Source organism: Hibiscus syriacus, unplaced genomic scaffold, assembly GCF_006381635.1.
Source record: "Hibiscus syriacus cultivar Baekdansim isolate YM2019G1 unplaced genomic scaffold, ASM638163v2 tig00110388_pilon, whole genome shotgun sequence".
Classification (NCBI taxonomy): Eukaryota; Viridiplantae; Streptophyta; class Magnoliopsida; order Malvales; family Malvaceae; genus Hibiscus; species Hibiscus syriacus.
The window spans coordinates 219,230-476,794 of record NW_024062718.1 but is presented as its reverse complement, the minus strand read 5'-3'; the positions used below and the strand labels follow the sequence as shown (position 1 = coordinate 476,794).

Genomic DNA, 257,565 nt, shown 5'->3' with positions numbered 1-257,565 from the left:
CATTAACCAATGTAACCGCTACATTTTATAGGTTAATTAACTAAACCGTTAAGGTTTAACGGTTTCGACTAACCCAACAGCTAAAAATATTGGTTTAACGATTACGATTACGATTAATAAATTTTGATAAATGGTTAACCATAAGTTAACCGTTAATAAATTATAATTAATTAATTATATTTTTTAGAAAATAGAATTAGAAATAAAATCAAAATGATTCCTCTTATTTTTTAGTTATCATGTTTATCATATATAATAGCACATTAAATCAAACCTATATGGAAGGAATACACAATTTTAAATTATAAAATAAAAATATACACGTAAGATTTTAACTGTAAAAAATGAATATACCTCATAATATATATTTCTATAAAATAAAATATATTTACAAATAAATAAGACTTTTACAAATATATATGTTTCTATCATCGGAAATTTTATGAAATATTAAAATTTTTAAGTTGTGTTATGTTTGAAAAATATTGTAATAGGTTAACCATATATTACTCTATAACCGAATCGTTAATAACAATTAACCGCTAATGGTTAACTTTAAACTTTAAATACCATTTAATATATATAGGTGAAAGGAGATTTTATTTTACGTTAATTTTAAGTTGCATTGTGTTTGAAAATTTTTAAGTTTAGTTTGATTTGCTTCATCGTCGGTATACTATATAAGAGGATATGAGATCGAAAACATTTAAACTCTAAATACCCTTTAATATATATAGGTGAAAAGAGATTTTGTTTCACGTTAATTTTAAGTTCCTTTAAATTATTTTTAAAATTCTTTCTTCTTCTTTTTCTAATTCAAATTTGTCACGGTCGTCTTTCGGTTGGGCCTCGGAATTGGGCTTCGACTTGAATAAATGGGTTAGAGTCGCCACCGATTGTTTTAAAGCGAAATTTAGGTAGATCGGACACTATCTTACCTGATCTGCGTTTTACCAGAGTTATGTCGGATTCGAGAATCGGTTACGGTCAAGGAAGGATTAGCACCTCTGAACCGCCCTTTCGGTACCAATTAATTTATCGGTTGTCCTTAATTGCGAAAATTAAAAATTAAAATTAAAATTTAAAAGTATTCGATCTGAATTGTTTACCTTTGATCGATTGAAAGCACCCTAGAAAGTCAAAATGTTAGATTATAAAAATAGAAACAAATATGAAAAAAAGTATTAATATAATAATAATGACAAAATAAATAAAGAAAATAAAAATAAATAAATTGTGTAAAAAAGAAAAATAATAAGAATGCAAAAAAAAAACATTTCCTTCGATAATAGCAGATTTACCCAAATAAATAAAATGTAGAAAGGGCAATCCATCAGGCAAAGTTTTGGAATGAAACACAGAACCAATGGAGATCCATCAAACTTGCTAATAATTTTCAATTACATAACGCCTCCTAATCCCAAACAACAATAGTCGGAAAAACCAGCATCACTTACTACATTCTGCCGACAGGTTCAAGGGCTTCAACAGTAACCACGTTATTTCCTCTGATCACACACATTTTTATCTGTCCTTTTTCCTCTTGATGCTTGAGTCTATTTATAGTATAAAGAAACACATTTTTAGCTCAGATTTAGAGTCCTACTTGGACTCAAAATGCTTCGGTTTTAGTGTTTCAATAGGACTCAAATACGTTGGTTTGTTCTGAATCTCACTAAATTGGGGTTGTTGAGTATGGGCCTATACAAATAATAAAATAAATAATAATAATAATAAATAAATATTTAATATAATAAAATATTTTTATAGACCCGGACAAAAACGAGTGTCTACAGATGCCCCTCTTTGCACATTTTTGTGTTAACAAGAATAGGGCAAAAATGAAAAATGACAATCAGTTTTTGTCCGGTGTTCTCAAATGTGATTGGGCTTCCTGGAATTGAGCCTTTGTCTTCTTCTCGGTTTAAAGATTTCAGCTTGAAAATTCTTCCAGAAAGTAGTTCATCACTGTCATCGAGCTGAATGAAATCGAACTCGTTAGGTCTTTGATTGGCAGATAGCCCTTCTCGACTTAAGCTATGCTGCAAATGATGTGCCTTGGAGCTAAGCGTAGTCGAACTCGAAGGTATTTGGTTGACAAATAACCCTTCTTGCCTTGAGCTATGTTGCAAATGATGTAACTTGAAGTCGAGTGTAATCAAACTCGAAAGTTTTGTGTCTCAAGAGAAACATTTTCAAAGGGTTTTTTTTGTGTTTCAAGAGAAACTGCCTCAAGAGAGACAAAACTTAGTTCCAAAAGAAACTGTCTTAAGGGAGACGAAATTTGTTTAATGTAAAACATATTCAAATATTTTGTTTCAAGGGAAACTGTCTCAAGATAGATAAAATTTGTTTCAAGGGAAACTGTCCCAAGAGAGATAAGATTTGTTTCAAGAGAGATAAAACTTTGTTTTGAGTAAATTAGTCTTAAGCGAGACGACCCCTTGTTTTGAGAGAAACAATCTCAAAGGCGATCGATAATCTGCTTGTTCCGAAAGATGAATGTTGATGGTGGGTACGATTCCCTTCGTCATGAAGTTGAAACCGTGGATGGCCCATTCGTTGTGAAGTTGAGCCTTGAATCGGATATCCTTCATCGTGAAGTTGAAATCCAATGAATGTTGTTGGTGAGCATGATTCCCTTCGTCGTGAAGTTAAAACCGTGGATGTGTAGGCACGATATCCTTCATCGTGGAGTTGAAATCGTGGATGGCTCTTTCATCGTGAAGTTGAGCCTTGAATTAAATATCCTCTGTCGTGAAGTTGAAATCCAATCTTGAGAAAGTTGGTTTTGAGTTGGATGTCATCTGTCGTGGAGTTGAAATTCAATTTCAAACAAATTGTGTCGCTTCGAGTTCAATATCTTTCGATGTGAAGTTGAAATTGACTCTAAACGAGACTCGAAAAATTGTTTTGTCATCAAACAGTCGCCTATTCGATGTGAGGTCGAGCAATTACCCTCAACTTTTGAATGTGCTTTTGAATCGAGTATCATTCGTCTTGAAGTTGACACTTGACTCAAAAAGCTGCAAAAAATTATGTATGCTAAGAAGAATAAATGTGATATCTAAGATGCATGCAACATGAATTAATTCTTTTTTATCTCCTAGATGGAGCCTCATTCTTTGTCTGCTTGTTCCTGCATGTGGAGGAAAGGCCTTCAGAAAATCTGATAATTCGCATCAAGATGTTGAATCCCCAAAGATGCCTCAATATTCCTCATTTCTTGCTTCAGCATTGATTCTAAGCATGAGTTTTGTGTCTGAGAGCCACATGTCATTTACCAAGATCCACTATAGAGAGATTGTCTTGTTTAAAAAAAATGTTTTTTTTTCTCTTTTATTTTCAAAGTTCTGAAAATATCAATTAAAAGAGTTTTGAAAAATGTTTAATCAAAAGTTTTGAAAATATTGCCCCTTTCACAGTTTTACAATTGAGACGAATCATAAAACTAGAGTTCGTTGGATATCAAAGAATTAATTATATTATTAATCCTTCAATAAATTATAGCTATTTGACAAGTGCCACGATCAAACCTATCTTTGGGAAATGGTTAAACAAGGAAAAAAAGAAAGTCTCAGGTTATTGTGTTTGGTCAAAGGTTTGACATTTTTGTTTATTTGATGGGGTAGCTTCTATACTCATCTACTGGAAGTGTGCTCTGACTCCCAGCTTTCATGGTCACGCTCGGATTGTGCGATGCCTTATCAAGGAATTTGTGCGATTACCTCAGTTGCCCAATTTTTATATTCGAGCTGCTTTTTCAGGTTTTCAACTCGAATCCTTCTTTAGTTTCAAGACGTCATTCGGAATTTACGTCTTGAACCCCCTTTGTTATTTTTCTCTATCATATATTAATTACACTATTTTTTGCAAATAAAGGTTAATCCTAATGGGCGGGATAAAATCTGAAGATAGTCTCTTCTGTTCATAAATTCATGTATGATTAGAAGGGACTTTTAAGGCACGTAATGTAGGCCATGGTTCATGGTTATGAAAGAAAAGGATAAATAGGCCCAAACAAGTGTTTCAGGGTATCGAACCAAGGATCAATTCATTCTGATGCCTTCAATCCTGTCTTGCCCAATTTGAATATGCTCGTATGTATTTCTCTTGATTTTCTTTGGATGTTCCATGATCTTCGAGTGAAGTGATTCTAGAATGATAGTGCTTGATTAATCTCATAATTTGAATCTCGACGCGTCATTTGAATCGAGTGAATCTTTGCATATGCGTCTTGTCTTCTTTTTCTTTATTTTTTCCTTTGTTTTTGTTTCTCTTTTTGTTTTTTCTTTTTTTCTCTTTTTTCCTTTTTGTTCTGATTGAATCTTCGCACTTGGCATTTGGTATCTCCTTTGGATTGATGTCTTCACTCATGTGAGAAGATTTCTTCCACCTTGCCCCCTAGTGTAGAGGGTGATCCTTGGTTAGGGTTGAATCAGAAGAAAAATGCTATAGGCTCAAAATGGGACACAAGGGATATATATTTTATCCTATTGTAGAGGGATAAAGAAAGAAAGTCGTTCATCATTTCATACATAGAAGTTTTCACAGAAGAGGTATCTTCAGGGGATAGATTTTCAGGATTAATTTTATTTACATGAAAACAGTGTAATTAATGCATGATAGAATTATTTCGAATGAATTCTTCTTTCTGCTTCTTGGTCCCGACATGTCTTAATGTTCAAGCTCCCTGCGAGATGCCCCAAGTTGTGTCTTAGAAGAATGCTCATGTTCAAATGAACAACTCAATGCCTTGGGTTTTAATGGTATAAAAAAAAGTCAATTTTGAGTCTAAAAAAGACAATGGTGTGACTTTATTGACTCAAAGAAAGGTTCAAAAGTTTCAAAGGGTGATAATGTCAAAATCTGGTCATTTTGGTAATGACCATAAGTTATTTTGGGTAAAGAATCAAGGTATTTTATTTTGGGGTTTGAGACAGGATAAGAAAGGTCTAAACTTGTCATATGTCAAAAATCTATAATTCTTGAAGAATTAAAAGAATCCTTAATTCATTTAATATTCGAAGAACTAAAGATTAAAACTCGTTCAATTATTCCACCTTAAAAGGTAGTATAACTTCAGTCGTTTAAAAGATTAAACAAACATGAAAGATCAAAAATATGTTCAAATAAGACAATGCTCCCCAATGTAAATGGTAGATGCAATGTCCCCTTCTTCGATTGTCCATGCCCTTGAATCCATCAGGTTTTGAATCTTGCGCTTAAGTGTCTTACAGTTCTCAGAGGAATGTCTAGAGCTTCCCATACAGCTTCAACATCGTAGCCCTTAGGATATGATGACTCTTTTCTCATATCATCCTGGCAAACTGTCCTACAATCAGCTGATCAGGCTCCCACTGTACTATTTTTGATATTTTTCTTTAATTGTTAAAATCTTACTTCCATGTGGCGTCATGTGGTTAAGAACACTTCATCGAATCCTTCATGAAGAAATGTCATGTTTATGAAATTGCTAAAAAATGAAATGTAGATGCAAAATGCAAAATGCATGAAATGTATGAGGCATTGATCCGAAAACATGTTTGTTATTGTAAATAATCATTATTGGGGATAAAGGTGTTACGTCTTTAAGAGACAAAAATATTTTGATGGTATAGATCCCGAATAGCCTCTGACAGGTTGATTCGTCTTCCATTTTTTGTGTCACCGGTTGAATACCCTATCGAACCGTTCTGGCTTCTCTGGCTAAACTGTGCAAGTGACGAGCTGCTTACTCCAAAAAAGTCTCGAAGGACTGCCTCTCCGGCTTTCACTCTCTGTTGAGCATGTTCCTAACGAAAGTGTCATTGGAGTCCTCCATCGATAGGAACTATCTGAAACTTGCTTATTAAATTTGTCAATAGTGGTCTCCAGTTTAGCTAGGGTTTCTCCATCTTGTTCTTGTTGTCTTTGAAAGGATTCTCCAGGTCAGTAACCTTATTCTTGTATGCCGTTGCAAATTTTTGCCAACTTAAAAATTTGACTTTTGGTGTGCTCGGCGTAAATCTCGGACCCTTCTGAACTGGATTTTTGTGTTTTTCACCTATTGTATTATAACCCTTTTGTCCATTAATGCGAATTATTTACATTTAACAAATACGCTTTTGGTGGATTAACACCTCTTTTGAATGATGATGCAAAAGATGAAAAAAATAAAAGATAATAAAAATGAAAAGAGTTAGTGAGGTAAAGATAAAAAACGATCATGAAAATAAAAGTCCTACCCCACATGCTTATCATTCCTACCCGGACATGATCTCTATCCCACAAGTTGATTTCGAACAAGTTCTAACCGCATAAATTTCTAGTTCACATGTTTTGAACAGAAAAATAAAACAGGAAATAATTCAGGCATCCTAGGGTTTGAACTGGAGTTTTGGGGTGGGCTCTAACTCCTGTAGTCTCCCGATTTAGGTTCTAAAAAGGTACTCGAGTTCTCCTTGCTGGTGCCCCCTTGGGCTTGCCAGACCCTTAGTCCTAAACCCATCACAGGCTTGTGTTGACTAGATTAAACTCGAGAGGACACATTCTCTTATTCCCGCACGTAGAATAAATTCTCACGAAGGTGTTGCTTTCACCCCTACTTAAAAAGGGTTCGGAGCTCGGGTATAGGGCTTGAGACGAAAATTTTGAAAATCTGAAATCATTGAAAAACGCCAGTACAACTATTTATTTGATAAATAATCAAAGATAACTAATTGGAATCGAATAAATAAATTTAAATTTACTATTTTCGCATAAAAAAACAACCGAAAATTAATTCTGACTTGACTCACTTACCTGTCTCCAGTAGAGTCGCCAAGATGTCGCGGTCGTCTTTCGGTTGGGCCCCGAAATTGGGCTTGAATAAATGGGTTAGAGTCGCCACCGATCGTTTTAAAGCGAGATTTAGGTAGATCAGTCACCATCTTACCTGATATGCGTTTTACCAAAGTTATGACGGATTCGGAAATTGGTTACGGTCAAAGAATGATTAGCACCCCCGAACTGTCCTTTCGGTACCAATTAATTTATCGGTTGTCTTTAATTGCGAAAATTAAAAATTTAAATTTAAATTTAAAAGTATTCGATCTGAATTGTTTACCTTTGATCGGTTGAATGCACCCTATATAGTCAAAATGTTAGATTTTAAAAATAGAAACAAATATGAAAAAATATTAATATAATAATAATAACAAAATAAATAAAGAAAATAAAAATAAATAAATAGTGTAAAAAGGAAAAATAATAAGAATGCAACAAAAAAAAATAAAGTATTTCCTTCGATAATAGCATATTTACCCAAATAAATAAGTTTTGGAATGAAACACAGAACCTATGGAAATCCATCAAACTTGCTAATAATTTTCAATTACATAACGCCTCCCAATCCCAAACAACAATAGTCGATGGAAAAACCAGCATCACTCACTATATTATGCCGATAGGTTCAAGGGCTTCAACAGTAACCACACTATTTCCTCTGATCACACATGTTTTTCTCGGTCATTTTTCCTCTTGATGCTTGAGTCTATTTATAGTCTAAAGAAACCTATTTTTAGCTCAGATTTAGAGTCCTACTTGCACTCAAAATGTTTCGGTTTTAATGTTTCAATACGACTCAAATACATTAGCTTGTTTTCTGAATCTCACTAAATCGAGGTTATTGAGTGTGGGGCCAGTGAAAATAATAAAATAAAAATATTACTAATAATAAAAATAAATAAATATATAATATAATAAAATATTTGTATAGACCCGAACAAAAACGGGTATCTACAAAATTATCATGCACCTTTTTTCTTTTCCCTTAGCGATTACATCTTATAATTAAAATAAAGTAAAAGATAAACTTACGATACGAAATACTGATAAAGCTTTCAATTTTGATGATCTTGCACTAGTGAAGTTGTTGCTTTCAGTGGGTACTTAGAGATTGTTTTATTTATGACGATTATTTTGTTAATTTAGGGAATTTTTATTTTTGTTGATCAAAATATTTAGAGCTTATAAATGTTGTTGTCGATTTATTTCAGTGTATTATTTTAGAATTATTATATTTTATGATATAATATGCAAATAGAGAATAAAAAGATTGTTTTAGAAATAATCTACATGTATTAAAAATTAAGGAAATGTTTTACAATCACACATAAACTATGTGTATTAACAATTAAGAGAATGTTATACAACAGTTGGAAGTTCTAGAAGATATATATATATTATAACCTGTGTGTTTATTTCCTTCATTTTAGCTCTAGTGATTCAATCCAAAACTCATAGGGTAACTTTCAGAAGTTGAATGATAGATAAAGAAAGGTAAATTTTAAGTTGTTAGGATTTGTAGTCATTTTAAATGAGTATATAAAAATGATAGTTATATATTTAAATATTTTATTACAAAAGTTTTTTTTATTAATTTTTTGAGTTTAAATCGATAATTTATATGTTAATCAATGCATAAAACCAAATATTTGATTCTAAATTTTATGTTTTTACAAATTATAAAATCAAACAATCCTTTAATAGTAGTTTCATGTGTTTTAGAATTATTTTTATTCTAGAGGTTAATCATGTCGTGATTAATAAATGTTTTGAATTTGTAGATCAGTGGAATGAGTGTTTCTGAATGTATTAATAATTTTTTTTATAGTGTTTTACGTATATGTGAATTAGAACCTTGAGTATTTGATTTTAATCTTTTAAGTATATTTAATAATCGATAATTTAAGACGAGTTAAAATTATTTAATTTTGGGTTCAAACTTTAAAAATATCTTTTGCTTCTAAATTGTAGATATTTTCTATTTTTATACTTAAATTTGTATTATTATTATACTTTGTGTTTCTTACATTTATTAAAATTCAATAATAATTAGTTTGTGCAGTTGCATTAGTATGTATCTTTCTCAAGTAGGTTTATCTTTTTTGTAATTTTTTTTAAATTTATTTATTTTAGTTATTATTTATCTTTATGATTTTTTTTGTATTTTTTCATCTCAAATATAAATGATTTTTTTTCGATTTTGAAATCTCTATATACTTGAGAAAAATAAAAAGAGTAAATATTTATTTAAAATAATTTTATTTTAAGATTCTTTATTTATTTATATATATGAATGTCATATTAATAAATTGATAATAAAAATAGCGTATTGATTATTTTTAACATGTTACTTAATTTTAGATAGTATGCACTTTTAGTAGATGCTTCAGTGTAGAGTAATAAAATCGATTGTGGAGTTGTATTCTAAATTTCACAAAAAATATTATATGTTATTGAATTATTAAAAAACTTTAAAATTCTTAGAGCTAAACGGAAAGTCCTGCTGAATGCATTAGATAGGGTTGAAATAATTTTTAAACTCGGCAAGTATAGGGAAAAAACTATTGCATGTTAGAAAAGATAGATTAAACCTTCATAATTTTATGACAACTGGAAGGGCTGAATTTATGCAATAATGTAGTGGGGAAAAATTGTTCGAATAGCGCACCTGTAAGATTATTTGATCGAATGGGGTGAATACTATAATATAGAACGGAGTCGTATTGGGCTCCCTGTGTCTCCTCAAGATCTCATGGAACACCATGCGACTCCCTCTTCCCCGGATCTTTCTCCCAATATTTTAGCCTTTTGAATGCTTATTACAAAGCCTTTAATTTTGCAATGTAGTGGAAAATCAAAAAGCATTCAAAAAAGGCAAAGCAAAATTAAAGGCGGGGAAAGACGCATGGTGATCCGGGGGAGGAGGAGTCGAATAGTGTTCCATGCGAATTTGGGAGACGCTGGGAGCACAATGCGACTATGTTCTATATTATAACATTCATCTCATTCGAGCAAATAATGTCTTGGGTGCATTATTCGAACATTTTTTTCCGACTGCATTATTGCAAAAAATCAGCCCAATTAGAAGTTCCTTAGATATAACTAGAAGTTGGAAATAAATTTATGTAAGTTAACAAGTTTAAAATAATAATAAAATTTTAAATTTGATTATTTACATAAATTTGATGTATAATCTCTTGTTATATTTAACAAAACTTTTAGTTGTTACAAAAATGATGATGGTCTCATTTATCTGTCTTAACATATAATAGTATTTTTCTATTTTTTTTAAGTTGAAAGCTATTTCACTTTGATCTAGTACCTTATTAGGATCTTTTGTTCAGCTTCGTGAATTTTTAAGTTTTCTGATAAATCAATAGTGGTAGAATCTATAATATTTCTTTTTGAATCTTGCAGCATAACTTTATGATGGATTTTATTATTATGCACGAAATTATCTACGGAGAGTAGATAATACTACGCATAATATGTTAAGAATTACTAATAAACTATTTTTAATGATTTACCAACACATCATATATACACACATAAATAAATAATCTTAAAATAAACTTAAACTTGAGCAGTCATATTTAATTGGTTGGTCAAACTGCTCATATTTATTCTCTCATATTCTCTTATGCATAAATCAATATTCAACACTTGCATTTTTAAAATAATAATAATAATAAATATATTCAACAATTGCACTCAAATTCAAGCATAGCTAAAATTGGCTTTTCTAAAACAAGTCTAGTGCAGGGGAAAGCCAATACAATTATGATGTGATTTATACATGAGATATGTTCATCTTTTTCAAGAAATAATAGTACTATGTTGGTTTATACCAATGATAAGAAATATACATACCATACTATTAGCGAAGATTGCATCAAGGTTCCTTGTTTTTTCAAGCCCCCAAGTTCAAAAGTTAAATTACAGATTTAGGTCATGAAATCTAACATGATAACTTGATTTGTGAAGATTAGCATACCTGACATATTTGTTTTAACACCTTCCTTGCGTTTTGCAAATTCTAAAAAAACATCGTTGCGAAGTTAAATTGGAGATTTGGATCATGAAATCAAACATAGCAACTAGATATATGAACAGTAGCTTACCTGTAGGAATCTTTTTAACTCCTTTTCTGCATCTATCAATTTCTGCTTTGCCACAGCTTCTGTTAATGTACCTTTCTTGTGATTGACCGGTATGTTCATGATATCTTGCTTAGTTCTATCAAGTTCAGCTCCCACAGCTTCCATATCTGTCTTAATTTTTTGGAGTCCAGCTGGCCATGGTTTTTTTTTGCTCGTAGGTAAGGCTTAAGTGACCTTGCAGGGCCTTCATCTTACAACCTACAGACAATGTCAATGCAAGGATTTAAGGTATTATTCCCTTCAAATAAAGGCACTTCATAAGAGAAGTATAGGCCTTTGCTTACAAATGCCATAGTTCAATCATTTCAATTACAAGTTGATAGACTTTAAGGTATTATTCCCTTAAAAAAAAGGCACTTCATGAGAAAAGGGTAGGCCTTTGGTTACAATGCCATAGTTCAATCATTCATTTACTAGTTGATAAGGTATTGTTCCCTTTAGAAGGGAGAAGTATCCTCACAGTTGTATCTAATAAGAAAAGGTGAGGGTAGGAATAACCCTTACTTTTATAAAGCAGAGTCCAATCCTTTCTAATTAATGTGGAAACTTTTACCTTCGACATATATGTATAATAAATAACAATAATGTGCATTGAATATGAAGTACTAAGTTCAGGTAAGAGAATCCTTTTGAGGACTCGATCTATCAAAACTTTGGCACTGTCCCCCACAGATTTCCCCTTGATACACTCTTCGTAACTCACTGCTTTCCTGGTCGGTGCTGGTTGTTTCCTGGAAGTTGATGATTCAATGCTAAAAACGGTTCCCTGGCGCCGGAGCCGTTTCAGTTTGCCCTTTCCTTTAGATTTTGATAAGTTATCAGAAACTAATTCCCGGCCTCCTCTTGCTCACACTAGGCATCGAACTCAACGAGTTCACCAGGTTGTTACCGGGCAACAATAGTTGCCCGTTCACTCCATGTTGATCTCTTTCGTTGCTTCCACTTGGCATCGCGCTTGATGAGTTCACCTGGTTGTCACCGGGCAACAGTTGCACGTTCGCTCCATGTTGGTCACGATTATTGCTTCCACTCGGCATCGAGATCAACAAGTTACCCCAGTTGTCATCGGGCAGTCTATGTGCTAGAAGTGACTGTGTAAAGTTGTTTAAGAATGAAGTGGCGCTGTCCCAAACAATGTCAGGGCTGCTGAGTTTGCACGGATCTGGGAAATTTAGCTCAGATCAGAAGAAATCATTGGGCAGAAAACAGCCAAAAACACTAACGATTTTTCACATTTGCAGAACAAAAATAGAAAGAAAGAAGCAAGTAAATGACACTGAAATTTCTTTCAAACAATTAGATATAAAATAGAAAGAGTATATGAAACGAAATTTCCTCAGTAATTAAAGAAACCAAAATTAAAGGAAATTCAGCAAAATTAAAGCAAGAAATGTGTAGAGGGCGACGAAAATGAAGTAAATTCAGTAGTACGTATTGCTTTGATATGTGTGTGTGTTTCATTGTGCCTTTTCCACTTACCCTGATGGAGGTCTCCTAGTGGTGCGTAAACAGAATCCAAAGGGTCCCTGGAAGGATTCCAATCATAGCCGTTCCTCTTGAACTGATCCGCGAAATTTAACTCGGATCAGATCAAATCATTGAATAGAAAACAGCCAAAGATACTAACCATCATTGAATCAAAACAACGGAACGGATATAAAACTACAAACTAACAAAATGATAACGATAAGAAATGAAATGAAGTTTCATCAAGTAAACTAAAGAAACCATTAAAGGAAATTATGCAAAATCCAAAGCAAGATTAGATAAATGAATTAGTAAATTCAGTAGAAGCACTTACTGCTTTGGTGTAGTGAAGAGAAGAACGGAGAAGGGCCGGCTGCCAAAGAGTAAAACAAATGAAATGAAGGAATTCATCGATGGGGGACTTAATTAAATGGGAATTGCCATTAGAGAACGCGAGAGATTGCAAGCTCGCCTGTATAATTTGAAGCAAGAAGGGCCTGCGTTGCTTCTTAAAAAAAGTTGACTAAAAACACGGGTAAACTTCCTATTTGATCACCCAGTTATTCTTGCATTTTCATTTTAGTCATTTAATTATTTTTTTCTCAAAATCATTCTTAACGTTACATTTTATTTTTATTTTGATCATCGGCCGTTAGGTTTAACCATTTACCTAACTGAAATAGTGAGATGGCACGCTATAATAACAGTTTTAATTTTCATAATTTATACATTCTATCAAATTGATCTTAACTCAAAATAATTTAATAAATCCTCGATATATTGACTTTATTTTAATTTAAAATAATCATTAAATTATTTAGAAGTAATCAATAATTATTAAAATGTTTGGATTTGAACAATTTTTGTTCTTGGTTGAATGAAATATTAACAAGATTTGGAGTTTCTTTTGGATTTGATACCAAATATTGACAAATTTTGTACATTAGGGCCTTACATTAAACTCACATTAGTCAGCTTCGTTTCTTTGATTGTGCTTTTGGTTTAGCAAAGCGATGACCCGGTATTTTTTGTTTTTCTTTTGAGAAATTTAGGTTTGGCTAAAGTACTTTTATGTTTTTCTTTTGAGAAATTTAGGTTTGGCTAAAGTACTTTTATGTTTTTAAATGATCATAATTTCTTGATAATAGACAAAACTAATAAGGTATAATGTAAAGTTAAAAAATTGATACTAAACTATAATTTTATTTTATTTTTTATAATTACGGTTAAAGCTGATGATGTCATATATTAAATTAATAAATAATATTTAATTTTATTTTAATATTTTTAATTTCAATTTTATTTTAGTGTTTTTAAATAATAATTAAGAAACTAAAAAACATTTTTTAAAAGTATATAAAAATTCATAATTTATATGTTTGCCTTTCAAATTTACTTAACATTCAAAGGTTGGAATGCTTTTATTAAATGCTAACATTGAAATTTCCGGAACCTGATTCATTTCATTATGTTCTTAAGATCAATTGCAAGTAAAAGTAGAAATGTCAAAAATTTGTTCTTACTCAGGACACAGACAGTTCGAACAAGATAACAAAGTACAGCAGAAAACATTCCAAACGCATTAATTATAATTCAACGGATTCAGAAATATTTTTAAGAGTGAATATGCATATGTTAATAACATAAAATTAATATACGGAATAAGCACAAATAAAATTTTAGGATAGATAAAATCAACAAAAATAGATAATTAATTGAAGAAATTTAGATTATATACTCAATTTAAACTTGAACGTTCTTAAAATAAGATGACCAAATTTCCCTCATACGATAGAAAGGATTGTAAACTCCTCGAAACTTGAATAACCTCTTATTAATCATTCGATAAGACTTGTTAAGACTCATAAACTACTAACATATTTTATATTCTTTTTTGCAAAGAGGTAATTTTGTATGTATTAACTCCGCCACATACAAAATTGGATAAAAAAAATGAACCTCTTTAGAAAATCTCCCTAAACTTAAACCGAAGAAAGAGAGTGGCCATTTCAATGTCAAGTTACAAGGTCATAAACACGAAACACATCACGACAGTATCCCTCACAGAAAAAATATTAACCCGCAGACAACCATTCACCCTATAGAACAAGCCTTGCGATGAGCATGGGAAGAAACGCGATCAGTCCCACAGTTTGGATCGGGGATGGCGGGACAGTACCATCCTAAGAAACCGACCAGAAGCCAAGCACGATCACAGCGAAACTGACAAGGGAAGAGAGCAGTGCTGAGACGCCTAGACAACCGCCGAAACACACCTTCCATGCCAGTTAAAAGAACCAGACTACAGAGTGTGAAACACGAGCGCAGAAAAAACAGGAACTAGCCGATTACCCACGCTTAGACACCACCCGAATCAGAGGCAAAAGCTGCTACATATGCAAACAGAAACACCAGGCAAAAATACTCGACCCAATAAGGCGAACATTATCAAAAACGAATACCCACAGGCACACAACCTCTACAGAAAGCAGTAGCAAAAACTTAACCATTAGTTATCGGAGGAACCGCGAAAACACTGGCAGCTTGGGGGGGGGGGGGCTTACAAAATCAGATATGGGAAGAACACATTCAGGCCATTTGTACTTGGACCATACAGCAGTCCTTAACACAGCCATGTCGAAAATAAGCTCTGCAGAAATTCTTTTGTTGTTAAACAAATAATCACTTCTATTCAGCTAGATGGACCAAAAGAAACCAAATAAACCCATTTTCCAAATTGGTTTTGCATTGCGTTTGATCGGAGCACCGTTCCAAAAAGGAACGAACTGAACCTGGAGTAACAAAGGACAGTTTCCAAAACTGCCACCAGCGAGCCCAGATTGACCAGGAAACTTGGCAATGGCAGAATAGGTGAATGACAGTTTCGGGACATGAATTGCAGAGCACGCACAGCTGAGAATCTTGGACCCTTACCCCTCGATTCAGCAGTTCCACAATAGTTGGAATTGTCTCGTTAACTGCTTTCCAAACAAAGATCTCCACTTTAGGGGGAGCAATGTTTGGCCAGACGATACTCCAAAACTTACTTCTTTCCACACCCTCGCATGAAATCAACTCGCAAAAAGAATTAGGGTGTGTTTGGTTCACGGAAGGTAAGATTATCAGTGGGAATAAAAGATTACCAGGGAATAGGATTAACGAGAATGTTATATTTTGTGTTTGGTTAGTTTAGCAGGAATTTAAGATTATTGTGTTTGATAGTGGGAATAAAAGATTACCAGGGAATATAATTACTGGTAATGTTGTATTTTGTATTTGGTTGGTTTAGTATGAATGTAAAATTACTATGTTTGATTAAAGGAATAAAAGATTATTAGAATGTATATTTGACCAAATTATCCTTATTATATATTTATTTTTTTAACAAGTTAGAAAATATTTATATATTTTTAAAAAAAAATTAAATTCATAAAATTTATATAATTTTTTTACAAAATTAAAAATATAAAAATGTTTAATGAAAGGGTAAAATTTTATTTTAACCACTTAACTTCATATAATATTTTAATTATAGATTTTTTTTGTAAATCTAAAATAGTTTAAGGTTAAATTTGTAATTTAACTTTCGTAGAATTTTTATTATTCAATGATTGAATAAGAATATTTTTGAAAGAATTTTTTTAAAGGGCATTTTAATCCAAAACACCGGTAATCCAACAATACTTAATGAAAGGGAGGTAATTGACATTCCCGGTAATATATCCAAAAAATCCATTATTGGTAATATAAGATTACCGGGAATGACATTCTCGGCCAACCAAACGGGAGAATGTAGATTCCATTCCCATAGGAATCTCACATTCCCCAACCAAACACACCTTTAGGATGATAGACCCCACTACACTCTCACACGAAATCAACTCGCAAAAAGCCTTAGGATGATAGACCCCACTGCCAACACCCACCCACTTAATACTAAGAAAGGATGAATCATAATCGAAAATAAATCATGTGGTGATTCATGTGAGAGACTTATTCGTTGTTAATGAGCAAATATTGTAATTGTATTAGTCGCACTATGTTGATTGGACTGTTGCTATGTGTGTCATACGGGCATCTGTTTATGTGTATAATCGCGTACGATAAAAAATTGTATGGATATTGGCAATTGTATGGGCAGTGATACTAGGCGATCGCCACTTACATATATGCTAGACAGAGAATAATACTTGATGCTTAGTGATATCCAGAACCACCACTATCTTCGATATCTGATACTTAGTGATACCATGTACAATTACTATATAATATCTTATGCTTAGTGATATCATATACCATTACTATCTAATATCTGTTGTCAGGTGATACCATATAACTTATTGGTATTGAAATGATTGTGTGGATAAGTCCTAGAGTCTTGAACTAGCTTTACGACCTATGATACTCTTATGTAGTATACAATGTTTGTAAGAATGATATTCTTCATGGTGATAATACATGTTAGACTCGTGTATCTTTGTTTATACTTGTGTCACACGTTTATATTTATGGACTGCACAGCATAATATATAGTATAAAAGAAGTGTGTCACTGAGCTTGTAATCAATTTTAGATGTTTATATTTGTAGGTTAGTAGATCAAAATTCGTGTTAGAAAAGTATTGTCATTAAAGGATTACCATTATGTTTTATTCAAAGTACAATATTTAACTTATTTTAATAGACATGTGTATTCATATGATCCTTATTTATATTTATAGTACTATTAGTTACGATAAACATTTGATTGTGTCAAAATATGCTACTCACGATGTTTGGATAGTGACAATTTCAAATCAAAGGATTGTATACATATTTATCACTATGAGTAATATTGTGACTATTACATAATAATCTAAAAAAACATATTTATAGCGTGTCAATTCAATATATTGTTCTCTAACACATACTCATACATTGATTTTGACATCCCTATATCAATGACAATGTTTTGTCATCAATTAACTACATATTAGTCTTAGTGCATTATTATTTTCGAAGTTTTTTTTAAAAAATAATCATATTTTTTGTAGGGATTTTATCATAAATCAATTCATTCATGCCCATAAAATCGAAGCTGAAACAATAATAACTATTATAAATTTAAGACAAAAAATACCCAAACCAAATAAGACATATACAAGAGACTATATTTGATATTATTAAACTTTGTCTACCTTTACAGATAAAAAAAATAATTAGCTATAAAGATAGAGATCACGAAAAATAAAAATATGCGTTAACTCAATCAAAATTGTACTTCAAATAATTTCCCTCAATTACTATTGGGCTTCAACTACCCTAGTTTTGAAGTGTGAAAAGAATCAAAACTCAACTGAGAATGACATCATAAAAGGCAGAAAGAAACTGTAAATTTTCTTCTTATTCTAAAATTAATTATTTTATATACTTATATTTAAAATTATTTTACAAACATATTATAATATTATCAAATGTTACTAATTATTAATATAATTAAATGATATATATAAAAATAACATAATTTTATATTTTTCACTAATAGTAATAATCTTTATATTTTAATATGAAAATTTGAAAAATAAATAAACATAAAATAAATCTGGGATGCATTTACTTTTAGACTGAAAATGGAAAAATAATAAATGTTCAGTTACAAAGACCAAGTGATTCTACTGAAAAATCTTTGACACATTGCTAAGCTCTCTAAATCCAACCTTCCTCAGTTAAATTTTTTCCCAATTTCTCAAATTTTCCTCATAAAGAATCAATTTATAGTTCCAAAATACTTTCTCAAGAAATAAAATAAAATATTTTTTCTGTGGGATTCACCTGCTTCTTTTACGAATTAAAAAAATCCATGCACATTTATTTATATTTATATTTATATTATTAATAAACATTCAAGTCTGATACCACAAATTAAAGACATCAATATCAATTAGGTAAAAAAATAAAATTAAAGGTTATTCAATTAACTGATAAGAGTTTTCTAATCACATAATTGGTGTGATTAATTCTAATACATGTGAATGTAATTTAATGAACAACCTGATTAACATATGTATATAAATACCGATAAATATTTTTAATTAAAAAATTATTTTTAAAAATTAAATTAGTACACTGTTTTCACTAAGTTTAAAAAATAAAGTACAGTACAGGTACAATATCTTAACTAAATACAATTAAATACTCACTAATATTTTTCTTTAGAAAACAATATAAACATATATCATTTTCATTTTTACTATATATACTTAGATAATTTTCAGTTAAAAAATTATATATATTGGTTTAGAAAGTTCAATTACTTAATTTATTCGTGAAATGAATTCAAGAATATAGCTACAAATAATGCAAAATTTTCGTTTATGTCATGAAATATTAAAACGTTAATTTAGTGTTAGTGAGGTCCCAAAATTTTTTCTCTTAGAAATTATAAATTATCAACAAAGCATTGAAAGATGCAATTAAAGAGAAAATCAAAATCAAATTAACTAGATGGGGAAAATATAAATCAACACCCTTAAAATAGCCAAACTCTCTCATATTTCATTGTCCCCACAAAAATTAAAATTCATTAAAATAATAAAATTTAAGCAAAAATACTATAGCAGGACTCATGAAATTAAAACCATTTAATTGGTGGTATGAAACTAACAAGAGAAGGGATTAAAATGAAGGGTTTTAGGGCAATTTTTTGGCTTAAAAAGAATCGAAGGGCCTGTCCATGTCTCCCACGTCTCGTTTCGATTAACCTAAGAATTTCTCCTAAAATACAAATCTTTCTAACGACCCAATGATTAATTTGGGTCCATTTTTTTCATTTTGCAACACTTGACTTGGAAGTTTAACAGCCATTCTCAACTTTCAATATTAGCCTTTGTTTTCCAATTTCATCAAGGGTTTCAAATATTGCCAAATAATTCAATTTTCTCGCCTTTTTTATTTTTTAATATTTGTTTTTTTTTATAAAAGTGTATTAAAAAATAAATAAGAAGAGCCCCACATAGAAACTTACCTTGTGTATTTATAAATCATTAGTTTCACTCCTTTTTTGCAAAACAAACATTAAGCCTCCCTTCATTTCTCTTCAAGCTTTTGTCTTTCTCTTTTTTGCTTCTCTCCTTCCTTGTTCAGCCTGCATGGAGTTTGATGCAAGCTTTAGAGATGATTTTCCTTTCCTTTCTAGCCTTTTTCCGGAAAATAACGCCAGTTCTTCTTTCAAACCACCTGAGTTCAACGGCTCTAACTTTTCTTTGGCCGGTGATGCTTCTGCGCCTTCTGCATCATCTTCCAAATCCATTGTTCACAACTTTATTCTTAACCAAGACCGTGATGCCTGTAACTCAACTCCCGGTGCTACCAACAACGGCTCTCTCCCTAAAAATCCAAACCATTTTCATCAGTTTTCCGTCGATGGGTCTTCAAAGAATTCTTTCTTTCAGGATTCCTCCGCATGCAGCGACCCTTTTGTGGAGCCTTACACCACCGGTGGTTTCTCCAGTGATCTCAATGCTTACATCCCTTCCCTGTCGTTTACAGTACCGGATCATGGTACTCCTTCAAACAATGGCCTGATTTTCCAAGCCTTTCAAACTCAACCCTGCTGGGATTTTTCTCAAAACAAACCTTCAGCTCAACCCCTACTGTCCCCGCCGGAGAACGAAAACCGTCAGAGTTATCAGCAGCAAGAGCAAACACCGCCGTATGTGGCTGCAAAACTGGGAGAAGAAGTCTCATGCGTCACTGCAGATCAAAACGGGAATAATAATCGAAACAAAGTCGATGAGAACGATAACAACAACAGAAGGCTCCACAAATCCAAAAGAGTTATCAGGGATGTTAACAAAACTAATCTAGTCAAAGGTCAATGGACTCCTCAGGAAGACAGGTAAGAAAATTTAACTTTTTCTCCCCCATTTTGTTATGTTTTTGTTCACTTGTTTTGTTTGATTAGGGTTTTCTGTTTCTTTTCCCTTTAAAATCAGGATTTATATGAAGATCTGATCATATATGTGTATGTATGTTCTTTTTTAGATTGTTGATACATTTGGTACAAAGGCATGGAATAAAGAGATGGTCTCAAATCGCTAAGCTGCTGAAGGGACGAGTAGGAAAACAGTGTAGAGAGAGATGGCATAACCACCTAAGGCCCGATATTAAGGTTCTTTTACCTTATTTCCTCTTCTCTTTTCCTCTTTCATCTCCCATCAACACATTAACCATACACATACATACATTCATGATGTATGTATGTATGTATGTATGTATGTATGTATATATATGATGCATATCATATGTTTACATCTATATATATATATATACACACCTTGGATAAAAGATGTATTCAACATATGGACATCCATTCATACATATAAAAATTAAAACTAATTTTTATACATATAAAAGTATATATGTCATTCATCATATGCATCTATGTTGATATACATACATTGAACCATACATCATATGAATGAATGGTATTAGTTGTAAAAATTAAAACTAATTTGTTTCAGTTATGAGTATTTCAAATTTAATTGACACGCGTCGATAGGTAAATGGAAACATTTACATCACGGTTTTTGTTGTTGCTTTTTTTATTTGACGTATTTTCTGAAGTCTTTAAAAATTTACCATTTTATTGTTTTGTCATTATGTGCGTGACAACGCATATTATCATGCAGTTTGGCCAATGCTAGTTAGGCCAAATCATAATTAATTCGTGCTTATCATAACAATAAATTGTAATCCTAAAATTTAATAAAAATTAAGCAGGTTAGTTTTGCTTTTTAAAATGAAGACCATTGCATAAAATGCTTTACATTAAAAAAAATGCTTCACAATATGATTATACATATTGATCAAGCTTTGTTCAATTAGTATTATAATTGTTATAATATATAAGAGATCGTAAGGTTAAACATATTTAATTGTTCAATATCTTTTGATCTAGGGTAGAGAGTGATCTGAATTAATTTAGACTTATATCATATTATATAAATAATTTATATTAATAAATATAGTAACTATTACGTGATTCATTCCAAGGATATAAATATCAACACTCATCGTGCATCACAAATAATAAAGCAGATTGATAAACAATAAAATAATTCATTCTATGTATAAAAAAATGAATATCGATTATTTTCTATAGTTATTTGGCTTTGTTTGAATTTGCAGAAGGATTCGTGGAGTGAAGAAGAAGACATGATACTGATTGCAATACACAAAGAAATAGGAAACAAATGGGCGGAGATAGCCAAGAAACTCCCAGGACGCACCGAGAACACTATAAAGAACCACTGGAACGCCACCATGCGAAGGCAAGAGACGGGTCGGAAAGCCAGGGACGGCAGCACTCCCAAAGTTTCTCTTCTCCAAAGCTACATCAGGTCAGTAAACTCCGCCTCAGCCTCGGCTTCGGTATCGACATCATCGACATCGTCGCTGCAGCCACTGACGACCCAACTCGACAACGCGAAGATGGTGTACGAAATCACCAACCCTGAAACCAGCTCTAACCCACACCTGGTGCAACTCGAAAACTCGGCTTTCAACGCTGCGGGTTGGAAAATGGAAGCTTTTAATCACCATACTCATCGTCAGCGTCAACAGCAGCAGCAGGAGGAAATGGATTACAGCTTCGATGCAAATGTTTACAACGATCAACGCAATCAAAGCTTTGGATCGCTCCTTGCAGAAGGTAGAAGCAGCAGCAATGCCATGGAGAGTTTCGAGGTTCCGATGGAAATGGATTCGTTGAGGAAGGAGCTGGATTTGCTGGAGATGATCTCTCAGGGAAGTCTCTAGTTTATATCATCATAACCCTAACAGAAAAACTTTTAAAGTTAGTGTTTGGGTCGAAGGTGAGAAAATGAATGTGTAATCAAGAGGAACAGACAAGGTTTAAAGTCGTTTTCTTATGACAATATATATAGGGTTAAGAACTGAACTTTGTTTGTTTAAGGTTAATTTGTGTTTGTGTGTTTTTAAGGTTTATGTGGTAATGTTTGGGACATATGTATCCTTAACTTTATCAGGAACTATCAACTGTTTAATTTCTATAAAGTTTGTGTTTTTATATAATCTTTGATTTATCTTTATTTAATTTACAAACTATATAGTATGATTTTTTTAGTAATCTTTTAAAATTATAAATGAATTTATGTAAACAAAATTCTTAAATATATCATATATGTTGGGATTAAATTTCTAATTAATCACTAAAATTTAGGTTGGTTGATATTTTCTGAAAATAAAATAAATTATAATAAAAAATAAAAACCCCATCCCGTAAGTGGTTTTCAAAATTTACACCTCACAAATATTTATCTTTAATCTAATCTATATAATATTGTAAAATGTATTATATATTATAAATTAAATAAATATACTATCAATTCTTTTTCTTTTAAAACCTTAAACGTGACTTCTATTTAATTCTTATCTTATAGGCGAGGACACTAAATTTAGTGTTGGTTGTTGACGTTAATATTTCTTATTTTTCATTTATTGTTTTATATTACATCTTTAACTTTTTTTAATTTTTAATAATTCAATCTTTATGAAACGTTTCTTAATTCTTTTTGTCACATTTTTTATTATTTGGTCGTTTTTTTATTTATTTTTCTTTCAGGGTTGAATTTGATATTATCACAACTGATCAAGATGATGCTTATTTCTTACCATGTTAATCTTCCATGCTTTTGACCTTCAAATTGGATTTGGATAAACGATTTGTATTCGTTGATAGTTTTCTCACGTCGTTCAACTCTGAATTGCGATTTTTCGGTGGTCTCTCAATAGTTTGTTCCATTTTATGGTTTGTTTACCGATGTGGTTAGATCTGTTCACATCTATCTTTTGTTCGAATTTTTTTTGTTAATTTTTTAACATTTTCCTTATATAGTCCTTGTGTGATTTTAAGCGGTTAATTTCTTGTGTTAATAATTATAGAAATATATTTTTATTATATGTTTAATTTACGTTTATAATTATAAATCTTTATTATAATTCTAAATGTTTTTTCTAATGAAACAAACGTTTTCTATAAAATAATAAACACAATATCATAAAATAATATTATTTCATTATCAATTTCTTATATTTTTATATGATGTCAGCGTATTATCCTTAACATATAATTTGATATTACTTTTTCCCTCAACAGTAAAACTCAATTTCTTATATTTTTATATGATGTCATTATTTTAAATTTTCAAAAAAAAATCACGATTTAAATAATGCTTTTATTTTAATATTTTAGTAGTTAATTGTTTTTACCTATTCTAGGTGTGCGTCTATATGCAGTCTGGTGTTAAAATGTATTTTTATTGTGTTACATATGTCTGCCTGAGCGATTTCTTGTGTTATGATTTATTTGTTATTATAATCTATTAATTATTGTATTGTATTCGAATTAAAGAAATTTTGTCTCAAGGCAAGTCTACTTCTCTAATTATTGATTTGTGTTACTCGTGTACTGGGATAATTCTATGATTGACTTTGATAATAATATTGATATTGATTTTGCATGTCATATTATATGTATGTATTATGTTAGGTTGTACAAGAGAAAATTTCTGGTAGTTTATTGCACTGGATTGTGGCTTGTACTAGTATTTTTTGGGCCGGCTCGCACTCGTACTGTTATTCATTTGATCAACAAGCATTGTTTGTATCATCTCATCGTCTCTTGTTTCACATTGCAAGGTTTGTAATATCAAAAGTTATCGACAAATTATATATATGAAAGATATTATTTTCATCATATGTATATATGTACATGTACATCCATCCATTCATACATTATATGCACAGATAGATGGTATTAATTGCATAATGTAAACCAATTTGTTTGCTTTTGGGAATCTCTTTTTTTCTTCTTATTATTAGTCTTGAATATATTATTGACACGCGTTGCTAATTAATTTGAGATATTTACGTTATATTTTTATTAGACATAATGCAATGAAATAACTCTAACTTTTGATAATAGTGTTAAATTTACTCGTATTGTTTTTTTAGAATATTTATGCACTAAACGTTTATTTTTTTGTTAAAAATAACCCACACCGGATGAAAATTATAAAATGATATTACTTTCTCCCTCAACAGTAAAACTCAATTTCTTAAGTACTTGAATTGGTATTTTCTTGCTATATCAGTTTGTAACATAAAACTCATTTTAGAAGTAAAGCTAATGACTTTATTTTTTTTTTTCAATTTTATTTATTAGTTTTTTAGAATTATAATTCATTTTAATGTTAGGATGAATTAATAGTATCTTGATATAACGTACCACTCGTCAATTTCTATGACCATGCATATAACTATAAATGATTAATATAATAAATTTTAAATATTTTATAAAACACGTCAACTAAAGAGATAAATTAATAATAAAAAGGTATAATGTAACAAAATAACCTTAATGTTTGACAATAGTGTCAAATTTATTCGTATTTTTTTAGAATATTTGTGCACTGAACGTTTATTTTTGGGTTAAAAATAATCTACGCTGGATGAAAATCGTCAATCAACTTGCGGTAACGCGAGATACTGACTAAGCACGCATGCATGAAGGGAAAAGTTGACGTGGAAGTCCATGTCATTAAGATCGCTGACGTGACACTGTCACAACTTTTTTTTAAAAATTAATATTCATATTTTAATAGTATTAATTCATATCAATCCGAGAGTGACACGTGTCACTCTCCGATTGGTGCACAATGAAAATTAAATGCACCTGGGTCTCTCGTCGTGTTTTTTTGGCTCTCTGTCTCTTGCCGCCTCGGTCAGGGGGGATTTGGCTCCATCTATCTCGCTACCATCCCTAACCACCACGATGGAAACCACAACAACGACAATCAGACTGTCATCGTCAAGGTGATGGACGTAGGCTCGCTCCAGGGCGAACAGGAGTTCCAAACGAGCTCTTTTTCGTTTCCAAGCTCGACTCTTCCCTCGTCGTCTCGGTCCATGGATTCTCTTACGACATGAAACGACATTGTATGCTCCTGGTTTATGAGCTCATGTCGAACGGTAATCTGCAAGACGCGTTGCTTCATCGGAAATGCCCGGAATTAATGAACTGGAAACAGCGGTTTTCGATTGATGTCGATATCGCCAAGGGACTCGACTATCTTCATGGATTGGATCCTCCGATAATGCATGGAGACATGAACTTCCACGTCAACTTTCTCTTCCACGCGTGCACGCTTAATCAGCACCCTACGTTGATCGTCAGTTGACTGACTATTTTCATTCAACGTGGGTTATTTTTGACCCAAAAATAAACGTTCAGTGTACAAATGTTCCAAAAAAATAATACGATAAACTACTGTCAAACGTTAGGGTTATTTTGTTACATTATTTCTTTTTATTATTAATTTATCTTTTTAGTTGACGTGTTTTATTAAATATTTAAAATGTATTATATTAATCATTTATAGTTATATGCATGGCAGCGTATGGTCATAGAAGTTGGCGAGTGGTACGTTACATCAAGATACTATTAATTCATCCTAACATTAAAATGAATTATAATTCTAAAAACTAATAAATAAAATTGAAAAAAATAAAGTCATTAGCTTTACTTCTACAATGAGTTTTATGTCACAAACTGATATAGCAAGAAAATACAAATTCAAGTACTTAAGAAATTGAAGTTTACTGTTGAGGAAAAAAGTAATATCATTTTACTATGTTAGTTGCATTTTTAAAAAAATTGAAGTCTAAAATAAGTTTTATGAACATCACTTTAATGTAAACTCTATTTCATTTTTAAATTGTAAAAGAGAATTTTTAAAGTTGTAATTTTTCTAATGTATCGATGATTTCATTGAAAATGTGTTATTTCGTTGATATAGAGTGAATTTCGTGAAGAAAAAAAAAACAATATGCGAATATTTTGATATTAAAACTGTCACAAATGACAATTGGTGATGGATGGTGTCTCACTGCCAACAAACATTTTGATACGTGGTTTCATTTTACCGTATTACTGATATCGTATTGAGATTGTGGAACAGTGAATCCCTTTTTAAAATTTGACATCCAATAAATAGAAGATTCAACTTTGAATCTTAATTCTCCTAATTCGACTCTCACTTACAATAAAAAGGATAAATTATAACCGTCCGATTAACTTATCGTTATCTTCAACTAGTCTTAAAATACAATAATTTTTTTATATGAGGATTTAATCATTGTAACTTTAGTCTTGTATGGTTCAACAAAATTAATCTATGCTTAAATAAATAAATAAATAAATAGGCGAAATATAATTATTAAAATAATAAAAATTTATGAATTTAACACAAGTGTTTATCCTTTAAAAGGGTTGAAGTACGGGGGGATGATGTGATATTATGGAGGTTTTAGAGGTTCCGAAGATTCATGGATTGACTTTTTATGTTTGGGTTGGATTTGGATTTGCACGTAGGGGTGTAAATGAATCAAATTTAAATAAATAAGTTTGTGTTTGTTTTCGTTTATTTATTCTTGAAAGTGTTTATGTTTGGTTCGTGTTCGTTTAATTTTTTAGTATCATGTTCGTATTTGTTTATTTATTTTTGAAGATGATCGTGTTTGTTTATTTAATGTTCGCGAACGTGTTCGTTTAATGTTTGTGAATATATTCGTTTAGTGTTTATGAACATTTTTGTTTACCGTTTGCGAATATATTCGTTTAGTGTTGACGAACATGTTCGTTTAGACTAAAAGGGAAAAAGGAATAACGGGAAGAATATTTTTTTGTGTTATAAAAGGGAAAATGGTAAAATTACACAACTAGTTCTTAAACTTCTTAAGATTCATAGTTTAAACTCCAAATTTCATCATATATTCAATTTAAGATGTACCTTCACTAATATTTAAAATAAAAAAAATAAACGAACCAAACACACCTCTGTTCATGTTCATTTGATTAATAAATGAACATAAAAATTTTTGTTCATACTCATTCATTTAGCTTAATAAACGAATATAAACGAACATTATACAAACGGTTCACGAACAGTTCACCAAAAACTCTGTTCATTCACACCCCTATTTACATGTAAGAATTAATTTTTTTTAAAAGGCATTTGAAGTCTTAGGTTCGAACAACTATATTTGTAGGGTACGTATGTGTTGTTAATAGTTAAAAAAATTCTAAATAGATACAATCTTGTAACCATCTAGATTATTAAAAAAATCATTCACGGATGATGCTGTTAAAGTGATCGATGAATTGATTACGAGAGATGTTATGCTTTGGAAAGCAATGGTTAATTGGCACACGCAGGGTGGGCAGTTCAATGAGGCTTTGGGAGTGTTTAAGAAGATGAATTGTATTCATGTTTTTAATTGACAGACACAGTAATCAATACAAAAATAACTAGCCACTCATCCATGGATGTAGAGATTAATCAATCAGATACGACTGTAATTTAGGACACTAGGATTTAACGAAGCAGCAGCTAGTAATTCTTTGTCACGTTCGAATATGTCCATTTCTAGCTGGTCCAAGGTCACCCAAGCTTCTACACCTCCCCATTTTGAATCGAGCAAGACAACCAGATTCTTGAAATCACTTGGACTAGTCACCCATGTCGGCTTTCCCCACCCAAAATCCATTTCATGAAATGGGTAGCCGCACAAGTTTGTACAAGTAAAGGTGTTGATGTCTTCGGATTTGCCATTCAGGAGCTGAGCAATCTGTCTACGAGTCTCGAGAATTTCACTATAACCTTTCTCGCTTTTGATTCCCTTCACCTTGTCGTTGCAGACGTTGGTGAACTCGGTCTTCATCTTAGCAACCAGTTGATGGAGTTGCATATCATCCTTGTGGAACATCACTGCGTATTTAAGTATCAGGTTTCCTATGGTGTTTCCTGGTAAAGGCGGATCCATTCTTTTACGCAAATTCACAACGTTTAGCAAAGCAGACTGTCGAGACCGAGTGGACGATCCGTGGTTTGATCGACCAGCAGCAGCAGCAGCAGCAACCATAGCGCATCTCAGTATGATTGCCAACACGATATCTGCATCCCTGAGGTCCTGCTGCCTTATGGATGTAGCAACCCTAGCTTTGAGATTCGATATCGCCAGTTCGCGAAATACAAACCTCTTCGTCTTGCAATTACGAGTCGTGGGCGGAGGAGGAACGGGTGTGAATACCGTATCTAAAGGCGGTAACAGCGACGCTCCTACAAGTTTCGGTAACTCGACTCTGCCATATTCACGTCCGCTGATCGCAGTCCAGCTCTGGATGAATGAACAAAAAGACGAGGCGTCGGCAAATTTTTGCGAAACGGATATCGCAACAGCCGTTCCGCCGCAAGCGAAGCTGGTGAGTTGAACGAGCAAGATACAAGCCAAAGTGGAACGGATGGCTTTAGGATCAGTAGACGGGACCAACTCCTTAAGCTTCTCGGGATCAGGATTAGCAAGAATGTCCTTGAGCCGGCACATAGATTTAGCTTCCACTAAACAAGCCCCTTCGTCATTGCACTGTATGGTTACAGCATCCATAAGCTGACCGGCAAGCGGGTAGAAATGGAGCAGAATTTCGGACAAGGAGTTCTCGAGTGACCGAGACTTTTGCGAAGTATTGGAGTCGACATTGTCGGAAGGGTAGAAGAAGATGACAGAGCCGTAATGAATGGCAAGTACGTCTTGATCTAAAGCAGAAAGATTGAATGTTCTGAGATGGTGAGGGGTTGGAATGGAGGGTTTGATGGTTTTTCTGGACACAACTTCAACCTTCATTTTCTCCATCACTTTGCTGCTTTCCTTGAGCTTAGTTAATGAATCTGCCTTGTATTGGCTTACCTGTACCACCTCTTTGCCATTTTATATACATATCTCAATAATTAAAGCAGCCATTTACGACCACCACGAAGGAAGAATGCTTTATTTTATTATTCTAGTTTTCTTTGTTTCGTGAGAGGCGTGCTGAGCCGATTTCTTTGAATTCAGGCTGAGTTGGTGAAAATATTTTATATAATAAATTAGTATAAAATAACTAAATACCAAACCAATTATAATGAAATTATTATAAACGATGAATAAGTCTACAGCGCACGTTGCATATAATAATGTACCACTAAAACGAAGTATCAAAACGTACCCCAAGTTAATTTGTCATTATTATGTGAATATTGAAAAGTATAAGGATCTATTTAAAATTAATCAGTTATTAAAATTTAATTATAATCTTAATTGAATTATAATTTATTTATTAAAAATAATAATTAATTTAACTAATTTAATTTGTTTAGAATTAGGATTGTTAAGTTATATAAGTTAAAACCGGCCATCAGCATTAGACACCGTTGACGATCACCTTAACTCGTCGAAAAATTAACTGCTGCAACATCAAGCGGTTTCGTTTGTCGTCACCCAGTTCATCGTCGACCAACAGTCAGTCGTCTCGAAGGAGAAACTCTACCTTTTGCATCGGTCGTCATCTGTTTGTTTTTTCCTTTTTTTATGCACGATGACCTTCTAAAAATCATCCCCGGTCGTTGGCCATCCCAACCAAACCAACCATGACTGTCGGTTATCGTTTGTCCGCAACCGCCGTCACACTTAACTCTCTAGTCATCTTTTCCATTTGTTTTTTAATGGTAAAATTACATTCCTTTCCAACCCTCCTTATTTGTGTTTTATTTGAAATGGTTAAATTACATTAAAAAAACCCAATAGTTTAAATAAATTCTTATTATGTAAATATTAAAATTATAATTTTAATAGAATTATAATTATAAGGATATATTTAAAATTAATCATTTATTAAAATTTAATTATAATTTTAATATAATTATAATTAAATTATAAATTTTTATTAAAAATAATAATTAATTTAAGTAATTTATTTTGTTTAGAATTAGGATTTTTAAGTTATATAAGTTGAAATTATAATTAAATTTTAATAAATGATTAATTTTAAATAAATCTTTATATTTTTTAATATTTACATAATAAAGATAAATTTAATGGGGATACGTTTCGGTATGTCGCTTTAGTAATATATTGCGGTATGCGACATACACCGTAGAATTTTCCAATAAACGATTTAAAGTTTCAAAAATTCGGTTAAACTGAATCCATCTAATCCCTAATTCATCACGTATGTAAAAGAAAAAAGAAAACTAATATATCAAATCCAACTTTTATATATATATATATATATATATATTTGAGTAAAATTCGACTCAAAAAAATAATTTTTTATTTAATTAAATGCTAAAAAACTCTACTCATAACTTCAACTCAACTAATTTTTTAAAAAATAAAGTTTAAGTTATAGAATAGAACTCAAATAATTTAATGTAACTCGAAATTTTTAATAATTAGTGTATTGATTTTTAAGTGTAGTCTCTCATCTTTGTATATATATATATATATATATATATATATATATCACATATGAAGAAATATATATGTATATCGTATATGATTATAGAAAATCGTTTAAATTAAAAATAATTAGTTCATAACATTATAAATATTTACAATTAAATTTAAATAGAAACTCGAATAAATTGACTCAATTCAAATTTCATAAACTCGTTCGATTAGAAAAAATTTCAAATAGTTTAAGATATAAAATAACTCATCAACTCGATTAACTTAAAAATTATTGACTTGACTTGATTCAATCGAATATTCACCCTATATATATCTCACCCACTATGTGATTTTAATATATATATATATATATATATGTCACACCGCTATATGATTTTAAAAATCTATATAGGAGGTCATGTACGTATGACGGCTGAATCCCATCCTCACAGTTACGTCAAAGCATGACAACATGAATATATTATACGAGTGATGATAAAAGAAGATGAAAAACATGTTAAATTACAAAAAATAATATATATGTAATCCACAAATTAATATAGAAAAAAATATTTTTTAGTTTGTTGTAAACTAACAACTCAAATTTCTTAATTCCAAGGCCGACTTAAACTTGGGAATAAATTTTATTAAAAATAAACTTAAATAGATTAACTTTAAAATACACATCATGTTTATGGTAGACTTATATCAATATCATAATATAATACAATTTATAATTTTATTTAATAATGCTCAAAATACAGTTATAACTATTTAGAATTTCATTGTTTTTTTTAATATTGAATAAAAATAACAAAAATAAATAGAATAAAAGTAACTGAAAAAGGTAAATTTATTTTTCAAGAGATGCATTTAAGTCTTGCAAATGTCAAATATCCAGTATGGCCTCTAGCATCAGCAGATGGTCGAGCCATCACTGCCGGACAACTTGGGTTGTCCCTCACACTTCCTTCGCTTGAAGACTGCCTCCTCCTCTTTCCAGGTGGACTGACGGAACCACCGTCTTCAACCTTTGAGCAATCCATTTTCCACTCCGAGACTTCGTATGTTCGAAGTAGTATTTCAAAAGTCCTTATATCTGTGTATGTTACAAACACTTTATGTATATATGTATAGATAGAGAGAACGGTTCCAAGAAAAGTCGGTGCATATATGAAATTCGAATATCAATATTTGTAAATCCTTTTATTCCCTTTTTCTTAGACTGCAGCCTAATTTTGTATTGAAAAAATACTGCAGAAGCAAGAGATAATACACTAGTTTTGGAAAAGCTACCTGTAAAGTTCAATCTAAGAGTTTCACATGAGCGTTGGACTTGTTCGATGCATGGTGAAAAAGAGCACAAAATTCCATCATGTTTCAACATTTTTCCAGCTGAAGGAATGGCCAGCCAAGGCTGTGGTAGGTCGAGAAAGACTGAATCTGCTGATCCGGAAAATTCATCCGGAAATCCCTCACCCTGAATATCTGTAACGCCCACGGTCACTAAAGTGTTCACACCAGTCCTCTCGAAATCCTCTCTGTCAAAGGCAAGAAAAATCGTAAACAGCATAAACCAACATACAAAAATACATATATACATATTGCACCTTCACTGTTACGAATTTACGAGTGCTATTTCAAGCCTTGCATCTAACGCAAGATAAGGTTTCTAACGTCTAGGGTGTGTCTGCCACCCTTTACAACACAAATAGATTAGAGAACGAGACTCTGAAACATTGCAGCTAGAAATGCAGAATCTAACAATACATCAAAGCAATTATCAAATGATATTCCACAAATCTAGTTTTAAAACTTAAATTTCATCAGAAAGAAGACAACAATAACAATGCACTCTCACAGAAGAAAAGAACATTTTCTTACCTAGCTAAGGCAGCCCTCTGTTCATGGAAATCAAATGTATAAACATGTCCTGTAGGAGCAACAGCCCTTGCAAGTGATGTCGTTAACGATCCACTTCCAGTCCCGGATTCAAGAACCAAACAACCGGGAACAATTTCCATGTACATAATCACAAAGCTAATATCCGCAATATAGAGAATCTGAGTCCTATGACTTAGAACCAAAGTCCATAACTCTGGTGTCGGGGCCAATAGGTAAATAAATCCACCCTTGTTGCTAAACACTTTGGAACCAAATGACTTGCCAATCCAATCAGAATGTTTAAATAAGCCGAATCGATTTTGGAAAACTGAATTCTCACACACTTTAACAGCCTTCATAGTATCATGTTTCTCATAGACAATAGCCAAGTCTCCATCTCTAATGCATCGATTGAAACATATCTTCTTCGAGGGATCAATTAACAACATCTTCAAAATTGCTGAATTCTACGAAGAACCAATAGAAGCAAAAACCTGTAAATACTGAAAATATGTTCAATGTAAGCTAATATTCATTAAATTCCGGAAATCCCGTCTCTTTCTTCTTTCAATGAACTTATGTAAATTCAGTCCACTGTAAAATAAAAACTACCAAAGTTCTCTATCCGAAAAGAGAGTAAATTCAACTATAAACGTACACAAGTTTCAAAACAAAAATATTACCACATACCCAGGGTTCCATGAAGATTAAACCATCAAATACAATACCAGAAAGACCCAAATTCATGAAATATATGCAACTACAGACTACATATACACATTCAACCATAAAACGTACAAAAGTGTGCATACAATACTTCCCATAAAGATGGTATATTCAACTATAAACGTTCACAAGTTTCGAAAAAGATATAACCAAATACCCAAAGTTCCACTAAGATTAAACTGTCATATGCAAGCACAAGAAAAGACCCGAATTCATGAAAAAGTATACATATACATTCGAAGCAAGTATGGGGGGGGGAACACTATCAATTATTTCATGAATAGTTAATCTAGAAAATTGAGAGAAAAAGAAATACTTACCCGAAGATTTAGTTTTGACTTAAAAGGCAAGATTTATCAGAGGAAAAAATTAGAAGTTTTCAAGTTTATCAATGGAAGAAGCAAGAAAGCAGCAAAAAAATCGGGGCTTTTTTTAAAACTTGGTCGTGGCCGGATAGGGTTTTGGAAGATGTGTGGGTGTGGTTTTCATGGGCTTTTGTTTGTCGGATTCCATTAAATCAGGCTCAAACAGATGTGCGACAAGATAGATTTGGACCTGGGTTCCATTGATTGCCATGACTAGCTCGGGCCTGAATGTTTTATTCTCTTTTTAAATTCACTTTTCATTCCATCTAATTCGATATATTTGTTAAATTTATAAATATTTAGCAAGTAAAATTGTGATGTTGTTACGTATCTTATTTAGAAGTTAAAATTTATGATTTAATATTTAAATTAAAAATTTAAATATTGGAATTATTTAAATGCATTATACAATATTTAAATAAATATATTTATGATGTATTTTTCTATTATATGTACACAAAATAATAAATTTTTGTAAAATTGTATTTTAATTTTTAACTATCTGCATGGATGTATGTATACTAAATTGAATAAATTATAATATTATAGAGCGAAAATGAATTTATAAAGTTTTAAAAAATAAAAATATTTAAAATATAAAAAAAAAATCAGAAAGACAATCGTTTTTCTTTTGTCTGTCACTGATTAATTGGATAGACGAGATCTGTTGCATACCTAGACTTCCTGTGTATTTATATTCATTTATATGTAAACAATTCATTAAAAAATTTAATTAATTAATAACGTATATTTACTCTATAAATAAAATTATTTAAATTCCAAACCTTTATAAAAAATAATATTTATTTTTTTCCGAACATTTATTAGTAGTATAGTACTTGGGCATCCAGAAATGGCGTAGCTTAATTGGATCAACACATTTTCCAACCAGAAATGGCGTAGCTTAATTGGATCAACACATTTTCCAACCAGAAATTAGGTTCTTCTAATCTCACCTACCACATACACATGCACATCAACGTGTTTGTTTGCCTACTCACTACTACTTGATCATGTTGCTGTTATTTCAATCTCTGCTCTGTTTATCGTCTCCGTAATTATACTCTGAACAAAAATGGTCGGTCCCCTTTCACTTCTCTTTCCAACAATAAATTAGTGTATTTTGTTCATATTTGAATTGATGAACGCTGCTATAAGTGAAAGTTCCAGTTCAGCAGGAGCTCACTTTTCCATTATTCCTTTTCACATTCATCCTCCTCTTCCCATGCATGTTTTTACTTTCAAGAACAATCAAGCAAAAGTGAAGGCCAAACATGAATTTGATTCGATTTTCAGGCTCAGAACAATCATGCTGGAAATGGGTTTTCTTGTTTATCTTTTCTTCGTTAATCTCAAGCTCAGTTTCCGATTCAAGAATCTCAAACTCTACTCTTCTCTGTGGAAAATTCAATCATTTAAATGGAACCAACTTCGTTCCAAGCTTTGTTAAAGAGATGCGAGGCTTGTCAGAAGCCATCAATGCTCGACAGTTCGCTACGTATCACTTTAATTCAGTGCCACCAATCTACGCGTTGGCTCAGTGTCATCGAGATCTTTCACAAACAGATTGCCTTCTTTGTTATGCGGCTTCGAGGGCCAAGATTCCGCGTTGTCTTCCTTTTAACTCGGCTCGAATCTTTCTCGATGGATGCTTCTTGCGTTACGATAATTACAGCTTTTATAGAGAGTCTGTTTCGTCGAGTTTTGATAAAGTTATTTGCAGTTCTGATGATGTAGTGATGTTTGGTCAAGAAAGTACCAAGAGAGTTGATTTGTTCGGTAAGAAAGTGGATTATGCCGTTTCGAGTGTGACTAAGATTGCTTTGAGAGACGGTGGATTCGGGGCAGTGGCGGTTGATGGGGTTTTTGCATTGGCACAGTGTTGGGATAGTGTCCCGTTCGAAGGGTGTCGAGAGTGCTTGCACAAGGCGGCAATGGCTGTCGAAGGCTGCTCGCCCAAGGCTGAAGGGAGAGGGTTGAATACTGGCTGTTATTTGAGGTACTCAACCGAGAAATTCTTCAATGAAAGGGGAGAGACAGAACATAGTCCTGGTATGTCTTGTCTTTTTTGAGGTTTCTGATTTGTCATAACTCTTCTTTATGTTTGTTTTAATGAAAAAATGGATAATGGAATGTCTTTTTTTTTTAAATGCCAGGGTTTTCTGGAATTGCAGTCATAATAGCCATTGTTTCAGCCACATCTGCATTCATAATGCTTTCTGTTGCAGCAGCTTATGTAACTTATGCAAGATTTTCAAAGAGAAAAAAAGGTAAAATCTCTAAATAATCTTCTCAAGATTCATATGCATTATTAAGTATTAACAATCCCTTGCGTTTCTCCTAGAGCTCGAAAATCTCGGCCATATTTCAAGAAACTTCGACAAATCAGGTTTGAAGTTTAAGTATGAAACCCTTGAGAAAGCAACAGATTATTTCAGTCTTTCAAGGAAATTAGGCCAGGGAGGAGCTGGTTCAGTTTTCATGGGGATTCTTCCAAATGGGAAGATTGTTGCAGTAAAGAGATTGATATACAATACCAGACAATGGGTTGATGAAATTTTTAATGAAGTAAGCCTGATCAGCAGGATTCAACACAATAATCTAGTGAAACTTCTGGGTTGTAGCATTGAAGGTCCTGAGAGTCTCCTGGTTTACGAGTATGTACCGAACAAGAGCCTCGATCAGTTCATTTTCGGTAATTGTTTGCTCTTTCAATGATTCAAACTTGCATTTTCCTGACATAATCAGTTTCAATCCTTCATTGTATCAAGATTTCAAGACACACATACTTAAACACTATAGGTCGTTCGTTCTTACTATGTTACTCGGACTCTTCATTTTGCTTTACGTATTAGTACCCGACACATATTCGTACATTGGTATGGGAATATTACAATCCGAGGAACATAGCATTCTTGTAACTAGTTTGAACTTGTTGATGATTTTACTTGCATATGCAGACGAGGAGAAGGCAAAACAACTAAAGTGGAAGCATAGGTTTGAAATTATTGTTGGAACAGCTGAGGGTTTAGCACATCTTCATGGAGGAGGGTCTGACTCTGAAACAAGGATAATCCACAGGGACATCAAAAGCAGCAATGTTCTTTTAGATGAGAATCTCAATCCAAAGATTGCTGATTTCGGACTCGTACGATGTTTAGCTCCCGATAGAAGTCATCTCAGCACTGGGGTTGCCGGAACACTGTAAGTATACAGACTCAAATGTAGGTGTTTGATACGAATATGTGTTTGAGCATACTTAATCTTATGCAGCGGATATATGGCTCCCGAGTACGTTGTTCGAGGACAACTCACTGAGAAAGCAGATGTTTACAGTTTTGGTGTTCTAGTTCTTGAGATTGTATGTGGTAAAAGGAATACCACCTTCTCAAAAGACTCTGCTTCACTTGTACAAACAGTAAGCTCCCAAATCTTGGTTAAAGCATGAATGGAAATGAAATGAGAGCTCTAATTTGTGTTTTATTTTTCTCTCTTTTTTCGACCTCAGGTTTGGACACTTTACAGATCGAACAGATTAGGTGAAGCTGTTGACTGTTGCATAAGAGATGAAATATTAGCAAGAGAGGCCCCAATTTATGTGCTTCAAGTAGGGTTATTATGCACACAGGCCTCAGTTTCTTTAAGACCATCAATGGCAGAAGTAGTTGAAATGCTAACTGGTAAAGATGCTGAAATCCCAGTACCAAAACAGCCTCCATTCTTAGACGCTAATGTCTAAGAATCAGAAAGTTCAACAAAGTCTTATTATAGTTCAGATAGTTTCATATAAAATGCAGTGAGGAAAATTCTAGGTTCGGGCACTTTCTCCGAGTCTTCAAGGACTGGTAGTTCAGATGAAGTATCAAAAACTCCATGATTTGCAGAAATGGAGTTGAAAACCAGGTCTTGAGGGATTTCTTCTTCTTCTTTTGTATGAAAAAGTAACATTAAAATAAATAAATCTGTATAAATTAAAATTTACATAATTTATATATCATAATTTTCTTCATCCTTAAAGCTATTAAGTAGATTGGACACTCGGTATTTGACTTTAATGGTTCCAATAGTTAAAAAGAGTAAGTTGGTAAAAGCTTGGGACCTATTTGCTTAAAGATTTTCAATTCAATTTTCCATTTTATTTATTTATTTTGAATTTTCATTTTCAATGCCAGAGCACTAGCTTCCATAGTAGATTGTGGCATAAATGTTACAATTAGGGCTTAAAATTGAGTCGAGTTGAATTCTAGTATTATGACTCGATTCGAAAAATTTAGAGTTGAATTCAACTCAATTCGAAAAATTAGCGAGTTTAAAATTATCAAGTTCAACTCGAATTTGAAATAAAAAATTGAAGTTTAATCCGAGCTCAAAAAAAATTAAACTTGAAACATTTTTAGACTTAAATCGACTGAAGCTCAAACCAATGACGGATTCAAGAATTTAAAAATATAGGTTCAAAAATTTTAATACTCTTTTTCCAACAAAATGGGTATGCAAATTTTCTTTTTTGTCTCACTCTGTAAATATATTGAATTATATTTAATAATTTATTCAAAATAATGAGTATGAGTATGCGCTTAGGGCAAGTGCATTCGCCCCTAACTCGAACTCAAACTTAAATTCAATTCAAACTCAGTTATGAACTTTAAGTACACAAAAATCTTATATTATGTATAAAATATTGTAATACCCCGAATACCAAGCCAATGACTTTATTAAAAAGATTTAAAATTTGAGGATTTATTTAATAAATGATAAAGTATAAGAAAATAATTTAGAATTTTTTTGTTAAGACCGATTTCTAAGAATGAAAGGGGTATTTTGGTCCTTTAAAGGGGAAATGAGTTAGGGTATTAAAGTAAAGTAAAGGGGAAAAAGGGAAGAGTGTTAATACCTTAGCTATATTCACTTCTTCTTTCTCGTGTTCATGTGTTCTCCTCTATAGATAAGATCATAACCAAGCTCTCGAGTCAAGCAAGAAAAAGGGCAAGGACAAAGTTGTCGAGTAGTTGGACATCACTACAGCATAGTAAGGAAGCATATTATGTGAGTGCATATATTGTAATTATATGGGTTGAGGGAGACTCACAATAAGTCCACCTCAAATGTTTAAATTAATGTATGTTTTACCATATATGATATATGTTTATAATGTGCGTGGAATTGATATTATGAATAATTTTTAGGGTAAGAACTGTTCTTAAAATAAAAGATCAATTGCTTAGTTGTGCATTTGGCATAAAGGTGTCAATATTTCAAGTTAAATGAAAGACTAAAGGCATTTGAGTAAAAGATTAATTGCCTAGTTCTGCATTTGGCAGAAAGGTGCCAATATTGCAAGTTAGATTAAAGGCTAAATGCCTTTGATGTAACACCCATCTCCCGTATACCTTTTCGTACACGAGATACAGATGTCACATGACTATTAAAACATTTACTTATTTGAAAACCCGTAAAATTTTGTTTAATTTTTTAAAACCATAAAAGTATAATATTCATGAAATCATAATACTAGAACTATTACTTTAGATATATATTAAAAAATATTTACTTGAATTCAATTGCATGTCAACTAAATTTTCAACATGATTAAGATTGTCATATTGTTACTAATGAGTCAACCTTAATTGATGATAGTTGTTGCTACGGCTGCACTCTTTACTCGACTAATCTCTACTTTTACCTACGCGTGAAATCAACACACGTTAAGTACTTATTTAGTAAATCATAGCATTATAAAGAAACATTTCTATACACATAATTATATCATGTTTATTTGATGTCTAACTAATTCGTATCATCCATAAGGATTACATAAGTCCTTATTATTTAAACCCAAATTTCTGTCATACTAGCTTCATAAACATTCTTAGTATGTCCAGCATACCTTTCTTTATTTACAATTTTCCCCTTATTCATTAGTAATTATACATTAATTCCATTAATGGTATCATTTCATGCCTTTATTATACTGTTATATATTTCATTTATATCAAATTGCATTGTTAATCATTTAGTCTTTTACCCCAAAAGCATTTAATCTTTCATCTAACTGACATAATTGACACATTTCTGTCAAATGCACAGCTAGGCCATTAATCTTTTACTCAAAGGTATTTAACCTTTCATCTAACTGGCATAATTGACACATTTCTGTCAAATGCACAGCTAGACCATTAATCTTTTACTATAAGGTATTTAACGTTTCATCTAATTGGCATAATTTACACCTTTATGTCAAATGCACATTTAGGTCATTAATCTTTTACTCAAAGGTATTTAACCTTTCATCTAACTGCCATAATTGACACCATTCTATCAAATGCACAACTAGGCCATTAATCTTTTACTCAAAGGTATTTAACCTTTCATCTAAATGGTATAATTGACACATTTCTGTCAAATGCACAACTAGGCCATTAATCTTTTACTTAAAGGTATTTAACCTTTCATCTAACTGGCATAATTGACACATTTCTGTCAAATGCACAGCTAGGCCATTAATCTTTTACTCAAAGGTATTTAACCTTTCATCTAACTGGCATAATTGACACATTTCTATCAAATGCACAGCTAGACCATTAATCTTTTACTCAAAGGTATTTAACCTTTCATCTAACTGGCATAATTGACACATTTCTGTCAAATGCACAGCTAGGCCATTAATCTTTTACTCAAAGGTATTTAACCTTCCATCTAACTGGCATAATTGACACATTTCTGTCAAATGAACAGCCAGGCCATTAATATTTTACTCAAAGGTATTTAACCTTTCATCTAACTGGCATAATTGACACATTTCTGTCAAATGAACAGCTAGGCCATTAATATTTTACTCAAAGGTATTTAACCTTTCATCTAACTGGCATAATTGACACATTTCTGTCAAATGCACAGCTAGACCATTAATATTTTACTCAAAGGTATTTAACCTTTCATCTAACTAGCATAATTGACACCTTTCTGTCAAATGCACAACTAGGCCATTAATATTTTACTCAAAGGTATTTAACATTTCATCTAACAGGCATAATTGATACCTTTATGTTAAATACACATCTAGGTCATTAATCTTTTACTCAAATAATTATTCATAATATCACTTAACTCTTTCAATTCATTGTAAATTCTATAGTTTGTACACGCAGTGCCAATACAGTAATTCACAGTCTTATATAATTTGCTTGGGTTGTACACATCCTACATGTACAGAAATTTATAAACTTATTATGAATGCATTAGTTTGGCATACATAGTGCCATGTTGAAATCACTATACATATAATAATCAATATACATTTATGACTATCATAACACATAAGTACATAGTGAATGCACTCACCTGGCTTGCCTCGCTTTTGTATCCAAATCACTCACCTGATTACTCTGGTACTTGACCTTTGCCTTTATTTTTACTTGACTCAGAAGCTTGATTCCGATCTATTCAAGCATCCATTAAAGATACGTACAATATCAATGATTAGTATATTCACTATCATTTATACTTAAACAATACTTAAGAATACTATTATCACATTTTCTATAACGATTTTAGCCTATCTTCATATTTCTGGCTCAATAGTATGATACCCTTACCATGGTATCGATACTATCATATAATGGTACTGATACTCTATTACATTATCGATACCATTTTTGCATTTTGTAAACAATGGTATCGATACTTTCCTCATAGTATCGATATATCCCTTTTGGTATCGATACTGCTTGCATCAGTATCGATACTTCTTAGCTGATTCTTCTAATTTCAAGCCTATAATATCGGTATTGTTCTATCATTACCGATACCCTTACCCATATTTTCTATTTTTTAGCCCGATTCTTACCCAAATTTGGTCAAATTTCCTTATGCTTACACCCAACAATTCTACTAAACTCTTATTTACTTATCTCTACTAACTTCCCTTCATTTAGCTTCTTAAAACACCTTACATCTCCCAAGAACCTTTCAATCTAAGAATCATACCATTTTTTCTAACTTGTTTTTAAACCCATCCAATGCTTCTAATATCTCATTTACCTCTTTGACAATTCAAAACTACTAGCAAATATCAATAAACACTCATATCTTGACATATCAGTTCAAAACCCATTTTCTTAAATCTCTAATGTTTCCTCCATAGCTTGGTTTTAAACCTATTTAACTCTTCCTCAAGCTTACGTATCACTTAAGGTTGCAAAAACAACCCATAATCGAAAGGAAAAACTGATTAATTGAAGTTTACCTTTGGAGCTATGGAGGATAGCACAAAGCCACGAGAAAAGAAAGAAGAAAAAGGAGATGACTTTTGGTAACCTATTTTCCCCTTTCCCCTCTTTACTTAATACCTTATTAAAAATAAATTTTAAATTCATTTTCCCTATAAAGGACCAAAATGCCCTTATAATCATCCATTGCTATAATTTAGTCTAAACCACTATTTCAAATTATTCTCATCTTTTATCAATTAGTTAAATAAATCCTCAAATTTTAAATTCTTTCAATAAAGTCCTTGATTTGATATTTGGGGTATTACAATTCTTCCCCCTAAAAAAATTTGTCCTCGAATTTAAAGATTTTTATGCTTTTATCACAGCACTCAAACTACAGTAATCATTTTGTTATGTGGTTATTGATTTCTCAAATCTGATCGAAATTCTATTTTCTTTTATTAAATCAGGGCCAACTGGATTTCAATCTTTTAACTCAGCTAATTTAATGGCAATTAACCTTTTCTCACATATAAAGCTTCGTATACAACAATCTTGATGTTCAGTTTTTCACTAACATTTTGCTAAACTTTTCATGTTTGGTCTTTTCAAACCAGATCACCCAACCTACTCTTTAAATCTCAGTACCTCTTGTTTCCACCTGAATGCATAATCAATGGACTTAATGCCTCAACAAAAATATATTTCTAAATTCTTAATCATCATAAATACAAAGTCTCTCATGATAATACGAACATCTGTCGAACCTGACATCAAAAGTCATTAATCTCTTCATTTTCTATCTATAGAATTATTATTAAGAAATTTTCATCTTTCCTACCTCAGTTTCACTCTCTTCCATTCCACCAGTTATTTAGGCTTTTGTAATTAGCACCACTCACTATACATATAATAACATCAAATCTTTTAAGGCAACTTGACTACTGCCGACTCGAATTCATACGTAGATAATTCATCTTGTGAGTCTTTGACTTTATCGAGGCATATGCCACTACCTTACATTTTTGCATAAGAACACTTCCTAAATAGTTGATAGATACATCCATAAAACTCACATAGATTTATATAGAAATACACCTATCAATTCCTGATTTTGTGAAATTATCTGACAATTCTACTTTAATAAATTAAACATCTATCACATTAGCCAGAAAAACTATATATATATATATATATATATATATATATATATATATTATGACAACATTTTCTTCATAATCATTATCAATATCACTTTAAGCAATGATCTTACTTTCCCTCCAAAATATAATTCCATACCCTCTACATCTTGCTGAACTAATTGTCTCTGGAGACAACAACCTATTCCCAATATGATCATAACTCATTATGTAACAACCCAGATATTTTTAAAATAATATTTAATTGAAATTGAAGGTTTTAATTATGAAAATCGGTAAATAGTGGGGACTAAATTGAATGATTTTAAAACTTAGAGCTTGTTTTAGAGTTAAAGAAAATTCAGGGACCAAGCCCTGAATATACCCAAGAAAGTTAGGTATGTTATGTTATAAACGTGGTTTTATGTTTCAAAACAGAAAACCACACCTCAATTGCTCCCAAATTCCCTTCCCCCCTACGCCGGTTTCCGACTTAGATCCCGACGCCGTCCGAATTCCGATCGTTGTTTTGAAATCACCATCGTGTTCGTTATCGAGTCAGGAACAATCCCCTTAAATTAATTGAAGCGAAACGCTGCCAAACGTCGGGAATTTCAAGTCAAAGCATCGACGTTTTTTTTCGCTCTATCGCCGGGAAAATCTCAAATTCACCGCCGATCGTTGCTCCGTTTACGACACCTCCTGCACCATCGTGTTCCTTGTGCCGTTTCGAATCCGCCGGTGTCATCCTCGGTCTCAGTCGACGGCGGCGTGTGAGGAGGTGGAGCAGTCAAAGATTTGGCCGAGTTGAAATCGAGCTCTCCGCTGTTCAAAAATTTAAACCGATCTTTGTAAGTATCTCGAACTCGCTCAAAATAATTTTTAAAAATTTTTCTGGGATTTTTAGAGCCCCAGAGGAGGTCTCACGCGCCACACGAGCCGCCGCAGGGAGAGTGAGCAGCTGGAAAACCGGTTTGACCGGTCTGACCCGACCCGACTTACCCGACCCGACCGTTGACCCGACCGTTGACCGTTGACCATTGACTTTCTTTGACCAAAACTTAAAATGGCTTTGACCGACTGTTGACCGTTGACCGTTGACCCAACCTATTCTGATTGTTTTCGACGTCCCAAATCCGTTTCCGAAGTCTGTTTCACCAAATTCGAACCCGAAGATCTCCAAATCGTCGGTCAAAGTGGTTGACTTTGACCAAGAATTTAAATTTTTGAAAAGACATACTTTATGTTTTTCGACGTCCTGATTCTGATTTCGTAATCCGTTTGGCCAAATTCAAACCCGAAATCCTCTAAATTGATAGTCAAACCCTGAAAATACTTATATACTTAAGAATTTAGCTTTGAACAATTAAGTAAGATTTGGGGCTGATAAATTATAGAGACTCTCCGGATCGTTCGACAGCTCAACCCAGCTCTTCTAGATCAATTAAACCACGTGTGCCAGTATTCACCCGTAAGACCCGTAAATTTTATGATTTTAGAGATTTATTTATGTTACCCATAAGTAATATAGTGTTATTATAAATAGGTTCGAAAACTGTAGCAGAGCGTGGTGAAACCAGCAATCAGTAGATCTACTATTTGAACCTATTATCGAGGTGTGTTCCCTAATTATTACTGAACTATTTTATTGGTTTTAATATGAGGTACACTGAGTTCTTTGGTTACTGTTTTATTGATGCACCAATTTAATGTGATGATTTATGGAATTTGTGTCACGATGCAATTGAACTTTTGGATTGAATTACAATAGTATAGCTCTGATCAAGCTAATAAATAAAATGGTCCTAATGTGACTCTTGGGGCCCCAAGATACATTAGGTTGGCTTCCTTTGTTGTGTGCTTAGGGTAAACTATATGGACTTGGACTTACGAGCTTAAGGATACAAGCTCTAAAGCTTATCCTTAGGTTGGCTTTCTTTTTGCTGTGTGCTTAGAGTAAGCTATATGGAAAATAGTTTTGGAAATTACTGATGGTGTACAAGAAAAGAGTTTAAACTGTGATTTTCAAAAGTTAAACTCTTTTATGAATTTATGAGATTTACTGGACTATGATTTGTTTAATGTACCTATTGTGATTTTAAGGTAATATTGGGACACACTGAGCCTAGCTCACCTTTCGAAAATGTTTTCCCCCTTTCAGATACTGTTGGTTAGATACATCGGTTCGAGCATTTGGAGGATCAACATATCTCTTGAAGTGTATTTGATTGTAATGTTTTTATCATTCAGGTTGACTTTATTTTGGTGACATTGACCTTATTTTAAAGTATTGGATTTTATAGTGATTACACTTTTGCTATTAATATTCGGTTTATCGTGATTTTGATTTTTAAGACATGTTTTAAATTAATTTTTTACTTATTGGTATTATATTTATGAGTTGGGTTTTGATAGTATAATATCATGTCATTTATAATGTGATTTTACAATGATTGAATAACGGTTTCAGAAAATGTCTTTAAGAATCATGTATGTGATCCACTAGACTTAGTCGAAACGCATAGGCCGGGTCTAGGGGGTTACATTTATTGGTATCAGAGCTTTTGGTTTTTAAACCGCAGACTGTGTATGAGTCTACATTGAAAATACGGTTTTAGAAATATTTTACAAAACAAGTTACTAAAGCCATGTCACAAGTTATTAAAATTTTAACTGTGTTCGAGACTCCAAGTGCTTGTCTAACCCTAAGTTTTATCTCCTGTAGTAAACTCGAGATCCACCAAAAAAATGAGTGCTAGACGTGGTCGTCGAACTAGCCGTGGACGAGGTCGAGTGGCTAGATTTGCAGACCCGATCGATGAGATACGAGTAGATCCCCCACCTCCGATAAGTGATCCTACTCCTACGACCCCAACGAATCTACCTCCTTCCGCTGGTATTGGCATGACTACACCGATTATAGGAGCGACCGATATTGAGTCAGAGTCTATCGGAGTTGCTTTGGATGAGAATTTTGGTAAACAATTTCTGTAGTTGATACAGGGAGCAGTCAGAGCTACCGATGTTGTATCAGAGGTTCCTATTTCGCAGACTTTGATTGCCAATGGAGTTAGAACTTTTGGGGGACAGATTGGTGGAGCTCCTACTGAAGTTGAGGATTGGCTCCAGGATACAGAGAGACCCATAGATTAGTTGGGTTTAGACTCAACTAAGAGATATCAGGGTGCTGTGGCGATGTTAGATGGCAATGCCTACACTTGGTGGGAGTCAGTGACCAGTAGTGTTCCTACCGATCGTTTGACCTGGAATTTCTTTAAGGATCGCTTTCGGAGTCGTTTTCTGGGAGAGCGCTACTTAGCTCAGAGACGTCAGCAGTTTCAAGACCTGGTTCAGGGAGACATGACTGTTTCTGAGTATGAGATCGAGTTCTTGAAGTTGCTGAAGTATGGATTCAGTATGGTACCTACTGAGAGAGATCGATGTCGTAAATTTGCCCTTGGACTCAGATACGAGCTGTGTAGGCAAGTTGTAACCCATCAGGATGAGATGTTTGATGTGCTGGTGGGCAGAGCCAAAGATGCTGAAGAGGTGGAGGTTTTAGCTTCTGGTAGAGAGCGTGTTGAACAAGAACGATCTAAGAAATTTTCAGGCCCGAGGGAGTCATCAGCACAGTCCGGGAAAAGGATTCGTACTTCAGTCCCTCAGAGAAGCAATACACGTTTCAGGCTTGCAGCATCCTCACCGTTAGTTGGCAGTCGAGGCGGTTCCTCGTCGTATTATCATGGGTTCCTCTGTGAGTTTTGTGGTAAACAACACACAGGAGAATGTTGTAAGAAGATGGGTCTTTGCTATCAGTGTGGATCTAGTGGTCATTTTCGGAGGGATTGTCCTCAGCTAGCTTCGTTTGAGCAGACCGCTACCCAGACTCCTGTGCGTTCTCAGACTATAGTACAGACCCCAATTAGAGATCGTAGTCAAGAAAAGACTCGAGGATCAGCATCCAGGACAGACAGTAGAGCCTGACCTCAGCAAAATAGAGGGCCAATAGTTTTTAAGGCTAGACAACCAGCTTTGGTTTATGCCACTAGACGTCGGGATGACAGAGATGAGCCTGAGGTTATTGTAGGTACATTTACTATATATTTCATTCCATACTTTGCATTACTGGACAATGGCTCCACTCACTCCTATGTATCGAGCTCGGTATCTCGAAACCTTCAGATTCCGATCGAGAACACTAATAATAATGTTACGGTTACGAGTCCAGTAAGACAGGCGATATTAGTGAATAAAGTATTTCGGCGTTGTCCTCTGGAGGTTAAGAGAGAAATTTTTCTCGCTGATCTTATGGAGCTTCCTTTAGAGGAGTTTGATCTAATTCTTGGGATGGATTGGTTGACTAAACACAAGGTAAATCTGGATTGCGAGTACAAGAGAGCTACTCTGAAAACTTCTGATGGTCGGACTGTTGTGTTAATTGGTGAACATCGCGGCTATCTCTCCAATATAGTTTCAGCGATGGAAATTGATCGTATGATCCGGAAGGGATATGAGACTTTCATTGCTTGTATTTTGAACACCAAAGGTGCATTGTCCACGATCGAGGAGATTCGTACAGTTAGCGAGTTTCCTGATGTTTTTCCGGAGTAGTTGCATGGGTTACCTCCTGATAGAGAGGTAGAGTTTGAGATTGAGACTTATCCGGGATCTGCACCTATTTCTATGGCACCTTATCGCATGGCTCCAAAAGAACTTAAGGAGTTGAAGATCCAATTGCAAGAATTATTCGATCGAGGATTTATCCGACATAGTACCTCACCCTGGGGAGCTCCAGTTCTGTTCGTGAAAAAGAATGATGGGTCACTAAGATTATGTATTGACTATCGGAAATTGAACAAGATGACGGTCAAGAATAAATATCCACTACCCAGGATTGATGACTTATTTGATCAATTGCGAGGAGCTACTGTATTCTCTAAGATTGATCTTCGTTCGGGGTATTATCAATTGAAAGTTAAAGGATCTGATGTTGCAAAGACGGCCATTCGCACTAGATATGATCATTATGAATTCTTAGTGATGCCTTTTGGTTTGACAAACGCTCCTGCATCTTTCATGGATTTGATGAATCGGGTGTTCCGACCATATTTGGATCAATTTGTGGTGGTCTTCATTGATGATATTCTGATCTATTCTCGTACTGAGGCAGAGCATGACGAGCATTTGAAGATTGTTCTGCGAACTTTGAGAGAGCATCGTCTTTATGCCAAACTAAGCAAGTGTGAGTTTTGGCTTCAAGAAGTGTCGTTTCTAGGGCATATTATTTCAGGGCGAGGTATTCAGGTCGATCCAAGCAAGATTGAAGCTATTGTGAATTGGAAACGACCCAAGAATATCTCTGAGATTCGCAGTTTCTTGGGTTTGGCTGGATATTATCGACATTTTGTTGAGGGCTTCTCGATCATTGCTGCTCCTTTGACAAAGTTATTAAGGAAGAATGTGTCGTTTGACTGGGGTGAGGCACAACATGAGAGCTTTGAGAAATTAAAGGCGGTTTTGACTCAAGCACCAGTACTGATTCAATCAGAGTCCGGGAAGGATTTTACAGTGTATAGTAATGCGTCACATTCAGGACTCGGTTGTGTTCTAATGCAGGAAGGTAAGGTGGTGGCTTATGCATCCCGTCAGCTGCGACCGCATGAGTGTAATTATCCTACTCATGATTTGGAGTTGGCAGCAGTAATTTTTGCCTTGAAGATTTGGAGACACTATCTTTATGGAGAGAAGTGTTATATTTTCACGGATCATAAGAGCTTAAAGTATCTTCTGACCCAGAAGGAGCTTAATTTGAGACAGCGACGCTGGCTAGAGCTTCTAAAAGATTATGATTGCGTGATTGATTATCACCCTGGTAAAGCTAACATTGTGGCAGATGCTTTGAGTTGAAAGGCGGTAACAGAGTTGAGATCTTTAATGGCCAGGATGAATTTATATGACGATGGCACTCTGTTAGCAGAATTACAAGTTAAGCCGACCTTGGTTGATGAGATCAAAGTTAAACAGCCCCTTGATAGCTCATTGCTTTCCATCTTTGAGCAAGTAGAGCAAGGGACAAGCTCAGATTACGCCCTTGATCAGGATGAAGTTTTATGCTTCAAAGGTCGGTATTGTGTGCCTGATGATGTTGAGTTGAGGCAGACTATCCTTACTGAGGCTCATAGTAGTCCATATGCTATGCACCCCGGTGGAGATAATATGTATTGGAATTTGAGAGAGAGGTATCATTGGGTCGGTATGAAGAAGGACATCTCGAATTTTGTGGCGAGGTGTTTGACTTGTCAGCAAGTTAAGGCAGAACATCAACATCCATCAGGTTTGTTACAACCTATCAAGATTCCTGAATGGAAATGAGAGCGTATTACTATGGATTTTGTTACTGGTTTACCTATGACTACTTCGAAAAAGAACTCAATTTGGGTGATTGTTGACAGACTTACAAAGTCAGCTCACTTCATTCATGTACGGATAAATTATACGTTGGATAAGTTGGCGAGGTTGTATATTTCAGAGATTGTCAGATTGCATGGTGTTTCGTTATCTATCATTTCAGATCGAGATCCGAGATTTACTTTGAGATTTTGGAAGGCGCTACATACGGCTTTGGTTACGAGATTGAATTATAGTACCTCCTTCCACCCACAAACTGATGGTCAATCTGAGAGAGTAATTCAGATTCTGGAGGATATATTACGGGGTTGTGTAATTGATTTTCGTGGTAGCAGGGAGAACTTTTTCCCTTTGGCTGAATTCGCTTATAATAACAGTTACCAGACCAGCATTCGTATGGCACCCTATGAAGCACTCTATGGGCGTAGGTGTCGCACCCCGATTTATTGGACTGAGTTGCGTGATAGGAAGACTTTGGGACCTGAGTTAGTGCGGGAGACGGAAGACATAGTCAGATTGATCCGTGACCGTCTGAAAGAGGCATTTGATAGGCAGAAATCTTATGCAGATCAAAGGAGGAAGGATATACAGTTTGACGTTGAAGATCAGGTTTTTCTCAAGGTATCTCCATGGAAAAAAGTATTGAGATTTGGACGTAAGGGTAAACTGAGTCCGCGATTTATTGGGTCGTATCGTATTCTGAAGAAAGTTGGAAATGTTGCTTATCAGCTTGAGTTGCCTTCCCATCTTAGTTGTATTCATGATATTTTTCATGTGTCTATGTTAAGGCGATACCGTCCAGATCCAGATCACATCATTCAAGTTGATGAGGTAGAGCTGAGACCTGATTTGTCATATGAGGAGGAGCCCATCCAGATCTTAGAAAGAGATGAGCGAGTTCTTCGGAATAGACGTATTCCAATGGTCAAAGTTCAATGGAGTAATCGAGGCCCCTCAGAAGCTACTTGGGAGACATTGGAGTCAATGGAGGCTCAGTTTCCTCAACTATTCTCATAAGGTAAATTTCGAAGACGAAATTTCTTGTAGAAAGGGAGAATTGTAACAACCCGGATATTTTCAAAATAATATTTAATTGAAATTGGAGGTTTTAATTGTGAAAATCGATAAATTGTGGGGACTAAATTAAAAGATTTTAAAATTGGAGCTTGTTTTATAGTTAAAGAAAATTCAGGGACCAAGCCCTGAATTTACCCAAGAAAGTTAGGTATGTTATGTTATAAACGTGGTTTTCTGTTTTAAAACAGAAAACCACACCTCAATTGCTCCCAAATTTCCTTCCCCCTACGCCGGTTTTCGACTTAGATCCTGACGCTACCAAACGTCGGGAATTTCAAGTCAAAGCATCGACCTTTTTTTTAGCTCTATCGCCGGGAAAATCTCAAATTAACCGCCGATCGTTGCTCCGTTTATGACACCTCCTGCACCATCGTGTTCCTTGTGCCGTTTCGAGTCCGCCGGTGTCATCCTCGGTCTCAATCGACGGCGGTGCGTGAGGAGGTAGAGCATTCAAAGATTCGGCCGAGTTGAAATCGAGCTCTCGCCGTTCAAAAATTTGAACCGATCTTTGTAAGTATCTCGAAATCGCTCAAAATAATTTTTAGAAATTTTTTCGGGATTTTTAGAGCCCCAGAGGATGTCTCACGCGCCACACGCGTCGCCGCAGGGAGAGTGAGCAGCTGGAAAACTGGTTTGACTGGTCTGAACCGGTTTGACCCGACCCGACCTACCCGAATGTTGACCGTTGACTTTCTTTGACCAAAACTTAAAATGGCTTTGACCGACCATTAAACGACCGTTAATCTTTTCTGAGTATACCTATTCTGATAGTTTTCGATATCCCGAATCCGTTCCTGAAGTTCGTTTCACCAAATTCAAACCCGAAGACCTCCAAATCATCGGTCAAAGTGGTTGACTTTGACTTTGACCAAGAATTTAAATTTTTGAAAAGACATACTTTATGTTTTTCGACGTCCTGATTCCGATTCCGCAATCCGTTTGGCCAAATTCAAACCCAAAATCCTCCAAATTGATAGTCAAACCCTGAAAATGCTTATATACTTAAGAATTTAGCTTAGAACAATTAAGTAAAATTTGGGGCTGATAAATTATTATTGTTTGAAGGTACAAGAGACTCTCCGGATCGTTCGACAGCTTGACCTAGCTCTTCTAGATCAATTAAACCACATGTGCTAGTATTCACCCGTAAGACCCGTAAATTTTATGATTTTAGAGATTTATTTATGTTACCCATAAATAATATAGTGTTATTATAAATAGGTTCGAAAATTGTAACAGAGCGTGGTGAAACCAGCAATCAGTAGATCTACTATTTGAACCTATTATCGAGGTGTGTTCCCTAATTATTACTGAACTATTTTATTGGTTTTAATATGAGGTACACTGAGTTCTTTGGTTACTGTTTTATTGATGCACCAATTTAATGTGATGATTTATGGAATTTGTGTCACAGTGCAATTGAACTTTTGGATTGAATTACAATAGTATAGCTCTGATCAAGCTAATAAACAGAATAGGCCTAATGTGACTCTTGGGGCCCCAAGATACATTAGGTTGGCTTCCCTTGTTGTGTGCTTAGGGTAAGCTATATGGACTTGGACTTACGGGCTTAAGGATACAAGCTCTAAAGCTTATCCTTAGGTTGGCTTTCTTTTTGCTGTGTGCTTAGAGTAAGCTATATGGAAAATAGTTTTGGAAATTACTGATGGTGTACAAGAAAAGAGTTTAAACTATGATTTTCAAAAGTTAAACTCTTTTATGAATTTATGAGATTTACTGGACTATGATTTGTTTAATGTACCTATTGTGATTTTAAGGTAATATTGGGATACACTGAGCCTAGCTCACCTTTCGAAAATGTTTTTCCCCCTTTCAGTTACTGTTGGTTAGATACATCGGTTCGAGCACTTGGAGGATCAACATATCTCTTGAAGTATATTTGATTGTAATGTTTTTATCATTTAGGTTGACTTTATTTTGGTGACATGGACCTTATTTTAAAGTATTGGATTTTATAGTGATTACACTTTTGCTATTAATATTCGGTTTATCGTGATTTTGATTTTTAAGACATGTTTTAAATTAATTTTTTACTTATTGGTATTATATTTATGAGTTGGGTTTTGATAGTATAATATAATGTCATTTATAATGTGATTTTACAATGATTGAATAACGGTTTCAGAAAATGTCTTTAAGAATCATGTATGTGATCCACTAGACTTAGTCGAAACGTATAGGCCGGGTCTAGGGGGTTACACATTAATTGGTAATTCCATCAGATTCACTAGGAACATAGCCTCTGGAATCTTTATTAATTATTTACTACTTGTCCACTCATACTAGTACCATGACCTATTAGGGTTTACGGCTATTATTTTATTCAAGAGTGGCTCATCAAAAAGATGAAAAATACATGTTATGATTTTTGGTTCATCCCGATCCTCATTGCTCTTAATATTATATATTCTAACGACTCCCTGAGTCTCTTATCGCTGCAAGGATTCATCTTGTCCCCTTGATCTTCCCCTTTCTCTACTTCTATTAGAGGCTGCCACAGATCTTTCAGATTGCACCGAATGGTCCCCGGATTTATTTGGACAATTTCGGGCAAAGTGACCAGTCTCGCCACATTGGAAGCAAGCTCCACTGAGAAATATGCATACTCCCCGGTGTACTCTACCACATGTCTGACATACATTTCTTTCTCTCACTGCTCTACCTGAGCTAGTAGCACCCGATTGGAACTGTTTTGTTTTCTGTGAAACTGCAGTAGAACCCTCATATCAGTATATCTAGAACTCGAGCCCTTGTATCTCTTAACATAATGGGGAGTTGTAGGCGTTCTAACCCTTTTCCCCATTTATAAACTTTGATCCGCAACTAATGTCTCCACTTGAGATCTGTCGATAGCTTTGGCTCGGTTAATAACTTCTTGCAAGTTAGGCAAACTCAAAGCCAACATCATTTCTTTCGACTTTGGCCTCAACCCCTCAATAAACCAATCACATTGGGCCTTATCATTGGAAACCACCTCAGTAGCAAAACGACTTAACTTATTATACTCAGCCTCATATTCATGTATTGCTCGATCACCTTGTTTTAAATTAAGGAACTTTAACAGCATTACCCGTCTGAACTGTTCGCCCACATACTTGTTTTTGAATTCTTCTAGGAAGAATTTCCAGGTCACTTGCTCCGGTGGTGCACACATCATAGTATTTGACCACCATACTCGAGTTTATCCTCTAAGTAAAGATATAGCTCCATCCAACTTTTTCGGATCCGAACAGTAAGTACTTTTGAGCATTATTATAATATCATTTAGTTATAAGTCGACCTCCATAGGACATTCACCCTCTTCTCCCCAGAACTCTGGAGTTCCCAAGCTCTTCAGCTCTTTTGGGATCAACATTCTCGGTGCTGGAGGAACAGGAGGAGGCGGAGGAGGTTGAAAATGGGTCAATATAGCATTGAGAGCTTGCATAAAAGCTCCATACTCTAGTACTAGCATCCCTTGATGTGCAGGTGCACTAGCATTTTTAGATGGGACTGACTGATCACTATTAGCCTTGTAAGTTTCGCTACCAGTCCCTTCTCTCATCTCTTGTTCCCCCGCTCTACGCGAGTTAGAGGATTCTGACATCTATTAGAACATGCACAGTAATAACATTTCAATTAGTAAGGAGTGTAATCAATTACACTTTAATGACATCATATCAGTAACCTTGACAATCTTAATGGCATATAATCCCATTTTTCTCATTTCAATTGAACTAAGTTTTGGCCGAAAATTGACTAAATCTATAGTTCTGATACCAATAAATGTAATACACATCTCCCGTACACCTTTCCGTACACAAGATACATATATCACATCACTATTAAAACATTTACTCATTTGAAAACCCGTAAAATTTTGTTTAAATTTTTTTAAAACCATAAAAGTCTAATATTCATGAAATCATAATAGTAGAACTATTACTTTGGATATATATTACAAAATATTTACTTGAATTCAATTACATGTCAATTAAATTTTCAACATGATTAAGATTGTCCTATTGTTACTGATGGGTCAACCTTAATTGATGATACATGCTGCTACGGTTGCACTCCTTACTCGACTAATCTCTGCTTTTACCTACGTGTTAAATCAACAAACGTTAAGTACTTATTTAGTAAAACATAGCATTGTAAATAAACATGTAACATCCTCAATATCGGGTTAGTGACCAAATTGTAAAGTTTTAGAAACTGGTGATTAAAGTAGGATAATTGAATAGTTCAATGATTTATTGGAAATATGATGAAGGTTATTTAGTAATTATGGAATGAATTAAAGGGTAAAATGGTCAATTGACAAGTAAGATTTTATATTTCTTTTATAAGATAAGGAACCACGTGGAAATGAGAATTATCCAGAGTTTTCTTTCTTCTTCTTCCTCCTCCCGTGTCTCCAAGCTCAAAGGTGAGTTTCTTTGTTTATGGATTAATTGTTGATTTTAAGGTTAGGTTTTGATTATTAGATGATAACTAAGCTTAAGGAAAGCTTAAGTTATCTTAAAATCAAAGTATGATGGAGTTAGGATGGATTAAAGATTTGGGATTCTTGGGTGAAATCTTGAAATAGAGTTCATTACTCAAATTGGAAGATAAATTTGACTTGTCAAGGGTTAAATTAAGAGATATGAAGTGATAAAATGAGTTTTGAAACATGTTGGAAATCTGGTATAATTCTTGAAGTTAATAAAGAGGAGAGGATATTAAGGTTCAAGACGAGATAAATGAGTTTGAATAGGAGTAAGTAAGTTAAAAATACGAAATGGAATGATATATGAAGTAATTAAGTTGAAAAGAGGGGATTTTTGGGCATAAATTGGATTTCTGGGCTATGTGCATTGATGCACATTCAAAGTGCACCGATGCATCAAGGGTAAATTTCTAGAAATTGTTCAGTGTGTATCGATGCACAGGAAGTGCATCGATGCACCCTTAAAAATGGAAACATCGAATGCAATTTATGCATCGATGCATAAGGAATGCATCGATGCACTTCAAGGGAAATAGAATTATACCTTTTTTTTGTCTACGAAATGATAGATTGGAGTATATCAATTGGATACTGATATGTATCAATATATGATCATATAGATATCGAGCACGAACAAGTCTCGGAATGATTATCAAGTCAAGATTCAATCGAAAGAGATGAAAGCATAAAAGTGGATTGGAACTTAGTGAGGCTCAGGTGAGTGCATACAAGTTAGTTTATGATGTTTAATGGAAATAAGACTTGCGACGAGTCTATTTCCTATATTAGAATGCATTAATTTATGATCATAGGAATATGTTTGATTTGGGTATATGTGATATATATTACAATATGTGTTAAATGATTGTGTGAATACATGTATAGTGATAAGTATAGTAATTAATATGAATGGTCTATATGATTGCATGGGAATGTGAAATAGGTTATATGATAGGTGACCATACATGTTAATAGTATACGTGATCAATTATAAGAATCAATAAAATAGATTTATATGACTACATGAGAAAAGTGATGAGTTAAATAAGATTAGACTATAGAGTAATATGAGAATAATATATTAGTGAAGGGAATTGAGTATAAATGATGATACCAAACCATAAGATAAGTATTTACTTATAGGATAATATGATATTATATGAATATAAAATATAACTTTATGAGGAAGAATCGAGTGTTATATGATTTAGGTATGAAAATGATCTATGTGTAAGTAAATTACGTGATTATGTGACTATGTGTGAAATAGAGTAAACTAGGTAAGTATAAGGTATGTAAATATATGGCTATGGAACAAAGTATGTAATAATACAATGTTATTTGAGTTATTTAACAATAAGTCATAAGATTACATGCATATGTAACGTAAGTTATAAGTTAAGAAAATATGGGCTTACATGTATTTGCGGATATATATATATATATGAATAAGGTATGATATATGTTTATGTAAAACCATGCAAAGTGATAGGAGAAGCGAACTACATGATTATGTGATCATATGAGAATGAAATAAAGAGCCATGTGATATATGCCATGAGATATATGAAAGAAAAAGTATATGTGATAAGTGAAAGTGAATCATATGATTATATAAAGATGTTCTACGTGCAAGTGATCTACGTGTATGTGTGATTTATATGGAAATGAACTACTTGACTACGTGTGATCTTATAAAAATGTAATAAAAAGACTATGTGTATATGTGAATGTGTGATAACATAAAGATTAATGCCCATGTTATGTGTCATGAGAGCTAGAGGTATAGTTGGCATGCCAAGAGTCGAGGGTCTACGCGGTCCTTCGGGATATATATGTATTCTTCGGAACATGTGTGAGGTCTTTTGAGACACATACTTGATCCTTGGCATATGTATATGATTCTTAAGGAATGATATGTGGTCTTTAGGGACAACCTTATATGGCACTTCGGTGCATTTCTACGCGGCACTACGGTGCAATTCTACGTGGCACTTCGGTGCATTTATACGAGTTGTGGTGACAACATTAGTGCACAACCTCTATAAACTTACATATCTATAGTTCTCAGAAATATACATGGGCTAGACAAATATATAACAATAAATATATTACATGTGAAAAATATGCTTTTGTGATATATGTTGATATGTGTATTGCACGAGTTATATGATGATATATGTATTGTTTGGTTACACGAAGCATATGTTGGTTAACAAGGTTAAGTTCAAGAGGATATGATCAATACATATAAATAATAGTAATATGGATAGTGAAATAAGGCTAATGATAGAAATGATGAGTGAGGAATATATGTATGTATATGTTTTTATATGTAATGATATATATATTGCATATGTGTTACAGGGATTTGTTACATGAATAAGGGTATGAGTGATAGTAGTAATGGTTCATACATGATTACAAGCTATAGTTTATATTTTATGTTTATTGTCTCACTAAGTCATCGACTTAGCGTGTGATTGTTTCACACGTAGGTTACCAAAGTGAGAAGAGTAAAGAGCAATGTGGAGCAAGACAAGTCAGTTATTCTTACCAAAGGTCAGATTAGAAGAAAGGTGAATAATATGTATTTTAATACATAAATTTCTAGTTGGCATGTATTCAAGATAATATATTGTATAAGCTCTGAATAGTTCGATAAAGGTTTTGAATAAGTTATATATAATAATAAATTTTAAATTACTTACTATTTTATACAAGTAAAGGTTTTTGAAAAGTCAATGTGACACTTCGGACTCGGATCCGAGTCGGATACAGGTTGGGGTGTTACAAAACATCTCCATACACATAATTATATCGTGTTTATTTGATGTCTAACTAATTTGTATCATCCATAAGGATTACATAAGTCCTTATTATTTAAACCCAAATTTCTGTCATACTAGCTTCGTAAACATTCTTAGTATGTCCAACATGCCTTTCTTTCTTTACAGTTTTCCACTTATTCATTAGTAATTATAAATTAATTCCATTAATGAAATCCTTTCATGCCTTTACTATACAGTTATACATTTCATTTATATCAAATTGCACTATTAATCATTTAGTCTTTTACATCAGAAGTATTTAATCTTTCATCTAACGGGCATAATTGATACATTTCTGTCAAATGCACATCTAGGCCATTAATCTTTTACTCAAAGGTATTTAACCTTTCATCTAACAAGCATAATTGACACCTTTCTGTCAAATGCACAGCTACGCCATTAATCTTTTACTCAAAGATATTTAACCTTTCATCTAACTGGCATAATTGACACCTTTCTGTAAAATGCATAGCTAGGCCATTAATCTTTTACTCAAAGGTATTTAACCTTTCATCTAACTAAAATAATTGACATTTTTCTGCCAAATGGACATCTATGCCATTAATCTTTTACTCAAAGGTATTTAACCTTTCATCTAACTGGCATAATTGACACATTTCTGTCAAATGCACAACTAGGCCATTAATCTTTTACTCACAGGTATTTAACCTTTCATCTAACTGACATAATCGACACATTTCGGTCAAATGCACAATTAGGCCATTAATCTTTTACTCAAAGGTATTTAACCTTTCTGTCAAATGCACAACTAGGCAATTAATCTTTTACTCAAAGGTATTTAACCTTTCATCTAACTGACATAATTGACACCTTTCTGTCAAATGCACAATTAGGCCATTAATCTTTTACTCAAAGGTATTTAACCCTTATGTCAAATGCACAACTAGGTCATTAATCTTTTACTCAAAGGTATTTAACCTTTCATCTAACTGACATAATTGACACCTTTCTGTCAAATGCACAACAAGGTCATTAATCTTTTACTCAAAGGTATTTAACCTTTCATCTAACTGGCATAATTGACACCTTTCTGTCAAATGCACAGTTAGGCCATTAATCTTTTACTCAATGGTATTTAACCTTTCATCTAACTGGCATAATTGACCATTTCTGTCAAATGCATAGCTAATTCATTAATCTTTTACTCAAAGGTATTTAACTTTTCATTTAATTGGCATAATTGACACTTTTCTGTCAAATGACAACTAGGCCATTAATCTTTTACTCCAAGGTATTTAACCTTTCATCTAACTGGCATAATTGACACATTTCTATCAAACGCATAGCTAGGCCATTAATATTTTACTCAAAGGTATTTAACCTTTCATCTAACTGGCATAATTGACACATTTCTGTCAAATGCACAACAATGTCATTAATATTTTACTCAAAGATATTTAACCTTTCATCTAACTGACATAATTGACACATTTCTGTCAAATGCACATCTAGGCCATTAATATTTTACTCAAATGTATTTAACATTTCATCTAACTCGCATAATTGACACATTTCTGTCAAATGCACAGTTAGACCATTAATCTTTTACTCAAAGGTATTTAAACTTTCATCTAACTGGCATAATTGACACATTTCTGTCAAATGCACAGCTAGGTCATTAATATTTTACTCAAAGGTATTTAACCTTTCATCTAACTGACATAATTGACACCTTTCTGTCAAATGCACAGCTAGACCATTAATATTTTACTCAAAGGTATTTAACCTTTCATCTAATTGACATAATTGTCACATTTCTGTCAAATGCACAGCTAGGCCATTAATCTTTTACTCAAAGGTATTTAACATTTCATCTAATTGGCATAATTGACACCTTTCTGTCAAATGCACAGTTTGGCCATTAATCTTTTACTCAAATAATTATTCATAATATCACTTAATTCTTTCAATTCATTGTAAATTCTATAGTTTGTACACGCAGTGCCAATACAATAATTCACAGTATTATATAATTTGCTTGGGTTGCACACACCTTACCAATACAGAAACTTATAAACTTATTATGAATGTATTAGTTTGGCACACATAGTGTCATGTGGAAATCACCATACATATAATAATCAACATACATTTATGACCTAGAAAACACTTTGGAGCAAACACCTAGTAAAAAATCCAAAAGTGTTTTTGAAATTAGGTACCAAAATGATAACCAGATACACTTTGGAGGGTAAAATAACATTAATCGTTTGATAAATCCAATATCGGCCCGTTCTAATAACATAAAATTTAGGTAATTGGACCAAACACCTTGTAACACCCTAATTTTCCCAATTAAAAACCCTAGAATTTGGGGATTTTCCATAATCCTGATTCAGTTTTGGTGATGTAATCGTAAAATTGAAAAGGATTGAGCCCATTTCGTAAACCTTACAAGTATGAGGACCTATCATGCAATTAGGTCAATTTTGTTTGAATTGAATTCTAAACCCTGCTATATCACGAACGGCGCCTCCCACTCTTCTACTTCTTTCTTCTTTGTTTGTTTAGCCTCACACCGCTGCCCTCTCCTTCCGTCGCCGCCGCCCGTTGCAAAAGGTAAGGTAGCCTGTCGTCTCTCCTTAAGCTTCTCGTCACCATCTTTATTCATTCGTCGTCGTGAGCGTGGCTATTTCGAAAGAAACCGTGGGTTTGGTTCGGTTCGCCGACGCCGTGGTTCGTTTCGGCCGTTGGTGGCCATTTCGAGGCCGGGTTCGCTGTGAGGAGCCTCTGCCGTGTACTGCCAACCTTCCTTAGCGATGTTGCCGGCCGTTTAAGGCCACGGCAAAACTGGTCGTGTGGTCGACGGCCCTAGGGGCTGCTGTTGGTGTGTTTTCGTTGCCGGCATTGTCTTCGTTTTGTACTGGCAGCTCCTATATTCGAACCAAATCCCGCTGCCAATTTTTTATTCGAACTGAAAATTGCTTCATTATCATCGATAAATTATTTTTAAGATGAAATTGGGATGTGGTGACTTAAAATCGAATACCGTTGTTTTTGCAGGAGAAATCAAATTGGAAGCTGAGTTATCGCCTCCTCCGTCGTTACCTGTTAATTTAGAACCGACCCGTTGTACTCGAGTTAACCGTGAGTGATAGGTTCACATTTTTAGTTCGGTGGTTATGTCAGTTATTTTAGAATATTAAATTGTTTATTAATTTAATTCATAGGTACTGATTCGGGTCGATTTATTGTTCGAGTTGATCGTGAAAAACATCACTATCGTCGTTACTTATTTGTCGAGGTGTCTCTCTATCCGGTGTTAAATATAAATCTGTGATTAGCTGGTTGTTGATATAAAATATTGATTTATGAATTTGATTATTATGTGACATTGGTTGAATTTAATGATTTTCAAAAAATGTTATCTGATAATGTTGATATGTTGCATTTGAAAAATATGTTGTGCATTCGAAAATACTTGATAATATTGATAGGTTACATTTGGAAAATAAGTTGTGCATTCGAAAATATTTGAAAAATAAGTTCAGTTTACTTGGGCCACATAAAAATTCTAGCATTTTCGTAGAGGTTTTACTAGACGCATAGCACACCTTTTGAAACACTTTTCCGGGTAGTTTTACGGTACGGCATCTAAAAAACGATTAATGTATGATGTGATCGGTTAAATAAGTGATCGATTAAAATTTAGATCGATTATATTATATTATTTAACCGAAAATATTATAAAGTACAATAACATATTAGGTAACGCTTATATAATGTAATAGGTAGCGCTTATATTGACCTATTTTATAAGTAAACCAGTATATTTATACTGATAACATTACAAATTTACCTATAATCATTATAATATGTTGAAAGTGTTCATACTTTTTTATAAAAAGGATCGGTACTTTTTTAAAAGTTATGTAATTTATATTTCAATTTTTTAATAGTGTTTCATGTTTTCCACCTACAATATTAATTTAATAATTTCATTTGTACAAAAATTTATTTGATTATTTTGATATTTTATAAAATTTAGAATTTAAATTTAACAATATTAACCAAAGATAATAATAAATATATAATATATATGTTTTTTGTTTTTAATTTAATAATAATATATATAGTAACGTAAAAAATAAATCATTAGACGCCTATAATTACTAAATTAATATCTTAAAACTCACTCAAAAGATATCCTTAAATTAATGTTTTCCATAGTGAAAAAAGTATGGACACTTTTATAAAAAGGTTAAATACTTTACAATATAAGCACTACCTATTACATTATATAAATGCTACCTATTACATTATATAAGCGCTACCTATTACATCATATTTTTACCTATTATATTGAAAGTGTCCATACTTTTTATAAAAAGGATCGATACTTTTTTTAAAGTTAAGTAATTTATGTTTCAATATTTTTTAATAGTATTTCATGTTTTCCACCTACAATATTAATTTAATAATTTCATTTACACAAAAAATTATTTGATTGTTTTGATATTTTATAAAATAATATTTAGAATTTAAATTTAACAATATTAACCAAAGATAACAATAAATATGTAATATATATGTTTATTGTTTTTAATTTAATAATAATATATATCGTAACGTAAAAAATAAATCATTAGACGCATATAATTACTAAATTAATATCTTAAAACTCACTCAAAAGATAACCTTAAATTAATGTTTTCCACAGTGAAAAAAGTATGGACACTTTTATAAAAAGGATAGATACTTTACAATATAAGCACTACCTATTAGATTATATAAACGCTACCTATTACATTATATAAGCGCTACCTATTACATCATATTTTTACCTATTATATTGAAAGTGTCCATACTTTTTATAAAAAGGATCGATACTTTTTTTAAAGTTATGTAATTTATGTTTCAATTTTTTTAATAGTGTTTCATGTTTTCCACCTACAATATTAATTTAATAATTTCATTTACACAAAAAATCATTTGATTGTTTTGATATTTTATAAAATATTATTTAGAATTTAAATTTAACAATATTAACCAAAGATAATAATAAATATATAATATATATGTTTATTGTTTTTAATTTAATAATAATATATACCGTAACGTAAAAAATAAATCATTAGACGCCTATAATTACTAAATTAATATCTTAAAACTCACTCAAAAGATAACCTTAAATTAATGTTTTCCACAGTGAAAAAAGTATGGACACTTTTATAAAAAGGATAGATACTTTACAATATAAGCACTACCTATTACATTATATAAACGCTACCTATTACATAATATAAGCGCTACCTATTACATCATATTTTTACCTATTATATTGAAAGTGTCCATACTTTTTATAAAAAGGATCGATACTTTTTTTAAAGTTATGTAATTTATGTTTCAATTTTTTTAATAGTGTTTCATGTTTTCCACCTACAATATTAATTTAATAATTTCATTTACACAAAAAATTATTTAATTGTTTTGATATTTTATAAAATATTATTTAGAATTTAAATTTAACAATATTAACAAAATATAATAATAAATATGTAATATATATGTTTATTGTTTTTAATTTAATAATAATATATACCGCAACGTAAAAAATAAATCATTAGACGCCTATAATTACTAAATTAATATCTTAAAACTCACTCAAAAGATAACCTTAAACTAATATTTTCCACAGTGAAAAAAGTATTATATTCCACCTACAATATTAATTTAATAATTTCATTTACACAAAAAAATATTTGATTGTTTTGATATTTTATAAAATGTTATTTAGAATTTAAATTTAACAATATTAACCAAAGATAATAATAAATATGTAATATATATGTTTATTTTTTTAATTTAATAATAATATATATCGTAACGTAAAAAATAAATAATTAGACGCCTATAATTACTAAATTAATATCTTAAAACTCACTCAAAAGATAACCTTAAATTAATTTTTTCACAGTGAAAAAAGTATGGACACTTTTATAAAAAGGATAGATACTTTACAATATAAGCACTACTTATTACATTATATAAACGCTACCTATTACATTATATAAGCGCTACCTATTACATCATATTTTTACCTATTATATTGAAAGTGTCTATATTTTTTATAAAAAGGATCGATATTTTTTTTAAAGTTATGTAATTTATGTTTCAATTTTTTTAATAGTGTTTCATGTTTTTCACCTACAATATTAATTTAATAATTTCATTTACACAAAAAAAATATTTAATTGTTTTGATATTTTATAAAATATTATTTAGAATTTAAATTTAACAATATTAACCAAAGATAATAATAAATATGTAATATATATGTTTATTGTTTTTAATTTAATAATAATATATACCGCAACGTAAAAAATAAATCATTAGAAGCCTATAATTACTAAATTAATATCTTAAAACTCACTCAAAAGATAACCTTAAATTAATGTTTTCCACAGTGAAAAAAATATTATATTCCACCTACAATATTAATTTAATAATTTCATTTACACAAAAATTATTTGATTGTTTTGATATTTTATAAAATGTTATTTAGAATTTAAATTTAACAATATTAACCAAAGATAACAATAAATATGTAATATATATGTTTATTTGTTTTAATTTAATAATAATATATACCGTAACGTAAAAAATAAATCATTAGACGCCTATAATTACTAAATTAATATCTTAAAACTCACTCAAAAGATAACCTTAAATTAATGTTTTCCACAGTGAAAAAAGTATGGACACTTTTATAAAAAGGTGTTAGGATTTTCGGAAGCTCGAATCGACAACCGAAACGGTTTGCAAAGAGGGGTCGGAATGGTTTTGTGTTTAAGGAGTAAGGAGATTGAAAGATAGAAAATTGCACAGCGATTTAGAGTGGTTCGACTTTATCAACCAAAGTCTACATCCACTACCTTAGCTCCTCACCAAGGATTTTCCAACAAATTCACTAATTTGTTCTTTCTTTTGAGGACAAAGAGATAACCTTACAACTCCCTAGTTTTTCCGGGCTAAACTAGAACCTTTCCCTAGCTTTTACACGGGCTAAGCTAGAACTTTTCCCCTTTACAAAAGGATAATAAGTGTAAACAAGAAAACCTCTCTAAGGTAGGTGTTTACAAGATTGAGCTCACAAGAACAAAATATTTACAAGAGAAAGATGAAATAAGATTGAAAAACTATTCTCTTGTGTTTGATTGATTGGATAGTTGTTCTCTTACTTCTTCAAGTGTCCTTAGCTTGTATTTATAGCTTGGAATGTGTTTGAAGTCATATCTAGCCGTTGGGGATGTTTTGGAGCCGTTTGGGAATGATTTTTCTACTCAAAAAGGTTGCCCAGAATGGGAGGAATCGGTACCCCTTCATAGGGAATCGATACCCCTTCATAATATTCAAATATTATGACCGTTGGGCTGATGAACAGTTCAAATAGTAATTTACTGTTCAAATAGTAAATTACTATTCATAAAAACATTTTTGTGCTCAATTTTAAATTAAAAGAACTTTGAATTATTTTTGTAAATTTTGAATAAATTCAATTAAGTCTAAAAACATTTTGTAAATTCAATTCAAGTCCAAAAACCATTTTGTAAATTCAATTCAAGTCCAAAAACCATTTTGCCTTAAATTGTTATATTGAAACATAGTTTAACAAAATGATAGATACTTTACAATATAAGCACTACCTATTACATTATATAAACGCTACATATTACATTATATAAGCGCTACCTATTACATCATATTTTTACCTATTATATTGAAAGTATCCATACTTTTTATAAAAAGGATCGATACTTTTTTTAAAGTTATGTAATTTATGTTTCAATTTTTTTAATAGTGTTTCATGTTTTCCACCTACAATATTAATTTAATAATTTCATTTACACAAAAAATTATTTGATTGTTTTGATATTTTATAAAATATTATTTAGAATTTAAATTTAACAATATTAACCAAAGATAATAATAAATATGTAATATATATGTTTATTGTTTTTAATTTAATAATAATATATACCGCAACGTAAAAAATAAATCATTAGACGCCTATAATTACTAAATTAATATCTTAAAACTCACTCAAAAGATAACCTTAAATTAATATTTTCCACAGTGAAAAAAGTATTATATTCCACCTACAATATTAATTTAATAATTTCATTTACACAAAAATTATTTGATTGTTTTGATATTTTATAAAATATTATTTAGAATTTAAATTTAATAATATTAACCAAAGATAATAATAAATATGTAATATATATGTTTATTTTTTTTAATTTAATAATAATCTATACCGTAACGTAAAAAATAAATCATTAGACGCCTATAATTACTAAATTAATATCTTAAAACTCACTCAAAAGATAATCTTAAATTAATGTTTTTCACAGTGAAAAAAGTTTGGACACTTTTATAAAAAGGATAGATACTTTACAATATAAGCACTACTTATTACATTATATAAACGCTACCTATTACATTATATAAGCGCCACCTATTACATCATATTTTTACCTATTATATTGAAAGTGTCCATACTTTTTATAAAAAGGATCGATACTTTTTTTAAAGTTATGTAATTTATGTTTCAAATTTTTTAATAGTGTTTCATGTTTTCCACCTACAATATTAATTTAATAATTTCATTTACACAAAAAATCATTTGATTGTTTTGATATTTTATAAAATATTATTTAGAATTTAAATTTAACAATATTAACCAAAGATAATAATAAATATGTAATATATATGTTTATTGTTTTTAATTTAATAATAATATATACCGCAATGTAAAAAATAAATCATTAGACGCCTATAATTACTAAATTAATATATTAAAACCCACTCAAAAGATAACCTTAAATTAATGTTTTCCACAGTAAAAAAAGTATTATATTCCACCTACAATATTAATTTAATAATTTCATTTACAAAAAAAATTATTTGATTGTTTTGATATTTTATAAAATGTTATTTAAAATTTAAATTTAACAATATTAACCAAAGATAATAATAAATATGTAATATATATGTTTATTTTTTTTAATTTAATAATAATATATACTGTAACGTAAAAAATAAATCATTAGACGCCTATAATTACTAAATTAATATCTTAAAACTCACTCAAAAGATAACCTTAAATTAATGTTTTCCACAGTGAAAAAAGTATGGACACTTTTATAAAAAGGATAGATACTTTACAATATAAGCACTACCTATTACATTATATAAACGCTACCTATTACATTATATAAGCGTTACCTATTACATCATATTTTTACCTATTATATTGAAAGTGTCCATACTTTTTATAAAAATGATCGATACTTTTTTTAAAGTTATGTAATTTATGTTTCAATTTTTTTAATAATGTTTCATGTTTTCCACCTACAATATTAATTTAATAATTTCATTTACACAAAAAATTATTTGATTGTTTTGATATTTTATAAAATATTATTTAGAATTTAAATTTAACAATATTAACCAAAGATAATAATAAATATGTAATATATATGTTTATTGTTTTTAATTTAATAATAATATATACCGCAACATAAAAAATAAATTATTAGACGCCTATAATTACTAAATTAATATCTTAAAACTCACTTAAAAGATAACCTTAAATTAATGTTTTCCACAGTGAAAAAAGTATGGACACTTTTATAAAAAGGATATATACTTTACAATATAAGCACTACCTATTACATTATATAAACGCTACCTATTACATTATATAAGTGCTACCTATTACATCATATTTTTACCTATTATATTGAAAGTGTCTATACTTTTTATAAAAAGGATCGATATTTTTTAAAAAAGTTGTGTAATTTATGTTTCAATTTTTTTAACAGTGTTTCATGTTTTCCACCTACAATATTAATTTAATAATTTCATTTACACAAAAAATTATTTGATTGTTTTGATATTTTATAAATATTATTTAGTATTTAAATTTAACAATATTAACCAAAGATAATAATAAATATGTAATATATATTTTTATTGTTTTTAATTTAATAATAATATATACCGTAACGTAAAAAATAAATCATTAGACACCTATAATTACTAAATTAATATCTTAAAACTCACACAAAAGATAACCTTAAATTAATGTTTTCCACAGTGAAAAAAGTATGAACACTTTTATAAAAATGATAAATACTTTACAATATAACAGGTAAAAATATGACAAAACCAGTTTCATTATGACAAAACCGATAAAATTTACCTGATATGTTGAAAGTATAGACACTTTTATAAAAATGATAGATACTTTCCGATAACCAAAGTTTACCGATTACCATTTTTTTAATAGTTTTTCATGTTTTCTACCTAAAACATTATTAGTCTGTCAACATAATAGGTAGCGCTAAACCGAATTTATTAAATATCTTTTAATATATCCAGTAATACCGTATATTAACTGTATATTAACCCGCCTTTCCTGAGACAATCCCCACTTTTCCACTACCCTATGTAAATAAAGTGTAAAGGAGTTGTAGAAAATAGTCAGTTAATGTACAGCTCATATGATCACTAATATTTTAATAAAAAATAATAAATTTAAAACATATGAATAATTGAATAATTATTCTGTAACTTTTAATAGTAGCCGACTCAACAAAATAACATTCTATAATTAAATGTTCATTTTATAACTTTTAATAGTCGAAAATTAAAAAAAGTAACATGATCGGAATACAATTTGTGTGCTTTACCCATTATATATACATACTTGCCGCTAGGTTTGACCTACTAATTTGGTTGAGACGGTCACAGAACTTTCCAATTTCTAAAATTCCTAACGAAGCAAATAATCAACGAAGGTAGTTTTCTCATTCTTTTAAATTTCTCAATTTCCCTCGAAAAATATGCCAACATTTTCTTGTCTACTTTTTTGTTTCAAATTTAAATCCTATGCTTATAACTTGCTTGATGAAATGCCCAGCTGAGCAATGGACGTGGCTCATTGCTATTTACAAGGCAATGCTGATGCCGTTGAGTTTTGCCCCCACGAAGGTTACCAAAATGTGTTGGCGGCTTCAACGTACACCCTACAAGAAGGTGAGCAACCAACCCGAGCTGGCAGTATTTCGTTATTCGATGTCAATGCCGAAAAGGGTAATCTCGAGTTGTTTCATCGCGTGGATACTGCTGGGATTTTTGATATTAAGTGGAGCACAATTGGAAGTAACGCCGGGCCTCTCCTTGCTCAAGCTGATGCTGATGGGTACTTGAGAATCTATAGTTTTGAGGGTTCCTCTAACGAAGAGAAAACCAGAGGTATGTTTCAAATTATGTAGCATTGTATGGATTTTTCTTAGTCTTGTTTTTGTCACTGTGAGTAATTCTTAATTTTAAAACTCACTTTGCTGTGCTTGGAATTCCATGTTGTCATGTTGTAGTATTCATGTGTTCATGTTGTTTAATACATGGTAATCAATATCAAGGAAGTAATTGTAGGCCGTGATGGACAGAAGGGTGATGGGGGTGGTCGCCCTCTGGAAAGTTCAAACTCTCATATATTTTAAATATTTTCTTTGTATTTTCTATGAATAATCTATTTTCGTCCTGATTGTAGGATTGTAGGGTAGGATTAATTATCCCACAAATGAGGAAAATATACAAGGTACTTTGATTGAATTAATGAATTAATTTTTACCCTGGAGCTAGTTATTGCAAGTATACAAACTTAATATATGATATGGTATGCAGATAAGTGTGTGTCAGATATGAGTATGCGTATAGCACAAGTATGTTGATCTTTGTCTAGGTTATTTCATGCATTTGAGGATCTTTAGAAGGTAATATCCCGTTTTCATGTCTGATTATGTGTTGATTAGGAGTGTCAGGCATGAGTACTTCTAGAAAAATGAAGAGTCGAGAATAATATAAATCATAAAAACTTCTATTTTAATTTCTTTCTACATAAAATATCACTAGAGCATATGCTAATATTTTTTTTCTAATTTAAATTAGTGCGAAAGCATGCTAACACTGGTGTTCAGTTTCTGTTTGTCATATATTTTCTGTAACTCCTTTACACTTACATGGGTAGTGGAAAAGTGTTTCAAAAGTTGTGCTATGCGTCTAGTAAAACCTCTATCAAAATGCTAGAATTTTTCCATGGTTTAACTGAATTTTACCCCAATCAAATGATGCTTTAGGTATCTGACTATCACAGTTTTCTGAGTTAATAATGGCCATGAAAACTACAGTATTACCCCTTTGATCCAATAATTTCTATGATATGTCATGTGAGCATGTGTAAATGCTGCTAGAGGTAAATAGTTTATTTCAGCATTATGTTGGATTGTCATTCTAAGTTTGTACTTCTTCCATTTGATATCGTTAATTCAATCGAAAATTTTAGGACTGTTCCAAAAGATTTTTAGTATGTTTTGTTCTCCCTCGAGTTCTTCGCTCTAAATCATTATGTTGACATTGTTAGAAAAAAATCCTTGGATTTATTTATCTCTGATGCAGGAGGTTTTCTTAATGAAGTCAGCGGTGAAAGAATCAGCTCATCCATGTGCCTTTTCCTTGATTGGAACCCATCGGCCACGTCTATTTCAGTTGGACTTTCTGATGGTTCTGTTTCGATAATAACCATTGCAGAGTCTGGAATAGAGAAGTTACAAGAGTGGAAGGCGCATGACTTTGAGCTTTGGACAACTTGCTTCGACATTCATCAGCCACAATTAGTATATACGGGATCGGATGACTGCAAATTCAGTTGTTGGGATATAAGGGATAGTCCGTCCGATAGGGTTTTCCAGAACTCCAAGGTCCATAAGATGGGAGTTTGTTGCATTGCCAAGAGCCCCAACGACCCGAACACCATACTTACGGGTAGCTACGATGAGTACTTGAGGGTATGGGATCTAAGATCTATCTCAAGACCAGTGAATGAAGCTTCAGTTTGTCTTGGTGGAGGAGTTTGGAGAATCAAGCACCATCCTTTTGTTTCAGGCATGATCTTAGCGGCTTGTATGCACAATGGATTCGCAATCGTCAAGATCGGAGACAAGAAACCGGAAGTCGTCGAAGCTTACAGTCAGCATGGCTCACTTGCGTATGGGGCAGATTGGCAGAGAGCGAAAATATTACCGGGCGGCGAAACCAAGAGTACTACTGTGGCTACTTGCTCGTTTTATGATCGGCTTCTTCGATTATGGATGCCAAAAAGTGATATTTGTTGCATTTAATGACGTGTTAGCTTTGTTCACATTACAAACCAATTATGTTGGTTTAGGAAATATTATATGTATTGCGCATATGATAATCTATTTCTCTTTCCAACTATGGCAGGTCGTTTGGCCCAAATATATGCAATTATTTATCTGATTTTTATTAATTGTTGATCTCACAGTTATAAAAAGTGTAATGATTTTTTGTTTCTTACATGTATAGTCTTAAAAAAATTTGACCTTTAATCATATAGTTTATAGTTTGAAGAGAGTAAAATAAAATATAATGTCACAAATTAAAGATAAAGTGAAAAATAAAAAAATATTATAGTAAAGGATTAAATGTTATTTGATCACAAAAATTATACCCAATTATTCTTTAGAAACTTGAAGATTTTTTTATATAATCTAATACCTAAAATTATAAATCACCTATCACATTAGTCCATCTAAAAAATATGTTAAAAACACATTATATATTTCAGTATACTAAATTAAGAAAAAGAAAAATCTAAAATTAAATCTTAAAACTAAAAAATTAGGGAAAAGTTAAGAATATATCAAAAAAAAAATATTTAGAAATATCAAAAAAAAATTACAAATTTTATTTTTTAAAAAAGAAAGACAAATTTAAAATCATAAATAAAAAAACCAAAAGTGTTTTTGAAATTAGGTACCAAAATGATAATAAGATACACTTTGGAGGGTAAAATAAAATTTAACCCTTTGGTAAATCCAGAACCGACCCGTTCTAATAACATAAAATTTAGGTAATTTGAGCAAACACCTTGTCATCTACTGGGGTGGCACCGCCGCTTAAAGAAATCGAACTGTGACAAAATCGTTTCCATCAATCAGCAGCTCCTTCTATCTTGCGATACCCAAATTTGATTAATGGAAGCTTCTGAAAAACACGAAGAAACCCACCCAAAGTAAAGTCTTTTCTTTCAATTCATTTTCCCCAATTTGTATTCTTTTTTTTTCAGATTGTATATATGATATACTCTTGATTTAGAACTAAGACTTTGATCCAATCTAGTTAATTTCAATACGATTCAATGAGCAGATACCTTTCAGTTTTAAAAACGATGAAAGCCCCTTTGGTTATTTGACTTATTGGCATGAATTGGTTTGATATTCGATTGATTCTTGTTTTGGAGAAGTTCGTTAATATTATTGTTCAGAATGATATAGCTAACATCTGTGTTTCTAAACCAGAGAACAGAAAGATTAGCTGGAACTGTAAACTGGGGCACAGCCACTGTCATTGCAGTGTTTGCAGGCATGTAATATGGAGGTAGTAAGGAAGCTGCTGCTTCAGTTGTAAGTTTTTTGTTTGCATTAAAAAAGGCTTTCAATTTGATGCATAGGGAGTTGCAAGAATGTATGAATTTGATATAATTTGTATACATCTATGTTTGTGTACCTATGTATGATATAATTTGTATACATGTATGTGTTTGTACCTATGCATGATATAATTTATATACAATGGAGATCTTTACAGTCCTGCAATTGTTTTTTTGTTGTTGCAATAAACATGTAATTGTTCATTTTTTTGGTATAGAAATATCTTCAATTTGATTCATAGGAAGTTGAAATAATTTTTGAATGTGATATAACTTGTATGTTATGGGTGTGTTTACAATCCTAACAGTTGTTTCCTTTAGTTGCAATCATGTGAGTGTCATTTCTTCCTTCAAAAATATTATTCCTTCAAAAATATACTATCACACAAATTAAAGATATAGTGAAAAATATAAAAAAATATTTAGTAAAGGGTTAAATGTTATTTGATCACTAAAATTATACCCAATTATTCTTTTCATACTTTAAGTTTTTTATATATAATTTAATACCTAAAGTTTTAAATCACCTATCACATTAGTCCATCTAAAAATTATCACATTAGTCCATCTAAAAATTATGTTAAAACACATGATATGTTCCAGTATACTAAATTAAAAAAATATAAAATATAAAATTAAATCTTAAAAATAAAAAATAGGGAAAAGTTAAGAAAGTACCAAAAAGTATTTAGAAATATCATAAATTTTTACAAATTTTTTTTTTTAAAAATACATAAAACTAGAAAGAAAGACAGATTTAAAAATTACAAATAAAAAACCAAAAGTGTTTTTGAAATTAGGTACCAAAATGATAACCAGATACACTTTGGAGGGCAAAATAACATTTAATCGTTTGGTAAATCCAGTACCGACCATTCTATTAACATAAAATTTAGGTAATTGGAGCAAACACCTTGTAACACCCTAATTTTTCCCAATTAAAACCCTAGAATTTGGGGATTTTCCCTAAATCCTAATTCAGTTTTGGTGAGATTGAAGCCCATTTCGTAAAACATATAAAGTATGAGAATTATCATGCAATTAGGTCAATTTTGTTTTGAATTGAATTCTGAACCCTGCTATATCACGAACGGAGCCTCCCACTGTTCCTTTTCTTTCTTCTTTGTTTGTTTAGCCTCACGCCGCTGCCCTCTCCTTCCATCGCCGCCGCCGCCCGTTGCAAAAGGTAAGGTACCGGTCGTCTCTCCTTAAGCTTTTCGTCACCATCTTTATTCCGTCGTCGTCGTGAGCGTGGCTGTTTCGAAAGAAACCGTGAGTTTGGTTCGGTTCGCCGCCGCCGTGGTTCGTTTCGGTCGTTGGTGGCAACGGAGAGGCCGGGTTGTCTTCGGGGAAGGCTTAACCGGCCTGGTCCGCGGCTGGGCAGCTTTGGTTTCGCTGTGAGGAGCCTCTGCCGTGTACTGCCAACCTTCCTTAGCGATGTTGCCGGCCGTTTAAGGCCACGGCAAGGCTGGTCGTGTGGTCGCCGGCAGTGTCGTCGTTCTGTACTGGCAGCCACTATATTCGAACCAAATCCCGCTGCCAATTCATTTTTTCTTTCAATTCATTTTTTCCAATTTGTATTCTTTTTTCAGATTGTATATATGATATACTCTTGATTTATAATTAAGACTTTGATCCAATCAAGTTAATTTCAATACAATTCAACGAGCATATACCTTTCAGTTTTAAAAACGATGAAAGCCCCTTTGGTTATTTGACTTATTGGCATGAATTGGTTTGATATTCGATTGATTCTTGTTTTGGAGAAGTTAGTTAATATTATGGCTCAGAATGACATATGCTAACATCTGTGTTTCTAAACCAGAGAACAGAAAGATTAGCTGGAACTGTAAACTGTGGCACAGCCAGTGTCATTGGAGTGTTTGCAGGCATGTTACATGGAGGTAGTAAGGAAGCTGCTGCTTCAGTTGTAAGTTTTTTTTTTGCATTAAAAAATGCTTTCAATTTGATGCATAGGGAGTTTCAAGAGTATAAATTTGATATAATTTGTATACATGTATGTTTGTGTAGCTATGTATGTTATAATTTGTATAAATGTATGTGTGTGTTCCTATGTATGATATATTTGTATACATGTATGAAATAATTTGTATGCCGTTGGTGGCCATGTTGAGGCCGGGTTGTCGTCGGGGAAGGCTTAACCGGCCTGGTCCACGGCTGGGCAGCTTTGGTTTCGCTGTGAGGAGCCTCCATCGTGTACTGCCAACCTTCCTTAGCGATGTTGCCGGCCGATTAAGACCACGGCCAGGCTGGTAGTGTTTTCGCTGGCCCTAGAGGCTGCTGTTGGTGTGTTTTCGTTGCCGGCAGTGTCGTTGTTCTGTACTGGCTGCCCCTCTATTAGAACCAAATCCTGCTGCCAATTCATTTTTTCTTTCAATTCATTTTTTTCCAATTTGTATTCTTTTTTCAGATTGTATATATGATATACTCTTGATTTATAACTAAGACTTTGATCCATCAATGAACAGATACCTTTCAGTTTTAAAAACGATGAAAGTCCCTTTGGTTATTTGACTTATTGGAATGAATTGGTTTTATATTCAATTGTTTCTTGTTTTGGAGAAGTTAGTTAATATTATGGCTCAGAATGATATATGCTAACAGCTGCGTTTCTAAACCAGAGAACAGAAAGATTAGGTGGAACTGTAAACTGGGGCACAGCCACTGTCATTGGAGTGTTTGCAGGCATGTTATATGGAGGTAGTAAGGAAGCTGCTGCTTCAGTTGTAAGTTTTTTGTTTGCATAAAAGAAAGGCTTTCAATTTGATGCATAGGGAGGTTCAAGAATGTATGAATTTGATATAATTTGTATACATGTATGTTTGTGTACCTTTGTATGATATAATTTGTATACATGTATGTGTGTGTACCTATGCATGATATAATTTATATATAATGGAGATCTTTACAGTCCTGCAATTTTTTTTTGCAATCATGTGATTGTTCATTTTTTGGTATAGAAATATCTTCAATTTGATTCATAGGAAGTTGAAAGAATGTTTGAATGTGATATAATTTGTATGTTATGGGTGTGTTTACAATCCTGACAGTTGTTTCCTTTAGTTGCAATCATGTGAGTGTCCTTTCTTCCTTCAAAACTGCTTATGTTTTTATTCTTATTCTACAATGTTTTTTTATTGAAATTTGGGAATTCTTTGGTAGAGCAAAGATGCAGAAGTAATGTTGAAGCTTGGCAGCACTCCAGATAAACGAGAGCAGTATCGGTTGATGCGGGATGCGATGGAAAAAAGGTTTATCCGAGTCACTCGTGGCTCAATTGTAGGTGGAGTTCGACTTGGAATGTTCACTGCTGGATTCTATGGTTTACAAAATTTGTTGGCTGAGAAACGGGGTGTCCATGATGTATTCAATGTTGTTGGTGCTGGTTCTGCAACTGCTGCAACCTTTGGTCTAATTAGTAATAATTCTAGCCTTACTAAATGCAATCATTTTCTTATGAGTTCCAGTATATTTTACCTCTATCATTAACTTCTTTCACAGTTGAAATTGGAGCCTTGGAAACAGAACAAGGATAATATATGATTCTCATCTGTATTTATCTTCTTCCTTTTTCTTTGTTTGTTGATATCTGTAGTGCCTGGGTCTCTTCAATGGCGTGCAAGGAACGTGGTGCTAGGTTCAGTCCTTGGAGCAGCTTTATGTTTTCCTCTTGGTAATCTATTTGCACGTTGTAATTTCACATTGATATTTTCTTGAATTAACAGTGAAATGGTCTTCAATAGGCCGTTATGTAACTGCTGTGTAACCAGTTGTTCATTCAATCACGACCCAATGTTACCATAAAAACCTTTAAAGGTGACAGTAAAGGAATCCAATTGCATTTTGTGATATATTGTTCGTGCTGGACATGTAATATAGGATTTGCATTTTGTGACAGGTTGGATCCACTTGAAGCTTGTAGAGAAAGCGAACGAAGAGAACACGGCTGCTAAAGATTCGAGAGAAATGGGAGAAGCAAAGAGTGGTCTTGGGGCTGCCATTGATCGTCTCGAAGAAAACCTGAATAAATAGACCCACCACATTTTGCATAGATAGAGAGCACTACAGACAAAAGTGGCATGGAACTAAAATCTAATGCTTTTGGCAATGTATTCCTTACATCTTTTAGTGGTGTCAATTAGGGGTGCACAAAAAATCCGAATATCCGAAATCGGATTTGGGAAAAACTGGTTTTTTTTAACCGGATCGGATTTTTTTAAACCGGTTTTTTTACCGGATAAAAAACCGGTTTGAAAAAAACCGGTCTGGGTTTAAAAAACTAGCCGTTAATATAGCCGTTGGGGGGGATTTTGTGATCGTTTTTGACCTTTTTTTCTTTAAAAAATTACCATTTTACCACCTTAAACATGTATAAATAGGTTGGGGATGTATTTGGTTGATTACAAATTTCTCAAATCTTATTACACAACACTTAAATATCTCTCAAATCTTATTTTTGTAATTTTTTGTTCATCATGAGTAACACGGCTGAATCTTCCGTCGGGGGAAACCTTGAAGTCGTGAGAGTGATCGAACACACTCGAAACAAAGACATTTGGGATCACTACGATTTATGTGAGATGTCAAATGGCTCAAGGAGGGCGCGTTGTAAACTTTGTCTAAAGTTTCTTGCATTGGAAGGAAACACAACGTTGAAGAATCATTTGACAAAATCATGCAAGGCACTTCGCTCAAGATCGGATCCTAGTCAATCGAATCTTACACCGCAAGGTGGTGTTTTTGTTTACGACAACGAAAAATTACGAGAAGTGTTTACAAAGTTCGTGATTACAAAAGCATTGTCGTTCGACCACTTTGATGATGAAGATTTCACGACAACAATTCAACAACTAATGCAACCACGTTATACTCAAGTAAGTCGTACTACCCTTAGAAGAGATGTTATAAAAATGTGGCGTACGGCGAGGGAAAAAATGATTTTAGGATTCCAAGAACACCGTTATGGTGTGTCGCTTACATGTGACGTTTGGAGTTTCCCTCATAATACCGGAAATTCTTTTTTAGCCGTTACGTCACATTAGTTAGATCAAGATAATTGGCAAATGATGAAAAGAACAATCGCGTTTGAATTATTCGGTGAGTCGCATACCGGTGCTAATTTATTTACACTTTTAAAAAGGGTAATTTGTCTTTATAAATTAGAAAATAAAGTTTTTTCTATATCCTTTGATAATGCATCGAATAATACAAATGCGGTTCCAAGATTGAAAATATTACTTTCACCGATTTTAGACGGTGCGTTTTTTCATACCCGTTGCGTTGCACACATAATTAATTTATCCGTGCAAGCCGGTTTGGAGGTTATTGAGCCGATTAGATTAGAATTTAAAACAATGATAAAATCGGTTCTTTGTAACAACAACAAAAGACTAAATGATTATAAACGATTTTGTAAGTCCGTTAATAAAAAAGCTTTGGGTCCTAATTTGGATTGTCCAACTCGTTGAAACTCAACTTGGATGATGATGCATACTGCCTTAAGGCAAAGGGAAACATTGCAAACATTTCACGATCGGCTTTTCGAGAGGGGTCATGTCCCAAACATTTATCCGGATTCGAGTTGGGAAACTATAGCCAAAATAACCGATTTGCTTGAGGTTTTTAAAAATGCAACAACTTGTTTATCCGGTGTTTATTACCCTACTAGCCCGTTGGTTCTTAATCAAATATTTTTGTTGGCTACCCGACTAAATGACTTTGAATTTGAAACCGAAGTTTTTCAAGAAATTGGCTTTGCAATGAAGGAAAAACTTTTAAAATATTTTAAGGAGATTCCTCCCATTTTTGCTTGTGCCGCCGCTTTAAACCCAACGTTAAATGTTGGTGGGGTTGAAACACTAATTGAACAAATTGCGTTTGCTTTTAATCTAACCGATGATGAACCCAACTATGTCCAAAACCAAATAAATTATTTTAACAAATGTTTTCGAGACATGTTTGCAATTTATTTAACTAAATACGGATCAAGTAGTGTAATACACGATCAAATGAGAATGAATGCGGAATCATCTAGTAGACGTCCAAGTAACATAAATTTGAATCTTTTTAACACTCTTGTAAATTCTCAATCCAAACGATCACGTACTACCACCCCAAGTAGCGAGTTGGGAAATTACATGTCATGCGATTTTCTATCAAAAATGACATTTGAAGAGTTTGAAAGTTTGGATATTTTGGCTTGGTGGAAAGAAAAGGAAGTACAATTTCCGATTCTAGCCGTCATGGCCCGTGATTTACTAACCGTCCAAGCTTCTACGGTAGCTTCGGAATCCGTTTTTTCTGTTAGTGGCAGGGTTATATCGCAACGAAGATCAAGACTAAGTCCCGAGTCGGTGGAAGTATGCATTTGTTTAAAGGATTATTTGGATGGAGCGGCTCGTAAGCAATATATCACCACCCTAGAAGATGCAATTGATGCCGATTTGGAAGCAAACTTACACATTGAAGAAGTCGAACTTGGAATATCCCCTCCAAACGAAGAAGGCGAAGATGATGAAGAAGAGATGGCAATGTAGTTTATTTTATAACTTTATTTCAATTATCGTAAATTTTGTTTCAATTATCGAACTTGAAGTTTTTAAGTATTTGAATTTATCGAACTTGGAAGTTTTTAAGTATTTGAATTTATCAAACTTGGAAGTATTTAAGTATTTCAATTATGTTGAGTTAATTAAGTATTTCAATTAAGTATTTGAATTTATCGAACTTGAGGTTTGATGCTTTCTCTTTGATTCTCTCTTGATTCTAGTTGTTTGATGTTTCTTATCTTTGATCAATGGCTTCTAAGCTTGCTTAAATACACCTTGAATCACTTCTGAACGTTAGTGATAATTAATGAAGATAATATAGCCGTTTAAGTGTGAAAACATTTAATAAAAATGCTTCGAGCGTGGGGGAATCGGTACCCTCTCATAGGGAATCGGTTTCCTCTCATAGGGAATCGGTTCCCTAAGTGTAAAATTCAAATATTTCGACCGTTGAATAGGGGGAATCGGTACCCCTATGGGGGAATCGGTTCCCTCCGAGTATTCTGGAAATCTCGGAGCCAAACCATTCAGTGAGGAATCGGTACCCCCTTGGGGGGGAATCGGTTCCCTATGAGCAATCTGGAATATTAAAATCGGTTTTTTTATAACCGGTTTTTTAAAAAAACCGGTTTTTTTAAAACCGAAACCGGTTACACCGGTTAGGATATTCGGCCCTCCAAACCGGTTAGAAACCGAACCGGTTATTTTATAAACTGGTTTTTTTTCTATGGGAAAAAACCAGATCGGATAAAAACCGATCCGGATCGGATTGAAATCCGACAAATGTGCACATCTAGTGGCAATGCATTGTTCTTAAGGGCCAAACCTAAAGTTATGCATGGGATAAAGGAGATTGGAAATATGGAACTGTTATTTGAGTAATTTGTTCTATTGCCATAGCTGTTCCTTGCTCTTGATCCAGCTTTTAATAATTTAAATTTTGTTGGTGATGCTTTATTGTTAATGATATTATTAATTATTTTAGTTATTTTTTAATTTAACATTTTGGGTAATGTTAGATTCCTATTGATCGGAAAAAAGTTCAGGTACCTAAACAAGAAAAAAGATATAGTTCATATTTTTTTTTATATTAAGCAATATATATATATATATATAATAGAAAGTTGTTTAATTTAGAATCAATTAGTAGGATAACAATATAAATATTTATAATTATATTTAAACATAAACTCGAATAACTCAACTTGACCCACTTTGAATAGAATTTCATAAATTCGAGTCGGAAAAAATTCAAATAAAATTTAAGTTATAAAATAAATTTATCAACTCGACTAATTGAATTTTTTTTATTCAATTTGACTCGATCAAATTTGCACTCTATTTCAAACTTTGTATCTTATTTTAACACTTTCATTACGGAGGCAGAGATAGATTCAAGCAAAATGCAGTACTATGGATCATTTTAGATACTAGTCAACGAATCAAGAACTTCTATCGCAAATAATCCAATCCATGTATGGATAATGTCTGCACCACTGCACCATATTTTACTCACCATGAAGTCTAGGTATCTAGACATAGGGTAAGAGTATCGATGCTTTATAGCATGTATGAAAAACGATTACAAGTATCAGTCTCATTTAATTTTTTTAGTATTTACCCATTAATTGTAGGGTAAAGTATAGTAATGGTCACTGAACATTTAAAAAGCTTGCATTTAGGTTCTTCAATTTTTAAAACTTGCAATACAGTCCCCAAATATTTATTCCGTTTGTAATATGGTCCCCAACTTAAATCACTGTTAGAAAATTAGGGTAAATTATATAAACGGTCATTGAACTTTTCAGGCACTTGAATTTAGGTCCCCAACTTTTAAAACTTGCAAAACAATCCCCCAATAATTTTATTTTCTTATTAAATATAGATATATAGAAAATATAAATGATTCAATTTATATTTAAATGTATGAATCATTTATATTTTTGATATATTTTTATTTTTATTGTATAAACTAGTATTTAAAATATGTTTATATTTTAATCAAAATATTTCAATATACGAATAAAAATATATTTATATAAATGTATATTTATATTTAGATGTATAAATAAAAATATATATTCATATATTAATGTATGAATCATTTATATTTTTTGAATATTTTATTTTTAATAAGAAATTAAAATTATTAATTATATTAGAAATACTCAACTTAAGATTATATATATAATCATGAATTATAAATATGAAAAATATAATTATTAAATTTAGTTTAAAAAATATATAAATCTTAAATTTATTCTTTTAAAATATTGTATCAACTAATATTTAAAAAATATATTAAATCTATCAAACAATTTATCAAATATAATATTTTTATTGTAAAAAAATATAATATTTTCCCATCATTTATTGCTTTCAAATTTTTTGCCGAAGTTCAAATCTCATTATTTTCATTTTCCATTATATTCTTTTTTTTCTGGCATTGGTCATACTATTAGTATATGTATTATTGTATATCTCTTAACACAAACGATGGTGTTAGCTTAGTGGCTCCACCTTGTATCTTTCATTTGCGTGACTCAGGTTTGAGTTTGCCCAAGACCCAAATTTTACTTCTTTGTAACTTAATTTTCTTCTAATTAGGTGGTGACATGTGTCACCAATAACATATATCATGATCATGTGTTAACACATGTCAGATCCTGGTTAAATGATTAATTTATTAAATTTTATTTAATTTAGGACCAAATTGATAGCATATATAAATAATTAGGTGGTGACATGTGTCACCAATGACACGTGTCATGATCATGTGCTAACACATGTCAGATCCTAATTAAATGATTAATTTATTAAATTCTATTTAATTTAGGACCAAATTGATTATATAAATAATAAAGACTGAATGTATAATAATGTCAATTCCTTTTAACTGCCAATTCATCATTTGTATCAATTGGTAACGACTAGTGGCTTAGTTGTAACAGTTAAATAATTATGTTGTATGATTGATAAATTTAAAAGATCGATGACAAAAGTAAAAAGGGCTAGATAGTTAAGTTGTCAACCTAGTAGTTTACACTTTTATTTATACGTCAAAATAACATTTTATAAATTTAAAATTCAAATTATTTTCAACCTCTTCTATATCCTAACTACTTTTTTTAATTAAAAAATTTCTTCAACAGATAAGAATTATACTATTATATTTATATAAAAAATACGTATCACATGAAATAAGATGAAATTAAATAATAATAAATCTGACATAATTGAATTTAATTGAATTATTTTGGAATTTAGGGTTTAGAATGAAATTGAATTACTTTGGAAATTGGGGTTTAGAATGAAATTGAGGACTGTTTTGCAAGTTTTAAAAGTTGGGGGACCTAAATTCAAGTGTCTGAAAAGTTTAATAACCTTTTATATAATTTATCCTAATTTCTAACGGTGGTTTAAGTTGGGGGACCATATTATAAACGGAATAAATATTGGGGGACTGTATTGCAAGTTTTAAAATTTGAGGGACCTAAATGCAAGCTTCAAAAATATTCAGTGACCATTACTATACTTACCCTACAAATAAAACAACACTTTTCAACTCTTCCCATTACCCAAACACTATTGGCTGATTCCCTCCATTCTGTTAATGTAGTATATTCTTTTGCTGTGAATTCCCTTCCCAATGGCGGCCATGGTTACTTCCGGTGATGTTCAAGAGATCGTATCCTAGCTCTCCTCGGATAAAACCAAAGACCGCGAAGAAAAACCCTTTTACTATATGTTTTCTTCTCAGTATAATCGGACCTGAAATTTGTTTTTTTTCCTTTCTTATTTTTTTCTCCTTCGCTCCGGTTTTGATGACCGATGGAAGTACTGTTGATTTTCGAAGTTCCTATTTTCGTGCATCGAAAAGAAAGAGAAGAAGAAGAAAATAAATTACGATTTTAAGGTTTTCTTGGTTTAACGACTCATGGCATTACCTTAAGGATTTTTTTTAATTACTTTCTCACAATTTATTGGGAACTAAAAGCTATTTTCATCATATTTCGTAAGGGACCATCAAACGAATTATGCGTTCTTTTATTTTTGATTTTATACTTGAAAAAAATAGAAACATTTGGATCGTTTTGAAAATGTGCGTATATTGTAGTATATGTGCTTACTCTATAACTAACTGAATTTCTTTTCGTTTTTTTTAATTTTGTTGGCATTTTCAGGAAGGAGTAAAGTTGTTGAGTATTTGGCTAGAGGGAGAAAGATCAATCGGATTTTGTAAAGTTATTGGACAGAATACTGCAAAGCTTAAACCAAATGAGATTCCACGGTGTAAGATACATGTCTGCTTGTATTTTTGGCATGTTTTCTTTAGGTGTTTTATGAAAACATAGTTCAAATGTAATTGACATTGGTTATATTGTTATTTACAGCTGAAACGTAGCTATTTCTTGTTAAGTTGCTTACACAGTGTGTATCATTGGAGATATCAGCAAGCAAGCGACGAACATCTAAGTTAATATTTGCAAAAACTCTTAGAATTGTCATTCAACGAGCTGAAGATACTAAGCTTCCAGGTTAGCATCTGATTGATTTGGTTCCTTATGATTTATACAGGATAAAAATATTTAGTTGCGTCTTTGTGTTGTCAACAGCTGGGTAGTCTTGGATTCCTTTATCTTACCTCAAGGGTTGCGGTTTTCAGTCAGGTTAATAGAATCTAGGGAATTTCTTGGCAAGTAAAATCCTTCTTGTTAATGCCAGCCAATTGGTGATTTCAACCGAAAATAGAAAATTGTAAAACTACCTTGCAAATATCTGGTGGCCACTGCAAACAAAGTCGAAAGTTAGTCCTAACCTAAGACTTAATCTATTAAAGGCCATGCTACATCTTACTTTTAAAAGTCCACATTGATAGACCAGCTAAAAGGTTTGTGCTGGTTCCCTGCATTTTGTGCTTTCACCTATGCTTGGAGCATATATTGATATATCACACCATTTTACTTTCAGGAAATATGTTTCCGTTGTTGTCTGTGGTTAAGACACTTTTAGTCACATACTGGATTTGATAAACAATATTCCAAGTTTTCAGTCTGAATATGGGAGTATATTACGACATCTTTTGCTGGTCAAAGACTACCGATTTCATATGAGGAAGAAAATTTACTCTGGTGAGTTTAATATTGTTTATATTAGAAGCACATATCTTTTCCTGTTTTTTTGTTGACAATCCTTGTTTGGAACTGATTAGTCTTCTCAAGTTTATTTTAATATATTTTGGCCAGGTCTTATGGTTTTCTACATGGAAAAGGTGGTGACAACATTGACAGAGAAAAATAACATCCTCCTAACCCTTCATTCTCTTCTAGAAAATCCTCCTGGAGATTTCACAGATAACCTTAGGGAGGATATCGTGAAGGGGTTTGTTAAGATATTTTCTAATATAAGGTATATGGTTGTTGAAATCGGCATGCTTTCATTTTTATTTTGCCTTCATCTGCTGATTTTAATCATTGTCTATAGAGATTGCTGAAAGTGATCTGATTACTGTTTTCCTTTGCTGCACATGTTCAGGGATGAAGAAAAAGTTTCTTACAAATTAATTGAGTGTATTAATACGTACTTGTTAAAGGATGGTCCAAATTTAAGTTGTCAGTCCTTAGAGATCCATAACGCTATACAACCAGTTGTTTCTCGTTGTTGGCTGACAACACGTGATAAGGGTCTTAAGGTTAACACTTATTCCAAATTCTAAACTAAACTTGAATTTATGGGTTGTATCTTATGTATTTTTTTATTCTGTAGGATGCACTTGTTCTTTATGCTAGGTTACAGCTGAATTTAGTTAGAGGTGTAACTGATGGGAGTTTATTGGTTGATCAACTCTTGGATGTCATATGTAGGGAACTAGATCTAAGCAATTCATCAATTCCTAATACTTCTTGGTGAGTGTTTTAATCTTTATCCTATTCCTATTCTGCCCCCTGCTCCCTTTTGTTTTACTACCTGTTTCTTGTTATTTGATGTATGGTCTTGTGGAGCTTGCTGCACTTGTATTGTATAAGGTATTCTGTTCTCATGCCTATAACTAATAGCTATTTTTTTACTAGAACTGATGCTATGCTATACTCTCAAAAGTATTTATGTTTAGGTATTTCTTTTTCGATTTGAACCTACATAATAATTTCAATTTGCTGCATATTTGTGTTTAATCTTGCATTATTTTTTTCAGTTTGGGTGTTGATATAAATTCAACTAATTATTTGTTGAAATTGCCAGTTTTACTGCTTGAATTCTTTAAATTTTAACAGCTTAGTCATTCTTAATGTAACATGACAGTCATGCACACATACAAGCGGAGCAACATCAAATGAAAAAAGGTTTAAAAGAGAGAGTACAGCTGCCCATCTAAAAGAGGCACTTGTGAAAGGAAAATGGTTATGGCATGTTTAACCTGGAAAAAAGTACTTTTATACTACATATTCTGGGCTGATTTGCTTTTTGATTACTTTTCCTTCGTTAATTTCCATGTTCGATTTCCCATTATAAAATAATTTTTAATATATCACATGTTATCCTAGTGAAGCCTTTCTGATCTTGTTTGACTACTCTTGTTTCATTCTATACCATTTCCTTTTAGCAGGGCTATAAATGAACAGAGCTTGAATGAAGAAACTTTTGTTCATATCCGTTTGTTTATTTTTAAGCTTATTTGTGCTCGTTCATTTAATTTAGGTGTGTTCATTTTCATTTGTTTGAATTAAATGAACATGTTCACGAACAATTAAAATTTGTTCATGAACTATACATAAACAAATTTAAATAAACAAACAAAAAATGAATGCATTTATTATTTTTAGGTATAATATATTCAAACATAAATACTAGTAATTATATATTATAAATAAAACAAAAAATAATAACACTAGTAATACAATAAATGAACAATAAACAAGTTTTGAATGAGCTTTAAATGATTTATTAAATGTGATTTGAACTATTCATAAACGAGCTTGTTGTGAACATATAACTGAAAATGCTTTGTGTTTGGTTTGTTCAATGAATGAGTCTCAATATCTTGTTTATCTTTGTTAATTTAGCTTGATAAACAAACATAAATGAATAGAAACACACTATTCAGGAATTATTTATCGAACACTGTTCATTTACAATTCTACCTTTTAGTCCCTTTTCATACGGTATTTTGGTTTCTAATTTTACGTTAAAAAAGGTTATGTTGTTGCAAATCTGGCAACCTATTTATAATTCTTTGGTTCTTTTACTTTTTAGACTTCAAATTGTTCTTGTTGCATATACCTCAAGTGACACCTTGATACTACTTTATCATTGTACTTAAAAAACTGTCTGGCATTGTTGTAAAATTATTCTTGATATGGCCAGTGTTTTTGCTCAATCTCTATGAATTGCTAACTTATGCTTATATTTCTCAATAATGCTACAAGTTCCTCTTATTCTGTTTTCTGCGTAATCATTTAGTTGAGTTTGCATGGGTGTTACTATAGGAATGTGGCATTTTGTTATATCATTCGTAATTACTACACTCACATCAATAAGGATCTTTTTGTCGACTGGTTTGAAGGCATTTGTGCAAGCTTTGAAAGGTACAATCAGACATTTTATAAACATTGTCTTAATTGATTGGGTCTAGCTTTCTTGAATTCCTTTTCTTTTTGGGAACATTTGATACATGAAAAAGTTGTTCCTTCACATGGTTTCTTTAATATTGTTACTAGCGATGATACATTGAAAGCTGCGAGGAACATTCTTTTTTGGTAGAAGCTATGGGGAATTTTATTTGTATTATTTTCGGTACAAGTGCAATACAGGCATGCATGCATGCTTAACCAAGTTAATGCATGCATTTATATATTCTTGTGCATAAGGATGTATAGGATTGATAATTTCTGAAACTTGACTACACAACATTGTACTCCCTCTGTCCCATAATTTGTGTCTCATAATGACTATGCACATAGTTTTAGGAGATATATTTGACCAAGGAAAATGACAAAATTTTAACTACTTATTAGAGGAAGAAGGGTTTGAAAACATGGTCAGTTCTGCAATTTCAAATCTTAAGGAGAACAATCGAAGGGGCATCGTCAGCATTTTACAAGGAACAAAAAAGGCGATTAAAAGATGGACTGGGAGTATGCACACAGGGATTTCAGAGTCCATTTCAGAGTTGGAAGCTAAAATTCTTAATATGGAATTAAAATTTCAGAGTGGCAATTTATCGCTTCAGGAATTGACTGATCTGACACAATTCAGAAAGGACCTTTTGAGCTTGCACAGGATTGAAGAGAGCATATGGTTCCAGAAGTCAAGATCGAGGTGGATTAAAGACGACGATAAGAATACGAGGTTTTTTCACCTTTGTGCTTCGAGCAGGAAAAAATTTAACAACATTTGTTCCTTGAAAATTGATGGTAAGGAAACTTTGGATCCAGTTCAAATAATGAATCATGTATCATATTTTTTTTTTCAGTCTTACAATAGTAAAGCAACATTAGAAGTGGAGGATATGAATCTTGGTTTCTCAAAATTATCAAATGAGCAAAGGGATAGACTTGAGGTGTTGTTTTCGGAACAGGAAGTATGGGATGCAATCTCGAGTTCAGACAGCAATAAGGCGCCTGGTCCTGATGGGTTAACTATGGATTTCTACAAGAAGTGTTGGCCTAGTCTTAAAGAGCCGGTCATGAGATTCTTTAACGATTTCTATCAAAAGAAAAAGTGGGATCATGGAGTAAATCATGCCTTCATTATCCTAATTCCGAAGAAGTTAAACCCAGAGTGTTTGGAGGATTATAGACCGATCAGTCTCGTTGGAAGTCTATACAAAATTATGTCTAACGTATTGTCCAAGAGACTCATATCTTGTGTCAATGATGTTGTAAGTTCTTCTCACTTTGCTTTTATCCCTGGTAGACAGTTGTTGGATTGTGCCTTTATTGCTAATGAATGTATTGATTATTAGAGGAAAAAAGGTCTCAAGGGTGTTGTTTTTAAAGCTGACTTCCGCAGAGCATACGACACAGTTGAATGACTTGTTCTGTTGAGAATCATGAATGAGATGGGGTTTAGTGAGAGATGGTGTTCGTGGATTTCGTCTTGTTTAACTTCTACGTCTATTTCTGTTCTTTTTAATGGTTCCCCCACAAAGGAGATTCCGTTGTCAAAAGGATTACGACAAGGGTGTAGTTTATCACCATTGCTGTTCAATTTAGTTGGTGAGTTACTTCATTTGATGTTGGCTAAAGCTGTGGATATAGACCTATTTTATGGCTTCTCTATTGGAGGGACAAAAAATCCTTGCTAGTTGTCACATCTTCAGCTCGCAGACGATCTTATCATCTTCTGTCGCGTTTCCCTCTGACAAATAAGAAATGTGAAAAGAATCTTGAGAATTTTCAGCTTGATGGCTGGTCTTAATTTAAATCTTTCGAAAAGTCATCTGTTTGGAATCAATATGGAAGAAGATGTGTTGAAAGAGTGGGCTTCATCCATAGGTTGTTCAGTGGGTTCTTTCTCTACGGATTATTTAGGGATATCTCTTGGAGCAAAGAAAAACTCTATTATACTGTGGGATCCTATTATCCAAAGGTTCCACAAAAAATTGGCAGGTTGGAAAGCTAATTCACTTTCCTTAGCTGGCAGATTGGTTCTCCTGAAGTCGGTATTGTCTTCTCTTCTGATTTTTTCCTATCTATTTTTAAGTTGTCGAGCAAAGTTAGTCAGAAACTGAATTCCTTGATGGCTAGATTCCTGTGGGGTGATGGGTCAGAGAAAATTCGTATACATTGGGTGAATTGGCAAACAGTTTGTCGCCCAATTGAATATGGAGGATTAGGGGTTTTGGATTTAAATATAACTAATCGGGCTTTGTTGGGAAAATGGATATTAATATTATAAATTTTAAATAAAATAAATATAAATTAAATTTTAAAATATACACATATATATTCTCGTATACATGTGAATCCATTGTTACATGGTGATGGATCATATGCCTAAAACCGCGAGTCCTCCGTGTTAAAGAAAAGAACAGAAGAAACCAAAATGGATAAATTTAAGAGATGGTGCCAAACTCCAAAACCACATCCCCACTACACCGCGAAAACCATGACAATTGATTCTCTTGTAATTGTTGATAAATAATACTGAATTTCTGATTTTTATTTTATTTTTACCAATAAGTTACCTTTTCAACCAATAATTGTTTCATATATTATTTTTAATTTTCAATCCAATTAAAAACGAGAATATTATTGTTGCTTGTAAATTAACTAAATTAATATAATATACCCCTAGTTAATTAACATTTTTTAGTGCATACGAATAAATGATGATTGGTTGAAAATTTCGATGCCATTAAAAATGGTTAAATTATATATTTTTTAAAAAAAGATTATGAGAGTTGGAATGGAAAATAGTATACAACTCCTAATGCATTTTCCCTGTTATAAAGAGAATGACGTACGATAAAAAGACAAAAGAAACCGACTTTCTTAACATGCTTATATCTAAAGGGTAAACTACATAGGAGGTCACTCAATTATGAGTTTAATAACATATAAGTTTTTTTTTTAAGTTATACTCGTCATTCAATTAAAATATTATTATAAACAAGTCATTTTATTGTTAAAATTAAAACGAATTTCTAATATACTGATATAATAATATTTTTAACATATTTAAGTGGATTGAATACCGTATTTATACGTGACTAAGTGTTGATGTGACTTTGTTATTTTAATAAATATTTATTAAATAGATGATAAATTATTTTTGTTAAAGAAAAATAACTCTGATGCTCACTAAACTGTAAGATGCTTTCAATTTGTTTAACAAATTTTTAAATTTTGTATTACAGTCATTAAATTGTTAATTTACTTTCATTATTGCCATTGTTATGATAATACTAACGTAGCACATTAAAATTTTCCTCCTAAAAAAACTTGGAAGTTAAAAATTTGTAGTCGTCGTCATAGTCAATTTTTTTTATGAACGAAGCAGTTTTTAGTCAATCCAAACGGTGGAAAATATTTGTTTGACTAAACGATCAACATAGTTTGATTTTAAGGTGATCCAACGATAGTGACTGATGGTATTTTTCGGAATTGTATGGACCATATGGTTAGTCAGAAATGAGGTAGTGTTTAACGGCAAGCATTGCGGCGTGTCTCGGAATTGTGATCTTTCGTTCTTTAGAATCGGATCATGGTGTAAGCATAAGTGGCCGGACTCTTTCGCTTCAATCAGTGATTTCGTTAGATGCCCTTCAGCCGCGGTTATTACACCGTTTCACAAATGTAGACCCCGTGTTGGTTCTTGGGCGGCTCCTTCGTGTGGGCTGCTTAAATTCAATGTGGCTGCCGCTGTAAATAGAGTAAGTGGGTTTGCAGGAATTGGAGGCATTTAACGTGATCATAGTGGTGATTGCTTCATACGTTTCTCTAAACCAATAGGGAGGGCTGAGTCTGTAAGGGCAGAGTTAAAAGCAGTTTTGGAAGCATGCACTGTGTTTTCATCGTCCAGGTGGTTCTCTACCCATAAATTATTGATTGAATCTGACTGTACCATGGTTGTTAGTTGGATTGAAAATCCCAGGTCTCCCCATTGCCATTTTGCGATGAAGTTTGCAAATGTAAAGAATTTTGTCAAAGTTCATCTTGGAAGGTATGCTTCACTTACAGAGAAGGAAACACAGATGCCCACAAATGTAATTGCGTAATGTCTGTTAGTGGTTAGCTGGTTTAAGTAGGTTTGGTTTATTTGATTCGTTGTTGCTCATCTTTGATCGAGATGATTACATGCTTGGATGAAATGGTTGTATGTTTAGTTAAGGTGCTAACTTTGGTTGAGGAATTAATTTGTTTTGAGCAGGTGGTAGGTGGGACATGGTCGTAGATGGAATAGAATAGATATTGATTTAGATGGTAATACTTTGGTGGAGTTAGTTGCTTTGAGCAGGTTCTGTTGTATTTGTTTGTGTAATTGGTTAGTATGGTGCATTGGTCTTCGAGGAAAATTGGTTAGGCGGGAGGTTGTTTGTAGCATTTACATGGGGCTCTCGATCTTCATGGTTTGGTAAGCCTGTAATTTGATCAGGTATGCTGTATTGTATGACCATAGTATCCGTGTTTGAGCAATCGACCGTCGGGGTGTGAGAGTAGTGTATGGGGTCCTCTCTATGCGTAAGTACTAAATGTATTCGACTGGCATTGTCATGAATACTTTTTTTCCTCCGAATAGTTTTTTTAATGAGATTCATGACCGTGCGTATATATTTGTATGATTCCTCGATATCAATCATACTTCTACTTTAAAAAAATGAAGGACAATGACAAATAGAAAAAAAATTAATTTTTAATTTCAATTAAATTGGAAGATATTAAGAGGTTTTTCTACTTATTTGAATCAAATGAAGAAAGAGAAAAATAAGAAGAGTAACGATGGGAATGATTTGTTTCATCAAAAGATTAACATAGTTTGGCTTTAAGCTAATCTGATAGTTGAGAGTAGTAGATCAAAAAATTTTAACTTTTAATTTCAACTAAGATTTGAGGAGATCGAAAGATTTTTTAACGAATTTAAACTAAAGAATAAGAAAAGAAGGGATAGTTTGATGATCTTTTCGATCAGATAAACCACTTAATGACAAAAGAAATGATGATGAAAGGAGATGGTGGCCTATATAGAAACCAAAAATTAAGACTTTCGATTTACCATAGATAATCACCAGATCAACATGAACTTGGACTATATTAGTCCTACGGTTAAATGGAGCCTCCCCACAATTGGTATTGACCAAAGATCACATCGTTCATTGGAAACTCAACTTTGGCAACGACTGCAAATTTAAAAAATTAAGATATTTTAGAAAGAAGACTCATTGTCAGCATTTTCTAACTGCAGTTAATGACAATGATCATAGTGAAAATGAATTAAAATTTTAGTAATTGTAATATAAGTTTTAAAAGTTCGGTGACCAAAATAATAGTTAAATGATTATATGTATAATTATCCTCAAGTAAAAGAACAAAAAATATTGAAGCTTTATTCCAAAAGTGAATCTCAAATATGTATTACATAAGATTTTACAAATCATGTTTTGTCTAATACATGGAGGAAGGCATATTGGCAAGTCACAGACAGAACATCCTAAAGACAAGAAAGTGAAAACTAGTATATATGCAGCAATTGCATGAACTGTTGGGTTATTTGATATGCAACGATCTCAACTTCCATAAAATTGGAGACCTTGGATCCCTATATTCAATCTCAAAAGCTTAAGTTCTAATCACATCCATGAGTCCATAGAGCTTGCATTTGCTTGTTCCCGCACAAGCCGCACACTCGTCGGCATCTCCAGCTACATGGCTCAAGCAGTGTTTGATCCTATCATTCATGACGTTCTGCAATATATGAAAACAAAAGAGAAGACATCCGACAGTCAGGTAAAGTCAACTTGAAAGAAAGAGAAACCATCTACAACATTGTGATTAAAAATCCGAAAACAAGACATACATAGAGAGTTCAATCCACTTATTGATGTTTGAGCAAAAACGAAAGCAACTTTCGTAATAATTATGTACTTCTTAACACTGACAGACTCCTCTTTCAAACTTCAATTATGTAAGCTAATTAGAAACGACAGATCATGGATGATCTAGCACAAAAAAAATACACAAAATTCATGCGAAAAAATGATGGAGACCAAAGAGTAAATCAAGATAGTTCATACCATAAGCAGCTTGTGCAGGTCATGGGATTTTATTATATTTGATACATGTTTGAGCAATAATAAAGAGAGTTCCATAACAATCATGTAGTTAACAAAGACTCACAGGCTTCTTTGTTTTGAAAAAATATCAGTCAAGCTAACTATCAAAACAAGGACCATTAGGAAACATAGCGGGAGAAAATTACACAAAATTTGTACGAAATCAATGCCACAACTATTATATAAGGCAAGGCTTGGTAGTTTACTCCCAGCGCTTATCGGCGAGAACTAGACTGCGACCAATAGGGCAATTATTGCATTCGATACATGTTTGCGCAATAACAAGGAAAGTTTCACAAAAATTATGTACTGGACAGTGACTTACAGGCTCCTTTGTTTGACAATCATATCACTCAAGGTACATATCAAATTGAGGACCGTTTCAAAAAGCAACAGGAGAAAACTACAGAAAACTCATACGTAATGGTGACAAACAATGAAAACAAGAGAGCTCCACAAACAGCTCATGCAAGCCAAGTGGCGTGATTATTATAATAACAAAGAAAGCTTCCCAACAATCATGTACTTGATGATGACTTACAGGCTCCTTTGTTTCAAAACCATATTACTCGAGCTAACCATCAAATTGTGGACCATTTGAAAACTTAGCAGGAGAAAACCACACAAAACTTATATGGCATTGACAGTGAACAATGAGGAGAACAAGAGAGTTCATACCACAAGCAGCTCGTGTAGGCCGAGTGGTGCAGTTATCATATACGATACACCAGGGTAATCCTTTGCAGCATCAGCAGTTAACGATGGGATATCCTGAGAAATAACATAGTGACATTCAGCAAAAACAGAATTCCCCGAAAATTCCATAAACATATTATTTCTTTTTCGAGTCATCAAATGCTAATAACATGAGCTACCTGGTACCAATGCCTTCCAGGGAAAAGAAAAAATGGGCTAACGATCACTCGATCTGCCCCTTGTTCAACACACAAACCGAATGCATCTCTTATCGATGGCTCAGCCAATTCCTAGTTAAATTAACTAAAAATGTAAGAATTCAGTGCCCGAAAATACAATACCATTGCGTCTCCAAAACAAGTGAAAACATTGACATTTACCTAAAAAAAACACAATGCAGTGAACCAAATAAAACAGACAACTTCAAAGCAAAACCCTTCGTCATCAAATTGCTTTGTTTAAAAGAAGAAGAAGAAGCAACTCAATTTTAACTGAAGCAAAAGAATTGGATAATAAGAAGTAAGAAGAAAAAAGAACTACCATATGAGCTGGTTCAACAATTGGGTACCCGGTTTTCTCTCTAAACATGGCTACAAATTCATCTGAAACTCGTTAAAAAAACATGATTAGCTCAATTTTTAAACAATTAAACAGTTTTAGCCAAAAAAATTAGTTTGTTTAAAGCTTACTTAGCATGAGATTAGATTCTTTACGGCGCGAACCATGGTCCACGATGATAACTCCATCTTTTTCACAAACCCCATTTGATAACTGTTTGAAGCCACCATTTTCGAAGCTCAAACTTGACTTTGCTGATAAATTTCTGATTCGTGAAGGGACCCTTTGAAATTTTGGGGATTTGATTAATGCCCATGTAGATTTCCTTGCAGTCTCGTGAACAGAAGAACTGTAACTTAAAGGACTTAATCGGAAAAAACAATTGGGTACATAATTCTTGACGAAATTAGAATTCAAATTGCATATATATTTTTACCTCTGGAAAGTGAGTTTGAGGGATAAATAATGATTCTATCGACATTGTTGAAGCCAAACTCTCGACACTTGAGTGGACACGTTCGATATGAGAAGGAAGGAGCTAACAACATCGCATCACATATGAATACTTTAGGCGAAAGGAAACTTGGGCCCAACTCTTGCATGGGCCTAAAATTGTGGAAGGTTCTGTTCTTTTAGGTTTGTTTAATTCACATAATATAATATTATTGAAATATAATATTACTATAAGAATCTTATCTAAAATAATTTATAATTAAATTTTATTAACTTTATTATAAAAAATAATATTATTTTTTATCTTATAAAATTATAAATGATTAATATATTAAATATTAAAAATATAAAATAATTTTAATTACTCAAATTTATTAATATTTTATTAAATCAAACTCGTTGTATATTATTATTATTATATTTATGATTTTGAGTAAAGAACAAAAAAATAAGAATTGAAAAATAATCTATATTAAAAGAACTTTTTTTTAGAAATATTTATGTCTAAATTGACAAAAATTGTATATTATTTAAGAATTTAGAGGCAATTGTATTCTCATTATAAAAAAAATTTTAATAATAAGTTATAAAAAAATAATGATCTTTTCCCTGAGAGTAAATCATCAGATTGACCATTCCTCTTTTATATTTGTATATTTTTGCTCCAAATTTAGAAATATTATGTTTTAGTCACTTACATTATCAATTTATTAAATTTTAATCACTTATATTATCAATCACTACATACTAGTCACCTAAAAAGTTCAACACTATAACTCACGAGTACTCAACTAGAAAAGAGTTCAGATTTGGCCCTAAAGTCATATCAATACCTGTTAATCTAACGAGTAATCCTTTTTAATCGTCCATTAAATCACAAAACTCATTAAACCACAAGTATTCAAACAAGCACTATATCGTATGAAATTTAGTCTAAAAAACACTAAATCCATTAAATCACAAGTATTCAAACAAATCGGTCATAATATCTAATATAATAGTAAATTCTACCTTAAGTAAATGTATAATTTGATATTTTATGTCACATGGAGATGTTAAGTTGACACAAAATTGTCCTTAAAAAAGACTTTGAATTCTTTGATTGACTCAAACTATTTTTATATTTAATATTTACTTTCAATAAATTTAAATTTTGTTGACCATATTTTTCATGAATACCACATTAATCAGTATCAATAAATAACCAATAACTAGCATTTGATTTGGTCATTTTAGAGTGTCTGTTAACGTTATTTTATTTTTATTTTTAAATTGAAGAGTTAAGTTCGATGCGTTATACATTTATTTGGAAGTGTCTTTATAGCAATTGACCGATCCTTTCCAACTTGCAAAGCTACATCTGTGGCATGTGAGTGTCAATAATGGTTGAGTTGAACGTTGAAGGATTTATTAATTAAATTATTTATTTGATAAATAAATAAACATAGTTTCACAATATGCTAACAAATGTTTCAAGGCAAATGATAAATAAAGTTATTATTATAAATAAAATATATTAAAAATAAAGTATAATATTTGAATGAATTGAAATTCAAATTAAAAGTTTATGATTTTTTTTGAAAAAAAAAATAAAAAATTAATTTTTTTTGAAGTGCATAAGATGATTGTCCAAAGAGACAAAACGGAGGGTGATAAATCACTGTTATGGCATTGATCTATAATGATTTTAGTAGGGGAGACATTTGCTTGGCCAATACCCCACTTTTGGTAGTTGCATTTCTTTAGGATTAATAAACCCATTTTGGCTTTATTTATTAAGGGGACTCAACAAATAAGTCTGGAGTGTATAAAATAAGATTAAATTTTACTTATTTTAATTCACTCTTTTTGGAGCAAGAGAACATGAGATTTTAGGGGTGTTTGGACGGGAGAATGTGTGATTTTTATGGGAATGAAATCCATATTCCCCGTTTGGTTAGGTCGGGAATCTCATTATCGGTAATGAAAGTTTACCAATAGTGGATTTTTTGGGTATATTACCAGGAATGTCATTACCTTCCTCTCCTTAGGTATTGTTAGATTACCGACGTTTTGAACTAAAATGCCCTTAAATTTTTATTTTTTTTCAAAAATATTTTTCTTCTGTCATTGAATAATAAAAATTCTACGAATGTTAAATTACAAATTTATCTTTAAATTATTTTAGATTTACAAAAAAAAATCTATAATTAAAATTTTATATGAAGTTCAGGAGTTAAAATAAAATTTTACCCTTTCATTAAACTTTTTTTATATTTTAAATTTTGTAAAAAAATTTTATAAATATTATGAATTTAATTTTTTTAAAGAAAATATATAAATATTTTCCAACTTGTAATATTATACAAATATATAATAAAGACAATTTGATAAAATATACATTTTAATAATCTTTTATTCCTTTAACCAAACACGGTAATCTTGCATTTCTGTGAAGCCAACCAAACACAAAATACAACATTCCCAATAATTTTATTCCCTTATAATCTTACATTTCCATTGATAATCTTATATTTCGTGAACCAAACGCACCCTTAATGTTGGATCTTTTCAACTAAGGTTATGTTCAAATCTTAATATTATAAATAAAAAATTTGATTAAATCAATTATTAGATCGAATATCTTGATAATATTAAGTGAATTGTTTTTATTTTTCAGAAAAAGGAGGAGCAAGAAAATGAATTGAAAGCTACTGGATAGTGGATCTGTCTGATCTCCTACGTCTCACGCAAACTTTAGTAAAAAACTGTCTTCCCTTTACGACTCAGAGGTCGAAGCCAACACTCTTTCTTAAAAAACCCCACTCACTTTCACCATATTTTTATCACCTTCTCTCCAAACAAGCAAAATACTAATTCCTTTTCTTTCTCTTTCGAATTCTTAATAAAATCCAGCTGATTCTGAAGCTCACGCATGAAAACAGGAGAAAAGTAAGTAAAAAATGGTGGCGGCGGCGGTGTTGTTGTCGAAGTGAAAGAAACCATAAGTAAATAGTTAAAGAAAGAAATGAGTGCGATGAAGAGAAAACCGGTGCAGCAGAAATCGCAAATTAGATGGAAGAGGAAGGTTTTGGCAGCGTTGTTAGTGTCGCTTTGTCTAGCCAGTTTAGTGTTAGTGGAGACGCACTACTCTCGGATCGTCTCGTTGGCTTCTTTACGATACCGTTTCACTGTCAAGCCGAAGATTGCCTTCCTTTTCGTTGCGAGGAATCGGCTTCCTCTCGATATGGTTTGGGATGCTTTTTTCAAGGTACTTCAATTCAATGCTTAATTACTCATGAATTTAGTAAAAAACTGCTTAATATGGATTTTTTTTAAATGTACTTCAATTGAATGCTTAATTACTCATGAATTTAGTAAAATTTTGATGCTTTTTATTTTCAAGATAATTACTCATGAATTTAGTAAAATCCTGCTTACTATGGATGCTTTGTAGTGTGATTGACTATGTTTCCAATTTTAGCATATATGGATAAAGTTTGTTGTATTTTCTTTTTAGCTGCATTTTTCATAATTACTTGCTAACCATTTTTATATATTTGAAAATTAGCGAAATTATTATGCCCCTTTTTAAATTATGATATTGATCATCATAATCATCAGGTGTTTTTGTTATTTTTTAATTATTTTTTCAGGGAGAAGAGAACAAATTTTCAATTTATGTTCATTCTAGGCCTGGCTTTTTGTTAAACAAAGGAACAACGAGATCTACTTATTTTTTGAACCGGCAAGTTAGTGATAGCATACAGGTTATTTTTGTCTACCGTTTATAAAGACTATAGTCTTTTCAATTATTATAATAAGAAATTCCTAGTTGTTTTTTACTGTCAGATGCAATTCGTGCTTTGTTTTGGTGTCTATTTCCTAAATAAATGTGTTTGTTATATTTTATCTTCATTCCGGTGCTTATGCTGATATTGCTACTGTAAATTACATGTTGAATTTTTATTTGCTGAGGTTTTACTGACATGGTAAGGAAGATTATGAAATAAAATTTGCTTTTCAAATACTAGAAGTTGCAATTGAAGCCGCGAACCAGTAACAGCCTTCCTGGTGCTGCTTTAATGTCAATTTGTGCGAAGCATCTTTTCCGTGAATGGAAGATGTTCAATATGAAATTATCAACTTGTTTTCCGTCCTTGATCTGTGTAGTTGTTGGTCAATTGCCAAAGAATCTGACCTTTTACACTTGAGACCTACGATAGCTTAGCCAGAAGATCCGAGGGTAGAATTTTTCATAATGGATAATAGTCCGAGGGGAGGATAGAGTTGTTATAATGCCGTGTTTTTTGGTTTCTGTTATGGATGCATCTGAAAAAATTGTGGAGCCTTTTGTCTGAAAATTTTCACTTATGCAATCAATCTAACTCGTAGCCTACTAGATTATGGAGAACTGGTGATAGAATGTGAACTATCAATTTTTTTTTCTTGACATGATAAGATTTTAGTTCATGTGTTCTATTTCAGGTAGATTGGGGAGAAGCAACTATGATTGAGGCTGAGCGCATACTGCTTAGACATGCACTAACAGATCCTTATAACGAAAAATTTGTTTTTGTCTCAGATAGGTAAGGGTTGATTTCTGTGATGATTGTACTGTAAAGGCTTTATTTGTTTGTTTTCAGTTCCGAAGCTAAGAGAACTCTACTATTCTGAAAATTTGATATCTAACGATGCTTCAGTTACTTGGTTTCTTCTCAGCTGTATACCTATTTATAACTTCAGTTACACGTATGATTATATCATGTCAACACCAACTAGTTTCGTTGACAGGTTAGTGGAACTTGAAGTTTTAATTTTTGATACATTTTGTGTACATCCCATGCTATCCGTTATTATTATCTATTTTGTAATACAAACATACAACTAAAATTTGTGGTGTTCAAATGGTTTCATGACCGAGCTTAGTTTTACGTCATCCACAGAGTGAAACAGGGATTAGCTAATAACTTTTCGGTTGCATTTATATTTCTGATGTATTTTTTCCCTATATATTTGAAAGGTGTTGTATGTTACATTGTGATGCTTTCTCTGCAAGTTAGAAAAGCTGGAGACCTGATTCTTGACCAATAAATTGAGAAAGTATACTCTATATGTACTTTATGTCATTCCACCTTTTCTTATAATATTTGTTTTTCTGATCTAAATAGTTTTTCCTCTGGGGAATAGATTTTAAACCAAAAACGAGTTTGAATACTCAATTCTGAATTGGCTTTAAGATGCACCAATATCATCGTCCAACAATTCTGTTTTCTTTCAAAATAAACCGGAATCAACTGGTTAATAACGAACTTAAACTTCTCTGAGTCTCCTAAGAATTTCTTTCTGAAACTTCCTATGATTTGTGTGCAGCTTTGCTGATACGAAAGAGGGTCGATACAACCCAAAAATGGATCCTGTTATTCCTGTTTACAATTGGAGGAAGGGATCTCAGGTAACGGTTAAGCTTTTTTTATTGACATTTTGCAATGTTTTAATTGATATAAAAGAAAGTAAAATAGTATATATACTTGTTGCAAGAACTTTGCAGTGGTTTGACTATAATAGTCATATGATTTTCTTATCTTGCAGTGGGTTGTGCTATCAAGAAAGCACGCTGAGGTTGTTGTAAATGATACTACGGTCTTTCCAATGTTCCAACAGCATTGCAAGGCAAGTTGTCTTGTATTTATGACTGCTGTCCTTTTTATTATTTTAAGAAGATCGTGATCTTCGTAGTCACAGAATGGCATGATACTTTTAAGCATTTCAAGCTAACATTAATGCTTCCTTCACATGTTTTGAGAACGAATTTTTCTGATTGGAGTGGCGTTTTGACTCCATTGCAAGCTTAGCTTGGCTAATTATAGCTCCTTTCAACAAACCATTTTTTAATGTAATAAAGCAAATTATCTGAGAAGTTTTTGTGATTTTACTTATATGCTAATTTTCTCATATTTTACCTAATCAATAATCTGCAGAGGAAATCATTGCCTGAATTTTGGCGGGATCGTCCCTTTGTAAGTTCAAAATATCATCTTTTATATATTATCAATATGATTCCACATGCAATTCAAAGGAAGCTTCTTTATACTTTTTAAGATTTCTGGTAGATGGAATGATCTTATGTATCTATATTGCGCAGCCAGCTGATCCAGCTAAGGAGCATAATTGTATACCCGATGAACATTACGTTCAGACATTGCTTGCGGTAAGAATTTGTCTGAATTCTGAACTTCCCTTTCTTGTTTTCTTTCTTTAGTTCTTGGGTTGATATAACAAGTCTCCTTTTGTCGGAAAAGAATATTCCGAATTGCTACTGAGTCACTACAGCAGCGAAATATCCGAAGAATCTTGCTCTCATCTTCTTACACTTTTGATCAGCGAGCGATTAAATTTTACACATGAAACTTCTTGAAATGCATTGAAGTGCTAATAATCGTAATGCTTTTTTCATTCTTTTGTTTTTCAAATTATTGTATCTCTTTGTAATACCATCTCCTTCAAACTTTCAGCAAGAAGGCTTTGAAGGAGAAATTACACGCAGATCGTTAACCTATTCTGCATGGGATCTTTCAGCCTCTAAAGATCGTGAACGCCGTGGATGGCATCCAGTGACTTATAAGTTTTCCGATGCCACTCCCGAGCTTATTAAATCCATAAAGGTATCTTTGCCCTTCTTTTGAGCTCTTAGATGGTAATGAATTCTCAATATCCTGCTCACGTTTTCTTAATATTCAAAGCTAAAAGAACTCTAATTATATTTGGTAGACATTTGTATTGTAAACTAATTTGAAACTAATCAATTTAATTAAAAATCGTCCCGATGCATTCTCAGACACGGTATGGGGATATGATGCTCCCCCAAACAGGTGGAAATCTTGTACAAAAATTGCACGTGCCCTTATCGGATGCTAACACCCGAATTTGAGTAACATTGCTTGTATTTCATGAAGTGATAAGGAAAATTAAAGGAACTGAATGACTTATGCAGGATATTGACAATATCCATTATGATACTGAAAACCGAAGAGAATGGTGCAGTAGCAAGGGGAATCCAGCCCCATGCTTCCTTTTCGCAAGAAAATTCACCAGGCCTGCGGCTCTCCACCTTCATAATTTGGTAAGTTTCAATTTTACACAAGTTTCTTCAACATAGAAAGATGCTAAAAGAACCCGTCTGTGCTATGCATGTCCGTTTTATGTTAATTGGACTTCATCTTTTCCGAAGCACCCGTATCCAATACATACTTTAGCATATTTATGTCAAGACGTCCCATCCATGTGCCAAGCCATTGACCGATTTGTTTCCAACTCTCTTACATTAATGGACCAAGCTTGTCCGACGCACGATTTTAACATGTATTGGAGACGGCTCGGATCGTAGTCTTGCAATTTAACATATTCCCATCCAACACTCATCTCGTAAAATAGTCTCTTGAACTAGCATATGCTTATATGGTCTTCGTTTTCACCTGTTGAGCAGTCTCTTCTAGGAGCTCGCCGTGGTGCAAAAAGTGGAACTTAAGTGCATAGAGGGTACTATTTCTTATACTTTGTCTGATGTTAGGTAGGATTTGTTAGGCTTAACATGTATTTTTGCAGTAATAAATAATGGAGGGAGGTCGGAGTGTAAATTAGAAGGGGGAAACGAAATCTAAAGTGTGCTGTGAAATAAAAATGTCATCAGGGATTCAAATCGCGGTCGTGGTCGTTTTTTCAGTTATGTCGCGTTTACTGCGATTATCGTCATAGCGGGCGCTATTGCGGGTATATTAGAAGGCAGTGCTATCGCTATTTCGCGGACGCTATCACCGTCACGAACCACTATTTAAAACCCTGAATATCATGTTTTAATGAAATTTTACATGTGAAAATTATCATTGTTCTATCATTGCTTTATTATTTGTTATTTACCATTTTTTATCATCAAATAAATTAACATATATTTGTAATAATTTATTTTAATTAATTTATGTACAAATTAATAATATTAAAATATTAAAAGTATATTTCTACATATATAATTTAACTTAAGTTTAAATAAATTTTTTATATTAAAATTAGATAATTTGAACCTGCTCAAAAAAATCGTGTCCATGTATGTTAGGGTAGTTCTGCAGTGCGGCGCCTAAAAAACGGATAATATACGGCGTGACAGGTTAAACAAGTGACCGGTTAAAATTTAGACCGGTTATATTATTATTTAACGGAAAATATAACATAACATACTAGGTAGCGCTTATATAATGTAATAGGTAGCGCTTATTTACTATTTTATAAGTAAATCGGTATATTTATACCGATAGCATTGCAAATTTACCTATTACATTATATGTTGAAAGTGTCATATTTTTATAAAAAGTATCGATACTTTTTTTAAAGTTATGTAATTTATGTTTCAATTTTTTTATAGTGTTTCATGTTTTCCACCTACAATATTAATTTAATCATTTGCACAAAAAATTATTGATTGTTTTGATATTTTATAAAATAATATTTAGAATTTAAATTTAACAATATTAACCAAAGATAATAATAAATATGTAATATATATTTATTGTTTTTAATTATAATAATATATATCGTAACGTAAAAATAAATCATTAGACGCCTAATTACTAAAATTATCTTAAAACTCACTCAAAAGATAACCTTAAATTAATGTTTTCCACAGTGAAAAAGTATGGACACTTTTAAAAGGATAAATACTTTACAATATAAGCACTACCTATTACATTATATAAACGCTACCTATTACATTATATAAGCGCTACCTATTACATCATATTTTTACCTATTATATTGAAAGTGTCCATACTTTTTATAAAAAGGATCGATACTTCTTTTAAAGTTATGTAATTTATGTTTCAATTTTTTTTAATAGTGTTTCATGTTTTCCACCTACAATATTAATTTAATAATTTCATTTGCACAAAAAAGTATTTGATTGTTTTGATATTTTATAAAATAATATTTAGAATTTTTAATTTAATAATAATATATATTGTAACGTAAAAAATAAATCATTAGACGCCTATAATTACTAAATTAATATCTTAAAACTCACTCAAAAGATAACCTTAAATTAATGTTTTCCACAGTGAAAAAAGTATAGACACTTTTATAAAAAGGATAGATACTTTACAATATAACCATTACATATTACATTATATAAACGATACTTATTACATTATATAAGCGCTACCTATTACATCATATTTTTACATATTATATTGAAAATGTTCATACTTTTTATAAAAATAATCGATAATTTTTTTAAAGTTATGTAATTTATGTTTCAATTTTTTTTTAATAGTGTTTCATGTTTTCCACCTACAATATTAATTTAATAATTTCATTTACACAAAAAATTATTTGATTGTTTTGATATTTTATAAAATAATATTTAGAATTTAAATTTAACAATATTAACCAAAGATAACAATAAATATGTATATATGTTTATTGTTTTTAATTTAATAATATATACCGTAACGTAAAAAAATAAATCATTAGACGCCTATAATTACTAAATTAATATCTTAAAACTCACTCAAAAGATAACCTTAAATTAATGTTTTCCACAGTGAAAAAAGTATGGACACTTTTATAAAAAGGATAGATACTTTACAATATAAGCACTACCTATTACATTATATAAACGCTACCTATTACATTATATAAGCGTTACCTATTACATCATTTTTTTACCTATTATATTGAAAGTGTCCATACTTTTTATAAAAAGGATCGATACTTCTTTTAAAGTTATGTAATTTATGTTTCAATTTTTTTAATAGTGTTTCATGTTTTCCACCTGCAATATTAATTTAATAATTTCATTTACACAAAAAATTATTTGATTGTTTTGATATTTTATAAAATAATATTTAGAATTTAAATTTAACAATATTAACCAATTATAATAATAAATATGTAATATATATGTTTATTGTTTTTAATTTAATAATAATATATACCGTAACGTAAAAAATAAATCATTAGACGCCTATACTTTTGGTTTTCGATGTTTTTGGGATCGACACTTTTTATATATGGATCGACACTTTATGGTTGCACCCTGTTTTTCATTCATTCTGGACCAAAAATATCGACACAAACTAAAAAAGTGTCGACACATTATTTAGACATATTCTCTCATAAAACCGGTATACTTGTACCGGTTAGATTGAAAAATTACATATTACATTATACTTTTGGTTTTCGATGTTTTTGGGATCGACACTTTTTATATATGGATCGACACTTTATGGTTGCACCCTGTTTTCCATTCATTCTGGACCAAAAATATCGACACAAACTAAAAAAGTGTCGACACATTATTTAGACATATTCTCTCATAAAACCGGTATACTTGTACCGGTTAGATTGAAAAATTATATATTACATTATACTTTTGGGTTTCGATGTTTTTGGGATCGACACTTTTTATATATGGATCGACACTTTATGGTTGCACCATGTTTTCCATTCATTATGGACCAAAAATATCGACACAAACTAAAAAAGTGTCGACACATTATTTAGACATATTCTCTCATAAAACCGGTATACTTGTACCGGTTAGATTGAAAAATTACATATTACATTATACTTTTGGGTTTCGATGTTTTTGGGATCGACACTTTTATATATGGATCGACACTTTATGGTTGCACCATGTTTTCCATTCATTCTGGACAAAAAATATCGACACAAACTAAAAAAGTGTCGACACATTATTTAGACATATTCTCTCATAAAACAGGTATACTTGTACAGGTTAGATTGAAAAATTACATATTACATTATACTTTTGGTTTTCGATGTTTTTGGGATCGACACTTTTTATATATGGATCGACACTTTATGGTTGCACCCTGTTTTCCATTCATTCTGGACCAAAAATATCGACACAAACTGAAAAAGTGTCGACACATTATTTAGACATATTCTCTCATAAAACCGGTATACTTGTACCGGTTAGATTGAAAAATTACATATAACATTATACTTTTGGTTTTCGATGTTTTTGGGATCGACACTTTTTATATATGGTTCGACACTTTATTGTTGCACCATGTTGGCCATATTGTAAATTTGCCTTTTACTTTAAAGAATCAACATGACCCTTAATGTGTATAAGAAACATGTACAACAACATACTGCTAACTTTTCTCATCTCATTCATAATTATATTCACATACAAAATTATAAATCGTATACAAAATTATAAATCTTATACAAAATTAACCCTACATTTACATCATTGCATCCTTTTGTTATTCTTATGTATCATGGCAGCTTTTGTTATCTCCTGTCTTCGTTCATTTTGATTGTGGCTTACGAGATCGTTTAATATTCGCGATCGATCCCAGTCTCCAACAACCTATATTCAAATTGTCAGAACGTTAAGTATTGTCAACTACAGCATTCAATCTACGACTTTTAACAATTTTACCACAAACGGTTTTTTCTTTCCACTTACAAAATCACCAGTTGCCCCTGTAGAATCGATCGATTCCATCCACATCATCACATACATGCCGCAATCATGTCTGTTACAAAATTTGAAAACCACACATGTCAATTATGATGAATACTGCATAAATTAAGACTTCTATTTGTGATAACATCTCATACTCATTCAATTGCTTATTCTTCTTATGCTCCACAAATTTGAAATTTTTCAAGGGATACTTTCCTAGAGATCCACAGGATTCAACCCAAATGCGTTTCTTATTATAAGAATCTAATATTTTAATCTGCATTAAAATAGAAGAAGTTATGATCCAAAAAAATTATGTATTATAATTTACATAAGAGAAAATAACCTCAGTGACCAAAAATCCAATATAATATACGATTTTAACCAACTTTTTCCGGATTTGCCAAAATGACCAACAAAATCGCAATGCGATCCCTAATTCGCAACGCGATCTCCATTATCGCAAATACGCGTTGCATTTTCGCAATGCGATAGTTGAAAATCGCGTTGCGATGGTCTACAGTATCGTTGCGATTTTCCCAATTCGCAATGCGAATAAGTAAATCGCAACGCGAATTGGGAAAATCGCAATGCGATACTGACTATCGCAATGCGATAATAAAAAATCGCAACGAGATACTTACTTTCGCAACGCGATTTACTTAGCGCCATTCGTATTAACGCGTATTTTTTTTTCAAATTCCAAACACGTATTTTTTCTTAATAAATCGGAAAATGAACCGTCCACAGTAATCGCACGCAACTCATAACCTCAAACCCAAACACACAACACTCAGTCCCATCTCCATCTTTCACTCTCTACGGCGAAATCCGTCCCCATCTCCGAAGATTTCCGTCCCCATCGCCGGCGAAATCCCTCACAACCATTCACAGTCAAAAATCCCTCACAATCATTCAGAAATGGAAAATCAACCTCCGAGGGTTAGTTTTTTTTATTTTTATTTTGAAATTTTTGCATTATTTTAGGTTTTTCATATTGAGATTGATGATAAGTTTACTGGTAATTTCAATAATAGATTAACCATTTCACTTAGATTTCTTATTAAATTCATTCGATTGCTGCCAATACTGCTAAACTGTTTAGCCTGTGAAGTTAGTATTTGTCCTTGTTTTGTCTTTTGGTTGAAGTAATGCAGAAGAAGAATAGTTTCGAGAATGAAAATCGCAAAGCGGAAATAACTATCGCAACGCGAAATAAAAATCGCAACGTGAAACCAAAATCGCATTGCGATTTTCATTTCGCGTTGCGATTTTCATTTCGCGTTGCGATTTTCATTTCGCGTTGCGATTCTCTCGTCGCGATAGTCATTTCGCGTTGCGATTCTCTCATTGCGATAGTCATTTCCGCGTTGCAATTCTCATTATCTCGTTGCGATTTTCATTTCAACCAAAAGACAAAACAGTGTTGCAAATTTTAGTTTCAAGAATAAACTACTATTTATGTTTATTGTTTTGTTTTTGGTATATCTTGACAGTGTAATTTTTGGTATATCTAACTTGGTATGTTTATTGTTTTTTTGTAGAAATTTTTTCGGCTTCATTGACATTAAGGAATAAAGTTAGCCTAGCCACTACAATTGCTTCGAAGCTTTCACCTGCACAAAGAAAATTGTTTGAAGAAACCTGCTTCGGGCCATGGCTGAGAGTACAACATCGGGTGGAGATGCTAGTTTGACCCATTTGTGGCTTCAGACCATGACTAGCGATCTACCTGACAGTATACAACGTGGTGAGGAAGAGATATGGTTTCATTTTCCACCGGCGTATACTTGTTTTGGGCGGAAGGAGTTCTGCTTAATCACTGGTCTACGATTCGGACACGATGATGTAGGCCGGTACACTCGTCATATCACCCGCCCATCATGGTTATCCAGGGTTTTTCCTGATGAGTCAATAGAGAAGCCGAACTTACACGTCGACGACATGAAGAAATTGTTTAATAAGAAAGATGGTTTTACTCGGATGAATGACGTCGATGTTGTCCGAGTATGCCTTCTACTACTTTTGTATGCCGGCTTTCTAGGCAGAGAGTCCAGACAACCTATTCCTCAGGAGCTAATATTATTGGTAGAGGACCTAAATGCATGGAATCTGTTTCCGTGGGGTTCGTATATATGGAAAGCTACCTGGACTAAGTTGTCGTCTGCCTTTGATGACCGCAAAAGTTTGCGGGGCGATGGGTCGAAATACACTTTGTCAGGCTTTGTTTGGGCCTTTAAGGTAAGAATTTCTATATAATGTTTTCAAAATTATAATTAATTATTAACAATTACTAATGTTGTTATTATATTGTTTGTAGATTTGGATATTCGATGCTTTCCCCAGCATGCGGACATATGCATTAAAATCCTCAGATGATATTCCTAGGGCTATTTCCTGGAAGAGGAAACGTATGTTGGATTGGGAAGACTTAATACCATATGCGACAATAAATAATGTAAGTTAACACAAATACTATCATATATAAACAAGTTATTAATAGTAGACGTTTAACTTTGTTTTAGTTTTATATTATTAGGAGGCCAACACTCCATTAATGAGACTGACACCCACGGAGGCTGAGCTTGCCACTGATTGGTGGCAAGCTAGTCAGCGTTTTTTTGATGGCACGAATGATGAGCAGCCTCCACTTCCTCCACTTCGAGAGCCATCACCTCACCCAGAGCCATCACCTGATCGACCCGACTATACACCTCTACAACGAGAGCCATCACCTATCCTGTCACATCATCGAGTCTCTTCTCCACCATCACCTCATGATAGGCGACCGACAAAGATGCCACGACTTCTATCTCCCTGTTCTCCACCTCCACGGGATGAGTCAAGGGAGTTACGTGATGAGGTCAATGCCTTGCGTGAGGAGATCGGTACTCTACGCGATAACGATGGTGCATGGCGTGTGGAGGTGTCTACTTTACGTGGTGAGGTTGCCGCTCTACGTGAGATGGTAGTATCGTTGCAGAATGAGGTTCATACTCTACGCAACGAGGTAAGTTTAATATTTTCCATATTTAACTTGATGATAAATTTACTCGTAATTTCACTTAAATTAACCATTTCACTTAGATTGCTTGGTAAATTTATTCGGTTGCTGCCAAAACTGCTAAACTTTTTACTTTAACACTGTGAAGTTAGTATTTGTCTTTGTTTTGTCTTGTGGTTGAAAGTTTGAAATATATTTATCTTTGTTTTCACTGTTTAAATATCATGTCTGTTATTTACTGATATTTGTATTTTTATTTAGCGGACCGATAAGGTGGATGCTTTACGTCGGGTTTTTCTTGCACGACAGAGTTCACGCATCAGACGGCGTGCACGTGCTATTAAGTCTCCGTATACCCCAATAGTGCGAAGACACCGCAAGAAGAAGCCCGACTCGCCTATCATCCCTCAAGAGTCCACTCCTATCGTTGAAGAGGCCCCTATCATTCCTCGAGAGTCCCCTCCCACCGTTCAAGAGGCCACTGTCATCGTTGAAGAGGTCCCTCCCACCATTCAAGAGCCCGATTCACATGGCGTCATATGTAGGATTCTTGAGAAACCCTCTGACGTGCCGGACATGATGGATTCAAGTTGGCTCTCGTATGAGTTACCGGCCAGTACCATACCGGTATCTGAAGAGGAGAGGAAACAACTACCGGACACAATTCTGGATAACACCCTTTGGGCTAAGACCGCAGTTGATTTTTATCTACACGAGCGAAGCCAGGGGTGTTTCACTGACATATGCAAGCTCAATGATGATATCTATTTGTTGCTTGATCGGTCTTGGTGGGGCGTATTATTAGGGGTCGAAGACAATGGCTATTTCGATGGAGGGGTAAGTCTTATATTTTTCTTATATTTTCATTTGATTAATTTGTTTAAAAATTAATGTAATTCACTAATATATGTATTTTTTGTAAAACAGCATATCGATGCGTGGGTGTCACGTCTACTAATAATTAGGAAACTTAAGGAAAATAAAAGAAATACACGGTATACAATAATGCCGACGGCTTTTAACGCAGTTCACTTGAAGAATCAACGAGATGAATCATTTGCGTTGGGCAATGGACAAGCTAAACTTTATCCTGCATGGTGGGAGGTCGATAAGGTTAGTGTTTATTTTAGATTGAGTTTAAAGGTATTCATAAATAAGTGCGCAAATGAATGAATTATTACTTATGATTGCAGGTGTTTATCCCTGTTTTGGAACGTAACCATTGGCTTCTCGTCGAGCTTCAGATCCCATCCCTTAAGGCAATAGTATATGACAGCATGATAAATTACATATCATTGGCTGATTTAAGAGATATTATTAAGGGATGGAGCTCTTATTTGGCTAAATACTTGGATGCGATAAATTATTGGACTCGTTCTGGAAACAAGAAGCCAAAGAAGCTCAATATTACAGTTAGCAGAGACGAGACCGCACCACAACAAACGAAAGGACCCAGAGGGGATTGTGGTCCTCTCGTATGCTTGGCGTTGGACCGTTTGATCACAGGAAGTATAAAGTATCTACCTCCCACCGATATAGATAGAGCTGCAGTAGGCTTGTGGTTTCGACATTATATGGCTAGATCGATATATACGAGACGCTGCCTACCTGCATCCGCGTTATAAAAATGTCCATAAACAATTGGTATGTTTATAGGCTTGTGGTTTGAAAATGTTTGGTTAAGTACCTAGAATTCAATAATTTGCTGTTTGTAGGTTTTAGATGTGTAGAAAGTGTTGTTTGAACAAATGTTTGGTTTATGCAGGTTAATCTCAGAAGTGAGCTGCGTGAAAATGATGTATGGCTGCAAAAGTTGATTCAATAGTAGAAGTGTTATTTCTCTAATAATTATTGCTTATTTTTGATTGTTTAATTGATTTGTAAAAGGTGATTTGTAAAAGTTGATTTGTTTAATTGATGTTAACATAATTCTTATTTGTGCTTGTTTAATTGATTGAAATGTAATGGTTGATTTTGTTGATTTCAATATGCATTATGTTGAAGGCAAAAAGTACGATCGTAATGCGAAATGAAAATCGCAACGAGAGAATCGCAACGCAAAAATGAAAATCGCAACGCGAAATTAAATTCGCGTTGCGATTTTCATTTCGCATTGCGATTCCCTCGTTGCGATTTTCATTTCGCATTGCGATTCTCTCGTTGCGATTTTCATTTCGCATTGCGATAGTAATTTCCGCGTTGCGATGGACATTAAGATGATTGCCTATTAAGTGATAACAACTGGAACATATCATAGCAATTTTCAAACTCAAGTTACTAATACATGCCTAACTGAAAATGTTAACAGTTCACACAAAATCTACATAATACAACGTTTGCATTTAAAAATCACCTAAGTTAACAGACCCAAAAGGTGAAGCCAGTTGTGATTGGGATTTTAAAGATGATTGTGATTTTGATTGCCTTTTTCTTGACACCATATGAGCTTTGGATTTTGATGATGATCCATATTTTGGTAGAGGAAAAGATGATTGTGATGGCACTGGTGATCCACATGTCAACCTTGTATGACCACTTTCCTTGCACCGACTACATGTCAATCTCTTCTTCTCTTCACCCTTAGACGGTATACGATCGTGACTTTTTGGTCGGCCAGGTAGCCTTCTGTCCATGGTTGGTGGCAAAACTGTTTGTAAGTCATCTGGTATGTCCCACTCAGAAGGATGTGAAATAGGGTAGACAATCTCGGCATAAGTCTGTCGATATACTTCTGTAGTGTAGCAATCCATAGCGTATGTGCTTGAATCATCTTGGTTTAGATGAAGAGCAACTTTTATAACATGGCCGCATGGATAACCAGATGTTTGCCATTTCATACAACTACACGTCCTTGCATTTAGATCGACAAGCCCATTTAAGTTATTATCCAGTACTTCAAACAAAGTGTTTGAACATGGTTCAACTCTCCATGACGTTGACTTCACAACACGTTTCGTTATCTTTTTTTCAGTCCATGGTGTAACACGATGTTCCAATGTTCCTGTAAATTTAAATAAATAATACTTAGTAAATATATCCCAATGTTCCTGTAAATTCAAAGAAATAATACCTGCATGGTTTCTTTTCTTGTAGTACCACTGTTGAATAGAGGCTCGAAAAAACTCCATTAACATAGTAATGGGTAATTTCTGGGAATGACGACTTAGAGCGTTAATTGATTCTGCACTATTAGACGTCATGAAACCATATCTTGCTCCAAGTTGATGTACTCTTGACCATCTTTCAAACCCGACATCTTCTAGTGTTTGAGCACACTGAGGCAAAACACGTCTTAAACAGTTTATATGCTTATTGAAATCCACTTCCCGATAAGCCTTTACAGCCTTCCAGTATGTCCATTTGTGCTTTTTTATACCAGCAGACCTTGATTTAGATTTTATACAAATGAACACCACAAAGTCCATGAAAAGCATCTGGGAAACACCTTCTAACAGCGTTGTCAATTGAGTTTGCCCTATCGGATATGATTGTCAGATTGCTAATAGGACCTATGCAATCCCTAAGATGCCCCATAAACCATGTCCATGAATCGGAGGTTTCAGATTTGCCAACCCCGTAAGCTATTGGCAATATCCCATTGTTAGCATCCATGGCTACTGCTAATAAGTTTACTCCAAGGTATCGACCTTTCAAATGTGCTCCGTCAACTATAATAACTGGGCGCATGCAAGTAATAAACGAACGAATCTACAAAATAATATACACAAGAAATATAATCATTTAAATTTTAAATGCATGTAACTAACAGAAATGAGTCAACAGAATTATATTGATTTACTAACCGCAGCACCAATGGCGATAAACAGCAACTCAAAGCGTCCATCTCTATCTGTTTTGATATGAGTTACCGACCCAGGATTTTTCAGCTTTAAATTATGACAATAAGCCGGCAGTTGGGCAAACGATGCTTCTGGCGACCCCCTCAACAATTCCAAGGCATAACATTTGGCTCTCCAAGCTTGAGAATATGATATACTAATCTTGAACCGAGCATTCATGTCAGTCATAATTTCATGTCCCCGATATACCCTGCCATTCAAAAACATTAACTCAGCCAGAAAACCACCCAACACTTTTTGTTTGCCTGTCTATGGTGAGGAAAAACTTGGGTTCTTGAACATGTATGTTATCAATAAAGGTCCTAACTTGAAACATTGCACAATCTTTTATCCTCTTTGCAATCATACGCCACGTACAGTTTTTGTCAACCGTACACCTTGTTTCGAAACGATCTTTGCTTGATTTGTTAACTTTTAGTTGATAGCCATCTTCCACACATTTCGTATACAAAGCTATCTTCAAGTCTTCCTTTGTATCAAAACAATCATCTTTCTTGATACGAATAACTTTTGTGTAACAATCAACTGCTTTCTTTGCCAACTCTTCTTCCGGTAACTGAAGTAATTCTGGCATATTCCAGTTATACTCCCGTGGCATTTTCTTTTCTTCGGGGACTTTTTCTTCTTCTTTTTCTTCTTCAGGATTATATGAATTACAGAATGGATGTTCAACATGTTCATTCACAGTCGTAACTTCCTCCTCATTATCATCAACAACATCTTCCTCGACAACGGGTGTTTCATCATCAAAATTCGGGTATTGACCAATATCAAAATCATTACACGCAGGGTCTGTTTCTTCTTCTGAAACATCATCAAAATTCGTGTATTGACCAATATCAAAGTCCGGGTATTGACCAAGATCAAATTTCGAATACTGACTAGTACTCACAATTTTTCTCTTGGCTCATCATCGTCTAATTGGTCAATACGAAAACCGGAATTTGGTGCTGAAAGTTGATTTGGATTTGGATTAGAGAAAGGCTGTGGGTTTGAGACCCACTTAGTTGATTACTACCCGCTACTGACCCAACAATACTACTTCTAGGTTCAACAACATACAATGTAACATCATCACTTGAAACATTAATGTAAGCAATGAATCGTTCAACATCTTCATTGTCGGTTAACAAATAAACTTTACCATTTCTCTGATAAGATAGCCTAAATACACTTAGGGGCTCTAAATTCAATTTTTTTGAAACACGTAACATTAGGGTTTCATAAGTTAACTTCTTTAATGACAGTTTTAGTTGAAGATTCATGAGTAAAGGCATATATTGTAAAACACCATGAACATTCTCCCATGACCCTCCAAAACACAAATCTATCCAAACATGATCAACATTAGATGATTTCATGGTTGTAACTAAACAAACGAGATGCGAAACTAAGACCTGTTGTCGGATGGGGAAGGATGTCGTTGGATATTGGAACGGATGTCGCCGGAGAGAGTGATAGATGGAGATGGAATGAGTTGCGATTTAGGGATTTAGGTTATGAGTTGTTGCTGCTGCGTATATACATACACAAAAAATTTGGCTTGCGAAACTAAAACCTGTTGCGAACTTTGAAACTCGCATTGCGATTCTGTATTATCTCGTTGCGAAAGTCAGAATCGCGTTGCGAAAGGCCATCATTTGACCATCGCAATGCGAACTGCAAATCGCAACGATAGAATCGCAATGCGAAATGAAAAAGGCAACGAGGATTAACATGCATAAACTTTTAACAATTATTATTGAATTCTAGGTACTTAACCAAATATTTTCAAACCAAAAGGAGTATATATGTTAACAAAACTTGCATTATGTGTATTTTATGTGTGCACTTTTAACATTTTCAGTTAGGCATGTATTAGTAACTTGAGTTTGAACATTGCTATGATCTGTTCAGTTGTCATCACTTATTAGACATTCATTTGACTATCACAATGCGAAAATGGTTATCGCAACGAGAAAATCGCAATGCGAAACGAAAATCGCATTGCGATTTTCTCGTTGCGATAGCCATTTCGCGTTGCGATAGTCTGTTTTGCCTTCAACATAAAGCAGATTGAAAATCAACAAATCAACTATTACATTTCAACACAAATTATGTACACATCAATTAAACAAATCAACATTTACAAATCATCTTTTACAAATCAATTAAACAATCAAAAAATAATAATAATTCTTATTTCTTCATCAATTATTGAATCAATGAATCAACAACTTTGTGACCTCGTACATCCATTTCACACAGCTCACTTAAGGATTAACCTGCAGAAACCAAACATTTGCTCAAACAAGACTTCCTACACATCTAAAACCTACAAACAGCAAATTATTGAATTCTAGGTACTTAACCAAACATTTTCAAACCAAAAGGAGTATATATGTTAACAAAACTTGCATTATGTGTATTTTATGTGTGCACTTTTAACATTTTCAATTAGGCATGTATTAGTAACTTGAGTTTGAACATTGCTATGATCTGTTCAGTTGTCATCACTTATTAGACATTCATTTGACTATCGCAATGCGAAAATGGTTATCGCAACGAGAAAATCGCAATGCGAAACGAAAATCGCATTGCGATTTTCTCGTTGCGATAGCCATTTCGCGTTGCGATAGTCTGTTTTGCCTTCAACATAAAGCAGATTGAAAATCAACAAATCAACTATTACATTTCAACACAAATTATGTACACATCAATTAAACAAATCAACATTTACAAATCATCTTTTACAAATCAATTAAACAATCAAAAAATAATAATAATTCTTATTTCTTCATCAATTATTGAATCAATGAATCAACAACTTTGTGACCCCGTACATCCATTTCACACAGCTCACTTAAGGATTAACCTGCAGAAACAAAACATTTTCTCAAACAAGACTTCCTACACATCTAAAACCTACAAACATCAAATTATTGAATTCTAGGTACTTAACCAAACATTTTCAAACCAAAAGGAGTATATGTTAACAAAACTTGCATTATGTGTATTTTATGTGTGCACTTTTAACATTTTCAGTTAGGCATGTATTAGTAACTTGAGTTTGAACATTGCTATGATCTGTTCAGTTGTCATCACTTATTAGACATTCATTTGACTATCGCAATGCGAAAATGGTTATCGCAACGAGAAAATCGCAATGCGAAACGAAAATCGCATTGCGATTTTCTCGTTGCGATAGCCATTTCGCGTTGCGATAGTCTGTTTTGCCTTCAACATAAAGCAGATTGAAAATCAACAAATCAACTATTACATTTCAACACAAATTATGTACACATCAATTAAACAAATCAACATTTACAAATCATCTTTTACAAATCAATTAAACAATCAAAATAATAATAATTCTTATTTCTTCATCAATTATTGAATCAATGAATCAACAACTTTGTGACCCCGTACATCCATTTCACACAGCTCACTTAAGGATTAACCTGCAGAAACCAAACATTTGCTCAAACAAGACTTCCTACACATCTAAAAACCTACAAACAGCAAATTATTGAATTCTAGGTACTTAACCAAACATTTTCAAACCAAAAGGAGTATATATGTTAACAAAACTTGCATTATGTGTATTTTATGTGTGCACTTTTAACATTTTCAGTTAGGCATGTATTAGTAACTTGAGTTTGAACATTGCTATGATCTGTTCAGTTGTCATCACTTATTAGACATTCATTTGACTATCGCAATGCGAAAATGGTTATCGCAATGCGAAAATGGTTATCGCAATGCGAAAATGGTTATCGCAACGAGAAAATCGCAATGCGAAATGAAAATCGCATTGCGATTTTCTCGTTGCGATTTTCATTTCGCATTGCGATTTTCATTTCGCATTGCGATTTTCTCGTTGCGATAGCCATTTCGCGTTGCGATAGTCTGTTTTGCCTTCAACATAAAGCAGATTGAAAATCAACAAATCAACTATTACATTTCAACACAAATTATGTACACATCAATTAAACAAATCAACATTTACAAATCATCTTTTACAAATCAATTAAACAATCAAAAAATAATAATAATTCTTATTTCTTCATCAATTATTGAATCAAGAATCAACAACTTTGTGACCCCGTACATCCATTTCACGCAGCTCACTTAAGGATTAACCTGCAGAAACCAAACATTTGCTCAAACAAGACTTCCTACACATCTAAAACCTACAAACAGCAAATTATTGAATTCTAGGTACTTAACCAAACATTTTCAAACCAAAAGGAGTATATATGTTAACAAAACTTGCATTATGTGTATTTTATGTGTGCACTTTTAACATTTTCAGTTAGGCATGTATTAGTAACTTGAGTTTGAACATTGCAATGATCTGTTCAGTTGTCATCACTTATTAGACATTCATTTGACTATCGCAATGCGAAAATGGTTATCGCAACGAGAAAATCGCAATGCGAAACGAAAATCGCATTGCGATTTTCTCGTTGCGATAGCCATTTCGCGTTGCGATAGTCTATTTTGCCTTCAACATAAAGCAGATTGAAAATCAACAAATCAACTATTACATTTCAACACAAATTATGTACACATCAATTAAACAAATCAACATTTACAAATCATCTTTTACAAATCAATTAAACAATCAAAAAATAATAATAATTCTTATTTCTTCATCAATTATTGAATCAATGAATCAACAACTTTGTGACCCCGTACATCCATTTCACACAGCTCACTTAAGGATTAACCTGCAGAAACCAAACATTTGCTCAAACAAGACTTCCTACACATCTAAAACCTACAAACAGCAAATTATTGAATTCTAGGTACTTAACCAAACATTTTCAAACCAAAAGGAGTATATATGTTAACAAAACTTGCATTATGTGTATTTTATGTGTGCACTTTTAACATTTTCAGTTAGGCATGTATTAGTAACTTGAGTTTGAACATTGCTATGATCTATTCAGTTGTCATCACTTGTTAGACATTCATTTGACTATCGCAATGCGAAAATGGTTATCGCAACGCGAAAATGGTTATCGCAACGAGAAAATCGCAATGCGAAATGAAAATCGCATTGCGATTTTCTCGTTGCGATTTTCATTTCGCATTGCGATTTTCATTTCGCATTGCGATTTTCTCGTTGCGATAGCCATTTCGCGTTGCGATAGTCTGTTTTGCCTTCAACATAAAGCAGATTGAAAATCAACAAATCAACTATTACATTTCAACACAAATTATGTACACATCAATTAAACAAATCAACATTTACAAATCATCTTTTACAAATCAATTAAACAATCAAAAAATAATAATAATTCTTATTTCTTCATCAATTATTGAATCAAGAATCAACAACTTTGTGACCCCGTACATCCATTTCACGCAGCTCACTTAAGGATTAACCTGCAGAAACCAAACATTTGCTCAAACGAGACTTCCTACACATCTAAAACCTACAAACAGCAAATTATTGAATTCTAGGTACTTAACCAAACATTTTCAAACCAAAAGGAGTATATATGTTAACAAAACTTGCATTTGACTTACCAATTAACAATGGACACTTTCATAACGCGGATGCAGGTAGGCAGCGTCTCGAATATATTGCTCTAGCCATATAATGCCGAAACCACAAGCCTACTGCAGCTCTATCTCTATCGGTGGGAGGTAAAAACTCTGTGCTTCCCGTCGTCAAACGCGCCAAGCAAAGGCATACGAGAGGACCACAATCCCCTCTGGCTCCCGGCGATTGCTGTGGCGCGGTCTCGTCTCTGACAACTGTGACATTGAACTTCTTTGGCTTCTTGTGTCCAGAATGACTCCAATACTTAATCCCATCCAAGAATTTAGCCAAATGAGAGCTTCATCCCTTGAAAATATCTCTCAAATCAGACAGTGATATGTAATTGATCATGCTGTCATACACTATTATCTTCAGGGATGGGAGCTGAAGTTGGACGAGAAGCCAGTGACGACGTTCCAAAACAGGGATAAACACCTGCGATCATAAGTAATAATTCATTTATTTGCGCACTTATTATTTATTAACACCTTTAAAAATTTAAAAAATAAACACTAACCGTATCGACCTCCCACCATGCAGGATAAAGTTTAGCTTGTCCATTGCCCAACAAAAATGATTCATCTCGTTGATTCTTCAAGTGAACTGCGTGAAAAGCCGTCGGCATTATTGTATATAGCGAATTTTTTTATTTTTCCTAAGCTTCCTTATTATTAGTAGACGTAACACCCATGCATCGATATGCTGTTTTACAAAAAAATACATATATTAGTGAATTACATTAATTTTTAAACAAATTAATCAAAATCATATAAGACAAAATAGTCTTACCTCCCCATCCAAATAGCCACTGTCTTCAACCCCTAATAGCACACCCCACCAAGACCGATCAAGCAACAAAAACATTTCATCGTTGAGTTTGTTGATGTCAGTGTAACACCCTTGGCTCCGCTCATGTAGATAAAAATCAACTGCGGTCTTAGCCCAAAGGGTATTATCCACAATTGTTTCCGGTAGTTGTCTCCTCTCCACTTCAGATACCGGAAGGGTACTAGCCGGTAACTCATACGAGAGCCAACTCTCATCCATCATGTCCGGAACCGGTGGGGGTTTCTCAATACTTCGATATATTACCCATGTGAATCGGGCTCTGGAATGGTGGGAGGGACCTCTTCAACGATGACAGTGGCCTCTTGAACGGTGGGGGGGAATCTTGAGGGAGAATAGGGGCCTCTTGAACGATTGGAGGGGACTCTTGAGGGATGACCGGTGAGTCGGGCTTCTTCTTGCGGAGTCTTCGCACCATTAGGGTGAACGGAGACGTAATAGCACGTCCACGCCGTCTGATGCGTGAACTCCGTCGTGCAAGGAAAACCCGACGTAAAGCATCCACCTTATCGGGCCGCTAAAAAAATTAATACATAAATCAGTAAATAAACAGACATGATATTAAACAAAGACAAATATGTTTCAAACTAGCATTGTATTCACCTAAATCATTATTCTATCATAGTTCACAAAATGCTCAGATAACATTCCAGAAGTAAGCACTTATATAAACATTTAAAAGGACAACATATATAAACATTCCAGAAGAAGAATAGTTTACTTTCGCAACACGAAACTTAAAATCGCAACGCGAAATGACTATCGCAACGCGGAAATGGCTATCGCAATGCGAAATGAAAATCGCAACGACAAAATCACAACGCGAAATGAAATCGCAACGACAAAATCGCAACGCGAAATGAAATCGCAACGACAAAATCGCAACGCGAAACACAAATCGCACTGCGATTTTCATTTCGCGTTGCGATTTTGTCGTTGCGATTTCATTTCGCGTTGCGATTTTGTCGTTGCGATTTTCATTTCGCATTGCGATAGCCATTTCCGCGTTGCGATAGTCATTTTCGTGTTGCGAAAGTAAACTATTATTCTTCTGCAAATTGAAACTTGAATGGATTGCATTACTTCAACCAAAAGACAAAAACAAAACCAAAAACAAATACTAACAAAAACAGATTGGCAGCAACCGAATGAATTACGAGTATGAAAAATCTTAAACTTACCTCGTTGCGTAGAGTATGAACCTCATTCTGCAACGATGCTACCATCTCACGTAGAGCGGCTACCTCACCGCGTAATGTAGACACCTCAACACGCCATGCACCATCGTCTTTGCGTAAAGTACCGACCTCCTCACGCAAGGCATTGACCTCATCACGTAACTCCCCTAACTCATCCCGTTGAGGTGGAGGTGGAGAACAGGGAGATAAACGTCGTGACATCTTTGCCGGTCACCTATCTTGCGGTGATGATGGAGAAGAGGCTCGATGATGTGAAAGAATAGGTGATGGCTGTCGTTGTAGAGGTGTATAGCCGGGTCGATCAGATGATGGCTCTAGGTGAGGTGATAGCTCTGGGCGAGGTGATGGCTCCCGAAATGGAGGCTGCTCATCAACCGTTCCATCAAAAAAACGCTTACTAGCTTGCCACCAATCAGTGGCAAGCTCAGCTTCCGTGGGTGTCAGCCTCTGTAGAGGAGTGTTGGCCTCCTAACAATATAAAAGCTTAAACAAAGTTAAATGTGTACTAGTAATAACTTGTTTATAAACATATGGTAGTATTTATGTTAACTTACATTATTTATTGTCGTATACCGTAGTAAATCTTCCCATTGCAAGGTTCGTTTCCTCTTCCTGGAAATAGCCATGGGAATATTATTTGAAGTTTTTATTGCATATGTCTTCATGGCGGGAAAGGCCTCAAATATCCAAATCTACAAACAATATAATAACAAACATTAGTAATTGTTAAATAATTACTTATAATTTTGGAAACATTATATAAAAATTCTTACCTTAAAGGCCCAAATAAAGCCTGTCAAAGTGTATTTGGAACCATCGCCATGCAAACTTTTTCGATCATCCAAGGCAGACGATAACTTATTCCATGTAGCTTTCCATAAATACGAGCCCACGGAAACAGGTTCCACGCATTTAGGTCTTCTACCAATTTGATTAGATCATTTGGAATAGGTTGTCTGGCCTCTCTGCCTAAAAAGCCGGCATGCAAAAGAATTAGAAGGCATACTCGGACAACGTCGACGTCATCCATCCGAGTAAAACCATCTTTATTATTCAAAAATCTTGTCAGGTCTTCTACGTGTAGACTCGGCCTCTCCAGCTCAGGAAAAACCCGGGATAGCCATGATGGGCGGGTAATGTGTCTAGTGTACCGACCTACATCATCGTGTCCGAAGCGTAGACCGGTGATTAAGCAAAACTCCTCCCGCCCAAAACACGTATACGCCGGTGGAAAATCAAACCATATCTCTTCATCACGACGTTGTATAGTCTCTGGTAGATCTCTAGTCATGGTTTGAAGAAACAGGTGTGTCAACATCGCATCTCCACCGGGATGTTGTACTTTCAGCCATGGCCCGAAGCATGTATCCTCAAACATTTTTCTTTGTGCAGGTGAAAGCTTCGACGCAATTGTTTTGGCCAAGCTGACTTTATTTCTCAAGGTCAATTGAGCCGAATAAAAGTTCTACAAAAACAATAAACATACTAAATTAGATATACCAAAAACTACACTGTGAAGATATACCAAAAACAATAATAAACATAAATAGTAGTAGTTTATTCTTCAAACTTAAATATGCAACACTGTGAATTTCGTATTTGTCTTTGTTTTTTGGTTGAAGTAATGCAATTCATTCAAGTTTCAATTTGCAGAAGAAGAATAGTTTCTGAAAATGAAAATTGCAACACGAAAATGACTATCGCAACGAGAGAATCGCAACGCGAAACTAAAATCGCGTTGCGATTTGCATTTCGCGTTGCGATTCTTGGTTGATTTAATAAGCAATCTAAGTGAAATGGTTAATCTATTATTGAAATTACCAGTAAACCTATCATCAATTTCAATATGAAAAACCTAATAATAATGCAAAAATTTCAAAAAGAAAATAATTAAAAAAACTAACCCTCGTTGGTTGATTTGGTTGATTTTCCATTTCTGATTGTTAGGGTGGCTCTGAGAGATTTAGATAGACGGATTTCGCCGGAGATGGGGATGGATTTCGTCGGAGATGGGTGAGAGAGTGAGAGATGGAGATGGGACTGAGTTGTGATTTTAGGTTTTAGGTTATGAGTTGCGATTACGGGATATACTGTGGACAGTTCAGTGTTCCAATATATTTATATTCATGTTTGGAATTTAAAAATAAAATACTTGGCCAGGATACTAATGGCGCTTTGAAAATCGCATTGCGATTATGTATTATCGCGTTGCGAAAGTCAGTATCACGTTGCGAAAGTAAGTATCTCGTTGCGATTTTTTATTATCGCATTGCGATAGTCAGTATCGCATTGCGATTTTCCCAATTCGCATTGCAATTTACTTATTCGCATTGCGAATTTCCCAATTCGCGTTGCGATTTACTTATTCGCATTGCGAATTGGGAAAATCGCAACGATACTATAGACCATCGCAACGCGATTTTCAACTATCGCATTGCGAAAATGCAACGCGTATTTGCGATAATGGAGATCGCGTTGCGAATTAGCGATTGCATTGCGATTTTGTTGGTCATTTTGGCAAATCCGGAAAAAGTTGGTTAAAATCGTATATTATATGAGATTTTTGGTCACTGAGGTTATTTTCTCTTTACATAATGTCATTTCATACATATATACATACCAATCTCTTAGCATCCTTCACTCTCTGTTTAGCTGCTTCAGTTGTAAACATACTATCATATATTGTTGCAACACGATCTACCATATCCAACACCAACAGATACCAATGTGAATTATGGTAGTTTATTGTGATCATGATCTGCAACAAATTTCACACCCAATTTGACAAAATTCAACATTCTATATCCGAAAATATCATTTGCAATTGGTATGGTGTCTTACCTTCTCACAGTCGGTGAATTTCACATAGTTATTCAGTATGGGACCCCAGAAGGTAGCAATACCCTCAACACTTTCTTTGTTGTTGGCATCCAACGCCTGCTGCTGCAATTACGCAACAAACATTATTAATTTACTGTATATAACACTACTTATCTCCATTTATTAATTTAACTCACCGTTAAGTGGTATGGAAGGTAGCCAATCCTCCGGAGTGACTTCTGAGAATCGTAGCATATTGTCCAGGCGAGCAAATCAATAACCTAACAAAATTAATTACACAATCAGAACATATTCAATAAGTTTTAACATTTTCTACTTTCTACTGACCACACCACCAACCCATTCCGTAGGCTTCAACGTTGCAACGTCGTATACACTAGCGAATTGATTTCCCATTGAGATTACAGAATATCTGTATGAATCATTAGGATTAATATGTTGTCATGAAATATTTAAATATAACTCACAAAACAATATATTTCACTTACTCCGATTCTAACTCACTATTCCATAAATAATCCCAAATTGCTGCTTCGATGTCATCAATTCCACTTGGAATATCCGCTTTTTCAACCTACAATTTTGCATACAAATTTTTGTCACAACAACATAATAAAAATCAAATTAAGTTTTCTTTTATTCAACTTACCTTCTGCTTCTTCTTCTGGGGTGCAGGACATTCCGAATCCAAATCTGCTGCTATAACACTCTCCGGTGTATAAATGACATCGACTTCCTTCCTCATCATTTCTTCCATCTCTTCTTCTTCCTCCTCCCTCTTTTCTTCTTCATATTTTTTCAGTTCATCGTATTTTTTTTCTACATAGCTCTTCATCTCTTTTATTTCACCCTTCAATTGATCTCCTTCATCCAAGTATTTATCAACCACCCCCTTCACCCCCGTAAGTTCACTCCTCAATTCCACAACCTCCTTCACTACTCCCTCAAATTTTTCACCCGTCACCATCTTAATATCACCCCTTAACACCCCAACTTCTTTCACCACTTCACCCCTCAACACCTCTACTTCTTTCACCACATCTATTTTTCCTTCCACTACCCCCTTATGCCTCTCAAGTGTATCTTCGACTCTCTCAAATTTCTCTTCGACTCTATCAAGTTTCTCTTCGACTCTTGATTGTCTTTGCATGATTTCAAATTGGATTTTTTTGATATCAGCCAATTCAGACATCAAAATGTCGAAGTTACTCTGTTTTCCCTCACCGTCGTCCCACTCACCGTCATCCCCCAATACAACCATCCCTCCTTTCTTCTCCTCTGCCTCCACCGCCTCCTCTACATCCTTGCCAATAACCTTCAAAATTAAATTACAATATTAAGACATTGATTATATTCTTAATATTATTTAATTACATTTATTACCCTTTCTTGCTTCTTCGCTCTATCCAACTTCAACTTCACCATCACTCTAACCACCTCTTCCTTCCCCATGCACGGATGCGTGCCACTCCGGTTCTTTCATAAGCCGGCACTGCCTCACAGCCCGACCAAAAATCGAACAGTGCAACCTGCATTTATAATAAAATTTATTTTTATATAAAAACACAAAAAAGTTCTTCAACTCATTTACCTCTAAGATTGCTATGCACCCTTTGAGGTATCTCTGGCTGCCCTTTTTAAAGGTGATTATTGATTCAATCAATCTCGAATGGATATATTCAGCCCAATTGAATTCACCCTTCAAGCCTTCATCACAAATGAGCTTCATATGTTCTTTGTTCGTTGACGTATTACCCGTTGGACAAAGAAAGATACCGACAATGTATAATAGAACTCTGGCCTTCAGCTCATCCCCAACGTAAGATCCATTTTTTATTTCCTCTTCAATTTCAGCATATGTCACCTTATGCTTCAAACCATATTTGGAGGCAAGTGCTTTCCAGTCCTTACTCTTACAGACTTCTACAACACTTTTGCCTTCATTTTCTACCCTCAATACGGCTGCAGCACATGGGATCCCGAGAGGAAATGAAAAATCACCATATTTAGCAATACATTGTCTGACATCAAATTGCGCCATCAAGGATCGACACAATTCCCTCCGAATAGGTCGATCCCTTACTCCTACCAACGATCCAAAACCTATTTCTCCCAGCACATTCAATTGACCCTTCTCCTTAAGGTGTTTAATTAATAAATTCACCCTTTTAATGCTGCATCTTGTCGACACTTCCTACATTTTTTAACAATATATAATGTTATAGTTCTTATATATTTTGTATCAACGTATTTACAAGTTTAATGAATACATGAATACCTTATTTTCATGTATTTTCCTCCGTTCTTTGTATTCTTTACTATTATTCCTTGATTGTGTGATGTAAGGTTCCTTTTCAGCATCACTCATTGAATTCCATTTGGACCTCACATCTTTTGTCACCTAATATAAAACATAAACGTTTCTTAATCAATACATTAACACTAAATACTACTCAATGTTAATTTCATTTTACATACCGAACCGCTGTGTGCCATTCCTTCATCCTTTTGCATTCGGCCATACTGTCAACATTTAAAATTTGTAATCAATTTAAAGTTTATCGATACTTTAATCCAATTACCATTTCAACAATAATAACAAAAAGACATTGATACTTACTAGAAGTATATATATCCACCCTTTGGTTGCTTTCGAGTCTCGGCCTCAATTTCAAAGTCATCTGCTCCACCAACAATTTTCCAACCCATTGACTCCATTTTTCCTTCATATATCAGTTTACGCAAATCAAATTATTTTGTTACATACACTTTATTCAATATACAAATATAGACAACTACTCTTGTGGTAAAACGGTTTTCTTCAAAAGAATTTGAATGGCCACACCAAAATGTGTCGGCACATTTATACAACCTATAATATCATTTTCTACCTATAATATTTAATAAAAGTATCGACATTTATATTTTTCCTTGAATATCACTTTCTACGGTCCCAAATGCTTCTTTACTCCAAAACCCCAAACAACACATAAAAACCCTATCGCGATTACTGTAATAATAAAAAATTAGGGTTTCGACAACATACTTTTCGATTCGACTGCAGCAACAAACAAACAAACTTTGCTTTAGAAACGCCTTCTGAAATGCAACAACAATTACGCTTCGATTTCAAAAACTCGTCCGTTCTATCTATTTTCAGAGGATATTTAGCTTATATTTTCATCGGATATGTTATTTATATTTAATCGATACAAATACAAAAGTGTCGATACTTTTATGTCAGGTGTCGATACTTTCGAAAGGATAATTACCTATTTCTTTGAAAGTGTCGATAATTTATTACACGTATTTACGAAAGTATCGACACTTTCAATATATCCGATATCATTTTACCGGTTTTATCATTTTGATACCGATTTTATCATATTTTTACCTGTTATATCGTTGTGGATCGATATATTTTTTTAAAGTATCGACACATTATAGGCGCTAAAACTGTTTCTCTTTTAAATTCACAAAGTGTCGATCCTTATATAAAGTATCGACACTTTTAATATATCCGATAACGTTTTACCGGTTTTATCATTTTGATACCGATTTTATCATATTTTTACCTGGTATATCGTTTTGGATCGATACATTTTTTAAAAGTATCGACACTTTATAGGATTTAAAACTGCTTCTCTTTTAAATTCACGAAGTGTCGATCCTTATATTAAAGTACCAACACTTTAAATATATCCGGTAGCGCTTTACCGGTTTTATCATTTCTATACCGGTTTTGTCATAGTTTTACCTGTTATATCGTTTTGGATCGACACATTTTTAATTTGGATCGACACGAACCGGTAGCACAATTTTTTAATATTTCTTCATGACTTAGACCTACTTTTATAAGTATGGACACTTTTATAAAAATGATATATACTTTTTTTAAAGTTATGTAATTTATGTTTCAATTTTTTTAAATAGTGTTTCATGTTTTCCACCTACAATATTAATTTAATAATTTCATTTACACAAAAAATTATTTGATTGTTTTGATATTTTATAAAATATTATTTAGAATTTAAATTTAACAATATTAACCAAAGATAATAATAAATATATTTTCACAGTGAAATAAGTATGGACACTTTTATAAAAAAAGATAGATACTTTACAATATAACAGGTAAAAATATGACAAAACCAGATTCATTATGACAAAACCGGTAAAATTTACTTGATATGTTAAAAGTATGTATACTTTTATTAAAAGGATATATACTTACCGATAACCAAAGTTTACCGGTTACCAAATTTTTTAATAGTTTTTCATATTTTCTACCTAAAACATTATTAGTTGTCAACATAATAGGTACCGCTAAACCGAATTTATTAAATACATTTTAATGTATCCGGTAATGACGTATATTAACCCGCCTTTCCTGAGACAATCCCTGTATGTTAGGCCTACTGAATACCAAATATAGACGGTAAGACGGAGATCTCTGTAGTTCGATTGTTTTTTCTAGTTAAATTACACATTCAAATCATTAATGTTAGAGTAATTTGTTTTCATCACTGAAGTTTAAAAATTTACATTATAATGATTAACATTATCGATTTGTAACAAAATGGCCAATCCATTATTGGTTCCGTTAAGTTGATGATATGGTAATGTTAAAAAAATGTTAATATTTAATTTTATCTCTAAATTATTGTTAAAACATCAAATAGAAATAACGATATCTAATTTATCCCTAAAAATTTATATCTTTAGTTTTCTCCAAACACCCATGATTTTCACAATATTCACAAATTATATCATGAAGTATTAATTAAGCCTTCATTCTCTCTAAATACCCTACCACTTCTACCATATTCGAATCACCTTTCTTAAAAAATGAAAATTACACTTAAATAACTCCTCTCTATAATCAAGTTTGGAATTTATAGCAATGATAACATTTGACTCCCTGTGGTTATCATAAACTTCAATGATAAAAAAAAGAAATTTATTCAAAGATTACTTGTTTACGATAATATCCCAAGAATTGTGGGAAGTGGAGAAGTCGGCGTTGGAGGTAGAGAAATAGAGGGAGGAGTAGTATAGTTTTAGGGTTTAGTGTATAAATTTGAGGATTAAAGTTTGGATAATATTTAGAAATACAGTTTTGGATTTTATTTTTATTATAATCTTATATTACATAAAAAGGGTAATAAAAATTCGTCACGTTATATGAAAATAATAATAAAATAATTAATATCATTATAGAGTAAGTAAAATATGAGTAATTCAAAAGTTGAATGGTTAAATTTAAACTTTTTAAACTTTATTGACTAAATAGGATTAAGAAGATAACTAAGTGATGAATAGTGTAATTTATCCTTATTCCTTTTACGGACTCCTTTTGTCTTTCTTTTTTTCTGTCAAAAATCTCGTCTGTATATATATTTGTTTTTTTAAAGGAAAAAAATTCTCACTGCTACTTCTAACCCTCTAAAATTCTTTCATAACCCCACCAATTCGATTATTACTTTATTTACAATCCTGACCCTTTCTCCGACCGCCGTCATGTATTTTTCTTCCTGAAATACCCTCCCGTCGCCTCCTAAATTACATTCTTTCCTATTTCGACGTCGGACCGGATTCATTCTGGAATCAAATGATACCTTCGAAGACATTGCTCCTATTCTTCTAGAATATTCCGTAAGCTTTTTTTTTTTTAAGAAAAACTAATATATATTTTTTGTTTTTTCCTTACGAAACATAAATTATTTTGTTTGTTTGATTATTCGAATTTCAATTTCTTGGATTTAATCGGCGTTCATTTTCATTTGGATTTTGGACTGTGAAATTCCATAGGTTGAGGAGCTTAAATATCATTATTTCATAGAATTTTGGGATAAGGCTTTGCTTCTTTATTTATTGTTCTTGATTCTTGTTAACTTTATGCGTAGGTTTTCGTCGCTTTTAGCTTTATTGTAGTTTAAGTGGAATATGTGGTTTTAAGTAGTTTACTTTAGAGATTGTTATTGAGGTTGTTTCCCTTAGGTTAAAGATGAGGAATCACAATTCACTTCATGCTTAAGGAGCTAAGTAAACGAGTTATGGTGAATTTTTTGTTTAATAAGTTTGAGCTGACTGATATGTCGTATTTAGTTTTCATTAATGTGTAAATGATTGTAAGTTATTAATTTATCGAGCTTGATAGGTGGTTTAGTATTTGGTTTAGATTATTGTTTATTGATGTACGGATATGCTTGATTTGGTTTGTGTTAATATGGTAACTTAAAAGTACACGAAAAAGAAGATCCGCAGACATTTGCCAACTGCTTTTTCTGTAACATTCGGTAGCTATTGGTTCATGGATCATGAAAACCTCTTTAGTGCTGAAATAATGGTTTTCGTAGTTGCATTTAGCATACTCTGTGTGTTCTTTGGTATTTATGTTAGTATCAGTTGTAGGCGATTGATTTGCTTGTTTTTATTGAGTGTAAGGTCTTCTTGAGAGTTTATGCTAGTCATATTTTGTAGAAAATGCAAGATCAATTCCTTGAGTTAGTGATGAGATGCTTTTTGATGGAGTCTTAAGAGTATTGTTGGATGGAAATCATACTAACTACCCAAAGACAAATTATAGTGTCATTGTGGATATGTTTTGTCTGTGTTCTGTAGCATCAATAGATAGATTTATATTTGAAAAGATTTCTAATATCTGCCATCATAAATAAAACTATGGAAATTTGGTTTGATTGTGGATCTGTTTTGTTTGTGTTCCTTAATTTAGCTTGAGTTCTTATCTTCGTTGTAATGGTTGTATTATAGATCAAGTTCTCTTGTATGTGATCATATGAACTGCTGTTTCTTTTGTTTCTTTTGAATGGTCATGTGTCTTTTACCCTTAGGCATCCCTTGATGTAAATGTTCTTAACAAGTTAACATCTTTTAGTTTAATTGCTTTTATTTCTTTGTTTAATACTATTTTCTGTTGTCATTACATACCTTAACTCTTTCCCTTAATTTTAGATTTTCCTTCAAATTGCTTCTCATACTGTCTTCTGCTGCATTTGGTTAGACTGGAACTGTGCATGCTGTAAAGGAACACGTGTTTGTTATTAATTTCTAAAGGATCCAATGGAGCTGAAACCTTCGTCACCTAAACTTGGTGGTCTTTCTCCTCCTGATTGTATTGATGATCCCCAGGCGAAGGAAGTCAGTGATGAAGAGGATGATGATCGCAACCACAAGCATCGCCGGCGTGATACACGCTCTCAATCATTAGAGACAGATTCTATGGATCCAGTTTTTAGAAGGCCATACAGAAAGCACAATAAACCTTTTGCAAATGGGCATCCTATGAGAGAGAATGAATATCAAGCAGGTGAAACCTGGAAAAACTACAACTGTTTGCCTCTTGACAAAGACTTGACATCCAATTTTCTTAGAGGACGCCCCCGGTTAGTTCCCAGAGAAAATTCGGATCTGAACCAGAGAATAAGGCCAAACCAAACATTTAGCGGAGATTTTGGTCCTGGTAGGGGAAGAGGAAGGGATTTCTCTTCTTGGAATCAATGTGATCCTAGGTTTAGTTCAGTTAATATTGCTTCCCAGATGGTTTGGCCAGGATCTGTTGCTCCAAGTCTCTTTCCCGGAAGGGGATTACCAAATGTTTCAAATGCACACAACTCATCATGGAGTGCCTTTGGGCTTATGCCTGGAATACCAAATGGCCTAGATACTCTCAATCCTACTAGCTTTCGAGGGGTGCTCAGGCAACCAATGAATTCTTCATTGAATATGGGCATTCACCACCAGCGTTGTAGAGATTATGAGGAGCGTGGTTTTTGTCTACGAGGAGACATGTGCCCAATGGAGCATGGTATCAATCACATTGTTGTGGAAGATGTTCAGGTAAGGATTTCCATAATGTCCATCTTGATTCCGACTTGTGGTGGCTTATACAGTTTTCCATGAGCCTTGACAAAAATATAGATTAAAAATTGTCAGATGGTAATGCAATAGGCTACCATGTTCATCTGGTTTATCTTGTCAGGCTACCAGCAGTGTAGGATGGGCAATGTGCAAAGAAGGTTTTTAACTGTTAACATTTCCTTTCTAGCACATTTTTATGTTGCCATTTACCTTCATCACAGTGCTGCACTACCACCAAAGGCAGGACTTATATTCTTGTTGCTTTAGTTTCATTACCTGGGCCCTGCTGTTCTATTTATCTTCTTGACAATGCCCTAACTAACAAAAGGGACATGCATACCAGACAAATTACCTGATTCGGTTCTCTAGTAGATTAGCTTCCTTCACTGTTGCTCTTTAAGTATCTTGATGAAGGGATGCCTCCAGATAGCATGGTGGCATTACACTAATCATGAAATTTATTCTTACAGATATATTCTTCTTTAATTATTGACTAAATGCACTACACAAAAAGAGATCAATGCAATTAGACTATTCTAACATCATAGGTATTTGCTCAATGATCTATATTGACTGGTGGAGTGGCTTCTTTTCCAATTTATAGTGTCATCTAACTGAATATCCAATTCATAATGTACATGCTGTCTGAAACTCCTTCTTTGAATTTGATGTTTTATTATCACCTCGAAACAGATAGCGCTCTCCATTATTAATTTGCCAGTTCTTTTCTGATTTGCAGAGTCTGTCACAGTTTAACCTTCCTGATACGGTTCCAACTGCACAGCTATTAGCAACCCCTTCTGTACCTGGACCACTACCATCAGGTGTTCCTCCCTCAACCTCTTTAATGAACAGTGATGGTATACATGGCAAAAGTAGCAAACCCGGAATGACTGGTGATGCCATTGGTTCAAATGGTGTACATACTGATTCTACTGGTGTCAATGGGGCTGATTTATATGATCCTGATCAGCCTTTGTGGAATAACAATGGGTCAGAAGCAACAACTTCTCTCTCAGGACTACATTCACCCAAGGTTCATGAAACGGGGTCCTTGCACGATAATGAATTGCCTATTAGAAGTACTGGGTCACAGGGAACAAGTTTGTCTGATTGGGGTAGAGTTCGTGGCTCAAGAAGTAGAATAGATACAAAACGGAAGACCAACCTCACACCGTTGAACTATCTTCAGGATGAAACCAAGGGAAAACAAGAAACATTTCCATGTTCTCAAGGCACTTCCCATCGGGTAAAGCAGATCAGAACCCAGGATGATGGCTCCAAAATGGATTTGTCACTCAAGTCACAGAATGATAGTACATGTAATAGCAGAAAACCAACTCAGAAGGCACTTCGTACACTGTTTGTCAATGGGATTCCCCAAAAAAGCAACAAAAGTGAGGCTCTTCTATCTCATTTTCGTAAGTTTGGACAGGTTATTGAAATTTATATTCCATCAAATAGCGAGCGTGCCTTTGTCCAGTTCTCAAAGAGGGAAGAGGCAGAAGCTGCTCTGAAGTCACCTGATGCTGTAATGGGAAACCGCTTTATTAAGCTCTGGTGGGCTAATCGAGATAGCGTACCTGATGCTGTAGATAGTGGCACTGGCATAGCAGTAAATCCGTGTGGTCTAACAGCTTCCGTTATTCAAGTACAGCCTGTTGCTAATAGAGAAAAGGATAATCTTCAATCAATTGGTCAGAAAAGCAATGTTGTCCATGGTGCTGATGTGCCTTCTCCAAATTCCCCTAAGCTTGTTAATATGAATGGTCCCAAGGCTCCACCTCCATTGCAGAAAAAGTTAGAGACTCTGGAGCAGATGAAAGAGGAACTACGCAAGAAGCAGGAAATGCTGGAGCAGAAGCGGAATGACTTCAGGCGCCAGTTAGACAAGCTTCAGAAACAAGTACTGAGGATTCTCTTTACCTATATACCATCGTCCTAATATGATTATGAATAAATGCTTGAGTAAATTTACATGTTCCAAGAACTGTTGTGTATGGCAAAGCAGGTTTAGAAGTTTATCTGTATGTACCATAGTCCTAATATGATTCCAAGTAAATGCTCAAGTAAATTTACATGTTCCAAGAACTTTTGTGTATAGCAAGCAGGTTTAGAAGTTGCATATTTTCATAGTATATTTTTTTAAGGAACTAGAATGCTTTCACCAGTGATATGTAATTTCGATGGTGGGCATTTGCCATTTATGCACATAATACATACTCATGCAGCATGCTGGTATGAGTTGGTAGCAATGGAAAAACAGAACATTAGGGTTTTACAGTTTTGATATAGGATATTACTCCTTATTTTAGTTGGTTTAACATCTATTTTTGTTTCAACTTGTGCAGTCTAGTGGTGTCAAGGGTTCGCTACTGTCTGGACAAGCTCCTAAGAGGCAGAAGGTGGAAATTGTGGCTGATCCTGCAAAAGCTTCTACTTCAAGTTCCTCTGAACCTTTTGTAGTAACACCATGCACTGTAGGGATGACGGATGAAAGCAAATCAACAGAGAATGACGTGTCCCATAGTCCAAAATCTACCCCCATGGCATTGCTAGAACCTACAAGCTCAATGCAGCTTTCTTGTGTGTCAGCACCTGTTCGGCACCCAGTCATGATGAACAAATACAAGTTGGACAACCGACCTATTTCTTTTTGGGTTATTCCACCATTACCTTCCGGTTTTGCTGATGTGAGCTTCTCTCTCTCTCTCCTTTTCCTCTAAGCAATTTGCGTTTGCTCCATATTTTATAATGAGATTTTATGGTAATTATTCTTCTTTTTTTTTTAAAAAAAAACTGTAAAAACAAATGGAAACACATATCACAAAGAATCTTTTGGTGTGTTTGGAATGATAAATTACTCCAAAGGTGAAAGCCTGAAAGGCATAACATAAAACATGTGATAATTAATTATTTTCTTTCAAACAAAATATAGGAGTACATTCAAATATACTTATGCTGTGTTACTTGGACACATGTATGAGTGTTGGATGCGGGGATGTATCCGGAACCAAAATATTGGTGTGTTCATTTTTTTACATAGTTTTCCTATTTACTTTGAAGGTCCTCATATGCACATGCGTATGTTTGAAAGCTGTTTGACCCGTTAAGAAAATGAATAATCCAAATTATGTGCTTTCTAGTTTTTACATGATATTTATAACTGAACTACACCGTGTTTTAACCGCAGCATTTTGATCCATTGGCCATATTGTAGGAACATGGCTTTATTTTTGGGGCTGATGTTCTTGGCCCCCAAACTTACCGACAACTCAAGCTAAATTAAAACGTACCAAATGGCATAAACTCTATGAGAGGTTTTCATATTTCTCTTTGTTATCAATGAGAGGTTACTGAAATCTGTATGTCAATTAGGTTGATGTTTTGAAGCTACACTTCTCACAATATGGTGATCTTGTATCTGTGGAACTACAAGATATGGAAGAAGATGAAGTAGGATCAGAGGCATCAAATAATTGCTCAGTTCTTATAACTTACAGAGCACGCCAATCCGCAGAGAAAGCATATGCAAATGCTACATGCTGGAATACCCATAATTTGCAGTTCTCATGGATGACATCTTGCAATCACCAACATGGTCACAAGGAAACCTTATCTTCTGCACCAGAATGACCCTTCAAAGCCAATGTCGAGAAAGATGAAAAGTCAACAGCATGCTGCAATATTGCCGACGAAGTTGTCAGTTTAATTCAGAGCATACGGAATGTTTTACTACCTGCAGTGTCAAAGCATAGTCCATCGGAATCTTCTAAGCATGAAAGAGTCACCTAAAGGCTGAGGGCTTTGCTGCGACATTTTGAGTCTTTCCGGATTTGTACGGCGAGGTAACATGGTCAATCTATTGGACTCTTAATTTTGTATGTTCTTTGTCAATTACTTCAAATTTAATTTTTACAATATAATCTGTTTGTTACATTGTCAATTGCTGCCACCACAAAGATGCCGGCGGATTGTATTAGGCTTTTTTTCTTTTCGATTTAGTACAAGTTTTGTATTACTAAATGGGTTTGGAGTTTTTAAAAGGAATTGTTGGCTTAGTTGAGAATCTTTGGGGAACTGGTTCCCCTTTCAATTTTATATAAGATTCTTTATGATTTTTGCATTGCTACTCGATTGCTTCAACGTGGAACTGAAAAGTGGTTATCACCAATTAAACGGATCGGGTCAGATCATATGGGTTTTTGTTTTGAACATAGATGATTCAAGTTTTTATTTCTGGGTCTGAAACCAATAGAGTTTGGATCATCGTATAGATCATTTATGTTTTAAAATTTTCTTTTTTGGATAATTGAAGAATTTTATTACTCAAAGAAGCAGGGAAACCTATTATAGCAACCAACAGCCAATAAACCAGGGGATTAAGCAACAAAAGAACAGCAACACTAACGCCCTATACTCGCGTAATTCCAAGTATCCAACTCTCGTGGCCCTAAGCTACCCTCATTTTTTGGCTTACACAATGCCTCCCAACTCAGTCTAGCCCCTTTCCCATGCCTATTATCCCATTTTAAAAAGAACCTCGAACATAGTTGGTCCATCCTCTTAACAATAGCTTTAGGATACACCAATATGCTTGTACATTATAACAAAACACTTTGTATAAGCTGCAATCTACCCGCATACAAGAGGAACTTGGAGGTCCAGTTGTTGACCTTAACATCCAGTTTCTCCAAAAGCGCAACACAGTCCTCTGTAAGCCTTCGAGTGACCAACGAGACTCCAAATAACGCGTAGGGAGCTGCACTATTTTAAACCATGTTGTAACGTCCCAAAATATGGATAAGTAGTTCAAGTCGGTAATAAGGCAATTCCATGAATTTTTGATAAAATATTAATTTTTGGATTTTTATTTGAGGCATATTTTTTAGAAGGGTTTAAATGATTTTTAGAATATTGACTATAATTTAAAATATTATAATTGAATTTATAAAAGTGCCTAAATTGAATATTTTTAAAGTTTTAATTTTAGTGACTAAATTATAAAAATATCAAAAAATCAAAATCTATGAAGCTATTGTACCGAGGATTAAAATCTATATTTTTTCTCCTCCATTTTAACCGTGAACCATGCTTTCCTTTTCTTTTTTTTAAAGTGTCGAGAGTCCTAACAAAAGGAAAAAGGGTTATCCTTATAAATAAGCAAAGCACAATGCTTTAACCAAAGAGGAGAGAATTCTAAGATGCCTTAGCATATCAAATTTAGCTTTCGGTTCAAGTCACTCTTGTTTGTACCTTACTTGCTAATGTTAAAATACTTCTTTTTTTCTTTCCTTAATCTCTTTTTGTAAGAAATTCTTATTTATTGTTTGAACAACTAGTTATCATTCCCTTCCATCTAATTCATTACTCACAAAACACAAATGGAGATGGGGAATAAGAGAGATTAAGCATCCTTTTCATGAGCATCCCTTGGTGTTTGCGGAAGAACAAAGCAATGAAGGTGAGAAACCTTACTGCTCAACATGTGGGGATGTGATTTCAGATCCATGCTTTAGTTGTGCCCTCTGCAATTATCACCTTCATAAGAAGTGTGCCCTTGCACCCTATTCAATTTCCGATCACCCTCTTCATCCCCGACACTCAATGTTTTTTCTCCGAGAAAGGCCATCTCCTAGTGCTAGGGTATATGGTTGTGCATTATGTAAGAAGAAACGTAACATGTTCTTTTATGAATGTGATACTTGTTACTTTTCCCTTGACATCAAATGTGCTGATTTATCTTCTTCAAATAGTAAGGTCAACCATGAGTCATGTTTTGACTTCCACCCATATCCATTGACCTTCATTCAAAGTCCCATGGACGAACACAAAAGCTTGCATTGCTCTTGTTGCCATGACCCCTAAGTTGGTGCATTATATATTTGTCTTGATTGTCCTCGCATCTTTCATGAGACATGCATTGATGGATCCAGTAAATTTAAACATCCTTCCCATCGCACACATCCTCTTTTTCTTGAGTCTAGTGAGAAATCTCTCTTTTGCAAACTATGCCAAGCGAATCATTTTGAATTCTTTTATTGTTGTTCTCTTTGCGATTTTAAGATCAATATTTTATGTTCTTGCGCGGTGCCTATTGTTGAAGATAAAAGCAACCATCACCACCTATTTACCTTATTTTGGAGACTAAGGCTCATTCATTTGTGATGCATGTGACACTGACGGACATTATATGTCTTATATATGTTCGACATGTAGCATCACAGTCCATAAAAATTGCATTTCACTCCCACGCATTATCAAATTTTCACGACATTATCATTGTCTTTTTCACAAATATTTTCTTGAAACACGAGAGCTTACAAGAAAAGATTGTAAGATTTGTTTCAATGAAGTGAGCCTTTAGCGTGGGAATTACTCGTGTGAAATACGGTTGCAACTACATTGTCCATGTGAGTTGTGCCTTGGAGAATCCAAGATTTTTCGATGTGGTTGAGCGAGAAAGCCAATGTGAGGAGCTTAATGGAAATTCAGCTAAATCAATGCAGTCTTCAATCAATCGTGTTGTTGAGTTTGGTGAAGATGGAAATTCAGCTAAATCAATGCAGTCTTCAATCAATCGTGTTGTTGAGTTTGGTGAAGATGGGGAAGCCACAAAGATTGAACATTTCAGCCATGAAGGTCATTGCTTGGTTGTTAGCAGACAAGATGGAGGACGAAACTGATAGAAAATGTGATGGGTGCATGCTACCTGTCTCAACTCTGTTTTATTATTGTTCCGAATCAGAATGTCATTTTTGTCTTCACAAAAATTGTGCTGAGTTACCAAGAGTAAATCGTCTTTGGTTTCGTCGATCTACCGCCGCTGTCGTCTCCAAAAGCATCATCTACTGTCTCTTGTGCTCTCGATTTTGTAGTGGTTTCTTCTACGCTTTCGTAGATTTCTTATATGTTTGCTTAAGGTGTGCTAAAGTTCCTGATGTCATTGAATTTCAAGGACACAACACTTCCTGTTTTATGATTCCAAATGCAGCGAGAAGCGATGCAATGGTTGTGGCAACGACCCCGGGTACTGGGGTGGATTCAGATGTGGAAAGTGCAGTTTTACTTTGGATTTCAAATGCTTATTGTTACCACTTTCTGTTCTTCACAAATTTGATCAACACCAGCTCAACCTTACCTATCATGACGATAATAATTATTCAAAACATCGTTATTGTGACATATGTGAAGGAAAAAGAGATTCAATCATCTAGTATTATTATTGTTCAATCTGTGATACTTCTGCTCATCCCATTTGTATTCTTGGAGAATCTCCTTTTTTCAAGGATGGGATCACATTATCTCAAAATCTTTCTCAAATTCTTCACGGACATCATCATGATCTTCGGTTTTTTAAGAAGGCTGAGGACTACCCTAACTGCTCGTCCTGTGGTCAACGTTGCCGAAAAGAAATTCTCAGGTGTACAAATTCTACATGCGACAATATTATTCACTGGAAATGTGATTAGTTGTGGAATCTAAAATGTTCAGGTAAGTTCTTTAAAGAATTAAAGAGCCATTATTCTCGTCAATTACCGTTGGATGCTAAGATTCCATGATTTTTTTCCCATTTATTAACATTAATTTTAATTGTCTTCGTGACTATAAGGTTTAGAGGACTCATCGAATCCGAAGGAGTCCACAAAGGAGAACGATTCCACATTTCGTTCCTGCTACTTCGAGGGAAAGGATACTCGGAAACTTTCAGTGAGCTTTATCTATGGTTCCAAGTGTTATTATTGTGTGTGTTGCTTGATTAATGGATTTGTGTGATTAGATTTCAATGTCACTACAGGGTCTGTTTTAAGATTTGTCTGAATTTGTGTGATTTGATTTCAATGTTACCTTAAGGATAATGTCAAAGATTTGTTTAGATTTGTATGATTTCAATGCTACTTTGAGCATAGTATTTCTTTTAAGACCTACACAGTTTTTCTGCCGAAGTATCACACATTGGACCTGCAAATGTATCAAAAGTCTTACACAATTTGAGGCTGGTAGAACAAAAAGAAAATGCAGTTCTATATGAACGTATTATACAGAAAAATGCAGTGTCGGAGCAAAGAGAAGTCAGTTTCTGGTTCTTGTGCTTCATCCTAGCAGATTGTCTTCTTGAACACGACTTGCTGGATAAAACATAAAGGAAACCATAAATTTCCTTATTGGTTTTGAAGAACTAAGGAATACACACTTGTATTAGAAAACTAATTTGCACAAAGCAATAAAAATGTAAACAAACCATATTTTCTCGACCCCTCCAAAACTTGGACTGGTTTAATATTAGAAGGGCCTGAAGCAGCATGAAAAATTGAGCTAAAAAGATCATCATATTAATTATTATTATAAAAATAATTTTAACGTTTCCAATAGGAAGGTATATTTATCAATTGGAGCGTGTAGATCATATGTATGTGAGACTGAGCGGATTAATCTGAAACAGAAGGTGAGGGGTTCCACAGTATTCCTTGTTTAAAGCACATTTTAGTAGAAACCCCCCGAAGTACTGTGAAAAACATACATAAATGAAAAACAGAGTTGCATAAAAGTAGTGTGGCGGTAGTGAATTTTTTTAATTTCGTATAATTTATTCTAAAATATAATAATTATAATTATAATTATAATTATTATTTTTAATGATTTTTAGAATATTTTTTAAGCGAAAATGACATATATTTAATTACACTAGTTTAACATGATAATCAAAATGTAATGAACTATGAAAAATGAAGGTTGAAATTTTGAATGGAATTTGAATACACTTAAAGATTAAGACTAAATTAAATAGAATTAAAATAAAAGTATAAACTTAAAGAACACAAAATTAAGACTAAATTAAAGAAAAACTAAAGTTTATATTCTAAAGTAAACATTAAATTATAAATTCTAAAAGGTGGAAAAGATGATAAATTAATATATCTTTTAAAAATTTATTTTAAAATTTATTTAAAAAAAATAAAAAAAAATGGAAAATGAGAAATGGGATGGGTGGCCAAAACAGATATTTTTTTGAATTAAAACCCAAATATAATAATTAAAGAAAACTCCATAAGCTATCTTTATCTCTCTAATTCTCCCTCATTTTCACCTTTCGTTTCTCATTTTCATTTAGCGTCCACTTCACCATATTCATCGTTGGTGGAGAGAATTATTTTAGGGATGAATTCTTTTGATTTTTCTTGATTTCTTACCTTCTCAAATGGAATCTGAAACCCGTTCTATAGCTGCTGAATTTCTTTTTCGGTTTGATCTTTGCGAATGGTGAGCCTTGCTAGATGTGCTCTCTGTTTTTTATTTTTTATTTTTTATTTTTAAGTTTACAGAGCTTTTTTGATTTCTTCCTTCTCTGTTTTTGCTGGATGAGCTTTGTGTTTTTTATTGATAGTAACGGTTGAAAAACAGTAATAGCATCCTGTTATCGGGGCTATTCACCATTACCCATTAAATTGCGGGCGCGACGGACCGTTATCGATGTGATCCCGCTACCCATTGCTAAATTCAGCAATATCGATTCTAGATGGTTATTTGATCGTAAAATAGAAGTCGATATATCATTAGCAGTCCGCTATTTGAAACCCTGGTTGCTACTAGTAACCCGATGATGATGTCGATCAGCGTTAACCCCAATAATGCAAGCAGTGTGCCACCGACGGGGAGAAGTGTGAGGACTGCTAAAATATGTGTTACAGATGGTCTGCCACTATGATAGTTCTTCCCATCATCACCGTAACCGGCCCCGTTCGGGTTGTCGTAAAGGTATTGTGTGTAAACTTGAACCTGGTGAGGTTGGTTGCGATCACGGATTTCGGCCATTGCTAAAAAAAAGATAACAAAGCTTTGAGCAAAATGTATAGATGAAGAGAAATGGGGGATGAGAAGAGTGGTTTTATGGAGGAATTTGGAGGTTTAATGAGAATACACGTTGGAAATGACATGGTGAGCTGAAGCATTATGTCATAGGTTGTGATACTTGGGTCCGGGGCATTGGTACAAGTGTCTACTAAAGAGAGTTCTATATAGAGTGTGAGCTTGCCAAAGCCACCAAACTTGGCTCATCACTTGGAGAATGTTGTGGAGCCCGTTCACATTGGCCATGTAGAAAAGGAAAGTGGCATCATATCCGAAGATGATCAAGGGAGCTCGATAATTATGACAAGAGACAATAAATCATGAAGATATTCTAGGGGGATCTTGCTATATCCAGTGTGAACAACTATCCAAGGAAAGAATCTACTAATGGATGTAATTAGATATGATTGAGATTGGTTTTCTTAGTAAAGAGAATATCTTGTAGATATAATCCATTAATTTAGGGGATCTTGTATTAATTGGACAGATCTTAGTTGTTGATGTAAATCAATCTAGGTCATTGATTGAGAGAGAGCTCAACTATAAATAGAGAGTCACTCCTCCTCAATTGTATTCATTCATTCATTCATTCTCCATTCTCTCGGGAGAGATTAATAAAACTCTGAGGCATTTACTCTAGTTATTTTGATCTTTGTTCTTTATTCTCTTGGTGTTTGTTGCCTCTCTTGGTGGCTAGGAGTAGCCATGTTTGTGTTTGCACTTCCACACCATAGTCCAACATTGGTGGCTTAGAGTAGCCACGTTGGTGTTAAAGCTTCCGTAATTTAAAAGCCTTGAGGCCTCGGTTCCAACCTTGGCGAGTTTTCATGCTCATTAGGCTTGGATAAAGCTTACTTAGTCACAGAGAAGACTAGAAGTGCCAAGAAGCATCTAAGGTCGCACGTCCCATCAGACCTTAACTCTGATATTGAGACAGTTTGGCTTGAAGGTTCTGAAGGCGTGACAAATGGTATCAGAGTGAGTCATTGTGGAGAGACAATGATCGTTTCATATGTGTTTGGTGGAAGGTGATAAACCGGGTAAGTTAACTTTACTTATTGTTTAGTCAATTTGCTTTTATAGTTAAGTTGGCAAGGATTTGTGTTCAAGCTAGTCAAGAGTGATTGAATTATTTCGTGACAGAGTGAGAGATTGAGCAGAAGAGAAAAGTAGTTTCTACACGTAAAGGTAAAGAGAGTCATAGTGGGAAACGAGAGAAAAGTTTGATGGGCTCGAGATTCGCTTATGAAGACGATGAGAGCCTTGATGAGGAACAAGAAGAGGGACTGACAATAGATGAGAGATATGCTTATTTGATTGAAGGTTTTCTTTTCCACGCAAAGAGGCTCGGCAAGTTGGAGGAGATCTCAACTTCGTGGGAAATTAGGGTCATAAGACTTGAAAAAGTCGAGAAAGAGGCCAAGGAAACCCAGGGTGTTATGGAGTTATGCCTTGATAAATTGAAGTCCATGGAGGACATGTTCAAGGACGAGACACATCGAGTTGTCAACGAGTTAGAGATAGTTCGAGAAAGTAATGCCCATGACGTCGAGGTGATGGCTTTGAGAAATAAGATGGATGAGCTCAAGAAGGAGCTGCTCATATGCAAGGGAGCAAATGATTGAATGGAGTGTATTCAAGACCTTATTGGAGGGACTCGGACTAGGGGTAATGCTCGGGTGAGAGCAAGGTAATGCCTAGAGACTTTCGGAGGCCAAAGTTGTAGTCAAAAAGCTGATTGAGCTACGGGAGACAAGCCAATTAGCATTGTATCGTCTAGGCCCATGCCTAGGGATAGAGGAAATAGTGGAGGAGACCGAGAAGATGTGCAGCAAGGAGATGGTAAAGGAAGTTCGTTGAATGGTAAAGATGAGTCATCGACTGTTCGTAACAAAGAAAGCCATCGGGAAATAATAACAAGGCTAAGTTCGGTATGAAGAAAAAGACGAGCATGGAAAAATTAAAGTGTTAGTTTTGTGATGATCCTCATTTGATTAGAGGATGTCCCGAGAAGAATCATCTTACTGTCATCGTCATGGGAATAGACGAGCCAGAAGGAGAAGTAGGAAGACTTGGCGCAATTGTGAGTGTCAATACCGTCAAGAAAGGAAATGACGCAATTGCGAGTGTCAATACCGTCAAGAAAGGAAATGGCGCAACTACAAGTGAGAAAGCAGTCAAGCCAAGAAAGGGACTTGGATCGATTGTAAGGGTCAATACAGCCAGGCCAAGAGAAAGACGATGTATGACTGCGGATGTTAAGGCAGTCAAACTCGAAAAGAGACCTAGCGTGATTGCATATGACAATGTCGCTAGGCCAGAAAGTGGTGCGACTACAAGTTCCAAAGTAGTCGAGGGTGGGGAGTGAGCAAGTTTGCTCACAATATGCCATGATAGAGGTGTGACCCAAGTTGAAGCGTCTCAGGCATAAAGGGACACTTAAGGAGTATGTGAGTCAATTCAAAAAGCTCATGCTTAGAGTCTTGAGTTTGACTGAAGAAGATGGGTTCTTCACCTTCATGTTCGGATTGAAGCCATGGGCGAAGAAAATATTGGAGCGAAAGGAAGTCAATGAGTTGTATAAAGCCTTAACATCCACTGAGTCAATCAGAGAATTTGGAGTCAATAAGAACAATACTTCTAAGGCAAAATTGAAAGCCGAGGATAGTAACAAGGGAATCCGTGATGAAGGCAAGTTAAAGGATGATGAATGTAGTTCATCGAGTGGCAGTGAAAGTCCACTCAATGATGAACCAGATAATGAGTCTGGAGAAGATGTATGCAGACTTAACACAAGTACAAGTGTCAAAGATGTTAAACCGAGGGTAAGAGTTGAGCAAATAAATGGTCACCAAATTAAGATGCCAAAGGTGTTGCAAGATTACCCGAGGGGAGCTAAGTCATCCAAGGTGAAGGATGAGCCCATGATCGAGTTGTCTAAAGAAGAGGACGAACACAGGATCAAAGAGGCTTTGAGACTTGGCTCAATAAGGTTTGTTTCTGCCAAGGCGAGTGGGAGCAAAGTGCAGGAAGAGTTGTCCGTGTCCGAGGAGTTTGCCAAGCATGCTCGTGTAGAGATCATAGCTTCAGAGACCATCATAAGAAAATGGTCGAATGAGGTGTTTACCAAGGATGTTCAAGTCAAGAACAATCCTTCAAAGACTATTAGACAAAAGTCGAAGGGGGCCAAGACGTTGAGGGACAAGGCAACCATGGAGAAACTACCCATTTGTAAGGTGGGAAATGAGCTCTAACCTTTGAGTTTGAATGGAGGAGATAAGAAAGGGAATCAGACTTTGCCGTGGGAAATTTTTGATGCATGGTGATGTAATGAACCCCAATGACAAGAGTTCAATGTGATGAGTGTCAGACTTCATGGAGTAAGAAGAGTTGACGTATTTTTGAGTAAATACCACGAAATCATAGGGAAAGGTACATCTCAACACGATTCTAGTGTTCTTTTGAGTTTGATTTGCTGTCTTTAGTAAGCATAGGTCGAGTAAGACTTAACCTTTAGAGCGGAGGAAACAAAGTTTGGAAGGGATCTAAGACTTTGTCGCAGGGCCAAGAAGGTCCAAGACGATACAAATCAAGACTTGTAGGAAAGGGTTTCTACGACAAAGATATACTTGTGGGCGTGTTACCCATTTCATCACTTGGAAGCAAGAGCCGAAGCAAGCACAACCTTTATGGGAAGGCCGAGTCGTTATGGGGGACGTGAGCAAGTGGATGCATTGAAAGGCAACCAAGTTGATGTGAAATATGGCGCGAGGGATCGTGAAGTTACATGCGACAGAAGCCAATGCAAGCAGTTCGTATGGGAGGACCGCAATAAGCCAATGCGCTGAGAAGAGTCCAAGGTGATATTGCCCAGGATCGTCGAGTGGAGCGATAAGGGCGTCTTTAGGTTCGGTGAGGGAGAATGTCACGGGCCATGATACTTGGGTATGGGACATGGGTGCAAGTGTCTACTAAAGAGGTTCTATGTAGAGTGTGGGCTTGCCAAGGCCACCAGACTTTGCCCATCACTTAGAGAATGTTGTGGAGCTCGTTCACATTGGCCGTGCGAAAAAGAAAGTGACATAATATCCAAAGATGATCATAGGAGCTCGATAATTATGAAAAGTGACAACAAATCAGGAATATATTTTGTGGGAATCTTACCATATCCAGTGCAAACACTTATCCAGGAAAAGAACCCTACTAATGGATGTAATTAGATAGGATTGGGATGGGTTTCCTTAGTAAAGATAATATCTTGTAGATACAATCCTTTGATTTAGGGGATCTTGTATTAATTGGGCAGATCTTAGTCGTTGATGTAAATCGATCTAGGCCATTGATTGAGAGGGAGTTCAATATAAATAGCGAGTCTCTCATCCTCATTTTTATTCATTCATTCATATATTCTCTTGGGAGAGAGTAATAAAACTTTGAGGCATTTACTCTAGTTCTTTTGTTCTTTGTTATTTATTCTCTTGGTGCTTGTTGCCTCTCTTGGTGGCTAGGAGTAGCCACGTTTGTGTTTGCACTTTCACACCATAGTTTAACCTTGGTGGCTTGGAGTAGCCACGTAGGTGTTAAAGCTTCCGCATCTTAGACGCCTTGAGGCCTTGGTTCCAACCTTGGCGAGTTTGCATGCTCACTTGGCTTGGGTAAGGCTTACTTAGTCACAGAGAAGACCCAAAATTGTCAAGAAATATCTAAGGTCGCACTCCTGTCAGACCTTAACTATGATATTGCGACAATTTGGGCTTGAAGATTCTGAGGGCATGACAATTGCATGGGGAACAAGTTGCATTTGATTCATGTGCCTAACACTTAAACAATAAGGAAAAAAACATTTTTTGTTTGTCAAAATTAAATGACGGTTCTGCAAAATTGGTGTGTTGTGATTTGGATGCAGGGACATCTGGGTTTTGCCTAAACTTTAAGTGTTATCTCCTCTTTTTATTTTATTTATTAAGTTAAATATTATTTGTTTAAATTAAAGTATGAAATTAAGTTAAAATATATAAAATATTTGAATTCAAAATAAATTTTATTAATTTTTTAATATTAAGATACAAGAACAATATTATATATTATCAATTATAAATTATTTAATGATTTGATCAAATATATGATTATATTGAGTTTTTTAATCGTTATATCATTTTTTATTAAATGTTAACGATTTTATATATAATTATTGTTCTTCGGTCTAGTAATTGACTAATTCAGATAAAGTATCATAGGAGTTAATTATGAGGGTGGTCCTCTTAATTTGATTTTTTTCATTTACAATTTTAAAATTCGAGCTCTTGATATTTCTTAAGGGATTTAGTGTCTCAATCCACTAACCAATTGATTGTTAATTTTATTAAATGTCAATGATTAATAATTTGGTTGAGATTATACTAAAATACTATATACATATTGAGATACAATTTTGGCTCTATTTGATCAGAGGAGAATATTTTACAAAAAATATTTTCATAGTTTTCTCGTGTTTGATTCAAAGAAAAATCATTAATTAATGAAAAATATTTCACAGTAAAAAGAAAATGATCTCATTTATCTTGTAAAATAACATGTCAAGGAAAAAGGGTAAGTCATTTTATAATTCTAATGTTTGACCTTTAAAGTGATTAACACTTAAAACCCCGATCAAATATCACCATCTTTTTCATGTTGACGAAGATTGCTCAAGCCAACATTCATCTTTTCATGTAACTAAAATTTTTGTTACCCATTTGTACTTTAGATTTATGTTTTTCTGGTTTCATTCTGTACCGATCTTTCTGTTGAGCTTGCTTCTTATAACTTTATTTCTGAAGTAATTTGAATCAAAACTTTTTATTTGAGCTTGGATATGTACCAAAATGTTAATAGTGAGTTGACTAATTGAAAAAGGTTATTAATATTTTAATAATTAATATTTTCTAAAAATGATATTAAAATATTATATTAATATTAAATAGATAAAATCGCATGGCCTAAACTATCTACTGGCTGGTTGTGTTAGATGAAATTATGTCGTTGTCTTCAAGAGAAAGAGGGTCTGAGGCACTATACGGAATTCGGATGGAGTTTGGATTATTGGTTTCAGCAAAAATATTGGTATAAACTCGATCTTCAAACCAAGCTTTGCGGTATTTATGAAGGCCTTCTTACTCGGAGCACTAGTTGCACAAGTCTCCTTTGTTCAATCTGATAGCTCCTAAGTGATAAGGATGTTGACTGAAATGAACTCCGCCTGTAGTCAGCCTCCTCTCGTTCAAGCGACAGCAGGTTTATGCAACTATTGTTGCGAGGTGCGTTTTAAATGGATTCCAAGATCTTGCAATAGAGTGGCTTGCGAAACTTGCTTCGACTCGACACTTTAACCTGGTGCGTTGTGCTATCCCTCCGGTAGAAGTTATAGACCTTCTCACTTTAACCTGGTGCATTCTGGTGAAATTTTGCAGGGAAAGAAAAAGGAAGGGAATGCAGCGAGATATGTGACGAGGTCACAGGCTATTAAAATCCTTCAAGTTAGCCTCTGGGATTTCAGGTTCATCTCCTCTTCCTACTTTTGAATGTTTATTGATTCCAGGCTCCAGCTTCCTTTATTTACATTCTATAATCACATCTGCACATTATTTCTAGATTCTTAGATTAATTAGATAAGAAACTATTGAGTTTCGTTAAGCTGAGATTAGTTCATCCGGCGGCATTTGGTTGCCAGTTTTGCTACTTGTCGTATGCTGACTGAAGCAAAAAAGAATGGTGAGTTAGCAAAGCTTTTTATGTCACGTGCACCTTCTTACAAGCTTGACGTGGTCATCCGTGATAGGTTTGTTAATCAGTATTTATGCTTTTTATTTCCTGTCATTGGTATTTATATGAATTATTGAGTATCTATGATATGATTGGTATTTTAGGTATCCGACATTTATTGACGCACTTAGAGATTTGGATGATCCTCTTACAATGATGCACCTGTTTGCAATGTTGCCTGCCATTGATAGGCTTAAAATTGAAGTGAAGCGTATCCATAATTGTCGTAGGTTGCCTTTTTTTTTAAGTGAGAAAGAAGACAGGAACATATACGTTTATTGATACCTTCTAGAATCCTACCAGTTACATCCCTTGTCCTGCTATTCTTGGTCCTTTGTCAGGTTGTCATGAATGGCAAGCTTACATTTCTCGCACCCATAAATTGCGGAAGATTTTTGTGGCTGTAAAGGGTATATATTATCAGGTACTACAACATTATGTTGTTAATTGTTATGTTTCTGGTTGGTTATAAGACTGTTTCTTTCTACTGTTGCTATTAATCATGTTGTTTAAGATTATTCTCTTTCCTGTGCAGGCCGAAGTTGATGGTAAAAAAATCACATGGTTAGCACCGCTTGCACGGCAACAAGTATTGACTAATGATATTGACTTCAATGTCATGTTAACATTCTTGGAATTTTATGAGGTTACATCTCTCTATCTCCATCCAAGTTTGTGTCTAAATACATACATGGTCTTTTTATTATTGATTGTCATGGTCAAAAAGGTGGAAGGTGTGTCATAAAGCCTGAGAAATTTGGGTAAAATAAGCTTAAGCCAAGCGTGAATAGAGGAGCTGTTCCTTCTTATTTTTTTCTAGTCTTCCTCCAATATTACCTTGCTACTTTCATAATCAAGTTTTTGCAAACTGTTTCAAGCTACTTTATCCCCAAATATGTTGTTATCTGCTAGTTTCTTCATTGGTTGGATTTTATTTTTTTTGGGTGCAGACACTTCTTGGCTTTGTCAATTTTCAACTTTATCATTTCATAAATGTGAAGTATCCTCCTATTTTGGATCCTCGGTTGGAAGCTCTTGCTGCAGGTTTGCTTTATTACTCAAGTTCTGTAATGAAACTTGCACATTCTTTCTAAATTATGCATTTTAAGTGGTGACTGTGAATAATTCTTGTTAATTTCTTCCTTCTGGCTGTCTATAATAGTGTTTTTTGTTTCTGAATACTGCAGATCTCTATGCATTATCAAGGTATTTTGATGCTAACCACAGAGCTTCTGTTCAAGAACCTCAAGTTGCTGGTTCATCTAGTTCGGAGCAAGAGCAGGAGGAATCTAACTTAAATCTTGCTCAACTTCAGCATCAACTGCCTGCCAATGAACCTGGTGCACTGATGCACCTTGTTCAAGATGCATCCAGTGAAAGAAGATGGAGCTATCAGGGACTGTAAAAATCTTTTTCAAAACAAGTAGTTTTTCTTGAGTCGTGAGGCGAGTTCAATTCTTCCTGGCTGAAATTTTCTATCAAGAAGTGTAGTTTTGCTTCCGTTTTGTTTATCAATTTGATGAACACAAGAATAGAAGTACAAGTGGCTTCCATTTCTTTATGGTAGTTCATTTGTGTTGGAATAGTTTCTAATACTCTTCATGTTCAGATTCCGAGAGAGTCCTTGCTTTTCGTCGTTCCTGCTTTTGGAGGTTTTGTTTCTTGGGAAGGAGATGGAGCTCCGTTTTATGAAGCTAATGATAGCATTACTCATCAGGTGCACTAATAAACAGACCGTATGTGAGATTTGCATTTACCTGGGGGTTTTGGTTTTGGAAATTGTTGCTGCTTTTGTTTGTGTAGATTGTGGACAGACCATCCCAAGGACATGTTTACCTTTCAAGAGAATAAGTTCAACCACAGTGGGTTTATGACTGTGTAAATGCACGGATCATCTTGCTAACTGAACCATATATGGTTGGGAGGTAAATTTTGGAAACTTACTCTTGAAATATGTTTCTTTTCCGAGTGTTAAACTTCTTTGCTTTTGTAATGATTCAATGAATGACCTCTGGCTCTCATTTTCTAATTTGGTTTCTTCATTTGATATAATTCATAGTGAGCATACCCCCTTGAATCAATATGATCATTTAATTGTTATTGAAGTTGGAATATTATCTTGATATGTCAATGCTATCAGTGTGCAATATTGCTGTCTTTGCTAATAGGAACCCACCTCCACATCTTTCGCCTTTTGTCGATGATGAGGCTGAAGGTTATGTTCCTGATTATGCCAAGACCATTAAACAACTACAGGCTGCTGCAAAAAGTGATATTAAACCTTTGCCTGGTATGGGAAATGATGACTTGGACAGCTCTCAAAATATGTTGGCAGAAGGGTGTCAATAGAACAGAGGCTATGGAAGCTGCTGAGAAGAAGCGACAGGTATGTTGTGGTGGAGTTATCAGAAACACAATACACAATAGAGAGTTAAAAATTACATGCTACATGGGATATTACTTTGAAGTCCATGTTTGCCCCTATTGACTGTAAGCTTATTGAAAATGGAACTTCAGGGTATCTCAAGTATAAATAAGCTGAACTCTGAGGACACCGAGTCTAAGGAACAATTTCTTCCTGATGTAGAAGAACCAAGTGTCAAGGATCCATCAAGACTCATGATGTCACGTAAAAAGAGGAGGCTTGCAGAAGCCATTGAGGTAACTTCATTGGACTTTATTATGATTGCTTTTTGTCACGATTCAGGAGTGTCCGACTTTCACTCTTATCATAGCTTTATTATTGTTTACCTTTTGCTTTGAAAGTTGTCCAGCAGAGATTTATTTGGTATTGATTCCATTATAGCGGACTGTAGTTCCCGGTAAACAATATTTTAAAACTTTGTACATATTTTCTCTAATTTGTAGAAAAGAATAAGGGATGGGAGGGGAGGGGATGATGGTTAAAGTTCATGTTATTGGGATCGGATGAGTGTTGGATACATTATGCATTTAACATGGGTATATAATTGTTTGAACATGTGTCGAATGCATATTTTAAAGAAACCCGAGTGTGTGTGCAACATAGGTTATAATTAACAGCTACAATATCTTTGTGCTTCATTAACCGGAATTTCATCTTCGTTTTGACTCGACTGTATTTCTCCTTGATCAGATTGGCAAGCAACGAAAGAAGGATCATGTCGAAAGACTCGAGGAGCGGAAGAGGAACATTGATGCAGCTCAGAAATTGGAGAAGAAACATAAAAAAGCTCAACATTCTTGAGTCTATTTTAATCTTTAATATTGTTTGATTACAAATATAGTTAAAAGTTATTAGTGATTCTAAGTTGCGCGCATTGCCTGATATCGTTGTAATTGGCATAAATTTTGTTAAGTTATGGTTTGAGACGATAAAGGAAAAACTAGATTCATATTTCCTTGTTGCAAATCTGCCATGGAATACCAAAATCAGAGAACCATAATTTTGAAGAAGCTAATTTTGTTAAATAAAAACTGTTAAAAAAATGAAGGGAAAAATCGATTGAAAAATCCAATAAGGGAAAATAACTAATCATCCTTGATTTAATTTTCTTTACCTTTTCCTATTCCTTACATTAAGTAGAGTTCTTTTTATTTTGTGAGGTTATTTGAATTAAAATCTGAATCTGGCTTGTGTGAAATGCAAATTTAATTGCTTTTTTAACCTTTATAAGCTTATAATTTGGGGAAAGAATTTGATTCAGGGCATTTGAAAGCTGAATATAAGGGTGCAATAACAAATATCTAATAATGAATTTCTTTCGAAAAAGGTCCTAGAATATTCATTCTTCGACTGACGAAGGGTCAAGTGCTTGAAATATTCTGCAAACAATCAGTTAGTGTCTTGAGGATTGATGAATACTTTTGACAAGGTTCACACTTGATCCCGATGTTCAAAGCATCTTTATGAATGGCGGCCCAATAAAAACCTTGTCGGAGGACCTTTTGTGTCAGTAGCCTTCCCCCCAATGTGGTTGGTATCCGCATATACTTTCTCTTGTATCTCATGGAGAACGTAAAGGCTTTATAGAAACACAAGCAACGGAAGAGATGTTGAGAGAAACTTCTATACAATACCAATTAAGACGTAGCTGACAACCTCATTGCTAGTTTAATTCCTTCTTTGGGGTCATCTGATTCTTCTACATTTGAGATGGTACTTGACGATAGGGGTTATCTAATTTGATCCTTCCTCTGAGCACATGACTTGCGTCTGGGTATTGTTTGGATAGGCTTTGTATTCCAGCAGTATATTCTCTCTCTCTAATTTCTGAAATTATTAGTCTTGAGACAAAGCATCAACGCGGAAGTTCTCTGCCTTGACATTCCGTTGGAGGTACGTGTTCTTCAATTTTCCCATCAAGTAGGTTTCCATCTGATGATACCGGAGAAGGGTGAGATCATTTACCTCATTTTTGTTAGGAAAAAAACCGAGTACAAGTAATTTCCCTATAACCAGATTAGTGAGAATGCGAAATAAAAGCGGAAAAATAATACCCGAAATTGATAACGGAGTTCAGCCAATTTTGCTTACGTCTCCGGACTGCTGCAGATCTTTTACTAAGAGAGAAATTTTACAGGTGTTTACAAAACACTCACTACTCACAAGAAAGCTCTCTAGTTTTGGGAGAAAGAAATGATTTTTTGGGATGATTTTGAAGCTAAATGGGTAAGGGTATTTATAGTAGAAACTTAGGGACTAATCTTTGAAAATACCCTAAAGTGCAATGACTAAAGTGAATTTACCCATTCCTATTTTCAACAAACATCTACCAAAATTTTACCAAACTTTGAAAAACATTTTTCAAAGAAACATTTACCAAACTTTGAAAAAAACATTTTCCAAAGTTGGTTGCCAAACTTTGAAACTTTTAACAATCTCCCACTTGAAGACTGATTTTAATATGTCTTCACACCTCGATCAATGCAGCAGCATGTCTGGTCTTGTTATTCTAGCATGCCAACTGAAGTTGAACACAACTTCAGTTTGTCCGTAGTCACCGTCTTTGTCAACATGTCTGCCGGATTTTGAGCTCCACTAATCTTTTCAAGTTTCAAAATCCCATCTTCCAGAAGAGACCGGATAAAATGATATCTCAATTGTATGTGCTTTGTCCTGGAATGAAAAGACGGATTCTTTGCTAGATGGATAGCACTTTGACTGTCGCAATACAAGATATTGTTTTCTTGTTTCTTTCCTAACTCTTCCAAGAAACTTTGGAGCCAAACCATCTCCTTGCTGGCTTCCGTAACAGCGACATATTCTGCTTCAGTTGTGGAGAGAGCAACTATCTTCTGTAGTTGAGAAACCCAACTCACTGCAGTTCCTCCTAGAGTATAGACATACCCTGTAGTGCTCCTTCTGATGTCGACATTTCCGGCTAAGTCAGCATCTACATAGCCTGTCAGTATCATATCTCCACCTTTGAAACAAAGTCCTTTGTTTGTGGTACCCCGAAGATATCTGAGGATCTATTTGACTGCTTCCCAGTGTACCTTGCCCGGATTATTCATGTACCTGCTAACAGCTCCCACTGCATGAGCAATATCTGGTCTGGTACAAACCATGGCATACATCAGACTTCCAATTGCTGAGGCATACGGCACCTTCACCATGTGTGCACGTTCTTCCTCCGTCTTTGGTGATTGGTCTTTGGAGAGTCTGAAATGAACACCTAAAGGTGTACTTACTGGTTTAGCATCTTGCATGTTGAACCTGGAGAGTACTTTGTTGATGTACTCAGCCTGTGATAACATCAAAGTCCCCGAATTTGTGTCTCTCTTGATCCTCATCCCAAGAATCTGCTTTGCAGCGCCCAGATCCTTCATAGCAAACTGCTTCGACAATTTTTGCTTCAAGTGTATAATCTCTTGCATGTCTGAGCCTGCAACGAGCATGTCATCAACGTACAATAAAATAATGAAGCTGTTGTCGAACCTCTTGATGTAGCAACAATGATCTGCTTGGCATCTGATAAAACCACTGCTACTCATGAAGCTATCGAACTTCTTGTACCACTGTCTAGGAGCTTGTTTTAAACCATACAAGCTCTTCTTCAACCTGCATACCAGGTTTTTCTTGTCTGCCTCTATGAAGCCTTCTGGCTGCCTCATATAGATTTCTTCCTCTAAATCACCATGAAGGAAAGCTGTCTTTACATCTAACTGCTCAAGATGTAAATTCTCTGCAGCTACAATTTTCAACACCAGTCTGATTGTAGACAATTTTACGACTGGAGAGAAAATTTCATTGTAGTCAATACCTTCTTTTTGCTGAAAGCCTTTGACAACCAATCTTGCTTTGTAGCGTTTGCTCCCATCGTGCTCTTCTTTGATCCTGTAAATCCACTTGTTGTGGAGCGCTTTCTTGCCTGGTGGTAATTCAGCTAATTCCCATGTCTGATTTGACATAAGCGAGTCCACCTCATCTTTCATGGAAGACTCCCACTTGACTGAATCCTCCACTTGCATTGCTTCATCATAGCACTCTGGTTCACCATTGTCAGTCAGCAACAAGTAGTGTAAAGAAGGAGAATACCGTTGGGTTGGTTTAGGAATTCTGGAGGAGCGTCTCAGTTCTGGTGTGCCTGGTTCTTCTTGAACTGCTTCAGGATTGATCTGAACATCATTTCCAGAAATCTCCTCGAACTCAGCAAATTCCTTTGTTTCAGCTTCGGTATTACTTGATTCTGCGGTTGACCTATCTTTGTACATCACATTTTTATTGAAAATGACGTCTCTGCTTCTGATGATCTTTCGATATTCGTAGTCCCAAAACCGGTAACCGAACTCATCACCACCGTAACCAACAAAGACGCATTTGTTGGACTTGGCATCAAGTTTACTTCTTTCAGCAGAGTTTATGTGTACATAAGAAATACAACCAAACACTCTTAAGTATGAAAGGTTTATTTCTTTCTTGCTCCAAGCTTCCTCTGGTATTCTGCCATCCAAAGGAACTGAGGGCCCACGATTGATCAAGTAAGCTGCAGTGTTGATAGCTTCAGCCCATAGAAATTTGGGCAATCCGGCATGTATCCTCATGCTTCTGGCACGTTCATTCAGAGTTCTGTTCATGCACTCTGCTACGCCATTCTGCTGCGGTGTTATGGGAACTGTTGTCTCCATCTTGATCCCATTGTTTGCGCATAAATATCTGAATCTACTGTCTCTGTATTCTCCTCCATTGTCAGACCTCAACCGCTTGACTTTCAAACCAGTCTCATTTTCCACCATGGCCTTCCATTTTCTGAAGGTATCAAAGACTTCTGATTTCTTATTCAGAAAATAAACCCACACCTTCCTTGTTGAATCATCGATGAAGGTGACATAATATAGTGAGCCTGCAAGAGATGGAACTGGGGATGGTCCCCATACATCAGTATGAATCAATTCTAACCTTTCTGCCTTGGGTGTCTTGCCAATCTTTGCAAAACTGACTTTCTTTTGTTTGCCAAAGATGCAATCCTCGCATAGTCCGACATCTACATTCTTTAGATCCGGCAGCTTCCCTTTTGACAAAAGTGTCTTCATCCCTTTCTCGCTCATATGGCCAAGCCTTTGGTGCCATAGGTTTGATTTTCCATCAGCATCTGCTACTGCAATGATATTCTCTAAATTTGAGGTTACATAGAGAGTACCAGTCTTCTTACCACGAGCAATGACGAGTGCTCCTTTGGTAATCTTCCATTCACAGCCTGAAAAGGTTGTGCTATATCCTTCTCCATCAAGCTGTCCAACAGAAATCAGATTTCTTTTGAGGCCAGGAATATGTCTCACTCCTGTCAGCTTCCAGGTGGTCTGGTTTGGCAACTTTAGTCGGATGTCTCCTTTTCCGACGATCTTTAAGGTTTCATCATCAGCAAGATGAACCTTCCCAAAATCACCACTGACATAGTTCTCCATGATTTCTTGGCATGGGGTGGAGTGGAAAGATGCCCCTGAATCCAAGATCCATGATTCAATCGGACTGTTGACGCTTAGAATCATGGCATCACCTGTCTCCTCTGTCACGTTGGCAGATTCCTGTGCACCGGTATCTTTCTTCAGTGCTCGGCAATCTCTTTTAAAGTGACCTTTCTTGCCACAATTATAACAGGTAAAATCTTTCTTTCCCGTTCTAGATTTTTCCCGTCTGGATTTTGATATACCACGATTTGAATATCTTTCTGAAGTTCTTCCTCTAGACTCCGTGTGCAAGGCTGAGGAGGTTGATGCTTCACCCGATTCTCTCCGTCGAATTTCTTCACTCAGTACCAGATCCCGAACATCGTCGAATTTTAATTTGTTGTTTCCCGACGAACTGCTGACTGCTGTAACAGTAGCATTCCAACTGTCTGGTAGAGATGATAAGAGAATTAAAGCTCGAACTTCATCATCGAACTCAATTTCCACTGAACTCAACTGGGTTGTGATTGTGTTGAGTTCATTTAGGTGTTGTGCCACCGATGCCCCTTCCGTCATCCGCAAATTGAATAATCGCCTCATCAAATGAACTTTGTTTGAGGCCGATGGCTTCTCATACATACTGGAGAGAGCCGCCATAAGACCCGCCGTGGTCTTTTCCTTTGCTATGTTGAAAGCAACATTTCGGGACAACGTCAGTCGGATGACTCCGAGGGCTTGTCGGTCGAGAAGAGCCCAGTCTTCATTCTTCATGCCATCTGGTTGCTTTCCTGAGAGAGGTTGATAAAGATTTTTCTGGTACAGAAAATCTTCAATCTGCATCTTCCAAAAGCCAAAGTCCGCACCATCGAACTTTTCAATTTTCACCTTCCCTTCGTCTGCAGCCATCGCTTCCACTCGAATCTGGCTTCTTTTGGATCGTTTCTAACAATTCTTGCGAACCACCGTGTATTAGAACACCACCGTCGACAAACTCGTATCGCCGACCGAAATTTCACTATTCACGAAATTCACTATTCATGTGAATAGTAATGAATAGTAACATCGCAGAAAAATTGACAATATTCACAGCCAAAAGCTCTGATACCAGTTGTTAGGAAAAAAACCGAGTACAAGTAATTTCCCTATAACCAGATTAGTGAGAATGCGAAATAAAAGCGGAAAAATAATACCCGAAATTGATAACGGAGTTCAGCCAATTTTGCTTACGTCTCCGGACTGCTGCAGATCTTTTACTAAGAGAGAATTTTTACAGGTGTTTACAAAACACTCACTACTCACAAGAAAGCTATCTAGTTTTGGGAGAAAGAAATGATTTTTGGGATGATTTTGAAGCTAAATGGGTAAGGGTATTTATAGTAGAAACTTAGGGACTAATCTTTGAAAATACCCTAAAGTGCAATGACTAAAGTGAATTTACCCATTCCTATTTTCAACAAACATCTACCAAAATTTTACCAAACTTTGAAAAACATTTTTCAAAAAAACATTTACCAAACTTTAAAAAAAAACATTTTCCAAAGTTAATTGCCAAACTTTGAAACTTTTAACAATTTTCGCACGTCATCTGCTTGGCTACCAACTTAAAGTTGATGTAGATTAGAAGATTTTGTACATCCAGTTCCAATATGAGCTCCAGTTCTGCTATAAGTGCCTCGTACCCTGTAATATTGGTAGAGGTATCGAACCCAAAGGAGATACTATATTGCCACTCTTCTCTTGAAGAGTTTTATAACATGATATTAGCTCTAGCCTGTCTTTTCCAGTCGATTTACCAACAAATAGGGTCCATTGGTGCTCAGGCGAGGGTTCGTTAGTCTCTTTTCTTCTCTTGTTTGGCTTTAGTGGTCTGAAGAGGAAGCAGTTTAAATTTGATATTATTATCGGTTATGAAAAAATATAAAAAAATCAAGAAAGAAATATAAAATCTTTTAGAATTAAACATATCTAAATTAATTTTGATGATATATCATAATCTAATTTATCAACTATATCTAAAATTATACACTATAGATGTCTTAAATATTTATCCTTTGCTCTAATAAGATTCTACTCCAAATTTTATAAAATCATTATTGAAAAAGCCCCGAGATTTCTTTCAGTTGGGCTCAGCTAAACCTGAGAAGCAAGTCGAACCATAAAACCTGAGCCTCCACCCAAAAGTTTCCCTTTCATATATAAAAACCCTAACCCTAACCCTAACATTCACTCTCTTAGTTTCCTCGCAGCAGAAACTCCAGCCAGCCACGCACCCGCGTCATTTGATCAAAACAATGGGCCGCGTCCGCACGAAGACCGTGAAGAAATCATCTCGTCAGGTTATCGAGCGGTAATACTCTCGCATGACCCTCGATTTCCACACCAACAAAAAGATTATCGAAGAAGTGGCTATAATCCCATCGAAGAGGCTCCGAAACAAGATCGCCGGGTTCTCGACCCATTTGATGAAACGGATCCAGAAGGGTCCGGTTCGTGGCATTTCGTTGAAGCTCCAAGAAGAAGAGCGCGAGCGTCGCATGGATTTCGTCCCCGATGAATCGGCAATTAAGGTTGACCAAATAGAAGTTGATAAGGAAACTCTTGGCATGCTTTCGGTTCTTGGAATGGCTGATATTCCTGGACTTATTAAGGTTGACCCGGTTGCTGTAGTTCCTCAAGTCGGGTTCGGTCGCGGTGGTGGACCCGGGAGGAGGTTTTAAGAGGTGGGTTTTCATTGGACTTGACGGGTTCCATCTTAAGTTTGCTATGTTTTATTTTGGTCAGTATTTGAGTTTTGTGTTTTTATTGCAGAACATTTTGGTATTTTAAATGCTACTGAAATTTATAAACTTTTATGTGTACTTCCTTCGAAGGTTCCTGGAATGGATAATATTAGTTGTTAGCTTATTTAATTAATTCCCGTCGATTTCATTTTCTCTTTGAATTTCGTTTTATATAGCAAAGCTTGTTTTTAGCTGTTGAAAGATAGAAATGATGAATTTAAGAGTATAACTTAGGATTCTCATTTGGCATTTGAATTTGGATTTTCTTTTTCAAGTTAATTAATCCATATTCTGGTTAAAGGGAATTTGTTTACTATGTTAATTTTTTGGCCAGGGATTTAAATTGAGGTCGTCTTTTTGGTTAAGACTGTTGAAATAGTTGGCGCCATTGCGGTCATGCAGTAACGGTATTGGACTGCATTGCTATTGCTATATAGCTGGCGCTATTGCAAAAGTGGACCGCTATTTAAATCCCTGTACTTGGCTGCTATGTTGAAAATGAGAAACTGGGTTCTCTGAAATCTGCCATATTTTCTCCAAACGTTAGTGGTTTTTGAGCTCATAAATAAATTATCAAAGCAAAACAAAAAGAAAGGGAACGAGTAAATAATGCATGAAATTATTAAGGTTTAAATTAGTACCATCTAACTTTGTTTCTGGAGCCTGAGTAGCTATAGTTCCTTGCTCCACCCCAGCCTTTATATCCTTGTTTTCTTCCTTTTCCAGGCATATATCGCCTCCAGTCTTTGTATCAGAAGTACTTTTGTCTCAGGTTTTCACTTCCTTCCGTTATTCCACTGCATCTACTGGAGCTGGAGATTGCTTTCTGGTTTCTCTTCCAGTAGAATTTGGTAAGCATTAGCTTTATCTCTTCACATCTCTCTGTTTTCGACACTGTCAGATGAATCGAATCTTGTGTCAATATAGACTTCTCTGTTATTTTTTCATCTGGATTGTCTTGCTATTATTTCTCCACCACCTTCATGGTCTCGTGGATAAATCTCTTCGACATTTCCGACTTCTGCTTCTTGCGAGTACTCTGTGGCTGTCTTGCAAATCTACTGGAGCATGCTCAATTCAACTAAACTTGTTATCCCCGTGTTCTCAATGTGATCTAGTTCCCTTGGAATATGCATATCAGATGCTGTCTTAGTTGTTTTGTTGGTCTGCTGAATATCATAGAGTATAATCCGTCTTCCATCGCCTCGACTATAATCTGAATCGCATCAGCAATCCCTGCCGTCAGAAATTGAATCCTCTGACAAAAAATGATTTTTTCGAGTAATGCGATCGCCTTTTCAGTCAACTTCGATGATTTCTCGTGACAGTGGATGAGTTGAAGCAAGTTATAGATTGCACCAGAAGATGCAATCAATGGGGTTATTTGATGACAAGTTGAGAGATTATGGAGTGTAGCAATGGCGTCTACCCTTGCTTGAATGCTGGAGAGACTGTCAAAGGGAACATATGGATCTTGATTTCATACTATTCGATGGGACGGAGTGAAGAAATATGGGGTAAAGATTGCTTAGAATTCAAGCCAAAAAGGTGGGTTTAGATAATGGAGACATGGTTAATTTGCCAACTTACAAATTCTCAGTAATCAGTGCAGGGCCTAGGACTTGTTTAGACTAAGATACGAGTCTCAAACAGATGAAGATTTTGGCAATCAATTTACTGTGGAATTATCAAGTTGAAATGGTGGAAGGGCAGCTTATCAAACCAGGCAAATGCATCATGCTTAACATTGGAAATGGTTGCTGCTCTTTACTACGTCCAAGTTGTGATTTTTGAGCTATTTTTAGCCAATTGTGACTTAGAATAGAGCCAACTATACGCAGATTGTGTGTATTTCTTCTTTGTTTGGTTCCTAAGAAAATGTACAAATTTTCAGCCTCCTCCTAACCCTTTTCATTCGATTGCATCAAACAAGATGAAAAACTCAAGTCTATATGTTCACAATCGCATGTATATATATTCACAGCCATTTCAAACACATATCTCATACCACTCTGTAAGATATATTAGAATTCAAAGAAATGAGTTCCGGAATTCGATAAATTAGAATTGAAACCTTAGTACATCTTTAAGTTCAACAATCAATTTCTGCAGAAAGGTTCTGCAGAATCAAAGGCTTAAATTGACATTAAAGCTACATTTTATAGCCGGCTGCATTCGCATTATCATCGGTTTTATTAATCAACGGCCTTATTCCGAGACCTAGATATCTAGAATAGAGAAATCATGGACTTCCCAAACTTATCTTTGGCATCCTTGTCAAGTGGATCATCTCCCAGATACAAATTGATATAAGCCCTGCAGAGAAGCTCACTCTCAACCTTGGATATCACTTCACCCATCACTGCAAACCGTTCAAAAACACAACTTCTTGTCACATTTCTTCATATAGCTATACACAGTAAGAATTCAGTTATCAGAATAATACAATTTCACCTTCGAACACTCACCCTTGGTTTCGAGAACATAGCCTGGAAGACGAGAAATCTCAATAAGAGAACCCGGTGTTAGCTTGATGTTATCCGTTGCTTCTCCCATGAGTCTGTCATCAACAAAAACAAGTAATTTTAAGTAATGATCTTATGTTACTCGGGTCTCGGGTGATTCAAGAAAAGCGAAAATTCGAGTACTTGTTTGCTACTTCGTCCTTCTTTCCACCAGTTAGTTTATTGATGGATGCTCCAAGACCTTCCTCAAAGTTCTTTCTTACCATGCTCATGGTAAGGCTAGAAAATACAATCACCAATCTTACCACCATTTCCACATCACTGTCAATGACCAATTGATAGAGTTCCTTGTTGAGTTTTTCCAGGCCTTTCCCAATCTTCGACTTCAACAAGTTCTTCAGTGTCTCATTGTCTGCATACATCCCTGTAAAATCATTGATCAATCCATTGAATGTTTAGTTTCAATATTCAGTTGGGACATTGATCAAACACATGGTTGAAAAAGCCAACAAATTCTTCTCTTGACCACATTGACTATCCAATGATCACCATGCAAAAGGTTGAAATTACATGCATTAGGAATCTGGGAATTTGAAGAAACTTTACCAAAGCCGTAAATCTTGATGCCCAACCCAAGCATGGATTTCTTCCTGACACCAACACAGTTCAATTGTTTCCCATCATCCAATTTAACCGGGAATGAAACTCCAGTCTTTGGCTCCACTTCAACTGCAACTTCCTCTTGTTTATTCGGCACCTGAACACTTCCATCTGTTTCCTTCCCATTGGGGATGACATTCTCAACAGTGGTTTCCATTGTCAACCTCAAAAACAAGTTTTAATCCGAATGAGAAAACAATGAAGACGGTTTTATCATGATGTTGTAGCTTGGGAAATTTGAGGAGAAGCCCCAAGGATTTATATAGAAGGAAGACGCGATGGGAAGATGAGAAAACACATTTAATTGGCAATTTAAAGGCATTGCCATCTTGTTATCTGCATCAGATAAAAAAGGCAACTATTTTCCGGAAATTTATCTGTCTTGAAATCAACTTAATATTATTATTTTTAGAATACTAGAATAATTTATTTAATATTATTTAGGTTAATACTATTATTAAAATATTATTTATACAATTTTATAAATGAAAGTATTAAAAATATTATATTTTATAAAATAAAAATAGTATAATTATGTTAAGTTTTTATTAAAATAAAAATAGTATATTATTAATTATATCAATTACTTATTAAAATAAAAATATTATTATAATAGTACGAACCAACTTACCTCAGTAGTTAAAGGAATCGTTGATGTTCCTAGAGGTCACGGGTTCGAACACCAACAATTGTAAGGGTGATTGAATGTTTGTTGTCAGATGGTTGAAAGAGTGTTTAGAGCATATGTTACTTTGTAATCACCTTAGCTTGATAAAAAAAAATATTATATTAAAAATATTAAATTCTAAAAATTATTAAATATATATTTAATGATAGTACTTTTATAGAATTAATAGATAAAATTAATTTTATTAATAATTAATATATTTATTAAAATGATATTAAAATATTATATTAATATTAAATACATAAAATAATATTATTTTGATTATTTTTACTTGAAGTTAAAATTTTAAAAATTAATTTATGAAAAAACAAACCGCAAGTCATTTTCCATAAATTACTAAAAAAATGAAAAAATGTTTTTCAAAAATCAATTACAATGAATTAAATATGAAAATAAATTCAAAATAATGAAAGAAACGAGTAGAGTTTAAAATAATTTAAAATTAAAATTAATAAAAAAAATAAATTAATCCGGCTCCAAATTAAATATAATAATATGGTATAATTCTCCAAAAAAAAAAGACACCATATATTTTATTGTTAAAGATAAATTTATATCTAATCGAAGAAGATAAGTAATTGCTTCACTTATAAAGGAATTAATTACACATCTTATGAAGGTTTAGAACTAGATTAGAAAAGTAGTATTGTTTTAGTTTAGGTTTTAACCCATTTGACTTTATTTTTTTCTCGTAGTTTACTATTGCGGACTTTGTGTATCATTCTCTTCATGGTTCCTCTTTTTAAATTTAGCCATGTCTTTCGTTTCTGTCTATATGTAAATATTTTTATGCAGAGATTTATTTGCAGGGATTACTTCCCATTACAACGCGCATATAAAGACTGCATAAGAAGACTGTTCAACTATGTATTTATATATTTATTTATACGCATTGTATTGTATCTTTATTTTAAATTTTCTGATTGTCGGAGGTCTTCCACGGAAGCTGCTCTTAACCTAGCGTTGGGGATAGCCGACTGTACTACCTCCCCTTTACCCCCATCGCATATGATAATAGGGTTTTGTTGTTGTTGTAATCACACATCTTATGAAATCCTGATTTGTCTGAAAATATTAAATTGCTTCTGTGTTTTTCTTCTCGTTCTTCAGTCTACGTACTTTGATCAGCTCAATCCCTTTCATCCATGAAAATACTTTTTAATATAACTTCGATTAATCAGAATGGATTATCATAAAAGTTTATTATAAAAATAATTTTATTTAATAATCGATGTTCATCCTTTTCTGCAAACAAATCGTCCTCCATTACTGGTTGAAGCTTCCAGTTCAATATGTCGATACATGTCTGCAAATAATTCCATCAACAGAAGGTTGGTTCATTTCCATGAAGGCTTGTCTCATAATATTTGCACCACCAAATTAAACGAGAAACTTCCACTGAAATCCAAAGCAACCTTTCTTTCTTCTTTTCCCTATGAATAAAGGTGGATGAAAATAGACGTAATTGATTCAACTGATATTTTTGTTTATTTCAGTAATATTCGGTTAAAGTAGGTATCTCGATCGGCTATTGGTTTGTAAAAATGTAAATAAGTATTTATACCTTCATAAATTTTATTTTAATATTTATGAAATAAAGATAGTAATTAAGATGAAAATAATGTAAATGAAGATCCGTGTAGATTTTGATTGAATGGGCCTTTATTTTTGACATTTGGGCTTCCAAAATTGGCCCACTTAAGACGACCCATGTTTCATTTAAAAAGATCTACACTTGCACCTAATAAATACATACATTCATGAATACCCAACTCTCCTAAATTATTGGTTTAGTGAAGTTTCTTCAAATTGCGATGCTTATTTATTTATTTATTTATCCTTTAATTTAGATATTAGAATTATCTCAATAAAAAGATTTATTAATTGGTCGAATGATCAAGGATATTTATATTATTTCATCTTGCATGGGTTCAAACCTCGACATTTGTCTTGAAAATATAATATTTGTATTTAATCAAAAAAATATCTCAAGAAAAATTATGTGATATATTTTTTATGCAAATAGAGCCACTAATTTTATTAAAGAAAATATTCAAAATTACAATGAAATTTAGAAAGTAAACACATAATTAGAATTTTTTTTTCTTAAACAAATAACACGATAACTAGCCAACATTCTTCATCTTCGAATATTGATGTAGAACAGCCGGAAATGCATTTGTTGCGTCCGTTATTTAAATCCGTTTTACGAGTGATAATGACTTCAAAGTTTTACAAGATAGACATCTGATTTATTTTTGACAAACTTTTCATTCTTTTTGTGATAATAAAGACCATAATTTAATTAGTCGATCCAATTCTAAAATAATTTATACAATTACCCATTTTGTGTACGATGAAGACGATGACATTTGACTGTACTAACACAGACTACATCAGTCTTCTTCCCCTTCATCATCTTCGGGGAGCCCTGTGTCTTCTCCGATACCTTCAAGCAGTTTGTCGACATCTACACCTAATTCTGATAACCTTGCACTCAATTTTTCCACCTTATTCTGTTCTTGCCCGAGGCACACGAGTAAATCATTTAGCTCTGCTTCGCTTTCCTTCTGGGCCTCTTCCTGAGCTTTGGCCTTTATTGACTCGATATCAGTAGTAGTTGACGTCTCTCCATTCTTCAAGGCTTCTACCTGTTTTTCAAGGTGGTGATTGGTCTGTTCAAGACTATTGTAGGCATCTGATAGACTCTTAAGATCGGCCTCAAGCTTCCCAGCTGAATTATGGTACACTGATGCTTCCGATTCAATCTTAGCTTTCTCTGCCTTGAGCATCTCTATTCGTTGCAACGCCTCCTGAAGATCTCGACGAAGTGTCTCTGCTTGGACTTGGTCTGAGCCACTGCCCGACCTTGGATCGGTTTGAGAATTCCCACTCCGACATTCCATCGACAGATCCTCGGCCAAAGTGGCATTTTGGCCGAGAAGTTTCTAGTAATGAAAAGAACAAGGAAAATAGATCGAATAGGAAAAAACTAATCGAAAACCATCCATTTGTTTCAAAATAAATGCTTTTTGTATTACCTGAATCTCAGAGCATTGTTTCTCCATAAATGCTTTTAGCCGCTTGATGTAGTCCTTGTCACTTTCTCCATCCTTTTGTTCCATTTCTGCAGGCAACACTGCCACGCCAGTCTTAGGGTGACTGTAATCGTCTATAATGTTCTCTCTAATATGCACTTCCAAACTCTTCACGAAATTAACAAACTGAGAATCAAAAATTGATGTGAGGATCGGATGACCCTCATTCGTCGGACCCGACAAATCATCCTCAGAAACATCTTCAATCCCTTCCATAATAGCAGCAGCAAATCTAGTCAACAGTTTATGGGACTCAGCTGGCTTTCCCGATGAAAAAAGGAAGCTCCTCTGCATCTCATCGAACTTCAGAAAGTACGATGTAAGACCAATTTTCTGGCATATGGCATCAGCTATGGTAACACCATCCTTTCCGTTTTCACTAGATTTATTGTAAATCACACATTCTCCCAAGACAACTGCAGCCAGCCCCCTAACCACACACAGCCGAAGATGTATTTGAGGCCAACTCAAGCTGATACGTTAAGTGGGGGCCTGAATCTAAGAAGCATTGCACTGCACTTGGGCAATCTGCTAGCCAAGTGACGAGCAGTTTCAAGATAATTGGTTGAACATATGAGTAACCTCGCTTCCCATCTTTATTTTTCATGGAAGAGGCAACAGCCAAGTACCTAACGATACGGTGTAATAGTAGCTCTGGAGCCCCCGAGGGACGGAGTTGGGGCTTCAAGCTCAATTCGTAGGACCTGCACAATCTCCACCAAAATTAGATTACTGAAAAAATGAGTCATACAGTTAGCACTTGGCTCAAGATGCAAGTGTAAAAGAGAAAAATGGGACAGCATACCCTTTCTTTGCACTGAGTATTGTCCTTAAGAATATGAGTAAGAACACCAGCAGCCCTGCAACAAGTCTGTATTTCCAAATATGAGGGCTCGTTAATTCTCGTGCAGTAAGCACTATGACGAATGAAGAAAATCTATATTTTAGATGTCAAAATTTATGACCCAAGTTGATGATGCACAATGAAGAAATGAAAACATTAGGTTACCTCAAGATCACCATTGCTTTCACTCAATGCAAGACCATGTAAAAGCATGCTGCCATATATACAACATTATTAAATAGTTTCATCAGAGGATGGAATATTTAAACGAAGCAAGACAGTTCTAGTCTAAATAGCAAAATATCAGAGAAGAATGGAACAGAAAGGATCATGAGTAAACTACCTTCCAAATGACATTTTCACATCCTCCGCAAGGGGAGCATGGGTCGTTGAATGTGGTTGAGGAATTAATGTGGACGCTAACAATGACTGTCCATCCATATTTTTCTAGAAAAAAAAATCCAAAATCCACAATCAAGTCGCAGCAGTTCACATTATTAGTAATAAAATAAAATAAGTACTAAAGAGCAAAGGTATGATATAAACCTCACAAAAGTTCTTAAAAACATAGTCAGCCGCAATAAACTCTTGCATACTAGATGTTCGCAAAAGGATTCGGAGAATAGAATTCAAAGCGGGTTCGACTTCTGGCTCCTCACCAAGAACTTTGCTTGAAAGGGCATCTAGATTATTGCGATTTTCAGCAACCAAATCACCAATGCACCTTAGTGCCTAGCAAAACATAATCGTTAGAAAATGACCTGCAGAAATGCAGAAGAACAAATCTAGAAAGTGATCTTACTGAACAGCGCACAGCAATTGGAGCCCATGGGCTTTCAACACCCAGCATTAGCAAATGGTCCAACAACTTCTTCTACAATCAAGAAAAAAACAGAAACAGGATAATCTATCAGTGAAATAGATAGCTCTTTGGGCAGTCATTTCAAGCAGATATGATACGTTATGAACCTGAACTAGGATTGTTTTATTGGTGATCTTGTTCGAGTCTTTTTGAGGATCAGCTTCTGAACCTCCCATTATCAACAAATTAATGATCTCCAACAAACTGATTATTTTGATTGTCTACTGGCATGTTGTTTGTTTCATGGAGAACAACAAATCACCAGTAAGCTTGTGATACCATGTGAAAGAATCAACAGGAAACAAAGCTATAAAAATTTGAGTATCTGACCTTATGTTGAGTGAAACGGTAAGTACTTCCTCTTATTTTCAAGAGTGATATTAATGGGTCAAAGCCAATAGTCTCCCTTAGTAGTACCTAAAACCCACTTAAAATCAGTAGCAGAGAAAACCCCATAAAAGAGATTGAAAACACTGAAAATAAAACATGGAATATACCTGATTTGATGTATTACTGTGAAGAAGATTCTTCAGCAGTTCAAGACAGTCCTGTTCAAGAACAATATAAGGACCCCATTAGAATTCACAGCATGCATGACTTAGCCGACAATCCCAGACTAAAAAAATAAAAACGAATGGTCCAAAGCAAATCAGCCAGAATAAGTTCACTAAACTTCAAAAAAAAAATTAAATGAATCACCTGCACAACAACACCCCCTTCAGAACCTCCTTCCTGCTTAATAATACTAAAAATCTTTTCAAATGCACCTTCGAAGACTACAATCTTTTGAATCTCCTGAAATCACAGAACTACCTTAGTTGGCATGGCAATCAAACATATGTAGGCAAGGTTAAGGTGTAAAATAAAAACTGAATGTTAAAGGCAGAATACGTGGAATAAGCAAACCATAATCTCACCTCAGCATCCTGAGTCAAGTAAGTAAGAAGCAGCACAGCTTCATTTTGTATGACCTGGAAGGTCAAAAGCGAAAGAAGACAAGCAACCACATATATCAAAATTATCCTATCCAAATTAAATTATCAAACAAGTTTCAAATTTTTCATTTTTCACTTTTGATGATGTAAATCCAACCGGTTCTTGAAGAGTCATATTAAACCATGCAGGCTTAAAATAAAGCAGAACATGAAATTTAAATAAATTTCCAGGATTAATCATTTGATTAAAAGGCTGAATACCTCACGGTCCATCAACATATCCATGAGCCTAGTTATACTGTGAGGAATTGATAGGATTGCTTCCTGTAACCTGAATAGGAACTCAGCAAGAGACTTTTGAACCGAAACCAATTAGAAACATCTACATAGGATAGAAAGGGTTTCTGTAAGACTCGTACCTCTTTTGAGAATTAGTAAGAAGGGCCGTCAAAATTTGAAGAGTGTAATATCGCACATAGAAATCCTCCTCTGACTACAAAATCACCAAGAAAGATGATAATTATGTTATTCCAAGAAGGAACTGCAGTAGAATGTAAAAAAAGTTCTGGATCCATATAAAGAACTCTAACCAGCAAACTTAGTAGAAGAGAAATGCTCTCTGATTCTTGGGAAAGCAAATCAGTATTCATTAAAGCTGGCTGAACCTCATTCGTAGGCCTTTTTGCATGACCAATTGGTCTCAAAGCACTAAGAACAGTTTCCAGGGCCCCACGAACCTGTAAAAAGGGAATGAATGCTAGTCAATCTTTTACAAATTTTCAGGAAATTCTCAATCAAAAAAGTTACCTTGAGGGATAACTTGAAACAACAATATTTGGACTACAACAAAAACAGAAATGCAATATTATTTCCCAGGAACAATTACCACAAAATTCTTTGGTCATAAGTAGGGAAGCAAACAGAAAAAAAGTAGGGTCATAAAAAAGCTAGCTCAAATAAAGGGAACAGACTCATAGAAACATAAGCACAGATCATACAGCTAGATTATCCAACTTTCAATCCAATCACTGGAGTACTGGACCCTTCAGTGCTTCAGTAATAAAACTAATACATAACTTGCAAACTACAAGTTTAGTTCTCAACTTTTATCCTCCTAGAAGACAATTTAAACATTAACTCATGAAATTTTCTTCCTGAAATGATTTTTAATAATTTTTCCTCCACAAAACCGCAGTCCTAAAAATGCGCCAAAAATATTCTTGATACACTGCATACTGCTGAACCAAAGTTCTCCAGAGGTACCATGCATGCATTTCTGGGAAATAGTGTATAAGAAATAAAGGAACAAATAGAGGAAACATAGCAAGAAAGGGAGATCACAAACCATTTCAACATCATTTTGTTCTCCCTTTAAGACACCCATGAGTACAGGAAAGCCTGCGAAAATGTAAATGCTAGCCTTACTAAACAAGAGAGAAACGGATGGCATGAATGGAAGAGGAATTTAGTCTGACGACTAGCTTTAAACAAGGTAGGAACACAAACCCATTGCTCCAAAAGCTAGCTGGGCGGTATGGCTTTCAGCCACAATAGACTGGAGCTCTGTAATAGCAGTCTTCCTGTCCTCAGCCAGGACACTATTACTAATCCGGTCAAGCAAGCGCTCAATGTAACTATTGACACACAAAAATAGTGAGTCCATAGCGAATTCGGTATTAAGAAAAGAAGGTAAACAGCAATTAGTTATATTCTTACCTATCTTCACTGGAACCAGAGTTATCATTGCCGAAAACAAATCCAACAACCCCCTACACAAGGACTCAAATTTCACACGCAATCTCAAAAGAAAGTCAACATTCACTTAACTCATAGTTAATGCACAACAGAATCCATTTAAGCAAGTATATAATATACAGGTATCACAAGATTAACCTACACGCTCATAAGAGGAACATACAACGTGATTTTAATCACGTTTCCGAGCAAATGAAGAGTCCAAACCGCGGTTCTCATAAGAAAGCCAAGAAGCTAATCAAATTTACACAGCTATTAAAACTAAAGGGTTGACTACATAGTATACTTGCTTATTTAGCTCATCTTGAACTAAAACTAAAGTGAAATTTCAATTTTCTAAAAAATCTAAAGCTTTACTCAGTAACATTAGCTCCAATCAACAAACAGAACGAAAGAAAAAGAACATTAAAAATCAAATAAATAAATAAAAACCTTGTAACCAGACTTCAAAACCATCTTCGAAGCTTAACAAGGAATGAAAATCCTGAAGAAAAAAGGAACGAAGATTTAAGAAGCAAAAGGTTCGAACTTAATTCATGGACTAAAAAAAATATGTGAAAAGACACCTGGAGATGATCGAAGTAAACCAAAAAAGAAGCAGATTGTCAAATTCAAGTCGGATTTTTGTTCGAGAGTGATTTCCGATTTTGAGCCTACGGAGAGAGAAAATAGTTTTACTTGACATTTGGGCCTTCCAAGGCCTTGTTGTCAAATTATTTTAGGCTTTGATAAGTACGAACAATGTTGGCTACTAAATTTATTCCTTCAAAATATGGATCGAACATGGACTTCAATAATTAAGATTTTATCTAGGTTGATTTATTTTTTTTAATTTTCTAATAAATTATTTTATTTTATTAGATCCATATATATAATATAATATAATATAGAACATAAAAAATTAAACTTATAATAATATAAAATGTTATCATATAAATATTAAAAAAGTGTTGAGTTGTTTATTTTTAAATCTTAATAAACATTCAATGAAAAACAGCATAAATTTTTAAAATTTATATATAAACGGGTGAGTCTAAAAGGGATTTGAATTGATCGTTTATTAATATGAATGGTTTTGATACTTTAAAACTTAATTTCAAATTAAGTCCAAGTCCTATTTGAACGAATATAAAATATATTAATATTAACTTTGAATAAAATAAAATAAAATATATTAGTATCATAAAAAAAATTAAAAAAAATGATACGATCCGTGAGTACTTCGAGTAGTGGCATTCTCCAAATTCACGTTAACAGAGTAGAATGAGAAATTCCCATGATTGTGAATCGTTCGAGTGCTTTTGGTTCCTCAATTTCATCCAAATAATAGGATTCCAATAATTAAATACATTATGCTCACATGACATTGGCTGTCGTTGTAGTATAGTTATGAGTATTCCAGTCGGTGTCATCCCTGCCAACGGAGTTCAACAGTTTTTTTCTCTCTTAAATTTTGGGCTAAGAAAACACTGGAATAAAATACAGGTTTTTTAATTGGGGGTAAACTACATATTTAATATCTTAACCATCACTTTTATTCTGTTTTGGTCATCTATTTTTTTTAATTATGCCTGGCGTTTAATTTCAGTTCCATTTTGATCATCCGCCGTTAAAAAATTAACGGTGAAAGTCACTATAAGATAACGATATGTAAACATTGAAAAATATAAAAATAAATTATCAAACGCGTAGATCTATTAATTTTTAACAATAAATGACCGGAATAACTCAAAATGTAACTTATATATGATTTAAAAAAACAATTAAATTACCAAAACAAAATAAAATTGATAATTACTGAACCTATAGTTTATATAACTTGACAAAGTGACAAGAACACAAACTGCATTTCGTCCAATTCAATGCCGAACTAAACAAAGCATATTCATTTTCAGTATTTGTTAGAGATTGATTTCTTTCGGAGTTCGTAATTATTTCTCCCATCACTTAAGGTGCACATTGATATTGCTACGTATCTTACTTGAATTTGAGAATTTGTGTAAGAAATATATATGTTTCCAAATATAATCAAAATTTTCTATATATTTAGACAGTATTTAAATAGCCATATCTTTTTGTATTCATATTTAAATATGTATCGAAGACGAATGTTGAAACTAACATAGATTCCCATCAATGCAACCCCTACCACCAAAAGTTCTTATCCATTAATGTAAAGTAGTATGCAAAGTTAATAGATTTTGAACTAAAATCGTCTGAATAATTTATCCATTTTTTTCTACAAATTATTATCATATCTACTCTATGTTGCACACGGGTGTTAGATATGGGTATCTGGATACGTGTTCGACTTAAGTGTAAACGTCTTTTCGCGTAATTGGAGAATTCTGAGAAATCCATAACCTCATACCTATTTGCCCATGTTTGAATAAATGTCGGTCACAAATACTTGAAGATGAAGAATCACGGTAACATAGAGCATACGTGTGTACATGTTTGAACGAGAGTAATGAGAGAGAGGACTGCCCTTTTGTACAGCTGCATTAACGCTTTTTTTCTGTTTATAACCATCAGTAAACGCTACAAGGTACTTTGGAGCGATGGCTAAGTCCTGCAAATGCAAACCCATAAACCGGAAAATTGTAGAGAAACAAAAACATATTATATATAAAAAAATTGTTTTTTTTCTCGTCTAATGCATAATCAGACATGATTTTATGATATGGTTGTCCAAAGATTCTCCGATGATCAATCTTGAGGAAGAAATAGATGGATTTGTTGGAAGAAAAGTCAAAGGGGGGCACCAGCTTGCTTGGTGGGGACACCGGCTTTGCTTGATATTTTTCAACAAAGGCAAAACATGGGCTGCTAACTAAATGGGCGGTTGAGCAAGTGGGGCGGCTTGAATTCATTGAATTTGAGCAATGGGATAATCACACATTTAATCATTGTATTTTAGGGTATTTTCAAAGATTAATCTCTAAGCTTCAACTATAAATACCCTAGCTCATTTAGCTTCAAAAGTATCCCAAAATCTTCCAGTTCTCTCTCAAGTGTGTTTTGTAAACATCTGTAATTTTTTCCCTTTAGTAAAAGATCTGCAACAGTCCGGAGACGTAAGCACAATTGGCTGAACTCCGTTATCAATTTTTCGGGTATTATTTTTCCGCTTTTATTTCGTATTCTCACTAATCTGGCTATAGGGAAATTACTTGTTACTCGTTTATTTCCCAACAACTGGTATCAGAGCTTTTGGGTTGTGAATTTTATCAATTTTTTGCGAGTTACTATTCATTACTATTCACATGAATAGTAAATTTCGTGAATAATGAAATTTGTCGGCGATACGAATTTATCGACGGAGGTGTTATAATACACAATGGTTCGCACAAATTGTCAGAAACGATCCGAAGAAGCCAGATTCGAGTGGGAGCGATGGCTACAGACGAAGGGAAGGTGAAAATTGAAAAGTTCGATGGTGCGAACTTTGGCTTTTGGAAGATGCAGATCGAAGATTTTCTGTACCAGAAAAATCTATATCAACCCCTCTCAGGAAAGCAACCAGAGGGCATGAAGAATGAAGACTGAGCTCTTCTCGACCGACAAGCCCTCGGAGTTATCCGACTGACGTTGTCTCGAAATGTTGCTTTCAACATAGCAAAGGAAAAGATCACAGCGGGTCTTATGGCGGCTCTCTCCAGTATGTATGAGAAGCCATCGGCCTCAAACAAAGTTCATTTGATGAGGCAATTATTCAATTTGCGGATGACGGAAGGGGCATCAGTGGCTCAACACCTGAATGAACTCAACACAATCATAACCCAGTTGAGTTCCGTGGAAATTGAATTCGATGATGAAGTTCGAGCTTTAATTCTCTTATCATCTCTACCATACAGTTGGAATGCTACTGTTACAGCAGTTAGCAGCTCGTCGGCAAATAGTAAATTGAAATTCGACGATGTTCGGGATCTGGTACTGAGCGAAGAAATTCGACGGAGAGAATCGGGTGAAGCATCAACCTCCTCAGCCTTGTACACGGAGTCCAGAGGGAGAACTTCAGAAAGAAATTCAAATCGTGACAGATCGAAATCCAGAAGGGGCAAATCAAGAACAAGAAAAAAAGATTTTACCTGTTATAATTGTGGCAAGAAGGGTCACTTTAAAAGAGATTGTCGAGCACTGAAGAAAGATATCAGTGCATAGGAATCTGCCAACATGACAGAGGAGACAGGTGATGCCATGATTCTAAGCGTCAACACTCCGATTGAATCATGAATCTTGGATTCAGGGGCATCTTTCCACTCCACCCCATGCCGAGAAATCATGGAGAACTATGTCAGTGGTGATTTTGGGAAGGTTCATCTAGCCGATGATGAAACCTTGAAGATCGTCGGAAAAGGAGACATCCGATTAAAGTTGCCAAACCAGACCACCTGGACGCTGAAAGGTGTAAGACATATTCCTGGTCTTAAAAGAAATTTGATTTCTGTTGGACAGCTTGATGGAGAAGGATATAGCATAACTTTTTCAGACTGTGAATGGAATATTACCAAAAGAGCACTCGTCATTGCTCGTGGTAAAAAAACGGGTACTCTCTATGTAACCTCAAATTTAGAGAATATCATTGCAGCCACAGATGCTAATGGAAAATCAAACCTATGGCACCAAAGGCTTGGCCATATGAGCGAGAAAGGGATGAAGACGCTTTTGTCAAAAGGGAAGCTGCCGGATCTAAAGAATGTAGATGTCGGACTATGCGAGGATTGTATCTTTGGCAAACAAAAGAAAGTCAGCTTTGCAAATATTGGTAAGACACCCAAGGCTGAAAAGTTAGAGTTGGTTCATACTAATGTATGGAGACCATCTCCAGTTCCATCTCTTGCAGGCTCATTATATTATGTCACCTTCATCGATGATTCTACAAGGAAGGTGTGGGTTTATTTTCTGAAGAAGAAATCAGAAGTCTTTGATACCTTCAGAAAATGGAAGGCCATGGTGGAAAATGAGACTGGTCTGAAAGTCAATCGGTTGAAGTCTGACAATGGAGGAGAGTACAGAAATAGGAGATTCAGAGACTTCTGCGCAAACAATGGGATCAAGATGGAGACAACAGTTCCCATGACACCGCAGCAGAATGGCGTAGCAGAGCGCATGAACAGAACTCTGAATGAACGTGCCAGAAGCATGAGGATACATGCCGGATTGCCCAAATTTCTATGGGCTGAAGCTATCAACACTGCAGCTTACCTGATCAACCGTGGGCCCTCAGTTCCTTTGGATGGCAGAATACCAGAGGAAGTTTGGAGCAAGAAAGAAATAAACCTTTCGCACTTAAGAGTGTTTGGTTGTATTTCTTATGTACATATAGACTCTACTGAAAGAAGTAAACTTGATGCTAAGTCCAACAAATGTGCCTTTGTTGGTTACGGCGGTGATGAGTTCGGTTACCGGTTTTGGGACTATAAAAATCGGAAGATCATCAGAAGCAGAGATGTCATTTTCAATAAGAATGTGATGTACAAATACATGTCAACTATAGAATCAAGCAGCTCCAATACCAAAGCTGAAACAAAGGAATTTGCTGAGTTCGAGGAGATTTATGGAAATGATGTTCAGATCAGTCCTGAAGCAGTTCAAGAAGAACCAGGCACACCGGAACTAAGACGCTCCTCCAGAATTCCTAAACCAACCTAACGGTATTCTCCTTCTTTGCACTACTAGTTGCTGACTGACAATGGTGAACCAGAGTGCTATGATGAAGCAATGCAAGTGGAGGATTCAGTCAAGTGGGAGTCTTCCATGAAAGATGAGATGGACTCGCTTATGTCAAATCAGACGTGGGAATTAGCTGAATTACCACCAGGCAAGAAAGCGCTTCACAACAAGTGGATTTACAGGATCAAAGAAGAGCACGATGGGAGCAAACGTTACAAAGCGAGATTGGTTGTCAAAGGTTTTCAGCAAAAAGAAGGTATTGACTACAATGAAATTTTCTCTCCAGTCGTGAAACTGTCTACTATCAGACTGGTGTTAAAAATTGTAGCTGCAGAGAATTTACATCTTGAGCAGTTAGATGTAAAGACAGCTTTCCTTCATGGTAATTTAGAGGAAGAAATCTATATGAGGCAGCCAGAAGGCTTCATAGAGGAAGGCAAGAAAAACCTGGTATGCAGGTTGAAGAAGAGCTTGTATGGTTTAAAACAAGCTCCTAGACAATGGTACAAGAAGTTCGATAGCTTCATGAGTAGCAGTGGTTTTACCATATGCCAAGCAGATCATTGTTGTTACATCAAGAGGTTCGACAATAGCTTCATTATTTTATTGTTGTACGTTGATACCATGCTCGTTGCAGGCTCAGACATGCAAGAGATTATAAACTTGAAGCAAAAATTGTCGAAGCAGTTTGCAATGAAAGATCTGAGTGCAGCAAAGCAGATTCTTGGGATGAGGATCAAGAGAGACACAAAGTCGGGGACTTTGATGTTATCACAGGCTGAGTACATCAACAAAGTACTCTCCAGGTTCAACATGCAAGATGCTAAACCAGTAAGTACACCTTTAGGTGTTCATTTTAGACTCTCCAAATAACAGTCACCAAAGACATAGGAAGAACGTGCACACATGGTGAAGGTGTCGTATGCCTCAGCAATTGGAAGTCTGATGTATGTCATGGTTTGTACCAGACCAGATATTACTCATACAGTGGGAGTTGTTAGCAGGTACATGAATAATCCGGGCAAAGTACACTGGGAAGCTGTCAAATGAATCCTCAGATATCTGCGGGGTACTACAAACAAAGCATTTTGTTTCAAAGGTGGAGATACGATACTGACAGGCTATGTAGATGCTGACTTAGCCGAAAATGTTGACATCAGAAAGAGCACTATAAGGTATGTCTATACTCTAGGAGGTACTGCAGTGAGTTGGGTTTCTCAACTACAGAAGATAGTTGCTCTCTCCACCACTGAAGCAAAATATGTCGCTGTTACGGAAGCCAGCAAGGAAATGGTTTGGCTCCAAAGTTTCTTGGAAGAGTTAGGCAAGAAACAAGAAAACAATGTCTTGTATTGTGATAGTCAAAGTGTTATCCATCTAGCGAAGAATCTGTCTTTTCATTCCAGGACGAAGCACATACAATTACGGTATCATTTTATCCGGTCTCTTCTGGAAGATGGGATTTTGAAACTTGAAAAGATTAGTGGAGCTCAAAATCCGGCAGATATGTTGACAAAGACGGTGACTACGGACAAACTGAAATTGTGTTCAGCTTTAGTTGGCATGCTAGAATAATAAGACCAGAAATGTTGATGCATTGATCAAGGTGTGAAGATAGATTAAAATCAGTCTTCAAGTAGAAGATTGTTGGAAGAAAAGTCAAAGGGGGGCACCAGCTTGCTTGGTAGGGGTCCCGGCTTTGCTTGATATTTTTCAACAAAGGCAGCACATGGGCTGCTAGCTAAATGGGTGACTGAGCAAGTGGGACGGCTTGAATTTATTGAATTTGAGCAATAGGATAATCACACATTTAATCATTGTATTTTAGGGTATTTTCAAAGATTAGTCCCTAAGCTTCAACTATAAATACTCTAGCTCATTTAGCTTCAAAATCATCCCAAAATCTTTCAGTTCTCTCTCAAGTGTGTTTTGTAAACACCTGTAATTTTTTCCCTTTAGTAAAAGATCTGCAACAGTCCGGAAACGTAAGCACAATTGGCTGAACTCCGTTATCAATTTTTCGGGTATTATTTTTCCGAAATTACTTGTTACTCGTTTATTTCCCAACATGATTTGTGTTCGAAAATAACACCGAGTCCAGAAAACATAGTTGAGATATACTAGAATAGGATAAACACACATATAACATGAAAGATGCATACCTCACTTGGCTTACCCCATAATCGACGAAGATATATATTCGATATAGGAGAAACTATACCAGGGGGAAGTCCTTCAGCACCCTTTGGATTTGTTGGAATCCATATCTGCCATAATTAAGGAATTACCAGTTTGTAATTGTTACATTAACCATAAATGGCAGACATGTCAGAAAATAAAGCAAAAGTCTGATCATATGCTTCAATAATCACACAATTTCAGAACAGTTTGAGACACTGTCATACTAATTCACGTAATTTAATGTCAACCATTCATAAATATATACATGCATACATATATTCACACACACACATATATGTACATAAAATGAAAAAGGAATTACCTTTGGTCGATTGATTTTGTTAGATGGCGCTGAGACAACCATATGAGCCTTGAAAGAATTCACAGCATTGAAGAGTGCTTGAGTTGAAAGAATAATGGAAGGAAATACGGTGGATGGGAGATTCATCTACCAAAGATTCAAATGTAATGAAATAAAGTTGTCATTCAATGTTGAAGAAACACATGAAAAGTGAATTAGAAGCAACTACAAATGTAATGAAACAGTGAGAGACAGACCAGAGTGTAACCTTAGCTGAAAGATTTGGTAACATTAGTCCTAAAAAGAAGCCAAACATAGCTCCAGCAAATGTTGTTAAAATCAGCCTCATTGCCTCAATTGGTTTCCTTACATTACCACTGCAATCCAAACAGACATGAACCAAGCAAAGATATTTATGTTCTTCCTAAACCAGAAAATGCACCCAAAAAATCTACATTAACATCAAATCCCAAGCTAAAACAATTCCCGGTTAATCCATTGACCATAAAAAAACATGGAACTTTGGAAACAAAACAGTGAAGAAAATTAAACATTAAAAAACAAACACAAAGTTCATTCCACTCTTCGAGAAATAACATGATCTAATGAGAATAAAAAAAAAACATGCTTCGAACCAAAGCGACAATTCTCAATCTGGGTTTTCCCTGAAAGGCTGGGTTCAAATGAAAAGTTCGAATCTTTGGGAATCAAAATCAATCACCCGCCTCAAAATTTGTCCCTGGCTTTATAGCTAATTGTTTAAAGATTTCGATACATATTTTTTAAAATCACGTCGAAGTTACTCTTCTCTTAGACACTTGATTTGATCGATTGAAATTTGGTAAATGTTATCAAAAGGTTAGCGGAAATGGAAGTCTTGTAACATGGAATCCATGTTTAGATTTGTGAAACCCCATGTTCTTTTGTTAATAAACTATACTCATAATCATTTATAATTATAAAAATTCCATTAAATTACGTTTCAAAAAAATTACATTAAATTAAATTATTTAATTACTTAAACAATATTAACCAAATTATATATTATTAACATTTACCAAAAAATAAAATTAGGCTACAATACAAATGATCCTCCGATTATAAAATGTTACTTTATTGAATTATATGATATTAAAAGTTATGAAATGAGACATTGTTTTGTTGAGTTTTCCGACTATTAAAAATTATAAAATAGTTACCCGACATTCATATGTTTCAAACTCGTCATTCTCTGTAAAATTGAATACAGTATGAGCTAAATGTTAACTTGTTGATTGTTATATGATAAAATCTGATTCCAAAATCTTAAATGATTATCATATCTCAGTTAACTAGTTAACGTCTATCTTAGACTCTCATCAATTTTTTTAACAAAAATGGACGAGTTTCAAACATATGAATAGTTGAATGATCATTTTGTAATTTTAATAGTCGATGACTCAACAAAACAACGATGTATAGTTGAGTAACTATTTTATAACTTTTAACAATCAGGACTTAAAAAAACATCCTATAATCGAGGAATCATTTATGTATTTTACATAAAAGAATAATATAATATATTTTTATTAATTTAAGGAGATTATAATACAAAATAATATAATAATTTATAAAATTATTATTTTTAATTAATTTAGAGTAAATACAAAATAATATTTGTTTAAAAATAACTTTTAATTATTTAAAATTAAACACTAAAATTCATAACATTCATCATGTTCGAGTCTAAAATATCAAAAAAAAATATCAATTTCTTTACGTATTTTATTTTTAATACTTATACATTCGATCAAACAAGAAAGATCATTTTGTTTTTGTAACACTCTATCGATTAGTTAATAAACTAAATATAATTTAATTATAATTTCCACGTGTCGAATTGACGCAATACCAACAAAACATGGATGAAAACAAAACAAAACAAAAAATCAAAATTATCCACCGATTTTTATTTTCTTTTTTCCTTTTCTTTCAACATGATAATAGATTTCGATATTAAAATGAAATGTTATTATTGTATTGATTTTTAATTCAAACTTTGTTTGAAAGAGGAAAAAGAAAAGGTAAAACTAAGGATTGAATGAAGTAATCTGGCGAAACAGACAACGTTGTATTTCCGACGAAAATAGGAAATAATATTGAACGATGTCGTCGCCGGACATTGCTTCAATCTTGGAAAACTCGAGGGAACTCGATCGGTTGAAGAAAGACCAAGAGGAGGTGCTTGTTGAAATCAACAAGCTTCACAAGAAGCTCCAAGCGAGTAATTTTTCTCAACTTCATTTTATCCCTTAAGCTTCAAATTTTATGATCTTGGTTTGTTCTATATTATCAAAATATGGGTTTTTAACGCTTTTGAGTTGTTTGGCTCTCTGGGTTTTTTTGTTTTTTTTTTACAATACTTTTTTAGGTAGGTTTAGTTTTAAAAGAGGTTAAAGCTCGTTGATGATGGATTTTATTGGATAAGGGAGTTATTTCCGTTATACATTATTATTGCCGATTGTTTTCATTTATGATTCTCTTTTTGTTTGTTTATTGAAGAAAAAAGGACAGGAGTAATGTGATCAAATAGGAAAGGAATAGTTTTTCTTTGTAGTTTGACCCGTGACCTGGTTTAAAACTTAACTTGAATCTAAGTTGTGGTTTAAACTTTATAGATAGCAAGTGTTTAAGGTAATTTCGGTGCGAAAATTTTGCCTTTTTGATTGAAAAATATGCCATTTACCTGAAATGGCTGCTCAGGGTGCTAAGTTTTCATGGAGAAGGAAATTGTGTTGTTTAACTCATTACATACTTGTAAATCCATATTGAGAGTGGTTGGTTTTGTATGCATGTAGAACAATTTATAATTACCTTGTAGCCAGTGAGCATTGAAATATCCCATTTAGTTGCTTTAATTCAGATTTCATTATATCATATCATAAACCTGATCCTGATATCTATTTTGCAAAAATGTTTTGATTGATTTAGTTGAGAATGTTAGCATGAAAGAGGTCCGGATTCAGAATATTCGAAAAATTTAACAGCTAATTGTATTTAATTGCAACAACACAGTAAATGAAGAACTTTGTTGTCGATTCATTGGGGTTTAAGGTTGATCTGTGGTTTCTTGGATTATAGAAGAAGTATCATAGAAGGAATTTTGAGATCCATAGTCATTACCAGTTAAAAGCTATATTTGGAATCCACACAGGATGCATCATTTTGAATCTTGGGGAATCTATCATAGAAGTGATTTATTACACCTTTAATGGTTAGAAAACTTGCCGAAACCCCCTGGATGTAAATGATTAAGTTTTATTTTATCGACTTAAGAGTAGTTTTCTTTCTTGTTTTACTTTATTTTTCATGTTCTTTATTAGTTGTTACTGATGGTTTTTGCTAATTTTGAACTTTTTTATACCTATGAAGCTCCCTAGGTAGTTGAGAAACCTGGTGATTCTTCATTATCAAGGCTAAAAAGTTTATATATTCAAGCTAGAGATCTTTCAGAGAGAGAAGTAGCGTACACCCATTATCTCTATTTAAGACTTCTATCATTTTCTTTATACTTAGCGATGAACTTTCTGGTTTGGTTCGGCAGGACTTACATGATTCTGATCTCCCTATTCAGTCGTTTATGAATATCCACTGTTTTGGCATTGATACAGGATTTCCAGCTCGTTACTAGGTCAACTTGACACTTTTCTGCCATCTGGACCTCCAGGACATCAACGGAGAAAAATGGGTGCGTGCTACCCACCATATCTGTATGAGACATTTTGGTTGCTTTTCAACATCTGTATCGAGATCTCTCTTTTCGTGACGATATTCAGGGATCTTAATACTTGCATTCTTATAATGCTTAGGTTAAGGTCCTCTCGTGACCATCTTGGCAGTTGGCTGAACTTATTAGTAAACTTGCGGAAGCATTCGCTTTAGTTATGTAGCAGTTAAAGAGGATATTAAGATATAGCTGTAATTTTCTGCAGTTTGATTTTATCCGGCTTATTCTGTTTCTCTCTTTCCTAGACTCGGCAATTAGTTGAAACTATGAAGTGTTTATGATCTTTCCATTCTTTCGGATCTAGAAGGTTGAATAGCATGTGGCAAAACAGAAGTCATTTTCATGTGTAGATTTGAGATGCTAGAACGACCTAATCTGAACATCCTATTTATGTAGCTAACATTAAACAAATTGCAGATGGTACTGATCAGAAAAGGAAAAGAATGAAATCTGACTCAGATATCTCTCGTATTTCTCCTTCTATGCGGAGTCATATTGAGGCTTGTGTTAGTCTCAAAGATGAACAGGCAAGCTTGTAGACCATAGTGGTCCATGCAGCTGTCACAATTTATTTGATTGTTGTTTTTTGTTCTTGGACCTAATTTACTTTTCCTTCCCTCTTGTACTCAGGTAGCTGCAAGAGTCACCTCGGATGCTGAGAAGGATGAGTGGTTTGTTGTTAAAGTAATAAATTTTGATGAGAAAACAAAAGAGTAAGTACGGTTCATATAGGACATTTCATTTTGGCTGGTGCGAGAATTCCATTTAGAATCCTTTTTTATTCTTGTTTGTAAGTTGAATCTCCATTTGCAGATTTGAAGTACTCGATGAGGAGCCAGGTGATGATGAAGAGGGTGGTGTCCAAAGGTAAGCTTTTATGCTTCATTCTATATCTTTTTTGTTCATATTCATTACTTTTTGGTCCAGGGGACCACCATGTTTTATTTGTTATGATGATTGAGACAGAAATTTGCGATCATATCAAGGGTTCAAACTTCTTATTTCTGTTTTTCAATATTTTATATGGCTGGAATTAGTTGATCCAGAAAATCTCGATTTCTGTTATTGCGATTTCAGGAAGTACAAGCTGCATGCATCTTGCATTATACCGTTCCCCAAGCGGAACGATCCTTCTAGTACTCAAGAATTCCCTGCTGGGAGACATGTTTTGGCCGTTTATCTGGGAACAACTGCACTCTATAAAGCAACTGTCATCAGTACACCTCGAAAGGTGACTACGCCGGTCATCACCGTCATCATTCAATACCCAATATATATACTTTTGGATTATTTTGTGTTGTTTATGTTCTTTTATACATTTGCTAAAGCAATAAACTAACTATGAATCTTCGTGTACATATTCGTGGGGGTTATTCAACGTATCTTATCTTTCCAGAGGAAATCAGATGAGTAAGTAACATCCTCCATTCCGGCGACTAAAATCCAGTGTTGTTTTTCCCGTTTGTGTTCTCATTTTGTTAATCTTCCCCATAAAACGGTATAATTATTATTAGTAATAATAATCTATAATTTGTTATGTTGCTTGAATGCATGGCCATCTTTTTCGTTATCATTTAGGTATTTACTGGAATTTGATGATGATGAAGAAGATGGAGCTTTGCCGCAGAGGACGGTACCATTTCGCAGAGTGGTTCCATTGCCGGAAGGACATAGACAATGAGATTTGTGTATAAAAATGTGTATAATAATCTAGAGTTGGCGTTTTAAACATGATAACGGACCCTGATTTTCATGTATGGGATTAGTAATGGAAGATTGACAACTTATATCCAATTTTGTTAATGCTTTCATCAGTAGTAAGTTAGGGTTGCCATTGCATTCGGAGTCGAGCATTATCATTGATGCATTTTCCTTGAGTAAGCAAATCTCGACGTATATAGGCATGTGTTATTTTGTTTCCTTAAAACTCTATCTTCTTTGTGGAACTTTTTTTTTGCATGGGTGACCAAATCTCCTGTGTTTTCTTCTCTTTTTTCTCTCTTTCAAGAAATCAGTTCAGGTTTCAGGTAAATCAATCGTTTTTCTTTAAACCCTTTAAAGGTTTTTTTCTAATAGTATTTTGTTTTTCTCGGGACCTGTTTGTTTCCTACGATTCTGTGGAAGGAGAGAGCTTTTTGAGGGACAACAGATGAGTGAATTACTTTGCTTTTGTTGCAAGTCTATTGAGCCTCATTACATTGATGCCTTCTACCAGGTCTTTTCCAGTAAAAAAATGTTTACAAATACATATGAAAATTAGAAAACATGATGTAAAATTAATACTGGTTTAGGTACTTAAACAATAACATATCCTCGAGTGTATCAGAAAATAATCACCTACAAAGCTCTTCTTTCCAAGGGTTATGGATATTTGCAGCAACCAGCTGGCAGTATATTTTATATAGCTTCATCCACATTCCACAAGATGACAATTCTTCTTCATCTTTGGTCCTCTAGTCCCATTTCAAAATTTCAGGGAAAACATAAATCTTCATCTCAAATGCTTATCTTTCTTCCTCTTACATGAGTGGTTAGAACTTTCCAGTTTGCAACTAACGAAAAGGAAAAAAAGAAATATACATCGGTTATAGAGAGACAGACAACTTTTTGTATATAAGTTATGAATACGAGTCGCATTCAACACAATCAGACTATGTTACTTGGATTAAGATTATATAAGTGTCAAATACGAGTACGTGTCCTATATGGATATTTTCAACTTTTTGTATATATTTGGTGGGTCATATTATCATATACCAATTTCCAAATGTCCCAATATGACGACTCAGAGAAATATAGAAATCAGCAAATGCAGGGATTAAAGTACACCGACCACCAGAAATCAAGGGGAGACTGGGTTAAGAAAATACCCGGGAGGGAAAAAGATGTAAATTCAGATTGTCATAAACCCATCATCACTCAACTTCTTTCGTGCAATCAACATTCTTTCATCACCAACAGAGAGAGCATCGGTCGCTGGTTTAACTTCGGATAACCAGCCATCCCACCGCAATGCAGGGATAAATTTCTGGATATGATTTATTACTGTGCTTTTATCCCTCATTATGACAAACCCACCTGGCCTCAGTATCCTATCCATTTCGATCAAGAGATCCTCTGCACTACAACCATGCTCCTCAATCTCAGAAAAGACTGCCCAGGCATGAAGAAGATCATATGTTCTTGGGTATGTAGAAAAAGCTTCGCACCTACAAAGGCAAAGGTCAAAGTATGGTGCATAGTTAGGGCAGGGAAAATGACTAGACACATCTGATTATCAGAAAAATGATACATGAAAAGAAGATGAGGAAGATGGAATTAAGAATGTATCAATATATGAAAGTCATACCAATCATGAACAGTACCAATCAGGCCTCGGTCATAAATAATTTTCAATCTTGCAGACATTTTAGTGGGAGCAACATTCATTACCCAGACATCTTTATCTTTAAGGGCAGCAGCAAAACCCCCAAGGTTTGAATTCATATCCATGATATTTCTGAGGGAATTCTTCTCTATAACAGATTTCATCTGCTTCCAGTATCCAATTACTCTAGAATGCCATATTCTCTGTATCATAAGTGTATCTCAGTCACCAAAATTCAAGGCTATATAGTGGAAAGTAACAAAAAAAAATCTAGATGAAGAAGAGATAACTACAGCACATGATATTTCCCTATGATCTTAGAAACTTACAGTATCTTCAAGGAATTCCTCAGCACTAACACCAATTTCTTGAAGGCGAGGTGGTGCTGCAGTAAGCCTTTGTGGCCAAGGACGTAGTCCACTCCCTCTTTCTTTGTGCATCTCTGTAGCATCAAACAAGAGTTGAGTTCACCCTTAAGAGTTCGGATTATGTTTCCATTTTTGTGGGCAGTAAAACACTCTCATATTGTTATTGACGTAATAGGTGATCATTTATGAAGATAAACCATATGAAATGTCCATCGACCAGTAAATAGAATGTAGAATAAGAACGCATTCTGCAATTATCAATACCATTTTATGCATGGTGGTTCTACTTACTTGCAGAGTAAGGAGGGATGCATGCCTTCATAGACACATTCCAACTGGCATCTGGGTCATCGCCAGAACTGCACAAAGGAGGCTGAGTCCCAGGATCTCTCTTCAAGTAACAACTATTACTCAGAGGCTTAGACCATATAACAGTTTGGCCTCGCTTTGCAGCAACTTTCCAGCACATTCTTTTCAAAAGGCTGTACATTGCATTCCAGATCTTTCTATTTTCTGGGTCTTGTTCATAAGCTTCAGGAGAAGAATATGCAAAGTACCCTCCTGGTCTCAGTAACCTATCAAGTTCCAATAGGAGAATACCGTCTCTCTGAAGCCAGTCTATTCGGCATCGGGAACAATGAGCTAGCTCAAACGATCTGCTTGGATATGGAAGCCTTTTTGTTCCAAACACACCAAGTGTTGAAGGGATACCCCTTTCTAACGCAAATTGTATTTGATTCTCATGTACATCATTAGGTGCAAGGGACATGACTATAATACCAAGCGGTAGGAGATAGGCTCCAAAACTTGCAACTCCACATCCCACATCAAGAACATTTCGTATATGTCCACCATTGTGAAGTTTATCACCAGGAAATTTCAGCATCTACACAAATAAAATGATTCACCATCAAGCCATAAACATTGAAATTATTAAGGTCAGTCAATATAAGAATCATTAACCCAGTAAACCAGTAACATATACCTGAGCAAGACCAACGATATACTTATCAGCACCATCATGAAAATGGGTTCCACCACCAGGAAACTTTATTTTCCCCATCAACAATCATCCAATGTTGGTCCGATTTCTCCTCCGCAAGATGTGTGTGGGGAATATTAGCTTTCCACACTTCATCTCTACTAGTAGGCCATCTTATAGGGATCTGAAATTCTAACATCAATTACTTTGGTATTGAAACTAACAAAGTTACATCAAGCCAAACTCTTAGGCTTAGCAGAAAGAACTATCACAAACCTTGTAACCTTTCGGTGGCGGAATTAAGCAATTGTAACGTCGCTCCGGCGGCGGACAATGCCGCTCATAGTGTTCCATTACTGACAAATTAGGCTTTAATTTCAACTGGTATATAAGGTTTCTATCTAAGCAGGGTATCAACTCAGAATATTTTATGTCACATATCTGTAACTCATAAAACACCATCATTTAGCCAAAGTAATAAATAAAATCCAAAGAAACACAATGCAGTTTGCCATATAAAGAAAAAAAAACACATGGAAAATAAAAGAAACAAGAACTATCTTTAATGAAATAAAGGACTAAAAAGAAAAGAAAAATTCGACTAACAAAAATGCAATACTTACAGGGATGCTTTTAGGAGCTTCCGGATAGTACCTTTGCCCGTTAAGCAAATCAACCAAATCCCTGTGCCTTGAAAACCGACCAAAAACCGGGTCGGATCCATCCAACAGAGAACCATTTTCATCGGATCTCCTCGACCCAGGAGCAAATGAAGAGCCATAGTACAAACAAACGAATCCAAGAACCGCAATTAAACCGATTAAATATATGTTAATAGTTTCGTAGTATGAATTTGGTATTTCTTTTGCTTCATTTTGTGACATGAAAACCCCAAATTCGACACGATCCAAAACTAAAACCCTAAAAATAAATTCCTTTTAAATTTTCTCGGTTGAGTGTTGAAATGAGAGTGAGTCTGAGTGAGAGAGCTAAGGAGAAGCTCTGTCCTCCCAGATTTAGCTGAGCTGATATTTAGCGGGATCGAATTAAAGAGGATCCGTTGATTTTTTTTTTTACGGTTCCTACGAATAATTGTCTGCGGTCAAGTTGATTCGTCTGAAAAACATATAACCAATAATATGATTACATGTGGTAATAAATAGGAGGTCAGCGTTTGTATTTGACTGAGAAATGACTTGAGGAGGTTTGAAAGGTCTTTTTATATGTAGTGGTTTTATTACAGTCTTACGCGTTATAGAGAACGTGCTAGGTACGGTCAAATTGAAATACACCGTGCTCTACACGAAGTATATGAGAGAATGAAAGATTAGGTTGACGTTTCTGTTCTTTGGAATTGTGTAACCGGACAAGATTCTATGATCGGCTTTTGCTTGGGAAGTGGTTTTAATTTGATTCTCCCATTTCTAGTATTTTCTAAAATATAATTACATATTCAATTAATTTTTTTTTAATTATCTAACGTAATTATAAGATAATAGTTTTTATAAATTTATTAATTATTAATAATGTACATATTTTGCATATGTAATTATTTAAACACATGACCTTAAGAAATAACAATATTTCATTGTAGAGATGCTTAATGAATTGAGCAGCTTGTTAGTTACTCAAACTCGATTCGGTTAAAACTCAGTCAACGTTCAACTTGTGTTAACTGGAATCAAATTTGAGTTCTACGAGACCTTAACGAGTTGAATCGAGCAATGTTCAACTTGACTCAATAAGTTTGTGAGTAATTAGTTACTTTTTTATATTTTTAATAGTTATCTTAAAAAATCATTTTATTAAAAAAATATATTTAGTATTTACTAGTTTATTGATAGATAATTGTCGTAATCGTCCTTCGGGATAACCTAAAATTGGGCTTCGACTTAAATAAATGTGTTAGAGTCGTCACCGATCATTTAAAATTAGGTTGATCGAATACCTTAATTTATCGTCTTACCTGATCCACGTTTTACCATAAATATATTGATTCGGAAGTCGATCACAGTCAATGAAGAATTAGAACTCTTGTATTGTCCATTCGGTACCAATTTAATTTTTCGATTGTCTTAATTGCGAAAATTAAAAGTTAAATTAAATTTTGAATTCGATCTGAATTACTTACCTTTGATCGATTAAAATTACCACTAGAAGGTGGAAAACATTAGATCATAAACTAAAGTAAATATTAAATAAATCAAAGAAGAAGAAAAAGGTTAAAAACAATGTTAAAAGAGACAAATAAAATAAAAACAAAGTAAAATAAAATAAAATGAAGAAAATATTAAATTTAAAAGAAATAAATAAAAATATATTAAAGAAAAAACGTTAAAAAAGAAATATAAAAATGAGGAACATGTCGAAATCGAAAGAAAGTAACAAAAATTAAATGATAAAAAATGGGGGTTAAAATACAAAATATGAGAAATATAATCCAGGATTAAATCGAAATAATTCAAAATTCAAAGGTCAATTTATAACAGGTGACTAAAATGAATTACACATTAAAGTATCAGAGACTGCAAAAAAAATTAACTATTTTATATTTACAAAGTAGCCCTCCTTATAAGTAGCCCAAAAATCTCAAAAAAAATAATATCATCATCATTCCTAAAAAATAAACCCCTTCCCTTCCCTAAATGCTCTCAACTCAAGCTTTGGTTGGTCTAAGACCAGCCACCCGCCGGTGTCAAACTGCTGCTCCGGCCATTACCCCCGGTGGACGGAAAAATCCAAACTATACTGAAATATTCCCCTCAACACTCCAAAACTAAACCCGAACCTCAAACTCCCAAAATAAACCTCAAATAACGTAGATCTAAGAAAAACCGGTCGGTTTTTACCTTAGTTCAACGATGGCTTCTCGCTTTCCAAACGATCAATTTCCTTTTTCGGTGACGCTGATCCTATTTTCGGGGCCTAAAAATGCCTTGCTCGGCGTTTGTTTCGGTTCTTTTGCTTGGTATTTTTTTGTTTTGGCCGAATGTTTTTTTTGCTTTTGTTGTTTTGGTGATTGTTTCTTTGCTCGATTGGCTTTGTTGTTCGTTTGGTTTTCTCTGTTTTGTTGCTCCAGATGATTTTTGTTGTCCTTGTTGTCTCGGTTGTACAGGTTTTTATAGAGCCCTGTCGGGGTTGTTTCCGGCTACGTCGAGGGAAGTTCTCCCCGTTTATGATTTACTAGGGTTATTAGGGTTGTTGACCTAGAGATTAGGGATAGTTCAATCCCGAATCTATCCTGATTCTCTTGCATGGATGATTTTTTGGCTTTTCCTTTGACGTTGTTTGCTTCGTGGCCGGAAATATCGGTCGGATATCTTGGTCGGTTGTTGCATGGCCCTCGGCCTTGTGGTTGGCGACGCGCGTTGGTATATGCTTCATAAGGTTTTGTAACCCTAGCTACCTTTCAATCTGGGCCAGTGATCCTTTGGCTGATCCTGTGGCTTTGGTGTTGTGGTGCCTTTAGCTAATGTAAAATCATATCTCGATGGGTCATGCGGCTTGTGCTTCGAACTGTTGGGCTCGCTCCATTTTAGTTGGGCCTTGTCGGGTTTTGCTGGGTCAAGCTACCCGGTTAGGCCCCCTAAACCTTTGTTAGACCTGTACTTTAATTTGGACATGTAAAAAAATGAAATTAAATAAATAAATAAAAATATTAAATAATAATATTAAAAATATATAATATTATATTTTCAAAAATTATATATTATATATGTTTCTAAAAAATCTCTTTTAAAAAACTATATATATTTTCAAAATATGTTTTTAAAATTATATTATATACGTTTTTAAAAATCATTTTTAAAACTATGTATATTATACGTTTTTCAAAAATGTGTTTTCAAAACTATATATTATATGTTTTCAAAATCATATTATATATTTTCAAAAATTGATTTTTTAAAAACTATATATAATATGTTTTCTAAAACGTTTTCTAAAAACTATATATTATATGTTTTCAAAAAATATTTTCAAGATTACATTATATTATTATATATATACTAAATAAGCCCCGAACAAAAATGAGTGACTACAATAATAAAAAAGATGTTAAATTATTATTTTAATAAAAAAGAAATATATTAAATTGTTATGTAATAATTCTTAATTTATTAGATTTTACTTATAGTTAAAAAAACAATGTAAAATTTCTAGTGAGTTTAACGAGCAATAAGTTATTTTAAGGGGCATGAGTCGGGCAAAATTTTATCGAGTTTAACAAGTAATGAGTCAAGTCGAACAATAGATTTTTTTAACGAGCACGAATCGAATATTGCTAAACTCACAATCAACTTGCTCAATAAATAGTCTTACTCCAATAAGATCACACAACAAGATAAAAATTAAATCAAATTCAAATCCATCCCATTTAATTTTTTTTCATCCATGTCTAACAATCTATTTTGTACTATTTATATTGTAAAATATAAAAAATTATGTTATTCAATTTAAATTCAAATCAACCTAAATTAATGTGAATAAAAAAATCTTAACTAAATTCGACCTGATTGAAATCATCGGCCACAGCCCAAAACGTGAAATGGATGGGTCCAAATTTTTGTAAATAACAATCTTACTTAAAATTGCCACCCTCCTCTGTCTTTGCACATCCCCTGCCGCCAAACAAGCCTCTCTCTCCCTCCGGTTCCTGACCCAAGCCCTCCGATATCTTCGAGTTTCCGACGGACCGGTAAATTAATTAAGGTAATTATTGAAACCCTAAATTTAACTTGAAGATTTCTACTTTACTCCTGATCTATTCGTTTATCTGGTCTCTGCTATTAGTTTCATCGAATTTGTTTAGAAGGTTTTTGTTTGGCGGAAATAGTGGACCTTTATCGCTGCTATTTTATGCTACACTGTTATTTGAGGTGTGGAATTTCGTTCACACCGATATTTGATGTCTTTACCGGTGGCGGACGGTGCCGCTATTTAGGGTATTTTGAAATCTGACGATGGGTTTACTGAAACTTACTAGGAAGCTTCAATGGCTGAAGAAGATAAACAAGTGGCTTATGATGATGATAAAGATGACGGCTTTGAAGATGAAACTAATATATCCGACAGCCAGAATAAGGAGAAGAAGAAAAAGATGAAATTGTTGAAGGAAGCAGCCGATGCTGATAATCGTGGGGTTTGTTATTTAAGCAGAGTTCCTCCGCATATGGATCATGTCAAACTACGCCAACTGCTTTCTCAGTATGGGGAAATACTTAGGATTTATCTCACTCCTTCCGGTTAGTAAATATAAGTGAAGTTCACTGCTCAAGAATTGGATTTTTCTTTAGTTATTATCTTTGCGGAAAAGGATTGGGTTTTATTAGTTTTGGTATTGCAGGTCATCAACCCCAAGTAAAGGGCAAACTCCCTAGACCCTCCAAGGCTCAAGAACAAGAATTTTCTGAAGGGTATTTCATGTGTAGTTTAACACGGTTTATTGTGATTTTTTAAAGATTTTAGTCTTTTTGTTTTTTCCTTAAAAGCTTGTAGATGTTGGGATGTTTCGGTTCAACGATGGGTTTATTGATTTTTCTGTAGGTGGGTTGAATTTGCTAGGAAAGGGATTGCAAAGAGGGTTGCGAATATGCTAAACGGTGAACAAATTGGTATGGAAATTAATTGCAATGTCTTATTTCTTTCTTTTAATTCATATCTATGTTGCTTGGACTGTTCGTTTTGCTTGAAATGTTCATGGTGGACTCAAAGTTTCCAACACATATTTGGAGATGGATTAGAGGCATAACACTCATACCCATATTCGACACTCATACCTGAAGCTGAGTAACATAGATGTTAGTATCTTGTGATGATGTGGTGTGTTCTTATGTTTGTGATCTTCTTTCTCCATGATCAGGTGGGAGGAAGAGGTCGTCTTTTTATTATGATCTTTGGAATATCAAATACTTGAGTAAATTCAAGTGGGACGATCTTACTGAAGAAATTGGTAACTTATCTGTTTATGCTTCTCTGTTTTGCAATGATTTTAGTGTTATATATATACAGATGTATGAATGTGTGATGTGTCTAAGTTGATTTCTTTTTTCATATAGCTTACAAGATCGCAATTCGGGAGCAGAAGCTAGCCTTAGAACTCTCTGCTGCCAAGAGGGAACGTGATTTCTATCTCTCAAAAGTTGACCAGTCCCGTGCCTTAAGTGCTATTAAAGAGCGAATGAAGAAGGTAAACAACTACATTTTTAATGCAACTCATTTCTTGCCATCAATGATAGTTGTGCATTCGATACATCTGCAATTGTACATGATGTTTCTTAGTCTTTTCTCGCACATATCACTCCAGTTCATGTTCTACTCTTAGGTGATATCACTTCTGTGGCTGAATTTCATGTGCATACTTCAATTTGTAATTGCCTTGAACAAAACCAAATATGTAATTTTTCATGCATGTTGAATTCCCCGGGTTTCCGACTTTCTACAGAAGCAAAAGGTGCAAGAGGAGTCTGGAATGAATTCTGAGATGCCTGTTACCCACAAGAAGGCAATTCGTCAATTCCGGCAGAAAAAGCCAGTTGCAGTTGATTCATCTCATGGCAAACCGCGTCTCTCCAAAGATGTTCTTGCTGCGGTAAGTGGTATTCAATAGACAAGTAAGCAACAACTGTATCTGTCTTTCGTAGTTTGTTCCCTGAAGCTTTCTTCCTATATTCATTGCAGATATTTGCTGGTTCTTAGTAATCAAGGGCTCAAAGTGCTAGGTTGGCACATAACGTGTGAAGAGTTGCATTCTGGTTTCAAGGATTTAATTGCAACCGTCTAGGTACTTCTCTGTTTATTGTTCAATTATTGTAATGTTCTCCTCTGGAGGCATTAGAAAGAGAAAATTTCCATGGAACATCAATGTAGAACAACAATTTCCTCGTATATTTTTGGTACGGTTTATCTGAATATGAAACAATTTTGGACGAGGACTCATCTTGCCGGATTTCTGTTCTGTTTCTAGCATCATTTAGTTTATCCTTGCAGTGGTGGTAATTGTGCAAAAACTGGAATTATGCATAATACAATGCAAATGACTTGAATCAAATTAAAACAAGACGAACATGTGATTTCCGAGTTTGGTACAAAGAAAAAATGATAATAACTAGTCCTATACGTTCCATGTTCTTGCTAATGGAACATCGCCTTTAAGAATATATGAATCAAAGCAATGTGATGAGAAATGAATTGGATTAAAGGATCAAATACAGGCACGTATTATTTTGCCTACTGACTGCAACAGATACCTCTCCGACCAGGGTTTCCGTCTCTTGCACCGGTTATACCTTGTCCACGTCCTAGGCCAATCTTGATGCCAGATGACTGCATTCAGTTCCATGAATCGGTCTTTCAAGTGAGATATACTTCGGAGTTCTTATGAAAGGAAAATAATGACGCTGAAACCATCTAAGGATTATCGTATATCTAGAATGTTTTTGGAAGATTATATTCTTATACCTGTAGCCTATTTCTGGATGATCGGAAAAACATAACTCTTGAGATCCTTTAATTAAAGCGGTTTCGATCATTTCCTCATCGGAAACGTCAAAGATCCCTTCTTTAATGTTCTAAAGTATCTTTGCAGCAGTAATGATGAAGGCCTACAAGATAATATAAAATTTTCATTTGAACATTCATTAAACGGAAATATAAAGCAATAGTGTGCTATATTTAGAAGGTTGTATCCTCGAATTCATGTAAGATATAGATGTTGAACATATATACTAAAAGAAAAAAATAAAAATGTTGAAACAACATAGATATGATCGGGCTACTTTTACCTCGGCATTTTGAGATGTCCTTGCAGATGTTTCCAATAATAAAAGCCCATTTTCCTTTGCAAACTTCTCACCGTCTTCTTTGCTAATTGCTCTCCGTTGAGAAAGATCACACTTGTTTCCGATCACCATGACCGCCATGTTTGGATTCCCATGCTGTCGAGCATCCTCCAACCAGCTCATCAGATGATTAAACGTCTCTCTCCCGATCCAACCGTATAACTTTGCAGTTCAGTTTCAAAAGTTAACTCGTGTCTGACATATATTCAAATATGAGTGCGACATTATTAAAAGAATTGAACATACCAATATCAGATACATCAATTTCTAATTCTTACACCCGAGTCGAGGCACTACAGCTTCAAAACCCATTACTTAAGCAGAGTAAGACAAATTGGTATCTCACCTGGTTATATCATAGACCATAAGGGCTCCTGCAGCTACTCTCTAGTAAGATCTGGTGATGGATCTGAAGGATTCTTGCCCAGCCTGAAATATATATATATATATATAGCTAAAATATTCATCTAATCATTGAATAATGGAAGAAAAAAATGATCAAACACAACCAACAAAAAACCTTATAATCAAAGATAAAAAGAAGCCATTGAATTCATTAACAATAAGCTACATTTCATTTGGTTCCACATTTCTTGTGTAGGAAGCAACTACCAAATGAATAAAATTTTCTCCTTTTAATGGAGTTATAGGAAACAAATGACCAAATACCTGTGTCTCGTGCAGCTGGATATAGAAATGAGATATGATATATGAACTTAAGAAAACTTGATCAAACACAAATTCGTATCTAACATTCGCATCCGAATATGAGTAAATGCCTCAAACCATAAACAAACTCAATACCAAATCATTCCACAGGAAAAAAGTTAATTCCTACGAAATTCTACTCCAAAATAAACCCATATTTCTGTCACCATCTTCTTTGGAATCCTAAACTAATTTCATCTATACCTAATAGCCAAGAACAACATTAATTTTAAACACCCTTTTCCCTAAACAGCCAAAGAAAACACAAAAATAGTATATTTTAACAGAATCTCCTAAGTGATTAACTTTTATTCATACCCAGCAGCTGAAAATGGTAAAGGCTTTTAATACTTTTATTTTCACCAAAAAGAACAAAGAAAAAAAGAAGCATCGTACCGTATCCCAGATTTGAAGCTTGATGGGTCTGTCATCAATGGAGACGATCCGAGCACCGAATTCAACACCGATGGTTAGATCATGTACCGGCTGGAATCTCTTGTCCGTAAACTGCAATAGCAAACACGATTTTCGCACGCCTGCCTGCACCACATACAAATCAAACCCCGTAAACAATTTAACAAAGAAACCCAAATGGGGAGAGATTTAGGCAGAGATGAATATATTGACGATTGACGAACCAGTATCACCGATGATAATGTACTTGAAAAGATAGTCGTACGCCATGGTTCTATACGACGACGTCTCGACCTTCGTTGCTTGGTTCAAGTTTTGGTTTTTGTTTTCATGGAGATTTTGTTTTTCTTTTATCCCTTTAATTTGATACTCTGAAATAATTAATCAACCAATCAAAGTAGTAGGATGATGGTTATTTTTTCAAGTATGAATTTGTTTGTATTTTCATGCATTGCACATATTAATTATTCTTATAATTAAAAAATATATATTTATATGAATATAGTTATAAAATATGAGAAAAAATGAATTAATAAAAATATAATATTTATCTACTTTAAATAAACGATTAAATTTATAATAAAAATTTAATTAACAACTATACATAAAATAAAACAAAATTCATATTTTTTTTTTAAAAATAATGTAAATAAAAATTCAAGATTAATACATAATATATATATATATATAATGTAAATAAAAATAATACTCACAAAACATATAATCATATTTTTACTGAAGAAAAAATTATCTTAATTTATTTGGATTTTTAGAATTTAGATGAAGTTAATATAATATACAAAATTTTAGAATTAAATCTTTATATTGATATTCTAACTAAAATTCAATGATTAAATTAGAAATTAATTGTTTTTTGTTTACATGTCACATCTTCAACATAACAAAAGTTAGCATTCAACATTTGAGTAATCATTTTGTGGTGAATTAATAATGCAAGTGAGCATAACATATTTGTTGAAAGTTGAGTGAACAAAGTAGAAGAAAACCAAATTAAAAATGACCTCTTGCATAGTTTACCCTAATTTTATCCATTCTTAATTAATTTGTTCAGATGGAATGCAACAATCTAAACACACGTTATTTACTTTATACACAAAAAGGTCATAAAACAAAAGGATAAAATTGATTAAATTTATAAAAAAGAATTGTAAAATATTATAAAAGATGAGGATTATCATGAGAATCTTCCATTATCTAAGGGGAAGAGGTGATATTCAAATTACTACAATATTCACTTCTTTGAAAGCTGATCAGCTACACACGGTCTGCTTCATTCTTCCATGGCGTCGCCTCCTTCAATGATCTCCACTTTCTCCTTAAGTGGAATGATTTTAGTCAACAGAACCTCTGCAACCATAGAAATTCAATTAAATAAAAACAACATTTCAAGTAATCTGGAACATCATACACAATCTTGTTTCAGCAGAAAAACTGTAATACTTTATTAAAGCCGATATTGGTCAACTTTACATTTTTCTTGAAATACTCGTGACCATTAGAATGACCTTGCTTTGACATTCAAATTCTCTGCTATTGACCGAACATGTTAGTAATCACAGTTCAACTATGCTACATCCAAACCTTCAATAACAACATGGCATTTTGTTGTTGTTCTTTTAGCAGAAAATGAAAACACAACGAGATCGTTCTTCATAATTAAAATGGAATGTAATTATAAAGAACATCACCACTAACCTGTCTTCTTGGGAAAAGAATAGCCCTTGGAGCTGGTGTAAGTTCGAGGATTAGGTTGTAGGTGGTTCCTCAAGTAGTCTTTGCCACCCTGAGGCAAAATTCATCAAAATGAACATAAGGTGTGTCCCTTCTGATGCAGGAGCTTATATTATTATAATATTTATTTATTTCAGTTTTATCAAATATTAGAGATGTTCTGGATGGCTAGGATTATAAGTTTCCTTTATGTTTGAAATCTAGGGCCAGGATTAAATTATCTTTGTAACCCTAGTATAAATAAGCTGTAAAAATATTACAGCCACAACTTATCATTATTATTTTCTTTGAATTAAAAGAAAACCAGAGGTTTCCCTTCAACCCAAAGTTTTTCTTGAGTTCCATCTTTCTTACTCATTTGTCCAACCTTATTTCTTTTGATTAATGTTGTTTTTCTTCTTACCCACATCACCTTCAAACAAAAAAGGGTTAGAGTAACATCAAACCTTAGTTATAACACAAACATCAACATTGCTTCCACTTCCAAGGTCGTTGAAGATACCAGAGCATATAGCCTCAGTGACAAGTTCAATTCCTTCATTTCTCTGCAAAGAGAAAACAGTTGACCGAGTATTATATTCAACATATCAAAATAGGTGTAGTTGCTCCAAATTGAATATTGCTGATTTAATTTACTTTGAAACAGCAAACACATGAAATGTTTATTTTACATGGAAAACAAATCACAAGAGAATTTACATTGCAAACAATCCGATCATCAAAGAACACATTAGGGTAGTGTACCCTTTCAATCCTCAAGAAACCAAAAGAAATGAATAGTTGAACTTACAGTAAGGCCTTCTTTGTATTTTGATTCAAATACTGCCATTGCCGCCAGGGAACCAGAGCCCATCGTAGCAAATGGCAATGTGTCAGTTGACCCATGGGGGTATATCTGAAGAATTTAAGCATTGCTGTGATGAGAAACTACAATAATAGAGCAGGCAAAAAGCTACTGTCATTTGAAGTGCTGAATGGTTGGAAAAAACTCACAGTATGCAAATGAGGCCCAGTGACATCAACACCACCAAGAACCAAAGCAGCTGAAACATAGCCTTGGTAACTGAACAATTTCCTAAGCAGTTAGAATCACATATTCTATATAGACTGAGGTATGTTGGTAAAAAAAATACAAGAAAACAGTAAAACATTACTTGAAAAGGTTTCTCTTGAGAAGGGTCAATGCTGTAACAACCCTCGACTCTCTACCCTTATGATAGCGGTGCAACTGGAGCTGTGAGCTGACCATGTCTGAGGATATGCATAACACCAAAAGAAAAGGTTAGCTACAGTAAAATGAGAATGTGAAAATAGCAATTATAAGTGAGGTGTTCAAGCATTCAATTCAAAGAAACTACTGATGTTTTTTGAATCATATTAAACACCAATTTCAGAAAGTACCAGTAACTGCCTCTGTATCAGCAGCAGTTCCAGCCCCACAACAGTAAATGTTTGGGGCCATGTAATGAATGTTCTCACAATTCTTGTCACAAACTATAGGTCCTTCGGTTGCTCTAGTGTCTGCTCCAAGAATAACACCATTCCATAACTAGCATCAGAACTATGCTGAACTGAACATAAAAAACGGACAAGTTTGAAGATAAGGAAAAGAAGATGGCACGGGGCAATTTCACAACAATAAGGCACCGACTCTTTTTTTTTTTTTTTTTAAAGTTCTGCAGCGGATATTAACCAACAACCATCATCTCAGTTTCTGTCTTATGAAGTGTAAATCAACAATATAACACACAAAGAACCATGAGTTCCCTTGAACTTAAAATCAACCAAGAAGCTAATCAAGTTGTAACTTATTCTATCTATTTCAGCTTTTCAAGGGTTTGTTTCAGTAATAAAAATCATGAGCCTGAAATCACGATAGCATAGATATACCTCACAAAATCTTCCACTTTAACGAAGTCCTAAAGTCTACAGCTATAACCAATTATTTCCAAATTCACCATCACATAACCCACTTGGAATAATCAACCACATGGAAATGACTAACAATACTGAAAAATTACAATTCATCCCTTCCTCGACTCCTTAATCTAAACATCAACAGAAAAACCACAAGCAAATTATTGGACTTTCCCATTGTCAACCAACCAAATAAGTATCTAATTAACACACTGATTGTAGCAAAAAGAAGCAATTTTTATCGTAAGATAACAAAACGCATTAAATCCCATATAGTGGAATCCACATACACACGAAAATCAGCTAAAAAAGAAGCAAAGTTTCATGGTAAAACAATAAAAGTATTAAAAATCCCAGAAAGTGTTTTTTTCTCTACGAAATTTGTACCTGGAAGATCAAGCCGACAATAGTGGTACCCGTTTTACGAAATGAAGGCGGATTAACGCCTTTATTTGCAAGCATCTCATTTCTCTTGCAAAGATCGAAGCTGAATCCCCCCTTCGGAGGAACTTCAATCACTGACTTCGACATATTTCTTTTTTCGCCTTAAATTCAAATCTGAATAAAAATTAAAACAGAAAGATTAGGACTTTGATTAATAAAGATATATGCCGGAGATCTCAACGGAAAAGCTGAGAGAGAATCAAACCGGAGAACAGATTTCGGATGTTCATTCCCAAATGTTTTTATCATATCATATCGCAATTAAGTAGTTAATGATTGATTAACAAAAATAAGAACAATTCAAAATTTTAATAAATAAATTGAATTTTATTGAATTTTTAAAATTTTAAAAACTAACACATACAAAATTAACTATACAATATTGATCTTTATTTTTCATTAATTTCATTAATCTTTATTTAAAAATAATTGATATTATTTTATGTTCTTGAAATGATTTTTCTCCCGTTTTTAAGGTTAGATTTGATGATAACTCTTCAATTGACATTTGTTCATGCTTCTCTTATATTATAGGTACATGCAATCTCTTCAAATAAGTCATGTTTAAGTTGTGATATTGTTAGTTGTCAATCTGTCATCATCGTTATATTTATTTTTATGTTAGTACAACAAAGTTTATTTTTCAATAACAACAACATTGATGTACATTCATATCTACTATATTTTTGAATCGTTCGATTGAATTTTTTAATCATTTTTTGTATGATCTTATATATATTATTTAGTATCTAGTTTATTCTTTTTGATAATTTTACAGAAAACGAACGATTGATATGATTGGTCTACTTTAATTTTTTTAGATTTTTTAAATTATAACTTTATTGTATTGTTTAATAAAATTAATTATTCTTATTAATTAACAATAGCAAAAAAAATTAAATAACAAACGATATTTTTAATCTCAAGGAATAATTTTTTTATATTTTATATATGAATTATATAAAAGCATGAAAAAGTAAATAATATTAAATAATATTTTTCATGCTTTTAAAATGGAAAATAATTTAATAATTTAATTGATTTTGAGTTGACTCATCATATTAATCTAATTAAATATTTTATTAATTACACGTATATTTTTAATCTAATTAAAAAATTAAATAACTTTAGATGATAAAACTCAAATCAACCGCCTAAATAAGTAGGCAAAATACTCTTGTGAGAATTTACGCTCTCCAAAATAACAAACAATCTCTGGGATTAAGAAATATGCAAATACGTAAACACTATTAACACTATGAAAATCACTAAGAGAAACAAGAAGATTAATAAGCAAAGACACAAGAGATAATAAAATAAATACTTCTTCTATTAATAAGCAAAGGCATTTTCACTTATCATATTCTAAAAACTCCTCCTCCTCTGCTTTTTAAGCTGTGAGCCAATTATAATATTAGTTATAAAATTTTTGGTGCTACCCCGTAACATGGGTAGCCCCTATAGCTCAGTGGTAGAGCGTCAGTCTTGTAAACTGAAGGTCTGTAGTTCGATCCTGCATGGGGGCAGATGATTCTATCCCTTTTTTTCAAATATTATTTTAAAAAAAATTCATATATTTAAAAAATCATATCTATATATTATATCTGTATTTAAATAGTATATGTTTAGTACATATATTTTTTAAAAATGCCAAAAATGGGTGAACATAATTCTTGCATATTGCTGAAAGTAACAAACATCAATTTCCAAATTTCATTTTACCAAATCTGATATACTTCTGTTTACAACTTTGGAAAAATGGATGCTTTTAACAGTTTTTTTCAATGTTAATTATAGATGACAAATTCTAAAATAAAAAAAATATCAACAGAAATGAATTTTAAACACAGTCTCGTCACCCCATCACAATAACAAGATTCTTTTCATGTGCTTACCTACCATGGACCCCATAGTAGTGGCGGATGCCCTAAGCCTATAGGGTCAAGTGCATCATATTATTTTGGAAAATTGTTTAAATTTAACTTAATATGTTATGGAAAAAAGAAAAAAAAATTACAATTTTTTCATACTCATTATTTTTAAGAAAATAAAATTAAAATTTTGGACCCTCATTCTTAAATTTCTGGATCCGCCACTGCCCATAGTAACGCAAACATCCTCTTGCTCGATCTCCTTCTTCAGGTCTTCGACTTCGATCTCATAATCCTTATTATTAAATTCTTCAACCTCTTGTCTTAGAGCTAAGATTTGAGCTTCAACAACATCTTCTTGTTGAGAACTGTACATTGTCAATGCTCTCCTTATCCATTTGATCATATATCAGTTGTTGTTAAGTCATTTTCTACCCTCAAGATTAGGGTTTTTGCCTAACTTTATCCAAACCTAACTCCTCATATTTGGGTCCCTAACTTTAGTGGTTAATATTCAATCTCTCGTTTTGGAGGGAGGGCCTCCCCACCGGAGACTATTCTGTTGAGGTTTGTTTTCGATTCGATTCAATTGATTTAATTTAGATTAAATCGTTCTATACGAAAGACTAAATCATAATATATGTAAACTGTATAGTCTAAGCAAAACCTGTAATGGTTAGAGTGCTTGAGAAAAGCACATTGACCTATCCTCGTCATCATGATGATTGTGTCACAACTTTTACTTTTCTTGGTACCTAAGCCACCTTGAATTATTAGAGGATCGCATGCTTTGTGTTACAGTATATCCTATATGGGAAATTTTGTTCGTATAATTGAACTTAAATTCCACATCAAAATATGTATTAAAAACATTTTATCACTAATTATGATATCAATTAAAATGTTCCAATAACATGAATAATCCGATTAATAAATAAATTTAATATTATCATATGGTTTGGATAATAATGTAAGTTGTAATTAAGGGCGAACATAGAATTTTATGTTAGACATGGTAAACTTCTAAAATTTTAAGATATGATGAACTTAAAATTTTTTAAGGGAGGTAGAAACATATTTTCAATGGAAAATACATTAAAAAATATTTAAAATATATGATAATTTTAAAATTTTAGAGTCATCTCCCTTAGTCGGTCCCGGTTGTAATGATTCAATGAATGAAGTGCATCCACATGGGGAGTGCATGGATTTGTTAGGTATATTAGAAGTAACCCTTTTCCATTGATTGCAATAAAATTTTATTGTTCGTTTCCCTTGAGTTCTTGACCCTACAAGATATTATAATATAATAAATAAATAGGTAAATTTTATGTTTAATATCTAATTATTATTTTTGTTCTGTTTTGGTAATTTAATTATTTTTTAAAATTATATTTAATATTATGTTCTGATCTCATTTTAGTCATCATTGTTAAAAAATTAATTATGGCGATGACATGTCAATATAAGGTAATGTCACATCATCATTGAAAAACCACATCAACAGTTCTATTAATTTTTTAATGGTATGTAACTAAAATAAAACCTAAACGTAATGTTAGGTATGATTTTAAAAGAAAAAAAATTGTTTGGTGACTAAAATAAAACAAAAGTGATAGTTGCAGCACTAAACATGTTATTTATCCTAGATAAATATCGAGTCAAATTGAGTAAAAGAAATGAGCTTTTCAAATTGACGAATCTCATTTTATGATTCAAATTTTATTTAAAAAAATTTCGAGTTGAAATGTTTGAGTTTCTCTTGAAATTTAATTGTAATTATTTATAATATAATACAAATTAATTCCAAAATTTCTCTAGTCATATCAGTTATAATATATACATTTTCACATTTTTTTTCACACGCGTAAGTAAAATTAGTAATGTTAATTAATCAATCACCGTCTATAATTATAAAATATATTTATAATATTTTTTTAAATGATAGATTTTGAGGACAAATCATTGGTGGAAATATAAAGGAGTAAAGAAATTTATGGAAAGAAATAATTTATATAAAAAAATACAAAAAAAAATCAAATTGAGAGATTAAATCTAAAAGGAAGAAAATTGTTTATAGATATTTCATAATATCATAGGAACATGTGCTTTAAATTTAATTTTAAAAAGAAAAGTTAAAATTAGGGATGACAAAAAAATTCGTACCTATCAGGGAAAATCGAATTAAACGTATCAGGTTCGGGGATGATAAACGAAAACGGGGAAGGGGAAAATTGAATTTTTTAAACGGGGACGGATTTGATAATCCCTGCCCCGATTACCCGACCCGATAAATATCCATTGTTGCGTCTGAGTCTACCTTTAGTACAAGTAGTAGATTGGTGAGTCCTCATTGGAGTCGTCTTCATCCAAAGACGTTGGAAGCGCTAATGTGTGCCCAAAGTTGGTTAATAAACGAAATAAGAGGTAATCAATCATTTCTTTTACTTATAAGTTTATTTTTTTTCAATTGTATTGTTGATATGATATGTTATATAAATTAATAAATACAACAACTTGTTCACAAGAGTCCGAAGCATATTGTAAAAACATTGAATATGATCGTGATGGTGGTGACGAGGTACTAAATTGATATACAAGTTATACGTGATATCATTAACGTTTTTATATAAATTTTGGTGGCTTATAATTTTTTTTGTGTAATTGTAGCAATCGGGGGTCACAACTGTTTGATGACGATGGTGGTGTCGTTGACGTTACTTGAAAGTTGAGAACTTTGGAAGAATGATTTCGTTTATAAAAGTTGAAACATTATATTATTAGTCGTTGTCATTATATTTGTCTATTTGAATTGTTTTTTTATATTTTGGATGCATTTGGTGGTGTTTGGCGTTTCAAGTAAGTTTAGATCCGATAATGACATTATTTTTTTAAATAACTCGTGTCATCGTGTGAAATTTAAACGGTAACGGGGATCCCCGCGGTAAAAAATAACCATCTAAGGTAAGCGGTTATTTAAACAGGTAATTTTCACCACGATTATCCCTGTGGTGAAAATTACTCGTTTAAATAACCGTTTATGCTAAACGGGGATACACGTTTCCCCGATTACCCGATGGGGATCCCCTTTTAAATCCCCACGTTTTTTTAAGTGGGGACGAGTATAAGTTTTTTAAACGGGGACGGGGGACCAATCTCCGGCCCAAAACCTCCCTGTTGCCATCCCTAGTTAAAACAAATGAAGAATTTAAGACATAAAAAAAAATTATATAAAGTTGATGGACTAAATTATAAAAATAAAAATTGTTTTTAAAAAAATTATTTAAGGTACTACATAGGTATTCTAAATTAATTTAGGAGTGTGTTATTAAATTTAATAAAAAAAACTTAAAATGGTGAAAGAATTGAAGAAATAAAAAATATAAAATAATCAAATTACTTATCTAGAGTTTTAAAAAATATTATACTAAAGTTTAATTTCTTTTAAAATTAATAAAATTTAAATTAACTCAAACTCAAGAATAAAATTTACTAATATAACTTAAGTGAAAAATTAAACTTAAATAATTCAAAATTTAAATCAGTCTAATTTGACTCGATCCAACAAAGTAAATCCCACTTCAACGTTCAAAGAACAAAATCATTTCTTTAAATAAGTAAATTACAAAAAAGCCAGGGAAAGGGAAAAAAGCCAGTTCCAATTCCTTCTGAAACGAACCAAAGAAGAAAAAAGTAAAGAGATTGAAAACAGAGCAGAAAAGGCAGAGATGGGAGGGGTAACGTCCTCAATGGCAGCAAAGTTTGCATTTTTCCCACCGAACCCACCTTCGTACAAGCTTGTAACTGATGAAATGACTGGTCTTTTGCTTCTTAGCCCTTTCCCTCATAGAGAAAACGTTGAGGTTCTTAAGCTTCCAACTCGGCGTGGCATGGAGATTGCAGCTATTTACATCAGGCATCCCATGGCAACTTCCACTTTGCTTTACTCTCATGGAAACGCTGCCGATCTGGGTCAGATGTACGAGCTTTTCATCGAACTGAGCATCCACTTGAGGCTCAATCTTATGTGGTATATACTCTGTTTTCAGCTTATTCTTTTTTTGTTGCATATTCTTCTTTTTATAAAAAGATTGGAACTTTTCTTTCTCATCTGACGGGTGTATTTTGGTTTCTTTTCACCTGGGTTTTTGGAATTCTGATGCTTTTTCTTGTTTCCCTGATGTTTTTGGCTTGTTTTTGACACATGGGTTTTTAATTTGGAAAGGAATTGAGTTTTGAGCATTTAGAAGATAAAGTTGCTTGGATAGTGAACATGGATATCAGTGTATGGTGTTGATTGTTGAATGTGGGCAAACTGATTTGCTTAACTGAGTTTAAGTGAGAACTATACAGATTATGGCTTATCTAGCAATCGATCTTGTTCTAGTCCATATAGTGATGGACAGAGGAGCGATCCACTTTAATATTTTATATATATTTTCTATTGATAATATGTTATTGTCTTTTTAAATTTTATAAGTTCGTTCATCTAGAATATTATAAATTCACTCCCTATCATAAAATCTTCCGGAAATCTTCCTTGGACAGGGGTGAAGTTATATCCTTGCCAAAGAAGTTACAAGAAATCAAAGTTCACAGTTTTTTACATGTTTTTTTTTATATTGTGCAGCTACGATTATTCGGGGTATGGTCAATCTTCCGGAAAGGTATATAACATACTCGATATTGCTTTAAAAGGAAATGTTTTAGATCTTCCTGTAAAAGATTGGTGGCAATTGTTTAGCTAATATGGTTGTCGAAAGCTCATATCATTAATTTATTACAGCCAAGTGAGCAGAATTCGTATGCTGATATTGAAGCAGCATATAAATGTCTTGAAGAAAGCTACGGTGCAAAACAAGAAGATATCATCCTCTATGGCCAATCTGTTGGTAGTGGTCCTACTCTAGAACTAGCAGCCCGACTGCCTCGGTTAAGAGCTGTCGTTCTTCATAGTCCCATTCTTTCCGGCTTGAGAGTCATGTATCCCGTAAAGCGTACGTATTGGTTCGACATTTATAAGGTAATCTGGAAGCCTTATGAGTTTGGTTGTCCAGTTTATTATACTAGTAGGATTAGTTTATGATAGCATTGCTAACATAATGTTTTTGTTTTGTGGTGGTGTTTGTGTGCAGAATATCGATAAAATACCGCTAGTCAATTGTCCCGTTCTTATCATTCATGTAAGCATCTATAACCATGACATTTTCTACTTCATGATTTTCTGTGTTATAGATTTCATATTTGAGCCATTACATTCTATTATATGATTGAACCATTGTTTACCAACGTGGTAGTTTCCGTATTCGTTTACTCTTCGGATAGTCAACAAACACAAACAATGAAGATCCAATAGCTCATTGTCTTGGCACATACCAAGAAGAAAATAACTGTCGTCATGTATTGATCGTGAAATGATATACCTGTGGAAGATTGTTTGCAATTTTCCCCAACAAAATTTTGGTTAAAATGATACAGAATACCGGAATTATAGCTTTTGAGATCAGTCTTTTTATATCGATGTGTAGGGAACTTTGGATGAAGTTGTCGATTGCTCGCATGGCAAACAGCTCTGGGAACTATGCAAAGAGAAGTACGAACCATTGTGGCTCAAAGGAGGGAACCACTGTGATCTAGAGCATTACCCTGAGTATATTAGGCATCTCAAGAAATTCATATCAACCGTTCAGAAATCTCCTTCACAAAGGTACAGTTCAAGGAGAAGCATGGATCAAGTCGAACAGCCCCGGAAAAGCGCAGACCTGTTTGAGGTTGGGAGGAAGAGTACTGATCGAAGAGAGAAACCGAGGAAGAGTACAGACAGACCTGAGAGGTTGAAGAATCAGACTAATAGCATGGATAAGCTAGAAAAACTAAGAATCTCTTTTGACCAAATGGAAAGGTCTCGGAGGAGTGTGGATTGCTACGAGAAGTCCCGGAAAAGCATCGATCACCAGTTCGAAAAAGCTCGCAAAAGTGTTGATCGGTTGGATAGAATAAGAACCGGATGATACTTTGGTGTAAAAACAAGTAAAGATTGCATACAAAAGCGTTTGGTATCGTGAGGAATCAATCTTGGTTTTCTTATTCTTCATCTTCAAAATTGATTATCATTGTTATGGTGTTTTAGGGCTATATAATTGGTTTGTCCTATATATCATCTGTGGCATGAAAATATGGGTTTGTTGTTATAATGCTACTATTCCCTAGGTTAACTTTAGGTATCTAAAGAATTTTTCGTTAAAAGTAATTAACGTTTTTTTCTATTACATTTTTAAGTGCTTACATCGTAAGGACGATTAAAAAAATTGTTAAGTGACCAAAATAATTATAAAATAAAAAGTAAAATAGAATCCAAGGATTTAAACCAAAATCAAAACAGAATAATTTAAACTATGAATTTACTTTAAAAATGCTTATGCTTTGAAAATGAAAAAAAAACTATGTATTTCATTCAAGTATTTCAGCACGCTGCTCATTATTACATAGACTGCACTATACATATTTAACTAACCATAAGATTAACAATTACTGGAAAAAGAAGGTAAAAAAACTGACATTGAAACATTCATTCAACCGAGACGTTTTGCTGGAATCATTCGTGCCGTGTCAAGATTTTGTTCCGGTCTTCTCTTTTATACTCCCTGACTGATGAGCAATTGCAGAAAGCTACTTCGGCGAACTGAAATGGATAAGTTAATGTTTATGTGGCGGAGTAAAACAGAGGTAACTTCGGTTTCTGCTCGCTGTGTTCAACTATGGCGGATGGTGGAAGACGACCGACACAGATCATGTACTGTTGCAAATAGCGGAAATAGTTCCAGCCATCCGCGGTGGCTTAAAACTTCATACACCTCTCTTGCCGTCGATACACCCTGATCATAAGATAAAAGAGATTTATTCATAATCAACAAACTACGTATTCAAAAACATATTAGAGAACTCAATATTTTCAATCTTTTAGAATCCCCGATTGATATAAAAGTAATGCAGATCCGAATATGCTCGTGTTTGAGATTTACTCGATTTTTTTTGGCATTATTTTCAGGATCATGTTCCCTTGTTTAAGATTTACCTGTAATTTCTGACCCTGCAACATCTCAGCTTCAAGCTCATCGAAAGATCTGCGGATGAGAAGCAGTATGATCAAAACTTGAATGACGATTGTATGCATCCAACATGAGTATGACAATTGTTTTCCTCAAAATTTTCATATATTTTAAAGATCATATCCAGATGCTGGTGTTGGAATATGTGTCGAACATGAATGTTAACCCGAACATTAATTAAGGGTAACCTTTTTCCTCCATTCTTAGCAAATGCCTCAGCAACTTTTCTGTTTCTTCCTCCCACTGCCCACAAATGGCATAGTTTTAGTATCAAAGTAGGTTAATTTTCTCGATCAAAAGGTACGAAGATAATAGGGTCAAGCTTCCTTCCGTTATTTTTCTATCATAATGGATGTGATCTTAAACCGAAAATATCAGTTTCTTACAGCAAGTTGTGATGACATCAGCAACTCCACAGCTTTCAAAGAAGGTACTATCCCTAACAGATGAAAATAACAACTTGGAGAAAGCTATCATCTCTTTTAGACCAATTCTCATTATTGCGGCCTGAACATTTGCAATAGCAGTGAGAAAAAGAAACTTCTGGAATATGTTAGACCAATGCTAAAAACTGTCTTGTACTAACCTTCGTGTTATTTCCCATGTCGAGTCCGTCAACGAAACCTGTTTACGTTTGGTAGTAGTATAAATATTAGTTCGCGACTAGAAGAACGGAAACCGACCTAGACATTACTGCATTCATACCGGCTGCTATGGCCACAACATTCTTCAAGGTGCCACATAGTTCAACCCCTCCACATCCTGGACCTGTTTTTCATAGAACATGAAATGCAAAGATTAGAATTCGTTCTTTACTTCTTTTACACTCTCTTCCTATTCATTGATTTGTCGAAGCATTTAATCCGACCATTACGATTTACAGTTATACCTAGCGTAGTTGTAACTGTAAACCAATCTATAAGTTCAATGTTTAATTGAGACTCAAAAGAAAAGCACATTAATGAGACTCACAGGTGTGACAACGAAATATGGGGTACTGAATAACCGAACCCATTGTTCTGCGATTTCTCGTTTGTCACGGTACCCGATCGTTGCTTCACTGAACTTCTCCACCGCAATCTACAGAACCAATTACTTCTGAGAAAACCAGTGGCGAAATGACAAAGTATGTGAAACTTCACAAAATAAAATCAGCCGATCACCTCATTTGCGATATTCGCCCCCATCAGAACAGAACAATTGATGCCGAGCTGCTCGGAAATAAGAGTGGAGATCATGCAAGGGCCTTCCATCTTAACCTCCATTCCTTTAATAAGTGAAATAGCCTCAGCATCTTCCCTCACCTTACCAACAAGCCTCTTGCATATGCCCTCCATAAATTGATGGGGTGTCACAAAAACCAACATGTCTGCATCTTTAACTGCAAAATTTCCAGTCTCACCATAAACAAAAACATCTAACCCTTGATACAAGCTATCTTAAACTCGAAGCGGAGCAACATATAATACAAGCACTCAAAAGCCTACAAATCAACAAAAAATTTCACAGGAAATCTAAAGAAAACAGCAAAATAAGCACCTGCATTTTCGAGATCTGGATCTGCAATGACATTTTTACCAAGTTTAATACCAGGGAGATATTTAACATTCTCCTGTTGGGAAAAAAACAAACAAACAAAAAACAGACCAGTCATTATTTAGACATTTTAAAAAACAAAGAAACTGCAAATAAAATGTCTTTTAAATGCTTACATTAGTTCTATTAATGACATCTGTAAGCTTCTCACCACTTTGCAATGTCTCCTCAAATACCCACATCTTAACTTCATCTGAATTTTGATTACATGAAATTAAAATTCACCCCCTAATTATCCAAAGCCTTAAACCATTCATCCATACGAACAACCAAAACGAAATGGAAAAAAAATGATGGGGGAAAAGTATACCACGAAAAGAGTTGAGCTTGAGGGTGTTTGAGGCAATGAGCTTAGCAGCAACACTGCCCCAGTTGCCACTACCAACAACAGTGACCCTTGATTTGTAATCTGCTTGAGCATCGTTGTTTACAGTGTCGGACGTGTTATGGGGCGGTTCAGGGACCGGAACTTGTTCGAAAGCAGGGGCCATTGAAGGAGAAATGAGAGTAGGAAAAGATGAGTGGCGATGAAGATATGAAGAAGAAATAGTGATGGAAAGGGAAAAGAAAAAGCATGAGGGCGGAGATGACACAGAGAGGTTGTCGTGAGAAACTATGAGACAAGTGTGTTTATCTTTTATGTTTTTATCGAATCTGGCGATGTACTCTATGTTCCTTCTCCTTTCTGTTATGTTTGGTTTCTCTCAAAACCAACTGTTTCCGAACTTCTTTATTATTTTTAGAGTTAATTGCATCACATGTTCTCAAAGTATAATCCTCATTTTAAATTGGTCCTTAAAATATTAGATATTCCAATTTAATTACTAAACTATGACTATTATTCTAAAGTAGTCCTTAAACTTTTGAACATTTCAATTTCATCTCCAAGCTATAACCTTCATTCTAAATTTGTCCCCAATCTTTTTGAACATTCCAATTTCATCCCAAACTATAGTTATATACTAATCACATCCATTTTTAATGAAATCATTAGGCCAAGTTATATTATTATATGTTTTAGAAAACAAAATTCAGGTAAAATTATGGTTGAAACTAATTACATATTTTTGATGAATTTGAGGGTGAAATTAGAAGATTCAAAAGTTTAGGGACCAATTGAGAGAGAGGGCCATAGTCTAGGGATAAAATTAGAATGCTCAAAAGTGTAAAGACTAATTTAAAATGGGAGTCATAGTTTGGGGATGGAATTAAAATCTTCAAAAGTTTAAGGACCAATTTAGAGGGTTATAGTTTGGGACAATTAACTCTTATTCTTATAAATAAATTTTTGACATAAAATGATTTTATTCTTTCATATTATGAGAATGATAAAATCTAATTTTATTTAAATAAATAATTTAGAATGATAATATCAATTTTAGTTTTCCCCCAAATACTTAAAGTAATCCGATCTTGGGTCTCTGAGCTCTACCAAATTGGAGTTGTGCAAGCCCATTTTTGGTGGTCAATACTATTTAGCATATTAATAAAAAAAAAAAACTATTTAGCATAGCATTGTAAGAAAATGAATTAAAAAGAGTTGGTATACCAGAGGAGAAATTGAGCCCAAAGAGGAATTCTTATTTTCTTAAGCAGGTCTGAAAAATAATCATTGGTGTAAAATTCGTATGACATTAGCAACCCAACAATCCTTTTGTAACCCCCTAGACCCGGCCTATGCGTTTTGACTAAGTCTAGTGGATCACATTATGATTCTTTAAGACATTTTTCCGAAACCGTTATTCAAACAATGTAAAATCACATTATAAATGACATGAAATTATAATAAATCATACTATCAAAACCTAACTTGTAAATATAATACCAATAAGTAATAAATTAATTTAAAACATATCTTAAAAATCAAATCACGATAAACCGAATAGTAATAGTAAAAATGTCATCATATTAAAATCTCATACTTTAAAATAAGGTCCATGTCAACAAAATAAAGTCAACTTACAAGGTAAAAACGTTACAATCAGATATACTTCAAGAGATATGTTGATCCTCCAAGTGCTCAATCCAGGGTATCTAACCAACAGTATCTGAAAGGGGAAAAAACATTTTCGAAAAGTGAGCTAGGCTCAGTGTGTCCCAATATTACCATAAAATCACTATAGGTACACTAAACATATCATAGTCCAAAAAGTCTCATAAAATTATACTGCAGTAAATCTCTTTAAAAAGCGTTACCCTAAGGGAACATCTTAGGGCCTGAGAGCCTACCCAAGATAGATTTCGGAGCCGTGAGGCCTACCTAAGAACACATCTTAGGGCCGCAGGGCCTACCCGAGAATGATCTCAGGGCCGCAGAGCCTACCTAAGAGTCACATTAGGTCTGTAAAATTTTCCAGCTTGATCAGAGCTGTAATTTATAAATTCGTATTCCAAAAATTCAATTGCACCGTGTTATAAATTCCATAAATCCATAAACATGGTAATCATATACCATTTCAAAACAAATATCAGATAACAGTCATAATCCATAAATCATCACATTAAATCGGTGCATCAACAATACGGTAACCAAAGAATTCAGTGTACCACATATTAAAACAAATATAACAGTTCAGTAATAAATAGGGAACACACCTCGATAATAGGTTCAAATCGTAGATCTACCGATTGCTGGTTTCACCACGCTCTGCTACAGTTTTCGAACCTAATTTATAGTAACACTATATTACTTATGGGTAACATAAATAAATCTCTAAAATCATAAAATTTACTGGTCTTACGGGTGAATAATGGCATACGTGGTTTAACTGATCTAGAAGAGCTGGGTCGAGCTGTTGAACGATCCGGTGAGTCTCGTGCACCTTCAAATAACAATAATTTATCAGCCCCAAATCTTACTTAATTGTTCAAAGCTAAAATTCTTAAGTATCTAAGCATTTTTCGAGTTTGACTATCAATTTGGGGTATTTCGAGTCTGAATTTGGCCAAACAGATTGCGGAATCGGAATCAGGACGTCGAAAAATATAAAGTATGACTTTTCGAAAATCCAAATTCTTGGTCAAAGTCAAAGTCAACCACTTTGACCGTCGATTTGGAGACCTTCGGGTTTGAATTTGGTGAAACGGACTGCGGAAATGGATTTGGCACGTCGAAAACTATCAGGATAGGTATACTCGGAAAAGATTTACGGTCGTTTAAGGGTCGGTCAAAGCCATCTTAAGTTTTAGTCAAAGAAAGTCAACGGTCAACGGTCACGGTCAACGGTCGGGTCGGGTCAACGGTCGGGTCGGGTCAACGGTCGGGTCGGGTCAACCCGGTTCAGACCGGTCAAACCGGTTCAGACCGGTCAAACCGGTTCGAACCGGTCAAACCGGTTCAAAACTGGTCAAACCGGTTTTCCAGCAGCTCACTCTCCCTACGGCGGCGCGTGCGGCGCGTGAACAGTGCCACGGTGTCGGAAAATTCCCGGAAAAATTTCTAAAAATTATTTTGAGCGATTTCGAGATACTTACAACGATCGGTTCAAATTTTTGAACGGCAGAGAGCTCGTATTTCAACTCGGCCTAATCTTTGACTGCTCCACCTCCTCACGCGCCGTCGTCGACGGCGAACAAGGTTGACACCGGCGGACTCGCAACGACACAAGGAACACGATGATGCAGGAGGTGTCGTAAACGGAACAACGATCGGCGGTGAATTTAAGTTTTTCCCGGCGATAGAGCTAAAAAAAAACGACGATGCTTTGACTGAAAATTCCCGACGTTTGGCAGCGTTTCACTTCAATTAATTTGAAGGGTTTGTTCCTCGCTTGATGATGAACACAACGGTGGTTTCAATTTTACGATTGGACGTCGAACGGCGTCGGAATCGGGCTTGGAAGTAAGGGTACGGGAGGAGAAAAACTTAAGCAATTTAACATTTGTGGTTTCTGATTTGAAACCAGAAACACTCTTAAATCACCAAAGCTGCCGACACTTTTAGGATAAATTTAGGGTTTGGTCCCTGAATTTCCTTTAACTCTAAAACAAGCTCCAAGTTTTAAAATATTTCAATTTAGTCCCAAAAAAATTTACCAATTTTCACAATTAACCTCCAATTTCAATTTAATATTATTCTAAATTTTTCCGGGTTGTTACACCTTTCCTTTCATCTCATATCCCAGAGGAGAAAAATCTTTTCTTAAAAAAAAAGAATCTTCCCTTGAAGAACCAAGGAATGTTTCTATTCTAGGGTCCATAAAACAGGATTTCCCCCCGAAAATCGTTCGAAATAGAAACCGGTAGGGATTGCCATGACTGGACTTCAAGGAGCTCTGTCAAAGGGCTTCGTGTCGTTATAACAGATGTCCCACACGGCTTCCATGGCATCCTTTGCGGCTGTTTCAGAGCAGAAAGGGTTTGAAGTCACTGATTTCATAACTCTTCGTCTCACACAGTCCTTAAAAACCAAAACATATATCACTTAGATTTGATACAGAATACAGAAGAAACCATATAGGAAAAGACCTAACCATAACTAAGTTGAAGTAAATTATGAACAGCATTAATGAGTCATTAGCAAGATAAAGTCAGTTTCCATCACAAACTTCTCTAGTTCTAGCTTTGTAAGTACACCATATAACACGCTGGAACCAACGATCCATGACTAGAAACTTCGTTACTTGGACTCGGGTTTGAGTATTGAAGAAAGGTATGGGAAATAAGGATTTTCTAAGTTTTTCCATATATTGTAGGGTCCTTGGATAGTCATATTCCTATACCCATTTCTGAAAATGTATTAGGCACAGATACGTTAATAAAAATCAAGAGTTGGAGCAGTGCTGACTACGAAGAAGTACATGTGAAGGGCCGGTCTAAGATATATTTCTCAAGATGAATAGGTCAATTCCTCTTCCTCTTGAAAATCTCTGCTTCATAGAGCTATTTAGTATTTTACACAAAAAAGTAGTGACAGGATTCTTTTAGGAAATTCAACTCCTTACTGTTTTATTCGGATTCATGTTCCTACTTAGGAGTTTGGTTTGTAGGATCCTAATCCTATTGCTGGAGAAACAAACATTTGCAATAAAACCAGCTAATACAAAACCTAGAGATTATCCTAACCATAATTTCGAGGAAATACATGAGTAAAATAAGATAAATCATATCTTGCTGACACCCATACACTTGTTAAACAAAATAAGAGAGAAAGGAACTCACTTGTTCATGGCCTCTTATCTTCATAAAACCCCGCAACAATTCTCGTTTGTAATGGCAATCACCACTTAGATGTCCAGCACGAATCTGCAAAGATAGAAGAAAACTTTAAGATATCTAATTACCAAATGTACCTAGGGCTAGGGAGCCCAGATACAAGTAGAAACCAAATGCCAGACATTAAACTACAGCAGTTTTTGGTTTGACAAACCTCACTACAGGCATGATGAGCACAATTTGACCAGTCCAAGTTTGCAGCACGGCATTCATCATATGCATGAATAAGCTCATGTATAACTACTTGATTGACATCGTCTTGAATTTTCATATGGTTGCTACACACCACTATCTAGAAACACACACGAAAAATTACAAAAAAAACATTTATAGGATAATCAATTGCATTAAATAAACCATTAATCATTCTGTATTAACGGATTAAGTAATCACACTCTTTTACAGCCAAATTACCGTGGTTAATAAGCTGCTTGAATTGGACTAACTCAATAGCATCATTTTTAGCATAAAGAAAAATAAGTAAAAGGACTTACCCCATTGCCACGAAGATAGCCTCCGCCCATTTGTTGTTCGCAATTAACTGCTTTGATGAAATTATCACCTAACTTACACCCAGCTTTATCCATATGCTCCATCAAAAATTTCACCATTGGAGCTGTTCCAAATACATACACAAAAAAAACAATAATGATAATGATAAATGACACATTCAATCATATGGTAAAAGGGAATGTTCCCAGTTTGAGCAGCTGCAGGGTGTGTGTTGTCGATAAGCTAAGAACTCTATTTGAGTGAGTAAAACCCAGATCCTTGATCTAAACCCCAAAAAAACCCTAAGATCATAAACCCTGCGAACTCCATTCAAGTAAAACATCCAAATTGAACATTACCCACTGTTTCCCCCTGAATAACCATCAATAATGGAAAATTGAAGTCAACCTAAAACCCTAGATTAAAAAACCCAAAATCATAAACCCTGAGAACTCCATTCCAACAAGTAAAGCAACAAAATTGAACATTTCCCAAAGTTTTTCCTATGAATAAACAACCGAGGATTCTGAAAGAGTGATAAACTAAAACCCCAGTAAAAGAAAAGCTCGCAAACACTAAACAATCTGAAACACAGGAAAATCATACATTTAAGAAACAAAAAAGATTAGAAAGGAATTGAAACTTTACTCCGTAGACTTCTTTGAATCATGTTTTCGCATTCATTAACGGTGCATCCTTCGTACTTCTTGTAGGATTCTTCTTCCATTTTTCAGTGTTGGAATTTTGGCCATATAATCAACTAATCAAGCACCACTATAGCTGGTACTTATGGTTTTTCTATACCAGGAACTGCCAGTCGGTATTTCCGATTGTTTTTACTTAAAAAAGGGGTAAACTATGTGTTAGTATTTAATCTTTCAGCTTTAGTCCGTTTTAGCACCTGAACTTTCATTATTTTTAAAATCATACCTAATTTTAGTTTTTATTTCATTTTAATACTCGCCTTAACAGCTGATGTGAGAAATTTTAATTTTTTTTTTATTTTTAAAATTATTATTTAATTAATTTTATAAAAATCCTATCCGTAAAACCCAAACGTGGGCAAACATAATAGAGAAGAGAGAGTCAGCAACCAAACGTCAACGTTTTGTATCCATGACGATCGATGTTTTGCATCAATGACGACTAGCAATAGCTCCAGAATGACTATGTCAATAAAAAACAAAGGAAAAGAAAAATAAATAAAAACAATGAACCCTTCGGGTTCCCGACGGTGATAACTTCGGTGGACGGATGACCAATCCAAACGGTGGACCACGATAGAATGACAAGTCAATCAACATAGTTTAGTTTCAGACCCATCGCACGTTTGACCATGGAGATCGGGATAAAAGAATCGAAGATTCCATCGTTGATTTTGGTAGATTGAGGCGTTTTTCGATGAAAAAGATACCAAAATTGCGTTTAGGGGGTAAAAAAGATGCAAGTTTGAATGTTTAAACTTCATCAGCCGATGAATGTGATGATCGCCGATTGTAGACGCGATAACCAACTATTCTAGACGCAACGATCGACGGAGCTTCTCACCTGTTTTTGGGTAAGATTAAATAATAATATAAATAATGATTTAGAAATTAAAAAATCCACTGTTAGGTATAGTTTTGAAAAAAAATAAAAGTTAAGGTACTAAAACGAACAAAAAATGATAGTTTAAGTACTAAACGCGTAATTTTTTTTTCTTTAGACTTTTTATCATTTTCTATAGATAAAATTAACTTTTTCTACCTTGATTTTGTTTAGCCGACAGCAACACCGTTTTTTATGATGGTTGTCGACCATCGATTCTCTTCTCTTTATTTCTTTTTTAGTTTTTTTAAGAATAATTCTGCTTTTGTGGTACGTTTATCTCTGTCTTTATGACACGTTTTTCTCTGTCTTTGTAGCATATTTTTCGTTCATTTGACTGTCTTTTTTTATTTTATGTTTTCTCAGGGTTAGATTTGACGACGTCACGACTAATTAATATGACACTTATTTGTAATCTAGTTGATCTTCCTTGCTATGGACCCTTTGACTGAATTTGGATACGCGATTTTGCGGTGTGTAAACAGTTTCTCATGACGTTTGACTTTGATTTGTAGTTCTCAGTGGTATTTCAATAGCTTAATTTTCTCTTGTGGTTCGTTGGCGGAACAGTCAGATTTGCTTGTATCTACTTTTTGTTCGAGTATTTTGGTTGAATTGTTAATATTTTCATGTATGTCCTTATATGATCTAAAGTGGATAATTAGGAAAATATTCAAATTGTGTATTTAATTTACAATAATAGTTATAAACTCTTATTATAATATTAGATATTTATTTATTTATTTTTAATAAGGCTAGTTGATTCTATTAAAAAAATGGTAGAATAATTTATTTGACGTCATTATACCCTATAACTCGGCTTTTTTACCCCACTGACACCGTTTATTTTAATTTTTACTTTTCTAACACCGTTCGACCAATATTTCCAAAACTAGCACCCTTTCTACTGAGTTGGCAAAGGCGCGTCCCCGGGGGCGCGCTTTACCCGTGTTTTCGCTGAGTTGGATGCCACGTGTGAAAGGCGCGTCCCCGGGGACGCGCCTTTGCCATATCAGCAGACACGTGTGGAAGGCGCATCCCCGGGGACGCGCCTTCCATTAAATGTCATTAATGCCCCCATCCGTTTTTCCTAACTACCCCTCCTCCTCCCCTATATAAACCCCTCAACCCTCACTCATTCTTCACACCAAAATCATCTTCTCCTCTCTTATATAACTCAAATTCTCCAACTATTTGAGTTTTAAATTTGTTATTAGTGGTAAGAAATTTTTTTATGTTAGTATTTTTTAAATAGTTATTATTTTTATATTAATATATTTATGTAAATATTATTATTATTAAAATAATATTTATATAATTATTATTATTTAGAATTATTAATTTTTTGCTAATTATATTGTTTTGTCTACAGTTATAATGGAAAACGAAATGCTGTTGCGATTGGATAATGATCATATCTCCAGACATTTTAGCGATATGGTAATATTTTTTATAATTAATGTTAATATTTAAATTTATTTTTATTTTAAAGTTATTATGAATTTATATTAATTTTTACTTTTTATATATATATTATTTAGGATGCTGATCGTATTTTAGAAACTTTTATTAAAAATCCACGTATACCGACACCGGAACGTATTTTGCCATATTTGGCTTCTGCTGGGTTCGGGTATATTGCAACAATTATAGGCGGTTGCAAACTCGAACCTGTCCTAATTTCTGCACTGATTGAGAGGTGGAGGCCCGAGACACACACTTTTCACCTTCCATGTGGAGAGGCAACAATTACGTTGGAGGATGTCTCTATGCATCTGGGGCTTCCCGTCGACGGAAATATGATGTGTGGTATGGCGGATGGTGATTGGCAATCAATGTGCATTGATTATCTTGGAGCTGCTCCGCCAGAGTTTAATGGAGGTAGAATAGCTTTATCTTGGTTGAAAGCTAATTTTGAGGTTTTAAATGAAAATGCTTCAGAGGATCAAGCAAAGGCATGTGCTCGGGCATATATTCTACGAATAATTGGAGGAATATTGATGCCCGACAAATCTCGCAACCAGGTGCATTGTATGTGGTTGCGGCATCTGATCGATTTGATGAAGCTGGAAGATATAGTTGGGGTGCTGCAGTTTTGGCATTTCTCTTTAGAGAAATGTGTCGGGCGACGAATTATAAGAAAACTGCTATCGGTGGATGTCTTCTGCTTCTACAATCATGGGCGTGGTTCCGCATGCCTTTCTTATGCCCGATCGTGAATGAACCATACGTATTCCCCTTATTGTTGAGGTAATTTTCGAACTAAATTTGATTTAAATATTTTCAATTAAATAGGGTGATATTTAGTTTATATTATATTTCATAGGTGGTCGATGAAAAGAAAGGACCATAAAAGTATACCTACTGTTTTAGAGGAAATTCGTTTACTTATTGATACGAAAGCTGGGTCTGAGGTATGTTTTAAATTTGTTTAATTATTAATATTTTAATTTAAAATGTTAGATATAATTAGAATATTTTATTTATTTGAATTGTATATTTATATTTCAGTTTCAGTGGATACCTTATGCGAGCGATGAAGTGAAAGCTTGCATCCCACCCCACCTTAGAGGGTCATTAGAGGTATGGATATCGGTTATACCTCTTATATGTTATGCTATTATTGAGTGGCATCCAGTTGATCGCGTGCTCCGTCAGTATGGTTGTACGCAATATATTCCTGGAGCTCCTAGAAATTTAGACGACGTGCATAACATAGATAGACGGGGAAAGAAAGATGTTAACTGGGTGGTGAGACACAGAGATTGGATTGCGCTTTGGGAGAACCGATATACACTGTTGGCCCCTCGACAATATTACGCTGAAACTGGTCATATGGTTACGGATAACTATATGGACTGGTTTAATGAAAATGGGAAGCCGTTTCTACTTTCGGCGGAAGCACGAGGGGTTAACATACCTAGGCGCCGAGAAAGACGTCAACCGTCTCAATATCATCGTCCCCGACGCGTGGACGGAGAGAAGGCGCTACCGGTTCTGCATCAGTCCCACCACAACATCCTTATTCGTCGATGCCGCAGGGGTACATGCCCAGCCCTCCACTTCATATACCAAGCCCACCAGTTTATATGCCATCTCCGCAGGGTTACATTCCGAGCCCGCAGGGTTACATTCCTAGCCCGCCAGGTTACATGCCTAGCCCGCCAGGTTACATGCCTAGCCCGCAGGGTTTATACCATATGGAGGTGCATATACGACTATTTAATGATCCAGCATATGCTTCATATGCATCTTATTTGGCTGGTGGTGCTTCTCCGCAGACACCTCAATCTTCATCTGGATCACATACATCGATGCCAATGTTTCCACAGTTTCCACAGTTCCCGGGGAGCGGTGGGATTGTACTAGCACTCCTCCAGGGTCGTTATTTTATACAGGCCCTTCAGCCCCTTCAGCGTCATCTGCACCAAATGAAGAAAATGCTGCTGATGATGATAGTGAAGATGAGGAGACTGAAGAACAAGTTCCACGAAGAAATCCTCCACGAAATAGGCAACCACCGCCATGTGGAACTCATTCGAGACGACGACATCGGTGATCCAGTTATATTTAATGTTATTTAAATAATTAAATTTCAGAATTTTATGTAATTTGGTTATGTTATTTAAATGTTTCATGGTTGTTACATACATATTTTTTTTATGTTATTTTTTATTCACATTTAACATTAAATGTTTGATAAATGTTTTTAAAATACAAATTATATTATTCGAAATTTAAAATAAAAATAAAAATAATATTATTCAAATTTAAATTTAAAATATAAATTATAGTATTCGAAATTTAACATTAATTTTCAACTTAATATTCCAATTGTATTCGAAATTAAAAGTTATATTCCAATTATAGTTCACAATACTTAAATTGAAATTAAAGGACTCCATACATATGATTTATCATTAACATATATATTAAACGTATACATTAAAATCAACTTATGTTGAGTTCATCGATCGACGTAATCAACCAAGAGGGGGGTGAATTGGCAATTATTCAATGTCACATTTCAATGCTCATTCCATACAATTTCAATGTCACAATCAACTTATCACTTCACATTTATTCAATTTATCAATAACATTTTATCTAATTTATTCAAACTTCACATAACGTTTTAATTTAAGTTATTCTTAACTTGTTGAACATTCAAAAGAAGTTAAATTTAAGTTATTCCCCGAGGGACATGAGTGACATAATAGGGCAATGATAATATTCTCTGACGAAATACTGGAAGGCGCGTCCCCGGGAACGCGCCTTCACGTGAATAGTGAAATAATAGGTACTGATATATCTAGTGACCCGAGGGACATGAATGACATAATAGGGCAATGATAATATTCTCTGACGAAATAATGGAAGGCGCGCCCCCGGGAATGCGCCTTCACGTGAATAGTGAAATAGTAGGTACTGATATATCTAGTGTCCCCGAGGGACATGAATGACATAATAGGGCAATGATAATATTCTCTGACGAAATAATGGAAGGCGCGCCCCGGGAACGCGCCTTCACGTGAATAGTGAAATAATAGGTACTGATATATCTAGTGTCCCCGAGGGACATGAATGACATAATAGGGCAATGATAATATTCTCTGACGAAATAATGGAAGGCGCGCCCCCGGGAACGCGCCTTCACATGAATAGTGAACCGATTATAGAAACTATTATATGCAACGTATTATAAACTTTCAAAACAAACTTCAGTTCACAATCTTTCAAATTATCAAATTCCCAAACTCTAAATTCTCAAATTCTCTGAAAATGAGTCGTCTTTCTGCTGTTGTTTTGTATGATGGAGAAATTAAGGAAGCTGAAGAGGGGGTTGTTTTTGAGTCAGATCATTATATCCCCTTAACCTTGAAGAGAAACATCACAATTGAGGAGTTAATCACAAAAATTTCGTTAAAGATTCGTGTAGCAGGCCAGAGAAGACTATCTTCACTTCAATACAGATTTCCTACTGAACTTTTTCCGCTCACGTATACATCATTTCAGCTTTCAAACGATGATGATGTTTCTATGATGGTTGATGCTCATATGGGGAGTTCACAATCTCTTATTGAAATGTATGCCACTTTTATTGAGGTTCGTGTAACTCGTGGTCTCTCATATTCCTCTCACTTTGGCATTGCATATCAAACTGATCAAGTTGATAGCCCGACACAACTTATCTGTAATGATTTCACATCATTAATGGCGGATCCAACGCCATATACCATGCCATCAAGTTCAATAGGAAGGCATTCATCTGCAACTGCTTATGATCTCAACCCACGTGGCTTCACCAATAATCCATATGGCAACATCTCTTCTACTTCAAGGGGCAGACATTCATCTGCCAATGTTTTCGACTTACATATGGAAATGCCAACGAGACGACAGTCTATTCACATCCCACATGATACAATGGCCTCAAGTTCAAGGGGAGGACACGCAAGCGGGAACTTATTTGACCTCAACATTGTATTATCGGAGGAACCCTCATCTCCACCAGAAGAACCTCTTCGGGAGCCAGGTGCAGATGGTGCTGAAACGGGATTATTCGTTGAACCTGACTCACCACAGTTTAACGTACATTCTGATGATGACGAGGATGACGTTCCGATAAATACAACACCAGCCGAACTTCCTGCACATATGTATGAGGCTGATTATGATGCAATGTATGAGCCTGAATTTCCAGATCTTCCTGATGTTGGAAACTATGGACTTCAATCATCAGTCAATGACGGTAATTTACATATTGGAATGGAGTTCGCATCGAAGGAGGAAGCAATGATGGCAATAAAGAGTTACAATATTCGTAACTCAGTTCAGTCCCGAGTTGATCGATCTAACACGGAGAAATATGTCTGCTACTGCGTCCAACGTCACAACGGATGTCAATGGATGGTCCGTGTATCAAAGAGGAAGAGGAAGAACAACTTATGGGAACTAACCAGATACAACGGTCCTCATACATGTTGTGCAACAGGTATAAACCAGGATCATCCCAACTTGGACTCCAACATTATTTGTCAAGCAATCATGCCCATTGTGAAGCAAAGCTCTCATATAGCTGTTGCAGTGTTGATTTCTGCTATACAGTCCCAATATGGGTACATTGTCTCATATAAAAAAGCGTGGTTGGCAAAACAGAATGCCATTTGCAAACTTCATGGCGAATGGGATTCCTCTTACAACGAGCTGCCCAGTTGGTTTCATGTTGTGCAAAGACTTAATCCCGGGACAATTGTTGAGTTCGAAACTCAACATCATTACGTGAATGATCGAATGGTTCGCGATCGCTGCCAATTTTACCGAGTCTTTTGGACTTACCCTCAGTGTATTAATGCAGTCAAGTACTGTAAACCAATTGTCCAAATTGATGGTACTTTCTTGTATGGGAAATACAAGCAAGTTTTATTATTGGCTGTGGTCCAAGATGGAAACCGCAATATTCTTCCTGTTGCGTTTGCCCTCGTTCAAGGAGAAGACACTGAGTCTTGGGCTTTTTCCTTAAAAATTTACGTTTACATGTTGTCACCAGGGAACGAGTATGCATTATTTCAGACCGAGGAGCGGGATAAAAGCAGCAATGGACTCTTTGGGTACAATGTATAGACCTCCACATGTTCAACATCGTTATTGTGTCCGTCATATTGCTGCAAACTATTACGGAAAATACAAGAAGAACGATGAACGTCAGTTCGTCGTGCGGATGGGTATGTTACTTTTTCCCAATTTTTCTATCAATTTCTTATTACTTATTTATACTTCATATTAACTATTACATATTCCTAATGACTTAGGTTACGAACTCTTACCTCAAAGGTTTGAGTCGATGCTACAAGAGCTGTTTGGCAAAAATAAGAAAGGGTGCGAGTACATTATGGACATCAGCAAAGAAATGTGGACAAATGCATATGACGGGGGGTATCGCTATGGTCATATGACAACAAACTTGGCTGAAGCAATAAATTCAACCTTAAAGGGGGCGCGTCATTTACCAGTCACGGCGTTGGTCAAAACGACTTATTTTCGTTTGGGTCAACTCTTTGCAAAACTCGGTGGACAAGCTCTTACTTGGATGCAAAACGGACATATTTACCACCCAAGACTAGTAGCCGATTTACAGAAAAAAATGGCTACATCAAATGGGATGTTAGTTACAAATTTTTCTCGCACCCGTGAATTGTTTCGTGTAACCGAAATGCCACGTCCGCTGCAAGGGATTGAAGCTAACTCTTTCAGAGTTAATCTGCAAGAGAGGTGGTGCGATTGTGGTTTCTTTCAAGCACTCAAATATCCATGCTCTCATGTCATTGCTGCTTGCTCACATTCGCATTTGGACTACAAAAATTATGTTGATCCCGTATACCAACTTTCACAAGTTTTCAAGGTATATGAATTTGAGTTTCCGCCCATAGGAAACGAAAGAGACCCAAATGAGATTCAAACTTGGCTTACAATTGTCCCAGATCCATTGCTATTGAGGGACTCAGGTCGTCCAAAATCTACTAGAATACATTGTGATATGGATATTCGGGAGAAGTCAACAGAACAAAAACGATGTGGGCATTGTAGAAACATCGGGCACAATAGAAAAAAATGTCCAGCTCTGTTATCATCATATAACCGTTAACTCTTATGTAATTAAAGTTTTTAAATGAATGTTTTATTTCTAATAATTTAATGTTATTGCATTTATATAATTTGTCAATGTATGTACACCTAAATAATTTTTTTTAACTTTAAATACATAAATATATTTAATATTTATTTAATATAATATTAATATTATTAGTTATAATTTTTACATTATAATCGAAACATTTTACATAATATAATCGAAACATTTTACATAATATATTATTAATTTATAATAATAATAAAAATAAACTATTTATTATAAAACAAAATACGTGTCTGCTGAGTTGGCAAAGGCGCGTCCCCGGGGACGCGCCTTTCACACGTGGCATCCAACTCAGCGAAAAACCGGGTAAAGCGCGCCCCGGGGACGCGCCTTTGCCAACTCAGCAGAAAGGGTGCTAGTTTTGAAAATATTGGTCGAACGGTGTTAGAAAAGTAAAAATAAAAACAAACGGTGTCAGTGGGGTAAAATCACCCTATAACTCTCGTATGGTCATCTCTTCACCTTTAAGTTGAACCCTGACTAATTGTATGACTCATCCACCTTCCCGTCGTCGTACCATTAGCAGGCCTCAGAAATAGGTTGGGTATCATTTGTTGTCCAGAATCAAACTATATCATCAATAACTCCTGCCCCTTGAACCTCAGTATCACTCGTTCATCTACCTTTTGTCTGTCGCTCGTCCTTAAACTTCTTCGCACTTCAGCAATCATCAATTCATCATACAGTATGGAGTTTTTATATCCATGTGCTGTACATTGCATTAAAGCTTTCTGCTACTGATTAAGTGTGTCATGGAGACAGTGACATATTTTATCAGATACATTTTTAAAAGACAACTACTATAATATGTCTTCACTTATGACACGTCATATCAAGAAATAACTTTTTAGTTATTAAATTAAAAAAACAATCTTTTTCAACAATACTATTCTATTAATAGTCTCGTTCTGACCATTTCAATATTATTTATCAATTTTTTTAACAAAATAAACCAACCAACTTTGAAAATAAAAAGAGTTCACTGCCAAAAAAAATTTAACTTAAATCTCCATTATGACTAAAGAAAACAACTTTATAGACTACTAACTTAGTCAACTAAAAAAACAAATAAAGCTTGGAAAATATGTTTGAATCAATAATTTAAGAGATATGATAAAAACAAATAAAGCTTGGAAAATACGTTTGAATCAATAATTTAAGAGATATGATAAAAACAAATATTACCTAATTTAAGACAGGAAGAATGTAATACCTGTCACTGGGACCTAACTTTCGGCTTAAGCATTTGATTAAAGGATAAATTACACTTTAGTATCTAAAGTATTAGTTTTGTTCTGTTTTAATACCTAAATTTTATTTTATTTTCAAAATCATACATAATATTTAGTTTAGGTTTTATTTTAGTACACGTCGTTACCATTACCGGGTATCAAAATGAGACATAAACTAAATTTTATGTAAGATTTAAAAAAAATAAAGTTTGAGTAATAAAAAGAACAAAAAATAATAGTTTAAATATTTAATATGTAGTTTACGCTCGATTATATAACCCAATTGCCGGCTCCTAATTATTCCTTAAAAATATACATTTCAATATTTTATCCTTATATAATTTTTTATTAATTATTTATACCGATAGTAATTTCATGATTATTGTATTGAGTTTTACAAATTATTGATTTCGATATATAATTTTTTATTAGTCTATGTTTATAATATAATATTTGTCTGAAAGACTCTCAACTATTTGATAATAAATATTCAAATACTTCTACAGACGTTGTGCTTGAACCCGAAAACTCTAGGAATAACAATAATCATTTCAACAACTGAGATCATTTGATTCATGTTATATTCTTTTATATATATATATATATATATATATATATATTATAATACTAAATCCACTTTATCAAATAAAAGAAAAACTGTAACACTTTATAAACACATTAAACAACCTGAAAATGAGGAGGACATGCATCGGCATTGAAATTAAACTACGTAGTTTGGATACAACCAAGTCCCTAAACTAATCAAAGTGAAATATATAACACTTCACCACATTTTAAGACTTGGTTTTTTAGGTGGCGAGTGCGTACAACTCAATATTAATAATGTTGTTTATAATAATATCATACACTAATGGTGCGATAAGTAGTGGGGATTGTTGATCTCAATCTACGAAGCTCTTCTTCTCTTTAATGGCCGGATCTTGTAGTAAAACCACTTTGTCTTTGTCTCCAACACCAACCATGTGCAAGTATTCATCATCTTCCCTTTCTTTCCCTTTGAATAACACCCTTTGCTCTCTTGGCTCCATACTTGTCACCAATGACAATATCATCTTCAACTCCCCTGATAATTTAACCAAATTTCCCATCAATATACCATCCATAAATACTAATTCGATTACAGATATTGATATTAAACTTTATGCATTAAACACTTACCGAAAGTGGAAGTTGGTTCGATGGAGATATCGTGCCATTGGGAGACGGTCGAGACTCTAACGACGATCGTCCCTTCTCCGGCACTCGAACCGGACTCTCTCCTCTGAACGAGCATCCCACCGGGCCTAAGTTCCCATTTGATTTCACTGTAATTATTATTATTATTGCAGTTTCCGACGACACCCTTTTGATAACCACCTTTGACGTTGTTTCCTCCATCTCCATTGCCAAACTTGAAGCTGCCTCTGCAGAACTTCTTAGACTTAAACTTCATCATTTTGCTTCTTGTTGTTTGAACAGCTGAGATGGATGTGTTTATCAAAGAGTTTAAGCAGGTATAGAGATGAGAAGAGAAAGTGTAGGGGGTTATATATAATAGAGAAGACAAATCGGATGAATGAAGGTAGCACATGGGCGGTGGGTGCCTATGGAACACGCTTGCTGATTAGCGGGCCAACCCCGCAACACATCATCCAAAACATAGGTCGGCGGCCAAGTATATATTGCTCATCGATTTTATGGATTTTAGGAATATTTCTCATGGGTCTATTGGGATCCCTTTATTTAAAATAAAATTTTATATGTATCAATAAATGTTAGTATTGATCAAAATAAATGGAGATGTATTTAAATTTTAATCTAAATGATACTTAAATTATTTTATATTAATTTATGCTCGATACAACTATGAACAAACATAAACTTTTACGCTAATGTGTAAATTTTAAAAATTTAAGGGGACTAAAATAAATTATCAACAAAAACTATAAAAAAATATCTAAAATATATGAGAATTTATAAGGTTAATCTGATCCAATTTTTTCTACCGCAATATAAAGATGATGGAATATCAATGTGCAGAGAAAAAGACCAAATCCAGCTTGTCTTAGGCTTTATAACTTGTTTATTTACGGTTAAGTTTCGCTAGGTAGGTCTTGTCTTTTGAGATGTCTTGAGGGTTTACTTTTTGATGTATGGGTGGTTAGCTATTTTATATGGTTTGCAAACTCTCAACCCATGTGGGAAGAAGAGATAAGGATTCCATTTTTATCTCTCATATATATATATATATATATATATATATTGTGTTGCTAAATTAAAGGGGTCATTATTTTTCTTTTTTTGTCTTGTTAATTAAATTAATGCAATTACATATTTAAATATTGTCCATTATGAGTGAGTTTCAATTCTCATCATATACTCCTATAATTCTGATGGAAGTTGATAATGACAGCCCACATGTATTGTAAGAGAAAAGACGTAGCAAACATGGACGGCGGTTGAATTTTGGTTTTCCTTATTTTATTCATGCAAAAACTCATTACAATGTAAGCTTTTAGTTTCCGATCACATTTCCTTTTTTAAATAAAATAAAACATCAATAATAGAGAGATCTATATAAAAAAAAATGAAATATAAGGGATTTTATATTATGCTCCACGACAAATCCACGTGTACACAAAACGTACGATCCATATTACTCCACGTCATCAAACCGATATTAAAAAGTCCACCCAATCCACGGCAATGCAGATGCCAAAACTAAAATTCCCCAAAGTACGCCTCTTTATCACCCGGCTGTCACTTTATATTCAAAGCCCATTTCAGTCATTTAATAAATAGATAAAATAATAAAATCTCATAAATACTATTTTTTTTCAACTGCCACTGCGCTTTTCGTTTTCCATTTTTCATTTTCCTTGAACAATGGTGACCAGCTCCGGCGGCAAGGATTGTGATGGACCGTCCCTACGCCAGTGAAGCGGAAGCGAAAAAGGTGGAGCCGAAAGCTAGCGGCGGTACCAACATGAAAACCTTCCAAATTTACCGATGGAACCCGGAGATGAGAGAGCCCTTCGAAACCCCAACTACAAGACTTCAAAGTCGACTTAAAAGAATGTGGACCCATAGTGCTCAATGCCCTAATCAAAATCAAGAACGAGATGGATCCGACGCTCACTTTCCGTTGCTCCTGCCGTGAAGGAATCTGCTGTTCTTGTGCAACGAACATCAACGGCTGTAACGGGTTAGCTTGTCTTACCAAGATTGATTCTGGAGCGTCGGAGACGACGATCACGCCGTTGCCACATATGTTTGTGATAAAAGATTTGGTGTTGATATGACCAACTTTTATAATCAGTATAAGAGTACTGAGCCTTGGTTGAAGAGGAAGAATCCGCTGGCTACGGCGGGTAAAGAGATTCCGCAGTCTAGAAAGGATAGAGCGAAGTTGGATGGAATGTATTGAGTGTATTTTGAGTGCTTGTTGCAGTACAAGCTGTCCAATTTATTGGTGGAATCCTGAATCTTATTTGGGTCCTGCTGCTTTGCTTCATTCTAACAGGTAATCATAATAATGATCCTTTTCGGGGGGGGGGGGGGGATATATATACATATATATATAATATATGGTTTTAAAATCGTTTTTGAAAATATATATATAGTATACAATTTTGAAAATATTGTTCGAAAATATATACAGTTTTGAAAACATTTTTAAAATATATATAATATATAATTTTGAAAATATTTTTAAAAATCTATATAATATATAATTTTGAAAACATTTTAGAAAAATATATAATATATAATTTTGAAAACATTTTTAAAAAATATAATATATGATTTTAAAAAAACATTTTTGAAAAAATATATATAATATATAGTTTTGAAATCATTTTTCGAAAATATGTATAATATATAATTTTAAGATGTTTTTGGAAAATATATATAATATATTTTAGAAAACGTGTTTGGGTTTTGAAAAATATTTTTTTTCGAAATATATATACATTTTTATTTATTTTTATTCTTATTTTTATTTTAATTTTTTAGGTACAATAAAGTCCATCAGGAAGCCCAATCGGGTAAGTCTGACCCTACAGACTCGGATTAGGTGGGCCTCACCTATCCTAGAATCCTGAAATTAGGGTTTTATATCCAGCCAACGGCGTCGCACGGGAGTGCGGGTGGAGTCACACGCTCGAACATATCGAGCACCGGCCGAATTTCTCAACCCTTAAATAAGGAATCAGAACAGTAACCGACCGAAGATAGGGACTACCATCCCTAAAACTCCGGCCAACAATACATGAAAAAATCGAAGCAAGTAACCCACGAATCCCCTCCCGATTAGGACTAAAAACAACCTAAAATCGAGGCTCCGACGAGACCAAGCAAAGGACAAGAAGCATACAAGAGAAATACTATAAAAAACCAGCAAATAACAAGGAAATCATTCCCAAGCTATAACAACAGAAGAATCCACAACAACATCGAATAAACCCGAGCAAAATACACCAAAAATATCAAAACCCCAAAGTAAAAATCAAAGCAAAAAAATAGTTCAAAGTAGAAAAGCAAGGATATCATCGGTTGCAAGGGAAGAGTCGCCGTCGAGGAAAGCAAACGGCCTCCAAAGAATCGAAGGGTCGCTGGAGCTAAAATGTAAAACTGAATAATTTCGACTTAGATTTATGCCGAGGGGATCTTATTTGATGATTTGATCGGTAAGGTTAGATTGGGGGTGGATAGGGCTTTCGAACGAGTTAGGATAGAGTGCTCCGGCCACCGGGCGACGTCGGCCGGAGCGATGGTCCATACGACGAATTTGACACCGACTGGTAGTCGGGTTTCGACCAGTTTAGGAAGGAGGGGAGAGAGCTAGAGAGAAGGGAGATAATATTGAATGTGAGAAATGAGGAAAATGATAATTATTTTGGGTTTCAACGACTATTTATAGGAGACCTTTGTGTAATTACAAGATTTTTAAATTATTTCTGTCGTCCCTGAAGGTTTGATGTGTAATTCATTTTGGTCACTTACCGCAATTTTTCCTATGAATTTTCAATTAATTCGATTTAGTCCTTGTTTCTAATTTATATTTTTTGCAATTTAACCCCTCTAATTTTTATTTTTTTTATTGCAACACGTATTTAGCATTAATTAGGTCCCTTAACTTTAATTTTGTTTCAATTTTATCCTTTCATTTTATATTCTTTTTTTTTTAATTTTTTTTTTATATTTATTTCACGATCTAATAATTTTTGACTTTTTTAAGGGCACTTCTAATTGATCAAAGGTAAGTAATTTGAATCGAGTCTTTAAATTTTAATTTTAATTTTCGCAATTAAGACAACCGAGAAATTAAAATGGTACCGAAAGGGTAGTTCAAGGGTGTTAATCCTTCATTGACTGTACCCGACTCCCAAATCCATCGCATTTCCGGTAAAACACATATCATGTAAGATGGTGTCTGATCAATCAAATTTTTCATAAAGAGAACTGCAACAGATGATAATGATGATGAAGATTATTGATAGATAGTTGTCCTACGAACCCTCCTAGCCACAATTGATTAGAAAAACTCGATAATCGACTCTAACCAGTCCTCCTAATCGAAATGAGAAGGCAAACCGGAGTGTGAAAATATTCCTCACAAAGAAATTAAAAGAACTTAATGAAAAGAAGCTTCGAAGGCACAAGTTAATCAATAATTGTAAAAACGAATTATTTTTGTATTATTAATAAAGATAATAGTTCTACTTGATGATTTCATCATTTGAATCTTAAAAAAGATAATGTTGCCTTCGGATAACATTATCTTTATTATTTTATATAGGATGTTGCCTTTTCAAACGTTCCTGCAACAATATCTTTTTACCTCAGATATGTTCTACTTGATGATTTCGTCATCTGAATCTATAAATAAAATAAAAGTAACTTTGAGTGTTGTTTGCTGCTGTACTTTTTGTTCCTGAATAACATTGAATTTTTCTTCAGGCCTCTGAAAAAGGATGGGGAACATTGTAAAACTTAAATGAATTTATATAATTCATTGAAGAACATAATCATCATATATAGCACAGTAAATGTAAAGCAGATGGTTTATATTGAGACTTACCTGTTTTCTTCTAGCAGCTCTTTCTTCAGTTCTCAAACTGAAAGATGCAAATATACCAGGTGACCGTGATTTGTTTCTGCAGCCGCTCAAAATCCTTGAACAACTGCCAAAAACAAAACAAAAAGAAAGTTATGACTTCAAAGTCCCTTTTGAATAACCATTTACAGGTAGTTAATTTGACTGAACAATTCGCAGTAATCAAAGAGAAAAAAAAAGTGTCTTACTCTGTTGGAAGAAAGCTCCATCTTCCATGGGCTGTTTTGCTGACACTGGCCGAGGAATCAACTGTTGTTCTAGCACTGTAGTGCATGCATATGAGATAGGGGTTTTAAAGATAATGTTCCAAACGTTTCCTAGTTCCAGTAACTAGACTCTTTTCTTAGTTTAATATCCGATTATACCTTCGGTTTTCAGACCAAGGGGTGGCTGAGGATTGTTTCAGTTTTCCACTTACAGAAGCCTGCAGTACATAAATGAAACCGAATTCTTCAACAGAGTACTGAAACTAGAACACAATAGTAGTGGAACCTTGTTTGGAGTCCTTAAAGGTGTTGGACATTCTTTACATGCTTTAGAGTTTGAGTCGATTCTTGAACCATCAATCTTCGTGATGATTGTGGAAGTCAATTTACTGAGTTCTTTGCAGGGATGAAGTCAATAGGCTTGTGGCTTGATTTTGGTGGTGATCTCGTTCTTTCAGATATACCAATTGCAGGCTTCTTGGCCATTGGAGTGAGATTGTTTCCATTGTCGGGACGAAGTGGAGCTTTGAATTTTGCAGGTGAAGATGGAACCTTGGATGTCCTTGCATTAGCTGACACCTTTGAGGAAGAATGTGAAGGTTTCCTCTTGCTTGTTACCTCAAATTCATCTTGATTTGTTTTGCCATGCTGCATCACAGCAGTAACAATGTAGAGGTTTCTCCATTTGAGTTCCTTCACTGAGCTCCAATTCTTTATTATATTCACCAGCTGACACCTTTGAGGAAGAATATGATGCTTTCTTCTTGCTTGTTACCTCAGATTCATCTTCATTTGTTTTTCCACTCTGCATCACAGTAGCAACAACGTAAAGCTGTCTTACTCGGATTCAGGTACTAACATATCAATATCCCAAGTTTTTCATATAATTAGAGGATCATACTCATGTTCGAAAATATATCAAAACAAAGAGTGACAGAGAATGATTTACCTTAAGTAGAGGCTTCTCCATTTGAGTTCCTTCACTGAGCTCCAGTTCTTTATCATATTCAGGCAGTTTTGTCTGGTTAACTTGAACACAATTGTTCTTCACGTGGGTTGTTTCTTTAACGTCCAAATCTCTAATTTCAGCCTTAGAAACAACCCCGTTCTTTTCAAAAGATTCATTGTTCATATTATTATCCAAAAGAACCCGGGGTTCATCAACTGAATCAGCTCCTACACCCATATTTCTGCTCCCAATCTTCACAAATTCTGAACTATTCTCTTTTCATTCATAAGTGGAGCCAGTTTCTGCACTTGAGGGCTTGTCTTCTTGGTGAAGGGCCTCAGTTTCAGTAGCAGCAGCAATTTTAGCTTGTTCGAGCATGGCGGCTGCTTTCCTAGCAGCAAGGGTCTTATAAAGAGCTTCAAAGAATGCTTTCTTTTGAGCCACTGAACTAGGCCTCGCATATCTCTCGGCTTCTTCAACATATTTGTTACGAGAAAACGTCGACCACTTCTACCAAGACAAGGATTCTGACATGAATCTCCCGAATGATATAGACTGTCCAAGTTCATGAACCGGGTTTCCCTGAAGAAAAAAACCCATTTTTGAAAATTTGGAATGTTTTTGAGTTCAAAATATAAAGGAAGAATCTTTAATGATTATGAATGAATTATTTAGCATAATTTTATATGATAATGCATGGAACTGACCTCCTTGGAGTCTCCCATGTCTGTTTCCAAACCACAAATGATCCATATCTTTAACAATTACTCTATGCAGTGTCTTCCTTCCACTGAACAATTGAGTGAGAAAAAAAAAACATTTAAATTTGAAATTCAAATGATAATAGTACTAGTGGAGGCCATTGGAGATGAAAAAAGTGAAGTTCAGATTTTCAGACCAATATTTTATTATCTAAAGTGGGGTCATAAAACGAACGAGCTTCCATCCTTAAACAGGAGAAAGATTCAGCTTCATCTTGGGGTCCACTTGTTGAACAACTTCATAAAAAGTATTTTAACGTCTTTCATAATTTAAGGGCAAACCCTTATTTAACTACCCATCTATTCTACGATTTTATTTTCATCACCTAAATATTTTTTAAATTATACATAATGTTATGTTTTGATTACTTATGTTGACACTTAAATTGACGTATTACTATGATAATGCCACATCATTAAAAAAATAAAAAGATGATCAAATTAACAGTTTTATTTATTTTTTAGTGATGGGTGACCAAAATGTGGCTCTAGTTATGATTTTGAAACAAAAAATTGATTACTTATGTTGACACTTAAATTGACGTATTACTATGATAATGCCACATCATTAAAAAAATAAAAAGATGATCAAATTAACAGTTTTATTTATTTTTTAGTGATGGGTGACCAAAATGTGGCTCTAGTTATGATTTTGAAACAAAAAATAATTAAATGACCAGAATTGTAAGAATAGATGAGTAAATACATAATTTATCCTTAATTTAAAGAGAAACCCAGATATTTGGGGCAATTCGAATTTGTATACAGAACAAAAACCAACACTATACACGTTTTCAAGTTTGGTCTGTATTTGGAAATTTTTTTCAAGCAAAAGGAACATATATGCTTTCGAACTTAAATTTGCACAATGATTTTTGGCATTTTCCTGAACACGAAGTGAAAGATGTTAGGTTTCCATGGATGTTCCAAGTTGAACAACCAGTGGTTGAAACATCAAAAACTATGTCCACTTCCAGGGATTTGGGGATTGCATTGTTGGGAATTCTTGTAGGTTTTGCTTACAATCCGCCATCAAAATCATAAGCCGGAAAACACCACAGTAAAACAGCAGCAGACTTTCGGGTTTGCCGATCACAGTCGTTCGATTTTAAGAATCATGTATAACATCTTCTCCTGTTTGTGTTACTTGTACCTTTCGATGTTCTCTTGCTTGTATAACTGGAAAACATCACTAACATGACTAATGTAAAACCTATCCCGGAAACACCCATAGAAGAATGATCCAGAACCTTAAAGTACTAAAGAGTTCATTCAGAACTTCAGTAAGAGATAATTCTCGAGAATGATTTCTGTTCTTTGTTCTCTGATTTTGGATCGGATAAGGTAGTTGGGTCAGGGTAGTTTCTTCTCTTGTGATGCAGACATAATGCTTCGTTTAATGTTTTTGCTCATTTGACGGTAAGCAGGTCTCATCGGTTTGTTCAAGTGTTGAAGGATCAGGAGGGTCTGGGAACATATCCCCGGCATCGGTTCCCCATATCGACATCTCTCCAGTTCACCTTATCAAAGCTCCAATTCCCGACTTTAAATTCCAAGTCATAGTGGAAAACTCGGTACTTCACACTGGGTTGAGGAACATTACCTGGATATATTAAAATTAAACGCAAACAGCAAATCAATTCATCAAAGCAGAGATGAGTAGAAGTTGACTGAAAATGATACCTCAGCTGCACCGGACACTGATCCACCGAGATGCGTATATATATCTCCAGTTATGTTTGTTGCATAATGAACTCTGTCAGCTCAGGCCTCCCCGGTTTTAAGCAACGACAGCAGAGTGAATTCCTGAAGATTATCAATATGAATGATTATAACACCTCCAACACTGTCGCAAGAATCAGGATGGCCGGTATGAAGTTTCACAAGCTCATTGTAACATCCAACAAGGTACCTATCATGCAAAGCCATAAAATAAGTAAATCAAGTTCATCCAAACATAGAGGGAATAGGATTCACAAACGGTAATCTAGAAATAACTTGAAGAAAGACGTTAATCCTTGTTCTCCTTGACTTACTCGTAAGGGGTTTAAACGGCCACGTGCTGCATTGAACTCCCACGGTGTAATCGGGCCTCTAAAGATCATGTCAGCATCAAGAATAGCTGTGAACTCTGCATCAACAATAATGGCTATTCCAGTGACCTGATTTAGGAAGTGGGTTGGTCCTCAGAACATGGCAAAGATAACAGACTCCAAATGGTTAACACTAGTTAACCAAACCCTTCTCCAACTATTCATGCTCAATAAACCGATTATTAACCCTTTTATTCTTCAAAATCCGGTCAGATTCCTTTACCAGGTGTAATATTTCTTCCTCGCAACTAAATTGGATCCCATTTGCATATTCTACATTTACTTGAACTCGTTTTTAGTATTATTACAGATATAAAAGCTACACAACATGAATCATAGAAAATTTACTCGCTCATGCCATGGAAGAAAAAAAAAAGGAAAGAAAAGAGATTAAGCAACATATCATTCTGATTATCTGAATATTTCAAGAAAAAATGAAGGGTTGGAGCAAAAAGAATATTAACAGTGACTGCAACAAAAATGGAGTTACAATAGCCAAGTTTGAATCACTCCATTTCCAAGTTCCTTAACGATTTCTTTTGAACTCAACATGTATCATATAATAAAATTGGAGCTAGAAAATTAATAAATTCATTATGTGTTTTAAAAGAACGAAAAAATGAAAGAAATCATTGTTTAGGGATAAGTTTGTTAATTCTATAAATTAGTAAGGACTTGGATTATAATTTTTGTTGTGACAAGGATAAGTGTTTAAATCATTTCAGAGGAAAATTAATCGAATAATAATATGTAATTTATTCATTGATATTATCAGTTGCTGGATATAGTAATTAATGTACATCTGTTTCATTTGTTATATATATATATATATATATATATATATATATATATATATATATATATATATATATATATATAAATAAATTATAAATTTTCAAATGTAATAAAATTATAAACATATTATTGTAACCCTACCTATCACATTTCAACACTTCTTCTTATGTTTATTACTTTTTTTTGTATTTATTAAATTTATTTTAGTTTATATAATATGTTTTATCGTATCAAAACTTATAATAAGATTTAGAAGTATCTAAATGATCAATCATAAAATAGTAGTACTTGACATATTGTTTTTTTTTTGGTGATTCATACTAAATAAATAAATAAATGTAGTGGATGATTAAGAATCATAATGAAAAAAAACCCAAATATTTCTTACAAGTTAACTTCACCCTAATAAATTAACAAAAACAATTAAGAAATTTTAAAGGTCAAATTGTGTCATCAATCCCTATACTATATTTAAATTATAACTTTAGTTTTACTCTAACTTAGTCAATTTTTTTTGAATTTTTAAATTTCAATCTCGGTCTAAACCTACATAGACAATAGAATTAAATTATAGGATTTAAAATAGTGAAATTAAAGAACAATTACTAAAACTTGTGTATAGTACAAGAACTAATATTAAAATTTAACTTAATAAATTTAAGAGTAAAATATATAAATAGCCTCCTAAATATAGGATGCTCTTAATTCAATAGTCTTTTTCTTTAAATATTCAATTAAGCCCAATTCTCTCACAATTAAGCTTAAACTTGTGTAAGAGTTTAATTATACTATCAAATCGATCCACATATATCTTGTGTAAACTATCATACGTTGACTTAGAAATTCGGGTAATTATAGTATTTAAATGTGGTTGGCTAAATTTTTAGAATTAGGATCAAATTAAAACAAAGGGTAAAGTTTGAGGATCAAATTTATTATAATACGGATCTTATTAACCGACATGTCACATACCGTTAAATTTTTAACAGCATCTGACTATCATTTACTTTTTTTTAAGTCGAATGAGTATTTTGTAAGTTTTCATAATCGAAAGACTCAAGAAAAACGACATATAGTTGAAAGATCATTTATATACCTTACCTTAAATTTAATAATTATTAGTTGGATCATTTATATACCTTACCCCAAATTTAATAATTATTAGTAATATGATGGAGTTGTCAGCAGGCATAGTCTAACACTTAGTTAATACTAATAGTCAAGATATATATACCAAACTGATGTTTGATTTTCATTTTTAAAAGAAAAATGACTTTGACGTGTAAATTGCTTAGTGTCCTAACTTATTAGGCTGTATTAGCAAACTAAACATTTTGTATTTTTAAAAGGTTAAAATCACCTAATCATTGAAAGTTAAACTTTTCTATGGTTGGGTTGGTAATGTCTGCTTTACTTTCTCCACTGCTCTTCCTACATCCGACAGATTGCATAATCAACCATTTTATCTGCAAGTTGTTGTTTTAATTTGTTTTTTTTAAATTTTAACCTTAATTCATTTAATAGAAAGATAATATAAATAAATCATAGATGCTAAAAATGATTAAATTGAGGGTTTTTATACTATTAAAATTTAAAAGTTTTCTCTTTCCCTTTCACCTTAAAAAATAAACATATTAAAGGTTTTTATACTATTAAAAATTAAAAATTAAAAATTAAAATTTAATCTTTATATTTTATTTTGTTAAAAAATTGTCTTTATATTATTTTTTATTTGAAAATTTTAATACCTCCTTTGACTTCAGTTCAGCTTTACTATTAATTGTTGATCCTGCATATATAAAAATGAGGAAATGACTTTTTTAACCTATATATTTATAATTTTATCAATTTCATTCTTAATTATTAAAAATAAACAAAACAAATTACCATTGATTAAACAATAACTAAAAAGAATTATCATTAGTTGGTAAAAGATATAAACTTACATGACTAAAATAATTTAATTTACTACTTTTCTATAGATGTCATATCAGTAATTAACGAGAAAATTAAATAAAAATTAAATAAAAATCAAAATAATTAGTATATAATTTAATTTATAAAAATATAAAGATTAAATTTGAAATTTTAAAAATTCAAAATTCAAAATGGTATAAGAATATTTGGCATATTTCATTGAGGAAGTTGTATAATATATATACACCGATCAGCTTGCTTAAGCAAAGGATGGTATTTGTTTTATAATGATTGTCAAATCTGTCGTTGTAATTAGTTAAGTTGTCCATTCATACCATTTCTTAAATTGTACAAACAATTTGTATTTTCTGTTCCCATTTCTGGGCAAAATATTTTGGATGGGGTGATGAAAAAAAGAAGATTAATTGATATAAGATATTGAAAAATTATTTCAAACTAGAGTAATATGAATAGTGCACGGTGGATGACGTACGAAACACAACGTGTCTTTAGTTCCGTCGAGGAAAACGTATGAACTAGAGTGCGTCTTTAGATTAATTGATGTCTTATCTTTAGCACTGTAACAAGTGTTCTAATCGAAAAAATAATTTTCTCAATAACTTATATCAGCTAATTTTTTTTCCAACACCCCATTCAAATCAATTTACCCCATTTTTGTCATCTTGAGGTTTGGTTTAATATTCATAATCTCTATATCTATAATATATTATAAATATAGAGATTACGAATGATAAAAATATATGATACCATATTTATATTTTATTTTAAAATTTAGTAAACAAACTCAATTATTACCAAGTAATCATCATCTGTAGAATTATGATAAATCTAAATCAATTTTTAATTAAAATTTGAGTCAATATTTAATTAGATGATATATCTATTTAGTTTAATTTTATTAATATAAAATATGGTCTTTAAAAAAAAAGCAAAAAGTTCGTATAAGATGAGACTTTATCATGATTATATAGGATACAAGTTATTATCCCATGATGTGTGAGAAACTGGCAATACAAAAAAGATTTTTACAGTTTCACTATTACGTATCAAATCACAGAGAAAACTAACCTAAAAAACATCACTTTCTTGATAAACACAAACCATATTCATCGATCTGAATCATTTTTCTTTCTTCTCCTGTGAAATTTCGAAAGAAAATTATGTTTCAAATACCTATTTGGGTAATTTCCCAAGGAAGAAACGGATTGTCTTCTTCAACAGGAATAAAGCTATCATCCCATGACAGAAACGAATCAACACAATCAACCCATTGCTTTAAACAGTCTTCTTCTTGAGCCATTGAAAACGAAGACGTGTATGAAGAATGATCCAAGTCGAAGCCTCCACACAGCACGTCGTAGTCCTCTAAAGTCACTTGAATCTCTTCAATCTCCTTGCATGTGGATCCAGAAATAATTTCCGAACTTTCCTCGTGTTCTTTTTTACCGTCGGTTTTCTCGCCATTCTCGACAGGCTTGTGTGTCGCGGGGTCCAGACCAAGAAGCTTCAGCTTCTTCTTGATTTTGGTATTCCAGTGATTCTTGATTTCGTTGTCTGTTCTACCAGGAAAATGCGAAGCGATCTTAGACCACCTGAAAAAAAAAAATAAAAGTCGGCGATTATAACAAGGGACACAAATCTTCTAGATGTCTAAATCCTCTAAGAAGAATAATACTCCTTTTACTACTAAGATTATTTCACGAACACCGCGATGCATTATGTTCTTACCTGTTTCCGAGATGCGAATGAAGTCGAATAATCTGATCTTCTTCGGATTCCGTAAACGACCCTCTCTTAAGATCTGGTCTAAGATAATTTATCCATCTTAATCTGCAACTTTTCCCGCATCTTAAAAGGCCTGCATACAAGAAGAAAAACTCAACGTTTTGAGACCAAAAAAGCATAACCGCAAGCACTTGATATGCAAGAATAAGAACATTACCGGCAAGCTTTGGAACATTTCTCCAGCAAGGAATAGTTCCATTGTTGAATATAAAGTTCATCAGCTTATGATCTTCCTCGATCGACCAAGGACCTCGTTTTAATCCAACTTTATCACAACATGGTTTTCGTCCCATTTTCGAAAGGAAAAAAGCCTAGAAATCTAAAAAGGGTGTTAAGATGCTTCTAGCTGATGTTGAAGAAGAAGAAAAATTAAAGATGATGTCTTGAATTGAGACAATGGAAATGGTCGTCCAGATATATATAAATGAACCAAACGTTGGTCGTTTTCGTTGACAAATTTTATTCGTGCAAGAAGCCATTCTTCTCATTGGTTTGGATTAATTTATGATGAAAGGTTTAAAACAGTTGCTGGGATTTATCTTCCTGGACCCTTGTTGATGCTGGAGAGATTCCTTCACCTTATATCCAATGTGACCTCAAATTCCAACCATCAACCTATTATTTACATTATAAAAGTTGAGAACCAGATTATATGAATAAAAAAATTAAATTATAAATTTTAGGGTAAGCTACACAAATGGACATCGAACTTTTAGGGACCCAACTTTTAAAACTTGCAATACAATCATTGAACTGTTAGTTCGTTTTCAGTCAAGTCAGTGATGTTACCTCCCGTTAGTTTTGTCTGACATGACGTGTTACTGTTATTTTTAAGCTTAATAAATAATCTTTTTAACCCATTTCAACTTAATAAAATTTTTTCCTAACCCAAAATTAATTGAAAACTCTAAAAATTAAATTGGGACTAAAATACAAAATCAATTACAACTGAATCTTTTTTCCCTGTTTCGAACCCTATTGGGACTAAAATCACATCCAATATGACAAATAGTAATTCCAAAATATGAAAAGCCCCCAATTTCATATTCCAAAAGATTTAAATAAACTTCAGACAATTACGTAACACTTGAATCAAATCAGAAATAAAATTTCTAAACACATCAGAAACAACAACTTATCATTCACCACAATTGAACAAACCTTCGACTGAGTCTTCTCTCCCTCATTTTCATCCACTAACAGTCGATAATATGGAAAAAAGAAGAAGCCTAAATCAGAAAAGCCAAATTAAACATAATTTATCTATGTCATTTGATCAGTGAAAGAGTTTTAAACCCTTTTAACTTTTCTCAAATTTTATACGACGTCGTTTGAGAATATTTTTTAAATTTTTTATTAAACTGAAAAAATAACAGTAATGTGTCGCGTAAGATAAAACTAACGGGAGGTAACGTCATGGACTGTACTGAAAACGAACTAAAAGTTTGATGATTGTATTGCAAGTTTTAAAAGTTGAGTGACTAAAATGCAAGTACCCTAAAAGTTTGATGACCATTTATGTAGTTTACCCTAAATTTTAACATGATAAAATAAAGACGGAATCTGAAAATTAAGATTGCAGTAGTGACGTTAATTTTCTTGAAGGTATATTATTTACTTTTAAATTGATATCAAAATTATTTTAATACAGTCGATTTTATTTTTAGTATTTTTATATAATTATTTTATTAAAAAAATTCGGGTCATCTTATGACACCCTTATTCACCATGTGAATAGACTCGAGAGTAAAAATATGATAACCAAAGTAGACATAAAAGTCTAAGAAAAACAACTACAAATACTCTTATTCAAGGTGGTAATGAGAATGGTTAACTTAGGGATTGTCTCAGGAAAAGCGGGTTAATATACGGTATTACCGGATATATTAAAAGATATTTAATAAATTCGGTTTAGCGCTATCTATTATGTTGACAGACTAATAATGTTTTAGGTAGAAAACATGAAAAACTATTAAAAAAATTGGTAACCGGTAAACTTTGGTTATCGGTAAGTATCTATCATTTTTATAAAAGTGTCCATACTTTCAACATATCAGGTAAATTTTATCGGTTTTGTCATAATGAAACTGGTTTAGTCATATTTTTACCTGTTATATTGTAAAGTATTTATCATTTTTATAAAAGTGTCCATACTTTTTTAACTGTGGAAAACATTAATTTAAGGTTATCTTTTGAGTAAGTTTTAAGATATTAATTTAGTAATTATAGGCGTCTAATGATTTATTTTTTACGTTACGGTATATATTATCATTAAATTAAAAACAATAAACATATATATTACATATTTATTATTATCTTTGGTTAATATTGTTAAATTTAAATACTAAATAATATTTTATAAAATATCAAAACAATCAAATAATTTTTTGTGTAAATGAAATTATTAAATTAATATTGTAGGTGAAAAATATGAAACACTGTTAAAAAAAATTGAAACATAAATTACATATAACTTTAAAAAAAATATCGATCATTTTTATAAAAAGTATGGACACTTTAAATATAATAGGTAAAAATATGATGTAATAGGTAACGCTTATATAATGTAATAGGTAGCGTTTATATAATGTAATAAGTAGTGCTTATATTGTAAAGTATCTATCCTTTTTATAAAAGTGTCCATACTTTTTTAACTGTGGAAAATATTAATTTAAGGTTATCTTTTGAGTGAGGTTTAAGATATTAATTTAGTAATTATAGGCGTCTAATGATTTTTTTTACGTTACGGTATATATTATCATTAAATTAAAAAACAATAAACATATATATTACATATTTATTATTATCTTTGGTTAATATTGTTAAATTTAAATTCTAAATAATATTTTATAAAATATCAAAACAATCAAATAATTTTTTGTGTAAATGAAATTATTAAATTAATATTGTAGGTGGAAAACATGAAACACTATTAAAAAAATTGAAACATAAATTACATAACTTTAAAAAAAATATCGATCTTTTTTTATAAAAAATATGGACAATTTCAATATAACAGGTAAAAATATGATGTAATAGGTAGCGCTTATATAATGTAATAGGTAGCGTTTATATAATGTAATATGTAGTGCTTATATTGTAAAGTATCTATCCTTTTTATAAAAGTGTTCATACTTTTTTCACTGTAGAAAACATTAATTTAAGGTTATCTTTTGAGTGAGTTTTAAGATATCAATTTAGTAATTATATGTGTCTAATGATTTATTTTTTACGTTACGGTATATATTATTATTAAATTAAAAACAATAAACATATATATTACATATTTATTATTATATTTGGTTAATATTATTAAATTTAAATTCTAAATAATATTTTATAAAATATCAAAACAATTAAATAATTTTTTGTGTAAATGAAATTATTAAATTAATATTGGAGGTGAAAAACATGAAACACTATTAAAAAAAATTGAAACATAAATTACATAACTTTAAAAAAAGTATCGATCCTTTTTATAAAAAGGATCGATGCTTTACAATATATTAGGTAAAAATATGATGTAATAGGTAGCGCTTATATAATGTAATAGGTAGCGCTTATATAATGTAATAGGTAGCGCTTATATTGTAAAGTATCTATCCTTTTTATAGAAGTGTCCATACTTATTTCATTGTAGAAAACATTAATTTAAGGTTATCTTTTGAGTGAGTTTTAAGATATCAATTTAGTAATTATATGTATCTAATGATTTATTTTTTATGTTACGGTATATATTATCATTAAATTAAAAACAATAACATATATTACATATTTATTATTATCTTTGGTTAATATTGTTAAATTTAAATTCTAAATATTATTTTATAAAATATCAAAACAATCAAATAATTTTTTGTGCAAATGAAATTATTAAATTAATATTGTAGGTAGAAAACATAAAACACTATTAAAAATTGAAACATAAATTACATAACTTTAAAAAAAGTATCGATCATTTTTATAAAAAAGTATGGACACTTTCAACATATTATAATATAATAGGTAAATTTGCAATGTTATCGGTTTACTTATAAAATAGGTTAATATAAACGATACATATTACATTATATAAGCGCTACCTAATATGTTATTATACTTTATAATATTTTCGGTTAAATAATATAACATAACCGGTCTAAATTTTAACCGGTCACTTGTTTAACCGGTCACACCGTATATTAACCGTTTTTAGGCGCCGCACCGCAGAACTACCCGTTAACTTAGCAGTCAGTTTTTTAGAAGGTTTGAGTTAGAAAATAACAGAACTGAAATTAAAACTAAACCCACTCGTGTGTTTCTCGTTTGTTTGTTTTGCTGAACCAATTTTGTCCTGTTTCTCTTACCCTTTTAACTTTAATTAAAATAAAATTTTCACTGTTTTGGGTGGTTAAACGACTTGTAACTAATCGGAACTTTGGATTAACTTGAGATTAACCATTACTTTTGGCCATTAACAAACAAGATTAACAATTACTTGTCAAATTATTCTACACTTGAAACCAATGAATCTGGTGCCTTTTTTCACAATAAACTTATTTTTTTAACAATAATAAACTCCAATATTTAAAGAAAGGGATTAGACACAAATCAAGTAATTTTAGTGATTAAGAGAGTTATTGTTATTAAGTCTCAGGTTTGAGCATCGCGTAGGTAAGATATGAGCGTTTATTATTAAATGATTAAATTTTTTTGAACATATATTACTTTGCATTCACCCCATATTTATCAAATAAAAAAAAGGGATTAGTCACATTTTGGTACTGTTCATTTTTTACATGGCGTCACGCCAGGTAGAACCAAGCTCGGGTTCCCTCCAACTCACTGGATCAGTGCAAATTTCTGCCAACTCGGGTTCTTTGTTTTTTCTTCTTCTTTTGAGTGTTTGAAATTGGATTCCCTTTTCTTTTTCTGATTTACTGGGTCTTTTTTTCTTGGTTATTATTGATGATTGATTGTTCACATTCTGCAAGTTCGATTTATGATGAAGTTTTCCCTGTGCTTGACGAAGAACTAAAGAAGTGAGTTTTGTGTCAATGTATTAGTTAATTGAGAAATTATACGTTTTACTTTTGTTTATTGTTTAAGGATTAAATAAATAAATAATTTTAAATATTATAAGTGAAATTTATTTAAATTATGAATTATTTTAAATTATGATTCAATCGATAAAATATATAAATTTTAAGAATTAAAATTATTATTATATCAGACCATATATGTCACAACCTTTATTAAGTTTTAACGAAAACGTAACAACCCTAAACCAAAATTAGAAAATATAAATAATCATATTTGCAAGAATAATAGTTTGTTAACCAAAGTAGTTAAGAAATAATAGTTTAGTCAATGTATAATTTACGCTTTATTTTATTTAACGATTATATAAAAGAATGAAACGATAAAAATATTATTAAATTAGTTTATTTTTTAGGTAACAAAGAAAAAACTAACGGCTACACATTGCTATTGTGTTTGTCTTCCTGTAATATCTGTTTCATTTCCTCGGGTGCCTCCATAACAACCTTGCATTCCGAGCCCCACCTATTTGCTAATTTTGCGATTCCATCCGCAACTTGATTTCCAAGCATGAAAACATACTGAAAATTAACCACCCAGTTCCTTTGCATCAACTCGAGAATGTTGTGTAATAGTGTAAACTGAAATGTACCATCCTTAATTAGCCTGTTTTATCACCTTGATCGTTTCCAAACTGTGTCTCAACTATTATTTGTCGACAACCCAAGTCCCATGTGCACAGTAAACCACAATACACTCCCCATAACTCCGATTCTAGTACCGAGCATAGGCTGATTAACTTAGAATAACCTGCCTGCCAGTTACCCATATGGTTTCGGATCACCCCCTCCACACTTTGCCAATCCATTTTACTTACAACGAACCCCGTCTGAGTTAACCTTAAACCATCCCAACAATGGTGGTTGCCATTTTCCATTGTCTTATAACCGTTGTTCTCTTGTAAGAGTTCTTGTCGCCCCTTTCTCTAATGCCATTTTTGTAATATCCAGCCAATGGAAACTGCGTTGCAGTGCTGGTCTTTCATCGGATAAAGGGTTATCAAAAGCCACTGCATTTTTAAAAATCCAAATATTCCATACCAACTCACCAAACAAAATATCCCAATCACCATTATTTTCAATGTATTGAGAAGAATTGCACAGGCTCATTGTTATCCAATCGACAATATTCATTTGAATAAACTCTTGTAGTCGTTCTCATTTTACCACTCTTGCCCATATTGTATGTGTTGATGGACATAGATGTAGTGCATGGTTTATATCCTCATTCGGGTTACTGCAAAGGGGAAAACTACTATCCAAGCTGAGATGACGACGTTTACGCTCTGCACTACTCATCACCCGCTCGCAGCATACAAGCCACAAAAACGCTTTCACCTTTTGGGGTCCTCGATTCTTTGCTATCACTTTCCATACCGTCTCCCCATTTCCTTCATTAAGGTTTGAGCGGATGGAGTAAGCTGACTTCACTAAGAAACTGCGATCATTACTTGGTAACCAGTCAACAATATCTGGTCCAAAATGTGTCTGCAGACTTCTCTTGGTTGCGATACGGAGTAGAATATTTGGTGACAAAAGATGTACAAAGCACTGCCATTTCCAATTCCCTTGTCTATCTGCCATATCAACCACTGTAACTCTTTGTAATCCCACCGCTCCGGAAGCTATAACATGTTCGATTAGAGGTTCGATATCATCAAGCCAACCATCAAACCAGAAATCAACCTCACATCCATTTCCCACGCACCATGCTATGTTACGATTGACATCTCCCCAAATGCACTCAATACCATTCCACAGCCTAGAACCATTTGATGAATATCTTACCTCTAGGACACCAGTACCACATTTATATTTCGCCCGAAGAAAACAAACCCAAAGCTTATTTTTGTTCGTCAAGATATTAAAAGCAAGCTTCATTAAAAATGCTTCATTTTGAAAGGTCAAATGACAAAATCCCAATCCTCCGTCTTTAATGGGTTGACAAATGTTATCCTATTTAACAAGATGAATTCCTTTATTGTTTGACTACGTACCCCAAATGAAACACTTGATTAAACCTTCTATACTCCTATAGATTGGTTGTGGTATTGCTGTCGACTTCATCGTGTATATAAGGAGTGCCATGAGAACTGATTTCGCCAATGTGATTCGACCGAAAAATGATAGAGATATCATTTTCCAGTCATTCAACCTGTCTTTCACCATTTGAACTAAATACTGGTATGTCGCTATCGTGATCCGTTCACGAAGTAAAGGCACACCCAGTTACTTCCCAAGATCCGACACCACCGTCAATCCCAACTCTGTGCTAATCTGATTACTCACATTCAGATATACGTTTTAAGAAAAAAAAACATTGTGGTTTTAGTAATGTTTACCTTTTGTACGAAAGCCGCGAAAAACGAGATAGAACTGCCTTAATCAGTTGACTTTGTTGCTGACTTGCTTTAGTGAAAAACATCATATCATCAGCAAACATTAGATGTGATATATCTGAAGCAGCACTGGATGTTTTAAACAGTCGCCAATTACCTGAGTTTACCTCCAACTGTATAAGTTGTGTTAAACGTTCCATACAAAGCACAAAAATATAAGGAGATAAATGATCACCTTGGCGGACTCCTCACGAAGCTTGAAATTCATCCGTCATCCCCACATTCCATAATATGCTCATGTTAGACGAGGTAATGCATTTCATTATTAAATGCTTAGAGATTCCTCGATAAAACTCCACTCCAATTGATCATAAGCCTTCTCTAAGTCGATTTTAATCACCATCCATCATTTCCGTCCCTTTTTAATTCTCATAGAATAGATCACCTCCTAAGTAATTATAATATTGTCCACAATCGAGCGACCAGGCACAAAACTAATATGATTTTTAGAAATCCAATGTGGCAAATAAGGTTTTAGTTTGTTAATAATTAGTTTTGTAATTGCTTTATACAACACGTTACATAAACTAATTGGACGAAATTGGTTGAACTTTTCTGGGATTGGTACCTTAGGGAGTAACACTAACAAAGTTTGATTTAGAGTGGAAGGCCAACTACCTCTCTCGAAAATATCTCGAATAAAAGAGCAAACGGACTCTCCAACAATAGCCCAATTCTTTTGGTAAAAACCTGTATGCAAACCGTCCCTTCCAGGTGCTTTCCATGAAGCCATGGCAAATATGACCATGTGTATTTCTTCATTTGATATGGGTCTGGATAATTCCTCCATTGAGGCAGCACGCGCATATAATCCCCTAGGTAAGTCCACAACTTAACTTCCTAACTCTTGCACAAAATTATCCTCTCTGTTACTTGATTTTTTGGCTTCCCAATTATCCATTAAAGGTGATCCCGGTCTTTCTAGTACTGGTAGCGCCCCTATCATAACGATATCCTCCTGCGGCCTTCTCATATGTCCGTCCGGCGCCATCGAGTTGTGGCCCAAATTAGGGTTTGCAATCAGTAGTATGTTTGGGTTTTCAAACAACATCTTAACAAAACTGATAGGATTTATATTTTTATGATGATCCATGAAATAATTCTTGAAGTTATTCAAAATATCTTTGGGAAAATTATTCTCTCGTTTAATATAGGAATTATTATTGCAAGATTCCAATGTTCATTTCTCATTAAAAAAATTCGTTAAAATCCATTTATTAGATGATTATACGAAATAAATAAACGAACGTGGAATGGAAGGGAAAATAGGTATACGATTAATGAAGCATCTATATAATAATAATAATAATGAATAAGAAAATATAATAAAAAATGATGAAACGTGAATAGTTCAACTTTTCACATTTGTTAATTAAAAACTGAATTTACTTTGATTTTTTATGTAAAACAATGGTGATATTTAGGCCTCTTAATCGAATACGAATGAGGATATGTTTATATTTGTTCATTTAACTTTAATAGAATAAACGAACAAACACGAATAACTAAACAAATAAACATTTTTGTTCGTATTCGTTCGTTAAAGAATTGAAAGATATAGAAGAATCTTATGAAAAAAAAAACTAAGAATCAACCAACTCTTCTTATTATTAAAGGCGCCATATGTTTATATACATTTCTCAACATTATAACAGAAACTAATAACTAACATAATAATTATCTTTGACTTAACTACTTCATAACCACTTCATACAAATCATAACTCTAACATACTTCCTATTTTCCTCCTTTTCTAACCCGGCGCCATTAAGGCAAAGCAAAACTCTCAACTTTTTCTTCTTTCCATTATCAAACCGGTGCCAGAATGGTACGAACGAGACCCACACAAGCCGACGCTACTATTACTTAGCAGTTTATTGATGATGTAGTGAAAGAGAGGTTTCAAAATTTCAAGAACCATAAACTCTTCTTCAAGTTGAGGTTCATTTTTACCGAGGAACAAAACAGTGGCTTTGGACCAGACATCATGGTCTTTATTGAGCCATAGAAATGGCAAAAGTTTACAAGGCACCCCAGCCCTGTTAACGCCTCTCTGGTTAAAGAATTTTATGCAAATATTTCCAAGACGAATCAACATGCAGTTTACGTTCGAGGTAAATACATTTGTTTTACACCTTCTGTAATTAATCGCTATTTATGTTTGCAGGGAGTTATAGATCAACACATGGATTTTGAGAAAGATACTGACAGTGCAACATATGATAGAGTTTTGGAGGATTTATGTTTCGCGAATACTACTTGGAACGACCGACAGGTAAGCCATTATTTTGTTAATCGGGAACGCCTTCAATCGCATACAAAACTATGGAATCACTTCATGAAGCATAAGCTCATGTCGACCGCCCACAATACAACAACCTTTCCACGTTTGATGCTTTTACACTCCTTCATGGTTACACGTTCTATTGATGTAAGTAGAATAATTGTTGAACAAGTGCATGACTGTTTAAGTAAGAAAGCTGGAGCTTTGGTTTTCCTTAATCTCATTACAACACTTTGTCGAAAGAAAAAGGTTTGTGAAAGTAGTTTTGATGAAATCTTGTTTGGAGTATCGGGCATAACAAGAGCCTGGCTACCTATGCTGTTGGATTTGGTTAACCCTAAATCTAAGGTAGCCATTACTGAGGAGTCTGAGGATGATAAACCATCTAAAGCAAAGACAAGATTGCTTTCTCTCGAAGAAACCGTCCAGCAGACAATGACTCAATTAAATGCTCTACAAGGTTATATAAAAAAATTCTTTGGCTATGTGAAGCATCGGGATGTTCTGGTGGAGTTCATCTTTCAAGAGATGCTCCCCCACGTCGAATAAAATTTCTCGGGTTTTCCATATGAAATTTTACCGGTATTTGATGATACCGAGGCATCCCCTGAGCCCGATGATGTAGATCCTACCATTGCTAGCTCGTTCCAGATCCTATACCCCAGTCCCCTACTCCAGATTCTCCTGTGACACAGTCCCAACCAGCTCCCAGTCCAGTTGCAGCACCTGTACCTCATTCCGCACACCGGACTAGCCGTCGCATTAAGACTTCGGCTGGGCGTGTCAATATTGCCCAATATTATTCAACATCTTCATATTCCAGTCCCATACCACTATAAAAGAGAACAAGGCGTGGAGCTGCCATCACCTCTACCGCAACACCGTCACCACCATAAAAAATTGAGGTATCTCATTTTGCTTTCATTTTTGCATTACATAACATTGCATTTAGTTTAAGTAATTAATTAGTTTTCTAAAGCATTGATGACAATGTTTACCTCAAGTTTGGGGGAGGTAGTGTTCTTTGTAGAACATATGCATGATAGTGTTAGCATAACATTCTTGTAACACCCCTAACCCGTATCCGACCCGAATATGAGTCCGAGGTGTCACATTGACTTTTCAATCTTTGACACTTAAAGAAAAACTGAGAGCATTCGTAATTAACAACTTATTACATGCCAACACTCTATGCATAACCCAAAATACCTACTTTGTCAATTACTTTTGATATGATCTTTTAGTAGTGATATTGTTCTTGTCACTTCTAGTACTGCTCTTCTTATTTCTTGGTACCTACGTGTAAATCACTTACACGCTAAGTCATAGACTTAGTGAGGCAATAAATGAACATGTAACAATAGATTCATGAATATGCATTCTTACCATTTGATCATGACATTTCAATATGCATGTATATATTTCACTATAACATATATAATCATGTCATGCACATATGAAGCTTACCTCTTGTATCACTTTCACTTTAATTTATCTTTCAATTGCCCATGTACATTATTGAGAACAAATGTACGTGAGTACATTGTGGTTGTGCACTAACGCTATCACCACAGCTCGATAAATTCCCACTAAGAGCAGTGAATATTTGTCCCGAAGGACCATTACGTCCCTAAGGACCACTGAATATGTCCCGAAGGACCACTACGTCCCGAAAGACCACTGGATACGTCCCGAATGACCACTGGATACGTCCCGAAGGACCACTAGATATATCCCGAAGGACCACTATAAACCCTCGACTCTTGGCATGCCAACTATACCTATAGCTCTCATATCATATAACATGGGCTTAAACATGAATACGTTTCTCATTTCATATCTCTTTCATCACTTTTCATATAAACACATATAATCATTTCCATTATTCCACATACCTGAATTGTTTCTCTTGTAATGGCGTTCGTTCACATAATATCATATTAAAGCATAATAAATTATGCATGATCACTATAACAATAATATATGTATGCATGTACATGAGTATAAAATCATGAATTCAACTATCAGAGATAGACTTATCACAAGTCTTGTCTCTATACACTTTAACTATAAAATACACTCACTTTTGCCTTGTTTTGATTCGATTCTAGTCCTTTGATTGTTTCGGAACAAGATTATGTTCTATATCTACATAGTAATACATTGATACATATCAGAATACTAATTGATATATTCTAAACTATTAATCCTTAGGCTAAAAATGAAGTTATTTTCATCTTTTAATGAAGGCATGCATCGATGCACTCTACATTGTATCGATACATCCCTTAACGGGTGCATCGATGCACTACCTGTGCATCGGTACATAAATCTTATTCGATGTTTGAATATTAAGGGGTGCATCGATGCACTGATGGCATTCGATGTTTTTATTTTAAAGGAGTGCATCGATACACTTCATGTGCATCGATGCATCTTAACAATTTCTGGAATTTTATCCTTGATGCATCGGTACACAATGGATGTGTATCGATGCACTCTGACCAGAATTCACTTCTTGAACCCGAAAACTTATCCATTTTAGCTTAAATCCTTCATCTTTCATTCCCTTTTATATTCTTAACTCCAATACACATACTTAAACCAATCTATACTCATTTATTTCATCTTAAACTTCAAAATCCTATCCTCCTCATGAAATTCAAGAATTATACCAACTTTGCAACATGATTTAATTCCACTTCTAATACTAATATGTCTTAACTAGATTGATGACATGTCAAATTTAACTTTCAATTCTAGATATGAACTATATTCTAAGATTTCATTCAAGAACCTCTAATCTTTAATCTTTTCTAACTTTATCATCCTTTGATTTTAAGATAACTTAAGCTTTCCTTAAGCTTAACTATCATCTAATAATCAAAACCCAATCTTAAATTTAACAAGAAACTCAATAATCAGAAAACGCACATTTGTTTTGCTTTACTCATATAAGGAAGAAATAAGAAGAAAAAAAACTCTGGAAGCCTTTGTGTTCACCACTCTTCAACCCACGTGGATTAATATATAACCCTTCTTTTCTTATTTCCTTGTAAATGACCTCGTTGACCTTCCATTCCTTCTTTCTTTCAATTCAATTCTATACAATAATTTATAAATAAATCTTTATATTATTCAATCATTCTATTTTAATCACAAAATTATAAGACTTTACATTTTAGTCACTAACCCTGTATTGAGGATGTTACAAATCTCCCCCTTAAGAAAATTTGTCCTCGAATTTTCATTACGCAAATAGGTGGGGGGTACTTAATCCTTACGTCCTCTTCACGCTCCCATGTTGCTTCCTCTACTTTGTGATTCCTCCACAAGACTTTAACCAATGGAATCATCTTGTTCCTTAATTGTTTAACCTCATGAGCTAAGATTTTAATCGGTTCTTCTTCATAAGTCAGATCTGGTTGAATATCTATCTCTTCTGGAGTCACAATGTGGGAAGGATCTGATTGACACTTTCGAAGCATTGAAACATGAAAGACATTGTGAATTTTCTCCATTTCAGATGGCAAAGCTAACTGATATGCTACTGGTCTTCCTCTCTTAATAATCTCGTAGGGTCCAATGAACCAAGGACTCAATTTTCCTTTACGTCTAAACCTCAGAACCTTCTTCCAAGGAGAAACTTTAAGAAACACTTTATCTTCAACTTGATATTCTATTTCTTTTCTCTTTAAATCTGCATATGATTTCTGTCTATCAGCTGCTATTTTGATATTACTCTGAATCACTTGAACCTTTTCTTCCATTTCCTGAATCAACTCGGGACCAATAACTTCTCTATCATTAAGCTTAAACCAATTCAAAGGCGTACGACATCTTCTCCCGTATAAAGCTTCATAGGGATCCATTTTGATGATTGACTGATAACTATTGTTATATGAAAATTCAACAAGTGATAAATACCTTTCCCATGATCCTTTGAATTCAATTACACAAGCTCTAAGCATATCCTCCAGAATTTGGATAGTTCGCTCGGATTGTCCATTGGTCTGAGGATGAAATGTTGTACTAAAGTTCAACCGAGTTCTCAACGCTCCATGTAATTATTTCCAAAATCGCGATGTAAATCTAGGATCCCGATCAGAAATTATAGAAATAGGTGCACAATGCAAACGTATAATTTCTCTAACATATAGCTCGACATACTTATCCATGGAGAAATAAGTTCGCACCAGGATAAAATGGGCTGATTTAGTCAATCTATCTACAATCACCCAGATTGAGTCCATTTTGTTCGGAGTTAAAGGAAACACAGTCACAAAATCCATTGTTACATTCTTCCATTTCCACTGAGTGATTGATACTGATTGTAACAATCCCGACGGAACCTGATGCTCAGTTTGACTTGTTGATAAGTCAAACACTTTGATACAAATACCGTAATGTCTTTCTTCATTTCAGGCCACCAATATCGACTCTTGAGGTCCATATACATTTTGTTTCCTCCTGGGTGCATCGTTAATGGACTACAATGAGCTTCCGTTAATAAATTATTCTTTAACTCATCATCATTTGGAATCACCAATCTCCCTTGATAATACAAGTTCCCATCCAACTTGATTTCATAATCATTTAGCTCTTCATTATTAAATTATTGCAATTTCTTCGAACACGTTTCATCTTTTATTTGCAATTCCTTAATTCGATCCAGCCATAATGGCTTGATAGTCAATTCCGCACAAATTGCACTATCTCCGCCAAATGATAGTTTGGCATCTAAAGCTCGTAAGGCTGCAAACGTCTTACTACTTAAGGCATCCGCTACCACATTTGCTTTTCCAAGATGGAAATCAATAACAATATCATATTCCTTGAGAAATTCCACCCATCTTCTCTGTCTTAAATTCAACTCTTTCTGAGTCATCAAGTACTTTAAACTCTTATAATCCGTATACAAGTAGCACTTTTCACCATACAAATAGTGACGTCAAATCTTAAGAGCAAACACTACAGCCGCCATCTCTAGATCGTGTGTAGAATAATTTTTTTCGTGTGGTTTTAGTTGCCTCAAAGCACAGGCCACTACTTTGCCCTCTTGCATTAACACGCATCCTAAACCGTTATGAGACGCATCACTGTACACTACAAAGTTCTTTCCAGACTCAGGTTGGACTAACACTGGAGCTTCTGTCAAAATCTTCTTTAATTTTTCTAAACTCTCTTTTGGAGCCATTCTGTATGGTGTCATTGCAATGGGTGTTGTTCCCGGTATTATCTTAATCTGGAATTCTACCTCTCTGTCCTGAGGTAAACCTGGCAACACTGCAGGAAAAATATCGAAGAACTCTCTCACTATAGGAATTTCTTCAATCCTTTTGTCTTTGGCTCTTACATCCAGCATATTAGCAATGAATCCTTGACATCCTTGTAGCAGTAACTTCTTTGCAGTCATTACTGATATCGCATTCGTCAACAGATTCCATCTTTCACTAAATACAACGACTTCTACTCCTTTTTAACGTTACTTTTTTCACTCTACAATTGACATTAGCATAATAATGATATAACCAATGCATTCCCAGCATCACTTCAAATTCGTCGAAGGGTAATTCCATCAGATTAGCAGGGAATTCAATTCTCTGGATTCGTATGGGACACCCTCGACTCACCATATTTACCCGAGCACTGTGCCCTAACGGATTCGTCACTATTACCTCATTGCTAGTAGTTTCTAACTGAATATTCAATTATCTCACTAACTTACTAGTAATGTATGAATATATTGACCCCGTATCAATCAATACCATAACATGTTTATCAAACAACATAAACGTACCCGTTATAATCTCCGGATCATCCCGATCCTCATTGGTCTTGAGATTGTACACTCGAGCAGTGGAACGTATCTCGCGTTGAGCAGAGAACTCTGACTAATTTTTTCCTCTACCTCTACCCCTTTCGCTTGCAGAAATAGACCTCTCCGGTAGTGCAGATTCACTGGCTCCCCTGGGACAATCCCAAAAAAAATGTTCAGTCTCCCCACATCTAAAGCCAACTCCGGAAATCATCCTACATATCCCTAAATGATTCTTTCCACAATGTGAGCATTGTCTGACTTGACTCTGATTAGATCTCCCAGCTCCATATCCCACTGACTGAGTTTGTTTACCTCTCATCGGATTTGATCCTATTGCGGAGTATGCCACTGACTCTGATCTAGCTTGAGGTCGAGAACCAATATCTTTGCTCCTTTTTTATGGTGTAGAACTTGAAGAAGCACCCATTCTTTTGACTGTCTGAGCTCTTGAATTTTCAAATCTCTCACTCTGAGCTCTTTCCAAAGCTTTAGCACGATTGACTACCTCTTGAAACGAGGATAGATTCAATACAATCAGCATTTCCTTCAACCGAGGACGTAATCCTTCTACGAACCACTCACAAGCATATTTCTCTGTAGGAACAAGCTCGGCAGCAAAGCAACTCAACTTATTGAATTCACACTCGTACTCATATACAATATGATTCCATTGCTTCAAATTCATGAACTCTTGTTTCATATGTCGAACAAATTGATCTCTGATGTACTTATGCTTGAATTCTTCTAAAAACAATGACCAAGTTACTTGATTACTAGACATCCTCAATGTAACATTGGTCCACCAAATTCTTGCTTGCCCTCTTAACAAGGAAATTACTCCATCTAGCTTCTCAGCATCGGAACAATGTAGTTCCTCAAGCATGATCTTCACGCCATTAAGCCAAAGGTCCGCAGTAACAGGACATTCCTCAGCTTCCCCTCTAAACTTAGGAGATCCTAAACCCTTCAACTCTTTCGCAATATTTATTTTCAGAGTTGAAGTAGTAGGAGGTTGGAAACGCGTCAATACCGCGTCTAACATTCTAAAGAATATATCTTGATCATTCACATGCACTCCAGAGGGTGTCTGTTCTTCACTCTGC

At 33.9% G+C, this 257,565-nt stretch overlaps 19 protein-coding genes, 1 long non-coding RNA gene, 1 other non-coding gene and 8 pseudogenes across 25 annotated transcripts; 14 read left to right on the top strand and 15 right to left on the bottom strand.

Annotated features, from left to right (window-relative positions):
* Positions 1-11,563: 11,563 nt before the first annotated feature.
* On the bottom strand, positions 11,564-15,070 carry LOC120123049. The gene is made up of 6 exons (XM_039142057.1): positions 14,999-15,070; positions 14,829-14,913; positions 14,571-14,710; positions 12,769-12,906; positions 12,447-12,528; positions 11,564-12,129 (listed from the first exon to the last, which is right to left on the bottom strand). The coding sequence occupies exons 1-6, from the start codon at positions 15,068-15,070 to the stop codon at positions 11,786-11,788; spliced, it is 861 nt and encodes a 286-aa protein (XP_038997988.1). The 3' UTR covers positions 11,564-11,785.
* Positions 15,071-19,560: 4,490 nt separating this feature from the next.
* On the top strand, positions 19,561-22,231 carry LOC120123048 (transcription factor MYB98-like). Its single transcript, XM_039142056.1, has 3 exons — positions 19,561-20,309; positions 20,456-20,582; positions 21,602-22,231. The coding sequence occupies exons 1-3, from the start codon at positions 19,561-19,563 to the stop codon at positions 22,229-22,231; spliced, it is 1,506 nt and encodes a 501-aa protein (XP_038997987.1).
* Positions 22,232-27,838: 5,607 nt separating this feature from the next.
* On the bottom strand, positions 27,839-29,214 carry LOC120123020 (stemmadenine O-acetyltransferase-like). The gene has a single exon (XM_039142039.1). It carries the CDS (start codon positions 29,183-29,185, stop codon positions 27,839-27,841), a length of 1,347 nt encoding a protein of 448 aa, XP_038997970.1. The 5' UTR covers positions 29,186-29,214.
* A 2,384-nt stretch (positions 29,215-31,598) lies between these two features.
* Positions 31,599-33,758, bottom strand: LOC120123009 (tRNA (adenine(58)-N(1))-methyltransferase catalytic subunit TRMT61A-like). 2 transcript variants are annotated; one of them, XM_039142029.1, is made up of 4 exons: positions 33,691-33,758; positions 32,645-33,147; positions 32,057-32,301; positions 31,599-31,859 (listed from the first exon to the last, which is right to left on the bottom strand). In XM_039142029.1, exons 2-4 carry the CDS (start codon positions 33,091-33,093, stop codon positions 31,621-31,623), a joined length of 933 nt encoding a protein of 310 aa, XP_038997960.1. In that variant the 5' UTR covers positions 33,094-33,147; positions 33,691-33,758; the 3' UTR covers positions 31,599-31,620. The 2 variants fall into 2 exon arrangements, with proteins under 2 accessions (XP_038997960.1, XP_038997959.1); XM_039142028.1 differs by having other exon boundaries at positions 32,645-33,116; positions 33,693-33,751.
* Positions 33,759-34,949: 1,191 nt separating this feature from the next.
* LOC120123016 lies at positions 34,950-37,607 on the top strand (annotated as a pseudogene).
* Positions 37,608-68,668: 31,061 nt separating this feature from the next.
* Positions 68,669-71,159, top strand: LOC120122861 (diphthine methyltransferase homolog). The gene is made up of 3 exons (XM_039141903.1): positions 68,669-68,724; positions 68,847-69,181; positions 70,385-71,159. Exons 2-3 carry the CDS (start codon positions 68,854-68,856, stop codon positions 71,104-71,106), a joined length of 1,050 nt encoding a protein of 349 aa, XP_038997834.1. The 5' UTR covers positions 68,669-68,724; positions 68,847-68,853; the 3' UTR covers positions 71,107-71,159.
* A 2,286-nt stretch (positions 71,160-73,445) lies between these two features.
* On the top strand, positions 73,446-79,854 carry LOC120122862. The gene is made up of 8 exons (XM_039141904.1): positions 73,446-73,628; positions 74,263-74,367; positions 75,080-75,184; positions 75,621-75,876; positions 76,054-76,131; positions 76,357-76,590; positions 79,203-79,208; positions 79,812-79,854. The coding sequence occupies exons 1-6, from the start codon at positions 73,461-73,463 to the stop codon at positions 76,488-76,490; spliced, it is 846 nt and encodes a 281-aa protein (XP_038997835.1). The 5' UTR covers positions 73,446-73,460; the 3' UTR covers positions 76,491-76,590; positions 79,203-79,208; positions 79,812-79,854.
* A 3,995-nt stretch (positions 79,855-83,849) lies between these two features.
* On the top strand, positions 83,850-84,916 carry LOC120123047 (serine/threonine-protein kinase ATM-like). The gene is made up of 5 exons (XM_039142055.1): positions 83,850-83,871; positions 84,010-84,138; positions 84,253-84,415; positions 84,542-84,698; positions 84,773-84,916. Exons 1-5 carry the CDS (start codon positions 83,850-83,852, stop codon positions 84,914-84,916), a joined length of 615 nt encoding a protein of 204 aa, XP_038997986.1.
* A 7,245-nt stretch (positions 84,917-92,161) lies between these two features.
* LOC120122863 (sirohydrochlorin ferrochelatase, chloroplastic-like) lies at positions 92,162-94,538 on the bottom strand. Its single transcript, XM_039141906.1, has 6 exons — positions 94,468-94,538; positions 94,163-94,364; positions 94,014-94,075; positions 93,653-93,763; positions 93,456-93,548; positions 92,162-92,409 (listed from the first exon to the last, which is right to left on the bottom strand). The coding sequence occupies exons 1-6, from the start codon at positions 94,510-94,512 to the stop codon at positions 92,284-92,286; spliced, it is 639 nt and encodes a 212-aa protein (XP_038997837.1). The 5' UTR covers positions 94,513-94,538; the 3' UTR covers positions 92,162-92,283.
* Positions 94,539-97,248: 2,710 nt separating this feature from the next.
* LOC120122996 (glycosyltransferase BC10-like) lies at positions 97,249-102,246 on the top strand. 3 transcript variants are annotated; one of them, XM_039142019.1, is made up of 12 exons: positions 97,249-97,734; positions 98,120-98,233; positions 98,952-99,052; positions 99,186-99,257; positions 99,837-99,918; positions 100,056-100,136; positions 100,445-100,483; positions 100,609-100,674; positions 100,979-101,128; positions 101,458-101,586; positions 101,950-102,002; positions 102,154-102,246. In XM_039142019.1, exons 1-11 carry the CDS (start codon positions 97,492-97,494, stop codon positions 101,989-101,991), a joined length of 1,119 nt encoding a protein of 372 aa, XP_038997950.1. In that variant the 5' UTR covers positions 97,249-97,491; the 3' UTR covers positions 101,992-102,002; positions 102,154-102,246. The 3 variants fall into 3 exon arrangements, with proteins under 3 accessions (XP_038997950.1, XP_038997949.1, XP_038997948.1); XM_039142018.1 differs by lacking the exon at positions 102,154-102,246 and adding an exon at positions 102,069-102,100; XM_039142017.1 differs by lacking the exon at positions 102,154-102,246 and having other exon boundaries at positions 101,950-102,071.
* A 28,074-nt stretch (positions 102,247-130,320) lies between these two features.
* Positions 130,321-134,764, top strand: LOC120122860 (zinc finger CCCH domain-containing protein 41-like). Its single transcript, XM_039141902.1, has 4 exons — positions 130,321-131,097; positions 131,858-133,024; positions 133,470-133,811; positions 134,497-134,764. Exons 1-4 carry the CDS (start codon positions 130,321-130,323, stop codon positions 134,752-134,754), a joined length of 2,544 nt encoding a protein of 847 aa, XP_038997833.1. The 3' UTR covers positions 134,755-134,764.
* A 12,430-nt stretch (positions 134,765-147,194) lies between these two features.
* On the top strand, positions 147,195-151,154 carry LOC120123044 (annotated as a pseudogene).
* Positions 151,155-157,841: 6,687 nt separating this feature from the next.
* On the top strand, positions 157,842-158,550 carry LOC120122976 (40S ribosomal protein S17-like). Its single transcript, XM_039141998.1, has one exon. It carries the CDS (start codon positions 157,998-158,000, stop codon positions 158,352-158,354), a length of 357 nt encoding a protein of 118 aa, XP_038997929.1. The 5' UTR covers positions 157,842-157,997; the 3' UTR covers positions 158,355-158,550.
* Positions 158,551-160,382: 1,832 nt separating this feature from the next.
* Positions 160,383-161,859, bottom strand: LOC120122858 (fatty-acid-binding protein 1-like). The gene is made up of 4 exons (XM_039141901.1): positions 161,489-161,859; positions 161,066-161,306; positions 160,886-160,977; positions 160,383-160,779 (listed from the first exon to the last, which is right to left on the bottom strand). Exons 1-4 carry the CDS (start codon positions 161,697-161,699, stop codon positions 160,646-160,648), a joined length of 678 nt encoding a protein of 225 aa, XP_038997832.1. The 5' UTR covers positions 161,700-161,859; the 3' UTR covers positions 160,383-160,645.
* A 2,685-nt stretch (positions 161,860-164,544) lies between these two features.
* Positions 164,545-170,315, bottom strand: LOC120122857 (annotated as a pseudogene).
* A 1,780-nt stretch (positions 170,316-172,095) lies between these two features.
* LOC120123043 lies at positions 172,096-178,257 on the bottom strand. Its single transcript, XM_039142054.1, has 4 exons — positions 178,151-178,257; positions 177,904-178,029; positions 177,563-177,667; positions 172,096-172,296 (listed from the first exon to the last, which is right to left on the bottom strand). The coding sequence occupies exons 1-4, from the start codon at positions 178,229-178,231 to the stop codon at positions 172,096-172,098; spliced, it is 513 nt and encodes a 170-aa protein (XP_038997985.1). The 5' UTR covers positions 178,232-178,257.
* Positions 178,258-179,912: 1,655 nt separating this feature from the next.
* On the top strand, positions 179,913-183,453 carry LOC120122997 (annotated as a pseudogene).
* A 915-nt stretch (positions 183,454-184,368) lies between these two features.
* Positions 184,369-187,447, bottom strand: LOC120122856 (annotated as a pseudogene).
* A 3,505-nt stretch (positions 187,448-190,952) lies between these two features.
* On the top strand, positions 190,953-193,297 carry LOC120123042 (activator of basal transcription 1; the record flags this gene model as incomplete). The annotated part of the gene is made up of 8 exons (XM_039142053.1): positions 190,953-191,075; positions 191,350-191,608; positions 191,710-191,779; positions 191,910-191,977; positions 192,226-192,315; positions 192,422-192,552; positions 192,808-192,954; positions 193,044-193,297. Coding segments are annotated over 8 exons (906 nt in total), but the record flags the coding sequence as incomplete, so codon positions are not given.
* A 135-nt stretch (positions 193,298-193,432) lies between these two features.
* On the bottom strand, positions 193,433-195,631 carry LOC120122974. The gene is made up of 6 exons (XR_005516143.1): positions 195,550-195,631; positions 195,308-195,447; positions 194,550-194,632; positions 194,147-194,398; positions 193,824-193,966; positions 193,433-193,688 (listed from the first exon to the last, which is right to left on the bottom strand). It is a non-coding gene; the product is annotated as an uncharacterized LOC120122974 (long non-coding RNA).
* A 770-nt stretch (positions 195,632-196,401) lies between these two features.
* Positions 196,402-216,503, bottom strand: LOC120122853 (mitochondrial inner membrane protease ATP23-like). Of its 2 annotated transcripts, XR_005516129.1 has the most exons (9): positions 216,369-216,503; positions 215,723-215,844; positions 215,383-215,520; positions 215,175-215,258; positions 214,254-214,413; positions 207,184-207,192; positions 200,645-200,651; positions 199,068-199,077; positions 196,904-196,915 (listed from the first exon to the last, which is right to left on the bottom strand). XR_005516129.1 is itself a non-coding variant. In XM_039141899.1 (7 exons), exons 1-5 carry the CDS (start codon positions 216,445-216,447, stop codon positions 214,279-214,281), a joined length of 558 nt encoding a protein of 185 aa, XP_038997830.1. In that variant the 5' UTR covers positions 216,448-216,503; the 3' UTR covers positions 196,402-196,412; positions 207,184-207,192; positions 214,254-214,278. The 2 variants fall into 2 exon arrangements, 1 of the variants encoding a protein (XP_038997830.1); XM_039141899.1 differs by lacking the exons at positions 196,904-196,915; positions 199,068-199,077; positions 200,645-200,651 and adding an exon at positions 196,402-196,412.
* On the bottom strand, positions 196,583-199,661 carry LOC120122855 (proteasome subunit beta type-7-A-like). Its single transcript, XM_039141900.1, has 9 exons — positions 199,617-199,661; positions 199,382-199,534; positions 198,479-198,626; positions 198,232-198,328; positions 198,071-198,140; positions 197,868-197,972; positions 197,524-197,622; positions 197,042-197,129; positions 196,583-196,693 (listed from the first exon to the last, which is right to left on the bottom strand). The coding sequence occupies exons 2-9, from the start codon at positions 199,523-199,525 to the stop codon at positions 196,617-196,619; spliced, it is 828 nt and encodes a 275-aa protein (XP_038997831.1). The 5' UTR covers positions 199,526-199,534; positions 199,617-199,661; the 3' UTR covers positions 196,583-196,616.
* On the top strand, positions 200,893-200,964 carry TRNAT-UGU. Its single transcript has one exon. It is a non-coding gene; the product is annotated as a tRNA-Thr (tRNA).
* Positions 204,963-207,407, top strand: LOC120122851 (alpha/beta hydrolase domain-containing protein 17B-like). The gene is made up of 5 exons (XM_039141898.1): positions 204,963-205,339; positions 205,940-205,976; positions 206,096-206,332; positions 206,445-206,492; positions 206,838-207,407. The coding sequence occupies exons 1-5, from the start codon at positions 205,038-205,040 to the stop codon at positions 207,318-207,320; spliced, it is 1,107 nt and encodes a 368-aa protein (XP_038997829.1). The 5' UTR covers positions 204,963-205,037; the 3' UTR covers positions 207,321-207,407.
* On the bottom strand, positions 207,980-210,720 carry LOC120122854 (annotated as a pseudogene).
* Positions 216,504-226,947: 10,444 nt separating the features above from the next.
* LOC120122983 (BAG family molecular chaperone regulator 2-like) lies at positions 226,948-227,766 on the bottom strand. The gene is made up of 2 exons (XM_039142004.1): positions 227,415-227,766; positions 226,948-227,319 (listed from the first exon to the last, which is right to left on the bottom strand). Exons 1-2 carry the CDS (start codon positions 227,689-227,691, stop codon positions 227,138-227,140), a joined length of 459 nt encoding a protein of 152 aa, XP_038997935.1. The 5' UTR covers positions 227,692-227,766; the 3' UTR covers positions 226,948-227,137.
* Positions 227,767-229,140: 1,374 nt separating this feature from the next.
* LOC120123014 lies at positions 229,141-229,762 on the top strand (annotated as a pseudogene).
* Positions 229,763-232,053: 2,291 nt separating this feature from the next.
* On the bottom strand, positions 232,054-235,776 carry LOC120123041 (annotated as a pseudogene).
* A 257-nt stretch (positions 235,777-236,033) lies between these two features.
* On the bottom strand, positions 236,034-241,182 carry LOC120123040 (myb-related protein 315-like). Its single transcript, XM_039142052.1, has 6 exons — positions 241,038-241,182; positions 240,824-240,953; positions 240,269-240,687; positions 238,906-238,946; positions 236,268-236,431; positions 236,034-236,181 (listed from the first exon to the last, which is right to left on the bottom strand). The coding sequence occupies exons 1-6, from the start codon at positions 241,171-241,173 to the stop codon at positions 236,034-236,036; spliced, it is 1,038 nt and encodes a 345-aa protein (XP_038997983.1). The 5' UTR covers positions 241,174-241,182.
* Positions 241,183-257,565: the final 16,383 nt, after the last annotated feature.

Bases quoted from the DNA above. Each gene is read 5' to 3' on its own strand.
- LOC120122855 (XM_039141900.1), bottom strand. From the start codon at position 199,525: ATGTCGAAGTCAGTGATTGAAGTTCCTCCGAAGGGGGGATTCAGCTTC. The intron at 198,627-199,381 runs GTACAAATTTCG...TTCTGATGCTAG, and splicing joins TTGTCGGCTTGATCTTCCAG to TTATGGAATGGTGTTATTCT. The intron at 196,694-197,041 runs GTTAGTGGTGAT...CTATGGTTGCAG, and splicing joins TTCTTTTCCCAAGAAGACAG to AGGTTCTGTTGACTAAAATC.
- LOC120123043 (XM_039142054.1), bottom strand. From the start codon at position 178,231: ATGAGGCTGATTTTAACAACATTTGCTGGAGCTATGTTTGGCTTCTTT. The intron at 177,668-177,903 runs GTAATTCCTTTT...TAATTATGGCAG, and splicing joins ACAAAATCAATCGACCAAAG to ATATGGATTCCAACAAATCC. The intron at 172,297-177,562 runs GTATGCATCTTT...TTGCATTTGCAG, and splicing joins TATGGGGTAAGCCAAGTGAG to GACTTAGCCATCGCTCCAAA.
- LOC120123040 (XM_039142052.1), bottom strand. From the start codon at position 241,173: ATGGGACGAAAACCATGTTGTGATAAAGTTGGATTAAAACGAGGTCCT. The intron at 240,954-241,037 runs GTAATGTTCTTA...TCTTGTATGCAG, and splicing joins AAATGTTCCAAAGCTTGCCG to GCCTTTTAAGATGCGGGAAA. The intron at 238,947-240,268 runs GTATTTGAAACA...TTATATATGCAG, and splicing joins TTGGGAAATTACCCAAATAG to GATCAACAATTAATAGTAAA.
- LOC120122861 (XM_039141903.1), top strand. From the start codon at position 68,854: ATGGACGTGGCTCATTGCTATTTACAAGGCAATGCTGATGCCGTTGAG. The intron at 69,182-70,384 runs GTATGTTTCAAA...TCTCTGATGCAG, and splicing joins TAACGAAGAGAAAACCAGAG to GAGGTTTTCTTAATGAAGTC.
- LOC120122983 (XM_039142004.1), bottom strand. From the start codon at position 227,691: ATGATGAAGTTTAAGTCTAAGAAGTTCTGCAGAGGCAGCTTCAAGTTT. The intron at 227,320-227,414 runs GTAAGTGTTTAA...TTAAATTATCAG, and splicing joins CGAACCAACTTCCACTTTCG to GGGAGTTGAAGATGATATTG.
- LOC120123048 (XM_039142056.1), top strand. From the start codon at position 19,561: ATGGAGTTTGATGCAAGCTTTAGAGATGATTTTCCTTTCCTTTCTAGC. The intron at 20,310-20,455 runs GTAAGAAAATTT...GTTCTTTTTTAG, and splicing joins TGGACTCCTCAGGAAGACAG to ATTGTTGATACATTTGGTAC. The intron at 20,583-21,601 runs GTTCTTTTACCT...TTGAATTTGCAG, and splicing joins ACCTAAGGCCCGATATTAAG to AAGGATTCGTGGAGTGAAGA.
- LOC120122851 (XM_039141898.1), top strand. From the start codon at position 205,038: ATGGGAGGGGTAACGTCCTCAATGGCAGCAAAGTTTGCATTTTTCCCA. The intron at 205,340-205,939 runs GTATATACTCTG...TATATTGTGCAG, and splicing joins TTGAGGCTCAATCTTATGTG to CTACGATTATTCGGGGTATG. The intron at 206,493-206,837 runs GTAAGCATCTAT...ATCGATGTGTAG, and splicing joins GTCCCGTTCTTATCATTCAT to GGAACTTTGGATGAAGTTGT.
- LOC120123049 (XM_039142057.1), bottom strand. From the start codon at position 15,070: ATGGCTGTGTTAAGGACTGCTGTATGGTCCAAGTACAAATGGCCTGAA. The intron at 14,711-14,828 runs GTAGCAGCTTTT...CTGGCATGGAAG, and splicing joins TGGTGTTTCTGTTTGCATAT to GTGTGTTTCGGCGGTTGTCT. The intron at 12,529-12,768 runs GTAAGTGCTTCT...TTCGCGGATCAG, and splicing joins CTCTTCACTACACCAAAGCA to TTCAAGAGGAACGGCTATGA.
- LOC120123020 (XM_039142039.1), bottom strand. From the start codon at position 29,185: ATGGAGAAAATGAAGGTTGAAGTTGTGTCCAGAAAAACCATCAAACCC.
- LOC120122976 (XM_039141998.1), top strand. From the start codon at position 157,998: ATGACCCTCGATTTCCACACCAACAAAAAGATTATCGAAGAAGTGGCT.
- LOC120122860 (XM_039141902.1), top strand. From the start codon at position 130,321: ATGGAGCTGAAACCTTCGTCACCTAAACTTGGTGGTCTTTCTCCTCCT. The intron at 131,098-131,857 runs GTAAGGATTTCC...TCTGATTTGCAG, and splicing joins TTGTTGTGGAAGATGTTCAG to AGTCTGTCACAGTTTAACCT. The intron at 133,812-134,496 runs GTGAGCTTCTCT...TATGTCAATTAG, and splicing joins TACCTTCCGGTTTTGCTGAT to GTTGATGTTTTGAAGCTACA.
- LOC120122858 (XM_039141901.1), bottom strand. From the start codon at position 161,699: ATGGAAACCACTGTTGAGAATGTCATCCCCAATGGGAAGGAAACAGAT. The intron at 161,307-161,488 runs GTAAAGTTTCTT...ATGATTTTACAG, and splicing joins CATCAAGATTTACGGCTTTG to GGATGTATGCAGACAATGAG. The intron at 160,978-161,065 runs GTACTCGAATTT...TGTTGATGACAG, and splicing joins AAGGACGAAGTAGCAAACAA to ACTCATGGGAGAAGCAACGG.
- LOC120123009 (XM_039142029.1), bottom strand. From the start codon at position 33,093: ATGTTGTTAATTGATCCCTCGAAGAAGATATGTTTCAATCGATGCATT. The intron at 32,302-32,644 runs GTAAGAAAATGT...TGCCTTTGACAG, and splicing joins CAGAGGGCTGCCTTAGCTAG to AGAGGATTTCGAGAGGACTG. The intron at 31,860-32,056 runs GTAGCTTTTCCA...TAACATACACAG, and splicing joins TCTTAGATTGAACTTTACAG to ATATAAGGACTTTTGAAATA.
- LOC120122863 (XM_039141906.1), bottom strand. From the start codon at position 94,512: ATGTCGATAGAATCATTATTTATCCCTCAAACTCACTTTCCAGAG. The intron at 94,076-94,162 runs GTAAGCTTTAAA...AACGAGTTTCAG, and splicing joins AGAATCTAATCTCATGCTAA to ATGAATTTGTAGCCATGTTT. The intron at 93,764-94,013 runs GTAGTTCTTTTT...TAATTTAACTAG, and splicing joins TTGTTGAACCAGCTCATATG to GAATTGGCTGAGCCATCGAT.
- LOC120122996 (XM_039142019.1), top strand. From the start codon at position 97,492: ATGAGTGCGATGAAGAGAAAACCGGTGCAGCAGAAATCGCAAATTAGA. The intron at 98,234-98,951 runs GTTATTTTTGTC...GTTCTATTTCAG, and splicing joins AAGTTAGTGATAGCATACAG to GTAGATTGGGGAGAAGCAAC. The intron at 100,137-100,444 runs GCAAGTTGTCTT...AATAATCTGCAG, and splicing joins TGTTCCAACAGCATTGCAAG to AGGAAATCATTGCCTGAATT.
- LOC120122862 (XM_039141904.1), top strand. From the start codon at position 73,461: ATGAGAATTATCATGCAATTAGGTCAATTTTGTTTTGAATTGAATTCT. The intron at 75,877-76,053 runs GTAATAATTCTA...TGATATCTGTAG, and splicing joins TGCAACCTTTGGTCTAATTA to TGCCTGGGTCTCTTCAATGG. The intron at 76,132-76,356 runs GTAATCTATTTG...ATTTTGTGACAG, and splicing joins AGCTTTATGTTTTCCTCTTG to GTTGGATCCACTTGAAGCTT.
- LOC120122853 (XM_039141899.1), bottom strand. From the start codon at position 216,447: ATGGAAGAAGAATCCTACAAGAAGTACGAAGGATGCACCGTTAATGAA. The intron at 215,845-216,368 runs GTAAAGTTTCAA...TATTTGGAACAG, and splicing joins GATTCAAAGAAGTCTACGGA to CTCCAATGGTGAAATTTTTG. The intron at 215,259-215,382 runs GTTTGTCAAACC...CTATCTTTGCAG, and splicing joins CTCATCATGCCTGTAGTGAG to ATTCGTGCTGGACATCTAAG.
- LOC120123047 (XM_039142055.1), top strand. From the start codon at position 83,850: ATGCTACATCTTACTTTTAAAA. The intron at 84,139-84,252 runs GTGAGTTTAATA...TATTTTGGCCAG, and splicing joins GAGGAAGAAAATTTACTCTG to GTCTTATGGTTTTCTACATG. The intron at 84,699-84,772 runs GTTAACACTTAT...TTTATTCTGTAG, and splicing joins CACGTGATAAGGGTCTTAAG to GATGCACTTGTTCTTTATGC.